At 42.6% G+C, this 218,956-nt stretch overlaps 4 protein-coding genes, 1 long non-coding RNA gene and 1 pseudogene across 42 annotated transcripts; 3 read left to right on the forward strand and 3 right to left on the reverse strand.

Moving 5' to 3' along the window:
* The first annotated feature begins 29,782 nt into the window (after nt 1-29,782).
* PISD (phosphatidylserine decarboxylase) lies at nt 29,783-65,682 on the forward strand. 7 transcript variants are annotated; one of them, XM_019814756.2, is made up of 9 exons: nt 29,783-30,000; nt 38,706-38,785; nt 42,386-42,572; nt 60,968-61,133; nt 62,527-62,763; nt 62,930-63,068; nt 63,273-63,419; nt 63,640-63,800; nt 64,396-65,682. In XM_019814756.2, exons 1-9 carry the CDS (start codon nt 29,936-29,938, stop codon nt 64,618-64,620), a joined length of 1,407 nt encoding a protein of 468 aa, XP_019670315.1. In that variant the 5' UTR covers nt 29,783-29,935; the 3' UTR covers nt 64,621-65,682. The 7 variants fall into 7 exon arrangements, with proteins under 7 accessions (XP_019670315.1, XP_011286058.1, XP_011286059.1 ...); XM_011287757.2 differs by lacking the exon at nt 29,783-30,000 and adding an exon at nt 33,992-34,045 and having other exon boundaries at nt 42,386-42,561; XM_011287756.3 differs by lacking the exon at nt 60,968-61,133 and having other exon boundaries at nt 42,386-42,561.
* LOC109493273 lies at nt 54,389-56,191 on the reverse strand. The gene is made up of 3 exons (XR_002147405.3): nt 55,949-56,191; nt 55,518-55,583; nt 54,389-55,289 (listed from the first exon to the last, which is right to left on the reverse strand). It is a non-coding gene; the product is annotated as an uncharacterized LOC109493273 (long non-coding RNA).
* On the reverse strand, nt 65,632-170,060 carry SFI1 (SFI1 centrin binding protein). Of its 27 annotated transcripts, none has more exons than XM_006938612.5 (33): nt 169,608-169,752; nt 169,249-169,476; nt 160,434-160,557; nt 145,896-146,069; nt 143,930-144,001; nt 135,315-135,425; nt 130,526-130,620; nt 117,867-117,984; nt 115,485-115,587; nt 105,387-105,543; nt 103,867-104,028; nt 101,977-102,047; nt 100,570-100,662; nt 98,182-98,279; nt 96,706-96,772; nt 92,515-92,645; nt 79,826-79,907; nt 79,331-79,509; nt 78,488-78,563; nt 77,926-78,021; nt 77,449-77,525; nt 76,339-76,441; nt 74,395-74,491; nt 71,341-71,501; nt 70,817-70,891; nt 69,868-69,942; nt 69,568-69,744; nt 69,231-69,490; nt 68,376-68,480; nt 68,047-68,278; nt 66,492-66,823; nt 65,915-66,026; nt 65,632-65,842 (listed from the first exon to the last, which is right to left on the reverse strand). In XM_006938612.5, exons 3-33 carry the CDS (start codon nt 160,454-160,456, stop codon nt 65,738-65,740), a joined length of 3,819 nt encoding a protein of 1,272 aa, XP_006938674.4. In that variant the 5' UTR covers nt 160,457-160,557; nt 169,249-169,476; nt 169,608-169,752; the 3' UTR covers nt 65,632-65,737. The 27 variants fall into 27 exon arrangements, with proteins under 27 accessions (XP_006938674.4, XP_044897446.1, XP_044897448.1 ...); XM_045041511.1 differs by adding an exon at nt 77,624-77,736 and having other exon boundaries at nt 65,632-66,026; nt 77,449-77,544; XM_045041513.1 differs by adding an exon at nt 77,624-77,736 and having other exon boundaries at nt 65,632-66,026; nt 77,449-77,544; nt 169,249-169,473; nt 169,608-169,744.
* LOC109492995 (60S ribosomal protein L32-like) lies at nt 144,008-145,824 on the reverse strand. Its single transcript, XM_045042041.1, has 2 exons — nt 145,810-145,824; nt 144,008-145,512 (listed from the first exon to the last, which is right to left on the reverse strand). Exons 1-2 carry the CDS (start codon nt 145,822-145,824, stop codon nt 145,087-145,089), a joined length of 441 nt encoding a protein of 146 aa, XP_044897976.1. The 3' UTR covers nt 144,008-145,086.
* Nucleotides 150,692-151,041, forward strand: LOC101099154 (annotated as a pseudogene).
* Nucleotides 170,061-173,901: 3,841 nt separating the features above from the next.
* On the forward strand, nt 173,902-218,061 carry EIF4ENIF1 (eukaryotic translation initiation factor 4E nuclear import factor 1). Of its 6 annotated transcripts, none has more exons than XM_023241565.2 (19): nt 173,902-173,920; nt 175,266-175,388; nt 187,255-187,328; nt 190,423-190,550; nt 193,283-193,569; nt 193,861-194,062; nt 198,756-198,931; nt 204,124-204,259; nt 204,473-204,652; nt 205,388-205,620; nt 208,485-208,556; nt 209,012-209,195; nt 210,166-210,245; nt 210,574-210,716; nt 213,397-213,481; nt 214,758-214,896; nt 215,940-216,284; nt 216,560-216,724; nt 217,308-218,061. In XM_023241565.2, the coding sequence occupies exons 2-19, from the start codon at nt 175,293-175,295 to the stop codon at nt 217,547-217,549; spliced, it is 2,967 nt and encodes a 988-aa protein (XP_023097333.1). In that variant the 5' UTR covers nt 173,902-173,920; nt 175,266-175,292; the 3' UTR covers nt 217,550-218,061. The 6 variants fall into 6 exon arrangements, with proteins under 6 accessions (XP_023097333.1, XP_023097332.1, XP_023097331.1 ...); XM_023241564.2 differs by lacking the exon at nt 173,902-173,920 and adding an exon at nt 174,200-174,330; XM_023241563.2 differs by lacking the exon at nt 173,902-173,920 and adding an exon at nt 174,496-174,627.
* Nucleotides 218,062-218,956: the final 895 nt, after the last annotated feature.

Below are 218,956 nucleotides of genomic sequence, written 5' to 3' on the forward strand. Positions count from 1 at the left end.
GTTATAAATTCAAGTCATAAGATGTTTCAAATATTAGCAACCTATTTGGAGTAAGAGCTTCACTTGCTAATGAGACTACTAAGGAGAGTGTAAATGTGGTGGAGTACATTCATTTGCTGTAAAAAAAAAAAAGCTTGCCTTTTATCACATATCCTCCCAGCTGTACACAAGGTTAGGCTATGAGTCTTCTATTCTCAGTTCTCTAGTGAGATGATGGCAACTAGTGAAAGAATGACTGAAGACATGGCTCTCAAACACCATACTGACATGTCCCAGGAAGAAGCATGATTTCTGAGCATGTTTTTCCTTTGTCCAGAGGAAAAGCAGTGTACAGCATCCCTGCTTGGCCTTTTCCAATTCATGGCTTCTACAACAGAATTTGGGGAGCATTCTGCCTCGCAGCTATGTTTCTGCTTTTTAGATTTCACAGTTCTTTGAGAAGAGCACATTTTCTTTGTTTAGAAGGGAAAGCGCTAATCATCTATTACGTGTTATTTCTCTAGCATCTCCCATTATAGAGTCTCAGCGTTGGTAAGGCTTCCTGAGAATAAGAGGACTGATCCAAGCTGATTTAAGAGTCCTCTGTTGTGGGACACCTGGGTGGCTCAGTCCATTAAGTATCTGACTTTGGCTCAGGCCACAGTCTCACGGTTTGTGCGTTCAAGCCCCTCATCAGGCTCTGCTGACAGCTCAGACCCTGGAGCGTGCTTGCAACTGTCTCTCTCTTTCTCTCTGCCCCTCCGCTGCTTGTGTGCTCTCTCTATATATATCAAAAATAAAATTTTTTTTTAATGTTTATTTATTTTTGAGACAGAGCATGAACGGGGGAGGGTCAGAGAGAGAGAGAGGAGACACAGAATCCGAAGCAGGCTCCAGGCTCTGAGCTGTCAGCACAGACCGGGCCTCGAGTCACGAGCCGTGAGATCATGACCTGAGCTAGAGTTGGACACCCAACCGACTGAGCCACCCAGGCGCCCCCTGTTTTGCATTTTTAATGTCAGACTCTTGAAGATGGTGAAATGGTCCCTGAAATAGTGCGAACATACCCCAAAGAATGGGATGAGTCTGGCTGCCCCTCATGTCCTTCCCCTACTGCTGCCTGCCTAAGTTATCCTGGTAAAACACAATTTCACACTTCTCAGAACCACCTCTTAAAATCTCCCTGTTGCTTTCTCCTCGCCCCCAAATAAAGATAGTAACTACCATTTATTGAGCCCTGACCAACGGCCAAGCATTTTGTGCTTATTACCTCCATGAATTCTCACAGCAACCTAAAGTAGGTTTTGGGTTTTTTTTTTTAATGTTTATTTATTTTTGAGACAGTACAAGTGGGGAAGGGGCAGACAGAGGGAGACACAGAATCCAAAGCAGGTTCCAGGCTCTGAGCTGTCAGCGCAGAGCCTGATGTGGGGCTCAAACTCACAGCGAGATCATGTCCTGAGCCGAAGTCAGGTGCTTAACAGACTAAGCCACCCAGGCACCTCTGAAGTAGGTATTTTTAATCCCCACTTTGTAGATGAGGAAACAGGCTTAAAGCTCACATCTACTCCTGACCATGGTACTACCAAACCCAACGTTTCTGCCCACACCTTTCTCTCTATTTCATTTCCCTTTGATGCTCCACCACTCTGAATTTTTTCTAGTTTCTCAGATGCTCCATGCTGTCGCTTGCCTTGAAGATTTTACACAAAAGCTGTGACCTTGGCCAGGAGTGTTCTTTCTCCCACCCCTTCATTGGACTGCCTCTACTTCAGATTTCTGGGGGCTTTCCCCTAGCCCCTTCCCACTCTGCCCCCCGCCACTGCCCTGATAGTCACCCCTCTTAGATGCTTCCTCAGCCCATGCACTCTCCACCCTCTGAATTGTCTGCTCACTCCTCAGGTTCCCCCTTTTGCCAGTGAGCTTCAAAAGAGTGAAGTCTTGTTTGCCATCCCTAGCCCCTTGCACATCCCTGGCACACAGGTGCTCAGTCACTGCTTACTGAACAGATCAATGTATCATGGGCACAAAACTATCAAGCCAGTCCTCTGGAAGGGCATGGACAGGTAGGGAAGACAGACACGGGTCAGGAACTGAGAGGAGCGCAACTGGAGAGTTTTAGTATACAGAGAGAAGTGCTGTGGGGATAAAATTTTTTTAAATGCTTATCTAGTTTGAGAGAGAAAGTAGGGGGCAGAGAAAGAGGAGAGAGTCCCAAGCAGGCTCTGCTCTGTTGGCACAGACTCAGATGTGGGGCTTGATCCCAGGAATCATGAGATCATGACCCAAGCCAAAATCAAGAGTCGGACGCTTAACTGAGCCACCCAGGTGCCCCCAAGCATCCGGGTTATGATCTCACAATTGATGAGTTCATGTCCCATGTTGGGCTTGGCACTGGCAGTGCAGAGCCTGCTTAGGATTCTCTCTCTCCCTCTCTCTCTCTCTCTCTCTGCCCCTCCCCCACTTTCTCTCTCTAAAATAAATAAGTTAAAAAAAAAAAAAAAGACAACCAACTGAGCTACTCAGGCACCCCAAGACAGATTTTTTGAATTAAGAAATGTAAAACTTGCAGAAAAGAGAAAAGAACAACATAACAAGCACCCATATTTCTGTCATTCAGAATTAACAAGGGTTAATATTTTCCAAATTGCTTCCAGTCATGTTTAAAAGAAATAAAACATTACATGGGGCACCTGAGTGGCTCGGTCAGTTAGGCATCTGACTTCAGCTCAGGTCATGACTTCACAGTTTGTGAATTTGAGCCCCACATCAGGCTCTGTGCTGACAGGCCAGAGCCTGGAGACTGCTTCAGATTCTGTGTCTCTCTCTCTGCCCCTCCCTTGCTCACGTTCTGGCTCAAAAATAAATAACCATTAAATTTTTTTTTAAAGAAATAAAACATTACAGATCACTGAAGTCCCAAAACTATCAGTCCCTCTTATATCCCCTCTCCACTCCCTAGAGACAGCCACTATCAAAAGGTTAGTATTTGTCCCTCAGTGCCCTACCTCCTCTCTGTCTCTGTCTCTGTCTCTCTCCATCAGCAACTTAACAATATTTTTACATTGTTTATTTGTTTTGTTTTGTTTTTTGTTTTGTTTTGTTTTGTAAGCTCTACTCCCAATGTGGAGCTTGAACTCACGGCCCAAGGTCAGTATTTGCATGCTTTACCGACTGATCCTGTTAGGCACCCCTATATTGGTTTTGGGGGTTTTTTAAAGACACATTTATTTAACATCATTACCAGACTATTAACATTTAGCAATCAACAGTATGGGTGCAAGAAAACAAAGCATCCATATTAAGACCCTTTGTTGGAATACCTCAACTCTATACAGAACAGAAACCAAAATAATCTATTATACAGTTAGTAACAAATACAATCCTTGTGTTTTTTGCCCATACACATGAATATTATCTAAAACGTATCTTCTTTGTAGCAGCTAGGCTCTGCCACAGTGGTGCTTAGCTGAGTTCACAAATCTATTGTATCTTCCCTGTTACTTCTCTGACTCTCCTCTCCTGCTAAGCTTTATTTACTGACAGAAATTGAAACCTTCTGTCACTGCCATAGCTACTGCCAGAACCGTCATAGCCACCTTGGTTTTGTGGTTTGGCAGAGTATGGTCCTCCACCACCAAAGGGCCCAAAGCTTCTGCCTCCAAAGTGGTTTTCTTTCATGGGTCCAGAATTTGAAGATTGATTATTGTAATTGCCAAAATCATCATAGCTTCTGCCACCTCCAAAGTGACTACCATCTTTACCAAATCCAATGCAGCCATCCCCACTGCCACCATATCCAACCACTACCATGGCTGCCACCAAAGTCACCCCATGACCAAAGTTGTCATTCCCACCAAAACCACTTCCATGATCACCACCAAAGTTTCCAGAATCATTTCAACCTCTTTGGCTTGACAAAGCACTAGCCATCTCTTGCTTATATAGGGCTTTCCTCACTTCACAGTTGTAGCCATTCATAGTATGGTATTTCTAAATGACAGTCTAGTCAGTCACAGTCATGAAAGGTCACAAAAGCAAAGCCTCTCTTCCTGCCACTGTCTCAGTCAGCCATGATTTCAATCACTCCAGTTTTCCCATATTGTTCAAAATAATCTCTTAGGTGATATTCTTCAGCATCTTCTTTAATGCCACCGACAAAAAAATCCTTTTCACAGTTAAGTGAGCACAAGTCTTTGACAATCTTCTCTTTAGTTCCACAACTCTTAAATCCACCTCCCCCTGAAGCGCTTGGTGTTTGGATCTCTCATTACCATTACCACACAGTCTATGAGCATTCCCCATTGCTCAAAATGGCTCCTCAGACCCATTGGTTGTTTCAAAGTTTCCATGAAGAGCTTCTGCAGCTGCTCAGAATCTTTGGAAGACTGACTTAGACATGAGCACAGGAGGAGGAGAAACTTGAACAATGCCTACTTGCTGGCATCCAAGGGCAGAAAGGATAGGTATTTTGTTTTTAAAGTACACCAATCATGGGTGCCAGGTGGCTGAGTTCGTTAAGTGTCTGACTCTTGATTTCGGCTCTGGTCATGGGCTCAGGTTATGATCTCATGGTACATGGGATTGAGCCCCAGGTCAGGCTCTGGGCAGATAGCTCCCAGCCATCTTGGGATTCTCTCCCTCTATGTCCCTCCCCCACTCGTACACATTCATTCTCTCTCTCTCTCTCTCTCTCTCTCTCTCTCTCTCTCTCACCACCTCTCTCTCTCTCAAAATAAATAAAAATAAACAGGGGGAGAGAGAGAGAGAGAGAGAGAGAGAGAGAGAGAGAGAGAGAGAGAATGAATCCCAAGCAGGCTCCATCCACCTTGTTAGCACAGAGCATGACATGGAGCTCCATTCCACAAACCAGGAAGTTGGTTGCTTAACCAACTGAGCCAACCCAGGTGCCCCTAAATAAAAATAAACTTAAAAAATAAAATAAAATGCACCAATCATATACTTAGTATGTGTCAATTAGCATCTTGGTTATTTTCAACTGACATTTCATTTTTGAGACCTACTCAGGTTGGTAACATAGATCTAGGTCATTGCTTTCCATTGCTGTAGAATAGACCATCATAGAAATGTAATTGGGGAATTCCTGCACCAATAGGGATTCAGAGAGATGGTGCAGTCTACTGAAGGAGAGCAGGAATTGTCTGGGGACTTCTGCTTTAGAAAGGCAATGGGTTTTCCAATTAAGGATTATGAATATATGCACATAGAGGTCAAAGTCTTGATACCTCTTCTTGGCCTTGGAAGAAAAAGAACTTTCAAAGTAAGAGACTACCTCCTCATTTAGTAGATTGACTCATTTCTCTGTGACGCTCCAGGTGGGTGTGATGAAATGTGATACATCTGTCATCTCCAAAACTCAGAGGAAACTTTCTTTTAATTTTTTTTTTCAACATTTATTTTTATTTTTGGGACAGAGAGAGACAGAGCGTGAACAGGGGAGGGGCAGAGAGAGAGGGAGACACAGAATCGGAAACAGGCTCCAGGCTCCGAGCCATCAGCCCAGAGCCCGACGCGGGGCTCGAACTCACGGACCGCGAGATCGTGACCTGGCTGAAGTCGGACGCTTAACCGACTGCGCCACCCAGGCGCCCCGAAACTTTCTTTTAAAGAACTGGCCATCTCAGGGGCCCCAGGTGGCTCAACTGGTTAAGCATCTAACCCTCGATTTTGGCTCAGGTCACGATCTCACAGTTTGTGACATTGAGCATTAAGGCCCACTTTGGGCTCTGCGCTGACATTACTGAGACTGCTTGGGAGTCTCTGTCTCCCTCTCTCTGCCCCTCCCCCACCACGTGCATGCACACTTTATGTATCTCTCTCAAAAATAAATCCCCATCAAAACTCAAAACTCAAAACAAAACAAACCGGCCATTCCAGAATGTTAAGATTTTTGGCAAGATTAAGGCTGAAATAAAAATGAGCAAGACAAAAAGTTACAGGTTTTGAAAGGACTCCTTTGGAAAGAAAAATCGTAAAAATACTATATAAACTTGAATTGAATACATTGTATGTACGAAATCTAAATTAGACATGCATTCCTAGGGTGTATTAGTGAACCATTGTTGCGATATTGCTGCATAACAAACCACCCTAAATTTAGTGGAAAGCAACAGTGAGCATTTACTATCATGCTCATGGGGCTGTCGATTAACTGTGGTTTGGCTGATCTAGAATGGGCTCAGTTCAGTGGTTCTGCTTCAAACTTCAGGTCAGGTGGGCTTCGCCATAGTTTAGGTTCTAGTTTAGTTTCGTTTAGGATCTCTCACACTCCTTGCACCAATAGCTCCCCAAAGCAAGAAAGCCTAGCCAGACCACACAAACACATTTAAGGCCTCTGCTCTCCTCATATCATTCCTTGCTCTGTGGAGCAACCGCAACATCATATGGCCAACCTCAACATCAGCAGAACAGAAGAAAATATTCTACCCATAATAGGAAGAATCACAAAGCCATATAGGAAAGAACATGAATATTTTAATGCAGGGAGGTGTGAAGAACTGGGACAAATGGTCAATAATTCAATCTACCAGAGTGTAAATAAGAAAACAAAATTGATAGCAATTATGGACGGAAGTAGCCAAACACTTGCTCTACCTGAGATACGATCTTATGAACAGCAAAAATGTCTGCTTTGCCAAACAAGTTTTTGCCAGGTTTGTTTGTTTGTTTGTTTGTTTGTTTGTTTTAGGGGGGGGGTGCCCCAACTTCAAAGTCACAGAAATGAAAATCTTAGCAGGGAGGGACCCTTGGAATTTCTTCCTGGGACTGTATGCTGCAAATCACTCAGATGTTAAAACTCTCACAACAATGTAACAAAACTTGTGTTTGATGAATGGGGTTAAATGCCTTTGGCATTCCTCACACACTACCCCTCCTCCACCTTAGCTCTGGATTTGGTTACCAGCAACAGTTCCTTTGTTACCCTTCGGAACTCACACTGTCCCAGTATTCTTTGGAAGGCAGAAATCATAAAAAGTCATCCGGAAAAATTGCTGGATAATCTGGGTGTAATAGCCCAGCCATTTCACTTACTGACCCTATGAATCTTAGAAAGTCACATGACCTCTTTAAAATGAAAGACTTGATCAACCACTCTTGCTCTCCCTCAGTCCAACTGTACAAAGTAGTCAGAATGAGATTTTTTTTTAATGCATCAAAGAACGGGTTTATTCCAGAGGCAGCTGAATGAAAGCACAGAGGGTTGACTCAAATCTGTCCAGAATGACAAATTTTTTTAATCTTTATTTTTATTATTTATTTAAAAATTTTTTTAAATATTTATTTTTGAGAGAGAGAGAGAGAGAGAGAGAGAGAGAGAGAGAGAGAGAGAGAGAGAGAATGTGCACAAGCAGGAAGGGGCAGAGAGAGAGGGAGACACAGAAGTGAAGCAGGGTCCAGACTCCGAGCTATAAGCACAGAGCCCCATGCAGGGCTTCAACTGACAAACCTCGAGATCACGACCTGAGTGGAAATCAGACGCTTAACCGACTGAGCCACCCAGGCACCCCTTTATTATTTGTTTTTTAAGTTAAGTCCATGCCCAACATGCGGTTCAAATTCATTACCCCTAGATCAAAAGTTGCACACTCTACAGACTGAGCCAACCAGGTGCCTATGGAATGAGATATTTATTTATTTATTTATTTATTTATTTATTTATTCATTCATTCATTCACTCATTCATTCATTCATTATTTGTTTGTTTGTTTAAAGTAGGCTTCACAACCAGTGCAGAGCCCAACACAGTGCTTGAACTCACAACTCTGAGATCAAGACCTGAGCTAAGATCAAGAGTTGGTCACTTAAAAAATTTTTTTGAAGAGAAAATTTATTTTTGAGAGAGAGAGACACAGAGCACAAGTGGGGGAAGGGCAGAGAGAGAAGGAGACACAGAATTCGAAGCAGGCTCCAGGCTCTGCACTGTCAGCACAGAGCCTGACACGAGGCTCGAACTCACCACCTCAATGACCATGGAATCGTGACCTGAGCCAAAGTTGGACACTCAAGTGACTGAGCCACCCAGGCACCCCCAAAATTTTTTTTAAGTTTATTTATTTTTGAAGTAGAGAGGAAGAGAGCACACACAAGCAGGGGAGGAGGAGATGGAGAAAGAGAATCCCAAATAGGCTCTGCACTGTCAGCACAGAGCCCCACAAGGGGCTGGAACTCACGAAAGGTGAGATCATGACCTGAGCTGAGATCAAGAGCTGGCTGCTTAACCAACTGAGCCACCTAGGAGCCCCATCTGAGATTTTTTTTGAATAAAACATTTTGAAGAGTGCCTGGGTGGCTCAGTCAGTTAAACATCCAACTTTGGCTCAGGTCATAATCTTGCCATTCATGAGTTTGAGCCCTACATCAGACTGCTGACAGCTCAGAGCCTGGAGCCTGCTTTGGATTCTGTGTCTCCCTCTCTCTGCCCATCCCTGGCTCGTTCTCTCTCTCTCTCTCTCTCTCTCTCTCTCTCTCTGAAAAATAAGACATTTTAAAAAATTATTTTAAGTAAAATATTTTGATTTTAGGGGCACCTGGGTGGCTCAGTCAGTTGAGCATCTGACTTCAGCTCAGGCCACAATCTCATGGTTCATGGATTCCAGCCCCGCATCGGGTTCTGCGCTTTACAACTCGGAGCCTGGAGCCAGCTTCCGATTCTTTGTTTCCCTCTCTCTTTCTGTCCCTCCCCCACTTGTGTGTACACTCATGCCCTATCTCTCTCTCAAAAATAAACGTTAAAAAAAAAAAACATTTTGATTTTAAGATAACTGTAGATCCACAAGCACATTCTGCAAGAAATAATACAGAGTAGCCAGTTTCCGCCAATGGTAACATCTTGCCGAACTATACAGTATCACAACAATATTGACATTGATACAGTCAAGATAACAGTACATTTCTGCTATGGACTGAATGTGTCCCCCACCCCCACCTCCCCAAATTCATATGTTGAAGTAACTAACCCTAAAGATAGCGATATTAGGAGGTGGGGCTTTGGAAAGCTGCTTAAATTATGAAGGTAGACTTCATGAATGGGATTAGTGCCTTATAAAAGAGGCTCCAGAGAGATCCCTAGCCCCTTCCACCATGTGAGGATACAACTGGAAGTGTGAACCCCAGAAGAAGACCTTCACTTGGCCTTGACCAAGCTGGCATCTTGATCTTGGACTTACCAGCACCCAGAACTATAGGAAATAAATTTATGTTGTTTATAAATTACCCAATCTGTGGTATTTTGCTATAGCCACTTGAACAGACAAGACAATTTCTATCAGGATACAGTATATTTCTTTCAGATTGGGTAATTTGTATTGTTCTATCTTCAGGTTCACTGATTGTTGCCTCTGTCCCTCCATTCTGCTGTTGAGCTCATGCACTGAGTGTTTTTTGTTTTTTTCAGTTAGTGTATTTTTTTGTTCTAAAATGTTTATTTGGTTCTTTGTATTTTCTTTTTTTTAATTTTTTTTTAATGTTTATTTATTTTTGAGAGAGAGAGAGAGAGAGAGCATGAAAAGGGGAGGGCCAGAGAGAGAGAGGGAGACACAGAATGTGAGGCAGGCTCCAGGCTCTGAGCTGTCATCATAGCTCACAGACCATGAGATCATGACCTGAGCTGAAGTTGGGCACTTAACTGACTGAGCCACCCAGATGCCCCAGTTCTTTGTATTTTCTGTGTCTCTGCTAGGACTTTCTATTTTGTTTTGAGGAGAAGTTACTATTTTCTTCATTTGTTTCAAATGTGTTTGTTCACTGAAACATTTTTATGATGATAGCTTTTAAAATATTTTAATGTTTGGGGCACATGGGTGGCTCAGTCAGTTAAGTGTCCAACTTCAGCTCAGGTCATGATCTCACAACCAGTGAGTTTGAGCCCCGTGTCAGGCTCTGTGCTGACAGCTCAGAGCCCGGAGCCTGCTTCGGATTCTGTGTCTCCCTCTCTCTCTGCCCCTCCCCCGCTCATGCTCTCTCACTCCTTCAAAAATAAATAAACATTTAAATACATATATTTTAATAAAATTTCTTTTTTCAATTTTTAAAAAATCTTTATTCAGTTTTGAGAGACAGAACATGAGCAGGGGAGGAGCAGAGAGAGAGGGAGACACAGAATCTGAAGTAGGTTCTAGGCTCTGAGCTGTCAGCACAGAGCCTGATGTGGGGCTTGAATTCATGAACCATGAAATCACGACCTGAGCCAAAGTTTGACGCTCAACCAACTGAGCCACCCAGACGCCCCTTTCTTTCTTGTTTTTACTTTTGTGTGTGTGTGTGTGTGTGTGTAGGTTATTTATTAATAAGAGAGAGAGAAAGCACAGGCAGGGGAAGGGGAGAGAGAGAGAGGGAGAGCAAGAGAATTCCAAGCAGGCTCTGCACTGTCAGCACAGAGCCTGATGTGAGGCTCGAACCCACAAATGGCGAGATCATGCCCTGAGCTGAAGTCAGACGCTTAATCGACTGAGCCACCCAGGTGATCTTAGCTAATTTCTAGTGATACCCCTAAGGCAGGTGAAGTGGTGGTGCTGTCTCATTACTGCCAGTTAAGGGTAGAAGGCCAGGTTTCCCACTCACCCACCTCTGTTACTACCTGGGGTGGTCTTCCTCCCACTAGTGGGTTGAGGTGAGAATTCTGGCTCCCCATGGGGCCTCCACTGACACCACAGAGTTTGGGCGAGGGGGTTGCCTTGTTATTGCTGGTCAATGGTGTGAGTTCTGACTCTCCATCAAGTCTCATCTGACACCACCCCAGTGGGACACCTTGATCCTGTCAGGTAGGTGAAAATTAGGTTCCCCAGTGTGGTCTGCACTGATACTGTGGAGGTGAAGAGAGTGAGCTTGGTCACCTATGGATACAAATGGAAGTCCCGGCTCCCCACTTGGCCTTCTCTGACACCACCCCAGGTGGGAAGGTTGAGGGGCTTCATTACAGTCTGCTAAAGATGGAAGTCTAGGCACCCCATTCAGCCTTTGCTGGTGGGGGTGTAGCCACAGTTCTTTTATGGTGTTTGGCTGGAGTAGAATGGCTATTATCTATTCTGTTCTGAAAGTCTACCCCTTTCCTGGTACTTTGGCTAGAGATTGCAGGCTTTTGTTGGGGCTTTGTTTTTTGGGGGGGAGGTGTCTATGCTCACTGGCATTTTCTGGTTGCCAACATTTTCAGCTCCAAGTCTGGGGTATATGAGACAAAAAGAAAACCCAGGGAAATTACCAGTATGTTGTTACTTGTACTCTGAGTTACCTAGTCAGTCTGCCTCTGTTTACCTTTCAGTCTTTTTGTATTATATCTATGCCCAGATATGGTTTGAAGAACTATCCTGGTTGGGGAGGAATCAATATAGGTGAGACGAGTGGGCTGCTCATTGGGGTGCCTGCTGCAGTGGGTAGGAGTAGAGGGTATCCAGGGAAGCCTTCTCGATCCAACAGTCCTGGGTTTCTGAAGAAGCTGTCTTTGAATGAACGAAGGGGCGTCAGCTTCTCCAGTCCTTCCCTTGACCTCAGGAGCTGTCTTAAGTGAGGGTAGTGTCAGGAGACCTTAAAGAAAGACTGCTAGGAAGCCAAGTAGCAGCAGAAATGGGATGAATTCCTTGTGTTCAATGGACTAATATCCAAAAGCATGGCTCTTTCTAAGAAGTTGTTTAGCCTTTCCCAGCACCTGGGCCCCAGTTTAGAATCACTTGGTTCTGCACATTGCAGTGACATCCAAACTGCTTTGAATCATTCATTCTACAAGTATTTGTTCAGCATGTCCCATGTCCCATGTCTCATTGCAGCAGGTGCTATGGACTTAATGAGCAAATAGAGGTGTGAATTCTGCCTTCTGGAGGAAAGAGACAGAGATAAGTAGTAATTTTTACATTGTAATAAGTAGATATACAATGACAAACTGATGAGTGCTAGGAAGGAAACTACAGGGAGTTGATAAAGCCTCTCATAAGCTGCCAAGTTACTGTAGTAAGTGTTGAATGTGATGTCGAAAAACAGAAGTTTGCTCATAGAGTTAGACAGTTAAACTCGGGTTACTCAAACATGCTTAAAATTGGTTTTTGGCTCTTCATCACAGCTAGCAATTGATATAGTTTCAACCTAAATAGCTTCTGCTTGGGGCGCCTGGGTGGCTCAGTCGGTTAAGCATCTGACTCCTGATATCAGCTTAGGTCATTATCTTATGGTTCGTGAATTTGAGCCCGGCATCGGGCTCTGTGCTGACAGCACAGAACCTGCTTAGGATTCTCTCTCCTTCTCACTCTGCCCTTCCCCCACTTGCTCTCTCTCTTCCCCCCATCTCTCAAAATAAATATTCAAAAAAAAAATTAAATGGCCTTTGCTTTTGAACCAAAAAGTCTACTGAACTCAAATTATACATGCTGATTACCCTTGTTGATTTGAATTAATTTTTCTCTCCCCAGTATCTAATATGGTTTCTGACTCTTAAAAAAAATTGTTTTAATGTTTATTTATTTATGAGAGAGAGGGAGTGACAGTGTGCGAGCAGAGGAAGGGCAGAGAGAGAGGGAGACACAGAATTCGAAGCAGGCTCCACGTTCTGAGAGGTTAGCACAGAGCCTGACATAGGGCTGGAACTCAGGAATGGCGAGATCATGACCTGAGCTAAAGTTGGACACATAACCAACTGAGCCACTCAGGCGCCCCTACTGTGGGTTCTGACTCTTAAGTGCTTCCTTCCCTTATTACATAAAAAAGAAAATATATACAGGTGCTTGGGTGGCTCAGTCAATTGAGCCTCTGACTTCAGCTCAGGTCATGATCTCACAGTTCGTGAGTTGGAACACCACATCAGGCTTGCTGCTCTCAGCTCGGAACCTGCTTCAGATTTTCTGTCCCCCTCTCTGTCCCTCCCCTGCTTGCACTCTCTTTCTCAAAAATAAAATTAAGCATTTAAAAAATTGAAAAAGAATATATATATATATGTATGTACATACATATGTGTGTGTGTATATATATATATACACACGTATATATACATATATATATACACATATATATGTATATATATATACATATATATATGTATATATATACACGTACGTATATATATATATATACGTGTATATATATATGTATGTATATGTGTATGTATATATATACATATATATACGTATATATATATACGTGTATATACGTATATATATACGTATATATATATGTGTGTGTGTATATATATATATATATACGTGTATATATAAATACATACTGATTGTGAGGCCAAATATCCGAATAGGCCAGAATTTTCAGACCTAAACAGAGGGTTGCATTTGACTGCAGCCCTGGCCCTTAAGTATGCCACATATGGAGACAAGAAATCTTAGCATCCACTTAATAAATATCTTTTCCTGTTATAGAATTTATTTTCTAGTCGGAAATATGCATAATAAGCAGATGATCTACCTGATGTCATGTCAGGTAGTGAGGGGGCCTATGAAGAATGATAAAACAGAAGAAGGAATAAAGTGACATCAGAGGTGCCATTAGAACATAGTGTCATTGAAAGCAGGCAGGGGGGTGTGATTCCAAACAGGTAGCTTCTCCAACACCTATGAGCTGGAGCATGCCCACCCAGATCAAGCTGAAAGGTTAGTGTTAGGGTTACTGTTAGAGTAAGGGTACAAGTACCTGTTCAAGTTCCTGCTTTCAGTTACTTTGGGTAGATGCCTAGGAGTGAAACTGTTGAATCAAAAGGTAATTCTGTGTTTGAGCTCTTTGAAGAACTGCCAAACTAGTTTCCACAGCAGCTACATCATTTTACATTTCCATCAGCATGGTACAGGTGTTCCAATTTCTCTTCATCCTCTCTAACACTTGTTATTTTCTTTTTATTTGGTTTTTAAAAATTATAGCCATCCTAATGGTTATGAAGTGGTGTTTAAGTCCTTTGCCAATCTTGAAATTGGGTTGTTTTTTTGGTTGTTAAAACCAACCATTTCAAAGTGAAGAATTCAGTGGCACTTAATACATTCACAGTGTTGTACAACCATCATCTCTACTTAATTCGGGAACATTTTCATCACCCCAAAATACAATAATGTGCATAAGCAGTCACCGGTGTTGCCCCATGTTAACAGATGGAGGGGCAGACTTTGAAGACATTAACCAACTGCTCAAGATGACAATGTATTATGGGCTGAATTGTGTCCCCCCAGGACCTTCAGAATGTGACTACCTTTAGAGATAGGGTGATTAAAGAGGTGACTCAGTTAAAATGAAACTGTTAGGGCTGCCTGTCTGGCTCAGTTGGAAGAGCATGTGACTCTTAATCTCGGGTCATCAGTCCAAGCCCCACACTGAGTGTAGAGATTGTTAGGGTGGGCTCTAATCCATTCTGAGGGGTGTTTTTATAAGAAGAAGAAATTTTGGGGCGCCTAGGTAGCTCAGTTAGTTAAGATCTGACTTCGGCTCAGGTCATGATCACCATTTGTGAGTTCGAGCCCTGTGTCCAGCTCTGTGCTGACAGCTCAGAGCCTGGAGCCTGGTTTGGAATCTGTGTTTCCATCTCTCTCTCTCTGCCCCTCTCTGGCTCTTGCTCTTTCTCTCTCTCTCAAAAATGAATAAGTGTTTGAAAAATGTTTTTAAATTAAAATAAGGAGAAAAATAATATAATTATAACAACAAACAAGGCATGGATTCCATTGATTTTATATCAACACAGTTATATATTGCAATTTTTAATATTTTTTTACAAGGAAGGGGTCCATTAAGGCAACAAAAGCTATAAGGTAGCCTAGCTACCACCATGCACAGTTTGCAAAACAGCTTTAAAAATTGAAAATTGATGGGGCGCATGGGTGGCTCAGTCGGTTAAGTGTCCGACTTTGGCTCAGGTCATGATCTCATGGTCCGTGAGTTTGAGCCCCACATCGGGCTCTGTACTGACATCTCAGGGCCTGGAGCCTACTTCAGATTCTGTGTCTCCCTCTCTCTCTGCCCCTCTCCCTCTCATGTTCTGTCTCTGTCTCAGAAATAAAATTTAAAAAATTTTTAAAAAAATTAAAAAAAAAAAAAGAAAATTGAATATCAGGGAATTGCAAATTTGTTCTTAAATCCTAGGTCAGCTCTGCCACCTAGTGGTGGTAGGGAAATTTTGGAAGAAATAAATGCCCAGTAGCTGCCGGGCATCCCACCAGGAGCTTTGAAATTGTGCTATATGGTTTCATCCTCACAATCCCATGTAGTAAATGATATCCAGTGTCCAGATAAGTCAATGAGATTCAGGGTACTTAAAGCATTTAGCTAGGGTCACATGACCCTATGGAGCGTTGGTCTCCAGCTGTGGCGCAACACTATGGAGAACCCGGTTTACCTGGATTTCCCATTGTTGAGATGAGCTCTCCCGGTGGTAAGAATTACAGTAGTGCTCCAGGTTTTCCAGTTTGGAGACAGAGCAGAATATTTGGAGAGTTTTACATGGTGAGCATCTTTCATGCTGTCTGCATTTATTTGGAGCCAGACACTGTGCTTAGGGCTATGATGGGGATTGTCTCTAAATGCAGTCTTCTAAGGAGGTTGCATTTTCAAATTAGAGAAGGGATTTGACTGGGCTGCCTCATCCACAGCTCTTTGGAATCACATCTACTCACACACCACCAGCCTCTCTGAAATTAAGGCACTGGGTGCCTCACCCCTCCTAGATATAGGAGCCTTTCCCTACCGAGGGAGGAACAGTGAGGGCAAGCACTGATTGACACGGAGCGTATTTCAGAGTTTGGGATTGCCTCTTAAACCATTCTGTTAGCCATTTCTTTCTTTCCCTCAAGCTTGAAAAAGTAGGCTCTCTCTCACTCACCCACATTACAGTAGAGATGATGCTTTCAGGAGTTATCAATGGCAACTTGGAAGGACTAGAATTGGGTTACTGTTGTCCAAGAGTCCCCCAGAAGCTACTTTAGGGGTAATTCCTTCATTTTGGCTGCAGCAGCATGCAATCTGCACATACCCTATTTCAGGTAAATAAGCTACTGCCATCTGTTATTTGCTCCTCTGCACCTACTGCATGAAGACAGCTCTTTCCGGGACAGTGAAGATGGCCTGCAGTAAACTCGGCTCCACTGACCTGCCGGCAGGTCACGCTCCACGTTTAGGTCGGCAACACAGCTTTGAAAGAACTGTAATAATGTTCCCTAGGAGGCCAGGAGGTGGAGGAGAGGTCCGGGCACCTGCCTGCCCTCTCTAGTCCCCTTTTCCTATTCGCAGCTCATTATGGGCCTGTTTGTTTCTAATGCCACATCTGCCTTGTTCTCTCTGCATCTCTTCCCTCTCTGTCCCGCATCCAGTCCCTTTCTCTTCTCCCCATTAAAGAGACACAATCTAGAACTTGTTCATTATTTGAAAATTTTATGGAACAGGATCCCAAATCATGCAAATTTGCCTTAAAATCATAGAACTTCATAGGTGGAAGGAGGCCTTAAAGATTTTACACGTAAAGATTTCACACACACATGTTTATATATGCTTAGCTATGTATATACACATATATAACATATATGTGTACTTAAAACTTAGGAGGGCTGGAATGTGTGTGTGTGTGTGTGTGTGTGTGTGTGTGTGCATTCTTAAAATGGAAGAGGTCATATATTGGTGTCTTTCAATTTTGTTGTCATTGTTACTCACTCCGGAAAAGTGTTGTAATAATTACCCTCACCTGAAAAATTGTGCCAGGATTTCTGTTTCTTTCTAAGTTTATTTATTTATTTTTAGTAATCTCTACACTCAATGTGGGGCTCAAACTCATGACCCCAAGATCAAGAGTCACATGCTTTTCTGACTGAGCCAGCTGGGCGCCCCTGTACTGGGATTATTTATTTATTTATTTATTTAGGACAGAGAGAGGGCACGAGTGAGCAATGGACAGAGAGAGATGGAAAGAGAAAGAGAATCCCACACAGGCTCCACACTGTCAGTACAGAGCTAGAAGCGGGGCTCCCTCTCCCTCAGGGGGTACCTGGGTGGCTCAGTCAGTTGAGCATCTGACTTCAGCTCAGGTCATGATCTTGCAGTTTGTGGTTTCGAGCCCCACGCATCCGGCTGGCTCTCTTTGTCAGCGTGGAGCCCACTTTGGATCCTCTGTCCCCACCTCTCTTCGCTTCTCCCCCACTCTCTCTCAAAAATAAACATTTTAAAAAATAATAAAAATTCAAACAACCTAATTTTTTAAATGGGAAAAAGACTTGAGCAGACATTTTACAAATGAAGATATATGAATGGTCAGTAAGCACATAAAAAAAGTGTTCAACATTATTAATCTCCTGAAAAATACACAATAAACCATAATGAGATATCACATCACATCCATTAGAATGGCTGAAATTAATGTTGGTGAAAATGTGGAGCAACCAGAACTGACACATCGATGGTAGGAATGTAAAGTGATACAACCACTTTGGAAAACTTTTTGGCAAGTTTTTTTAAGTTTATTTATTTAAAATATTTTTTTAATGTTTATATATTTTTGAGAGAGAGAGGGACAGAGTGCGAGTGGGGGAGGGGAAGAAAGAGAGGAAGACACAGAATCTGAAGCAGGCACCAGGCTCTGAGCTGTCAGCACAGAGCCTGATGGGGGGCTTGAACTCATGAACCATGACATTACGACTTGAGCTGAAGTCCAACGCTTAACCGACTGAGCCACCCAGGCGCCCCTTTTTTGGCAAGTTCTTATAAAATTAAGCACAATGCAGGAATTCCAGCCCCAAGAAAAAAGAAAACTTCTGTTCACAAAAATACTTGTACAAGTAAGTTTACAGCAGTCTTATTCATAATAACTCCAAACCAGAACTCAAATGCTTATCAATAGGAGAAGGGGCAAACTGTGATGTGTTTATATAATCGAATATTACTTGGTGGTAAAAATGACAGAACCAGTACAACAACATGCTCGAATCTCAAAAACACTATTCTAAGCAGAGGAGACCGAATGCACTGAATGATGGATTCCATTTGCTTAAATTAAAAAAAAATTTATGAGGTGCCTGGGTATCTCAGTCAGTTGAGTGTCGGACTTTTGATTTCAGCTCAGGCCATGATCCCAGGATGGTGGGATCAAGTCCTGCATGGGGCTCTGCACTGAGCCAGATGTTGCACTGAGCCCAAATTCTCTCTCTCTCCCACTCTGTCCCTCTCCCCCACTCGCATGCTCTCTCTCTCTCTCTCTGTGTCTAAAATAATTTTTTTTTTAATTTAAGTTAAAAAAATGTTTAAGATTTTATTTTTTTGAGGGTGGGGGAGGGACAGAGAGAGAGGCTCCATGCCAGTGCAAAGTCCGATGTGGGGCTTGATCACACGACCATGAGATCATGACCTGAGCCAAAATCAAGAATTGGATGCTCAACTGACTGAGCAACCCAGGCACCCCTAAAGATTTTATTTTTTTAAGTCATCTCTACCCACAACATGGGGCTTGAACTCACTACCTGGAAATCAAGAGTTACATATTCTACTGACTGAGCCAGCCAGGCACCTCAGAATGATCCCATTTTTATGTGAAGTTCAAGAACAGGCTACAGTAATATAGTGCTAGAAGTCAGAACTGTAATTGCCTACAGGTAGCAGAGATTGTGTGGAAGAGATTGAAGGAACATTCTGAGATAATGGTAATGTTCTATATCCTGACTGGGTTAGTGGTTGTGTGGCTTGAGCTGTATTGAAGATTTTTGCATTTCTGTGTATGTAAATTTTACGTAAATAAAAAAAGGCAAATATACATGTTTTAATCTCTTGTGTAATCATTGAAAGACTAGTACAGAAATGATAACTATCAGTTAACACAAGGGAAAGAGTGGAGTAACTAAGAAAGAAACAATGTATCCACAAGTAGGTGAGGAAAAAAAGAGAAAAGAGAATAGAGATCATTTGGCCAAATAGAAACTAGAGTCTATTTAAATCCAAACGTATTGATAATTTAATTGATGGACTAAAAACCCCAATTGAAAGATAAATATTGTCAGACTAAATTAAAAAACAAGAGCTAATAATATGCTGCTTACAAGAGACACACTATATAAGGACACGGAGTTTGAAGACCTAATGATGGATAAAGATGTACTATGCAAACACTAAACCAAAAGCAAAAAGCATGGCAAAGGTGATTAATATCAGCTAGGGCTAGACTTCAAGACAAATAGCATTACTAGAGACAAGTAGGGATGTTCCTAATGGTTAAAAAAGGGGGGGGGATTCAGCAGGAAGATATACCAATCTAAAAAACATTTTTTTTAATGTTTATTTATGTTTGAGAGAGAGAGAGAGAGATACAGTGTGATCAGGGGAGGGGCAGAGAGAGGGGGAGACACAGAATTTGAAGCAGGCTTCAGGCTCTGAGCTGCCAGTACTGAGCCCGACACAGGGCTCGAACTTACAAGCTGTGAGATCATTACCTGAGCCACCCAGGTGCCCCCCAATCTAAAATTTGTATAAATATTGAAATAATGGGTTTTTAATTTCTTTTTCATTTTATTTGTTTTAGAGAGGGGGGAGGGGCAGAGAGAGAGAGAGAGAGAGAGAGAGAGAGAGAGAATCTCAAGTAGGCTCCATGCTCAGGGCAGAGCCTGAAGCAGGGCTCCATCTCACGACACTGGGATCATGACCTGAGCCGAAATCAAGAGTTGGACGCTCAACCGACTGAGCCACCCAAACACCCCAGAAATAATGTTAAATAAAAATAGAACTAAAAGGAAAAATAGACAAATTTGTATTACAGTTTGAAGATATGAACATGTGTCTCTCAACTGATAGAACAAGTAAATAAAAATTAGTAGGTTATAGAAGATCTGAAAACCTGATTAATCAGTTTAACTTAATTGAAATATATCTTAAAATTAACCTTATTTGAGCCACCAAAATGATCTCAACAAATACAAAGGATCGAAATTCCAAGTGTGTTTTCTGAACACAGTGGAGTTATATTAAATATTAATTACAAATAAAAACAAAACTAGATAGGGACACCTGGGTGGCTCAGTCGGTTAAGCGTTCCATTGTAGCCCGGGTCATGATCTCACGGTTCATGGGTTGAGACCGTATTGGGCTCTGTGCTGACACCTCAGAGCCTGGAGCCTGCTTGGAATTCTGGGTCTCCTTCTCTCTCTGCCCCTCCCCCTTTCACACTCTGTCTTTCTCTGTCTCTCAAAAATAAATAAAAAACGTTAAATTAAAAAAAAAATTAAAAACCATGACAAATCCAAAGGCTTTTTAAATTAAGCAATACGGGGCGCCTGGGTGGCTCAGTCAGTTGAGCGTCCGACTTCGGCTCAGGTCATGACCTCGCGGTCTGTGAGTTCGAGCCCCGCATCGGGCTCTGTGCTGACAGCTCAGTGCCTGGAGCCTGCTTCAGATTCTGTGTCTCCCTCTCTCTCTGACCCTCCCCTGTTCATGCTCTGTCTCTCTCTGTCTCAAAAATAAATAAACATTAAAAAAATTAAAAAAAAATAAATTAAGCAATACATATTTATCCTAAGGGTCAAAGAAGAAATCACAGCGTACCTTATTTGTTTTGTTTCAGATTTTATTGTTAAGTAATCCTTATACCCAATGTAGGGCTCGAGCTCACAACCTTGAGATCAAGAGTTGCATGCTCCACCAACTGAGCCAGCCAGTGCCCTCACAATGTACTTTAATATATTGAGATGAATACATATAGACTTGTTGAATTACTGTGTTGTATACCTGAAACTAATGTAATGTGTGAACCATGCTTCAAATAAAAATAAATACAATCTGGGGTGCCTGGGTGGCTCAGTAGGTTAAGTGTTCGACTTTGGCTCAGGTCATGATCTTAGCGATTTGTGGGTTTGAGCCCCACATCGGTCTCTGCACTGATGGTGTGGAACCTGATTGGGATTCTCTCTCTCTGCCCCTCCCCCACTTGTGTGCACGCACTCGCTCTCTCAAAATAAATAAATAAATAAAATAATTTAAAAATTTTTTTAAAAAGGTAGTTGGGAGACACCTGGCTGGCTCAGTGGGTAGTATGCAAGTCTTGATCTCAGGGTTGTGAGTTCCAGCCCCACGTTGGGTTGTAGAGATTGCTTAAAAATAAAATCTTAAAAAAATGCATTTTGAGCTGAATAATATTGAAAATATGATAGCTCAAAAGAGAAGGTATAGCTAAGCCTGTACTTAGAAATAACTGGGTTTTTGTTGGTTTGTTTTGTTTTAGAGGAGATAGAAGTTTACTGAATAGACCACAACAGAGTGGTGTGCAGGACAGCAGAGATGAGGCTCTCTGCCTGTACTCAGAAAGAAGTTATAGGGGCACCTATTATACTGGGTGGCTCAGTCGGTTAAATGCTTGACTTCAGCTCTGGTCATGATCTCACCGTCTGTGAGTTTGAGTCCCACATCTGGCTCTGTACTGACAGCTCAGAGCCTGGATCCTGCTTCCAATTCTGTGTCTCCTTCCCTCTCTGCCCCTCCCCTGCTCATATTCTCTTTCTCTCTCTTAAAAATAAATAAACATTAAAAAAAGAAAGAAGTTATAGACTAAAATGTATATATTAGAAAAGAATCCTGAAAGACAAATGCTCAAAGTACTCTCAGAAATTGTCCATCGATGGATGAATAGATAAAGAAGATGTGGTACATATATACAATGGAGTATTACTCAGCAATCAAAAAGAATGAAATCTTGCCATTTGCAACTATGTGGATGGAACTAGAAGGTATTATGCTAAGTGAAATTAGTCAGAGAAAGACAAATATCATATGACTTCACTCATATGAGGAATTTAAGATACATACAGAATAAGGGAAGGGAAGCAAAAATAATGTAAAAACAGGGAGGGGGACAAAACATGAGACTCTTAAATATAGAGAACAAACAGAGGGTTACTGGAGGGGTTGTGGGAGGGGGGATGGGCTAAATGGGTAAGGGGCATTAAGGAATCTACTCCTGAAATCATTGTTGCACTGTATGCTAACTAACTCAGATGTAAATTAAAAAATAATAATAATAATAATAAAGTTTTCTCAGACAGCATAGGGTGGCTTAGTCAGTTAAGGATCCAACGCTTGGTTTCAGCTCGGTTCATGATCTCACAGTTTGTGGAATTGAGCCCCAAGTCGGGCTCTGCACTGACAGCAAGGAGCCTGCTTGGGATTCTCTCTGTGCCTCTCTCACGTGTGCTCTCTTTCTCTCTCTCAAAATAAATAAATATTTAAAAAAAAAGACCGGCACCTGGGTGACTCAGTCAGTTGAGCATCTGACTTCAGCTTAGGTCATGATCTCACAGTTCGTGAATTCAAGCCTCACATCGGGCTTACTGCTGTCAGCCTGTCAGCACAGAACCTGCTTTGGATCCTCTGTTCCCCTCTCTCTGCCCCTTCCTCGCTTGTGCTCTCCCCCCCAAAATAAATAATTAAAAACAAAGAAAGAAAAGGACAGCACATTGAACCCAAAGAAAGTAGTAAGAAGTAACATAGCTAAGCTGTTATTAATAAAATAAAATAAAAAAACAAATGTACAATAGAGCAAATAACCAAAGTTAAAATGTGCCCTTTGAGAAAATAATAACATTAATAAACTTTTAGCAAGACTGATCATGAGGAGGAAAAAAAAGGAAGAAACTTCATAAATTCACCAATGTCAGGAAAGAACATAAGTACCTCACTAAAAATCCTATAGACATCAAAAAGAATATAAAAGAATGTTAAGTTTATGCCAATTAACTGAAATTTTATTTTATTTTATTTTATTATTTTTTAATGTTTATTTATTTCTGAGACAGAGACTGAGCATGAGTGGGGGAGGGGCAGAGAGAGAGAGGGAGACACAGAATCCGAAGCAGGTTCCAGGCCCTGAGCTGTCAGCACGGAGCCTGATGCGGGGCTCGAACTCACAAACTGTGAGATCATGACTTGAGCCAAAGTCGGTTGCTCAACCGACTGAGCCACCCAGGTGCCCCCAATTAACTGAAATTTTAGATAAAATGAATAAATTCCTAGGAAAAAAGACAATTTACCAAACTGACACAAGAATAGAAAATCTGAACAAATACCCATCTATTAAAGTTTTTAAACATTTTTTATTTATATTTGAGAAAGGTACAAAGAGCAAGCAGAGGAGAGGCAGATAGAGAAGGAGACAGAATCCTAAGCAGGCTCCACACCATCAGTGCAGAGCCCGAAGTGGGGTTCGAGCCTACAAACTACAAGGTCATGATCTGAGCCAAAATTAAGAGTCAGCGCTAAACCGACTGAGCCACCCAAGCATCCCATAAAGGTTTTTTGTTTTTGTTTTTGTTTAAGATTTTATTTATTTGTTTATTTATGTATTTACTTATTTATATTATTTTTTTTAAGATTTTATTTTTAACTAATCTCTACACCCAATGTGGGGCTTGAACTCATGACCCGGAGATCAAGAGTCTTGTGCTTCTCTGACTGAACCAGCCAGACACTCCACATCTTGAAACTTACTCAATCTGTAATTGAGTCTGCCCTCCATACCCACACAGCTTTGCTAATGAATTCTTCCAAATTTTAAGGAGGATGTAACACCAATCTTATACTTTCCAGAGAATTGAAAAAGAGAAGTGTACATTCATTTATGATAACAAAAACATGACAAGGGTATAACAAGAAAGAAAGAAAGAAAGAAAGAAAGAAAGAAAGAAAGAAAGAAAGAAAGGGAGGGAGGGAGGGAGGAAGGAAGAAAGAAAGGAAGGAAGAAAGGAAGAGGAAAGAAAGAAAGAAAATAACAGTCCATTCTCTCTCACAAAGTAGATGCAAAAAACCTAAACAAAATATTAGCAAATTGAATCTAGTGATATATAAAAGATGATAATACACCATGACCAGCAATGCAAGGTTGATTTAACTATGAAAATCAATAGACAAATGAATAGCCACAGGCAAAAGAATGAAGTTGGATCCTTACCTCACACCATGTACAAAACTTAACTCGTAAAAAAATTATTTTAAAAAGTTGGGCGGGGGGGGCGGTGCCTGGGTGGCTCAGTCAGTTAAGCATTTGACTTTGGCTCAGGTCATGATCTCATGGTTTGTGGGTTTGAGCCCTGCATCGGGCTCTGTGCTGACAGCTCTGCTTTGGATTCTGTGTCTCCCTGTCTCTCTGCCCCTCCCCTGCTTGTGCTCTGTCTCTTTCTCTCAAAAAAGAAATAAACATTAAAAATATATATACAAAAAAAACCTTAACTTAAAATGAATCAAAGTCTTGGGGTGCCTGGGTAGCTCAGTCAGTTAGGTGTCCAACTCTTGTTTTTGGCTCAGATCATGATCTCTTGGTTTGTGGATTTGAGCCGCATGTTAGGCTCTGCACTGACAGCTCGGAGCCTGCTTGTGATTCTCTCTCTCTCCCTCTCTCTGCACCTCCCCTGCTCACTTGCTCTCTCTCTCAAAATAAAGAAAAACATAAAAAAAAAAAAAAAAAAAGAACCAAAGTCTTAAATGTGAGAGCTTAAACTATAAAACTCTTAAGGGCACCTGGGTGGCTTAGTCGGTTAAACATCTAACTTAGGCTCAGGCCATGATCTCACGGTCCATGAGTTCGAGCCCCATGGAGCTCTGTGCTGACAGCTCAGAGCCTGGAGACTGCTTTGGATTCTTTGTCTCCCTCTCTCTCTGCCCCTCCCCTGCTTGCACTCTGTCTCTCTCTCTCTCTCTCCCCTCCCCCCTCGCACTCTGTCACTCTCTCTCAAAAATAAATAACATTAAAAAAAAAAAACTCAGAAGAAAACATAGGTGTAAATCTTCATGAGCTTGGTTTTGGCAAATGTTTCTTAGATATGACGTCAAAAACATAAGCAACAGGGGCGCCTGGGTGGCTCAGTCGGTTAAGTGTCCGACTTCAGCTCAGGTCACGATCTCGCACTCTGAGTTCAAGCCCCGCGTCGGGCTCTGGGCTGATGGCTCAGAGCCTGGAGCCTGCTTCCGATTCTGTGTCTCCCTCTCTCTCTGCCCTCCCCCCCCCCCCATTCATGCTCTGTCTCTCAAATAAAAATAAATAAATAAATAAATAAATAAATAACGTTAAAAAAACATAGCAACAAAAGAAAAGTAGATAAATCGGACTTCTTCAAAATTAAAAACTTTCATGCTTCAAAGGACACCATCAAAAAATGAAGATACAACCCATAGAATGGGAGAAAACATCGTATATCTGATAAAGGATTTGTATCTAGAATATATAAAGAACTCTTACAACTCAGTAATAAAAAGGCAACCCAATTTAAAAATGGAAAAGGATCTAAATAGACATTTCTCCAAGGGAGATATGTAAATAGCTAATAAACACATGAAAAGATGCTCAACATCATTAGTAACCAGGGAAATGCAAATCAAAACCATAATGAGATACCACCTCATACTCATTAAGATGGACATGATAATAATTTTAAACAGACAAAATAGCAAGTGTTGTCGAGGTTGTGGAGAAATTGAAACCCTCATACCCTGCTTGTGGGTATGTAAAACGCAACCATCTTGGCAAACAATCTGGCAGTTCCTCATGCAATTAACAATAGAGTTAACGTACAAGCCAGCAATTCTACTCCTAGGTGTATACACAAGAGAAAACATTGAAAATATTTAAAATATTTGAAAATATATGTTCATACAATAAATTATATATGAATGTTTACAGCAGCATTACTCACGATTTCCAAAAGATAGAAATGGCCCAAATGTCCATCAACAATGAATGGATAAACAAATGTGGTATATCCATACAATGGATTATTGTTTGGCAATAAAAAGAAATGAAGTACTGACAGATGTTACAACATGGATGAATCTAGAAAACTGTGCTATGGGGTGCCTGGGTGACCTCCTATCAAGTTAGGCATTCTACTCCTGATTTTGGCTCAGGTCATGATTCACAATTTGTGAGGTTGAGCCCTGAGTTGAGCTCTGTGCTGACATCCGGGAGCCTGCTTGGGATTCTCTCTCTCCCTCTCTTTCTCTCTCTCTTTCTCTCCTGCGCTCACTGTCTCTCTCAAAATAAATAAACTTGAAAGAAAGAAAGAAAGAAAGAAAGAAAGAAAGAAAGAAAGAAAGAAAGAAAGAAAGAAAGAAAACATTATGCTAAGTGAAAGAAGCCAGTTACAAAAGTTCAAATATTATTTGATTCCATTCATATGAAAATCCAAAATAGGAAAATCTATAGAGAAAAAAGTAGATTTCTTATTGCTTAGGTCTGGGGAGGTGAGAATGGGGTCATGACAGTGATAGCTAAAAAGTGTGGGCTTTCTTTTTGGGGTGATGAAAGTGTAATTCATTATGGTGAACCACACTATACCTGTGAATATACTAGAAACCATTGAGTTATACACTTAAAATGGGTGAATTGTGACATGTGAATTTATATTTTGATACATTTGTTTTAAAAAATAAAAGAAAATCAATCTAATTTACCACATTAACAGAATTTAGTAGCAAAAAAGCCCAACAATACATGGTAATCCTAAAAAATGCCCAAATGTACATTTGTATACACTCATAATAAGCATTTTGCATGTGCTAAGAATAAAAGGGAAGGCCTTTTTTTTTTTTTAGTGTTTGTTTATTTTCGAGAGAGAGAGAGACAGAGTGCAAGTGGGGAGAGGCAGAGAGAGAGAGGGAGACACAGAATCTGAAGTGGTCTCCAGGCTCTGAGCTGTCAGCATAGAGCCTGACATGGGGCTCACACTCACAAATGGTGAGATCATAATCTGAGCCAAAGTTGGACGCTTAACCAACTGAGCCACCCAGGTGCCCCTAAAAGGGAAGACTTTTTTTTTTTAAGTTTATTTATTTATTTATTTTGAGAGAGAGTGTGTGCACATGTGCGGGGGAAGGGCAGAGAGAGAGAGAGAGAGAGAGAGAGAGAGAGAATCTCAAGTAGGCTCAGCACTGTCAGCACAGAGCCCAACATGGGGCTCTAACTCAGAAACTGTGAGATCATGACCTGAGTCGAAGAAATCAAGAGTTGGACGTTTAACCAGCTGAGCCACCCAGGCACCCCAGAAGGGAAGACTTTTAATCAGAAAAATATCTACTATAAACACCTACACCAAACATCGTATTAGATATAAGCTCAAATATAAATATCAAGTATATTTCTGTATTCCAGCAATAAATAGAAATAAAAAATTTTAAGCACCTTTATTGAGATGTAGTCCACATACCATATAATTCACCCATTTTAAGTTGACAATTCAATGGTGTTTAGCATATTCACACTTATGTATATCATCACCACAGTCAATTTTAGAACATTTTCATCTACCCCTTAAAAATCTCATACTCTTCGTTATCCCCCATCCTCTCAGTCCCTTTTCCCCAGCCCTAGGCAATCACTATTCTGCTTTCTGTCTCTGTAGATTTCTCCATTCTGGATATTTCATATGAATGGAATAATACATTATGTGGTCTTTGTGCATGGCTTCTTTCACTTAGCATCATATTTTCAAGGTTCACCAATGTTATGACATGTATTGGTTCTTCGTTCCTTCTTACAGCCAAATAAATAATATTCCATTGTATGAATGTACCATATTTTGTTAATCTGTTCCATATCTATGTCAGTTTGATGGACATTTGTGCTGTTTCTACACAGCACAAAAACCTTTGTGGACAGGTTTTTACATTTTCATTTCCCTTGGGTATATTCCTACAAATGGAATTGCTGGGACATACTGCAGCGACTCTATATTTAATCGAGGAACTGCTAGATTGTCTTCCAAAGAGGCTGCATCTTTTTACATTCCTACCAGTGGAGGATGAAGTTTGTGATTTCTCTGCATTATATCCTTATCAACATTTGTCATCAGCTGATTTAAACAAACTGTGATAAAGTATACATAATATTTTTAACTGTGTAATTCAGTGATATTAAGTATATTCACAATGTTAGTCAACAATTGCCACTATTTCCAGAACTTTTCCATCATCCCAAACAGAAACTCTGTATCCGTTAACTCCCTAATCTCCCCTCCTCTCAACCTCTTGGGTAACCTCTATTCTACTTTCTGTTTACAAATTTGCCTATTCTAGGTACTTCATGTGACATCATACAATATTTGTTTCTTTGTGTCTGACTAATTTTACTTACCATAATGTAATTAAAGTTTATATATTTCATTATATGGATATATCACGTTTTGTTTATCCATTCATTTATTAATCTGCTTTCTGGCTCTTGTGATAATGCTGCTATGAATGTTGGTGTACAAGTATTTGAGTCCCTGCTTTCAATTCTTTTGAGTATATATATATAGAAGTGAAATTGCTGGATCATATGATAATTCTATGTTTAACTTTTTGAGGAATCACCAAACTGTTTTCCATAGCAGCTGTACCATTTTACCTTATCACCAGCAATGCACAAGGATACTAATTTTTCCACATCCTTACCAACACTTGTTATTTTCCATTTAAAAAAATTATAATAGCCATTCTATTGGATGTGAAGTTGGTATCTTATTGGGGCTTTGATGTGCATTTCCCTAATGACTAGTGATGTTGAGGATCTTATTAGCCATTTGTATAACGTCTTTGGAGAAATATCTGTTCAAGTTTTTTGTCCATTTTTGATCTGAGTCGTTTTGTTTATTATTATTATTTTTTCAAGTTTATTTATTTATTTTGAGAGAGAGAGAGAGAGAGAGAGAGAGAGAGAGAGAGAGAGCACGCACATGGGGGAGGGGCAGAGAGAGAAAGAGAGAGAGAAAGAGAGAGAATCCCAAGCAGGCTCCTTGAAGAGCCTGACAGGGCTCAATCTAACTAACTGTGAGATCATGACTTGAGCTGAAATCAAGAGTCAGACACTTAACCAATTGAGCCACCCAGGCACCATGTTTGTTTTTTATTATCGAGTTTTAGGAGTTCTTTATATATTCTGGATACTAGATGCTTATCAGATAGATACAGGATTTACAAATATTTTCTTGAATTCTGTGGGTTGTCTTTGATTTCTCTTGATAGTGTTCTTTGGTGCACAAAAGTTTTTAATTTTGATGAAGTCCAATTGATTTATTTTGTTGTTGTTGCCTGCGTTTTGGTGTTATATTCAAGAAATCACTGCCGAATCCAATATCATGAAGATTTCCTTTATGTTTTCTTTTAAGAGGTTTATAGTTTTAGTTCTTAAGTTTAGGTCTTCAAGTCATTTTGAGTTACTTTTTGTATATGTTATAAGGTAAGGGTCCACTTCATTTGCATGTGGATATTTGTTGTCCTAAATGTGCTTCATTTTGAAACAACCCCGCCCCCTCCTTCTGAGTTACTACTCTCAATTGAATAGTAAAACCAATTGTATACTTCTTTTTTTCTCAGTCTTTTAAGGCTCATAGAGGGAGGTGTCTTCCCTCCAACAGGAAATCTGATGCCTATTAGGCTCCATGGAAGGGTTGGTTGTGTTCTAGTTGAGCTTAAATAACCACACAGAAATAATTGCAGGCACCAGGCAATACATTCCTCTTGTGTCAAATGTCTGAAAGCAACTGTAATTAGCAGAATAGGGGAGGAAAAAGTGGAGGTGTATTTCTCCAGTTTGGGAAAAAAGGAGACAGTGGGCACGCAAAGTGCTCAGAACAGACCCTGGCACTTAGGAAGCGCGGAATAAATGGTAACTGAGAGGTGGACCCTCTTAACTTCCCCGTCTGTAAATAAGGGAATTGGCTAAGTTGATACATTCTCGGACCTTGGGTGATTCATTTTCCAGGCGCACGGGGAAACGGAAGCCAGAGGAAAGAAAGAAGCCTGGCGACTCTGCGCCCAGGCCCGGATTTAGCACAGCAGGTAACTACCCACCTGGCTCTGGAGGCGACCCAAGAGCCAGGCTGATGGGGCGGGCAGCGGCCAAGGGGAGGGGCTTACCCGTCTCCGCCCACACCCCACCGTTTTCCTTATTGGCCCCGTGAGCTCTATAACTCGTGACGTCACACGTGTGCGCCACGAGTGTGGAAAAAGGGGCGTGGTCCACCGAGGAGGAGGAGGAGACAAGATGGCGACGTCCGTGGGGCCGCGGTGCCTGAGGTTGCTGCGCGGTGTCACGTCGTGGCGGAGCAGGTATAGCTGCTTGGGGAGGTTACCTCAGGGCCGGAGGCAGCTTAGACCGAACCGGAGTCGGGAGGGAGGAGTCGTTTCCCTATTACGGGCTCGACCTGAGGAGGGGTCGGGTGGAGACGGCGCCATCCACCTTCACCTCAATCAGGTGGGACTCCCGGCGTGTAGGGAGGTCCGGGTTTAGTTAGGGGCTGGCCTGAGCGCTCTCGCTTTGCCTTTTACAGCTAAGTGGAAGTGCAGAAGGGGGAAAAACAAGAAAACCAAACAAAACAGATGGTTGCCTGCCCGCCACTAGAGTCGAGGCTGGACTGAACGCTTCTTTCGGGATTTGTGTTCCTGGAAGGGCGACAAGATGTGGGAAGAGCTTTGGACTGGAAGTTGGGGTCTTTACTTTGGATTCTTGGTGTTTGAAGCGAAGAGGTTGGATTCAGTAATCGCAAATAGTCTGTTAAGAAATTAGGTCTTGGTTACTCTGGTTGACTCCCAACTGTTAAGTTCTTAGAGTTGGAAGAGACGTGAGAGGTCATCTAAATCCAGCTGTTTTTGGAATTGTGGAAATCGAGGCCTTGAAAGAGGGAGGGACTTGCTCAGTTTTACCCAGCCAATTAGTAGTAGAGTCCGGACCCCGACCAGGCTACCTCTGTCTCTCACTCAAGGAGGTTTCCCTTAGGCTGTCCACCATGAGGGCATTTATTATCCACAAATAGCTAGGGACCATTTGGACTCTCAGAAAATGGATTAAAATGTGGGTAGCTATGACTCAGAGTCGGCTGCTTGGTGTCATTTCAAAGTGAGAAGGTTTGGAGACGCATAGTGATTTTTGTTTTTCTGGCAGGGTTAATTTTGTCAGCATTGACCAAAACTTGCTCTGTGACCAGAGGTGACCTATCATTGTGATTTGGGGAAGTAAAAGGATACTGGATTTGGACTGAAAGTGAGCAGAAACTGATTGTCCTTACCATCAAAGCTTTACTCTCCTATCATGGACTATTTCAGAAATGGTGTAGTTCTCTCAGGAGGGGGCTCTGCAATGTGTGTTAACAGTTGGGATTTGGAAAGGAGGGTCTCTGCTTTCGATATTAATACCAGATGTGCTGTTTATCAGTCAGCCGTGAATTCACCTAAACTGTGTCATGAGTTAAGAATGACTAAAAAATGGCATTCCTAAAATATTTTTTTAGATGAGGAGGAAGATTTACTCGCTCACCATCATTAAAAAAAAAGGGTTGGAGGTGGGGAGTCCTATCCTACTTTAGTATCAATATAGATAAATGAGATTGGATTTAGGTGCAGTGGTTGGAAAGGATGAGGATTTGGGTACAATAAGAGCTTTTAATTTTCAAAGGTATTATATATTGTTGATAACAAATACCGTAACAGCATTTTCATAGGCTTTAAGTAAAGCATGGCTGTGAGACATACAGATGAAAACCTCATATTGCAGGGGAGTTTTACAGTTACTGGGTGACGTGTGGCAGGTGATAGAACAAAGAGAAAACAACGTCTTGGGTAATTAAGGGCCATGTTTCCCCAATTTGTTTGATAAAATAATAGGGTAGGTATTTATTAGAAATTGAGATTCCCAGATATATCCTCATCCTGCTGCCAAATTCAGATTTACTAGGTGTAGTAGCTTGGGACTGCAAGTGTCTTAGATGACTCTTAGGTTCAGGCAAGCATACACTGACTCCTTAGTACCTAAGGAGTGGTTGGCTTGTACAAGGCTTTCATTCAGAAATATTGACATTCCTATCACTGCAAACCATAGTGCCAGGGACCATGGGGGAAAGGAACAACGAAGACAGGAATTAAAAGATACAGCATTTGGAATGGGCTTTTTGTTTAAAGAATTTTGCAGTCTAGTAGAAGAGAGAAAACATTCAACTCAACAGTAACACAAGATAGAATGTGGAATAAGGCCTTCAGGAGGTCTGCCAGTTCATTTTTAGAAAAGCTTCGTATGTTCAGAAAGCAGGAGCGATTCTCCCTCTCTCTGCTCCTCCCCCACTCATGCTATGTCTCTGTCTCTCAAGAATGAATAAATGCTAAAAAAATTTTTTTTAAAAAAGCGGGGGCGCCTGGGTGGCTCAGTTGGTTAAGCTCCTACTCAGCTCAGGTCATGATCTCATGGTCCGAGAGTTCAAGCCTGCGTCAGGCTCTGAGCTGTCAGCACTCATGCCCTGTCTCTTTCTGTCTCTCAAAAATGAATAAATGTTAAAAAAAAAAAAAAAGGGGGGGGGTGGGCAGGAGAGATAGAAGGATTATAGTTAAAATGTCACCACCAGGGATGATGTTAAAAGATTTTAAGTTTACATGACTTTAATTCTATTTTTTTAATTATTATTTTTTTTATTTTGGAGAGAGAAAGAGAGCACATGAGGGATGGGCAGAGAGGGAGACAGGATCTGAAGCAGGCTCCATGGTCCCAGAGCAGAGCCTGATGTGGGGCTTGAACTCACAAACTATGAGATCATGACCTCAGCTGAAGCTGGATGCTTAATCGACTGAGCCACCCAGGTGCCCCAAAAGTGTTTTTTAACCATGACAATATGGCCATAGACCAGTCAGTGTGGATACTCGTCATAGGCAGTTTTTTTTTTTTTAAAGTAATCTCTACTCCTGCAACATGGGGCTTAAACTCATGACCCCAAGACCAAGAGTTGCTTGCTCCACTGACTGAGCTAGCCATGGGCCCTGGTCATAGACAGTTGATATAGCCATTTCAGTGTGTGCCAGCTGAACATAAACTCTGTTACTTAAAAAAATAGTAATAGGGGTGCACCTGGGTGTCTCAGTGGGTTAAGCGTCCAGCTCTTGATTTTGGCCCAGGTCATGCATCTCTTGGTTCGTGAGATTGTGCTCCTGCTGTCAGTGTGAAGCCTGCTTGGGATTCTCTCTCCCCCTCTCTGCCTCTCCCCTGCTCATGCTCGGGCTCCTTCCCTCTCTCTCTCTCTCAAACATAAATAAACATTTAAAAAGTAGTAATATGTAGCTAGGTGCTGGTTTTTTATGATTGTCTCATGTAGTGTCAATGGGATCCTGTTTTTACAGGTGGGGAAATTGAGGCGTAGAATTAATTGAGTTTCCTAAAGTCACATTGCTAATGAGTGGCAGTAAGTCATGCATTCAGACTTATGTGCTCACTCATGGGCTTTAATCACCTGCTTGCAGCATGCCCACTTGAGTCACCACCTAGAAGAGTCAGCTGATTGAATTTATCCATTCATCCTTCTGGGGTTTAATCTCACCATTGAGATTGGAGTTCAGTGGGAAGGCAGGCAAAGTAAACAAATAGGTGATATATATATATATATATATATATATATATATATATATATATATACACACACACACACACACACATACATATACATACATACATACACACACACACACACACACACAATCTTTTCGTTTCAGGTAGTGAGAAGTGCCATGAAAAAAATAAAGGAAGGTGATTAAAGGGCACATGGTAGTCAGGTAAGACAAACTGAGAAGGGAACATTTCACAGAGAACTGAATGATGAGGGAGTGGGCCACATAGAAGGGTGTGCCCATTAGAACAAACAGCAAATGCAAGGGTGTGGAAAGAGGCAAAGGTGTGGTGAGTACTAGGAGTGGCAACTGGAATGAGTAAGGAGGAGACAGAAAGCAGTAGGATATCTGAGAATCCAGCAAGGACCAAGTACATGGGGTCTGGTCTTTTCTGTTTTGAAAAGGTCACTCTGGCTGTTTTGTGGTGAATAGGATATAGAGGGCCAAGAGTGGAAAATGGAGAACAGACTTTGTCAATCACTTGTTAAGAGAATCAGGTGTCTTGGGTTAGGGTGTGAGTAGTGGTGGCAATGAGAAATAGATACATTTATATACATCTATGTATCTTTATATCTATGCATGTGTGTGTATAATTTTTTTTTACATTTTTTTTTTTTTTTTTAGTAATCTCTACACCCAACATGGGGCTCGAATTCATGACCCCGAGAACAAGTCGCATGCTCTTCCAGCTGAGCCAGCCAGGTGCTCCTAGACAGATAAATATATTTTAAAGGTAGAGTCTTCCTGTCTTGCCAGTGGATTGAATGTGGATAATGAGAGAGAAACGTCTTCTATATGAATGAGTCTCAGGGTTTTGACTTGTGTAGCTGTGTAAAGGGTGCCTTTTGCTGAAATGGTATATTATAGTAATGCTGCTATGGTAACAGGTAAACCCCAGCATCTCAGTGACTTAACACAGTGAAAGTTTATGTCTTGGGGCACCTGGGTAGCTCAGTTGGTTAAGCATCTTACTCTTGATTTTGGCTCAGGTCATGATCTCATGGTCTGTGAGTTCAAGCTCCACATGGGGTTTTGTGCTGACAGCATGGAGCCTGCTTGGAATTCTTTCTCCCTCTCTTTCTACCCCTCCCCTGCTTGCTCTCTGGCTCTCTCTCTCAAAAATAAACGTTTGAAAAAAAAAATCTTAAAGTTCTCATCACAAGAAAAAAATTTTGTTAACTGTATGGTGACAGATGTTAACCAGACTTATTGTGGTGATCTTTTCACAGTATATATACATATTGATTTATGTTGTACACCTGAAACTAACAATGTTATATGTCAATTATACCTCAGTAAAAAAGAGAGAAAGGGGTCAGTTGTGGCAGATGCTCTGTGAGACTCAAGAAATATGCATTGGTGTTGGCAACCTGGAAGTTGTTAGTGACCTTGACAAGAGGTGACATGGTTGAAACAAAAGCTTGGTTGAGCAGGATTAAGAGAGGGTTAGAGGTGAGGAAGTAGTGCCAGTGAACATAGCTCTTTTTTTTTCTTTACTTTTTATTTTAATTCCAGTTAATGTACAATGTTATATTAGTTTCAGATGTACAGTGATTCAACACTTCCATACAACACATGCTGCTCATCATGTGACAAGTGCACTGTTTTTTTTTTTCTTTTTAATTTTTTAAATATTTATTTTTTGAGAGAGGGGGAGGGACAGAGAGGTAGAGAGAGAATCTCAAGCAGGCTCTGCATTGTCAGCACAGCCTGACACGAGGCTCAAATCCACAAACTGTGAGATCATGACCTGAGCTGAAACCAAGAGTCAGATGCTTAACTGACTGAGCCACCCAGGTGCCCCCTCTTTTTTTTTTTTAAGTTAGCTTATTAATTTTTGAGAGAGAGTATGCGGGTGAGTCGGGAAGGAGCAGAGAGAGAGCAAGAGAGAGGATCCCAAGGATCCCAAACAGAGGATCTCCCAGGGCAGGGCCTGATGTGGCGCTCGAACTCACAGACCTTGGGATCATGAACCAAAATCAAGTTGGACACTCAACCAATTGAGCCACCCAGGTGCTTCATGACAAGTGCACTCCTTAATCCCCATCACCCGTTTAATCTGTCCCCTACACACCTCCCTCTGGTAACAACCAGTTCTCTTAATGTTTTGTTTCTTAAATTCCATATATAAGTGAAATCATTTGTTATTTGTCTTCCTCTGACTTATTTTGCTTAGCATTATACTCTCTCGCTCCATTCGTGTCATTGTAAATGGGAAGATTTCATTCCCTCTGAGGGCCAAATACTATTCCATTGTATATGTATACCATATATTCTTTAACCATTCATCAGTCAATGGACATTTGGTCTGCTTCCATATCTTGGCTATTGTAAATAATGTTACTATAAACATAGGGCTGCATGTATCCCTTTGAATTAGTGTTTTTGTATTCTTTGGGTAAATACCCAGTAGTGTAATTCCTGGATTGTAAGTTCTATTTTTAACTTTTTGAGGAACCTCCATACTGTTTTCTACAGTTGCTGTACCAGTTTGCATTCCCACCAGCAGTACAAGACAGTTTCATTTTCTTCACAGCCTTGCCAACACCTGTTGTTTCTTGTGTTTTTGATTTTAGCCATTCTGACAGGTGTGAGGCGATATTGCTTTGTAGTTTTGATTTGCCTGATGATGAGTGATGATGAGTGCCTTTTCACGTGACTGTTAGCCATCTGTATATCTTCTTTGGAGAAACGTCTGCTCCTGTCTTCTGCCCATTTTTATTTGGATTATTGGTTTTTTTGGGTGTTGAGTTTTTAAGTTCTTTAATATTTTTTGGATATTAAACTTTATTGGATATATCCTCTTCCATTCCATAGGTTGCCTTTTAGTTTTGTTTCCTTTGCTGTGCAGGTTTTTATTTTGATGTAGTCCCAATAGTTTGTTTTTGCTTTTGTTTCCCTTGCCTCAGGGGTCCTATCTAGAACCAAGTTGCTACAGCCAATGTCAGAGAAGTTACTGCCTGTGTTCTAGGATTTTTACAGTTGACAGTGCACGTAGCTCTTTTTAAGAGCTTGTTATGAAGGAGAGAAGAAAAGTGGGGTGGAAGCTAGAGAAGGGCCCATGGTAGACAGTGTTTATGTAAGATTGGAGAACATACAGCATTTATCTCAGGATACGAATGATCCAGTTATAAAAGACTAACTAGTGTAATGGGATATTTGCTAGGCATTTTTTTCCAGGAGTCGGGGTTACAGAGGTGTATGAGAGAACTGAGCTCTGTGTTCTTGGGCAGGCGTGCTGAGGTGAAGGCCCATATGCAAGACAAACCACCTGAGTGCTGTGTGTCTGGTTACAGTGGATAGACCATTATCTCCCATTTGTACCTCCCCAGCCAAGGGAAGAAAAGCCTTATTCAGCAGTCTGCAAACATTCTTTTAGTTGGGGGGGTTCAGCATTCATTCTGGAACACAATACAGCAGTGTACAGAACACAACAATGTACCTTTAGTCAGTTTTTACACTTCTTGTTCTAATTCTGTTTGGAAAGCAGGGTTTGAGGCTTTTAGCTTTTGTAGTGGGAGTTTCCAGTCTTAGAGACGAGCATTGTTCACTGCTGAAAGAACATTCATATACTGAAACATACCCTTTGTGTTAATAGCTGTACATCTCTCTGGCCTTAGTGGTGATAATTATCATGATTCCATACTTTTTCTCTATACGAACCTGACTTGCCTGTGGGAGAATCAGATTCCCCCACATATTAGCACCATGCTGTGACGGTGTTTTTAAGTCAATTTCAAGTAAAAGAAAAAAAAAGGTGCCTAAACCTGATCATGTTTGCAGGCTATATAAGACATAACTACTAAATATCCATGAAAATGTATATTATTGTACGAAGGTCATAAATGTAGTTTTATTTTCCATAAAAGTAGCAATGTAGACATTTGTAATAAATTATTACATCTCACATAAAAGGCCTCAGCAGAAAAAGAAGTGCTTATTGACAAAGACTATTTTATTTATTTTACTATTTTTTACTAATTTCTTTACTTTAGATTTCAGGTCAAAATTTGGGGAAACCGAAGTGCTATCTGAATTGACAATGAGATGTGTGCTCTTTGATTAGGGGCAATGAAAATTCACAAATGCTTTCCTTGCTGGCAGTCATTTATTGCCACTGGGAAAATGTCCAGTTTCCTTGGGTGAAGGTGAAAGAGAAACAAACTGAGTCAAAAATAATGTTTTCTTAGGGGCACCTGGGTGGCTCAGTCGGTTAAGCGTCCGACTTCAGCTAGGTCATGATCTCGCGGTTTGGGAGTTCGAGACCCGTGTTGGGCTCTGTGCTGACAGCTCAGAGCCTGGAACCTGCTTCAGATTCTGTGTCTCCCGCTGCCCCTCCCCTTCTCACTCTGTCTCTCTATGTCTCTCAATAATAAATAAACATTAAAAAAAAAAAAGAAATAATGTTTTCTTAGAGTGGAAAGCTATCCTTGGTAATTTTTTTTCTCAGGAGGCCTGAAACGTGTTCAATCTGTCAGCATAGCTTGACAAAGTAGCAAAGTAGCCACAAAAGATAATCCAGAAATTCTAAATTAATTGAGCTTTCTAGACTTGAAGTAGATTAGAATAGTTACACATGGTTTGTGTCATTTTTTTTCCAGGACAGATTTTTAAAATTTAAAATGTGTTAGATTCTTTAATGCGTAGGGGTTAGATGTTTTAAAAACAAAAAATTTTTTTTTTATGTTTATTTATTTTTGACAGAGAGAGAGAGAGACAGAGCATGAGTGGGGGAGGGGCAGAGAGAGAGGGAGACACAGAATCCAAAGCAGGCTCCAGGCTCTGAACTGACAGCACAGAGCCCGATGTAGGGCTCGAACTCACGGACCGTGAGATCATGACCTGAGCCGAAGTCAGATGCCCAACCGACTGAGCCACCTGGCCTCCCCTGGGGGTTAGATGTTTACAAGGCTGTGTAGAGTTCTTTTGTGGTACAGAAACATACGGCTTTGTGGAAGAGTGCTGGCTTTACTGCCTGTTATGATATTATGCTTAATTAAGAAAATAACTTTATTGTGAAATAGTTTCAGAAGTTAAAATAGAATTTGCAAATACTCTTTACCCAGATTCCCCAGATGTCGACTGTATTTGCTTTACTATTCTCCCTCCCTGTCCCCTCTTCAGGTGTATGTGTGTGTGTATATATATATTTTTCCAAAACACTTGAGAGAAAATTACAGATTTGATATTCCTTTACTTTGAACTATTTCAGCCTTTTTCCTACAAGAACATTTTTCTCACACAACCACAGTGGTGGTCAAAACCAGGAAATTAACATTCATATAAGATTGTTAGTGAATCTATAGATTATATTCAAGTTTTGCCAGTTGCTCCACTAATTTTTTAAAAATTTTAAGGTAAATGTTTAACAGTTCATTTCTGTTTGCTTATAGCCTCCTCCACCATGAGAACACTGTTCTGAGCCATTTCCTACAGTCCTTAAGGAAGCTGCCTGTCAGAGCCTTTTATACAAGTAAGTAGCAATTATAGGTAGTGCTGGCCTCTCTGTGCTTCAGTTTGCTTATCAGTATACTGGGATAAACAGGTCCTATTTCATAGGGAAATTATTAGAATTAAATTAAAATTAAATGACCTTATATCTGTGGAGTGCTTAGAGTACCAGGCATATAGTTGTTACTGAAGCACTAGTGATTGTGACCTGATCATTTTTACTGGCTGCATAGTATTCCATTGAATGACTGTACCATTTGGTGTTAGACATTTAAATTGTTTCTAGGCTTTTTCTACTATATACTTATTCTTTTCTCCTTAATGTTTATTATTAAGAGAGAGCACGAGCAGGAGAGGGTCAGAGAGTGGGGACAGAGGATCTGAAGTGGGCTTTGCACTAACAGCAATAAGCTGGATGTGGGGCTCGAGCCCACAAACTGTGAGATCGTGACCTGAGCTGAAATCAGACACTCAACTGACTGAGCCACCCAAGGACCTCTCTACCATATATTTCTGTGGTAATATATCTTTGTGCAGCTTCAGGATAAATTTGTAGAGTTAGACTTGCTGAATCAGAAGATTTATGTGTTTTGCAAGTTGGTATTTAGGCCAAATTGCTCTTCAAAGAGGATTGTTCCACTTTATATGCGTTTGAGTAGGAGGTGCTCGTGAATGTGTCAGTTCCCCACACCCTCATCAAAACTGTGGATTGTGAACTTTTTGATATTGTAAGCAGCCATTTGAACTTGTACAAGAATGTGTCTTGTCTTTACTATTTAGATACCATTTTTTTAAGTTTACTTATTTTGAGAGAGAGAGAATGTGTGAGCAGGGGAGGAGCAGAGAGAGGGAGGGAGGGAGGGAGGGAGGGAGAGAGAGAGAGAGAGAGAGAGAGAGAGAGAGAGAGAGAGAATCCTAAGCAGGCTCTGTGCTGTTAGTGCAGAGCCTGATGTGGGGCTCCATCTCACAAACTGTGAGATTATGACCTGAGCCAAAATTGAGAGTTGGGTGTTTAACCAGCTGAGCCACCCAGGCACCACCTAGATATCCTTTTTATTCTATCATATCAGAAGCCATTTTGAACTGTCCAGTGAGAATATCTTGGGGATAAAATGAGATGGTTGATGAGAGCGAAAGCAAAACATTTATTTATTTATTTATTTATTTATTTATTTATTTATTTATTTATTTATTTATTTATTTATTTATTTATTTATAATGTTTGTTTATTTTTGAGAAAGAGAGACAGAGTGTGAGCAGGAAAGGGATAAAGAGAGAGACATAGAATCCAAGCAGGCTCCAGGCCCTGAGCTGTCAGCACAGAGCCTGATGTGGGGCTTGAACTCACAGACCATGAGGTCATGACCTGAGCTGAAGTCAGCCACTCAACCAACTAAGTCACTCAGGCGCTCCTATTTATTTAAAAAAAAAGTTTTTTTTAAGTTTATTTATGTATTTTGAGAGAGAGAGAGAGAGAGAGAGAGAGAGAGCGCGCGAGCGCAGAAGCGGGAGAAGGGCAGAGGTGCCCCTCCACTATTTAACTTTAGAACATTTTCATTCCCTCCTCACTGTGCCTCAACACCCCCCCCCCCCCGACCCCGCCCCAAACCTGCAGTCCCTTGCAGCCACTAATCTACTTTATGTCTCTGTAGTATGTTTCCTATACTGGACGGTTCATGTGAAAGAAATTCTACAGTATGCAGCTTTTTGTGGCTGGCTTCTTTCATGTATTGTTTTCAAGGTTCATGTTATATCATGTGTCAATACTTCATTCCTTTTTTATTATCAAATAATATTCTATTATATGGATATACCTCATTTTGTTTATTCATTCACCAATTGAAGGCCATTTGGATTGTTTCTGTTTTTTGGCTGGTGTTGGACATTCTTGCACAAATTTTTGTGTAGATGTATCTTTCTTTTCTCTCAGGAATATCCCCTAAGAACAGAATTGCTGGGTCGTATGGTAATTTTATGTTTAACATTTTGAGGAACTGACAAACTCTTTTTCAAAGTGGCTGCCCCACTTTATAAAATCCCACCAGTAGTGTACAGGGGTTCAAGTTTCTCCACATCCTTGCCAATACTGAGTTGTCTTTTTTTTTTTTTTCTTAAACTAAACAATTTTTTTGAGAGAGAGTGCGCACGAGAGGGGCAGAGGGAGAGGAAGAGAGAGCATCCCAAGCAGCCTCCGCGCTGGGCTTGATCTCACAACCCTGACATCATGACCTGAGCCAAAATCAAGGGTCAGGCACTTAACCGACTAAGCCACCCAGGTGCCCCTGAATTGTCTTTGATTATAACCATCCTAGTGGGTGTGAAGTTGTAGCTCAGTTTGGTTTTGATTTGCATTTCCCTGATCACTAATGATGTTGTATTGGTTTGTTACAGCTGTTGTAACAAAGTACCACAAACTGAGTGGCTTACACAGTAGAAAACTTACTCAAGTTCTGAGACTAGAGGTTTGAGATCAAGGTGTCACAGGATTGCTTCCTTCTGATGGTCATGAGAGAGAATCTGTTCCATGCCTCGTGTCTAGCTTCTAATGGTTTGCCGGTGGTCTTTGGCTTGTAGAAGCATCATCCTAGTCTCTGCCTTCATCTTCACATAGCATTCTCCCTATAAGCGTGTCTGTCTCCAGATTTTACCTTTTTATAAGGACACCAGTCATATTGGATTATGGCCCACCATGATGACCTTATTTCATCTTGTTTACCTCTCTAGGGACCCTGTATCCAAGTAAAGTCACATTCTGGGGTACTAGGAATTAGGACTCAGCATACGAATTTTGGGGGGACACAGTTCAACCCATAATAGATGTTTAGCATCTTTTCATGTGCTTATTGGTCATATGTATATCTTCTTTGGAGAAATGTTTATTCAAATCCTTTGTACATTTTTTAATTGGGTTGTCTTTTTTATTATCAAATTGTAAGAATTTATGAGAGTTTGCATTGTAGTATACTAGTGTCCAGTCAGAATTGGGTCTGGATTGTAAAAGTAAGGTCAGAGAGTGCTGGATGAGAAGTGATACCTGACTCCCAGTTGTGGACCTGGTGGTGTCTTGCCAGGCAACTTTGATTAGTTTTGTTTCTTGATCTCTTTTGTGATTCAGTGTTTTCATGTTAAATTCTCTGACTATGGTGGCAGTTGAGGTGCATTGTAGTTTCACAGGAAAGATGCTTGTCCCTTACTTATTGGTAAGATTTGGAGACAGAAGGGTCTTACTAGTGACTCAAGGTTGCACCTGCTTATCATACCCCTTTAGGGTCCTGTAACCTTAGTGAAGGCTTTTTTTTTTTAAATGTTTTTATTTATTTTTGAGAGAGAGAGAGACAGAGTACGAATGGGGGAGGGACAGAGAGAGAGGGAGACACAGAATTGGAAGCAGGCTCCAGGCTCTGAGCTGTCAGCACAGAGTCCAATGTGGGGCTCGAACCCACAAACTGTGAGGTCATGACCTGAGCCAAAGTCAGGTGCTTAACTGACTGAGCCACCCAGGCACCCCTACTGAAGGCTTCTAAGATGCGTGACTTCTCCTGGGCCTCCTTTTGGTGCTGTTTGCATGACTCATCCCTGTCCCTTCTCCCAGTCTCAGAATTTTCTATTTTTTTGTTAACAGATGCCAGAAGAGTCCACACTGCCCCGGCTCGAACCTTGTTCCTGCTGCGCCCCCTGCCCATTCTGTTGGTGACAGGCAGCGGGTATGCAGGTTACCGGCAGTATGAGAAGTACAGGGAGCGAGAGCTGGAGAAGCTGGGCTTGGAGATTCCACCCAAACTTGCTGGTCCCTGGGAGGTAGGACTAAGGTGCAGTCACCGTGAATTCTCATTTAACACAACTATCTGACACTTTTTAAATTGCCCCAAAGTTGAAATGTTTGAAAAAGTGCAATGTTCTTTTTTGGAGCTCATGTCTCCAGTGGGTTTTTGGCCAGACACAGACATTATACCTTTGGTGTCATGTTGGGCTTCCCTTCTGTGTCCACACTTACTCCTAATCTCCCCAACAGCTCTGAGGAGAAATTCATTACCTGCTGTTGAAATCCTCAGAGTTCATGCCCTTCTCTGAGGATAAGCTGAAACAGTTGGACTTTTGGGATGTGGATAAGTTCTCACCAGGAACCAGACTGAAATAATAAAATTTCCTTTATTTTTATTGCTCAAAATGCTTCCCCGACAATAGGACCTTTCAGTAGGGGCAGGCTTCAGTGTTGTTGAACCATGAATGATGTACAATAGAACTGTCTTATTCATCTGTGCTCCAGTGGCCCAGAATGATTGGTAACTTAGAGTAGACAGTCAGTAAATTTGGAACTGAGTATTAAGATGCAAGCTTAAAAATGTCTTCTCAGCCATAATTTAGCAAATAAAAAATCTGAAATATTAGTAGAGCCAGTGGGTAAAAGCGGGGGTGGGGGGGTGAGAGTAGGGACTTTATGGTATTTAGATGATGCTCTTGGGTTTCCTCATGAGCCGTTCCCTATCAGTAATCCAGCTCTGCTGAATCCACTGACCAAGGCATGTGGGTCTTAAAGGCGAGTTCCAGCCATGTTCCTCAGTAGCTGTGTGAACGTGAACATGTCACTTGCTATTTGGTTCTCTGTGTGACAATGTCATAAACAACTATAAAATAGGTTGGATTGGAACCCAACTGAGATTTCTTCCAGCTCTAGCATAGTTTATCTAGGAATATTTATTGGCATTGGCATTACATGCTACATTATAGGCTTCCTCCTAAAATCCTGTTTTGAATTTTGGTTTTGACCCTCTTCCTCCAGTAGAATCTAGTGTAAAGATTTCACCTGATTTCCACCAGTCCTATAAAACTGTGACTTATTCAGCTGGTCATACAGATCCAGATGTGGCTGTTACCCAAGGAGATACCTGCTTGCCCATGTGTCTGTCCTTTTTCTGGCCTATTCATACACCTTGGGCTTCATAATAGCCTATCTCAGACCAAGAAAAAAAAAGGCTTTCTGTTTTCTGGTAGTATATGACAAAGTCCTTTTGGCGAAGGGTAATTGTGTAGTATGTGAGTCACACTTTGAAATTTTGCTGTACTCTATTTCCCATGACATTGATGGTTTCCTCTGTAAACGTACCTTCTTGTTTAGGCTGATACTTGTAAGACTGGGATCAGTGACCCCACTCAAGATGGTTTCTCTCTGACCCCAAGCATTTGTCAGGCTGAGTCACCCTGCGATGAGCTCGAGACCCATTTCAAAGGTCTTCCAAGAGAATCTACATTTGGAAGAAATCTGTGACTTCTAAAATCATAAAAGACTAATGTCAATCGTATTTTTTAGCATTCACCATTTGTATAATTGGAACTACTGCCATATGTGAGTCAATGTCTGAAAGATGACCGTTTGTAAAGAGGACAGGGTTGATTGGCTTATAAGTTCTAGGGCCTGGACGGTAACAGAATACTGGATCAGAGTGGCTCAGTGCTGCACAAGGTCTGAAGCCCCTATTGGTTCAGAGCTGGGTTTAAGTTAGATACTGTTAGATTCTTTTGACTGAGTAAAATGGCCATAGGACTGCTGGATTTACAGGCAGGACTCCAGCATTTCACTTTATGAAAGGGAAATGGTCTGGACTCTGACCAGATATTGTAGGATTTCCGGAGAGGCAGCAGGTCGTGAGAAGGGAGAGTGCTGACTAGGAGTCATGGGCTGGATCCTAGTCCTACCCCTGCCCCACCTAATCCCTGTCATCTCATGAAAAATGAGAGTACCCCAATCTGGTCAATCATCAGAATTGTTGGGGAGCTTTAAAACTATGAATTCTTTGTTCTTATCCCTGGAGATTTAGAAAGTTTGAGCAAGACTCAAGATCTTTGTTTTTAAAAAGCCCCTTTGAGGATTCTGATGATAATGTAGGAACCATGGGCAGATGAGCTGTAAGGTTCCCTTCAGAGCTCTGTTTTTAAGTGGCAAATGAAAATTTCTGTGGGTGATTTTGCTGGAATATAATCTCTTCATATCCTTGGGTCAAGTCAGGCATCTCCAGAGCTTAAGAGAAGACAGGCTGGTAGTTAGGCTGAGATGAGCTCCTGGGGTCAGTGGCACAGTTGAGGTGACTGGGTGATTTTGTTTTACCAATAGCATTTTCTGGATTTCCAGGAGATAGACATGGGTCTAGGGGCAATGTAGCCTTCCCCACACATGAAGCAGTCCTGCTAGCTCCTGTTGGTCAGTGTGCCAGCAGGAAGCTTTTGTTCCCCTTTCCCATCCTGTAAGTTTCTCTTGTGTTGAAGAAATATCTGGGCATCCCTCTCTATCAAAACTTTAAAATATTTTAAAAATGTTTGTTTTGGGGCTCCTGGGTGGCTCAGTCGGTTAAGCGTCTGACTTCAGCTCAGGTCATGATCTCACAGTTCGTCAGTTCAAGCCCTGCATTGGGCTCTGTGCTGACAGCTCAGAGCCTGGAGCCTGCTTCAGATTCTGTGTCTTCCTCTCTCTTTGCTCCTCCCCAACTCACACTCTGTCTCTCTCAACAATAAATAAACATTAAAAAAAAAAAGTAAAAAAAAAATGAAAATGTTTGTTCATTTTTCGGAGAGAGAGAACAAGAAAGATAATGCGTGCATGAGCAGGGAAGGGGCAGAGAGGGAGAAATCCCAAACAGGCTCCACACTGACAGTGTAGAGCCCTGTGAGGGGCTCAAACTCATGAACCTGTGAGATCATGACCTGAGCCAAGATCAGGGGTTGGACGCTCAACCGACTGAGCCATCCAAATACCCCAAAACTTTTGTAATTTGGTAATTTTTTATTTTTTAAGTAAGTTCTGTGCCCAACATGGGGCTTGAACTCATGACCCCAAGATCCAGAGTCACATGCTCTAGGGGTGCTAGGGTGACTCAGTTGGTTGAGTGTCTGACTTTGGCTCAGGTCATGATCTTGCAGTTGTGGGTTCGAGCCCTCCATCGGGCTTGCTGCTGTCAGCCTGTCAGCTCGAAGCTGGCCTTGGATCCTCTGTTCCCCTCTCTCTCTGCCCCTCCCTTGCTTGTGCTCTCTCTCAAAAAATAAATCAAAAAAAAAAAAAAAAAAAAGAATCACAAGCTCTACTGGCAGAGCCAGCCAGGTACCCCCCTGTATCAAAACTCTTAAGAGCATGTTTGTAATGCTTTAGGTTGAATAGCACCTCACAGTTTTTCTTTCTTTCTGTTTTTAAAGTTTATTTATTTTGAGAGTGAGAGAGCACACCGTGCGTGTGTGTGCATGCATGAGCAGGGGAGGGGCAGAAAGAGGAGGAGAGAGGGAATCTCAAGCAGGCTCTACAATAAGCATGGAGCCCAATGTGGGGATCCATGCCATGAGCGTGAAATCACGACCTCAGCTGATGCCAAGAGTTAGACACTCAACTGACTGAGACACCCACATACCCCAGCACCTCACATTTTTTCTGAATCCATTTATTTATAACAGCTCACTGAGGTGGCAAAGGCCGGTGTTAGAGCCATTTTACAAAAAGAAAGACCATTTGGTAGCAGAGTAGGTTCTAGAACAGAGATCTTTCGATGCCCAATCCCATACTCTTTAAAACAATACCATGTTGCCAATAAAAGGTGCTGTTAGTACAGAATTTAGACAGTGATAGCAAGAGATGGAGGTGAGCTTTAACCTGCCCACTGGGGCTTGCTGTGTACTCAAGGTACCTCCATTTTGTGAGGGCTCCGCCTGTTTAAATTATGAGGTGAATTGAGTGTACTGACTTGAAAAGTTGTCTGTAGTTACATAGGTGAGAATTCATATTATGCCACCCATCCCCCATCATAATACTCTTGAAGAATTTACATACATATCTTTCCTTTATTTCAGTTCTTCCTGTCCACCCCCCTGCCCTTTCTCCTCCCTAACAGTATAGAAGAAACCATTGCTCCAAAATGTGTGCCATCTCACTCACTGCAAGCTCTACTCTGGGGTGCGGGGAGAGGGCATGGCTCTTGCAGAGGGGAGGTGGGTGTTGGATGTGATTTAAGGAGACTTGAACTCAGCTGTGGGTCTTGAGTGTGTTTCATTTTCATGTGTTCTGTTTTTCACATTTAAGAAAATGTTTATAGCCTCTTTGCCTGCTCTGAGAGTCCTATTCTTTTCATGGTAGGAAAAGAAGCACATGTAGTTGGCTGAGTAGAAATGAAACCTGTGTGTTTGTTTTATGTGATTAAGGGAATTCTGCAACTAGCAGCAAAGTAAGTAGCCTGTTGAGACCAAATAATTTGGTCATTTACCTGCTTGTAAAGGTAAATGTTCATTTTTTAAAAAATCAGAAAACATTACAAAATATGAAAATGAAAACAGTAGTGACCCACGATCCCACAATGCACAGGAAACCACAGTTCACATTTTGGGGAACTTAGCCCTTCCGGGCTTTTAGATGTTTAGGAATATGTATTTTAATTTTAATTTTTAAAAAATGTTTATTCTAAGGGTGGGGGCAGAGAGAGGGAGATAGAGAATCCCAAGCAGGCTCTGCACCACCATCACAGAGCCCGATGTGGGACTCGAGCTCACTAACCGAGAGATTATGACCTGAGCTGAAATCAAGAATTGGATGCTCAACTGACTGAGCCACCCAGGCACCCGAGTTAATTTTTAATGAGATAGTTTAAAAATTTTTTTAAGTTTATTTATTTCGAGAGAGTACATGAGTAGGGGAGGGGCAGGGAGGGGGAGGGAGAGAGAGAGAGAGAGAGAGAAAGAGAAAGAGAAAGAATCCCAAGCAGGCCCCACATCATCAGTTCAGAGCCTGACATGGGGCTTGAACTCACAAACTGTGAGATCATGACCTGAGCCAAAGTTGGACATTTAACCAATTGAGCCATCCAGGAGCCCCGAAATGTTTAAAATTTTTTAAATAAAACATGATCATATAAAAATTCAAATACTACCAAAGGGTTTACATAAAAATATCTTCCATTTTCTGCCCCATCTACTAATCCCATCCCTACTCTCCAGAAGCATGCAAGCTTTTTTTTTTTTTAATTTATTTTTGAGATAGAGTGCGAGAGAGTGCATGGGGGAGGGGCAGAGAATGGAGACACAGAATCGGAAGCAGGCTCCAGGCTCTGAGCTGTGAGCACCGAACATGGGGCTCGAACTCACGAGCTGTGAGATCACGACCTGAGCCAAAGTCAGACGCTTAACTGACTGGGCCACCCAGGCGCCCCTAAGCATGCAAGCTTTTTTAACGTTACTGTATCTTTCCAGAATGTCTCTCCCTACTTACATATATTTTGGCTACTCAAAGGTGACTTAATTTTTTTCTGTTTAATTGAGAAATAATCGACATACATCACTTATGTAAGTTTAAGGTATACAGCATGATGGTTTGATTTACATATATTGTGAAATGATTGCCAGAATAACAGCTAACATCCATCATCTCTATAGAAAACATTTTTAAAAAAGAAAAAAGGAAAAAGGAAAACATTTTTTCCTGTGATGAGAACTCTTAGGATTAATTCTCTTTACTTTCCTATGTGATGTGCAGCAGTGTTAGCTATAGGCATCATTTTGTATATTACATCCCTAGTCCTTATCTCTCTTATAACTGGAAGTTTATACCTTTTGACCTTCTTCCAATTCCCTGTCTCCCTCTGCTCCACCCCCTATAGTCTGATCCCTTTTCCTCTTGAGTTTGGTTTTTCTTTTTTTTTTTTTTTTCCCTTTTATTCATTTTTTTAGATTCCACTTATATATAAGTGAGATCATGCAGTATTTGTCTTTCTCTGGCTCACTTAATGAACTTAGCATAATACCTTCAGGGTTAATCCATGTTGTTGCAGGTGGTAGGATTTCTTCATTTTTTTTCTGGCTGAAAAAGATTCCAATGTATGTATGTATGATGTATGTACGTACACACACACAGACATACATATACACCACAACTTGTTTATCCATTGGACACTAGGTTGTTTCCATGTCTTGGCCATTGTGAATAATGCTGCCATGATGATTTCATTTTAAGTCACTTTTACTCATGTATTGTCATTTACTTGCAATAAAACATACCCGTTTTAAGTATACAGTTCATTGTTGCTTTTTTATTTTTATTTTTTAAAATTTTTTAACGTTTATTCATTCTTGAGAGAGATACAGAGTGTGAGCAGGGTAGGGGTGGAGAGAGAGACATACACAGAATTGGAAGCAGGCTCCAGGCTCTGAGCCGTCAGCACAGAGCCTGACGTGGGGCTTGAACTCACGAGCGGTGAGATCATGACCTGAGCTGAAGTCGGACGCTCAACCGACTGAACCGCCCAGGCGCCCCTCTCTTTTATTTTTTATTAAAAATTTTTTTTGAATGTTTTTATTTTATTTTATTGAGATAGAGACAGAGCACGAATGGGGGAGGGGCAGAGAGAGAGGGAGAGAGAATCTGAAGCAGGCTCCAAGCTCTGAGCTGTCAGGACAGAGCCCGATGTGGGGCTTGAATTCCCGGACCATGAGATCATGTCCTGAGCTGAAGTCCGATAATTAACCGACTGAGGCCCCCCAGGTGCCCCTATATATCTTCTTTGAAGGAATGTCTATTCAAGACCTTTGTCCATTTTACATTGGGTGGTTTGTTTTTTGTTGTTGGGTTGCAGGAGTTCTTTATATATTCTGGATACTAGACCCTTACCAGATACATGTATTTGCAAATACTCTATTCTGTGGATTGTATTTTCACTCTCTTGATAACATGTTTTGATACACCAAAATTTTTAATTTTGATTAAGTCTAGTTTATCTATTTTTACCTTTATTGCTTATGTTTTTGTTGTCCTATCCAAGAAGTCATTCTGAATCCAGTATTGTGAAGATTCTCTTCTAAGAAAAATTAGGCCTTTCTCTCTCTCTTTTTTTTTTTTTTTAAGAAAAATTGTAGGTCTTCTGTTTAGGTTTTTGGTACATTTTGTGCTACTTTGAGGATGCCCTTGGCCTTAGAGCAGGAGCCGAGAGTTGAGGAGCTGCTTTCAGGAATTTCTTCTCAGGAACCCATGATGTCATGGACAAGTTCTGGGTTTGTGGTCAAACTGCCTGTTCAGTTAGGCTGCTCAAGTCCTGGCGTTTGGCCTTAGAAAGGAGGGTGCTTGACACCGGCATCTCTCTGTAGAGAACTGGCTTTGCATGAATAGCACAGGGGATAGAAGACAACCAGGTGTGCCTGCAGCTGTCACATGTTCTGGGTTTGTGTGGCAGTTGTGATTCCAGATATGCTGTCCTTGTGTCCTCATTGTCCTTTTGTCCTCATTGTCAAAAAGGGAACCAAAACCTTCATAGGCATTTCTTAACAAGAGGGGTCGAAGTGTGTCGCACCTGTAAACCTAAAGTGTACAGTGCACACCTGTGCAGCATAGTGACTCCAAGGCTTCCTGTGAACACCTAGGTGATTTGAGTTCCATGCAGGATGACATCTGGTGGCAGACTCCTTTGGTCTCTGGCATTTCCAAGGTGTCCTTTTTTTCTTGACTGCTGGACCTGAGAACAGAGATGCATCTGGTAGGAAAGCTGGCCTGCTGGAAATGGTGGACTCTTTGGGGAGGAAGCAGTCCTCCTGTCTCTCTTCCTGCCAGCCTCCAGAGGTGATCCACAGACAGAGGTGGGCCTATGACTGCAGAGCAAGTGGGGATTGGCAGCTGGCCTTTCTTCTCAGGTGCAAAGGGCTCTCACTTGAACACCTGCACCTAGCCTGGAGGCACCCAGCCTGGAGCCAGGCACTTCGGGTGCTGAACATATCTGGCTGAGTGGACAGCATATAAAAAGTTCAGCCCTGAGTCCCTCCATGTGAAGCAGCAGCAGCGGGTGCTGAGAACAGGCCTGACTTGTTCTGCCCCACCTATCAGCAGGAGATGCTCTGTATGTGGAATCTGGTCTTGGGTTTCCCCCCCCACCCAATAATAGAATTTAGGGAATTTTCTGTGGTTTAAAGCAAACTTCCAACTCTTAAATTGTGAATAGAGTAGAAAAGTCAAGAGAATAGAGTTACACACCTCTTGATTCAACAGTTAATGTTTTATTATACCTGCTTTATCTTCGTGTGTATATATATCTTTTATTCTCTGAATCATTTGAAAGTATGTTGCAGTCATTACAAAACTTCACCTCTAAAAACTTTAGTACGCATCTGAGTATAACAACTTGGTTTTGTTGTTCGTTTTTGGCCTACCCAAGGGGTCCTTCCTGTGGCAAGGTGTGAGGTGTTCAGGGACCAGTGGCGTAGACAGTAGGCCTCAGTCAAGAGCAGCTGGGCCCACATCCATGTTCACTCCCTGCATTAGCAATGCTTTATTTCCAGCCTCAGTTTAGAACTTAAAAAATGTATGGTGCAACATTCCAATTCATTAAAAGGAATGAGGGAGGACAGATCAGCCTGTGCCCACATATCACCCTATGTCCTTTTTCCTGCCCACCCGCCTGGAGCTCCATTTGCCTGCATTCAGCATACCCCTCTGTGCTGTGGTGCCTATGACGCTGGACAGTATTGAACATGTTCTGCACTTTTTTTTACAACTTTATGTAGTTACTATAGCTTTCTTCTTCTTATCTGTAAACAGGCTACTATAAACTCCCTCATAAGGTTGTTAAATGAGAATGATGTACGTGTAAATACCTCACTCTATGCTGGCAGGGTGTAGAAATTCAGTAAATACAGGCACACTTCATTTTATTGTGCTTTTGCTTTATTGTGCTTTGAAGGTAATTGCATTTTTTTGTTTTTTATTTTATTTTATTTTTTACAAATTGAAGGTCAGTGACAACCTTGCATCTAGTGAGTCTGTCAGCACCATTTTTCTAACAGTGTTTACTCACTTTGTGTCTCTGTGTCATATTTTGGTAATTCTCACAGTATTTCAACGTTTTCATTATTCTGTTTGTTATGGTGATCTGTGATTAGTGACTACGACTTGCTGAAAGCTCAGATGATGGTTAACATTTTTTAGCAATAAAGTGTGTTTTAATTACATACATTGCTTTTTTTAAAAAGGTTTTTTAAAAAAGTTTTATTTTGAGAGAGCATGAGTGGGGAAAGGGCACTGGGAAATCAAAAAAATTCATTTGACTTGCATTTTTTAAAAGTTTATTTCTTTAGAGAGAGAGAGAGAGAGAGAGAGAGAGAATGCATGGTAGGGACAGAGAGAGAGAGAGAGAACCCCAAGCAGGCTCCCTATTACTTGTGCAGAGCACGATGTGGGGCTCAAGTTCAAGGACCGTGAGATAATGACCTGAGCTGAAATCAAGAGTTGGATGCTTAACTGATTGAACCCCCCAGGCATACTGCTTTATTGCAATATTTGCTTTATTGCAGTATGCTGGAACCAAACCAGCAATATCTTTGAGGTATGCCTGTACTGTTTTACTTCCTACCTAATAGGTGTTAGGAAAGGTGGATGTTAAAGTGAGCAGTCAAGTTGGCAGGGAAGTAGATCCCACTTGTCTGCTCAGGTGTCATTTACTAACTGCCCAGCTCTATCCTCAGAGAATCTTGGGCTCATTCAAGGTCAAGAGGGCGTCTCAGGGGCCTCAGGGCCCCTATCTGGGAGGAACTGTGGCAGCCACACCCCCAGGTCACTCAGGCTGTGCTTTGCCTCTTCCCTGCTTGCCCCAGCCCAGGGACAACGCTGAGTGGTGTGTGGAAGAGCTGAGGACTGCCTGAAGAAGATGAGGAACAAGATAAAGCTGAGCTCTGGGTCTGGAAGGAGTCCAGGGTGGCTGACTCAGAAACCTTTAGGGCCCTGTGTGGAGCTTTCTGCCAGGCTGTTCTGCCACAAATCACGGTTTCCTTTATTGTGCTGCAGACCACCCCTGCTCCGTGCCTCCTCTTCCAGGAGCTGCTGGTGGGATTGCTGAGAAACGCTGGCAAATGCAAGGGGGTAGGGCTGGGAGAAGGTTTCAGATGAAGAAATAGCCTGAGGTCACGTTTGTGAGGCTGCTAGCTTGCCCGTGGCTTCTTTCACCAGCCACCAGCCACCAGCCCTGAGACACCAGCCATCACTGGTCTTCCTCAGGAGGCTTCTGCCGGCCCCCAGGGAATGAGAATTAGCAGAAAGCACCTGCCACCCCTGCCCTACTGCTACCTTCATCCCCTTGTACAGTAGTGCATGAAATTCACTAGGCAGGAAACTACAGTGGCATGAGTGACGTGGGACACCTGTCCACGGGTGCTGGAGGCCAAGAGGCCTGGGGCCTGCAGAGCCTTGCGGTGGCGCTAGGTGGCACTCCCACCCAGGGGAGTACCAACAAGGTAGGAGGACCCAGTGTGGCTGGAAGGGACCTCGTTCAGGGTGGGAACATAAACTTTTGTTTTTCCCAGAAATCATTTGTTAACCATTATCTGGAATCTAGAAGGCATTTCCTTACTGAAACATACGTGGTGGAAGTCAGGTTAGAAGGCTAATCTCAGGACAGACCTGTGGGCTGGTTTATGAGTTTTCTAAACACCAGTCTTCCTGAGAGGCTTAAAATGATTACAAAGGAACCCTGATAGACCTGGAGTGTCCCTGTTGTTCATTTTACTGGGAGAGCATTGGTGTTTCAGAGGCTGCTCAGCAAATGAGAACCTGGGCTTTTGTTTTCCTCCCCTAAGTGTAACTTGGACAAGGCCTGGTCTGGAAGTACTGGAGGCTTTGGGGAAGTCAGAATGGTCCTCCAGGATCTTTCTGGTTCTGGAATTTAGTGTTGCCAGGATTCTGTTATCTTCCTGTGCTTTCACTACTTTTTATCCCATTTCACGGTGTGTTTGCTTAGAGCTCTGGGGTGAGAAGGGGTCTTAAGTCTCACTGAGGCTCAGAGAATGCTGTGGGCCTAGGCTGGGAGACTGCAAGGTGCAGCCCCTGTGCTGGAACCTGAGCCCTAGAGGGCTGGAACTCTATATAGTGCACCCCTGCTGCCCTATTCCTGCTGTGCATTGAAAGTATCCAGCATTATGGAAGTCCACAAGGAGGGACCCTGCCCGTCTTCTGCCCCTATCCCCGCTGTGGCATCCCAGGTCTGTAGCTTGTCACAGAGCACTTGCAGAGTGGATCCAGATGAGAACAGGTGTTTGGGGCTTTGTATGCCACCATGTCCTGCTTCAGGCTGCCTGGGCTCAGCTGCCCATCTCTTCGAAAGCCTGAAGGCTCTTTCTTCCTGTTCCAAATGTTGCTTTAGAAATCAAATTCTCAGGGCGCCTGGGTGGCTTATTCGTTTGAGTGATTTCAGCTCGGGTACTATCTCACGGTTTGTGAGTTTGAGCCCCACATCAGGCTTGCTGCCTTTGGATCCTCTGTCCCTCTCTGACCCTCCCCGACTCATGCCTGCTCGCTCTCAAAAATAGATAGATATTAAAAAAAAAAATTAAATTTTCAGTGATCAGAAGGAGCTAGGGTTGTACCCTTGTTCAGTGGCCTAGAGCATGAAGACTGAGCCTTCTGAGGCAGTCTGACCGCTGAATTTCACTGTTTGTTTGTTTTTTTGGGCTTTTTTGGTGTTCCCCGTTCACTCTATCTCACCTAGAAAATGTCTCTTCATCCTATGTGGAGCGAGTGCTTGCAGGCATGGGGTGTAAGGTGCTGACCCCCCCCCCCCCCCAGCCCGGCTGGGCCCTGCCATCTACTGGGGTAGAAGGACACTGCATGAATCACTTCACAGCCTGGGGCCAGAGGGGAACTTTGCTTTTACTGAGTCTGGTCTCTTTGGGGGTCTATCCCAGATTTTGTGTGGCAGGGGATTTGTATGGTAGGAGTGTGTCTGCCTGGAGGAGGGGGGGTGTGGAGGTGGGGGCATCCTGTGCCTTCCAGGTGGGGTGTGGGAAAGAGCCAAGGACTTAGATGCCTTTTCGAGGGCTAGAAAAGGTAGCTGGAGGTGGCTTTCTGTTCAGTCCCAGGAAGCTGGCCCTGGGTGAGGTCAGCCACACGTTGAAGCCTGGGACTGCCCAGTTTGGAGTGAGGAAGAAGAATGGCCCCCAGGCCCCGGAGGTGTCGCCGGGAAATCCCGTGACCGGGCGGGGCTGGTTCCCTGGCCGCAGCCCCTCCTCTTAAAGGGGCCCTGGGCCTGGTGGCTGGGTCTGGCCCGAGGGCGGAGCGTGACTGCTTCTGGTGTCCGCCCTCCATCCCCGCCCTGGGTGGTCTGAGTGGCCAGAGCCGAGCCCCCGCCTGCCTGCCGGGGCTTCCTCTCCGAGTGGCGCCTCCTTGGGCGTCGGCGCCTGACACCCAGCGAGACCGGACTACCTGCTGGTGAGTGAGCGGAGCCCGTAGCGGGGCCGCCCTGGGTGCCGGTTGCCCCTTGGAGCTGCGGGGCCCTGGGCTGAAGAGCCCACCCCACAGTCTTCATCCCTTCACGGGCTTCTCCTGCCCACATGGTGGGTCACGGGCTGTCCTGGATGAGCTCACTTCCGCCAGGCCGGGCAGCATCTCCTGGCCCTCAGCCGGCCGGGAAAGGGAAAATGCTGGGGCTCCAAGTCCCCTCTTGCTCCGAAAGATTTCCTCAGTGACTGGCGCCAGTTAGGGAAGAAAGCTGCCCTGTTCTCAGTGGGACCTGTAGGTGTCCCCAGGGTCTCACCTGAGGGGCAGAGAGGGGGGTGACAAGCTGCCCTTCACAGAGCCCTATCCCCAAAGGAAGGTTCTTTTCCTTTCTGGGATTCTTAAATTTCTTAGAAGTCCCGTGCTGCGGGGAGGACTGTCCCCACCTCCAACCACCCTTCCCTGGCTGCTGGCTTGAAAGAAGTATCTCTGGGTCCTTCTCTTTCCTTCCTCTTCTCTTGCCCAAGGCTTCCCCAAGATGGCTCACCCGTTTCACCTGGGGAGAATCCATTTTCCCTGTTCTCTGTTTTTGAAGTTTTGTCTGCTTCTAGTCCTGGAACACAGGGAGGAAGGGTTGGTGGTCCCACCTGGACACAGCTGTTTGTGTCATGCTTCAGGTGAGCTGGGTGGGGGGCTGGGGGTGTCGGGTAGTGGCCCTGCCTTCCAAGGTGGAAGTGGGCCCAGAAAGTCAAGCAGATGGACGCAGAATTTGGGGAAACGGGGACACTGAGGCTTTCTGCTGCGGCTTCAGGGGGGGTGACCCTGGCACCCAGTGAGAGTTCCGCTCAGGGAGCAAGAACAAATTTCTTAGGTTGTCTCTGGCAGGTTGTGTGCCTGGCTGCAAGGCCCTTGGTGCTCAGGGAGAGCTTGTTGGGGGGCGGGGGACAGACAGTCTGACTCCGTCCCTGCCTTCCTGACCTTGTCCAGACTCAAACCTGAATCCATCAAAGTCCAAGGGAACCAGTCAGGAGCATGGCCCCCTGCCCCCACACCTGTAGTAACTGGTAACTGGCCTGGGTTCGTCCATCTGACTTCAGTTGGAACGTTCCATTCCACTGAGGGGGTTATTGTTGCCTTCATTACAGGTTGTGAGGGGACATGGCAGCACTGGTCGGGTGTGAATACCCAGAATAGCACGTCCAGACAAAGGTGACCCCCTACCTGGTCCTGTTGGGCCGTCAAATCTTCTCATAGGGGCAGCAAGTGTCTGTGTGATTTGGGCTCTTTCAGAACTACTGACTCCATCCTGTCTCTGCTCTCTTGCCAGTGGGAGCATACCTCGGTGCTCCCAGAGTTTGGGTTTGGAAACGGAGGTGGGGTGTTGGGAGTCAGGTCTAGGGGATGAGACGACACCAGGTCTCGGGTGAAAGTGAGGCATGGTGTTTCTGAGCAGAGCAGAGTTCTGGGCCAGTGTTGCTACTATGATCTGAGCCTCGAGGGGGTGAGCAGGAGGAGTGACCCTTCCCATTTCCAGATAGCCAAACTGATAGCCACAGAGCACCTGTGACTTGCAAGGCTTCTCCCAGCTCTCAGGGTAGGGCAGCCAGGATTGCAGTAACTGGATTGTCCCCCTCCCCCACCAAAGCCTAGCTTCTGAGTTCCCCTGTCTAGTATGGCTGGTCCTTAGGCCTTGTGATAACTTTAAACTCCTACTGGTCACAGCTCACAACTCTTCTCCACAGAGTGTCCTTGAGATGGAGGAGAGAGAGAATGTAACTGTACTTCCCTTGCTTCAGGGAGTCCTGCTTTTGGGTTCCTCATCTGGGCCTGGCTCCAAGGAGCCAGAGAGTAAGAAAATTTTGGCTTGGGCTCCAAGGGTCATCGCAGGAATGGAGGGCAAGTGGGGCACCATAATGGGGAGGCCAGGAGCACTGTTGGCCTAGGAAGTGGCTCTGCCTTTGGGAAGCAGGAAGGAATGAGCCTTAGGGGAGCCCCTTTCCTCCATCCTGCAGCTTTGAGCTAGACAGAGGGTGCCAAGCCTGTTTTCTGGGGACAGGTGAATTCATGTCTGCTCCCTGGGGACCTTTTGGGGCCCATGCATGGTGATTTGGAAGAAACTTGACAGTCTGGTCCCTGACCCATTTCGGAAGAGGAGGTAGAATGATGGTGGAGGTAGGACTGAGGGCTCAGGACATCCTCCTGGCCCTGTGGGGGCAGTTTCTTAGAGTCTAGGATAGCAGCAACTTGAACTGGGCCCCCTTGAGCACCCTGCACTGCAGGAGGAAGGGTGAAGGCCCAGTTTACTGTGGTGGGCCGTGAGGCCTGGCCAAGTCCCTGTACTGGGGGCCCTGGGGTAAATGAAATGGCAGAGGCATACACAGGAATCTGTTTTTGAGGACCTGAGGTTTTGGGTCTAGCTAGGTTTGTCTGTGGGCTCCAGCATGTGCCTTTCTGGCAGCATGCTGCAGTGGTCACTGCCCCCTCTGGTAACATAGTGGGGGAAATAGGCAGGTTGAGACTGGGGTCCCCATCCTCTTCCACAAGGCCTCACCGGCCTCACCGGAAATCCCAGGTGTGCACTCAGTCTGAGCTTTCTCGAGTGGGGGCAAGAGCCTTGTCCTAGAAGTCAAGCACTTCAAGCACTGTGCCTAGTCCTGACTGCCTGTCACCCCTTTGGGCCTGGGGAGCTGACAGGAGGCCATTGTGGGGCCCCATTGCCTGGTGGGCCATGGAGGGGTGGGGTGTGTGCTCAGAACATGGGTGATATAGTTGAAGTGACCTGTCACAGATGGGAAAGTTAGGAGGCTCAGCATAGGTGAGGGATAGACACAGTGGTGTCCATGGGTCCCGGGGCCTGGCCCTTAGGTCAGAGGAGGCTCCTGTGCGTATCCGCTTCTGGCTGAGACCAGGTGCCCACCCATAGTGAGCTGTCCTGCCACTCAGGTGAGTGGCCTGGGGATGATCTCTGCTGGAGGGGTCTGGGTCCGGGGTGGCCAGGCCTTGCCACTTCCTTGGTCAGGGCTGGAAATCCATGCTTACTTTCGGATGTTACTCAACCTGTGCTGGCTCCCGCTGCACACTACGCTCCGAGGGATTTGACTCGCCAGGGACTGGCATTTTCACCTCTGGCCGAGGTGCCTTTGCCAGGGCATCAGACATTCACCCTTGTGTGGGTGGAGCCGGGTCTGAGTGGGGCCTCTTGTTCTGTTGTGAGTCAGTTGGCTGTGCGGGGGTCAGCATTTGGCCTGGGACTGCGCTGGAGCAGGCAGGTGGCCCAGCTTGGGGACAGAGTGGGTGGAGGGCAGGGGCCTGTGTCCGAGGCCTCAGGCCCCCACTGCTTCCCAAGCAGGTGTGACCAGTGCCTGTCTTCACGATAGCCCCAACCTCTAAGCTGCGCCCAGTGAGCCACAGGACCCAACTGAGCTGGGAAGCGGCCCACCAGCCACCAGCTGACCTCTGCTGGGTCAGCTTTCTGCCTTGGGAGCTTCTCTCAGGGCCTGCATCTCTGCGTCTAAAGATGGTGGCAAGTGCCTGTCCTCTGTAGCCTGCAGTTGGGATTGGAGGCCAGGCTGGTTGGGTCCTTGACTCTCCCTGGGCTCAGACAGCAACGACTGTGGAATGTTTGCTCTCCTTTCCTATTATCTGTGAGGGCCTGTGGGCGTGTCCTCCCAGATCACCAGGCAGGGCCAGAGTGCTGTCCACAGCAAAGATCGGAGTGAGGGGCTGGTTTGGGCTTCAGTCCTGGTTGGTTTTCCCTCAGATCACGTCATGAGTGTGCTAATCTGCTGAGGAGGCCTTGGGGGGGGTCTGTGCCGGGATGGGAAGCTCTGACGCCTGGCTCTGGGGGGCTGGTGAGAGAGCTGGAGCAGGTCAGGTTTCCAGCGTCTGACCCCCACCCACCGTGTCTCTCTTGTCTTCCCGCTCCCTCATTCCTCAGATGCTGTTTTGTCACCTGAATGGAAAATGGGTCAGGTCCTGGTGAGGGAGGGGCCGCTCGAGCTGCAGACAGGCCGACGCTGGGTGCCCGCCTGGAGCACAGGGCTCAGATTCCAAGCTTGTGCTTCTTGCGCCCACAGGCGCCTGGTCCCTTCTCTGGCATTAGCTCGCTGCGCTGGAGGGGGCAGGTGGCCCAGCCTGGGGACAGAGTGGGTGGAGGGCAGGGGCCTGTGTCCGAGGCCTCAGGCCCCCACTGCTTCCCAAGCAGGTGTGACCAGTGCCTGTCTTCACGATAGCCCCAACCTCTAAGCTGCGCCCAGTGAGCCACAGGACCCAACTGAGCTGGGAAGCGGCCCACCAGCCACGAGGCGGCCAGCCTGAGGAGTGGTGACAGCGCAGGAGCTCCTGGCTGGGGGGAAGGGAGGAAGGAGGAGAAACAAAGGCGAGTGTGCCTGGCGCCGCCCACCATGTGTCAGTCAGAGGCTCGGCGAGGACCGGAGCTCCGAGCAGCGAAATGGTGAGATGCTGCCGGCCGCGTCCTAACCTCACTGTGCCCCGCCACGACCTCCGGAAGGTCAGAGTTCACGTCCAGCGGCCCCGAGGTGGAGGTGGCGGCAGGGGGCAGGGGGATCAGCCCCCGAGGCTGGAGGGGCCCGGCCCGGGGGGCCTGAGTCGGAGAGCCCGCTTCAGGTACCTGGGGAGGCGGAGCGGGCTGGTGGCCTAGTGTCTGCTGCTCCCTAATTGCTGCTCCCAGGCCCCCACCCCCAGGTGCTCCCCACCCTGCTCTGGAGAGGTGCCACTCTTCTAGGATTGGTCCCTGGGCTTCTGCAGTGATCAGGGCGGGTGGGGGAAGCCCTGGGGACGGCAGGAGTTTGTTCAGCTTTGTTTGGCCCCTACTACCTTCCTGAACCTTTTGAAAACACAGTGGGGTGGGGTGGGTTGGGAGAGAATGAACGCAGGGAGTCTGGTGAGCTGTGGAAAGAAGCATCTTCCATTGCCATCATTGAATAGCAGGTGCCCGGCCATCAGCTTGGCTCTCCATTTTTTTCTTTTTGGTATCAGCTGAGATGCCTCTTTGTTCCTTGGTTTGTTCAGCAACTGGGGGCAGAGGACATGGCTTCTCTGAGAGTGGATGGGAGCCTTAGATTATCCAGTTGAATGCAGTCTTTTTGCAAATGAGGAAACTTAGGCCTGGGGACATTCTCAGAGCGGGTGGGAAGGTGGTCTTCTGATGGCTGCACTGGGGCTTCAGGAACATTTTCTAGTGCTTAGGCATGAGACCAGGGGACTTGGGTGTCCCTGTTGTGTCTCAGGAGGCCAGGGTTCTGGTGAAAAGGCCCACCCAGCCTCAGATCCCCGCAAGGCTGAGCCTGTGCTGAATGCACTGAATTTGGGCTTTGTTGAAAGGAGGGGTTTGGCTGAGGTGTGTGACCCCGGCAGACCTGGGAGGTGGTCTCAGGGTTTCTGGGGAGGTTCCCCCCACCAACCTCTGGGTCTGTTTTGGAGAACCTGATGTGATGTAGAAAGACCAGGCAGGTGGATGGAACTGTAGCTGTTAGGGGTGTGCGTGTGTGCAGGTACACGTTCATGGGTGTTTTCTTTTGGGGTCTGGCCAGGCCCAATCCCTTAATTTATCTGATGAGGAAACAAGAAGCCCAGAGCCTTGAAGAGATTTTCCCAGATCCTGCAGTGCAATGGTAGCCGTAGCTCCCCGCTGCTCTGTGCTTCTGCACTGTTGGGGCTCCAGATCAGACTGTCTTCCTGGCGCCTCTGTGGGCAGAGCTGGCCCTAGGAGTTGGGGGCTGTGAGGCAGGCTGTGCACCCCGTCTTCCCCATGCTGCCCCTGATTCCTCGTCCTCCTAAGCTGGTAGGCAGGTGGGTGAGACTGGGATGTGAGCCTGCCGACCAGAGGCAGCCGAGCCCCCAACTCAGAATGGGCTTGTGTTGAGGGGCCATGGCAGTGCTGCTGGACTCCATAGAGAGGCAAGCTTGCTGAGGGTGGGGTGGGGCCTCCCAGACCCTGACTGCTGACCTGGCTGTGCGCGGACATCTGCTCTGCAGGTTGCACTTCCCCCAGCTGGCACTGAGGCGGAGGCTGGGACAGTTGAGCTGTATGTCCAGACCTGCCCTGAAACTGCGCTCCTGGCCCCTGACGGTCCTCTACTACCTCCTGCCCTTCGGTGCCCTCAGACCGCTCAGCCGGGTGGGATGGAGGCCCGTGAGCAGGGTAAGTGTGCACAGACTGCTGGCCCGGCCGTCCTGGGCGCAGGCCTGAGGTTGGGACCCAGGACACAGAAACAGAGAAGGAAACAGTTGTCAGATTAGAGGTGATGGTGTGGGTGCTGAGCCCCCTGGTTGGTCATCTTGACAGGTGAGTTGGTTGGGAAGGCCAGGCTGGTTGGTGGCCCTGAGGGCTTGCTGTGCACCGCCTGTTTTCCTTGCCTGCATTTGTGCCATTTAGGGGCTCTGTTTCTGAGAGGAAGCCACACTGGGCATTCAGAAAATGGTGTCTGATTCCCTGGGTTCAGGTAGAAGAGAGCTCAGAGGTGATTTTGAGAAGAATGTGCCCAGGATGCCAGAGGGTGATTCAGGAAGGCTGGTGCCTGTCTGGGCCCCTTAGGGTGTGGATGCCTTTGAGGATGTGGGAGCCCCAGGCAGAGCTGGATGAGGGAGCGACCTGGCCACCATTCCCTAGAGGGCCGGCTCCCTTGCCCTGGGCTCTCTGGGCAGGCTGACCCCAAGTAGGGCACCCTATGCTGAGATGGGCACGTCAGCTGTGAGGAGTTTGGGGAGCCATTAGCTCAGTGCACTGTAGAGGTGTTTAAAGTTGGAATGAAATTATACTTACACCGCGGGGACTTGGTGTCTAGGTCGGGCTGACAGGCAGCAGCTGCCAATTAGAGGCAGGTCCCACTGTGGCAGCGGCACCTGGGGTTTAAGAGGCGCTCCCCCTCCAGGTCGCCTGGCCCTGGGAGTTTGGCCCGCGGTGCCAACAGAGACAGCTGGGGCCAATTCCCCTGTGCCTCGGGGCAGCAGCCCCAGGTGCAGACAGCTTTGTGGACCAGTCTCTCACAGTAGAGTGCCTCGGAGCTCAGGCGGGCTGGGTAGGGCGCAGCTGTGTCCGGGGGTGCTTGCCGGCTGGGGTGGGGGTGACAGTGATACAGCGCATCCTCATATGAAAGTCCCCGACCTTGTGCGGGCCATATTCCCTCCGCTTTCTGTTTGGACCAGAATGTGTGCTTTGGGCTGTAAACTTTCACCTGCACCCAGGGTCCTGCCCCTTTCTGCCACAGCGTCTCTGTGCAGGTATCAGAGCCATTTATGCCCCTCCTTTCCTTAAGAAGTGAGACTGTGCTGGCCAGTCTCTCCTGGGGACCAGGGCAGTTGCTGTTAGACCTGTGTATAAAATGACTGAAATACTGAGTTTAGGTCACTGTGTCACAATCTCGGCCAGTATTTGGTCTGTGAGAGTATTTGGGAAGCTCAGTCTGGTTCCTAGTAGGAAACAACCACATCACAAAGCCATCGCGGGTGCCCAGGTGGCCAGAGGTGGTGGCTGACTGGGGGGTGGCAGGGGGCACGCCGGGCGGCCCACTCATCTGCTTGTCTGTGGCCTGCAGGTGGCCCTGTACAAGTCAGTGCCGACGCGCCTGCTGTCGCGGGCCTGGGGCCGCCTCAACCAGGTGGAGCTGCCGCACTGGCTGCGCAGGCCTGTGTACAGCCTGTATATCTGGACCTTCGGGGTAAACATGAAGGAGGCCGCCGTGGAGGACCTGCACCACTATCGCAACCTCAGCGAGTTCTTCCGGCGCAAGCTGAAGCCGCAGGCCCGGCCCGTGTGTGGCCTGCACAGCGTGGTGAGGCCCAATCCTGCCCTCCACTCCTCCCTCCAGAAACGGGATTGTCACCTGTGTCTTTGGGAACCAGTCCCGGCAGCCTCCACTGGTGGCCCATGGGTACTCCTCTCAGGCTGGGGGAGTCCCCCTGCCTCCCTTAGTGGCAAGCCTTTCTCTGCCCTTTCAGATCAGCCCATCAGATGGGAAGATCCTGAACTTTGGGCAGGTGAAGAACTGCGAAGTGGAGCAGGTGAAGGGAGTCACCTACTCGCTGGAGTCGTTCCTGGGTCCACGCATCTCCACAGAGGACCTGCCCTTCCCTCCAGGTGGGTTGGTGCCTGGTGGTGGCCCCCATGGCCCTGCTGCATCAGTGCTGGGCTGGGTGTCCGGGAGAAGGACGTGAATGGGTTGGGGAGGGAAGGGCCAGGAATCACTGTGTGGAGCTTCATGGCGTCCCTGGAGCCCACGTCCAGACTACACAGGCTCAGGTGCTTGTCTGAGAGCCTGGCCCTCGTGTCTGCCCCCCACAGCTACCCCCTGCAGCTCCTTCAGGAACCAGCTGGTCACTCGAGAAGGCAATGAGCTCTACCACTGTGTCATCTACCTGGCCCCCGGGGACTACCACTGCTTCCATTCTCCCACTGACTGGACCGTTTCCCACCGGCGCCACTTCCCAGGTTGGCCAGAGCCTCCCGCTTTTTGGTGTCAAGGGACCGGGGCTCCACATTTGGGGTGTTGAGGTGGGGAGGTGACTGCTTTAGTCTGGCCGGATGTGGGCAGCAAGGTGCAGCCTGGGGTCTAGCCCACTCTGCATTTGGAATGATATGGGTGGACACGGGACTCTGGGAGGCTGGTCTTCTTGCTGGGTGGGGAATAACAGTGTCCCTAACCCCACAGGCTCCCTGATGTCCGTGAACCCCGGCATGGCCCGCTGGATCAAAGAGCTCTTTTGCCACAATGAACGGGTGGTCCTCACCGGGGACTGGAAACACGGCTTCTTCTCACTGACGGCCGTGGGGGCCACCAATGTGGGCTCTATACGCATCTACTTTGACCGGGTAAGCAGAGCCAGGCCCAAGGGCTGGGCCACTTGGAGTTCCCCCACCTCCTCTTCCATGCAGCCAGATCTATTGGGACTGTAAGTTCTAGATGGGCCCCTGCTAGGCCTGGCTCTGCTGAGCAGCTGCCCTGAGGAGGGGCTGGGTCCTGGGCTCCTGCTCTGCCAGCCCCAACCCCAGATGTGCTGCCACTTGCTCGTCTGGAGGTGGTTAGAGAGGGAGGGGGTTAACCTCCCAGCCCGCACTTTGCTTCTGCTGGGAACCCAGCAAGAACATTGAGCTCAGGGTGAGGCGTGCTGCTTGGAGGCTGAGCGTGTGAGAGGGTGGCCACTGCCTGTCCTTCCCCGGGAGCTGCCTTTCTTGGTGTCAGCTTGTGACCGCCTCACCCACCCTGGATGCTGGAGGAGAGTTGGGTCTGATTCCTCTATGTCTTTCTGGGTCCCAGTTCACAGCTGATACTGGGGACTGTGGTTAGACCTGGCCCATCAAGTCACTGTCCCTAGCTCCCTTTCCAGTCTGGGTTAGGGACAGGCAGCAGAGGTATGTTCCGAGTCCAGGAGCAGACTCCACATGCTGTGCCTCTGGCCTCCCACAGGACCTGCACACAAATAGCCCGCGCTACAGCAAGGGTTCCTACAATGACTTCAGCTTCGTGACGCATGCCAACAAGGAGGGCATCCCCATGCGCAAGGGAGAGCACCTGGGCGAGTTCAACCTGGGCTCTACCATCGTGCTCATCTTCGAGGCCCCCAAGGACTTCAACTTTAAGCTGAAAGCTGGACAGAAGATTCGGTTTGGGGAGGCTCTGGGCTCCCTCTAGAGCCTCTCTCCTGGTGGTGGCTACTGTGGGAGCTTTTTCAAACAGAAACAGGAGGGTCTTTTAGAGGGGAGCCTCCGCGGCTGGTCAGGGAGGGGTCTCAGGGCTGTGGAGTCTGACCAGGCAGGACCTGGGTGACTAGTTTCTGCTGTCCCAGAGATGTAGATGAGGTCAGAGCCCCTGTTGACCCTGGACCTATGTGGTCCCCTCTTCCCACTCTAAAGAGAAAGAACATGTAGGCCAAGATGATCTCAAATTCCCTTTTGGAGATTTTTTTAATCTGTATAAACTGGAGACCCTATGTCTCCTGGCTGGGTGTTCAGTTGGTCTTGATTTCTGTTGTAAGACAGAAGTGGTTATGTATCCCCAGCACTGCTTTTTGGCCTCCCCTTTTGCCTTTCCTGCACTGACTGGGCTGTGCTGCCCCCAGAGCAGGGCCATGTGGCCTTTAACACAACTGCTTTCTGTTCCCAATTCATCCCACCCTGCTTGTTTGGGAAAAGCTGTCTCTCTGCACTTGTGGCTGAATGCATCACCCTGGACTCTGCCAGCGTCTTCTGAGGGGGTCTAATGGCATGGCGCTTAGCAGGTCCCATTGAGTGACCTTCCGGAGCTGGCAAGTCCTCTTTCCAGTAAGCAAGACCAGTTACTGAATCCCCTGAACGGTGTCCAAAGTGAATGGACAGGCAGGCAGGGGTGACCTATGGGGGCCAGGGGAGAGCTTGTCCCCCACTCATATCCAGACCCACATAAAACATGGTAAGTTGCTGCTGTTGATTCAGGGGCTTGTGTTGGAAGCAGAGGAGGAGCCTTGGTGTATTGGGAGGGGGCGGGTCCGTGCCTACCACACCTGTCCCCAGGTAACAGGTACACAATCCTTAGGGAGCCACCGACAGTGGGACCAGGGTTCAGGTTTCCTGGGGACGCTGTGAATTTCTCCTGCAGGAGAAGCCATTTGAACTCTTTCAACTGTATCAGTAGCACAGTATTTTTGTATGAAAAGTGGGAGACTTCTGAACAGTAATTCATTTAATTGCAACATTTTGAAATAAAAAATAAAACTCATTGCAGCTTTGCGTTCTGTTCCTGGAGGTGGGCTGAGGCCTCCCTGGGGCAATGACTAGCACAGAGCCCGCCGCAGGGCCTGGACGCGGGCGATGCAGGAACGAATGGGTTGGCGTTGGGCCTGGAGCTCAGAGGCCAGCTGCTGGATCTGCAACTCCACCTGGGGGACGGGAGGCTGAGCTGAGACAAAGCACAGCCAAGGGAGCTGTCCCAGGGCTGCCTGGGGTCTCACCTCCTGCAGTTCCTCCTGCACCTGCTGCTCTGCTTCATGGTCCTCAGGCCCGGGCTCCTCCTGGCTCAGTTCCAGCCACCGGCGCAGGCTTCTGGCTTGCCGCTGGCAGGACCTGAGGGAGTGAGACATCTGCTGCCAGCCTGGCCAGGCCCTTGGCAGTGCCTCTAGCTAGGGAAGCAGCACATCTGCTACTTCTGGTTGGGGCAGGGAGGGTTCTGTTCCTCTGTCAGCTTCCACCACCAGCTCAGGCAACTTAGGTGGGCCCTGGTGGAACTCCTCCCTGTCCCTGTTCCTGGGCGTGGGGGGAGACAGGCTCTGGATCACAGACAAGACAGGACAGCCCCCTGTGCGCAGGCCTGTCTTTTCTGCACCTTCATCGTGCACAGTCACTGGACCGCTGGCCTCGCACTTAGGTGGAAAGTTTTGCTCCCCTTTATCCTCTGTCCCACAGGTGAGGCAGACCTGAGCTGGACTGAGGGACAAAGGTGCCACGTGTGGGGGGTGGGCACAGGCAAAACACCCCAAGGAACCTGGCAGCCAGTTCTGGGGACACGGCTGAGGTTTTTCTGGGTCTTACGAGAGGTTCTGCTTCATGGTCTGGTAGTCCTGCAGTTGCTGCTGGATGCCCTCAAGCTCGGCCTCCAGGTCAGTATGGCCCATGGTAACAGGAGAATAAGCTTGATCTTGGTCACCCTCCCGGCTACGCCACGGCTGGATGGAGGGATTCCGGGCAGGGGCCTGAGCGCTCACAGTGTGGACAGGCCTTAGGCACACACCTGTGCCTGCAGAGCCTGGCCGGGGCCCAGTGCCTGTGAAGTCCCCAGGAAGCAGCAGGTGGGGGTGGGGGACACTGGCTGCAGATGGAGAGGCCTGGGGCACAAGCCCAGGGGTGATGGGCTGTGTAGATGCCTGTAAAGGGAGGACAGATGAGCAGGAAGGAAGGCTGGGGAGAGGCACCCAGGCTACCCACTGCAGGGGTATGGGGAGGTGAGGCCACAGGACTTGACCTAGCCAGCTCACCTAGTCTGGCCCTGGCTCTGCCCCTTTCTTCAGGACCTGATAGGAGGACGTCCCACAAGCAGCTCAAAGAACACTCCACACCTGTGCAGGCCAGTCCCGCCCCTTCCCCACAGCCTGGCTCTTTACCTCCCCAAGCAGCCGTTTTACCCTCACCTCACTCTGAGCGGCGATCCTGCGCTTCAGGGAGAAAAGTGGTCAAAGGCAAACCCCACACCTTCCGTTCCTTTCTGGTGACGACTGACCAGCTCTCTTCGGGCACCAACTCTGGGGGTGTCCCAACCCTGCTGCCGTCTCCTCCGTTACCAAGCACTGGGACCTTCTCTACCACCTGGCCATCCCTGCCCAGACTCACTTGTATGTCACATGCCCTCAGGAACCTCTGCCCCTTTCCTCCCAGGTGACCTCTTTAGGTCCCAAGGGTTTACCTTCACCTTATGTGGACTGAGTTTTGCTCTCCAGCCCTGACCACACCCAGAATCTTGTTGCTTTATCTCAGATTTGACAGGTTTAAGATAAACTCTTCAGGCTTTACCCCAAATGGGCTCCCTACCCCCATTTCCCTCTTTCAGTAAAAGAACTCGTTTTTCCTGGAGTTACTCAAGCCAGAAACCCAGGAGCCATCCTGGATTCCCTCCTCACCCTTATCAAACCCATCAGAGCATCAGAGCAGGTCCTGCCTAGTCTGCCTCCCACGATGGGCTCTGCCCACAGCCACCACCTGATCTTGGCTCCCAGCACCTTCCGCTGGGCCATGGGAACACAGCAGCCAACAGGCCCCCACCATTTCCTACTTTCCTTAAAATCCAGACATTCCCCCAGGGCCTGCAGGACCCTCCCTGATCTGCAGTGTCTTCATCTATGTCTGGGGCTCTTTGGTCTCTACCTCTAGGATAGAAGCTTCACAAGTGGGGCCTTAGCAGCCTTTCCATACTGTGTCCCTAGGACAGGGACACCTACACTTGGTGAATGCATGAGTGGCCTCGCTGCATCCTCCTGAGCTGGCAGTGCTCTGGAAGCAGTGAGTACAGCTCCGGCTACAGCACCGAGCACATGAGGAAGAGCACTGAAGGCCAGACCAAAGAATGAGACCCTAGGTGACCAGGAGGACTTACCCTGGCAGGTGCTTCCACCCCACATGGCATGAAGGAGGAAGGGGGCAGCAGTTCTGGGCCCATATTCAATGTGGGGGGCAACTTTGGGCCAGGGTGACTTGGTAGGGTCTTGGGCTGGGGCAGGGGGCTGCCTGGGACCAGTGCTGTCCAGGCCTCTGGCAGGCAAGGCGTCATCAGGGAAGGGCCCGCTGGCTGGGTCACACCTGGGTTACACTCCCACGGTGCCTCAGGCCTACACAGAGGGAGGGGCAGGAGGTGGTCAGGCCACAGTACCCTCCTGAGGACCAGGAGGGAAAGGGGGCCACTCACCCTAGGACCATAAAACATACCCTGGTCTCCCAAGGGTGCGACACCCCAGGGGCCCCTGGCTCTGCACGGGCTCCAGCAGGAAATGTGGGCGTCGAGGCTGCTTTCTTGCCAAGCGGGCAGCATTGCTGGGAAGAAACACAGGCCTGTTTCTCTAGGCTGCTTGGGGCACCCAGTCTGACCCCTCCAATCTTACAGGGAGACTGAGGGCCAGAGAAGGAGAGGCTCTTGCCCAAGGTAAGCAGTGAACCAGAAGTGATCCTGGGCCATATAGTACTTCCAGTAATTCCAATGAAGTGAGCCTGATGACGTGGGGATGCCTCACCCACATCATCTCACTTGACCTCTATAGCAACCTGGTGCTCCTCCCACATCAGAGTGGGAGCAGGCTCATCATGGTCAGACCCTATCAGGGCTGGGAGTAAGGGAGGCAGAGAGGACTGAGGCCCAGTCCAGTACCCAAAACCCCCCCCTCGCCCCCACCACAGGTAACCTCTCTGCCAGGCTCAGGTAGTGGCTGGTCACTTGGAGCCGGTGTGCAGGAATGGGCCAGGTCACAAGCAGTAGGGTTTCCGAGAGGGAGCCCATTTCTCAGCTGTACGTGGAGAAGCAGGGAGACTGGAAGGTCTGGGGGCGCAAGGGCGGGGGTGCCCTACAGCCTATATTCCTTTTCCTAAAACTACATGTTCTCTCCCCCATGCTCTGCAGGAACAGAGGATGTGGTCCTGTCAGTTGGGACCCAATGGGAATGGGAGGGATGTGACAGGATTCTACTGGAGAGGGGTCCAAGCAGCTCAGCCATGACCTCCCTCCTGTACAGTCCAAGCCTCTGCCCAGACAGGAAGAAAAGAGGACGAGGTGAGGGTTGGGCTACTCACAGCTCTAGAAGTTGGGAGTCTCCAGCAGCCAGGGCCAAGCTGCCCAGAGCTCCCCGTGACTGAAGATCTCGTGTCCTCTTGGCCTCCAGGGCGGCATCCCCAGCCCCAGCAGCAACACGGGTGGAAAGGGGATGGTCAAATGTCACTCTCCTGCTGGGCATGGTGGATGTCAGGGGCTGAGGCTCCCTGCCCTGGCCCAGAACCTTCTGTTTCCACAGCATGGCACAGCGATGGACCACACGGTGGAGACTGTGGGCCGCCTGCAACAGGCCTCTGGTCAGGTCATGCCTGGTCCTGCCTGTTCCCCAGGAGAAGGGGTGGAGGACCCAGGGCTCACCTGCACCTGCTGCTGGGCATGCAGCTGCTGCCGGAAGGCCTGCATGCTGGCTGCAAACCGTAAGAGGCGTGTGGCACCTTCCTGAAGGAGCTGCTGGTGGTAGGCCTGAACAGCTCGCTCCAGTCGCGCCTTCTTTCTCCTCCTTTCCAGTACCAAGCCCAGCCACGCGGCCCACACCTCCAGGGAAAGGAGATGAGGCCCAGTTCACCTTGCTTAAGCCTCCCCCTGGAGGTGTGCCCTCCTTTGAGGCATGACCCTCTCCTGGAGAGGCAGGGCAGTGGGGTGTGGAGCCCCCCTTACCTTTGCCTGTAGTGAGAAGGACCAGAACCACAAGGCCCGGGCCGTGCCCCGCTGCTCTCGCTTCCTGTTCGCCAGCTAGGGGTCAAAAAGAGGACTATGGAAGTTTAGCCTTTAAGGAGGCTGCCCTGACCACAGCGTCCTGGTCACTCTGAGACCCTTTTCTCGCTGCCCTCCTTCCATTAGAAAGGGCCCAGTGCTGGTGGGCCAAGGAGTGATCCTTTGGGAAGAACAAAGGCAAAAAGCTCCTAGGGAAGGGAGCAGCTTGGGGCGGTGTGCTGGGCTCACCAGACACCTGCACATGAAGGTTTGCTGGGCATGATGCAATCCTGCCTGGTGTTTTATCAAGTCCTTGGGAAAGACATGCATTTCATGTTAATTTTTTGGATATTACCCCTGAAATATTTTCTAATGTGACACTGTAGAAATCAGGCCCTGAAGTGACTTGAGCTTGTACAGGTCACAGGTAGAAGAAGTGGCAGTGCTAGGAAATGATTAAGGTTGGGGGGGCCCTAGGACGAGGGTGGAATTAAAAATGTTAAATGTGGGGGTGCCCAGCTGGCTCCAGTCAGTAGAGGGTGAGACTCTTTTTTAATTTTTTTAATGCTATTAATATTTTTTTTGAGAGAGAAACAGAGTGCAAGTGGGAGAGGGGCAGACAGAGAGGGAGACAGAATCTGAAGCAGGTCCCAGGCTCTGAGCTGTCAACATAGAGCCCGATGCGGGGCTCAAACTCACGAAATGCAAGATCAAGACCTGAGCCGAAGTCGGATGCTTAACCGAGGCACCCAGGCACCTCGGAGCATGCAACTCTTGATCTCAGGGTCATGAGTTCAAGCCCCACATTGAGTGTACAGATTACTTAAAAGAAATGAAAATAATAATTTAAAAAAAGTTAAACATGGGCTTGGGAGGCAGTGGGAAGGGGAAGGGGCTTCTTGCTGGCTCCCACCTGTTGTTTCCATTGGCGGAAGTAGGCCCGGCTAAGAGTCTGGGCCAGGAGCTGGGCACCCTGCCTCTGCAGGAGCTGGGAAGAGAGCAGACAAAAGCAATCAGGGCCCTGTATCACAAACACCTGGGTGCAGCCAGAGGGTGAAAGGCTCTGGGCCCATGTGAATTGTCCTCCCATCCCCAGGAAGAGGAGTTCTGGAGGAAGCCAAGGGCCTCCCATACCAGGCATGGGTGTCTACGGGACTCTGGAGGTCTCCCAGCTCTGATATCCCATGTTTCAGAATGAATCAGATCTCTCTGCTGGGCTATCTTCTGCCTGGGGGAGACCCGACCCTGAAACTGGTTTCCCTCAGTCTTCTCAGAAAGGCTCCGGTAATCTTGTGCCTACAGGATCCCAACTACCCAGCACCCATCCTGGTGGTCGTGGGTTCTACAGAAAGGCCCTCCTTTTCCCCAGATGGTTGTTTCCCAGCCTGGAGCACCCCCTCTGTACAGCGGCACGTGGGGAGCTGCCGCCTGCCTCACCCGCTTCCTGACACAGCCCAGATGGTGCACCTTCCACTGGGCCATGGCCTGCAGCAGCAGCCACCGGTGGTGATGCCCAGCTGCCCTCTCGAGCTGGGCTCTCCGCTGGGCTGCCCTCTGGCCTCGGTCCCGCCAGCGCTGAAACCAGGTCCTGAGACATCCTAAGGCAGATCTGAGTCAGAGTTTGCTCTTTTGGAGGGTTTCTACGGACAACTCTGCAATGGTGGAAATTCAGAGAGCAGAAAAGGTCGTGTGGGGGTGGAACTGGGGCGTCAGCTGCACTCAGTAAAACCTCCACATGCAGACAGTGGCCACTCTGACAGCTCTGGCCACCTTCAGTGGCTGTGAGCACCTTGGAGGCCGGAACCAGGTCTGCTGTTTACTGCAAGGGCCTTCCAGAGCCACCAGCCTGTCCACAGCAGCCACGGGTCTGCAGCACCCCTGCGGAGTGTCCTCAGGATGCTGCCGGGGGTGTGGATAAGACCTTTGCCTCGGTCTGAGGGAGTGGGGCGCCATGACTCAATTTTGTCCGGGAGGAAACAAAGGCTTGGTCCAGGCAGCTCAAGCCAGGCACAGTGTCTGCTGGGCCATGTCCTCTGCCACTGTGGGCACTGCAGGCAGGCAGAGGCTACATAATGCATTTTGTTTATGTCACCAGATTCTCCCTTGAGGGAGCAAGCACTTTCTTCTGTTTTTTGTTTTTATTTTTTTCTTTCAGGTTTTTCCCTTTTCTTAGGCCCTGAGAGAAGTTTCTTTTAGAGACAACAGAAGAGGGTTGGTACCAGGGAACTGATGCCAAGATGGGGTGTCCTCTGGGACTTGCTGGAGAGGGCAGGGAAGGAGGATTCACACGCCTGGAGGTGAGCATTAGTACCAAGTGCTGATACGTGCTGGGTACTGCTTCAAGTGTGCCTATTGTGTCTCACTGAACCCACAGGACCACCCCAAGAGGCAGGTACTATTACTCCCATTTTACAGATGGAGAAACTGAGGCTCAAAGAATACTTGGCGAGGTCACACAGCCAGCATCTGACCCCGCCTGTACTAGGCATTCTGTTGAATGTGTTTTATGACGCCTTGCCCTGAGTTCATCCTCCCCCAGCACTGGGCCCCATCCTTGGGCTGCCAAGGTGTGCCTGAGACCCGAGGCCTTAACTAAGCCCAAAAATGGTTCCACAGGTACTGTGTGCATCTGCAGTTTGCTGAGAGCACAGCGTCTTGTCACGTGGCCTCCCAAATCCTTTGTACCACCTGTAATGGCCCCACGCAGGGCCCACCACACGGTGTCACTCCCTTCTACGGAAACTGCCTGCCCCTTGGCCCTGCAGAGAAGCAGTTTTAGGCTGCACCCCATGCCTGTCACCTCTAACACCCACCGTGACCACCTGGGCCGAGTGTGGATGCCTGACCCACACTGGCACTGACAAGGCCTCTGCAGCCCTTGATGCCAAAGCTCTGTCCAAATAGAGGCCAAGGGATGAGCTGAGCCCCTCAGCTTCTTTTTTGGAGTGAACTGGAAACGCAGCACTGGTTTCTGGGGTGAAGGGCAGCGTGAGGACATAGAGAAGCACATTAGGGGTGGAGCAGGTGTGGGATGTTTGACCCCAGGGTTCTGCCCAGACGAAAGCAGAGATCTGTGTTTATCAACACAACCAAAGTCAGAACCCAACCAAAGTTGATCAATTTTTGTCCTGGAGCAAACTAACAACTTGATCTGTTTTCCCTATGGTCTGATTTAAACCATTTCCATTTGTTTTCACTTCCAGTTGTATCTTCATTTACTCTAAGCACTGGTTTTCCCCTCAGAGTGCTGGATACCCCACTTCAGAGACATGGATCTCAGTTTCCCTGCATTTCATCTCTGCTCCTGTCTGGACCATCTACTCCAGGCCTTTTATAGAAGGTATTCAGACTGCCCAAGGCCACTGCTCCCTAAACATACAAGGAAGCAGGATCCTATGTGATGGGGCTGACCTGAGAAGCAGCCAGCCCCTGGAACGACTTTCCAATTGAAACCATCCCACCTTTGACCCCTCTTTAAGAATTAGATTTTTGGGTACCTGGATGGCTCAGTCAGTTAAGCATCCAACTCTTGATTTCAGCTCAGGTCAGGATCTCATGCTTCGTGAGTTTGAGCCCTGCGTTGGGCTCTGTACTGACAATGTGGAGCCTGCTTGGGATTCTCTCACTCTCCCTCTTTCTCTGCTCCTCCTCCCCTCTCCCCCTCCCTCTCTCAAAATAAATAATAAACTTAAAAAAAAAAGAATTAGATTTTAAGCCTTGGTCTTGCATTTGAACATAAACTGGTTGGGACACCAGAGTGGCTCAGTTAGTTAAGCATCTGATCTCGGTTTATGATCTCATGGTTTGTGAGTTCGACTCCTGCGTCAGGCTCTTCGCTGACAGCTCAGAGCTTCCTTGGGATTCTCTCTCTCCCTCTCTGCCCACCCCCACAAACACTCTCTTTCTCTCAAAAATAAACATTAAAAAAAATGAACACAAAGTGTTTGGCTGGGATTGGTTGGGAACAGAATGCTATGATGTACTAGGTTGAACAGTTACCCCTTCCCACGTTTATGTTCATCCTGGAACCTCAGGGTTGGTGTATTATTTAGCAAGGGGGTCAGCACAATTAACTGACCCCATCCTGTAGTAGAGTGGACCTCTTGATACAGTAGGACTGGTGTCCTTCTAAGAAGAGACACAGGGGAGAGAGCCTTGTGCACACAGAGGCTGAGGCTGGAGTAATGAGTCTATAAGCCACAAACACCAAGGACCACCGGGGCTATCAGAGGCTGGAAGAGGCCAGGAAGGACTTTCCCTTCCAGCCTTCACAGGAATCATGGCCCTGCCAATACCCTGATTTCAGATCGGGCCTCCAGAACACTGAGAGAACAATTTTCTGATGTTTTAAACTTCCTAGCCTAAGGTACTTTAGCATCAGGAAACACACCTACAGGAGAAGAATACAAAGACTGAGGGGAAGCAAATGGAACACAAGACAGTTCTGTGTCCTTCACAATCCTCTCCCCAGCTTCCAGGAACTCTGCTCACCCCTATCCAGCACCTTCTGGGCCTCCTTAATGGCATAGTCCTCCTGCTGTCGGTAGTATATCTGCACTGATGCAGCCTCCCGCCACTGGACCAGGACCTAAGGGGCAGATGAAGAGCAGAGATGTGATCATGGCACATCCTGACTTCCCAGGACACCCCAGCTGTGCTGGCAGCTCCTCATGGAATAAGCCCAGTTGGGAACACGGCACACATGCACATTTTGGGAAACGCCAGCCAGCCACACAGGCAATGACCAAACCCCCAGTCCCCATAGGAAGCCCAGTATCTCAGGTGATGGGACTATTCTATAGAAGAACTTAAACTTCCTACCGGCCATCAAAAAGTCATTATGTGGGTTTTTGTTCTATTATTACTTGTTAAATGAAGCTATATGTTATATGCATGCAAGTTTTTTAAGTTTAGTTATTTATTTTGAATTTTTTTTAATGTTTATTTATTTTTGAGAGACAGAGCATGAGCAGGGAAGGGGCAGAGAGAGAGGGGGAGACACAGAATCCGAAGCAGGTTCCAGGCTCTGAGCTGTCAGCACAGAGCCCAACGCAGGGCTTGAGCTCACAAACCGTGAGATCGTGACCTGAGCCAAAGTCGGATGCTTAACCAACTGAGCCACCCAGGCACCCCTAGTTATTTGAGAGACAGAGAGGGAGAGAGAGAGAGCACGAGCGAGTGCACAACCAGGGGAGGGGCAGAGAGAGAGGAAGAGAAAGAGAATCCCAAGTGGGCTCTGCACTGTCAGTGCAGAGCCCGATGTGGGGCTTGAACCCACAAACAGTGAGATCATGACTTGAGCCAAAATCGAGTCAGACGATTAACCAACTGAGCCACCCAGGTGCCCTAAGTTTATTTTTGAAAGAGAGAGCATGCACCAGAGCACGAATGGGGGAGGGGTAAGAGAGAGAGAGAGAGAGCGCGCAAGAGAGCATCCCAAGCAGGCTCCATGCTGTCAGCACAGAAGCCAACATGGGGCTCAATCTCATGAACTGTGACCTATGCCAAAATCAAAATTCAGACACTCAACCAACTGAGCCACCCAGGTGCCCCTGCATGCAAATCTTTCACACTGAGACACACACGAAATCACACTAACAGAACACTTTACAAAGAAGTCAAGCAGCCAGGGGACACTTGCTGCCCAGGCATGAATGCCATTCCCCGCAAAAAGGCCTTCTCCCTTCCATGCCCTGAAGCAGAGTCCTGACCCTCCTTCCAGGGCTGGCCTTGGAGCTTTTCTGACAACAGATTGGGCCTTGACTCTGTGTTACTCTTCATCCTCCGGAGGCTTCAGAGTTGTCAGGACCAGTACCAGTGCCTCCTAGCCTTCAAGCAGGTGAACCCTGCTGTTCTGGGTTCCTGGCAAACTGCTTTTTTCTAAAACATCCCCAAGTCCAGGGACCACTTCTGTCATTCCTCCCCATCTGTAACATGCCTTCTTCCTACAGCTGCATCCTGGCATGCCCTCCCTCCTCTAGCACGGGGGACAGGCCCCACACATAGCATTTGGGGGCCACTTCCCACGGATGATGACCAACAATCTCACATTCCTGGGGTGCTCTATGCTTTCCAGAAAGCCTCTGCAGCCACAAAACCAGCCACAATGAGTGAGCAACCTCTTCTGATAAAAAGACAGAAGCATGCTTAGTTTGTCCCAGTGGAAAATTCCACATGTGTAGGAAATACTGGTTCTGGTAAGAACCAGTTTGCTCACTATGTTTTTGTTTTAATGGATATTGGTTATTAATTCAGTAAAAAAAAATTAATAAATAAAACCCAACTAAATGCTCACACAGCTGTTATGTATGCATAGAGGAGGGTGTTAGCCCATTTCCCAGGTTCCACGTTCAGTGCAAATCTTTGGTGCCACCCCCTCGCAGAAGCACAGTTCCAAACCCTCCTGGGTGACCAGCTGGTCTCCTCATGCCTCACCTTGGAACACAAGGTCCGCCTATAGTGAGCACTTGCTTGGGAGGTTTTCTTTGCTTCATTCACACGGGCCATGGTGTTCTCTCTCCAACGATGGAACACATTCCTGTAGGACACAGGCCGGGGAGATGGGGGGGACACCAGTGTGGAGACAGTACAAGGTTTCTGTGAGCCGTTTCTGGTTCTTCCACTCATTCCTCAGTCGAGGTACAAGGTACCTTGGACTCCTTGTCCCTAACAATATTGGTCTCACTGGCAGCCATGTTTATGCTGACACAGACACTCAACACATGGCCGGTGAGCACCTGCCCTGTGCCAGGCACTGGGGGAGCACTGGGGGCACCATGGTGAACAAGACCAAATACGACATCCACACACGTTAATGTGCTGCAGGGCACACAGAACGGTGACAGTGTAGGTGAGTCATGCCATAAGAGAGGCACAGATAGAGATGGCATAAGGGCACTGGAGCCCCATCACCATGCATGCTGCTGAGTTAGTTCAGGGACTCCCTCTTCCTCATTCTGTCTAAAGAGCTGGACGGGCACTTCCCTGGAGGGTGGAGATGTTAAGTCCACAAGACCCACCACCAACAAGCAGTCTGGAATATGATATGCTGAACAAATCCAGAGGAAGGAAAACAAAGAGCAGAATGAGGGAGGTCTGCCAGGAAGCAGTGAGTATACAGCCTGGTTTAGCAAGAGCTGGAGGGTGGACTCATGACAGAGCTGGAGCTGAGAGAGCAAGTGACTGAACGGTGTGAGAGATGCCTCTGGAATCAGTGAAAGGCCTGGAGGACCAAGCGGGAAGGCAGGTGAGGCGGGGCTGAGGCCAAGGGAGCCACTGCCGCCCTGGAGCAGGAGGTGCTCAATCTTGCAGGGGAGGGAGCCGTGTTGAGAGGAGCAAGACAAGTGGGAGTTCTCGCAAATGTCCAAGTGACGGCTGCCTCCTTGAGACCCCACTCTGCACGTAGCAGGAATTCGAGACAGGAGATGAACCAATGAATGGGGTGCTTGCTGTGGAAACGCCAAAGCCACGCTGTGAGCGTCCGGCCCGGCTCTGGAGTCTGTGCCCCATTCCTCGGGCTGGGCCCAGAGATGCCGAGAGACTCACCATAGCAGCTGCCTCTTGTGCTGGCTCTCCCTGGCCGCCACCTCCCGTAGGATGCTCTGCACCTGGCTCTGGTAAGTCTGTGGGAGACCAAGAGGACTAGGAGCCAGCTGTGGGCCCACACCACTCCCTATATCTAGGCAGGCCTCACAGGTACTGTGATGCCCAGAGCACTCACCACAGAGGGGGCAGAGGCCAAGAGCCCAGAGTCCCAAGGTCAGAAGAGTGCCCGGACAATAGGCCACTTGGACGGTAAGGCTGGTACCTCCAGCAGCACTTGTTTTTACTTTGCTGAGGGAGGATCAAAGAGCTCAGCCCTGTGGTTGTAAAACCCACAGCCCAGGTACCTTGCTCTTTGTGAGGCTTGTAGAATTACTCGCTCCAGCAGGGGCAGGGAGAACAAGGAAGGGAAGCCAAGTCTCCAGCAACCCCCCCCCCACCCCAGTGAGGCGGGACATGGAGGAAAGCAGCAGCCCCTACCCCCCAGGCGTGCAGCGCCCTGTGCAGCAACGTGTGCCGGTGATGCAGGTTGGCGCGCGTCAGCTCCCGCTGCTCGGCATTGCGCAGGGCCAGGCACTGTGGACAGAAAGAAGGGCCAGGGGCCCAGGGGTGGCTCAGCTGTGCCTCTGTCTTACACCCAGCCTGGGTACCCGGGCCTGAGTCCTCATCTCTGAATAGATATCTTTTGGGGGCTTTGTGAGGATCAGGTGGGGCAAGTGCCTGACTCGGGGTAAATGCTCAAGCAATGGTGATGGTCTAAACACTTTTTACCCCAAGTAGGATGCTTATAAATGGTTAGACCAGGAATTTTATGTTCAGTGGGTTCAGGCAAGAACCTAAAAGAATATTAGGGACTTTGAGCCAATCATCTCACGAAACCAGGTTAGCGTTTCCTCCTCTGCTGCCCGGCCTCTCCCCCATGCTCAGAGGGAGGTGGTTGCCGAGAGGCTGTAGAGAAGCCATATGTCCGCTCTGAGTCACGCTGACACACAGCTCCGCCTGGCCACAACCACATGCAGGGGCGTCTATGCCAAAGCCTTACCTCCCTCCACCTGTTCCAGGCCCAGTGGAGGAGCCGTACCGAGTGGAATTCTGCAGCCAGCATTAGGCCCATCTTCCTGTGGGGAGGGTTGGAGTCAGCATGGCAGCCTGGACCTGGGCACCCCTCACGGTCCCTGGCCCCTACCTAGTGGTTCTTAAATTGGAGGAGAAGGGGACCAAGACCTTCTCTGAAGAGCTGCCAAAGGATGTGGGCTCTCACCTCAGGAAAGTGAGCACCTAGTCAAATTTTTGCATACAACTAAAGGGCTCAAGTACTAGTGAAGCACGTTCATGTGCAGGCAACTTAGGAGGTTAAATGTGGCCAGAATTTGAGAGTGGGGGAGATCCTCACAGCACAAAGTGGGTGCAGAAAGGCATCAAAGCAGGACAGTGTCTGCAGTATCCATGTGGGCTGTCTGCCCCAGCTCTCTCTGACCACACAGTGTGGTAAAAACTGCCACAACCTGTCCCCAGGCTGTAGCTGCTGGTCCTGGGGGAGGTCAGCTACCCTGAAATGGGCTCATCAGTCTAGTCCCTGGCCACGGTCACTTTGAATGGACCCCAACCAGTGAGTAGGATGCATCCAATGGATAGGACCTCAGATCCACGGAGCATGTCTGTCCCTAGTTGAGTTCCTGAGGCTGGGAGCCCCAGGAGGTACCCCAGGATACTTTCACTTGAGCCCTGGTTTTGCATAGACTGTATCAGGTAGAATTTCTGGAACTTAAAACCAGAGTCTAGGCTAACAGGACTCTCCGATGGGCATTCAGAGCTGATGGCACTGCCACTATGGTCAAAGCTGGCCTGAGATGGCAGAGCGTCTGGGCCAGAAGCAGCCCCTCACTCTGTTCTCAGCCCTCGGGCACTCTCCCTCCAGATGCAGAAAGCGTTCCTGAGCTGTCTGTGGTGGTGGTGTGCACAGGCCACTGCTTGCCGCTGCCGCTCCTGGTGACAAGCTGCTGCCTGTTGGTGCCACGTGGACCAGGACCTTCGCAGAAGCTGCCGCTCTGAATGAAGGATGGCCTGGGGCAGGACAGTAGGGAAAGAACAGAGCGGGTCAGGTAGCATGGGTACAGAAGCCAGGAAGAATCTACAGGCCAAAAATAATGACCAAGGCCAAAGAAATGGGCTTTAACAAGCTGCCCTGGCCTAGAAGCCACATATAGACTCTGCTGACAAAGTCAATAGGCACCCCACGCCGTGCCCTGTCTCGTGAGTCCTGGTCACAGGCAGAACACCCCTCAGTGTGGGTCTGGGTTCCAGGAAACATCCAGAGCAGAAGAGGCAGCAAGTGCAAAGACTTGAAACAGGTCCTGCCTCCTCAGGGATGGCCACTTACCATTCTCTCTGCCAGGCGGTTTTCTCGATGCTGAAACATCTTCTGCCACCACACAGCAAATACTTTCCTCTCCAACATTTCCCTAAAAATGGCAAACATCATCATCATAATAATGGACTTAAAACAAAGCAACTACAAAAAAGAATGAGAAGTTCCAAATAATTGGATTTTTCTTCTTATGCTATTGAATAAGTTGATGGCACGCCTGGGTGGCTCAGTTGGTTGAGCATCTGACTTTGGCTCAGGTCATGATCTCATGGTTCGTGGGTTCGAGCCCCAAGTCAGGCTCTGTGCTGACAGCTTGGAGCCTGGAGCCTACTTCAGATTCTGTGTCTCCCTTTCTCTCTGCCCTTCCCCTGCTCGTGCTCTGTCTCTCTCTCTCAAAAATAAATAAATAAACATTAAAAAAAAAGGTGAATAAGTTGATATGGGGGGGAAGGAAAGAGAAAGACCAGGAAAGCAAACAACAGTAACCAAAAAGCCCCACAGACAACCCAATACTCTCCAAGTGATTTCTGGTGTCAGCGAAGCATTCACACAGTACGAAAAAGACTGACTTTGAGACCCTGTCTCTTCATCAGTTCAGTTCCACACTCCATTACTAACAGTGCTCAATGATCATTAGTGAAAGCCTTTCTAGTTCATTCTGACCAGCCAGGTTGCTGCTACATAAATCCCTGTGGGAAGTGGTTGAAAACAGATTCCAGGCCTCCGGGAATTACTGTGGCCCCAGGAAATGGTAGGTCTGAAGTGGGCCCCTAGAAATGATGTTTAAAACAAGTGTTCCAAGTGAGACAGACAAGGAGACAGGTTTGAGAACCACTGCTTCGTCACCTCTGCCTAGGACTCCCTAACTCACCATAATGACGTCAAATCCTGCAAAAGCAGCACTGGGACAACTGGTCAATGGCCACTAGAAGCTGTGCATTGGTAAAACCATGGAACAAAATATATAATGCAACTGTTTTCAGCCCTGGACAGCAGGCAACACAGACTGTGATACTTAGAGACCAGAAACAAGTAAGGTGAGCTCTCTGGCTGCCCAGACTTTCTGCCCGAGGGCATGTTCTGAACCATGGGGGCAGGGGGAGGGAATCCAAGCAGAAGACAGTTTCACAGAGTTGAGGCAGAGACTAGAGTTCAAAACTGCAGGTGAAAGACTGTATGGACACATGTGGCCTTCCTGAACCTGGGCAGGTAGAGAACTCGCCCTGCCCCAGAGGCATGCTCACAGACACCTTGCACACTCCATAAGGGGAACACCCAAACTTCCATGTGAGTCTGCTCCATCTACATATAACACTGTACAGGCAGGCTCTGTGAGGCTGATAGTTGATATCAGGGCTGACAGCTGGATGGAGATGACCAGAGGTTGGAAAGGGCTGGGAGATGGAGTTCTGACCCAGCCTGAATGGAGAGACTTTGCTGAGAACATCAGAATTCAGAAAGGCTAAGCCTCAGTAACAAGAGCTATGCTCTAACACTGAAGACAACATTTAAAGAGCTTCCACATGAGGTGCCTGGCTGGCTCGGTTGATAGAACATGCAACTCTTGATCTCAGTGTGGTAAGTTCAAGTACCATGCTGGGTATAGACATTACTTAAAAAATAAAATCTTGGGGTGCCTGGGTGGCTCAGTTGGTTGGACGTCTGACTTCGGCTCAGGTCATGATCTCACGGTCTGTGAGTTCGAGCCCCGCGTCGGGCTCTGTGCTGACAGCTCAGAGCCTGGAGCCTGTTTCAGATTCTGTGTCTCCCTCTCTCTGACCCTCCCCCATTCATGCTCTGTCTCTCTCTGTCTCAAAAATAAATAAACGTTAACAAAAAAATTTTAAAAAAATAAATAAAATCTTACACACACACACACACACACACAGACCCCCACACACAGACCCACACAAATGAAGAACAGAATCATACTTTATACGATCAACAGGAACCACCAGAAGAAACAGCAACTATTGCCTGCCAGAATAAAATGCAAAACCCTTTAAAGGAAAAATAGCTGTCAACAAGACAATGACCCAAATGTTGGTATCAGCAAACACTTAAAAAGTTATTATAAATAAGTTTGTGTACTTTTTAAAAAAAGTTTTATTTATTTATTTTGAGAGAGAAAGAATGAGAGCAGGAGAGGGGCAGAGAGAGAAGGAAAGAGAGAATCCCACGCCGGCTCTGCGCTGTCAGCACAGAGCCCAGTGCGGGGCTTGAACTCACGAACTGGGAGATCATGACCTGAGCCAAAATCAAGAGTCTGATACCCAAATGACTGAGCCACCCAGGTGCCCCAAGTTTGTGTACTTAAGAGATGAACAAAATTAGTTAACAGACAAAGAATCTTGACAGAAAAATAGAAAGTACAAAAAAGAACCAAATGCTGTGGTGGCTCCTCAAAAAGTAAATGTAGAATTACCATATGATTTGGTGCATTCCACTTCCAGGTATATAAAACCAAAAGAACTAAAAGCAGGGACCCAAACATATGTATGTACAATGCTCACAGCAGCATTATCCACAATAGCTAAAAGGTAGCAATAATCCAAGTGTCTATGAACATACGGATGCATACACAAACTGTGGTATATACAATGGAACATTATTCAACCATAAAAAGGAATGAAATTCTTATACATGTTACGACACGGATAAACCTTGAAAACATTATGCTAAGTAAAGTAAGCCAGACACAAAAGGTTTACTATTACACAATTCCATGTAAATGAGATACTTAGAATAGGCAAATTCAGAGACAGAAAGTAGATGAGAGGTTCCCAGGGGCTAGGAGTAGATGGAAATGGGAAGTTAATTTTTAATGGATACAGAATTTGTCTGGGATGATGAAAATGCTCTGGAAATGGATAGTGGTGATGGCTACATAATATCGCAAATGTGCTTAATGCCACTGAATTGTATACTTAAAAATTACCAATATGGTAAATTTTATGTTACGTTTTACCAGAATTGGGAAAAAAGAAAGGAAGAAAGAAAATTCTAGACCTGAAAAGTACCATATCTGAAGGAGAAAAACCACTGGATGAGCTACAAATGAGAAAGTGAAGGAAAGAGACCACTAAAGACTTTCTATTGGAAGATCAATAGAAAGTACCCAATCTGAAAAAGAGAGAAAAAGAAAAAAAAACAAACAGAGCCTCAGTTACCTGTGGGACAACATCACATAGTCTAACATTGTGTAATTATAGAGTCATAGAAAGAGGGAAGAAAGGATATAGGATAGATAAATTATTTAAAGAAATAATGGTAAAAGACTTTCCAAATTTGGTGCTGGTGGTGGTGGAGGGGGAAACACCTCAGATTCAAGTTAGCTCAACTAACCCCAAGCAGGATAAACACAAGAAAACTACACTTAAAACATATCACACTCCAAACTGTTGAAAACCAAAGCTTAATAAAAACATCTTAAAGGCAAAGGAAGAGAGACAGATTACATCCAGGGGAAGAACAATACAAATGACGGGTGACTTTACAACATAAATAATGGAGGCCAGAAGACAAGGGAAGATGTCTTTAAAAGGCTTGGGGGGCTCCTGGGTGGCTCAGTCGATTGAGCGACCGACTTCAGCTCAGGTCATGATCTCATGGTTTGTGAGTTCAAGCCCCGTGTCGGGCTCTGTGCTGACAGCTCAGAGCCTGGAGCCTGCCTCTGATTCTGTGTCTCCCTTTCTCTCTGCCCCTCCCCCACTCATGCTCTCTGTCTCAGAAATAAATAAACATTAAAAAAATTTTTTTTAAGTAAATAAATAAATAACTCAGGAGTGAGGGTGGAGAAATCAACTCATTGTTCCATATCTAGGAAAAGGTCCTTTTTTGTTTTTTTTAAGTTTATTTATTTTGAGACAGAGTAAGCAAGAGAGACAGCATGAGCAGGGGAGGGGCAAAGAGAGAGAATCCAAGCAGGCTCTGTATTGTTAGCATGGAGCCTGACACGGGGCTCAAACCCAGGAACTGGGACACTGTGACCTGAGCTGAAACTAAGAGTTGGACACTTAATGGACTGAGCCACCCAGGCACTGCCAGGAAAAGGTCCTTTAAAAATGAAAGTGAGAGTGAAAGAACCATCAACAAAAGCAGAGATAATTCATCTCCAGCTGACTTATACTATAAAAATGCTAAAGGATCTTCTTCAGGCTGAAAAGATGAAAGCATACAGATGAAAACTCAGATTTATAGGAAGAAACAAAGAATATTAAATATGGAAAATATGTGAGTATGTATAAAAGACTGTCTTTTTTCTCCTGTTAATTTTTAAAAAGAATTCTGTTTAAAGCAAAAATAGTAACATTACATGGGTAAAATGTAGGACAACAAATACCATCAAGGATAGAGAGGAAAGGAATTCTACTGTTTTTATATTCTTACACTTAACATGAAGTGGTATGATAGAACTAAATAGGTAATAAATTAACGATGCATATTATAATTCCTGGAATGACAATTTTATTTTTTATTTTTTTTAAGTTTATTTATTTTGAGAGAGCTAAGAGGTAGCTAAAAGGTAGCTAAAAGGAGCGCGTGCGGGAGGATGTATGAGTAAGAGAGGGGCAGAGAGAAAAAGAGGATCCCAAGCAGGCTCTGTGCTGTCAGCACGGAGCCCACCACAAGGTCCAAACCCATAAAACTGTGAGATCATGACCTGAACCAATATCAAGAGTCAGCCACTCAACCAATTGAGCCACCCAGGCATCCCTAGAAAGACAATTTTAAAAATACAAAAGGTATAGAGCTAAAGAGTCAATATAGGAAATAAAATGTAAATTTTAATTTACTTTTAGTGTAAATTAAAATTTAAATGAACAATTAAAATTGTCCACTTAAATGAACAATTAAAATTTTTCATTTAAATGAATAATTAAATTTTTTTTAAATGAATAAGGCAGAAAAGAAGGAACAGAGAAACAAAAACTGGACATAGGCTCCAGCCCAACCATATCAACAATTACATTAAATATAAATGAACCACACACTAATTAAAAAGCAGAAATTGTCAGACTGGATAAAAAATTAACTTCAACTATATGCTGTTTACAGGAGACATGCTTTATTAAATAGGAAGACAAACAGATAAACTGAAAGTAAGAGTAGGAAGGGTAAACCATGTAAACTGTAAATATAAAAAAAGCTGGTGAGAATATTTTAAGTCAAAGTAGACTTTGAGAAAAGAACTAGTACCAAAAATAAGGAGATTCATTTCAAAATGATACAAGGGCAATTCATGAGGAAAACATAACAATCATAACTGTACATGGACCAAATAACAGAGCTTCCAAAAACATGAAGCAAAACTGTTAGTATTACCAGGAGAAATAGACAAATCCATAATCATAACTAGAGATTTTTTTTTCTTTAGAGAAAGAGAGAGAGAGAGAGAGAGAGAGAGAGAGAGAGAGAGAGCGCGCGCGCATGCTCACACAAGTGGGAGAGGGGCAGAAGGAGAAGGAGAGACAGAATCCCAAGGAGGCTCCATGCCCAGCACAAAGCCTGACATGGGGCTTGATCGTATATGACTGTGAGATCACGACCTGAGCTGAAATCAAGAGTCAGATGCTTAACCAGCTGAGCCACCCAGACATCCCATAGCTAGAGATGTTTAACACTCCCCTGTAGTAATTGAGAGAACAAGTAGACAAACAAAACACCTGTAAGGATATAAAAATTTGAAGATGATTACCAACCAAATCATCCTAATAGACATTTATAGAATACTATACCCAACAACTTTAGTATAAACATTCTTTTAAAGTGCACATGGGAAAAAACAAAAGTTCACCAAAAGAGACCACATATATGCGACCATAAAACATGTCAAAACAGTCAAAAACTGAAGTCATACAAGGTATGTTCTCTACCACAATGGAATTAAATTAATAATTAAAAACAATAGTATATCGGGGTACCTGGGTGGCTTAGTTGGTTAAGCGTCCAACTGTGACTCAGGTCATGATCTCGGGGTTTGTGGGTTCAAGCCCCACATTGGGCTCTGATCCTGCTTTGGATTCTGCATCTCCCTCTCTGTGCCCCTCTCCTTACTTGTGCTTCCCCCCCCCTCAAAAATAAATAAAAACAAAAACAAAAAAAACACAATATATCAAGAAAATTCCTATTTGAACATTCCTATTGAAATTGAAAATTCCTATTTGAACATTTAAAATGGATAATCGAACAACAACAAAAAGAAAAGGTGGGGGTGAATGGCTGGCTCAGTTGACGGAGCATGCGATTCTTGATCTTGGGGCTATAAGTTCAAGCCCCCATGCTGGTGTAGAGATTGCTAAAAAATAAATAAAATTAAAAAAAAAAACCCAAAAACCGTGATTTGTGCTTCCATCTTAAGGTTAAGAAAAAAAAAAAAAAAAAAAAGAGGGCAAATTAAATCTGAAGTAAGTAGAAAGAGAAGCAAAATGAAGAGCTGGAATCAACGTAAGAAAAATATACAATAAGAAAGTCAGTAAAGCAAAAGTTAAAAAAAAAACCACAACCTGATAATTCCTAGTGAGACTAATCAAAAGAGAAAAAACACAAATTACCCAAATCAGGAATGAACAGGGTAGTATCATCATTAATTCTACAGACATTAAAAGAGTCAAAAGACACTTTTATGAACAGCTTTCTGCCACTAAATGTGACACCTTGGATAGAACGAAAAATTCCTTGAAAACAGAGCTCATCAAAACTAACACGAAAAGAAACTTAGTAGCTCTGTATCTATTTTCAAAATTAAATCTGTAACCAAAAACATATCCATAAAGGAAACTCTAGGTCCAGATAATTTCACTATTAAATTCTACAAAAATTTGAAAGAAATAAGAAAGACAAACATTACAAGAAAACTACAGACCAATATCCCTCATGAAAGTACATGTAAAATTTTCAAATAAAACATTAACAGACCAAAATCAACAGCATGTGAGGGACACCTGGGTGGCTCAATTGGTTAAGCATGTGACACTTGATTTCGGCTCAGGTCATGATCTCATGGCTTGTGAGTTCGAGCCCTGCATGCGGAGCCTGCTTGGGATGTGGAGCCTGCTTGGGATTCTCTCTCTCTCTCTCTCTCTCTCTCTCTCTCTCTCTCTCTCTCAATCTCTCTCTCTCCCTGTGCCCCCTCCCCCTAACTCTCTCTCTCTCAAAACAAATAAACAAAAACTTTTACAATATTTTTAAAAAATCAACAGCATGTGGAAAAGATAATATATCATGGCTAAGGGGGTTCTATATCTCAGGAATATGGGTTGATTTAATATAGAAATCAGGAGAACCATACGATCATCTCAATAAATAAAGAAAATCATCTGGAAAAATTTAACTACCATTCATAATAAAAACTCTCAATAAACAAAAGGGAACACTGTCAATCTAATAAAGGGTATCTATAAAAATACTCAATGGTGAAAACTGTTTTTGTTTTCCCAAGGTAGGAAAAAGACAATTATGTATCCTCTCATTACCTCTGCTCAAGACTTTACTGGAGATGCTAGTTAGTGCAATAAGACAAGACTTTATATAATGGGATCATACAGTATGTGTTCTGTTGTATCTGGCTTTTATTTACTTTTTAGAGAGAAAGAGAGAAGAAGAGAGGGGCAGAGGGAGAAAGAGGGAGACAGAGAGAATCTTATGCAGGCTCCATGCCCAGCACAGAGCTGACATGGGGCTTCATCTCACGACAGACTCAAATCAGTAAATGAATCTAGAAAGGTCACAAAGCACAAGGTATCAGTTGTACTTCTATACTGTAGGACAAACAATTGGAAATGAATTTTTAAAATAATTCTATTCACAGTATCATAAAAAAGGCATTTAGGAATAAATTTTATAATATACATACAAAACTCCTATGCAAAGTTACAAAACATTGAGAAAACAAAGAAAAGCTATATAAATAGAGACGTTCTCATGTTCACTTATTGGAAATATCAATATGTTTAAGACGTCCAATCTCTCCTAAATTGATCTATATAGATTCAGTGCAATCCCAAATTTAAAAAATCCCAGGAAAAACAAAATTGAAGAACTGATTTCAAAACTTGCTTTAAAGATACAATAATCAAGACAGTATGGTAACAGCATAAGGATAAATGAGTAAATAAATGGAACAGAAGAGAAAGTCCAGAAATAGATGCAAACTGATTTTCAACAAAGGTGTCAAGGTAATTCAATTCAGGAATGAAAAGTCTTTTCAACAAATAGTACTGGAAAAACCTGAAAAACAGAAAAAAGTTAATTCTTGGCTCCTACCTCAGACCATATACAGAAAAAAGTTCAAGATGATCACAGACCTACATGAAATGCTAAAACTATAAACCTTCCAGGGGAAATGTAGGAAAATATCTTTTAAGATCTTGGGTATAGGTAAATATTTTTTTAGAGAAAACCCAAAAATCAGTAATTATAAAAGAAAAAATTTGATGAACTGGACTGTAACAAAATTAAACAGGCTTGCTCATCAAAAAAATACTGTTAATTCATAAAGCCAGCTGCAAGGAAATGGTTTCTCCCAAGGTATGCAGCGGTTAGTTGTAAAATGCCACAAGGGCTTCTTTACTCTGAGTGGTGATTTCTTCCTTACCAATGATGCTCCAGACAAGCTTTGCTGTTTTCATTTATTCCTGAGGGCACACATAACAGTACTCCCTAGTGAACCCCACTGCTCATCCCTCCTAATTTTGCCTCAGAAACAGCAAACAATCCAGGGCACCTGAGTGGCTCAGTTGAGTGTCCTACTTCGGCTCAGGTCATGATCTCACAGTTCGTGAGCTCGGGCCCCACATCAGCTGTCTGCTCTTAGCACAGAGCCTGCTTAGGATCCTCTGTCTCCCTCTGTCTCTGCCCCTCTCCTGCTTGCTCTCTTTCAAAAATAAACATTAAAAAAAAAAAAAAAACAAGAAAGAAAGAAATAGTGAACATAAACATTAAAAAAAAAAAAAACAAGAAAGAAAGAAAGAGTGAACAATCCAAAACTAATCCCTGTTTCTCTTTTCCCTCTTCAGAATCCTTTAGTGGGAACACAAACCTTACAAATTCCTTTCCCTGAGAAACAGCACCATTCCAGAATTCCTCTGGAATTCCCTCCTTCAAAGGCAATCAATCTGACTTGGTAAAACTACAGACTTTTGATCCTGGCTGATGAGGCTTTAAAAAGATGCTCAGCATTATTAGTCGACAGGGAAATAAGACAGCACTCCGCATCAACCAGAGTGGCTCAATTAAAAACACTGTCAAAACCAAATGTTGATGAGGATGTGGAACAACCAGGCTGGTGGGTGTATAATGACACGACCCCCTGTAGGATTAAGATTAAGCATATCTCTACCCTGTGATCCAGAAGTCAGCTTCTAGTATCTACTCAAGAGAAATGACAACACCATCCACCTAAAGGTTCACAGCAGATTTATTCATAATGGCCTCAAACTGGCAACAACTCATATGTTTAAATGGATCAAAATATTGTCTTATATTCATACAACACTACTCAGTAAACAAGAAACATGGCTCAACCTCAAAAACATTACATTGAACTTTAAAACAAGTCAGACACTGGGGCGCCTGGGTGGCTCAATGGATTAAGCATCTGACTCTTGATTGCAGCTCAGGGGATGATCTCACTGTTGTGAGATCAAGCCCCATGTCAGCTCTGTGCTGGGCATGGAGCCTGCTTAAGATTCTCTCTCTCTCCCTCTGTCCTTCCCTTCTCTCTCTCTCTCTCTCTCTCTCTCTCTTAAAAGATAAATAATAAAAGCCAGAAACAACAGAACATACACTGTATGATCCCATTATATAAAGTTCAAAAACATGCAAAATTAACCTGGGATGATAGTTACATGTGAGGGTTAGGAATTAACTGGAAGGAAATGAGGGAACTTTCTGAGGTGATGGAAATGTTGTGGATCTTGACTGGGTTGTTGATTATCCAGGTATACAATTTGTGAAAACTCATCAAACTATTTACTTAACATATGTGCCTTTCACTATTAATTTTAGCTCAATTAAAAAAAAAAAAAAGACAAACCAGTCTTGTCTCATTCTCAGAATAGTATTTCACTGGTAGGTTAAGAAACGACAATTTTTAGTTGCCATTCATGAGCTCCCACTACAAATTCTGTCCATATTCCTAAGATATTTAAAAAATACCCTAAGAATTATGGAAAAATAGAACATACATATTTTGGGGGAACTCTGATTTGCTAAACTCCGTACGAAACCTATGAATATTCATTTGCTGTAGGAATCACAAATCAATTCTAAGGGTTAGGAGGAAGGTTGATATTTTGTGCTGACATTCTGCTTGTATTCCACATGGATTATCTCACTACTTTTCATGACAACCCTATAAGATAGGGTCTGAACTCAGGCCTGTCTAGCTTCCAAGCCAGGCTCTCCATCACTTTGCTCCCTCATGACCAGAAAGGCAGGAACCTAAAAAACTAAGTTTTCTAAAAAGATCCAACTAAACTAAAACAAGATAAAATCCAGATCAGGCTAAATCCACATCAGGCCTTGGTTATCTTCCAAGCCTTCTGGCTACTTCCCTGTCTCCAATTCACCCTCCACCTTTTTGTCTCAAGAATGATAACTGTAAAATCACCCAAGACTGATCCCCAACAAAAATCCTTTAATTAAAAATTTTTTTTAAAACTTCTACTTTTTTTTAAGTTTATTTATTTATTTTGAGAGAGACAGAGACAGTACAAGTGGGGAAGGGGCAAAGAGAGAGAGAGAGGAAGACAGAGAATCCCAAGCAGGTTCCACATGGTCAGCATGGAGCCCAAAGTGGGGCTCGAACCCATGAAACTCTGAGATCAGGACCTGAGCTGAAAACAAGAGTCAGATGCTTAACCGAGTGAGCCACCCAGATGCCTCAACAAAAATTCTTTTAGAAACTCCTCTTGGCTATTGTGTGTGTGTGTGTGTGTGTGTGTGTGTGTGTGTGTGTGTTTAATGTTTATTTGTTTTTGAGAGAGACAGAGTATGAGCGGGGGAGGGGCAGAGAGAGAGGGAGACACAGAATTCAAAGCAGGCTCCAGGCTCTGAACTGTCAGCACAGAGCCCAATTCGGGGCTCGAACTCATGAGCTGTGAGATCATGACATGAGCTGAAGTTGGACACTTAACTGACTGAGCCACCTAGGTACCCCTCCTCTTGGCTATTTTGAAAGTACTCTCAAAATGTGAAAGTCTCTGCAGCATGCCAAAATACAAAAAAGCAACAGAATAAATCATGACTTTGTAAAAGAAACAAAGGGTGTGTGTGTGTGTGTGTGTGTGTGTGTGTGTGTGTGTGTGTTAAGTATTAATGACATTTTTCAAAGGAATCTTGTATCAGACATCAATACAGGAACTAGGTAAAGGTGAAGCCATGGTCTGCAGAAGGGGAAAAGGTAAGTGCTGTCCCCTTGTCAGCCTCTAATTTCTCAGGGCTTCCCCCTAATAATCTTCTCCTTGAACTTTGTGCTAAGGACTCAGATTTCTGGCTGATCCCCTCAGACTAGCATTCAGAGTCCTTCAAAGTCAAAATCATTGTAACTTCTCCTACATCCCTGCCTCTTGGTCTCTCTGTCCTAAATTGATATACACTTTTCTCAGGGCAATCTCCACAACTATCACTTTACTAGTTACATGCACCTGCTTAAACATCTGTTATCTTTCTATGGGCCTGGGTGATCTCCTGGGTCTGGTCCTCCTCATCTTGCCCACTCCTGCCATCCATCCTCACCCCTCAGCTCATAGCATGCTTCCCCCAGGGACTTCCCGAAGCACCAGCTCTGAGCTCTAGAAGAGCTCGGGGCTGACATAATTGAGGACACATGGATCTATTCTCTGGAATGGTTCTTCAATTGTTTCTTGTGTATCAGTCTTACCTCCTCACAAAGATTGAAAGTTTCTACAAAGTCATCAAAAAGATCTTCCTTTTGATCTAGCACAAAGTCCCTGGAGTCAAGGAGACCTGAACTGAAACCTGGCTCTGCCACTTACTGGTTGTTTTACATGGGGGAGTCATTTGTCATTTTGAGCCTGTTCTCTTAGGACTGCTGTGAGAAGGAAAATTATTAATGAAGTTGGTGATGTCATAGGTGAATGAGCTTATATATCTGTTTCCTTTCGCCCATCACACCACACCCACCACAGTGGTAGACACACAGTCAGTGAGTATTAAGTTCTTTGTTATATTCTGCCAGAATGCAGCAAGGATCTGCTATGGGCAAATTTTACCTCTGTGGGAGCTAAAAAGACATAGCTCTCTGCTCTTTGCCCATCCTAATTTTGTTGACGACTATATTTCAAACTTCAGAAAGTCAGGTCTAGCAGAACAGGAAGCAAGCATTTCAGGGAAATCACACTCAAGAATGCCTGCCAAGGCAAAGCAAGGTCCAACCACACTCTGATCCAGAAAGCTAATGGGCAGCTCTAATGGAGCTCACACTGGCTTGCAATGAGGAAAGGGGCATAAAACTCGGGCTGTTTTGAAAGCATTTGCAATAAAGATGAGCAAAAGCTTTCCCAGGAGAAATAGTGGATGTCTTTTCCTGCTCCATGAAATCAATGAGCCCACCTAATTGAAAAACCAGGAAGAACTAGGGCCTAGGGGCCTAGGAAGCAGAAAAACAACACAAATGGCAGTGGGGGCAGCAGAATTAGACCTGAGAAGCCTGCACAGACAGGAGCTACACAGCATACCTGTGAAAGAGTGCTGCTCTTGCATTGAGGACACTTTCCTGCTGGTGCCATCGCCAGAGTTTTCTCCATGCGTGAAAGGCCACAGGCAGGGCTCTCTGCTGGAAGTGACTGTCTGCTCTGGACTTCAGCCGCTACAGTAAAACAATGAATGGCCTTTATTTGTACTTTATATTATTTAAAAAAATGACCTTTCAGGGTCACACTCTAGAGGGACGGTTGCTTTCTACACAAAATTGAGAAAAAGATTAAGATAATATTTTTTTTTCAACGTTTATTTATTTTTGGGACAGAGAGAGAGACAGAGCATGAACGGGCGAGGGGCAGAGAGAGAGGGAGACACAGAATCGGAAACAGGCTCCAGGCTCTGAGCCATCAGCCCAGAGCCCGACGCGGGGCTCGAACTCACGGACCGCGAGATCGTGACCTGGCTGAAGTCGGACGCTTAACCGACTGCGCCACCCAGGCGCCCCTAAGATAATTATTTTTAATCTTTGTCAACACAATAGGTGAAGAATGAAATATGAGAAGGAAGAGATTTTTACTTTAAAAACAGGTTGAGCATCTCTTCACACATTTGTGTGTGTGTGCATATACACATGCATATATCTAAATGTTTTGTCCTATGTACTAAGTGTTCATACCATTGCCTGTTTTACATCTGCCAGTGCTTACCTCAGTGATATAAATGGGCTTTTTGAACCTTACGAAATTTATCAGTTCTTTGTCATGTGTGTTAACAACACTGTTCCCACCCTGTAATATATCTTTTGATTTTATGATGTTTATTTGCAATACAGATTCTTTAAATTTTTATGTAATTATGAAAGGCTACTACTGTATCACTAAATATCAGTAGGAAGACAGAAAACCAACATAAAAAAATACATATGCCTTCATGATCCAAAACTTTGGGATAAAACATGTGGCAGATTTTAAAACAGGACCTCAAATTCTTGGGTCTTCCTTTACTGAAAAGTCCCATCCCCTTGAATCTGGGCAGGATAGTGACTGCTTTGATCAACAGAGAATGGTGACAATATCAACATGTGACTTCGGAGGCTGGGTCATGAAAGGCCACACAGCTTGTGTCTGGTTCACTGTGACACTTTTGGAGTGAGCAGCGACACAGGAAGTCTGACCGCCCTGAGGTCACCATCATCATGCGTGAGGCAATCCAAGCCTCTCAGAGAAGCCTGATGTAGGTGCTCTGGTTAACAATCCCAGATGAGCTCAGTCTTCGAGTTATTCCAGTCCAGGAACCAGCCATGTGAGAAGAAACTTCTAGATGATCCTAATGCCCTGCCATCAGACTTCCCAGCTGAGGCCCCAATAATCATGGAGCAAAGACCAACCATCTTTGTTATGTCTTCTTTCAATTTTTGACCCACAGAATCCATAGGCATAATAAAATGGTTGTTTTTTTTTTTTAATTTTTTTTAATGTTTATTTATTTTTGAGACAGAGAGAGACAGAGCATGAATGGGGGAGGGTCAGAGAGAGAGGGAAACACAGAATCTGAAACAGGCTCCAGGCTCTGAGCAGTCAGCACAGGGCCCGACGCGGGGCTCAAACTCACGGACCGCGAGATCGTGGCCTGAGCCGAAGTCGGACGCCTAACCGACTGAGCCACCCAGGCGCCCCAAAATGGTTGTTTTTTTAAGCCACTGGGTTTGGGGTGATTTTTCACATAGCAACAGATAACTGAACAGTAAGCATATGTGTGTGTGTGTGAATATATGATATACATACTCCTACACACACAGAGGAAAAAAGATACCAGACTTACTCACCAAATGTTATCTTAAGACTATGGGTGTTTTATTTTTTTTTTTTTTCTTTTATGTATTCCTACACTTCTCAAATTATAATGTCTATATATTGCTTAAGGGCATTTACATTTTCAAATGTAAACAGAAGTAGAAGCAATACTATAATGAATCCCCATGAACTTACCATCTAGCACCAACAATCAGCAAACATTTTGCCATTCTTTACGTATTACTTTTTAAAAAGAAAGAAACCCACAATGAATAATACTTTTATCTTTGCCTGAAATAGAAAGAACTGATGTTCTCCCTAAAGAACTTGATGTTCTCTGATGTCATCTCCTTAGATGACGTTCAGATTGTTAGCTAAAGATTTGAAAAAAAAAAAAAATCCAACAGCAACTAAGCAAGGGCTCTTACTATTTTTCAGACCTTCTATATTATGCAGGCCATGTAAGAGCAGTGTGAGAGATAAGAACACTGACACTTGCCTTGACCTTTCCACCAATGCTGGGTCCCAGTGTCCAGGGGCTCTCTTTTTCCAGGAGGAAAATAGGAGACTCTGTTTCTTTTCCACCTTAAATAAACACTTTTCAACCCTAGCAAGCAGATTCTTTTCCTAAAAGGTCTCTATCTTCTGGTGAGCTTGCATTAAATGAGCTTAAGAGACCAAGTGGCAACATCCTTTCAGAAACAGCCACGTCATCCAAAGGAATGTCAAATAATGCAGCAACTCTAAGCATTTTCCAGGTTTGGAAGGCAAACGATGCCCTAGGCTGGTACCACCCAAAGAGCAAGAATTGGGATGATCTTTAGGAAAAACTCCAAAGCAACCAATGGCAGTCTGTCTGTTCACTTGTTTGTTCATTCATTTGTCTAAACATTAGTTGGCACCTTCCCTTTGTCAACACTGTCGAGCTGAGAAGAGAGAGACAGGGTCTACCCTCAAGTAGCTCACAGTCTGGCAGGAGAGAGGCATGTAGACACCTACATAATGATATGATGAATATGCTGGTAAAACCACACGTGGTGTGGCGCTGGGGAAAGAGGTAGCACCTGAGCTGAACAGGTAGGAGGGACAGGGAAGTGCAGGTACAGAGATGCCTGGGTGGCTCAGCTGGTTAAGCGACCAGCTCTTGATTTTGGCTCAGGTCATGATCTCATGGTTTGTGAGATCAAGCCCCACACTGAGCTCTGTGCTGACAACACGGAGCCTGCTTGTGATTCTCTCTCCCTGTCTCTGCCACTCCCCTGCCATCTCTCTCTCTCTCAAAATAAATAAGTAAACTTAAGAAAAAAAGTGCAGGTACAGTGAGAAGCACATTCAGGGAAGGACTTGCAGCTTAGCTGTTATGAAGGAACAGAGTGGTAATAGGAAAGGGCAGAGAAACAGCCAGAGACCAGCTCCCAAAGGAGTTTGTACACCTTGTTAGAAAATTCAGATTCTATCTCAACACTATGAGGAAACAGCCAAATTCTTCAGATTCATGTGTTAGACTTTAGAAGCAGACGGTGGTGGGGGTGGAGAAGGCAGCAGAAAAACAACTGGCAGGAGTTTGGTTTGTGTCTTCCTCCATTTCACCATGGATGGCCAAAAAGAGCCATGGGCAGCACCACTTACTACTGCAATGCCCATGCAGACATTATCAGTTGAACACAAATTCCCCCAAGCCTAAAGGTGGCCTTGAAATCCTTGGTTCAGCACTCTCAACAGCTGCTCCCATCATTACAGCTAATTTGCCACCCTGGTGCTAAATTACAAGGCCTGCGGGAGCAGGAATTTTACTTGGTTCGTATCACAACTGTATTCTCAGTGCTTAGCAGTGTCTGAGGTACAGCAGATGCTAAATGAGTCTTTCTTAAATGTAACTGATTAGAGGGCGCCTGGCTGGCTCAGTTAGAAGAGCATGCAACTCTTCATCTCGGGGTTGTGAGTTTGAGCCCCACGTCAGGTGTAGAGATTACTTAAATAAAACTTTAAAAAAAATGGAACTGAATCCTTTCTCAATCTACCTTTACTAATTTGCCAGCCTGACCCTCACATCCTCCCACCTGCTGTGGGTACTGGTCTCACACTGTTTAGTGCTCAGACACAGCACTTACGTTCTGTACCTTTTCCAGTACTTCCTGAAGGTTGGCCACCTAATATAATAAGTGAGTAATGATGTGAATGGAATGGCTGGTTAAGAGCTCATCACTCTCAGCATGTGCGTTTTCCCAGCAGATGAAGGAATGGGGCTTAAGCAAACTTTCCAATGTCACTAGAGGGATCTGGGGGAAATACCTTTGAGCTTTTTACAGCAACCCCTCTTCCAAATCAGAACACTAAGACCCCTTAGTATAGCTCTTTTCCAAGAATCTTTCCAAAGCAAATGGATCCAAGAATGTAACCCAGTGGAATTATCTACTATGAAGTACTCCATACCTGCTTGTATCGTCTCTTCTGAGTATACCGTAACCACAATTTGATACACTTGCATAGCAACGTTATTCTGAAATAAAACACATAACACCAAGGTATTGCCTATTGCACTTTCAGGCTTTGGGTCTTAAAAATGCTGTTTGGGGGCACCTGAGTGGCTCAGTTGGTTAAGCGTCTGACTCTTGATTTCAGCTCAGATCACGATCTCACAATTGTGAGATCAAGTCCTGCATCGGGCTCCGTGCTGAGCATGGAGCCTGCTTAAGAATCTTTTTCTCCCTCTGCTCTGCCCCTGCTCCCATGCACACTCACTCTCGTAAGTAAATGGAGTGGAGTGGAGTGGAGTGGAGTGGAGTGGAATGGAATGGAATGGAATGGAATGGAATGAAATGAAATAAAATATTTAAATTAAATTAAATTAAATTAAATTAAAATAAAATAAAAATTAAAATGTTGCTTGTTTTTTTAAGACTGGAAAGTCTGGGTGTGGTTACATCTTAGCATTAAAGGCACCCCATGGGTTTCACTCTGGGAGAGAGAGAAATAAGAACCTATTATTCAACATGAAATCTGTCAACCCGATTTTGGGCTGTGGCTTGTCCCCAAATTTTGACAACTTTCTTACAAACCTAAGTAGATCACCAAGCACAGTGTCTCTGGAACTTGAGTAATACATATGAAATCCCCTAACTATCCTGAACTTTCTGGTTTTATGACTAGTCTGGGGCTTGTAGGACCACCTGGGTCTGTGACAAGCTCCTTTCACAAAAGTGATACTAAGAGTGAGAACCACATTCAGTTCTGTAAACCAGGATTTAGAGCAATGACAGACCCTGATAACTCCAAGTTTAGTTAAATAATGAGATTCTCAACAACCCATTAAAAAAATGCTCCAAAATGGGACCCACAACTATGCGAATCAAGTTGATTATACTACCGGGGAGGAGGGCACGTTGAACATTTCTGGCAGCAAGAAAGTGAACAGTGGTTCCCTCTGAAGAACCTAATGAATTGGACTTAGGAATTGGAGGGATTCAGAGAGCTTTCATTTTTCACTTTATACCTCCCTTCCTCACAGACATGTAGTGCTTATTTATTTTAATTGAATAATTAACTCCAAAAAACTCAAGACACTCGCTGCATTCTTCAAGACCAAGCCACAAATACTCACTCGCCTAAGCCTTCTCTTTAACACGATCAATGCATGAATTCTAAGATGTGAGCGTCACTGCAGCCTGAAGGATTGAGGCAGAGAACCAACAGGTACATACTTTAAACTATGGGGACCAAGAACCAACACAAACATCTTCACTCCACCTCTCATCTGATGAGCTAAAAGGAAAATGCAAGCTCAGGAACTGCTGGTTTATAGCAGGGCCTTTCTAAATCTGCCTAGTCATGCAGGGACAGTAAGCGCTCACTTCTGGAGTGCAGCGAGTCAGTCCCCAGAGAGCCCCAGGAGAAGGCCAGAGTTCCTACCTGCAGTGGTCCCAGGCAGCACGCAGTGAGGGGAGCTGCTCCCTCTCTTCCCTCTGCTCAATTCGAGACTGCCAGAGGTTCCAGAACCTGTGCAGCAGCTGAAGTAAAACAGGAAGGAAACAGAGGTTTATTAAGCCAAAAGGTAAAATGATCTCTCTTAATCTATTAGCAAATCCTTACCCCAAAAGACCACAAGTTCCCCCAAAGCAGGAATTACCTTAGCCGGGAGTACCCAACATATAACAAGTTTACAAAATATTTACAGCTAAGCTATACAGAGCTATTGTGGGCCAACATAAAAGGCAAAAAGATGGATTTTCCAGTTTATGGAAATCAGAATGAAGAAGCTGAAGCTATTCCTCATCTGGGCCTCATAGAAGACAATGGCATTTTATCTTTTTTTGTTTGTTTTATTTTTGAGAGAGAGAGAGAAGAGGGGCACACAGGCAGAGAGAGAGATAGGGAGAGGGAGACACAGAATCCGAAGCAGGCTCCAGGCTCTGAGCTGTCAGCACAGAGCCTGATGCGGGGCTCAAACTCATGAACCATGGGATCATGACCTGAGCTGAAGTCGGATGCTTAACTGAGCCACCCAGGTGCCCCAACAATGCCATTTAAAAAATTTTTTTTTCCAATGTTTATTTATTTTTGGGACAGAGAGAGACAGAGCATGAACGGGGGAGGGGCAGAGAGAGAGGGAGACACAGAATCGGAAACAGGCTCCAGGCTCTGAGCCATCAGCCCAGAGCCTGACGCGGGGCTCGAACTCACAGATCGCGAGATCGTGACCTGGCTGAAGTCGGACGCTTAACCGACTGCGCCACCCAGGTGCCCCAACAATGCCATTTTAAAAGTTAAAACTGATATTATCAGATATTACTGCCTATGAAATAGGCTTGCTAAAAAAAAAAAAAGGAAAAAAGTTTAACTTCAATCTAATCAAGCCCTTAAATCTAACCGTTAGTTTACACGAACAATATTTTAAAAAAAGAAAGATGAAATGGCATCAAAAGGAAACCGATAAATCGAGAGTATGGAATATTGTACAAAATAGTTGGCCCTTCTTTTCCAAAAATCAGTGTGACTGAAAAAAAAAGTACACCTTATGCTAAGTGAACTAAGTCAGTCACAAAAGGGTATGTACTGGGGGCACCTGAGTGGCTCAGCTAAGCATCTGACTTTGGCTCATGTCATAATCTCAGCTATGCTGACCGCTCAGAGCCCGGAGCCTGCTTCAGATTCTGTGTCTCCCTCTCTCTCTGCCCCTCCCCTGCTCATGCTCAGTCTCCAATTCTCAAAAATAAACGCTAAAACAAACAAACAAAGGGCATGTACTGTAAATATGAGGTTCCTACAGTAGTCAAATTCATAGAGACAGAAAGGAGAAAGGTGGTTGTCAGGTGCTGAGGGTGGAGGGGGGAGGAGAATGGGAAGTTAGTGTTTGATGGAGACAGAATTTTAGTTTTTCAAGATGAAAAAAGTTCTGGAGATGGATGGCAGTGATGGTTGCACAATAATGGAAATGTGCTCAATGTCACTGAATTGTACTCTTGACAGTGGTTAAGATGATAAATTTTGTTATTTTTTTTTTTTTACTACAATTACAAGATAAACATGTTAAGCAAAAGAAGTAGAAGGAGGAGGGCTGTTATTAAGAGGCTTAAAGATATAACCAAATATAGTGAGTCACCAACCCTTTATTGGATCCTGGTTTGAAAAAAACATCTATAAAGACATTTTGAGGGCAACTGTGAAGATCTGAATATGGGCTGGGCATTGGATCAAATTAGGGAATTACTGTTCATTTTATTAAGGATGACAATGATATTGTGGTTATGAAGGAAAATGTTATTTTTGGGAGATGCATGCCGAAAAGTTTAGGCGTAATGTTTCATGTTGTCTGTAATTTACTTTAAAATGATTCAGCAAAAAAATGTAAATATTAATAATCAGCTAATATTTGAATTTAGATTGTAAGTATATAAATGTTCATTATACTGTTCTTTATATTTTTCTGTATGTTTGAACATTTTCATAATGAAAAACAAAACCAAAAAACCCCATCCTCCTAAACCCAGAAACACGATCTATAAGTAGAGATAGGATGTTTGTTGCCCTCAGGTAAACCAACCACTGAAGACAACAGATTCCCAGTGCAAACACCACCTGGAATGCAAGACTCAAAGTGTATTCCCTAGATCAGGAGCCTGACCTCTGAGTCTGCTATCAAATTTCTGAGCAAACAGATAAAAAATGAGATTAGGGAAAACCAAGAGTTAGGCAGTATGGCTAACTAGAGAAAATGGACACTAAGGTTTTGGAGTCTAAAAAGTCTGGACAAAACTCTACAATGGCCATCAGAGGTCCCTTCATACAGATGACCCTCACCATTATGTCATGCTGCTGGTGAGCGAGGTTCCTTTTTATTTGCTGGAGACGGGCGTGGGTCACATTGTCTTTTAGGGCTCGAAAACAGAAGTGCTGTGAATAGAAGGAAGGACACAACTAGTTACAAATCAGCAGCATCTGTAAAAGTAAGCCAGAGGCTCAGTCGTGGATATTCACAGCTGCTCCCATGTCCCTGGGATCCTTTCTGCTTTGAGATTCAGTTGGGAGTCTGATACAAGCCAGCCCACACAGTAGGCACTTAATAAATAGCTGTCTAACTGATCCTCCGCTGTCCACTGTTACTGCACAAGAACAAACACACCCTCACCTCTGACCAGGAGAGATACCATGGCCCAGAGGGAACACTACAGACAAAGGTTAAAAACATCAACTTTGCCTCTCAGAAAAAGAGACAGACTTTTAGCTTATGGTGTGTTTTTTTCAAGCCATGTGTGTGTGGAGGGGGTGTCAACATGCACACTTATACAATTAGAAAGTAGTTTTGTAGAATAGAATCAAAGGAGGAGAGGGAAGCCTTGGTGAGTAGGGGGGCTGGGGTAGGGGCAAGACGCGAGACTGGCTCCAGCTCCAGCAATACTGCCTCACATGTCACCTAAGCAAAGCCTATTCTCCAATGCCCTGGGCTCCAGTTTTCTGAGACAGAAGTGAAGCGTTTAGGGGTTTTCATATTGTGGTCTGTGGAACCCCAGAGGCTCCTGAAAGTGTCTGAAGATCTCCTTATGTGGTGAGGGTTGGGGAGAGCAGCAGAAGAGGGACTGCTCCCCAGACCCTGCTTCATCCGCAGAATTTCTGCGTTGATTGATTTCACAGACTAGGTTCCCACAATTAAAAAGAGGGCCCGCCCTTGGGGTCGTGAGTTCAAGTCACGTATTGGGTGTAGTAGAGAGTACTTAAAAACAAGAGAAGAAAAAGAGGGCCCACCATGTAAAAAAGTGCAGTACTAGATCACCTCCAAGTTTCCCTTACAGCTCCAGACCCTCTGACCCCACACCATTACCATTTCTTATCCAAAATGAAAACAGGGACACGTACAATGGAACAGAGCTTCTTGAGTGAAGCTAATCCCACAACCAGATATACTTGAAGAGCATTATGTGGGCCTGGGTTCCCCAAAAGTGGATGGTTAAGCAGGGTTGGTAACTATGGTTTTGAAGCAACTCCTACGTGTAGATAGGCTTTCTATTATAAAGTGTGCTTTCTTCTTATCACATACTATATAATTAGTTTATAGCTTTTATAATTAGTTTGTAGAGTTTTTTAAACATGGTAATGTCACATCTTGGACCTTGGTCAGTTGTGCTGTTAAATATTAAACACTAAAACTTTGGCAGTTCCTGAAGAAGAAAAAAAAAAAAAAAAGGCCTTGAGAGGCTTCCGTGTTCTCACCAGCAAGCTGTGTCTGCTGTGATCTTCTGCCGCCTTCCACTGGGCCGCTTCTTCGGTGCACAGCAGCACATCCGCCAGGGAGTTAAGGCCTTTCATCTCAAAAGTGTTCCCACCCCAGCACACTGCAACCCAGTGACCCATCGGGAGGGTCCTGGCTTGAGGGAAAACAGGCATGCCAGGTGGCCTACGTCCACCTCTGCCTCCTCCTGATGATCCCAGGAAGAGGAGGAGGCAAAGGGAAACTGTGAGTTGCTTATCAAACAGTTGGCCTTGCCTTTCTCCCTTCTGATGCCCATTTGATGACAGGCAAGAACAGTTGAGATAAATTGCCACGAATTACAGTAAACATTTGCAAGTAACCTTATCTAAAGCTCTCCTGTCTTCCTGCATCCTTTGTTTTGGCACCAAAACCCCAGTCAGATGTTTCAGCTAAAAACCTTGGAGTTATTTTCAAACCTTCTCCTCCCACTCTCTCCATCTACTGGGCTGCCAAGTCCATCTGGTCTCCTCTGAAATCTCTCCTGCTTTTCTGTTCCCACCCCTGATGCCCTGCAGTGCATCTGACTTGCTCCTCACACAGACTGGCGAGAGTCTCATGTAACTGCTCTCCTCGTGCCAGCTTTGCCCTGTAATCCAGACCTCCAAGTACAAACCTGCTCCATCACTTCTCTTCTTAAACACCTCCAGAGGATCCCCAGTGCCATCAGGAGAAAGCCCAAATTCCTGACCGCTGCATCCAGGGCTCTACAAGCTGTTCCCTAGCCTGTATCTAACCTGCACTGCCCTACTGCCATCCATACCCCCACAGCTCTGTAACAGATCCCTGTCACTGCCCTTGGATCTTTTCTTCATCTATGTGTAAATGCCATTCCTTCCACCTGAAACACTCTTCCCGACTTTGCTAGGTGACCTTGTGATCCTTTAAGGACAAAGTCAGCTCAAGCCCCATCTCCTTGACTGAATCTGCACATCTGGGCACATACTGTAATGAGGGCAGTGATTATGGACATGTGCACAGGAGTCAAAGCACCGGAGTCAAATGCCTGGGTTAAAAGCTCCTGGCTCTGCTCAATGATATGCTGTGACTTTGACAATAATTGAGCCCCCTTGAATCTCGGTTTCCTCATCTATAAAATGGAAATACTGACATCTGCTCCACAGGGTTGCTATGAGGGTTAAACAGATAATGCATAGTCTGTACATGGTAAAGCCCAATAAATGGAAACTATGATCATAATGTTAGGGCTGCCAAGAAACACACAGCCATGGCTATTTCCACCACCTAGTGGGTAAAGAAAAGCAATGAAATGGCAACATAAAATTCAGGATAGTGGGATTACCACTGAGGGGGAGGAAAGGAAATGCAATCAAGGATGAACAGTGTTAGCAAATTGGCAGGGTTCTAATTTCTTTTTTTCATGTTTTTTTATTATTTATTTTTGAGAGAGAGAGAAAGAGAGAGACAGACCACGAGTGGGGGAAGGGCAGAGAGAGACGGAGACACAGAATCCAAAGCAGGCTCCAGGCTGTCAGCACAGAGTCTGATGCGGGGCTCAAACTCACAAACCGTGAGATCATGACCCGAGCCGAAGTCGGACAATTAACTGACCGAGCCACCCAGGTGCCCCAGCAAGGTTCTAATTTTTAAGTTGGGTAGTGGGTACACAGGTATTTTAATACCATTCATTAAACTGTTAATGTGTACTACACATACTCTTTTGCAAGCACATGTCCAGTGAAAAATTTTTTAAAAAGAAAACAGAGATCAGGACCACCTTATATTGTCAGTAATTGTTTTCCAAATATCTCCTGCCCTTTGTCTCAAAGGCTGCTGAGCTCATGATGCCCTGGCTGTGGTGATGGATAGGGCTGGGTGACTGAAAAGGATACAGTGTTTCCAATGAGTAAAGGCCCGCCGCATTGCCATCTTCCTGGCCAGCCCTTCCACGCGTGCGTGCACAGCATACAAACTCTCCTTCCGCTCCCAGGCCCACTGCCAATCACAGAAGTGTGTCTGGAGCACAGTGACCCGGTGGAATCGCTCAGCCATGTCTGCAACAAAGAAAGTAACTACGTGCTGCCCCCTGCAAGGTTGAGAGATGAGCTGGAAGCATCTTTAAGATAAGCTGCACCCTACTACTGGCAGACAGCAGGGATTCGAGGATGTTCTTACAAAGAATTCTAAAATAAAAGTTTTTTTTAGGCAGGGGAGGGTAATTTGGAAGCCCTTAGCTACACTTCTTCTCTCCAAGGAAAGAGAAAAGGTCTGTAATTTTAGGGAGGAGGATGTTACAAAATCAGTTCTATTAAAGAGTTGAGGCTTCCACTTAACTACTGATGACCAGGAATGGTGGCGGCTGCTTTCAAAGAAGACTCTTTCACATTTGCCTCTTTACTGATGTCTCCTGGGTGGGACTTCAGGGATTGACTCAATGACACAACTTGGTCACCATGCTGGCAAAGGTGTTTTTCGAGCTTTTAGCCAGACTGATCCTGGCTGCCAGTCACCTGCTTTTAATACTAATTAGCTAATGGCCTGATGAACTGAAGTCCAGGAAGTGGAAGGGAATTGAAATGGAATTCAAATGCTGTAAAGAGGGGCACATTAGTCAGTGCCTAAATAACAGCTTATCATGCTAAATAGCTTCATGCCTTCACCTTCCAGGCTTGGGCAACCAGACAGTGGGTCTCCTTCATTATCCTCAGACAGACACATTCAAACTCTCCCAAAAGGCAGTGCTGGCCTGGCAGCCCAGGAGGGAGGCCTGGGTGAAAGCCAGCCACGTCTAGCACGCTGCTTGACTCACTTCTGTGTGGGCTCCAGAAACCAAAGTACAGAAAGTACCAACGATCATGATCAGTGTGTTATTACTTCTGAACTCTAATTGGGAAACTAAACCATGAGAATAGTGATTAAAAAAACCCTCAATATCCTATATCACATGGGTTGCATAATTGGGGAGAAGTAGAAACAATCCAAATATCTATAGATACAAGAGTGGCTAAATAGATTAAGGTAAGCCATCCTACAAAATGCAGACAATCATTAAAAAAATAACATTTATGAAGAATACTGAAAGACATAGGAAAATGTTTAGTTGTGTAGAAAAAGATACAAAGTTGTATGTATCCTATTAATCATAAATAATCACAGTATTTATGTAATAATTAAACCCTGTTGAAAAAAAAATATTTTTAGTGGAAAAGGCCAGAAGGAAATAACTTAAATGTGAATTGAAGATGATGTATGTTCCTCCTCAATCTTTTTCCAAAATTTGTGGCATAATGTGGTTATCTCTATTTTTTTTTCCTTTGGTTATATCTCTCCTAATAAAGAGCAGCACCACTGGCAGAAGACTGTAAATTGTGACATGATCCTCTGTCTCTGGAGCCTGGGACTTCCTGCTCACCCTTCTGCTGTCTCTTCACTCTGCGGACCTGCAGGTATCCAAGCCAGGCCTTCAGGGATTTCCACTTTTGCCAGTGCTGATGGTGTTTCACTGCGGAGACCATCTTCTGTCTCTCCTTCTGGACATACAGGAGCTGTTCCCGCCACTGTGACCAAGCCTGAAAGCCAGAGAAAAGGCAACAATCAAAGGAGAGGCAGGAAAACAGAGGTGAAGTACTGGTAAGGGAAAAGAGAAACTGAGATACAAAGCTAAAACTAGAAACAAGGAAGTAACAACTCCCAAGCAGGATCATGAGCTATAGAAATTTGCAGTGAAAGGCTCTTTAAGAAGGACATTCTACTTCCAGAAAGTAATTTATTTTCTGGATTAAGAACAAGGAGGGGTGCCTGGGTGGCTCAGTGGGTTAAGGGTCCGACTATGGCTCAGGTCATGATCTCACAGTTTGTGGGTTCGAGCCCCACATCGGACTCTGTGCTGACAGCTCAGAGCCTGGAGCCTGCTTCCAATTCTGTGTCTCCCTCTCTCTCTGCCCCTCCCCCACTCATGCTCGGTCTCTCTCTCTCTCTCTCTCTCTCTCTCTCTCTCTCTCTCTCAAAAATAAACATTAAAAAAAATTTTTTTTAAAGAACAACAAGGAAAAAGAGGAATAATAAAATCAACGAACAGACAAGAAGCTGTGACAATCCAAGGGGTGATATATTTAATTCAGATTTGGGATAGGCGAGGGTCTGCCTTTCTCCCCCAAGTGGGAGGAAGCCTATCGTCTCAGGCACATTAGCTTCTGGGAAGTGTGACCTGCAGAAGTTGAGGGTCTACAAAAGGATTCCCTCAAGACTATCCATAATTGTGCACCCTTAGCAAAGTCTTCATGTGTGCCTAGCTATATGCATGCCCTAGTTTGAAGATGACAGTCTCAGATGACAACTTCATACCTTCTTTTCTTAAACCTGTAACACCTATTCTCCTTTCCTTCCTCTCAGCTGAATACCATTCTTCCTATTTCACCAAGAAAACAAAAGCTATCAAAAGAGAATTTTCTCAAGCTTCTCTCACATCTACCTACCCACCTACCCACAGGCTCTGCCTTCCCTCTGGCTACTCTGAATAAAGTATCCATACTCCCTTCCATCAGAAGTTCACCCCCCACTATGGATACATCCCATGTCTCTCACCTTCTCAGGTTCATCACTAGCAATTTCCCCTCCTTCTGCATCATTGGTTTTCACCCTCTACTAGGTTTTTAAAATCAGCGTATGAATGTGCTATTATTTCTCCAATCCTAAAATGCAAATCCTTTCAGGGATATGACAATCGAAAACAACAGATGACCTCTGATTGGACCCTGGACCTGACACTAAAATAGCAATAATCTACGGTTTAAATATGAATTGTATTGTAGATATTACCATATTAATATTGAATGTCTTAGATATGATAATGATATTGTGATTATATAGAAGAACATCCTTATTTTTAGGAGATAGAAGCTGAAGTATTTAGGGTAAACTTTTATGTCTGCAACTTTAAGCGACTCAGAAAATATAAAGAAATATATTGACATACTTAGAGAAAGCAAATGTAGGAAGATGTTGGCAATAGGATAAACCAGTGAAGAGAATACAGTATCTGTCATTTGGTGTTTGTCAAAAATAAAAAGCTGTGGGGAAAAGATTACTGTCACAAAAAACACTACCCGAAAGGAATAAATCAGATTCCTAAGCAAACCACCACTTTGCCATCCAGCTAACACTGGAGTTCTTTTCTTTCCAGACTCCTCAAAAGAAGGGTCTATTTTCTCATTTCTCTTTTCCCAGGAAGGCCTTCATGAATCCTCTCCCCATCAGGCTCACTGAAACTGCTCTTGCCAAGAGCATCAATGATCTCCGCGTTGCTCAATCCAAAGGTCAAATTCCGCTCCTCACCTTCCCTGACCTGCCAGAAGCATCTGACGTGGCCAATCAGGCCTGCAGATTCCCCAGGCTACCTTCGCCTTTATTCCTCCCAGGCTCAGTCCTGGGACTAATCGCCCTCCCCCCACGACCCCCCAAGCTATACTCACTCCCTTTGTCCTTTGATGCAGTTTCATGACTAAATACCAACTGCATGCCAAGAACTCCCAAATTTACATCTCAGGTCTGGACCTGTCCTCCATACTCCACATATATTCAACTGCTTCCTTCACATTTCCTTGAGGATGTTCAAAAGGCCTATAATATAGGCTGAAGACACAAAGCAAAGAATGGAGCTAACTCCCCTCCATCTTCCCCATTTTACTAAATGGCAACTCCACTGTTCCAGTTACTTAGGCCAGAAACCTGGGAGTCACCTTGGACTCTTTCTCTGAAGCTTTACGTCTTAACCATCTATTAGCGAGTCTTGTCAGCATTACCTTCAAGGTATACCCAGAATCCAACACCATCTTGCTATCATCCTTGTCTAGAATCCCACCTGGGATTTTGTAATAGCTTCTTAACTGCTCTCCCTGCTTTCATTCTTGATCTTTTATGGTCTATTCTTAACACAACAGCTGAAACCAGGGATGCAAGCCTCCCTGGAACCCACAATTTAGACATATGGCTTCTAGCTGCCTCTGACCAGAGTCACGTAGCCCCTACTTACTAGTTAAAATAACCTGTAAAGATGCCTCAGGGAGTAACATAAACTTGCCTCTCAACAACTCTGTGGGATGCTGTTCTGCCTGAGATAACAAAAACAATGTGCTGTGTTTGCCAGAAAAAAAATAATAATTTGCAGCTTAGTGATAGTCACAGGATGTAGAACTTTTGCCTTTGTACTCTAGAGATGACATCGCTAATGCAATCCCTAAGAATGTTTTGCAGTTCCAGGCCCACAATGCAGAACAACCGGGTCCCTGAAGCAGAACGACCATCTCACTACAATCACACTGAAACCAGACTGGGAGATGCCAAAAGGGACAAGATGATCAAGGAAGGAAATGTGATAGCTGACCTAACTCTAATCAAGTGTGATCCAAGACCCTGAGACCCTTACCCTGAATTTTCACCCTTTAAAAACCCCTGCTTGTAAAGCCATTAGAGAGTTTGGGACTTTTGTTTCATTTATTTATTTTTAATGTTTATTTTTGAGAGAGAGAGAGCAAGTGAGCACAGGCAGGGGAGGGTCAGAGAGAGGGGGGACAGAGGATCCAAAGTGGGCTCTGCACGGACGGCAGAGAGCCCAGAGAGCTGAAGTCGGATGCTTAACCAACTGAGCCACTCAGGTGCCCAAAACAGTTTGGGACTTTTGAACATTACCTTCTCGTTCTCCTGGGTGGTGCCACGCTAATAAGTAGCCTATCTTTCTTCACAGCAAAAGTTTGGTATCAGTTTTTATTGGCTTGCTGTGCATTGGATGGATGAACACTTGTGTGGTTTGGTTACATAGCCAGAGCGATCCTTTTTGGTTTATTTTGGTTATGTCACTTAAATCTCTCCTTTTTATGGGACAGTTTTCTTCCCTGCCTCTTTTCCTCTTTCATGCCACCAATTTTTCAGAGACACTAAACATGTCCCACATTTTAGATTTGGCTGATTGTCTCAGCAAGGGTCTTTGACTTTTCTCCTTGATCCCTATATTTCCTGGGAACTGATAGATTCATGTTAGACTTGGTTGGAGTCATGTTCAAATTTTTAGGCAAGAACATTTCTCAAATGGTGCTGGGGCCTCCCACTACCTCGCATCATGAGGCACATCATGGCTGGCTGCCCCAGTTTTAGCCATGTCAAGACTGTCAGTGGCTTCAGATGAAGTTAGCCTGATCCCTCCATTACTTTTCCTCATGGTCTTCTCAGTCAGTGGTTGCTGCTTAGATCCATTTTCTCATTAGGGGTGGCAAAACTGATTTTCTGATTCTAGTAATCCTTCTGCATCTACTAACTGGAATTTTGTAAAGAGGCCTACCCTCTGGTTTTGCAAAGATATAGTTTATACAGGAAAGGCAGGGAAAATGCTTGATTTTTTGCTTTCATTAATTTTATTTTATTTTATTTTTTTTGAGAGAGAGAGAGAAAGAGAGAATGAATATATCCCAAGCAGGCTCCATGCCCAGTGCTCAGCCTAACATGGGACTCACTCATGATCTGAGTTGAAATCAAGACTCGGATGCTTAACCAACTAAGCCACCTAGGCTTTCATTAATTTTCTAATTGAGTAAATGCTCTAACAACCCAAATATGTGACCAGTGAGTTCCTCCTCCCCCATTATACATGTATGGATTTTTATATATTTGATGTGTTTTCATTCACTGCAGTTATTACTTTCTGAGGTCCCAATTGTTCTATCGTAAGTCTATGAGTCTTTTGGCTGAGTTCTGACACAATTCCATTAGCCTTTGCTAATTTCCTCACTTTCCAGCAGACTATATCCTGGGCTTATGATGTCCATATCCTGCTCTAGACCTGGAATCAGCCATTTCTCCAAAAAGCCTCAGTTCCTTTCAGCCAGGACATAACAGAGACCATAACTTGGGCACTGGGAATGCTAAATGCCATACATTCTCGCTACTCATTGCTTCTAATTTTTCAGTAAATAGAACTAGAAATACATTTTTTAAGTTAAAAAACATCTTAAGTCCATATTGATATTTACATTTCCAATCTCAGATGACAGGGCTTTTTATTTAATTTCTTTTGTATTTGTAATCTTTTCTTTTAAACTGAAAATCATGATTCCCAATGCCACTGCCATAGTCATTTGCTCTATTTCACAATGTAGCTATAATAGTTTCTAAACCTGCCATGAACAATAAGACTACTGAATGCGGGTTTTGGATTTCTTAGAAGTTCTTTGTGTCCTTAGAATGCATCCCACTAGGGATGAACAGTCAAAATATTCTATTTTAAAGTTATTTGAAGTAATTATTTTCTCTGTATAGTCATGGCTACAAATTTAAGTTTGTTTTAGTGCGCCTCAAAATTCTAGGGATTGCTTTTTTTTCCTTTTTGATTCACTTGAGTGTTTTTTTTTTATTATATAAAATATCTACACGGTTCAAAGTTAAAATTGTATAAGAAAGTAAAATCACAGAAATATTTTGTTTCCACACTATTCCCTGCAACCCCCTACCACTAACAAACCACTTTTTGTTAGTTTTGGGCTTATTTTTCCCTTAGTTCTTCTCAAAAATATAAACACACGTGTGTACACACACACACACACACACACACCTCTCTTTTTTCCCAAAAGGCAGCACATGATGAACCAAAGGGATCCCATTAAGAAGTAAGTGTGATCGTATCACCCTCGCTCAAAGACAGCAGCTTCTTACCTCCACTGGAATAAGAACCAAAGCCTTCATGGGCGTAGCCTGCAAGACCTTACCTACAGTCTCTGCCTCCTTATGTACTTCATGACCTAATCCTTCTTACTCTCCCTCTCATGCTCATCAACATATCACAAGATGGATCAAGTTCATGGACGGGATGACTCAGTATCATAAACATGACAATTTTCCCCAATCTAATGTAAAAAGTCAGTGCGTTATAGTAAAAATCCTAGTAGGCTTAGAGGTGGAACTTGACAGTTGATCCTAAAATTAGTAAGAAAGAGTAAAAAGAATAGGTAAGGTGATTTTACAAAGATCGAGAATAAAACAGGTCATCCTTTTTCATGTATAAAGACAAGAGATAGCTTTAAAAGTAGAAACAGTAATAAACAGCTAACACTTACTGAGCTTTCCATATTCTAGGTATTGCTCTAAGCCTAGTACATGTATCATCACACTTAATCTTCAACAAACCTATGAGGTAGGCACTATTATTATCTACTTACAGATAAAAAAAAATCTAAGGTACAGGGAGGGTAGGTAACTCATTAAAAGGTACAAAGCAAATAGGTGATTGAGGTGGAAACCTAGGTAGTCTTTCTTACCTGTTTTATTCAATCACAATTAATAGTGTGGTATTGGCTCAGAGAGAGAAATACAGACCAATGGAATGAAGAGCCCATAACAGACCCATGAATAACTGGGACTTTATAGTGAAAGTAGATTAATAATCATATAAAAAAGATAAAGGACAGGAGCACCTAGGTGGCTTAGTCAGTTAAGCATCTGACTCTTGATTTTGGTTCAGGTCATGATCTCACAATTTGTGAGATCAAGCCCCATGCAGAGCCTGCTTGGGAGTCTCTCTCTCTCCCTCTCTCTCTCTCTGCCCCTCCCCGCCTCAAAATAAGTAAACTGAAAAAAAAAAAGATAAAGGATGGATGAATCAGCAAATAGTGCTGCAGCAATTAATTATCCATATGGAAAATGACAAATTAAGACCCTTTTCACACAATTTATAAAATTAAACCCAAAATATATTAAAGACCAAACCATAAGATACAAGAATTAGGCTATGGTGAAATTAATAATATCTGTATGGAAAAAAAGGCATCATAAGCAAAGCAAAAAAATTTTTTTAAAAAGCTATAGACTGGAAAAAAGTACGTGTAAAGTATATAACACTCAAAAGATTAGCTTTTGGGGCGCCTGGGTGGCGCAGTCGGTTAAGCATCCGACTTCAGCCAGGTCACGATCTCACGGTCCGTGAGTTCGAGCCCCGCGTCGGGCTCTGGGCTGATGGCTCAGAGCCTGGAGCCTGTTTCCGATTCTGTGTCTCCCTCTCTCTCTGCTCCTCCCCCGTTCATGCTGTCTCTCTCTGTCCCAAAAATAAAATAAACGTTGAAAAAAAAAATTTAAAAGATTAGCTTTTGGTTTTTATTGTTTCAAATTTATTTATTTATTCTTGAGGGGGGAGGGAGAAAGAAGATGAGAGGGAGGGAGGGAGGGAGACAGAGAGAGAGAGAGAGAGAGAGAGAGAGAGAGAGAAAGAGAGAGAGAGAGAGAGAATATGAATGAATGAACCCCAAGCAGGCTCCACACTTTCAGCACAGAGCCTGACACGGGGATCAAACTCACAAATCGTGAGATCATGACCTGAGCCGAAATCAAGAGTCAGACATTTAACCAACTGAGCCACCCAGGCACCCCTAACATCAAAAGATTAGTAAGCAGAATCTAAAACAATGTCCACAAATCAGTATTTAAAAAAAAGGGGGGTGGTGCCTGGGTAGCTTAGTTAAGCATCAGACTTTGGCTTAGGTCATGATCTCACAGCTCATGAGTTTGAGCCCCGCGTTGAGCAGCCTGGAGCCTGCTTAGGATTCTGTGTCTCCCTCTCTCTCTGTCCTTCCTCTGCTCATGCTTTATCTATCTCCTTCTCTCTCTCTTAAAAATAAACATTAAAAAATTAAAAAAAAAAAAGGTCAAATAACCCAACATAATAAAGAGTGAGGAATGTAAACAAGCTCAAAAGCAGAAACCCAAATGCAAACAAGCATCTGAAAAGATGCTGGGCCTCACCAGGAATCAATGAAACACAAATTAAAGCAACAGTGAATTACTGTTCCATACCTATCAAATTGGTGAAGATGACCAAGTCTGGCAATGCACAGTGCTAAGGAGGCAGAAAGGAATGAGAACTGAAACGTTAGCACTTAAATCGGCACAACACTGGAAAGCAACTAGGCAATCCTTAATAAAGACAGAGAGATGAATACCCAATGAACCAACAAGGTCATTTCCAGGAACCAGAATACAGAATCTTTCAGACTCTTGCACAATAATATATGTTTAAAAATGCTCTCTGCAGAACCATTTGTAATTGAAAATATGTAGAAGTAATCAATAGTCCATCATTAGCATAAATACTGACTACTATTGAAGCAGATAAACCGTACCTTATTCATACAATGGCATAGTGTACGGTTAATAGATCTCTACACACCTACAAGGATACACCTCAAAAATATACTGTTGCATAAAAAAGGCAAGCTGCATAGTAATGCCCAGTATGACACCATTCATCAGTTTCCTAACTACACAAAACCAGAACATTTCTTCTTTGTATGTATGCACACATTTCTACAAGTGAAAAAGAACACAAGGGAATGATAACCTTGTATCAGTGCAGGGGACATCTCTGAGGATGGATGGTGGCAGAATGGAGGAACCTGAGCAGGGCTTGAGCAGTGTTTGAACAAGTATGGAAAATGCGAACACCTTCTAAATCTGGGTAGTGGTTACTTGGGTATCTGCTCATGTTTTTATAAAGGTTTTATATTCAGTGTTTCTATGTTTGAGGTACACAAATTGATAAAAAATATTTTTTTAATTTCACATATCTCATGATGTCTATGCTGCCTAGTTCAGAGATGTCATGAGGCTTAAAAGAAATGACTTAAGTATACATTCTTGATAAACCATATGGTACTTACTAGACATAATGCACTATTACTCATAATCTGCATAATAAAATCTGGTCTTAGAGTTTCACACAGCTTTTGGTCCATATCAATATCTTTTTTTTTAAGTTCGTTTATTTATTTAGAAAGAGAGAATCCCAAGCAGGCTGTACAGCATCAGTGCAGAGCCTGTTAAACTGTGGAATCATGACCCAAACTGAAATCAAGAGTTAGATGCTCAACTGACTGAGCCACCCAGACACCCCGTGCCCCGTATATACTAATATGATCTTGATGATTCATAATTTTCACTGAATTTGACTCTGAATGACCTTGGGTTGTTTTATATGTTAAATCCAACCACTAACCATGAAAACCTGCTCTCACTAAAATTATTCAGTCAAATCTGTCGTTGCAAGCTTTGAAGACAACAATCAAAAGGGAATTCTGAAGTGTTCTGAGCAATAGCACCAGCAGAATGGGTTTATAGGCTCTCGGAGTGGCTCTTTGGGAGAAAGGTGAGAGGAGGAGGGGCAGAGAGAGTGGGGGACACAGAGGCTCTGTGCTGTCAGCACAGAGCCCAACATGGGGCTCAAACTCACGATCCAAGAGATCATGACCTGAGCCGAAGTTGGACACTTAACCAACTGAGTCAACCAGGTGCCCTGAGCAAATTTTTTCTTCAAAGTCAATTAATAACTATTTTAGACTTGCATGACACACAGTCTCTGTGGGAACTACTCAACTCTGCCCTTGTAGCCTGAAAGCAACCTTGGACAATGCAGGTATAACTGCATCCCAATAAAACTTTATTTACAACAGACTGTAGGCCAAATATGACATATGGGCCACTCTGTGGACCCCTGACCTAGATGATTATATATGCTATTTGCATGTGATTTCCATATACTGCACACCTTTGCACTGACGATGCAACATGTCAGATTAAAAAGAGATTTACTCCTATATATAGTAAAGGTCACTTCTTTTTTTTCCCTATTCCCTGTTCTATTCTCTATAACTGACATGGCAGCCCTAGAACTACTCAGCAGACCAAAGAACTGAGAGAAACTCAGAGTCTATCAAAGGTCATAAGAAAGCTTCACCACAGCATAGTCTTAGTACAGATGTTAGGCCTTTATTACTGACCAAAAGCTAGTGGCATCCTCAAAAGAAACCTCAATATAAGCAAAATTGTATTTAGAAGCCAGGTTTTCTTTACAGTCTGTTTCTTTTCTGCCCTCATTATTTTCTAACTTGCTATAGGAAAACAGCAATAAGGAAATAAAGAATATACTGTTGTTTCTTTAATCATATTTGTAACTAATTCATAAATGCCTTTCCAGCTCCATGATTAGCAAATGCACCATACAAACCATTGGTAATCACATTTAAGCATATTTTTTAAATGTTTTTTATTTTATTTTTGAAAGAGGGAGAGTGTGCATGTGTGCCTGTGCACCTGAGTGGGAGGGTGGGGGTAGAGATGGAAGACAGGATTGAAGCAGCTCCAGGCTCCGTGCTGTCAGCACATAGCCTGGTGTGCAGCTTGAACTCACCAACTACAAGATCATGACCTGAGCCAAAGTCGGATGTTTAACTGACTGAGCCACCCAGATGACCCTAGCATATTCCTAACAGCAGCCTCTATCCATTGAACCCAGCCTTCCATGTTGCTTCTGCCCTCCACCCCCGCCCACCACCCCTGACCCCCTTAGCTGCAGGGAGGGCCTAGGAGAGAGGGAGCAGCATGATGGCCAGCCTTCTTGGGAATCCAACCCTGCCCTCTGTGGCTGTGGGGTTTGACAACATGGACAGAAGACACCTATGCCAAAGTCTGCTGCGCTCACCTGCAGCTGGAGGCTCAGGGCCCTGTGCTTCACAGCTGATGCATGGAGGGCATGGCCCACACGGACCCATCCCAGCTGCTGCCTCCAGTGGCTCCACCACACCCTGTCAAAGAACAAACCAAAGATAGAACCAGTCAAAAAAAAGCCACCCAGAAAAGAGAAGGTCAATGAGGGCTGGGCCTTGGACCCTCGTCTCAAGTCTCTATTCCCTCACTGTGCCATCTCGACTGACATCTGTTGGAGCCACTGCTGAAAAAAATAAAAAAATAAAAAAACAAAAACAAAAAAAAACGAGAAGCAGTCCTAGAACAGCTAATTTAGGGCTGGAAACTGATGGTTCCTAAGGTCAGCTCCAGTCTTAGAAACTCCAGACATGCTCTATTTGGAACTACACATGTTTAAAAATATGAATTATTGCCAACATACAAAAAAATCAGGAGATTTCACAAAACAAATTACAAAAAACATGGCTTTTAGATCTCCAGTCTTGGCGTCCTTTCTGCCTTTTTTCTAATTAGCTGTAGGAAAACAGTAATGAGGAAATGAGAGTTTGCAACCTCTGCTTTTTACAGAAGCACTCACTTTGGTCACTCTAACCTAGCAAAATCTTTATGTCATCCTAACCTGGGCCGTGCTTAGCAGCATCACTCACTTCAAAATCTCAAGCTATCTTACATTACTACTTACCTTTATAAGCACTTAGGGGATTACAAGTTGCCTGAATTCAGTCCCAGCAGCCAGTACAGGACTAGGAACATTTTAAGCCCCGTAAATAAGTAAAATTATGTAAAAACATCCCCCATAGACTCTGATAGAAATGTACACTTATTAAGCATTCAAAAATATTTGCCAAATAAATTTTAAATAACTTAATGAGGTTATTTAAAACAAAAAAGAATTTTTAGGTGTACTGATGTTCTGGATACCATGCTAAATACTTTGGATGTCATCATATTTATCACCCATGACAACCCTGAAAGACACTTCAAGGTGTACCTATTTCACAAATGAGGAAAGTGAAATGTGGAGGTGAAAGGACACAACTATACATGTGGGAACATGGATTTGAGCTCAAGTCAGTCTAGCTGCAAAGCTTCTGCTCTTATCTATATCAGAGGGTCCACCTCTTTTGAGCTTTTAATATGCTGCCATTCAGGACACCTAAAGGACCAACCAGAGACAACATTCAGTGGGATCAGTCCCACTATAAAAGCAGCTCATTGTTACACATGTCTGGTTTTCAAAGTCAACTAATTCATGTCCCTCCAAGGTGTGGACAATGCTGATGAAATGCTGTATAGGGCAGTTACGAAAATGGGCTTTAGCATCAGAAAGATGGGTAGCTGAGCCCTATTTTACCAATTACAACTTATATGGGCTCGGGCAAATTACTCAACCTTTCTGAGACCCTTTGTGTTATCTTTTTTTTTTTTTTTTTTTTAAAGTTTATGTATTTACTTTGAGAGAGAATGCAGGTGTGCTCTTTCTGGAGAAAGAGAAGAGAGAGGGAGAGAGAGAAACCCAAGTAGGTTCCATGCTGTCAGTGCAGAGCCCGAGGTGGAATTCAAACCCACAAACTGTGATATCATGACCTGAGCCAAAATCAAGAGTCAGACACTCAAATGACTGAGCCACCCAGGTGCCCTTGGACTCTGTGTATCTTAATATTTACAAAAACAGTACTTATTTTAGTTTATGGTGATGATGGAATGAGACTTTACATTAAAAAATTAACACACACAAACAACAGTGTTTACTCAAACACAGTAAGTACTCAATTACTGTTACTGCTGATTATGTGAAAACCTGATAGTGTAGTTGAACAAGTTGTCAATAAATATTTATTTAAGGATCAACTATGTTTGAAACACTGTTTTAAGGTGGCTTTTTAAAAAAATTAATTTATTTTTGAGAAAGAGAAAGCATGAGTTGAGAGGGGGCAGAGAGAGAGGGAGAAAGAGAGAACCCCAAGCAATCTCCACACCACCAGCATGGAGCCCAATGCAGGGCCCAAACCCTTGAACTGTGAGATCATGACCTGAGCTGAATTCAGACACTTAACTGAATGAGCCACCCAGACACCCTGCAGTGGGTTTTTAGAAAAATGTTTTTTTTTATTCTGAGAAAGACAGAGAGCGAGCAAGGGAGGGGCAGAGAGACAGGGAAAGAGAGAATCCCAAGCAGGCATCATGCTGTTAGTGCAGAGCCCAACAGGGGGCTGGATCTCACAAACGGTGAGATCATGACCTGAGCTGAAGAAATTGAGAGTCAGATGCTTAACCTGAGCCACCCAGGCACCCCTAAGGTGGGTATTTATGTGCATAATACAAAACAGAGGTCAAATGATAGCTGCTGATTTGCAGAGCAATTGAACACACTCACCATAAAATATTCCGCTGCCTAAACTCCAGGGCAGTGGTCTGCATCTGAAGTTTGGTTCTACGAAAAACCACGTAGATCATCCAGGACTTCCAGGCCTGCCGCATCTTTTGCTTTGCATCTAGATGCATCAAAAAGATTTTCAAAAAGGAGTAGGGAAAGATAACAGAGTACTTCTGGGTTATCGAGAAGCTCATGGGCTCTCTGTATTCACCCTCCTTTTGAATATCTAAATTCATCCAGCCTTCAAGTGCCCCCTGGTGGAAAAGTTGTGAAAATCTACAAAATGAATAAAGACAAAAGGACAGGTGAAGAATGGCTATACAAGTGATGACATTTACAAACCACTTAAAGGAAAATAAATATACTACACTGTTCAGAAATCTTCTGTTTTAAACGACATTCTTTCTAGATATATATTCTGTGATATTTACAGATGAAATAATGTGAATAACACAAAAAAGCAGAGAAGTGAGACTGGTATGAGTTGGTAACTGATGAAGCTGAGTGACAGGTACATGGAGGTTCATTATTTCATCTTCCAATTTTGTAGACATTTAAAACTTCCCACAGCATAAAGTTAAAGGAGAAAAAATTATGTTCTAAAACTTTCTGCTTGAAATAATAATTGTAAAGTAGAATAAGCAAGACAAAAGAAAAGGATACTATCTGTATCTGCTTGGAAAACAGAATAAAAAGGACCAGTAGTGTTCCTGGAAGAAAGAGAATTTACTAAATACGGGAAGTGTAAAGGTCCATAGGTCTCCCTTTGAAGTAATGCCATTTTCATTATGAAAGCCATCACTAATGAAGTTAATTTCTGTTCTTTTCAGAACACAAAGGAGAAAACAAAATTATGTCAACCGTGTTCAAGACTTTCTCAAAATGTGGTAAGACAAGAGCTTTATTTCTATTTCATAGCAATTAACCAATCAAGTCAAGACACAGAGAATACAACATGTAGCTTCCTTAGGCCCCTCGGGCAATGCTGCTGTGGTTTAGAGTTTGGGTTCCTGAGTAAGACATACCAGGTGTGAATACTGAGCTTATCACTGGGCTGAGTAACATCATACAAGTTCCTCATCTATAAAATGGCGCCTTCTTTAAAGGTATGTTTGCCAAGGGTAAATGAGATCATCTATGAAAAGTGTCTCCAATAAATGCAAGCTGTTATTTTCCTGAGGCTGGTATACAAGAATCTGCATTAATGGTCTCTGCCATGATTCTAGACAATTTAGAGAACCACACTTCCCAAAGGCCTAAAAGTACTTGTTACTTTTTTACTTAACAGTATGAGAGTGAAAAGATACTCCCTGAGGTCTGTGGGCATAGCCTGAGACAACTGTCATAAGTCAGAAACAACTCTTTTTATCTGAAGAATTCAAGTGACTTTTCTTTCTACCCCATAATATAGCTGTATTCATTATAATTTTAAATAATAATATGAGACAGAAGAATGCACATTCCTCAAAGATAGACTATTCACAAGACAAAGCACGTTCTGAAACAAAATAAAACAAACCTGAACAAATGTAACAGAACTGAAGTCATACTAAGTTCTCTGATCATAATGAAGTAAATTAGAACATCAATAAAGATATTTTGAATGTTTCTTTATATTTTTCATTTTATTTAAATCCAAGTTAGTTAACATATAGTGTAATAATGTTTGCAGGAACAGAATTTGGTGATTCATCACTTACATACATACATTTATTTATTTATATAATTTATTGTCAAACTGGCTTACATATAACACCCAGTGCTCATCCCAACAAGTGCCCTCCTTAATGTCCATCACCCATTTAGCCCATCCCCCTACCCAACACCCCTCCAACAACCCTCAGTTTATTCTCTGTATTTAAGAGTCTCTTATTGGGGGGCCTGGGTGGCTCAGTTGGTTAAGTGTCTAACTCATGATCTCACAGTTCATGGGTTCAAAGCCCTGCTTTGCCAGTGTTGAGCCTACTTGGGATTCTCTCTCTCCTCTGCCCCTCCCCCCACCCATTCCCCCCCCTCTTCCCTCCCTCCCTCTCCCTCTCTCAAAATAAACAAGTAAACCTAAAAAAATGTTTTTTTTAAAAAAGAGTCTCTTACGGTTTGCCTCCCTGTTTTTGTCTTATTTTCCCTTCCCTTCCCCTATGTTCATTTGTTTGTTTCTTAAATTCCACATATGAGTGAAATCATATATTTGTCTGACTTACTTCACTCAGCATAATACATTCTAGTTTCATCCACGTTGTTGCAAATGGCAAGATTTCATTCTTTTTGATCACTAATATTCCATCGTATAAAATATACCACATCGTGTTTATCCATTCATCCATCAATGTACATTTGGGCTCTTTCCATACTTAGGCTACTATTAATAGTACTGCTATAAACATTAGGGTGCATGTACCCCTTCAAATCAGCATTTTTGAATCCTTCAGATAAATACCTAGGTAGTATAATTGCTGAATCACAGGGTAGCTCTATTTTTGATTTTTTGAGGAACCTCCATACTGTTTTCCAAAGTGGCTGCACCAGTTTGCATTCCCACCAACAGTGCCAAAGTGTTCCCCTTTCTCTGCATCCTCGCCAACATTTGTTGTTTCCAGAGTTGTTAATTTTAGCCATTCTGATAGGTATGAGGTATTTATCTCATTGTGGTTTTGATTTGTATTTCCCTGATGATGAGTGATGTTGAGCATCTTTTCATGTGTCTGTTAGCCATCTGGATGTCTTCTTTGGAAAAGTGTTCATGTCTTTTGCCCATTTCTTCCCTGGATTATTTGGTTTTGGGGGTGTTGAGTTTGAGAAGTTCTTTACAGATTTTGAAAACTTACCCTTTATCCGATATTTCATTTGCAAATATCTTCTCCCATTCTGTTGGTTGCCTTTTAGTTACGTTGACTGTTTCTTTCACTGTGTAGAAGCTTTTTATCTTGATGAGGTCCCAATAGTTCAGTTTTGCTTTTGTTTCCCTTGCCTCTGGAGCTATGTCTAGTAAAAAGTGGCTGTGAATGACGTCAAAGAGGTTGTTGCCTGTGTTATCCTCTAGGATTTTCATGGTTTCCTGTGTTTCATTTTGGTCTTTCATCCATTTTGAGTTTATTTTTATGTATGGTGTAAAAAAGTGGTCCAGGTTCATTCTTCTGCAGGTCACTCCAGTTTTCCCAACACCATTTGCTAAGGAGACTGTCTTTCTTCCATTGGATATTCTTTCCTGTTTTGTCAAAGATTAGTTTCCCATACATTTGTGGGTCCATTTCTGGGTTCTCTATTCTGTTCTACTGACCTATAAGTCTGGTTTTGTGCCAGTACCATACTGTCTTGATGATAACAGCTTTGTAATATAGCATGAAGTCTGAATTGTGATGCCTCCAGCTTTGGTTTTCTTTTTCATCATTATTTTGGCTATTTGGGGTCTTTTCTGGTTCCATAAAAATTTTAGGATTGTTTGTTCTAGCTCTATGAAGAATACTGGTGTTATTTTGCTAGGGATTGCACTGAATGTGTAGAGTGCTTTGGGTAGTGTAGGTACTTTAACAATAACTGTTCTTCTAATCCATGAGCATGGAATGTTTTTCCATTTCTTTGTGTCTTCTTCAACTTCTTAAGCTTTCTATAGTTTTTAGCATACAGATCTTTTACCTCTTTGGTTAGGTTCACTCCTAGGTATCTTATGGGTTTTGGTGCAATTGTAAATAGAATCGATTCCTTGATTTCTCTTTCTGCTGCTTCATTATTGGCATATAGAAATGCAACTGATTTCTGTATGTTGATTTTATACTCTGTGACTTTGTTGAACTCATGTTATCAGTTCTAGGAGTTTTCTGGTGGAGTCTTTTGGGTTTTCCACATAGAGTATCATGTCATCTGCAAGAGTGCAAGTTTGACTTCTTCCTTGCCAATTTGGATGCCTTTTATTTCTTTGTGTTGTCTGATTGTTGAGGCTAGGACTTCCAGTACTATGTTGAACAACAGTGGTGAGAGTGGCCATCCCTGTCACGGGTCCTGACCTTAGACAGAAAGCTCTCAATTTTTACCCATTGAGGATGATATTAGCGGTGAGTCTTTCATATATGGTCTTTATGATGTTGAGGTATGTTCCCTCTACTCCTACTTTCTTAAGGGTTTTTATCAATAAAGTAGGCTATTTTTTGTTAAGTGCTTTTTCTGCATCTATTGAGAGGATCATGTTGTTCTTATCCTTTCTTTTATTAATGTGATGAATCATATTGATTGATTTGTGGACACTGAACCACCCCTGCAGCCCAGGAATAAATCCCACTTGATCGTGGTGAATAATTCTTTTACTATATTGTTGGATTTGGTTTGCTAGCATCTTGCTGAGAATTTTTGCATCCATGTCCATTAGGGAAATTGGTCTGTAATTCTCCTTTTTAGTGAGGTCTGTCTGGTTTTGGAATCAAGGTAAAGTTGACCTCATAGAATAAGTTTGGAAGTTTTCTTTCCATTTCTATTTTTTGGAACAGCTTCAAAAGAATAGGTATTAGCTGTTCTTTAAATGTCTGGTAGAATTCCCCTGGGAAGCCATCCAGCCCTGGACTCGTTTGTTGAGAGATTTTTTTTTTTTTTTTAATTTTTTTTTTCAACGTTTATTTATTTTTGGGACAGAGAGAGACAGAGCATGAACGGGGGAGGGAAGAGAGAGAGACACAGAATCGGAAGCAGGCTCCAGGCTCTGAGTCATCAGCCCAGAGCCTGACGCGGGGCTCGAACTCACGGACTGCGAGATCGTGACCTGGCCGAAGTCGGATGCTTAACCGACTGCGCCACCCAGGCGCCCCAAGAGAGATTTTTGATTACTGATTCAATTTCTTTCTGGTTATGGGTCTGTTCAAATTTTCTATTTCTTCCTGTTTCAGTTTTGGTAGTTTATATGTTTCTAGGAATTTATCCATTTCTTCCAGATTCCCCAATTTGTTGGCATGTAATTGCTCATAATATTCGCTTATTATTGTTTGTATTTCTGTGGTGCTGGTTGTGATCTCTCCTCTTTCATTCGTGATTTTATTTATTTGGGTCCTTTCCTTTTTCTCTTTGATAAATCTGGCTGGGGGGTTATCAATTTTGTTAATTCTATCAAAGAACCAGCTCCTGGTTTTGTGGATCTGTTCTGTTGTTTGTTTTTTTTTTTTACTATATCATTGATTTCTGCTCTAATCTTTATATTTCCCATTTTCTGTTGGTTTTGGGCTTTATTTGCTGTTCTTTTTCCAGCTCCTTTAGGTATAAGGTTAGGTTGTGTATTTGAGACATTTCTTCCTTCTTTAGGAAGGCCTGGATTGCTATGTATTTCCCTCTTATGACTGCCTTTGCTGCATCCCAAAGGTTTTGGACTGTCGTGTTTTCATTTTCATTGGCTTCCATGTACTTTTTAATTTCCTCTTTAATTTCCTGGTTAGCACGTTTATTCTTTAATAAGATATTCGTTAACCTCCAAGTATTTGTGGTCTTTCTATATTCTTTCTTGTGGTTGATTTCAAGTTTCATAGTACTGTGGTCTGAAAATATGCATGGTATGATATCAATCTTTTTGTACTTCTTGAGGGCTGATTTTGTGACTCAGTATGTGATTTATTCTGGATAATGTTCCATGTGCACTCGAGAAGAATGCTTTAGGATGAAATGTTCTGAATATATCTGTTAAGTCCATACAGTCCAATTTATCATTCAAAGCCACTGTTTCTGTGTTGATTTTCTGCTGAGATGATCTGTCCATTGCTGTAAGTGGGTGTTAAAGTCTCCTACTATTGTATTTTATTAATGAGTTTATATTTATGATTAATTGGTTTATATATTTGGGTGATTTCGAGTTGGGGGCATAAGTATTTATGATTGTTAGCTCTTCTTTAATCATGATATTATGTCCTTCAACTCGTTACAGTCTTTGTTTTAAAATCTAGTTTTTCTGATAGACGTACAGCTACTCCAGCTCTCTTCTGATGTCCATTAGCATGAAGATGGTTCTCCATCCCCCTACTTTCAATCTGCACGTGTCTTTAGGTCTAAAATGAGTCTCCTATAGGCAGCATTTAGATGGGTCTTATTTTTTTTTTAATCCATTCTGATATCCTGTCTTGATTGGAACATTTAATTCATTTACATTTAGAGTGATTATTGAAAGATATGAATTTAGTGCCATTGTGTGGCTTGTAGAGTTGATGTTTCTGGTGATGTCCTCTGGTCCTTTCTAGTCTTTGTTGCTTTTGGTCTGTTTTGTTTTGTTTTGGTGTTTTGTTTTGTTTGTTTCTCCACTCAGAGTCCCCCTTAAGATTTCTGGCAGGGCTGGTTTAGTGGTCACAAACTCCTTTAGATTTTGTTTGTCTGGGGAAACTTTATCTCTCCTTCTATTTTGAATGACAGCCTTGCTGGATAAAGAATTCTTGGCTGCATATTTTTCCCACTGGGCACACTGAATATATCCCACCACTCCTTTCTGGTCTGCCATGTATTTGTGGGCAAACCTGCTGTGCACCTGATCTGTCTTCCCTTGTAGGCTAAGGACTTTTTTCCCCTTGCTGCTTTCATGATTCTTTCCCTGTCTATGTTGTGAATTTGAGTATGATATGCCTTGGTGATGGTCGGTTTTTGTTGAATCTAATGGCAGTTCTCTGTGCTTCATGGATTTTGATGTCTGTGTCCTTCCTCAGATCAGGAAAGTTTTCCAGCTATAACTTGCTCACATAAACCTTCTGCCCCTTTTTCTCTCTCTTCATCTTCTGGGACTCCTATGATACACATGTTATTCCTCTTTAACAAGTCACTGAGTTCTGTAAGTCTGGTATTGTGATTGGGGCACCTGGGTGGCTCAGTCTGACTTCAGTTCAGGTAATGATCTTGCAGTTCATGAGTTCGAGCCCCATGTTAGGCTCTGTGCTAACACCTGCTTTGGATTCTGTGTCTCCTTCTCTCTGCTCTTCCCCCACTCATGCTCTGTCTCTCTCTCAAAAATAAATAAATGACAAAAAAAAGTCTTGTATTGTGACCTTTTGCCTTTCTTTCCCTCTTTTTTCCTGCTTTATTATTTTCCATAATTTTATCTTCTGTATCACTGATTCACTGCTCTACTTCATCCATCCTTACCATCATGGCATCCATAAGAGATTGCATCTCGGTTACAGCATTTTTAATTTCAGCCTGACTAGATTTTATTTATTTTATCTCTGCAGAAAGAGATTCTCTGGTGTCTTCTATGCTTTTTTTTTCAACCCCAGCTAGTATTCTTATAATCATGGTTTTAAATTCTAGCTCAGATATTTTACTTATATCTGTGTTGGTTAAATTTCTGTCCATCATTTCTTCCTGTTCTTTCCTTTGGGATGAATTCCTCCATCTTGTCATTTTGGAGGAAGAAAAAAATTAATAAAAAATAAAAATTTTTAAATAAAAAACAAAGCAGAAAATCAAATAAAGGAATCTAGATCCTAGATGTGTTTGGGTCTGATTGTTGAAAGAAGCTTGATAAAAAAGAAAAAATAGACCAAAAAAAAAAGTTTAAATAAATTAAAAAAAATTTTTTTTAATGTTTATTTATTTTTGAGACTGAGAGAGACAGAGCATGAATGGGGGAGGGGCAGAGAGAGAGGGAGGCACAGAATCAGAAGCAGGCTCCAGGCTCTGAGCCATCAGCCCAGAGCCCAACGCGGGGCTTGAACTCACGGAACGTGAGATCGTGACCTGAGCTGAAGTCGGATGCTTAACCGACTGAGCCACCCAGGCACCCCAATAAATTTTTAAATAAAATGGAGTAAAATAAACTAGAATAAAAAACCAAAAAATTAATTTGCTCTTTCTGTATCCAAGAAAGAGAAAGAAAAAAGCAAACAACATAAGCAGAAACAGAAGCAACAAAAACGAACAAGCCAACAGAATGAAATCTGGATGAAATTACATCCAGTTTCCCCTAGAATTGAAACTCTGCACATTATAGTCTAGATTAAGAAGGTGGAAGGGATTTGTGCTCCTATTCTGGGGGATGTGCCTGGAGGGCACAAGTGGGTGGGGCTTGGTGTGATGGCTCTGTTCTCCACTTGGTGGTGCTGCTTAGCTCACTGGGATTGATCTGTGTGTGTGCTAGAGGTGAAAATGGCTTCACCTAGCTCTCTAGTCTCTGGTGCAGGAATTTCGTGCCCTCACAAACACATGATCAATCACTTCTCCTTTGTCTCAGGCAACTGTCTTCCCCCCTCCTTTACCCTGTCTGTGTCCAAGCTGTCTGCCAGCCAGGTGGCACCTCCCTTCAGAGTTTTATCTCAAATGGGGATGTGTTTCAAAATCCCATACTTCAGAGACCCCATGGCTTGGACCCACGGTGATTCTCTGGGGGAGTGTCTCATGGAGCAATGGCCAGGTATTGACTTGTCCCAGAAAACGTTTGCATGATTGGATGGTGGCAGAGACTCAGAGTTTATAGTAAATAACAACACACAGCCACCACCAGGTCTTGCCGCACTCTGGTATTTTTGTTCCAATATCAGTAAGCTTTGCAGCTCTCTGGGGTCTGCTGGATTTTTGCCCACAGGGAAGGCTATATAGCCTCTACCAAATGCTTTCCAAGTAGGGGAACTACTTTTCTCCATGTGGCACATGGACCCCTCAGATCACACTGCCTCCTCCTGGGGATTGGCCCATCTTCCTCACTGGAGCTCTGAAACTTCAAACTCTGTGCTCGACTGTTTATAGAGTCCTGGAGATATTGAAACCCTGTCCTTTCTCTTCATCAATGGTTTTGGGGAACAGATTTCTTGTCTAGTCCCCCGTGAGTGTTTTCACCCTTTCTCTCTCTCCAGCTACTTTAGGGTAGAGGGCTTTTTTGTGTGTGATCTTTTTTTTTTTTTTTTTAATTTTTTTTTCAACGTTTTTTATTTATTTTTGGGACAGAGCAAGACAGAGCATGAACAGGGGAGGGGCAGAGAGAGAAGGAGACACAGAATCGGAAACAGGCTCCAGGCTCCGAGCCATCAGCCCAGAGCCTGACGCGGGGCTCGAACTCACGGACCGCGAGATCGTGACCTGGCTGAAGTCAGACGCTTAACCGACTGCGCCACCCAGGCGCCCCTGTGTGTGATCTTGATACACTGCACTTTCCTCCTTTCTCTTTCTCTGTCCTCTCTCCGTCAAAATGGCTCCCAACCCTCAGCAGCCCCACAGCTTTTCTCTCCCCCAATTCACTTCTCCACACTGCATACCTGCCAAGTTCTCTGGCTCAAATCATGCAGATTGTTGCATTAATCCTCAGATCAATTTCCTAGGTGTTCAAAATGGCTTGATGCTGATCTAGCTGCATTTCAGGGATGAGACAAGCTCAGGGTCCCCATACTACTCTGCCATCTTAACTCCTCTCCTATTTTTAACTATCTCTATAAATATAGAAAGGTATTAGAAAATCTCCAATATAGGACTAAACCCACTTTTAGATAACCTGTGGGTCAAAAAGGAAGTTATCACAGAAGTTAGAAAACATTTCTCATTGAATGAAAACAGAGCTGCAAATATTAAAATCTGGGGGGGGGGGTGCAGTTAAAACGATGCTTAAGGGAAGCTTTATTACCATAAATGCTTGTGTTAGAAAAAAGGAAAAGGCTCAAATCAGTAATCTCAGCTTACATCTTAAGAAACTAGGGGGGGAAAAGCAAATTGAAACCAAACCTTACAGAAGTGAGGTAATAATAAAGACAGGAGCAGAAATCAAGGAACTTGAAAACAGAAAAACAGAATGAATGTAAAAGCTGGTTATTTGAAAGATGGATAAAACTGATAAAGCTCTAGTCACACTAACCAAGAATAAAAGGTTAAAGATATAAATGATCAATATTAGGAATGAGAGAGGAGCTATCACTACAGACCCTGCAGACATTAACATTATAATAATGGAGTACTTCAAATGACTCTATGCCCATAAATTAAACAACATATTTAAAATGGACTAATTCCTTGAAAGACAAATTACCAAAACTGCTTCATAGGTAACCTAAATAGTCTTCCATCTACTCAAAAACTTGAATTCAAACTTCAAAATTCTCCAACAAGGAAAACTCCAGGCCCGGATGAGTTCACTAAAGAATTTTACCAAATATTGAAGGAAGAAATAATACCAATTCTACAAATCCTTTTTAGAAAGTAGAAGATGAGGAAACACTTCCCAACTCATTTTATGAGGCCAGGATTACCGCTTAACTAAAACCAGACAAAGACATTACAACAAGAGAAAACTATAGACCAATATCATCATGAACATAGATGTAAAAATCTTCAATAAAACAGTTGGTAAACTGAACCCAGGAATATATAAAGAATGGCATTAATCTCAGGAATGTAAGAATGGTTCAAAATTAGAAAATTGCTGTATGTGTTTCACCATATTAAAGGACTAAAAAAGAAAAACGTGAATCATCTCAATAGATACAGAATTCAATACCTCTTAATGATACCAACAAAATTCAATACCTCTTAATGATAAAAGTGTTCAGAAAACTAGGAATAAAAAATAACTTCCTTAATTGATAAAGGACATCTACCAAAAAAAAAACCCTACAGCTAACGTCATATTTAATGGTTAAAGACTAAATGCTTTTCCCTTAAAATCAGGAACAAGGCAAGGGTGTCCACTCTCACCACTCCTATGTCATGTCTTACTGGAAGCTCTAGCCAGTGTAATAAAAATAGTTTGGAAAGGAAGGAATAAAACAGTCTCTGTTCATAAACGGCTTAACTATCTACATAGAAAATCCCATAGAATCTACATTAGCACCCCCAAAAATGAAATAGGTATAAATCTAACAAAATATATACAATGTCAGTGTGAGGAAAACTGAAAAACTCTGATGGACGAAATCAATGAACTAAATAAATGGAGGGATATCCCATTATCATGGATAGGGAGACTCAATATTGTCAAGATGTCAGATCTTCCCAACTTGATCTACACACTCAGTGCAATTCCAACCAAAATCAACAAACAGATTCTAAAGTTTATAGGCGGCAAAAGACCTAGAATAGCCAACACAATATTAAAGAAGAAGAATAAAGTTGGAGGAATGACACTACCTGACTTCAAGACTTAACTATAAAGTTACAGTAGTCAAAACAAAGTGATATTGGTAAAAGAACTGACAAATACTTCAATGGAACAGAAGGTCCAGAAACAGACCCATGTAAATACAGCCAACTTATCTTTGACAAAGTAGCAGGGCATTACAATGGAGTAAAGACAGTCTTTTCAACAAATGGTGCGGAAACAATTCGATTTAAAAATGCAAAAAAAAACAAAAAACAAAAAAAGAATCTAGACACAGACCTTACATTCTTCATAAACATTAACTCAAAGTGGACTACAGACCTAAATGTAAAACACAAAACTAGAAAACCCCTAGACAATAACATAGGAGAAATCTCAGATAACCTTGGGTATGATACAACACTAAAAGCATCTTCCATGAAAGAAAAATTTGATGAGCTGGACTTCATTAAAATTAAAAACTTTTGCTTTGCAAAAGACAATGTAAAGAGAATGAGGAAACAAGTCACAGACTGGGAGAAAATATTTACAAACGACACATCTGATAAAAAAAAAAATGTTATCCCAAATATACAACGAACTCTTAAAACTCAACAAGAAAACAAACAATCCAATTTTAACAATGGGCGAAAGACCTTAACAGATACCTCAACAAAAATACACAAATGGCAAATAAGCATATGAAAAGATGTTCCACATCATATGTCATCAGGGAATACAAATTAAAACAAGATACCACTACACGAACCTATTAGAACGGCCAAAATCCAAAACACTGACAACACCAAATGCTGGTGAGGATGTGGAACAACAGATATTCTCATTCATTGCTGGTGGGAATGCAAAACAGTACAGACACTCTGGCAGACAGTTTGGCAGTTTCTTACAAAATTAAACATACTCTTACCATATGATCAGCAACTGCAATCCTTGGTATTTACCCAACGGAGTTGAAAACTTATATCTACACAAAAACTTGCACATGGAGATTTACAGAAGCTTTATTCATAATTGCCAAACTTTGGAAGCAACCAGGATGTCCTTCTTAGAAATGGATAAATTGTGGTACATCCAGACATTGGAATATTATTCAGCACTAAAAAGAAATGAGCTATCAAGACATAAAAGATATGGAGGAACCTTAAGTGCATATTACGAAGTAAAAGAAGCCAATCTGAAAAGGCTACATCCATACTAGATGATTTCAATTATATGACATTTTGGAAGAGGCAAAACTATGAAGACAGTTAAAAGTTGCAAGGGGGAGGAGATGAACTAAATAGACAGAGCACAGAAGATTTTCAGACCAGTGACAATATTCTGTTTGATGCCGTAATGAGATACATGTCCATAGAATGTGTAACACCAAGAGTGAACCCTGAGGTCTATGGACTTTGAGTGATAACGATGTGTGGATGCAGATTCATTGTAACAAATGTACCACCCTGGTGAGTGATGATGATAGTGGGAGAGACTATGTATGTGGGAGGAAGGGGATAAATGGGTAATCACTGTAATCTTCCTCTCAATTTTGTTATGAACCTAACTAAAATTGCTCTAAAAAATTAAGTCTTCATTTAAAAAAATCAAATAAATGAAGGAATTTTTTTAGACATGTACTTCCTTTTCTCACCATGATTCTCAGCTCTCATGTACTTGTTCCTCATCTCTTGCCGCTGATGCACATAGGTCCTCCAGGTCTGGAACATCAGATTGTACAAGTAATATCTGAGGAGGTGAAAAAAGCAAATGGTATTTCTTTAAACCAAAAAAACTCCTAACTCAATATACCAAATCCGTTCTGTACTCAGGAGATATTAACATGGATGATTCTGATATAAAAAAGTCTTACCTATCTCTTAAGCTAAAAATTTCATTTCCCACAATCAAAGTGAAACCTATTCTCCTTAATGCAGAGTCATTCTCCTCACCACATAGAATCATTAAGGAAAAATAGGCTGGAATTATCCAAGAATAACTTCACCTTCAGCATTCACAAAGCTGTGAATGACAGTAATATTATCACCTTAATCATCCACATTATATAAAACATTATACCTTTCCTCTGCACTAAAACATGGTCAATGACACTTTTCCTTTGTCTTTTCCTTCTCAAGACATACACTGTACCCATTAAGACTGTCAGTCCTGGGACACCTGGGTGGCTCATTTGGTGGTCTCTGACTCTTGATTTTGGTTCAGGTCATGATCTCACAATTCAGCAGACTGAGTCCCACATAGGGCTCTGCACTGACAGCTCGGAGCCTCCTTGGGATTCCCTCTCTTCTTCTCTCTCTGCCCTTTTCCTGCTCATGCCTGCATTCTCTCTCTCAAAATGAATAAACATTTTTTTTTTAAAGAAAGACTGTCAGCCCTTCCATATTTTCACTATCTTATGTCCTAAGATTTGCTTTTTTTTTTAAGTTTATTTATTTACTTTTTTGAGAGAGACAGAGACAGCATGAGCAGGGAGGGGCGCAGGGAGGGGCGCAGAGAGAGAGAGAGAGAGAGAGAGAGAGAGAGAGAGAGAGAGAAAATCCCAAGCAGGCTCTGTGCTGTCAGCACAGAGCTCAACGTGGGGCTTGAACTCACAAAACCTTGAGTTCATGATCTGAGCTGAAACCAAGAGTTGGACACTTAACCGACTGAACCACCCAGGCGCCCCGACTAAGACTTGATTTCATACTCTACCACCTTATTAGAATGATTCAACATTGTCTATATTTTATCTGAAATATCTATAAATCAGAAACTCTGACCCAAAGAACCTAAATAAAGAAGATTATGAGAGTGAATATTATTTTAAGAAGATATGATGTATAAGGTACATTAATCTTTTATTAGAAAAGGTATAATAAAAAGGGTGCCTAGGTGGCTCAGTTGGTTGAGTGTCTGACTTCAGTTCAGGTCATGACCTCATGTTTTGTGAGTTTGGGCCCTGCATCTGGCTCTGTGCTGACAGCTTGGAGCCTGAAGCATGCTTCAGATTCTGTGTCTCCTTCTCTCTCTACCCCTTCCCCACTCATGCTCTGTCTCTCTCTCAAAACTAAATAAACATTAAAAAAAAATAAATTAAAAAATTATAAAAATGTGTATTTAATATAATTCCCATTTTTACATTTTCCTCTACTTATCCCTTGACCAACGTCAAGATTTAGAGTTTTTTTTCCTTCCCATTTCTATTTTTTTACTGTCTGCTATTGGGCATATATTTTCTCCCATAATCAATAAAAATTAAATCAACTTATTAGTTTAAAAAACAGAATACTCTCAGAATTAGAAATTACACAGAAGTGTCAGTGAGAAAACACTATTGAAATCATGAACATTACCAACACATAATGGTAACTTACGTTAAAAAGGTGTCTGTGTGTGTGTGTGTGTGTGTTTGTGTGTGCCCACATGCACATGTGCTTGGGTTTAATTTAGGAATTTGATCTTACTTACTCTAAAAATATTTTGAAGCAAAACAGAATATGATTCAAAACTTTTCTCCAAATCAATGTGATATATCACATTAACAGAATAAAAGAAAAGAATTATAGGATCATCTCAGTAGACACAGAAAAAGCATTTGACAAAATTCAACAACTACTCATCATAAAGACATTTAACAAATTAGGCATAGACCAAACATATCTCAATATAATAAAGGCCATACATGACAAGTCCACAGTTAACATCATACCCAATGGAGAAAGCCTGAGAGCTTTTCCCCTAAGATGAGGAACAAGACAAAAGTGTGCACTCTCACCACTCCTATTCAACATAGTACTGGAAGTCCTAGTCAGAGCAAGCAGTCAAGAAAAAGTAAACGGCATCAGAATTGGAAAGGAAGCAGTAAAACTGCCTATTTGCAGTTTCTATGTATTTTATACATAGAAAATCCTAGAGACTCAGCCTCAAAACTATTATATTTAATAAATAAATTCATTAAACTTTGCAGAATACAAAATCAACACACACATCAGTAGCATTTCTGTACACTAACAGTGAATTATCTAAAAAAGAAATAAATCAATTCCACTTACAATACATCAAAAACAATAAAATACTTTGTAATAAATTTAAGCAAGGAAATGACAGATCTCTATTCTGAAAACTACAAAACATTGACAAAAGAAATCAAAAAAGACACAAAGAAATGGAAAGGTAGGGACACCTGGGTAACTCAGTCAGTTAAGTGTCTGACTCTTGATTTTGGCTCAGGTGAAAATCTCACAGTTCATGAGACTGAACCCCATGTAGGGCTCTGCACTGACAATGCAGAGCCTACTTGGAACTCTCTCTCCCTCCTTCTCTCTCTACCTCTCCCCTTTGTGTGAATACACATGTGCAAACTCTCTCTCTCAAAATAATAAACATTAAAAAAGAGAAATGTAAAGGTATCCATTCCATTCGTGGATTAAAAGAATATTATTAAAATTATATTATATTATGTAATTTAATTAATTATGTAATTAAGTGTTAACTAATAAAATATTATTAAAATTATTAAAGTAATACTACCAAAAGCCATCTATAGATTCAATGTAAGCCTATCAAGATTCCAATGGCATTTTCTACAGAAGCAGAACAATCCTAAAATTTCTATGGAATCACAAAAGACTCCACATATCCAAAGCAATTCTGAGAAAGAAGAACAAAGCAGGAGGCATCACACTTCCTGATTTAAAGCTATGTTGTAAAGCTATAGTAATCAAAGCATATGGTACTGGCATGAAAACAAACAGACCAATGGAACAGAATCAAAAGCCCAGAAATAAACCCAAGTATATATGGTCAACTAATATTTGAAAAAGGAGCCAAGACTACTCAGTGGAGAAAAGACAATCTCTTCAATAAATGGTGTTGGGAAAACTGGATATTCACATGTAAAGGAATGATACCAGACACATATCTTAAACCACTCACAAAAAATTAACTTGCAGTGGATTAAAGACTTAAATATAAGATCTGAAACCATGAAACTTCTAAAGGAAAATATAGGGAAAAAGCACCTTCACGTCTTAGAAATGATTTTTTTGGTATGACACCTAAAGCACAAGCAATGAAATAAACATAAACAAGTAGGACTACATCAAACTAAAAAAACTTCTATACAGCAAAAGAAACAATCAAGAAAGTGAAAAAGATAACCTGTGGAATGGGAAAAAATACTTGCAAACCATAATTCTGATAAAGGGTTAATATCCAAAATATATACAGAACTTATACAACTTAACAGCAAACCCCCCAAATAATCTAACTTAAAAATAGGCAAAGGGGTACCTGGCTGGCTCAGTTGGTAGAGCCTGCAACTCTTGATCTTGAAGTCATGAGTCAAAGGCCTACGCTGGGCATGGAGCCCATTTAAAAAAAAAAGGCAAAGATCCTGAATAGACATTTTTCCAAAGAAGGTCTATGTAAGGCCAACAGGTTCATGAAAAGATGCTCAACATCACTAGTCATCAGGGAAATGAAAAACCACAATGAGCTATCACCTCATACTTGTTAGAATGACCATTATCAAAAAGACAAAAGATAACAAATGCTGGTGTGAATGTGGAGACTGTAAATTGCTACAGCCACTATGAAAAACAATATAGAGGATCCTAAAAAATTAAAAGTAGAACTACCATATGATCCAGCAATTTCACTTCTGGGAATATATCTAATGTAAACAAAAACACTAACTTGCAAAGATATTTTCACCCTCATGTTCATAGCAGTATTATTTACAATAGCTAAGATATGGAAACGACCTAATTGTCCATGATGGATGAATGGATAAAGTTGTGGTCTATATATACAATGGAATAAAAAAAGAAATTTTGCCATTTGTGACAACATGGATGAACCTTAAGGGCATTATATTGAATGATTAAGTCAGACAAAGACAAATACTGTATGATCTCACTTACCTGTGGAATCTAAAAACGAACCAAAAAAACTCAAAAAAAAAAATCAGATTTGTGGTTACCAGAGGTGGGGGTGAGAGAGTAGGGGGAGAAGGAATTGGAGGAAAGTAGTCAAAAGGTACCAACTTCCAATTATAAAATAGATAAGTCCTCAGGATGAAAGGTACAACATGATAACTATAGTTACCACTACTGTATGATATATGTAAAAGTTATGAGAATAAATCCTAAGACTTTTCATTATAACTAAAAAAAGCTTGTTTCTTTTTTTTTCCATTTCTTTTTATTGTATCTTTATGAGACAATGGATGTTAACTACACTTATTGTGGTAATCATTTCACAATATATGTAAGTCAAACCTCTATGCTGTATACCTGAAACTCATACAGTTATATGTCAGTTATATCTCAATAAAACTGGGGGACAAAAAAACTTTCTCCTTTTGACCAGAAATATGCCAACAGATAACTATTTCATAATGTGAATCAGCAAAATTAAAGTAATATAACATGAAACCTGACCTATAGTGGCAGTCTGCTCGAACACAGAGTTTCCACTCTCGCTGGAAAACCCACCACTCTTCTTTCCATTCTTCAAAGACCTTCCGTAGTATTCTCTGCTCATAGTAACACCTTTGGCAATGAACAAAAATCAAAGAAAAATCCATGATGATGTGGGAGCTGGTATTTGTTCCCAAATTAGTTTCATATTGCTGTTACATTCTCATAGAAAAGCATGGCTCATTATTTGATAACACCAGAATAGAATAAAAACATATTTTCAGATCAAATATTTAGAAGTATTTAAACTAGGGAAAAAAAGTACTTAAACTAGGAAAAAAGCTAAAAATGTTATACTACAGATCTTACCAATTGAGGAGGTTAAAGTAAAATAAAAATCTGGCTTTTCAAATACCATGAGTTGAAAATTATTCTTCATTTTTTTCTTCATCAGACTAAAAAATGTTTTTATTATTATTATTATTTTAATATTTATTTATTTTGGGGAGAGCACAACCAGGGGAGGGGCAAAGAGAGCAGGACAGAGGATCCAAAGCGGGCTCTGTCAGCAGCGAGCCCTATGTGGGGCTCAAACTCACAAACCACAAGATCATGACCTAAGCCAAAGTCAGATGCTCAACTGAGCCACCCAGGTGGCCCGAAAAAATATTTTTAAAGTAGTAACTACACTTCACATTTATGTATGGAGGAGATTAAAAGTTATAAAATAAGCAAATACTTAATGTTATTCCTAGTACTTAATAAGAACACAGCATATTAGTTTCACTGAAATCTGTCCAGGAGAGTTATAAAAACAGCAGAAGATACGTAGAGGCAATAAAGAGGGGACAAAGGTAATAAGAAAGAAAACAAGAGCAATGGCAGATTGTGTTGATGCTAACAGGCACTGTGGAGGTGACTGATAATTCAAGAACTCTGTGCCTGTCAGTCACTTTGAATTTCTTTTCATAGTTCTGCAGCTTATTAACATGTGCTTCCTCCTCACCACTCACAGTTTTTAAAAAACTAGCTAGCAAAAATATTCATAGGGAAATTCACTTCGCTCTTGTTCATAATAAAAGAGGATAAAAGTCATCAAATGTCCCTCAAAGGGATGGATAGGTTAAATTCGACTAACTTCACCTAGTCATTTTTTGTGAAGTGGAGCTAAAGATACTGAAATGAGATGTTCCAGAGAAGTAGGTAGGTGAAAAAATAAAGCTACCTCATAGTATGTATGACACCATTTTCTAAAGTTAATTTTTTTCATGTTTATTTATTTTTGAGAGACAGCACGAACAAATGGGGGAGGGGCACAGAGAGAAGGAGACAGAGGATCAGGAGCAGGCTCTGCGCTGACACCAGAGAGCCCAATGTGGGGCTTTAACTCACAAACCATGAGATCCTGACCCGAACCAAAATCGGACACTTAACCGACTGAGCCACTCAGGCACCTCTAAAGTTACATTTTTTTTGTATTTCCACTACTCCTATGTTAGAATGCATACAAATTTGTATATATTTACACATATATAATGTATGCACACACATACATATTTATAGACATACATAAAAACATATACATCTATATGCATGTACTCTGCATACATAAAAATAATTATATTATACATATTAAAAGCCTGAAAACATCTCCACAATACCAAACTATTACCAGTGGTTTTCTCTCAGGAAGATTATAGAAGACTAGTGTTTCCTATTACATGTGTCTATAGTTAAAAAAAAATTTTTTTTAATGTTTATATTGAGAGAGAGAAAGCATGACTGGGGGAAGGGCAGAGAAAGAATCCCAAGCTCACAGCACAGAGCCTGATGCAAGGCTTAGTCTCACAAACGGTGAGATTATGACCTGAGCTGAAATCAAGAGTCGATCGCTTAACTGACTGAGCCACCCAGGTGCCCCTGAAGAATTTTTAAACAACTTTGATCACAATTTTTTAAAAATTTCATGGAAAAGAACCACTTCCATGTGCACATGTACTTCCTTCCATCATCTACTACTATCCATCAACATCCTTCTCTTCCTAAACCCCACTAAAATAACAGCACATACATTTCAAAAGGTGTAAACTCACAAAGACAAAGAGAATAGGAGCAACAATGATAGATTAGAGATGTCAACAAATTTTTTTTTATTTTTTTTTTTTTATGTTTATTCATTTCTGAGACAGAGAGAGACAGAGCATGAATGGGGGAGGGGCAGAGAGAGAGGGAGACACAGAATCGGAAGCAGGCTCCAGGCTCTGAGCCATCAGCCCAGAGCCCGACGCGGGGCTTGAACCCACGAACCATGAGATCGTGACCTGAGCCGATGTCGGACGCTCAACCGACTGAGCCACCCAGGTGCCCCAAGATGTCAACAAATTTTAAATGATAGCGCAGTCAACTGAATCACCATATCAGAGAACTGAATCAACATATCATACCATATCAGAGAAAGCCAAGAGAGTACTAAGTATCTTGTCCTGTGGGAGTCAAGAAGCAACCAGCTGGTGGCACAGACCTCAGAGAGGCATGGGAACATGAGGCATCAGGAATGAGGGAGCCCTGGTTGGAGATGAAAACACAGGATTGTTTGCAAGCCTGGGCATAAGCAGCAATTAGGCCCCTCTATCCTTTTATTCACCCAAGCAGAGACTTGGGTTTATCTCTGGAGAAGCTCAACAGAGGAACACTGGACTGCAGAATATCAGCAGAGATCTGGAGAGGGTCTTAAATGGAGAGTCCACATACTCAACAGTGAGATCCACATTCCAAGTGTATAATCACTACCACCCACCTCCAAGCCACTCCAGCCCAGAAAGAATTTGGAGGATTCCTCTCCTCTGGGGAACATGATCAACCACCTAACACAAAAGGCTTCTGGATAGTGACAGCTGAAGGTTCCTCAGTGAAACTGTCCAGTCTCTACCTCAAAAGCCTAAAGTGAAGCCTTCAGTTTATAAGTCCTTATGCATACATAGAAAGGATTCCAAAATTAGCATTTTAGTGCCTAACTCTTAAATATGAATAGACAATGAAAGGACGTTTTGATATTTGAGGAAAGGCTCCAATATGAGACAATGACCAAAAGCACAGAGAAAAAAAGGGCTCAGAAGAAACAGACAATATAAGCAAAAATCCTAAAAACAAATAGCTACATTAACTTCAAAAGATTATGAACCTACAGGATGCTATTTCTTAAAAAAAAAAAAAGGAATATTCAGAAAACAAAAAAGAGATGTTGGGAATTTTAAATATGACAGCAGAAATTTTTAAAAAATCCATAGATAGATAACAAAAAAGTCAATTGGCTTTATAGGCCACCACAAGGACTATGGCTTTTACTCTTGGCCAGAAGGGAAGCCATCTAAAGCAGAGGAGGGACATGACTTGATTTACTCAGAATACCAGTTGTGAAAAGACGGACTGGGGCTAGGGCTGGAAATAGGAGACCAGTGAAGTTACTGCAGTCATTCAGGGGGAGACATGATGATGGCTTGGACCAGGGTGGTACTGGAAGTGCTGAAGAGAGGTGGAGTCTGAATATATCTTGAAAGTTATGTCAACACAATTTGGGCATTTGGCATTGTAAACTGGGGTATGAGAGAGAGATGTCAAAGGTGACTCCCGGGTTTCTGGCCCAAGTCCCTGGAAATATGGGAGTTTCCATTAACGGAGAGGGAGAAGGCTCAGCAGAGAGGTTTGTGGGGATGCTCTAGATTTCAGGTTTGGACATAGTTAAGTTGTGACATCTATTAGACACACAGTGGAATTGTCACATACATAGCATCTGGACAAGAGAGAGGTCTGGGCGGGGTGTATATATTTGGGAATCATCCTGAGAGTTGATGAGATTATCATGATTGTGAGGTACACAGAAGCAGCACAAAGATGTGGCACTGGGTATTTAGGTGAGGAGGAATCCACAAAAGAAAGATGGAGCAGTCAAAGAGGGAAAAGGGAAACCATGAGAGGATGGTAACCTGGAAGGTGCAAGAAGAAAGGGCTTCTCAGAGAAGGGAATGACAGACTGTCTCGCTTCCTGGTAGGCCAAGTAAGAGGAAGTTTCAGAATTTACCACTAATTTTGGCAAATGCAATGACCTTAACAAATATAGTTTTGGTGGAGGAGTAGAATCTAAAGCCTAGTGGGATAGATTTAAGGGTAGATTACAAGACATGTTGGACACACCGAGTCTGGCCAGGGGAGTTGATGTAAAGGGGAGCAAAGATACAGAGTGCTAGCTGCAGGAGGACCTACAGCCAAAGAGATTTTATTTTTTTCAGGATAAGAGAAATAAAGGGTATTATATGCTGGTGCAAATGATCCAGTAGAGAGCAAAACATTGATAATGCAGAAAAGAGAAAAAAAAAATGCTAGGGTGATGGCCTTGAGTAGGCACAAAGGCAACCGAATGCAGAGGCCAAAAATTTTGCCGCAGATGAGAGCAAGGACAGGTCACTGGCCTAACAGTAGGGAAAGCAAGTTGCATGGTGATAGATGCTCGTGGTGAGTGGGTGGATGTGGTGGAGGGAGCTTGTGCAAGTCTCTTCTGTTGTTTCTATCAAGAAAATAGGAAGCAAGGCCATTAGCTAAGAATGAGAAAGAAATATTGATGAATTAAATATTGTAAATAAAAATAAATAAATACTATAGGGGCACTGGGGTGGCTCAGTTGGTTAACTGTCCAACTCGGTTTTGGCTCAGGTCATGATCTCACAGTTTGTGACTTCAAGCCCTGTGTTGGGCTCTGCACTGACACTGCAGTGCCTGCTTGAGATTCTCTCCCTCTCCCTCTCTCTCTGCTCCTCACCCACTTGTTCTCTCTCAAAATAAATAAACTTAGAAAATAAATAAATACTATAAATAGACAAGAGCATTTTACCTACTTCCCAAGTTAGCCAAAAATTTTTATTTAGATCTCCTCTTCAGAAAAATAGCTAACTACTTCATATTTATGACTACCTTATAAATGGACATATAGTGCATTATTTTCACCCTACTAATTCAAAGATCATTTTGATTCAGTTTATTAATGATAAAACAATGCCAGTTTATAAAAGTTAAAAAAATTTCCAAGAATATAAAGGCATTATTCTGCATTTTCTGGTATGAAATAATTCTCTAATATTCCTAAAAGTGAGGAATAAATAACATGGAAAAAGACCAAAACAATAATAAAAAAAGCAAAGATCAGTATGTAAAATTTTCCCCCAAATAACAACCCACTTGATTTAAAGAGGGATTACAACTTGAAGAAAAAGAAAAAAAAACATCACAAATTTCTAAGTCAATGGAAACAGTATCAGAATACTAACTCTGATAGATGCTTAGACAACAAATAGCATTCTCACTCTCTCTTTTTACAATTTGAGAAGGCCCAGAGCCATAACTTATCCTAGACCAAACAATTACCTAGGATCTGGGCTAGGACCAAAACTTGGGTCTCCCCAATTCCAGTCCAGTATTCTTTCCTCCATACCCTTACTATTCAAGAGCAAAGAAAGTAAAGAGTATAATAATGTGATCATTTCAAAGCAGTATGGCCAACATCTGTCACTGGCTAACCCAACATCCAGAGTCAAGCCTTTGCTTCCTCACAGGCATCCAACTGCAGAGGCTGGAAAGGTTTCTTTCCCAGCCTGCTTTGCAGCAAAAGGTAGCCAGCTTTTTTGTTGGCCAATGAGGCAGAAGCAGAATGCAGCTGAGGGCTTTCAGGAAAGTTTTGTTTTCCTGTGTAAGAGACAGATCTAGCTGACACCACCCTTCCCTTACTCCTTCCTGTGTAAAATAGAACACTCATTTTGCAACTATGCAGTGTCATCTCTGAGAACAAAGGGGCAATATATTAAGAATGGTGAACTTGAAAGGTACTAAAAGCCTGAGTCTCTGATGGCATCACTGAACAGCTAAACCAACACCATCCTCCAGACTGCTTATGAGAAAAAGCAAATCCCAATTTGTTAAAGCTATTGCCAGAGTTTCTCTTATTTAGAATCAAATACATTTCTTTTTTTTTAATGTTTATTTTTTTGAGAGAGAGAGGGAGAGACAGCGTGAGTAGAGGGAGCGGCGGAGAGAGAGGGAGACACAGAATCTGAAGTAGGGTCCACGCTCTGAGCTGTCAGCACAGAGCCCAACTCCAGGATCAAATTCTCAACCTGCGAGATCATGACCTGAGCCGAAGTCTGATGTTTAACAGACTGAGCCACCCAGGCGCCCTAAATGCATTTCTAACTGATATAATCAGCATTTCCCAAGTATTTGGAATATAAATGAGTATTACTTGAAAAAAAAAAGTTTCCAGTTAAATATGGGTCAAATATTAAGTAAAGTAAAATTAAGTAGGAAAAGAATTTGGTGAAGATAGTAGAGGGTGCAACATAGTTTTCCTGTCTCTGAATCCCTGTAAAACACACATGGCAACCACGTAGCAAAACCAAAAATTCATGTATCAGTTACAACAAAACCAGGTGACAAGGTATCGCCATAAATCCAAAATGCAAGCAGACTGGGACAAACCATCCACAGTCAAAAGACCTGCATAGTATTAATATTTCTACAGGAGGAAAAAAGAACAATGAGGGTGGCATCTAAGGAGCTGGAGAATGGGAAAACCTCCAAACACCAATAAGCAGTCACTGCAAAGTGCAGAGGCCCCATTTGAGACTAGCAGCTGAACCTGAGAGGAACTCTGTCCCCTCAGTTACCACGGCTCATGTAGAAAGAACCGAAACAGCTGGAGCAGTCCAGTGCCTATAGTCTCAGACCCAACATGCCAGGCTCCCTTTTAGGACAGAGCTTCATACTGAGAAAAAGCTGCGGGGAGTAGAATAGAAATTGAGGAGAGGGACAATCGAGAAGAGGAAAGAGAGGATCAGACCAAGTATTTTAGGAGAACAGAACCAGGATATCCTATAGAGCAAGACAGCATGATTTTTTTTAATACTACAAATGAGACAGCTCTGTGAAATCAGGAAAGTTAACTGACCTTGCCTCGCTCTAAAAGTTCAGAGAGATTAATTCCACATAAAAAGCAACGGGGGGGGGGGGGGCGCCTGGGTGGCTCAGTCGGTTAAGCGGCCGACTTCGGCTCAGGTCATGATCTTGCGGTCCATGAGTTCGAGCCCCGCATTGGGCTCTGTGCTGACAGCTCAGAGCCTGGAGCCTGTTTCAGATTCTGTGTCTCCCTCTCTCTGACCCTCCCCCGTTAATGCTCTGTCTCTCTCTGTCTCAAAAATAAATAAACGTTAAAAAAAATTTTTTTTTAAATAAAAAAAGCAACAGGGGCGCCTGGGTGACTCAGTCAGTTAAGCGTCCGACTCTTGGTTTCAAGCCCTGCACCAGGCTCTGTGCTCATTGTGCTGAGCCTGCTTCTGATTCTCTGTCTCCCCTTTCTGGCCCTCTACCACTCTCATGCTCTCGCTCTCTCTCTCTCTGTCTCTCGCTCTCTCTCACTCTCTTGGTCTCAAAAATAAACATTAAAAAATAAGAAAAATAAAAAGAGCAACAAAGTATCTGAGGTCAAATCTCATGCAAGTGATTGTAAGAGAAAGGAAAAGGAGAATAACATGACTTTGGACAAAGAAAGTATGCCAGGAAGATGTGTACATAAAACAAAGCAAAAAACCAAAACCCTGTGACATATTATGTCAGCATGAGCTAAGACTTTAAGAAAATGAATCCATACCTAGGCATATCATATTAAAACTTTGAAAAATAAGATAATGAATCTTCAAAACAGCAATAATTAGACTAACAACTTACAAATGGAAGCCATAAGACAATGAAATATCTTCAAAATGCTGGAGGGAAAACTGGCAACCTAGATTTCTCTATGGAGTGAAATATCCTTCAAAAATGAAAGTGAAATAAAAAAAGTGAAAAAAAAAAAAGATTTCAGAGAACACCCACAGGCCAAATTTGCTTAAAGGAGTTTGAATCAAAAAATTTGGATGACGTTTCATATTAGTAAAGTGACAATGTCAGAAAAATGAAACGAAAGGTTGTAATAAGGGAAGAATAGAGAGGTTAAGAACCCACAACATTCCAGTTTTTTTTTAAAAAATGCTTACATCTCAACGGCTGCCAATTCTTCCTCTGAAATATACCATACACTGGCCCCTTCTCTCCAACCCCACTACCTCTTGCATGTGTCCCTGATGCTGGTGGCTCCCCCTAGCAATCCATTCTGGGTACTGCAGTTAAAGCAATTTTAACCAAAACCTGTAGCAGGGGGCAGTGGCCCATACAGAGGGAAGGTGCGGCACAGGGACATTCTCTTGACTAAAATTTCACTCCCCTTGCCAATGCAACTTTTCCCCCAGGTCCTGTCCTAGATCATGTCAATGTGGTCAGTCTCAACAGTGTCCTGAAGGAACTTGCTTATTTCTGGGCAAATACTCAGAATACCTTTTCACAGAGGGTCTTAGCTATCTTGGTTTGTTTCCGATTGCTTCACACATGCATTCAAACTACTCTCTGCTAGGTCACCATTATATCAGATGCCTGCTGGACACTGGAGGGCAGCAGGAGAAGAATGTAACACATGCCATAACAAAGGTTACACATGAGCTTAATATAAAATAAAACCTAGAACAAACTCAGAGAAGTTTGGTGTTCTGAGCTAATACTACCTGGCTTTAGAGGGAAATACTCTTCCAAAAGTTACTCGAATCCACAAATATAAGAACTTTCTGGCCACGCATCTGAAAGAAGCAAAGAAAGGATATACACATTTTAAAACTCCATTTGACTTATGTTATCAACTTTCTGGAAAGCAGAAGGAAACTAAGGTCCCAGGGGGAGAGATGCTAGCATGAGTCAAAAGGTGAATCATAGCTAATCTTGTAGCAAATAGAGCATAGGATGGGACAGACTTATAAAACCAAGATCAAGCAGTTTTTTTAAGTAGTCTCTACCTCCACTGTGGGGCTCGAATTCACAACCCTGAGATCAAGAGTTGCATGCTCTACCTACTGAGCCAGCCAGGCACCCCAAGCAGATTATTTTCAAAAAATATTTTCAATACAAAGTATTTTGTCAATGAAACTTCAGAGTTGAGGAAAAGGAAGTACATGATAATACTTTTATTCGTATTTTTCTTATTGCCTAAAATACCTAGCAAATGCCCACTTACCTATCAAGGCTCATCTTCAATGCTTGCTCCTATGTGAAGCCTTCCTGGACCTTCCCCCAAACCAAACATAGTGAATAGCTTTACACCCTCAAAACTCTGTTTCAACCCTTAGTATAATGTAAAGTTATGACACCAAATCACAGTAATGGGCTCACAGGGTGCCTGTTGTTGGCTCTGGACTGTGAGCCCCTGAGAGCAGGGACCATGTCTTATAGCATCCCAAGTACCCAGCACAGTACCTGGTATACACAAAAAAAGTTGGCTTGTCTTGGCCAGTTAGTCTCCAGGTTTGGCTTGGAACACTCTTTTTCCTTCTGCCCTTTATCCAGCTTATTCTTACATTATCCTTTAGGACTTGACTTAAACCCCACTTCCTCTGGGAAGTTCCTGCTGGCTACACCAGTGGAACTGTTATAACCACGTGGCCCGCAGTGCCACATCCTCTTATGGCACTTATCATGCTTTGTTGTGACTTGTTTAACAGTCTGTCAACCCCACATGATTTTAAGCTTTCATGAGGTCATGGACCAGGAATGTCTTATTCATCTTGTATGCTCAGCATCTAGCCCACCACCTGGCTAAATAGGTACCTGACAAATCTTTTTTGTAGTTTTATGGTTTTATTAACCCAAATATGATGTGCACATAAGCTGTCTATTCATTCTTTTCGCCGTGCAGCCTGGCATTGGGATTGGTGACTCTGAGGGCCAGCTGGGCTGCTCTTTCCACAACGGCTTTGCAGTTCTTGGAGAAGACACTGTGAGCAATTTCTGCACAGTAAGATTTACTGTACATCAGCAGCACTTCAAGCTCCTTGACACCGTGGACTAGGAACTTCTGGGAGCCACCGGGCAGCATGTGCTTTGTTTTCTTGTTGCTCTTGTAACCAATTCTGGGCATCAAGATCTGGCCCTTGAATCTCCTGCACACCCTATTGTCAATGACTCTAGGTTTCTGCCAGTTGCACTTAATTTTGACATACTGGTCTAACTGGTGCCAGATAAACTTCTTGGTCCTCTTTTTAATGACCTTGGGCTTCGCCAGAGGTCCGAGGGCAGCTATGATGCCAACAGGAAATGGCTGTCACAGGTAGCGCCAAGGAAGAGAAGGCCTGATAAATTTTTGTTAAATGAATAAATGAATGCCTTTGGTAGACCTAATCAAGAGTAGTGGAAAACACTAATTTCTCTCAGACTATGTTTAGACTTTTTCTGGAGACTCCTTATAGCTTAACACATTGTGGGGCCCAACTAGAGAATGTGAATGAAAACACAGAATGACAGATTTTAAGTCTGCAGATTCCTAAATGTCCTTTTCTTCTGAACATTCTGCCACAAAGAGCAGGCATCAAAGTCCCCACCTAAATAACTGAGATACGAAAAGAAGAATCATTCCCTCATTTTAACCAAGAAGGGAGAACAAGGGAAACATCATTGCAGGCAGATGACCACTCGCAAGCTCACCTGATGCGCAATTCTCGTAACTGGTTCCTTCGGGTCCAACCATGTGAGGCATGATACTGCACTGGATGACCAGCACTAGGTAGCTCTCTCTGGATCCCAGAGAAGGCAGACGACTTCTTGTTGGCCAGTATCTTTGGAGGATAAGGTTTCTTAACTGCACCATCCCTAAAAGACCTTAAATTTGAGGAGTAACGGGGAAAAGGAAGAATCAAATTATCTCTGTATGTGATGCAAATCTCTTTTAATGCACAAGTGAAATTAAATAGATAAGCTCAATGAGACAGACTGATAAATATGGACAATAAGTAGCCCAATCTCAGATAGAAATACCTGCCATTCACAATGGTGTGTCAAACATCCCCAAGGCTACCCTAGGTTCAGTGATGATTAGAAAGAAGGACTCAGAGGGGGAACCTGAGTGGCTCAGTCAGTTAAGCATCCGACTTCAGTCATGATCTCTCAGTTTGTGAATTCGAGCCCTGCATTGGGCTCTGTGCTGACAGTTCAGAGCCTGGAGCTTACTTTGGATTCTGTCTCCCTCTCTCTCTGGCTTCCCCCCATCATGCTCTGTCTCTCTCCTTCAAAGATTAACAAACATTAAAAAAAAAAGGACTCAGTACTTGCATATAGTTATACTCATAGCTATGATTTATTACAGTAAGAGGACACAAAGCAAAATCAGAAAAGAGAAAAGGGGAATGGGGCAAAGGCTGCTAGAAATCAAATGCATGCTTTCAAGAGTCCTCTGCCAGGGTAGTCACATAGGATACCCTTAATTCCCCCAGCATCGAACTGTGTGAACATGTGTGAAGTATTGTCTATCAGGGAAGCTTTTTAGAGACTCAATGCCCGAAGTTTTTACTAGGTGCTGGTCCTACAGGCACCCTCTACCGATCACATACCAAAATTCTAGACTCCTAGAAGGAGAGCAGGTATTCAGCATATACCACATTGTTTGCACAAACAGTTCAGGCACAGTTAACTATCCGTATCAGTTGGGGATTGGTGAGAACCCTCTTCAAATCTAAGTTCCTAGACACGTCAGGGGCCAACCTTGTAAGCAGGACATTCTTTTCTTTTTTCTTTTTTTAAAATGTTTATATTGTTTGGAGAGAGAAAGAGCACAGAGAGAGGGAGACAGTGGATCTGAAGTGGGCTCCACACTGACAGCAGGGAGCCTGATGTGAGACTTGAACTCCTGAACCACAAGATCATAACCTGAAGAGAAGTCAGACCCTCAACCGACTGAGTCACCCAGGCTCCCCTCTTTTATCTTACATTTTTTTTTTAATATAGGACTTGAACTCACAACCCTGAGATCATGACCCGAGCTGAGATCAAGAGTCAGATGCTTAACTGACTGAGCCACCCAGGTACCCCTGCAAGCAGGACTTTCTAAGAATAGTAGTCTCCAGCCTGCAATGTTAATTTTTTTTGCATAGATAGAAAACAAAAATAGAGAAGATCAAAAAGAAAAGTTAGTTCTTTAAAAACACTAATAAAATTGACAAATAGTCAATTAAACTGGTCAAGAAGAGAGAGAAAAAGCCAAATAAATCAATATTAGGGGGAAAAAGGAAACATCATTACAGATCCTAAGAATATACTTGTAAACAACTTGATACAAATAATATGAAGATGCAGGTAAAATGGATAGACAGCTCCAAAAAAAAAGTTATCAAAACCACACAAGAAGTATAAAATATGAACAGTCCAATAACCATTAGCAACAATAAACAGTAATAAAAACCTTCCCACAAAGAAAACTCTAGACCTAGATGATTTGTTGTCAAAATTTAAGGAAAAATTCACGCCAATCTCACATAAACTACTCTGAGAACTCTTTTTTAAAAAAGGAACACTACCCACCCAAAATCTATATAAAATTAGGTGGTTTTAGGAGACTAGCCATAACCTTAACACAAAACCTAACAAGGACATTTGAAGAAAGAAAAATTTATATCAATCTCATTAATGAATATATACATAAAAATCTAAACAAAATAGCAGCCAACTTAAGTCAGCAACATAGAAAAAGGATAATATAATATGAGGGAGGATTAATTCCAGAAAGAGAGAAGGTTAATTAATATTAGAAAATTCAACCATGAAGGGGAGCCTGGCTGGCTCAGTGGGTGGAGAGTGCAACTCTTGCTCTCAGGGTTGTGAGGTCAAGCCCCACACTGGGTGTGGAGACTGCTTTAAAATAAAACCTTAAAAAAAAGAAAAGAAAAGAAAAATCAACCATTAAGATAATCATATAGGGGACAATCATATAGGGTGGCTCAGTTGGTTAAGCATCCATCTCTTGGTTTCAGCTCAGGTCATGATCTCATGGCTCATGGTTCATGGTTCATGAGTTTGAGTCCTGTGTCAGTCTCTTTGGTGACAGCACATAGCCTGTTTGCGATCTCCCTCTCTCTCTGCCCCTCCACTACTTGCACACATACTCTCCCTCTCAAAATAAACATTAAATAAACATTAAATAAAGATTTAAAAAAGAAAAGACAATCATATAGTCATTTCAATAGATGCAGAAAACAGAGTTGACTAAAAAATTTTCAATATCCATTCATGACAAAAATCTTACACTAGCCTTAATCTACTAAGGGCTATCTAAGAAAAACTTATGCAGATACCATACTTAAGGTGAAACATTGACAGCTTTCCCTTGGAGATTATGAATATGACAAGACCAATACCATTTCTGTACAACATTGTACTGGAGGTCCTGGCTGGCAAACTAAGGCACAAAAGAGAAACTATAGTCATAAAGATTAGAGAGGGGGCAATAGAGTGTCATTTTGCATATGACATGATTATGCATGTAGAAAACCCCAAAAAACCTACAGGTATATTACTAAAATTTATAAGAATCTATCAAGACTATTTGATACAAAGTCAATATCAAAAATGTATATACAGTCGATTCTTGTTACTTGCAGTATTCTATCAAGTCACCTCAAACGCTCCGTGACATGGGTCAGAAGAATCAATATCGTTAAAATATCTTTACTACCCAAAGCCATCTACAGATTCAATGCAATCCTTATGAAAATTCCAGTGGCATTTTTCACAGAAATAGAACAAATAATCCTAAAATGTGTATGGAACCAAGAAAGACCTTGTAGTCAAAGCAATCCTGAGAAAAAGAACAAAGCTGGAGACCCCCTGGTCCCTGATTTCAAACTACATTACAAACCTATAGTTATCAAAACAGTATGGCATTGGCATAAAAACAGACATACAGAACAATGAAACAGAATAGAGAGCCCAGAAATAAACTCATGCATATATAGTCAATTAATTTATGACAAAGGAACCAAGAATATATACAGTGGAGGAAAGTTTCTTTAATAAATGATGTTGGGAAAACTGGACAGCTACATGCAAAAGAATAAAGCTGGACCACTATCTTACACCATACACAAAAATTTACTCAAAATGAATTAAAGACATGAACATAAGACATGGAACTATAAAACTCCTAGAAGAAAACATAAATGGTAAGCTCCTAGACACTGGTCTCAGTACTGATTTTTTTGGATTTGACACCAAAAGCAAAAGCAACAAAAGCAAAAATCAACACATGGGACTAAATCAAACTAAAAATCTTCCGCACAGCAACTGAAATAATCAAAATGCAAAAACAATCTACTGAATGAAAAAAAATATTTGCAAATCATATGCCTGATAAGGGGTTAATACCCAAAGTATATAAAGAACTCCTACGACTCAACAGCAAAAAATAAAAATAAAAAAACAAAACAATCCAATTTACAAATGGGCAGATGTGGGGAAACAGGTTCAAGAATTCCTTATACTTACATAAATGAGTTAAAAAAGCTTAAGGCTGAGAGTCGCCACCACAGGGTGAAAGTGCCCAAGGTTAGTTAGCAAGATATTATAATGGGATCACAAGGAACTCGTTATAGTAAACTACTTTCCATCTGGCACCAATATACTATTGTGCTCTGATCACAAATGCCACTTGTCACCCAGGCCCTTGCTTTTTACACACACAAGTTAATGATTACTACCTAACTATTTTCTTCACGTCACCACATGTGTAAGATCATGAGAGCTCAATAAATACAGAGACAAAATCCCATTCGGGGCTCTTGTCTCCTCCCAGACCTTAGCCTTTCTCTTATTCAATTCTGCATCCACTCTCTTGCTGGACAAGAGAGAACTCCAGACTCATAATTTGCAACAGGCAGAGAATCTCAATAGACATGTGTCCAAAGAAGACATACAAATGGTGGACAGGTACATGAAAAGATGCTCAACATACCTAATCATCAGGGTAATGCACATCAAAACCACAATGAGTGGTGCCTGGGTGGCCCAGTATGTTAAGTGATTGACTCTTAGTTTTATCTCAGCTCATGATCTCAGAGTTGTGAAACTGAGACCCACATTGGGCTCTGCACTGAGTGCAGAGCCTGCTCTCAGTGCAGAGCCTTCTTAGGACTCTCCCTCTCTTTTGCCCTTCCCTTGCACTCGTGCACACTTTCTCTCTTTCTCTCTAAATAAATACACTTTTTAAAAACCCACAATGAGATACCACCTCACACTTGTGAGAACAGCTGTATCAAAAATATAAGAAATAATAACTGTTGGTGAGGATGTGGAGAAAACAACACCCTTGTACACTATTGGTGGAAATGCAAACTCCAGGAGCCACTGTGGAACACAATATGGAAGTTTCTCAAAAAATTTAAGATAGACTGCTCCTGACTCATCGCTGTTTGTCTTATTGAGGAACAAGTCGTTCAGGAAGCCATGATGCAGCCATGGCTTCTAAAGACACCAGGAAGACACCCATGGAACAAGAGGTGGCAATTCTCCAAATTAGAATTACTATAACCAGCCACAATGTAAAATCTTTGGAGAAGGTATGTGCTGACTTGATCAGAGGCACAAAAGAAAAGTGAAAGGACCAGTTTGGATGCCTACCAAGACTCTCAGAATCATTACAAGAGAAACTCCTTGTGGTGACGGTTCTAAGACTTGAGATCATTTTCATATGAGGATCCATAAGCGACTCACTGATTTGCACAATCCTTCTGAGATTTTTAAACAGATTACTTCCATCAGTATTGAGCCAGGAATTGAGGTTGACGTCACCATTACAGATGCTTAAATCAACCTTTTTAATAACTTGATTATAAGGTAAAAGAAAAATTAAAAATAGACCTACCATATGATCTAGCAATTCCACTTCTGAGGATTTATCTGAAGTAACTCTAAAAGATATATACACGGGGTGCCTGGGTGGCTCAGTTGGTTAAGCGTCTGACTTCGGCTCAGGTCATGATCTCGCGGTCCGTGAGTTCGAGCTCCGCGTCAGGCTCTGTGCTGACCGCTCAGAGCCTGGAGCCTGTTTCAGATCCTGTGTCTCCCTCTCTCTCTGACCCTCCCCTGTTCATGCTCTGTCTCTCTCTGTCTCAAAAATAAGTAAACGTTAAAAAAAAAAAATTAAAAGATATACACAACCCCATGTTCACTATAGCATATACATATGTGTGTGTGTGTGTGTGTGTATATATATATATATATATATATATATATATATATATATATAGCATATATTATAAAGGAATAAGACGGAAATAACTTGTGTCCACTGGTAGGTAAATGACCAAAGAAATTGTGGTAATAATATATACAATAGAATATTCTTAAGTCATAAAAAAGAATGGAATCCTGCCGTTTGCAATATCAGTGGCCTTGAGGGCATTGTGCTAAGTGAAACAAGTCACACAGAGAAAGACAAATGCCATATGATTTTGCTTATATGTGGAATCTTAAAACAAAACAAAAAACAAAATAACAAGCTCACAGATACACAGAACAGATTGGTGGTTGCCAGAGGTGGGGTGGGTGGTCAAAACAGGTGCCGGGAGTCAAAAGCTACAAACTGCTAGTTATAAAATAAATAAGTCATGGGGATATAATGTACAGCATGGTGAGTATGGTTAATAACACTAGATTGCATATTTGAAAGTTGCTAAGAGAGTAAATCTTAAAAGTTCTTATCACAAAAAAATTCTGTAATTACGTATGATGAAAGATGTTAACTAGACACTGTAGTGAGCATTTTGCAATATATACAAACACAGAAATCATTATGCTGTATACCTGAAACTAACATAATGTTGTACATCAATTATACCTCAATAAAAGCAAAGGAAAAGAAAGGGCAAAGCATTCCTTGTACCATCTCAGTAGAGAATGTGCCTGTTGAGCAAGTCAAATTTTATAAGGCTCTACACATGTCTCAGAATAACTCTGAGAGTGCTGAGAAAACACCAAGAGATTTAGGAGAAAAGAAATTTTGGAGATTATGTGAATTCAGAAATTCAGAATCTGTGTATTTCTATAAACTAACAAAAATAAAACTATTTAGATTTATATACTGTTTTCAAACCATAAACACCAAGCACAGGAGTAAATCTAACAAAAATTGTAAACATTTGGGGCACCTGGCTGGTTCAGTCGGTAGAGCACATGACTCTTGATCTTGGGGTTATGATTTTAAGCCCCATGTTGGGTGTAGTGATTACTGGAGGTGGAGGCGGGGGGGGGGGGTAAGGTTGTAAACATTCTTACAGGGAAAATTTTAGGACTCACCAAAATACAATTATTTTTCCCAATCTGATCTATATCTTCAAAGTAATCCCAATTAAAACCCCAACAGTTTTTGTTTTGTGTGAAGGGGAAAAGACTTGAAAGTTGATTCTGAAGCTTATATATAATTGCAAAGATCAAGAATAGCTTACAGACAGTCTTTTAAAAATACTAGGAGGGCACCTGGGTGACTCAGTCGTTTAAACATCTGACTTCAGCTCAGGTCATGACCTCATGGTTTGTGAGTTCAAGCCCCACATGGGGCTGTCTGCTGTCAGCGCAGAGTCCACTTCAGATCCTCTGTCTCCCTCTCTCTCTCTCTTCCCCTCCCCCACTCATGCATGCACCCTCTCTCAAAAATAAACATACCACAAACCAGCAGAAGACAGGATATAATAAAGATAAGAGCAAAAATCAATGCTATCGAAACCAAAAAAATAAATAAAAACAAACAAACAAAAAAAAAAACAATAGAACAGATCAATGAAACCAGAAACTGGTCCTTTAAGAGAATTAACAAAATTGGGGGCGCCTGGGTGGCTCAGTCGGTTAAGCGGCCGACTTCGGCTCAGGTCATGATCTCACACTCCATGAGTTCGAGCCCCGCGTCAGGCTCTGTGCTGACCGCTCAGAGCCTGGAGCCTGTTTCAGATTCTGTGTCTCCCTCTCTCTGACCCTCCCCCGTTCATGCTCTGTCTCTCTCTGTCTCAAAAATAAATAAACGTTAAAAAAAAAATTTAAAAAAAAGAGAGAATTAACAAAATTGATAAACCACTAGCCAGTCTGATCAAAAAGAAAAAAGAAAGAACCCAAATAAATAAAATCAAGAATGAAAGAGGAGAGATCTCAACGAACACAGCAGAAATAAAAACAATAATAAGAGAATATTATGAGCAATTATATGCCAATAAAATGGGCAATCTGGAAGAAATGGACAACTTCCTAGAAACATACACAACACCAAAACTAAAACAGGGAGAAATAGAAAATTTGAACAGACCCATAATCAGTAAGGAAATCGAATTAGTAATCAAAAATCTCCCAAAAAACAAGAGACCAGGGCCAGATGACTTTCCAGGGGAATTCTATCAAACATTTAAGGAAGAATTAACACCTATTCTCTTGAAGCTGTTCCAAAAATTAGAAATGGAAGGAAAAAACTTTCAAACTCATTCTATGAAGCCAGCATTACCTTGATTCCAAAACCAGACAGAGACCCCACTAAAAAGGAGAACTATAGACCAATTTCCCTGATGAACATGGAGGCAAAAACCCTCAACAAGATATTAGCCAATTGGCTCCAACATCACATTAAAAAAATTATTCACCACAACCAAATGGGATTTATACCTGGGATGCAGGGTTGGTTCAATATCCACAAAACAATGTGATTCATCATATCAATAAAAGAAAGGACAAGAGCCATATGATCCTCTAAACAGATGCAGAGGGGCGCCTGGGTGGCGCAGTCGGTTAAGCGTCCGACTTCAGCCAGGTCACGATCTCGCGGTCCGCGAGTTCGAGCCCCGCGTCAGGCTCTGGGCTGATGGCTCGGAGCCTGGAGCCTGTTTCCGATTCTGTGTCTCCCTCTCTCTCTGCCCCTCCCCCGTTCATGCTCTGTCTCTCTCTGTCCCAAAAATAAATAAATGTTGAAAAAAAAAATCTAAAAAAAAATAAATAAATAAACAGATGCAGAGAAAGCATTTGACAAAATACGGCATCCTTTCTTGATAAAAACCCTCAAGAAAGTAGGGATAAAAGGATCATAGCTCAAGATCATAAAAGCCATATATGAACAACCCAATGCTAATATCATTCTCAATGGAGAAAAACTGAGAGCTTTCCCCCTAAGGTCAGGAACAAGACAGGGATGTCCACTCTCGCCACTGTTATTCAACATAGTATTGGAAGTCTTAGCCTGTGCAATCGGACAACACAAAGAAATAAAAGGCATCCAAATTGGCTAGGAGGAGGTCAAACTTTCACTCTTCACAGATGACATGATACTCTGTACGGAAAACCCTAAAAATTCCACCAAAAGACTGCCAGAACTGACTCATGAATTCAGCAAAGTGACAGGATATAAAATCAATGCACAGAAATCGGTTGCATTCCTATATACCAACGATGAAGCAACAGAAAGAGAAATCAAGGAATCGATCCCATTTACAATTGCACCAAAAACTATAAAATACTTAGGAATAAATCTAACCAAAGAGGTGAAAAATCTATATGCTGAAAACTATAGAAAGCTTATGAAAGAAATTGAAGAAGACACAAAAAAATGGAAAAAGATTCCATCCTCATGGATTGGAAGAACAAATATTGTTAAAATGTCAATACTACCCAAAGCAATCTACATATTCAATGCAATCCCTATCAAAATAACACCAGCACTCTTCACAGAGCTATGACAAATAATCCTAAAATTTGTATGGAACCAGAAAAGACCCCAAATAGACAAAGCAATCTTGAAAAAGAAAACCAAAGCAGGAGGTAACCACAATCCCAGACTTCAAACTATACTACAAAGCTGTAATCATCAATACACTATGGTACTGGCACAAGAACAGACACTCAGATCAATGGAACAAAATAGAGAACCCAGAAATGGACCCACAAACGTGTAGCCAACTAATCTTTCACAAAGCATGAAAAAATATCCAATGGAATAAAGACAGTCTCTTCAGCAAGTGGTGCTGGGAAAACTGGACAGCGACATGCAGAAGAATGAACCTGGACCACTTTCTAACACCATCACAAAAATAAACTCAAAATGGATGAAAGACCTAAATGTAAGACAGGAAGCCATCAAAATCCTTGTGGGGAAAGTAGGCAAAAACCTCTTTGATCTTCGCCGCAGCAACTTCTTACTCAACATGTCTCCAGAGGCAAGGGAAACAAAAGCAAAAATGAACCGCTGGGACCTCATCAAAATAAAAAGCTTCTGCCTAGCGAAGGAAACAATCAGCAAAAATAAAAGGCAACCATCAGAATGGGAGAAGATATTTGCAAATGACATATCAGATAAAGGGTTAATATCCAAAGTCTATAAAGAACTTATCAAACTCAACATCCAAAAAATAAATAATCCAGTGAAGAAATGGGCAAAAGGCATGAACAGACATTTCTCCATAGAAGACATCCAGATGGCCAACTGACACATGAAAAAATGCTCAACTTCACTCATCATCAGGAAAATACAAATCAAAACCACAATGAGATACGACCTTACACCTGTCAGAATGGCTAACATTAACAACTCAGGCAACAACAGATATTGGTGAAGATGCGGAGAAAGAGGATCTCTTTTGCATTGTTGGTGGCAATGCAAGCTGGTACAGCCACTGTGGAAAACAGTATGGAGGCTCCTCAAAAAACTAAAAATAGAACTACCTTATGACCCAGCAATTGCACTACTAGGTATTTATCCAAGGGATACAGGGGTGCTGTTTCGAAGGGACACATGCACCCCCATGTTTATAGCAGCACTACAGACAATAGCCAAAGTATGGAAAGAGCCCAAATGTCCACTGATGGATGAATGGATAAAGAAGATGTGGTGTATATATACAATGGAGTATTACTCAGCAATCAAAAAGAATGAAATCTTGCCATCTGCAACTACGTGGATGGAACTGGAGGGTATTATACTAAGGGAAATTAGAGAAAGACAAATATCATATGACTTCACTCATATGAGAACGTTAAGAGACACAACAAATGAACATAAGGGAAGGGAAACAAAAATAATATAAAAACAGGGAGGGGGACAAAACATAAGAGACTCATAAATATGGAGAACAAACAGAGGGTTACAGGAGGAGGTGTGGGAGGGCGGATGGGCTAAATGGGTAAGGGGCACTAAGGAATCTACTCCTGAAATCATTGTTGCACTATATGCTAACTAATTTGGATGTAAATTAAAAATAAATAAAGTTAAAACTTAAAAATAAATAAACAAACAAACATTTAAAAAAACTGAAAAATAAAAAAAGGTTCAGGGTGCCTGGTAGCTGTTGGTTAAGCATCCAACTCAGGTCATGATCTCATGGTTTGTAAATTTGAGCCCCATGTCAGGCTCTGTGCTGACAGTGTGGAGCCTGCTTTGGATTCTCTCTCTCCTTCTCTCTCTACCCCTCCCCTGCTTGCTCTCTCTCAAAAATAAATAAATAAACTTAAAAAAAAAAAAAAAAGGCTCTGGTCCTGGTCTCATGGTCTCACAATCAATGAGACTGACCCCTACATCAGGCTCCATACCCAGTGTGGAGAGCTTAGGATTCTCTCTCTTCCTCTGCCCCTCCTTTGCTCAGGCATGCTCTCTCTCAGGAAAAAAAATTAAAAAAATTACTAGGTGAGACCTTACTTAAATTTAAATCTCAGGCTTTACTGTCAAGCTATATAATCAGGACACAGTGATTTTGTAGCAGGGATAAATCAACCACAGGCACAAAGTAGAAGCCCAGAAACAGACCTTAGCTTAAATGGACCCTTGATGAATGATAAAGGTGAGGATACAGAGAAGTCCTTCCAGTAAACTGTGCTGGCACAACTGGATATCCACATGGAAAAAAAAAAAAGAAACTCACATGACACACAAAAATCACTTTCAAATGGTCTAGAGAAAGAAGTATGAATGGCAAAATAATAAAGCAGTGAAGGCAATACAGAGTATCTTCATGACCTCAGGAAATGAAAAGATCCCTTAAAACATGACAGAAAAGATATATAAAAAAGACTGATCATTTTTACTAAGTTAAAGTTTAAAACACTGTAATTCATCAAAAGATACCAGAGTGAAAAAAGTGAGCCACAAAGAGGGAGAAGATACAGATGCCTCAAAATAGGTCCTAAACAGCAACAGAAATTAGGAAATATAAATATAAAGCACAGTGAGCTATGACTACACCCCCACCACAAAGCACAGTGTTGGTGAGATGTGGGGTAACAAATCCAAACATGGTCAGTGAGAGCACAAACTAGTACAACCAATTTACAAAGCCATTACCTGGCAAAATGGAAGATTCTCTTATCTTTTGACCAGCAACCTGTTCCCAATTATATACCTAAAATAATGGTTATCAGAGTGTGACCCCTGGACCAACAGCATCAACCGAGAACTTACTTGAAATACAAATTGAGCATGACTCCAGACCTACTGAATCAGAAACTGATGGTAGAATCCGGCAATCCTGTGTACCAAGCCCACCATGGCATTCTGATGCAGGCTCAAACTTGAGAACCACTGTGTGCTAAACTATGCATATGAGAGTGTTCATCACGTTCAAAAACTGGAAACAGCCCAAATGCCCATCAACAGAATGGATAAATTGTGGAATATTCTTATAATGTGGTATTATAGAACAAGAAAAATGAGCAAGCTACAACTATAGACAATAACATGAAGGAATCTTGAAACCTTGAGAGAGGTACCTAGGTGGGTGGCTCAGTCGATGAAGGGTGTGACTCAACTTCAGCTCAGGTCATGGTTTCATGGTTTGTGAGTTCAAGCCCAACACTGGGCTCTGCACTGTCAGGGCAGAGCCTGCTTGGGATTCTCTCTCTGCCCCTCCCCTGCTCATGTTTACTCTCTCTCTCTCAAAATAAATAAATCAACATTAAAAAAATATCCTGAGAGAAAAAATTCGAGACACAAAAGAATACATACAATTCATTTATATAAAGGCAGAGGCCAAACTAAACTATATTGTTTGGTAATGCAACTTAACTGGTAAAAATGTAAACAAATTTGAGAAAATGATTACTATTAAGGTAGGACAGCGGTTTACTCTAGGAAAGAAGGAGTGGGTGTGATTAGGAAAGGATATGTAAAAAAAAAAAAAATCACTACTTATGTTCTTTTTAAAAAAAAAAAAAAAAAGGAAAGGATACGTAAAAGTGACTTCTGAGGTATTGACAATATGCTATTTCTTTACCCGGGGTGGGGGATGGTGATTACATGTTTATTTCAAAATTGTATAATTAACAGTACATTTTATGCACCTTTCTGCACCTGTGTTATATCTAACAGTTTAATTTTTTTTTTAAGCAAACATAGTCCCTTCTCAAGGTCCCACATCTAAAGCAGTACAGTAACTAGCGAAACTAAAGAAGAGTTAGAGGTCACAGAACTTCATTTTAAGCCATGGTTAACTTGCTTCAAAGGATGAAATAAGACAGGCCTGCAGAGTACTCTACAGATTATACAGTAAACACAGTCAGGGTGCTGGATCCCTTTTCTGTGGGATCAGGAAGGGCAGACCTCAGCAGCTATGCTGGAACTCTTGTGACCCTCCTCCAAGTCCCAGTGGATTAGGACAGAAGAAGAAACCTGAGTCACACCAGACCAACCAGATTCATTCTTCCAGGACTGAATTTTGAGCTGAGATACAGACTGAACAGGCTTTGGAGGCTGAAGTACCAATAAGGACCACTCAGAGGAAGGGTCCAAACCACTGCTGAATAGGTTCCTCCCATTATACCCTGGCTTCGACCTTGCCCCCAAGGCCTAATAGATTCTATAAAAAATTTCTACAGGTTAGTTAGCATCATAGGCTACAAGCAGTAAAAACCCAGTTCAAATTAGCTTAAGGAAAAAAGAGTATAACCATAACAACCCTTCAACAAAATTGACAAGCTAGGGAAAAAAAGAGAGAGAGAGAAGATATAGATCACTAAAAGTAGGAATAAAAGAGAGGGCATTACCACTGACTTCTCATAAATTAAAAGAATTATAAAGGAGGAGACCCTGGGCGGCTCAGCTTGGTTAGTAAACCGCAGTCTTTCTCGTAAATTCCTTCCTTTCGTCAAGGTTAGCCAGAGCTGATTCTGCTATTTGGAATCAAAAGAACCTTAGTATAGGCTATAAGCAACCATGGTAAGAAGTAGGAGAAAGATACAACAGCGAGTGACCCTTGATGTTAGAACTTCTAACCTCAGGATTCCCCAAACACCAAAAAAGGAATGTTAAGAGAAATCAAAACTCCTGGGGAAAGGGAGGGCCCAGAGCACCATCCAGCATCCGGACCACAGCTGCTCCGTCTTGCACCACAAACAGCAATTCCCAGCCCTTCTTCCCTGGCACCCACACCAGTGTCCCCACAACATATGAGATGTTCAAGATGAAGCATAAGGTGGCTGTACTCAGGGTGCCCCAGAGCTCAGGTCCTGTGGCAATTACTGTGATTCACATCAAGACATAGGTGCCCGTCCACATTGTCTGGTCCCTGTTCAACACAATCTTCATGAACTTGTGCTGCCTGGCCTTCATGGCATTCACCTACTTCATGAAGTCTAAGTACCGAAAGATGGCGGGTGATGCTGGGGCCCAGGTCTACACCTCCACCACCAAGTGCCTGAACATCTGGGTCCTGGGCTTGGGCCTCCTTCTGACCATTACAATACATTATTACTTTCGCCACGGGCTCACTGACAATTTTTGAAGCAATTTCAGAGATCATAAAACATTACAGAAGCTATTAGCAGCTGCCAATAGCCTGAGGCTCTCACTCCTTCCACAGCATTTTATATACATGTCAGTCTACAATTGAATTCAATAAAGCACTTGTGTGTGTGGAGGCGGGGGTGGATAACTTCCACGGGAAAATCGTCATTCTTGCTCAAAATAAAAATTTTAATGACAGATATTTTCACACGCTCAAAATGGTTTTGAACTGTAACATAAAGTATGAAATGTGCATTATACTCTACATTCTAGATGAGAAACCTAAAACAACAAAAAAATCCTTACCTGAAGTTCCTTTCTCACCATTCCTGATTTAGGAAAAAAAACTACTTATTTATTATTTATTATTTTTATAGACAAAATGTTTACAGGTTTTTATACGGGCCATAATTTCAGTTATCTTTTTTTTTTTTTTTTTTTTGTCAAGTCCTATTACTCACCTAGAGTCCACCTTCCTCTGCATTCTCTGCTTAATTCCTTTTGTATGGAAATTTGACCAGCGGCTTGATATATGCTTCTTAGTGAACAGATTCTTCGTGAATCAAAAAAGTCTTTTATCTTCCCCTTTTTAAGAAAAAGAAGGAAAAGGAGAGTAAATTACCTGAAGCCTATTAGCAGCCACATTTCTGAACAGGTACATGCCAGCTTCTAATCTCCTGCCCTCCCTTAACTCAACAACAGATGAACATAGCAAGTCTGAATTTTTTTTTACTTGCATTTTTTGAAAAGTTATAAGAAAGGAAACTGGGAGGAGAGAAAATGACACCAAAAGGCTATAACTGGCAGCACCCCTGGATGGCTCAGCCAGTTAAGCATCCAACTCTTGATTTTGGCTCAGGTCATAATCTCATGGCTCCTGAGATCAAGCCCAGGGTCGAGCTCCATGCTGTCAGTGCAGAGCCTGCTTGGGATTCTCTCACCCTCCCTCTCTGCCCCTCCCCAACTCATGCTTGCTCTCTCTAAATAAATAAACATTTAAAAAAAAAAAAAAAAGGCTATAAGTGGCTCATTCTTCCTGTCCAGGTGATGTTACAAGACCTCCAACTTCCCTTAATAAGAACACCAGCAGAAGACAAGATTTCTTATTTTTTGCCTAGACTAATTCTTTTGGTTGTTACGTATAAGAATCTCCAAGCCGGAAGGGCGTCTAGGTGGCTCAGTTTGTTAAGTGTCTGACTTCGGCTCAGGTCATGATCTCGTGGTTTGTGAGTTTGAGCCCTGTGTCAGGCTCTGTAATGACAGCTTAGAGCCTGGAGCCTACTTCAGATTCTGTGTCTCCCTCTCTCTCTGCCCCTCCCCTATTCACACTCTGTTTCTCTCTCTCAAAAATAAATAAACATTAAAAAAATTTTTTTAAGAATCTCCAGGCTGGGAATGCAAGCTGGTGCAGCCACTGTGGGAAACAGTATGGAGGTTCCTCAAAAAAGTAAAAATAGAACTACCTTATGACCCAGCAATTGCACTACTAAGTATTTATCCAAGGGATACAGGGGTGCTGTTTTGAAGGGACACATGCACCCCCATGTTTATAGCAGCACTATCAAAAATAGCCAAAGTATGGAAAGAGCCCAAATGTCCATCGATGGATGAATGGATAAAGAAAATGTGGTATATATATACAATGGAGTATCACTCAGCAATCAAAAAGAATGAAATCTTGCCATTTGCAACTAGGTGGATGGAACTGGAAGGTATTATGCTAAGTGAAATTAGTCAGTCAGAGAAAGACAAAAATCATATGACTTCACTCATATGAGGACTTTAAGAGACACAACAGATGAACGTAAGGGAAGGGAAACAAAAATAATATAAAAACAGGGAGGGGGACAAAACATAAGAGACTCATAAATATGGAAAACAAACTGAGGGTTATGGGGGGGGTTGTGGGATGGCGGATGGGCTAAATGGGTGAGGGGCACTAAGGAATCTACTCCTGAAATCATTGTTGCACTATATGCTAACTAATTTGGATGTAAATTTAAAAAAATAATAAAAAATAAAACAAGTTAAAATAAAAAATAAATTTAAATAAATTAAAAAAAAAAAAGAATCTCCAGGCAGTTTTTGGTAATAGTAAATTACTATATACAGTCCCCATTTTCAGTGGGTGATAATTTCTACTAGTTATATTCATTACAAACTAAATAACATGTTTTTATTTCTTTTTTTCTTTAATGTTTATTTATAGGAGAGAGAGAGAGAGAGAGCAGAGGAGGGGCAGAGGGAAAAAGACGGAGGCAGAATGTGAAGCAGGCTCCAGGCTCTGAGCTGTCAGCACAGAGCCCGACATGGGGCTTGAACTCACAAACCATGAGATCATGACCTGAGTCTAAGTCAGCCGCTCAACCGACTGAGCCACCCAGGCACCCCTTATTTATTTCTTGATGCAAAGAATAGCCATGTTGTGGGTTGGATTGCGTCCTCCCCAAAGATATGCTAGAGTCCCAACCCCTAGTACCTATGAATGTGACCTGATTTGGAAATAGAATCTTTGCAGATGTAATTCAGATGAGATCACACTGGAATAAGGTGGGCTCTTAATCCAATATGATTGGCATCCTTATAAACAAAGATGAGAAACAGGGACAGATATACACAAAAGGAGAATGCCATGTGAATACAGACACACAGGGAGAACAGCATGTGATGATGAAAGCAGAGACTGGAATGATGTGTCCATAAGCCAAGGAACACCAAGGGCTGCTGGCAAGGAACACCAAGGGCTAAGAAAAGCACATGGAACAGACCCTCTTCCAGAGCCTTCAGAAAGAGGATGGCCCTGTTGACACCTTGATTTCAGATTTCTGGCTTCCAGAACTATGAGACAATTAAGCCACCCAGTGTATACCATTTTGTCACAGCAGCCTTTGGAAACTAATTCAAGTAGTAAGACAAAGGAGTAAGATTTAAGTACATGGCGGAGGAAAGCTAATAGGGCGGACTTGTCCCATGTCGAGTAATTGTGAGGCATTCGTAAAAAGACATTCATTCTAAAAGAATAAAATCACCCTTATAATCAAGGTCATATATTTCAATGACAATCAGAAAAGGAATTAGCTAGAGAAGAGAGTTAATCTGTACAAAAAATAGTCCTTACTGACATCAAACATTTGTCCTCCTACTCTTTCTAGTATCACATTCCAAGTAACAAAGGTCACCATTAGCGACTATTTCTGTAAATTAAAGGATAATCAAATAGGGATTTTTGGCTAAATACTGTTATAATAAATGGGTCATTGCCTTGGGTATATGTCTTGTTATAATGGTTCCATGGAATGTTATCTGCAGTCAAAGATTCCCTTTTGTTATATACTCTGTGCCAACATTCCAACTACTTGTGACTATCTGCTTTCCCTACTAGAATATAAATCCCATGAAAACAGGAAAACAGAAACATATCTGACCTTCTTACCACTATATCTCCAATATCTAAAGCAATGTCTGGAACTTGACAGATGAGATATATAAATACTGGAAAGACCCAGACAGATCTCAGTAAGGGTATGTATGAATATGAACTTGCTCCTGAGTTGGAATACACATAACAACCAAATACAAAAGATAATCCAAGAAAAACAAGATTAGTAGGTGTGGACTCCCAGTTAAACCTATATACTGACATCCTAAGATGATAGTAAAGGATAAAAGGGTATAAACCCTAAGGTCCAAGAGATAGGAGAAGAGATCATAGAAAAGATTTCCACAAATCTTTGCAAGAAAAAGGAGGAAAATTAACAAAATTAACTGGCCTAACATTTTGAGAAGTGAATATCTACAGTGTGGGATACAAAAGACAGCAGGCCCATAGAATCCCAGAAGAGCTGAGAACTAGAAGGAATGAGGAATGGCTCCCACAATCATAGCTATAGGCCACAAATGAGGGGACTGAATGAAAGTCTATATGGTGAGCATTTGGGGGCCCTGGTCTCCTCCCAACCCCTGCCAGACAGGGTATCCAGCTCCTTCTCCACACTCTGCTTCCAGAATTCTGGCAGCTAGACTGGTACCTCCCAATCAGGGAGGAGATGGGAAGATGGGAAGGAGTCAGGAGAGATGGGAGATGGGAAGAATTTTTGCAGAAGATGCTAAGAACGAACAGCCCTGAAGATTCTCATACCTGTGCCCACCTCCCTCAGTGAAAACGTAGGCTTGCCCTTAGAGAAAAGCTCACAAACCTACAAGTCCTGCTCAGACTAGGAGCTTCCAAATCATTTCTCAGTTGCTGACACTTAAGTACGAATGGACAATCAAGAATCACAAGACATGTAGATGTGACCTCCAATAAGATGTGACCTCCAATTCCAAAAACAGGAATCTGAGGAAGTGCCACAACCTATGACGTATTCCTGCCAAGAACTTGAATCTAAATATCAACAAGCCTCATCTACAATGAAGTACCAACTTATAAAAAATGGAGGGAACAAATAAAAATGATTCTGCAATCTGCAAAATCAATGATGTAGGAAACCACAAGACTAACAACCAGTTCCTTCAATAAGTGAACAGCAAAGGAAAGAGAGGGAAACTTATACATTAAAAGACACTAAAGGGGTGCCTCGCTGGCTCAGTCAGGGGAACATGTGACTCAATCATGGATTGTGAGTTCAAGCCCCACGTTGGGTGTAGAGATTACTTTAAAAATTAAAAAAAGACACTTAAGATGCATAGCAACCAAATGCAACATATGGACTTTGACTTTGGATCTTGATTTTCGACCTTGATTTTAACAATCTAACTACAAACCAACTGTCAGACAAAAAACATGAAACAGGGATGCCTGGCTGGCTCAGTTGGAAGAGTGTGTGACCCTTGATCCTGGGGTTGTGAGTCCAAGCCCGACGCTGGGTGTAGAGATTACTAAAAATAAATAAATAAACCTTGGGGGCACCTGAGTGGGTCCACTGGTTAAGCATCCAACTCTTAATTCGGCTCAGGTCTTGAAGTCAGGGTTATGAGTTCAAGCCCCACTTTGGGCTCCACACTGGGCAAGAAGCCTACTTTAAAAAAGAAAAAAGAAAAATAAACTTAAAAAAACATGGAACAATCAGGGACATTTAAACTTTTTTTTTTTTTTTTTTTTTGAGAGAGAGAGAGAACACGTGAGCAGGGGAGGGGCAGAGACAGAGGGGAACAGAGGATTTGAAGCAGGCTCTGTGCTGACAGCTGAGAGCCTGATGCAGGGTCTGAACTCACTAACCATAAGATCATAGCCTGAACCAAAGTTAGAAGCTTAACTGACTGAGCCAACCAGGCACCCCTAAACTTTTTCTACACTAAAAAATATTTTAATAAGTTATTAAGGAATTACCATTAAGGTTTTTACTGTGATAGCAGTGTTGGTTGTTTTTTAAAACAGCACCTCATCTTTTACAGAATATACCAAAAAAATTACAGATAAGATAGGATAAATTTGAGCACTAAAATTGTTAAGGACAGTAATAAAACCCATAGAATAAAATGGCTATTCATGAGTCAGGGCTGAAAATAAACAAATGAAGAGACAGATACATGTGGGAGAAGGGAGCGCTCATCCATACACAGAATGCTCACTGAGAAATGTGGAAGAGGTGGGGTTGGAAAAACCCCATCTTGCAACCATCATGAAGGAAAAGACTTTTTAAAATGGGAGGGAAAGTAGTAAACGTGGATAAAGGTATATGGGGGGGGGTTCTCTGTGATGGGTACATATTATAAGTGCTTGAAACATTTCATAACAAAATGTTTCTTAAAATTCTGGATGAAACAAAGACAATATGGGGAACACAAGAAAAAACCAACAACAACAAAAAGACAACTCTTATAGTTAATATCCTCAAAAACATAAAGAGTACATACTATAGAATAATATAATCCATTGAATAAAATAAGGGTTATTTAAAAGAAAACAAAAGAAGAACAAGAAACAGGAGAGCTAAAACATTAGGAGGTGGCTGGTAACATTGAAGAAATGTCCCAGAAAGAGAAAGGGAGGGGGGAATGACAAAAGGAAAAAAAAGTTAGAAAATCAGAGGCTCAATCCAGGGGATCAGATATGCAACCAGCAGGTATTCCAGAGAGAGATGAGAGTGAAAGAGGAAGAAATGATCAAAGAAATAAGAAGAAAGTCTCTCAAAATTGAAATAAATCCTCAGATGAGAGGTCCTGCACAGAGGCTAAATGTCAGAGTAGATCAAACACTTTTTCCCACGTGCAGGGAGAAAAAGCTTAGGCTACCCGGTTCTTGAGAAGTTACAGGAAAACTAGACATTGTCAAAATTAAAAACAGTTGTGTTTCAAAGGACACCATCAAGGAAGTGAAAACACCACTCACTGAATGGGAGAAAATATTTGCAAATCTGCTAAGAGACACATCTAGTTTATATTTTTAAAAATTCCTACAACTCCATAAAAAAACCCCAATTTAAAAATGGACAAGGGATATGAATAGACATTTCTCCAAAGAAAATACATAAATGGCCAATAAGCACATTACAGATGTTCAACATTATTAGCCATCAGGAAAATGCAAATCAAATAAGATAACCATTAGGATGGCTGTAATCAAAAAGACAAAGATTAGGGCACCTGGCTGGCTTAGTTGGAGGGAGCAATGTGATCTCAGGGTCTTGAATTCAAGTCCCATGTTGGGTGTAGAGATTAAACTTCAAAAAAAAAAGACAAAAAGATAATAAGTGTTGGTGAGGATGTAGAGAAAGTGAAACCCTCATACACTGATGGTGATAATATAAAAAGGTGCAAGCCACTTTGGAAAACTGGCAGTTCCTCTAAAAGATAAATAGAGTTACCATTTGATCCAGCAGTTCCATTCCTATGTACATAGCCAAAAGAACTCAAAACAAACATCTATACAAAAACTTGTACATGAATGTTCACGGCGACATTAATAATAGCCAAAAAAGTGAAAACCCAAATGTCCATCAACTCATGGATGGGCAAACAAAATATGGTATGACCATACAATGAAATATTATGCAACCATAAAAAGAAACACAGTACTGTTACATGTTAAAATATGGTTGCATGCTAAAACATGCTAAGTGAAAGAAGCCAATTACAAAGACCTATAATATCATACAATTCCACTTACATGAAATGTCCAGAACAGATAAATCTATGAGTCATAAAGTAAATTCCTGGCTGTCTAGGGCTGGGAGGATTGAAGGGAAAAGGGAATTACTACTAACAAATAAGGGTTTCTTTTTTGGATGGTGAAAATGTTCTAAAATTGAGTATGGTGAGATGGTTGCATAACAATAGATTTAAAAAATACTGAACGCTTTCAATTAGTGAATTGTATCATATGCGACTTACATCACAATAAAGCTGTTTAAGGAAGAAAAAGAGAAGGAGGAAGTAGAAGTAGCAGTTATTACAGGAAAAGGTATCCCAAAAACCAAGGAAGCAAATTAAGGGGGAAAAAACGGGAATACAGGCAAGAATGAATTCAATACAATATCAAAAAGAAGAAACCCCCAGGATAGATGTGAAAAGAAGTCTCCAGATTAGAACTGAGTACAGCAGGTGCAGAGCAACCAGTTCAGATTAGAGAAGAGGAGGATCTCCAAGAAAGAGAGGAAATTGACCATTTTTAGAGTAATTTTGCAGAAAATTACTGATAGGCATAAAAGAAATGCTGAATCACTCAGAAAAAAAAATAGTGATCTGTGTATGGAATACCAGGCAAATGAGAAAAGAAGATAATTATTAATTCTCAGAAAAAATAATGGGATGGACAAGAAAGAGTTGCAGTACTCTACTTGATTTAGCTATGAAATGTTATAGAACATTGATCATTAATTTAAAAAAATTTTTTTGCTAAGTTTATTTATTTATTGAGAGAGAGAAAGAGAGCGTGTGCGTGCACACCTGAGCGGGGGAGGGGCAGAGAGAGAGAGGGAGATAAAGAGAATCCCAAGCAGGCTCCTCACCATCAGTGCAGAGCCTGATGCGGGGCTCAAACTCACCAACCATGAGATCAGACCTGAGTCCAAAACTAAGAGTCAGATGCTTAACCAACTGAGCCACTCGGGAGCCCCGACCATTAATTTAACATTAAATTAACACATAACCACAATGGCGATAAGATGGAAGGAAAACTGAGCTAAGCACTTATCTTCCACAAGAAGCAGTCAATACATTATGTGTAAAACTAAAAAATCAGGAAATATCACCCATAAGGATATTTACTTCCAACTTCTAGAAGAGCCAGAGAAAGAGCTAGCAGAATGGAAATTATAACTGGGGAATAGGGCTATTTTCTATTACAAACTTTTAATATTAGTTTTTAAAAATCACGTATATTTGCCCACTGCCGGCAGGTCTTCTCGAGGCGCGAGGCCTGAGGGCTCGGCCTCCTCGGTTGAGCGGCGAGAGCATGTCCTTCCCACGAAGTTAACTTCTTAAAGAAGTTTCTAGGGGCGCCTGGGTGGCTCAGTCGGTTAAGCATCCGACTCCAGCTCAGGTCACGATCTCACGGTCTGTGAGTTCGAGCCCCGCGTTGGGCTCTGGGCTGATGGCTCGGAGCCTGGAGCCTGTTTCCGATTCTGTGTCTCCTTCTCTCTCTGCCCCTCCCCCATTCATGCTCTGTCTCAAAAATAAATAAAAACGTTAAAAAAAAAAGAAAAAATTAAAAAAAAGAAGTTTCTACAGCATTTTGTGGCTGCTAACAATGAGAAATGAGTGATCCTACTAAAGAAAAGCGACGAAAGGCCTATATTTATATCTTAAGCCCCAGAATAAGTTTCAACTACTTCTTCCAGGAAGGCTTCTCTGACATTAGAAGTCTCATACCTTCAACGCACTTAGTTAGGCGGGTACCACTAAATCTAAAACGAATAGACCAAAAACAAAACAAAACAAAACACCACTAATGAAGCGGGTACTCTGTGCCAAGTATAGATGGTACTAAGCATTTTTCATTAATTACCTGCTTTTTAACAACCACCTGAACGGGCGGTAGCCATTTCATTTTACCAACGAAGTATCTAATTGAGGTAACTAGCTAAGCTGTAGGGCTGGTACTCAGGTCCCTAACACCATCCGTTCAACATTGACTGCATCTACACAGAGGTTGACAGGAAACCTGACTAGCCTCTTATGAAATAAAAACGAAGCATTGGTCTCCCACTGCTGGAGAGGCTTCACTGCTTTTGCTCTGTTGGGCCCTTCGGGGATCAGACGGGGACCCGAGGTCTGTGCACGGAAGTCCCTGGCCCGGCCACGCAGCAGGGAACCGCGCAAGCTGAAGAGCCTTACCCGGACGCACGCACCCGCACCCGCCTTCAGCGCACCAGAATCGCGGGAGGACGCGGCGCCCCGGGGCCTGAGCAACAAGTCGCTGACCGGAAGCAGCCCCGGACGAGAAGGACGCGAGCTCCGCGCTGGGCGAGAAAGGCGGATTCCGCGAGTCCTACGCGCTCTCTTCACACCTCTTCCACACCCGAATCACAGTCAGTGGGTAGGCAGCACCGCTTGCACTTACTTCTAGGGAAGGAAGCGGAGGCTCAGAGAGGAGAGTAGGTTACTGGGCCCGACTCGGAGGGACATGCTCTCGCCGCCCAACCGAGGAGGCCGAGCCACTCACAAGCTGGGGACGATTCGATCCAGCCTCATACCTGGACAAGCCGAGCCCTCAGGCCTCGCGCCTCCAGAAGCCCCGGCGGGAGTGGGAAGACGTAGCTGGCGCTGTTCTAGCCCCCCGCGGCCACCGCCTGCCTCGGCGCTTCCCGCGCCTCTGCTCTGGAGTCTTGCGCCGGCCCCGCCTCCGTCTCCACGGTGACGCGGCAAGCGTGTGAGACGCCCCATCTGGGACCCCGTAGTTCGCGCAGCCTCCGTCCGGTAGATGACACGCCTCCCTCTGGCAGTCGAGGGGCACCTGCAACGCCGAGCTGGTCCCAAGGTGTGGGGAGGAGTGCATCGTTTGGGCAACCCCGAGGAGAGTTTTCGGCCTCCTGGCCCATTCGCTTCTTTCACAGCTCAGCTTCCTACAGCTACTTTTAGACAAGGGTAGGAGCTGTTTCGAAGCGGATCTCGGAGCTACGCCTCGTGCGGCAAGCACTAGGTATGAAGTTCCCGTCTGGTGGCCCACGATGACGAAGGTTCTCCTCCCCCCACCCCCCACCCCCCCACCTTCAGGCTACCGCGTGAGCCTCTCTGGCTCTTGGTTCTCCACGGTGCGTTCCCAGGGAGTGCGAGCCAGCTCCTAAGGACTAGGGCACGCACGCGTGGACCAGGGACGTAGTCAATCTGGAAGGGTGAGGGAGGGAGATGTCTTTCCGCAGCCCCCGAATTTAATTTATCCCCAGCTGGTATCTTCTCTTAACTCTTCCTTTAAAATTGTAATTAGCAATCACTAATTGTTAGTAAACAGTCGTTAAATTTTTTTAAATGAGTCTATTCCGATCTTTTAAAAATAGGGGTGAGAGAAAGTAGGTGGGGCATCTTTGTATGCTTTTCTCCTATGCTTTATAAAACATTTGAAAGCACATGAGATTTCTGGTGGAGAGAGCAAAAGGCTAGCATTTTGTACTTAAATGCTTGGAAGATTATATATTACAAACATGAGGTAAAATAACTTGTTGAATATCCCTGGATTAGAATCACGCAGGTAATTTGCATTTCTGCTCTGCTTTTTACGTGTGCTAATTTTTGTTGCCAAAAACAAGTTGTTTAAAAGACGTTCCACTTTAGCTGGACACGTGAAACCAATCTTTTAGGGATGACTAATTGAGTGAGTTTCAAAGTCCTAATTAACACTAACATTTACTAAAATTAGTCCTATGAGTACTTTATACTTTCTAGATGATTTGTGGATACTTTATTCCTGTCATGTGCCTTTACTACCAACAACTCTAACTTAGGAAGGGTTATTTTCATTTGAGTTATTATGATGCATATAATTACTCCTGCCAGGAAAGATTAGAACATAACTGTATAGAATAATAGTGCGGTAGCACTTGCATGATTTCATCCGTTTCTGTTTTAAGTACTTCCCATAAATAAAATCAAAGATATAAAGTTCCAGAAAGGGTAGAGGCTCTGCAAAGAATTTGTTGTGTGGTCTTTTTTCTTTTTTTTAATGTTTATTTTTGAGAGAGAGACAGAATGTGAGTGTGGGAGAGAGAGAGGGAGGCACAGAATCTGAAGCAGACTCCAGGCTTTGAGTTGTCAACACAGAGTCAGTCACGGAGCTGGAACTCAGAACTGTGAGGTCATGACCTGAGCCTATGTTGGATGCTCAACCAACTGAGCCATGCAGGTGCCCCTGTTGTGTGGTCTTCTAAAAGTCCCTTAATTTCTTTATGGTCTTTAACCTGAGTACATGATGCCCCATACCTGTGAAACTTGAAATTTTATTTTCTTGGAACCAGGGATTACCCTTGAAGCAGGAAAAAATGAACAAGAAAAAGCCCACTTAGAGAGGTGCTGGGTAGTTGAGGTGTAATCCCAACTGAGATGAGGCTGCTCTCAAAATTACCAGGTTTTTAGTATTTTCATGTGCTTCTCTACTGCTCTTGGACTGCTAATTTCCCCAACAGACTGAACTTTTGAGTCCCCTTATGCCAAACTTTGAGCCAACAATTGAACCTAAACTAAGACCTTACAAATATGTATTAAAGAACAAGAGTAATTTCTCTTATTCTCTCAAAGAGGCTTCTCATACTGATATTTGAAAATTCATTAACTGCAAAGAGGGGCATTGTAGAATTACAAACTATCATTCTTACCAAGGAGAATGATACTCGAAAGCTACAATGAAACAAGGACTTGCAAGCATCTAGCTTTTGCATGGCACAGGTGAAAGACATTTATAGATGCCCTCCTTTATTTATTACCTTTTTTCCCAGGTACTAATTTGCTTCTCTTTTCACAAGGACAAATTGAGTCTCTGAAAGATAAGGGAGTTAAGACCAAGGTTCTACAAGGTACTGAAGAAGAGCCTGGTGGAAGACTGCATCCCAACTAGACCAGAGGGCCCAGAAAATTAGCACCAGGCCTCTATCATGGTAGCTACATTGCCTTGAGCAGATTTTGTGTGTATTTGTGGTAATTTGAAAATATGCCCACTAATTCTTTGACACTTCTCTCCGTATAAAAGTAGTCTAAGTCCCCTCCCCTTGGTGACTTCTATCTAAGGAGCAGGTAGTTTCTTGTGGCAGAACAGCGAGTGGCTCTAAGGCTAGATTAGAAAAGACAATTCAGCAACCGGCTGCCCTCGGAATCCTGGCACTATGTTGTAAGAAAAGCTCAGGTCACAGAGAGAAGCCATGTGTAAACTTCCATCCAACTGCTCCAGTAGTCCCAGCTGACAGCCACCATCAAACACCAAATATGTGAGTAAGCGAGCCACTAAATGATCCTAGCCCCAAGCTTTCCACCTATTAAATGGAGCAGAGACCATTTAGTTCTAGCTGTCCCCAGTAGAACTGGCCTAAATTGAAGGTTTGGGTACAAAATAAATATTGAGCTAAGCCACTGGAGTTTGGGGATGGTTGATTATACAGCCATACTTGACTAGAGCAATTTTTTTAATGTTATCTCTAATTCCCACTATAAGCCTGAAAAATAGGTACTGCTGTCCCTTTTTGACAGAGGAGTAAACAGGTCCAGGAAGGTGAAATGACTGGCTTAGGTTTCACACTAAGTGGCAGAGCCAGGATTTAAGAGCTTGAAAGAATAGGCCTTCTTCACTACTCCTGATAGCAATGGGATTAGACCATTTCCTCAGTCTTCGGAAGAACCTGGATTCCAAAAGCAGGTTAATATTTCTAAAATATTAAGACGAACAATGTTTCATTACTTACAATGTGTCTCTCAATAGGCTTAAAACACACATACACACACAAAACCAGTATAAGGCTTTTTAACCACCTTAACCTTTTTAATCTTGACAACAGCCCCTGTGAGTGGATTATCTTTCCAGTTTTACAGACTACAAAACCAAGGCTAAGGATAAATAAATGGCCTAATTCTCCCCAGCCTGTAGTGTGTGGTAGAGCTGGGATGTGAACTCAGGCCTAATTTGTAAACGTTTCCCTCTGCCTCTTGCCTGCAAAGATAGTATACACTTTATTCCGTGTTCCAGATGAAAAACGTTTTCATAATTTTCTCGGTTGGCAAGACTCCTAGGAAGGGAATTTAGTGATCACGCAATGCCCAATCCCAATCTACGCCCACACATCATTTCCCATCAACCCCAGGCGGTCGCAAGGGACAGAGACTGGGGCTCGTGATATTACCGCAGATCAGGCTCACAGGTGATCACCGTCATACCTTTACTGATCGCTCCTCCCAAGCACGGCAGTTACTCTTATGTCTCAGAGTAGGGAAATTATGTTTGCATCTGTGTTCCCATTTGCAGTCTCGCCACTGTGCTAAGCGCTTGACACTCGCCCTTCCTCTTCCTGTGCAAGCTATGGAAAGGTTCGAGTTATGAAGGGGGAAAAAACCCTTTCAATGAATCTGTCAGTCGCCCTTCGCTCAATCGAAAGCAGTCGCGGCAAGTTTGTTAATGCAACAACGCACAATCTCATAAATTTATAGAGAGGGGCCGTTTTAGAAAGGAGAGCGAAAACTCAAAAGTTGTTCGGGCTTTGCCCAACATTACACCCACTAATGAAAAACTCGAGATTCGGGCCCACAACTGGGAAGCTCAAAAGCCCCCAGGTTCTCCTCAGACTGCCACTGCCGAAGCCCCAGGCTTCTCCGCCGTTGCGAACTGTGCGAACGTCGAAGCCGACGCGCTCCCAAGTCGCACCAGGCCGCAGACCCCGGCCCACTTCGCTGGTGCCACCGCCTTCCAGGGAGAACTGCCAGCCTCTGGCCTCGGCCTCCCAGCACCGCCCGCCCGTTCTGCTCCGCCCCGAAGCGCGCGTGGGAACGCAGAGTCCTCCTCAGGGCTGCCCAGGACGACCGCCTGCGCGCACCGGTAAGGGCTTCTGCCGCCCCCGCCGCCTCCCCCTCCCCGCCGCCGCCATCTCCTCCGCGCCTCCGCTTCCCCGCCGCCGGACGCACGCAAGGGCCGGCGCCCCAGGAGCGCGCGGAGATGTTTCTCTTTTCCGCCCGGCACTGCCGCGGCCACCTCACATCCGGGCGCGCGGCGGCGAAGGCGGTGCTGGGGCCCGGGTGCGTGGAGGGAGTTATTAAGGGGGAGGGGGCCCGGGAGGAGGGGCGGAGGGCTGGGCCGTGGTTACGGCGGCTGAAGAGAGACAGTCCGAGCTGGCGGGGGGGTGGGGGGGCGAGAGCGAAGGCCGCGCGGAGCAGCCCTCTGACCGGCGCGGGCAGTAGGGAGGGGAGCGGCGGCCGAGGCGAAGGGCCGCCGAGCGGCGGAGGCACAGAGTAAGGGCCTGGTGGCGGCGGGAGCCGAGGCGCCGCGCGCCAAGGGCCGCAGGAAGGGCAGGGGCGCGGGCGCGCTGCTCCCGGGGTCGCGTGCGTGAGCGCGAGCGCCGGGGCGCGCGCGGGGGGCGGGCAGGGACGCGAGGCCAGCGGGGCGGCCGGCGGACAGCGGGCTGGCGGGCTGGCGGGGCCCGAGCCGCCGGGCCGGGGCGGACGGCGGCGGGCCTGCGCCGGCTCCAGCTTGGAGCGGCCGGGCCGGGGGATTCGGTCTCCCCGCTCCCTTCGGCCCGCCTCCCCTCCGTGAGTACAGTCCCCGCCCTTCCTCCGAAGGAGGCCGCTGGGCCGCGGCCTGCGCGAGGGGCCGGTGGTTGGGGTCGCGGCCCGGGAAAGCCGAGTTTCGGAGCTGAAGCCGGATCTCGCCCCTTCCTTGCTACGGGCGCCCCTGACATGGCCACAGGTGCCGCCGGCCGGGTGGGGGGCGCTCGGGCCCCAGCCCCTGGCCTCTGGATAACAAGGGGCAGCTGGCGCCGTCCATTGGCAAGTGACAGGCACTTTACCACAGTCCGACTTCCCGGATCCCCAGCCCCAACTAGTCTCCTACCTGCCCCCACTCGGAAAACTTCCCCACTGCTGTCTGAAAGGTCCTCATGGGTGGCAGTGACTAATTTTGGTTTCTTTTTGTTTTAAAGCTGCTTGAAGGCTGTACCCTGATTTGGGCACCTTCTACTTATGCTTTCCTTACCCCTTTGATGCTTAGAACACTTAACTAGAAGAGCTAAGTACCAGTCGTTCTATTTCCAAGTGGGTTTGGTTTATGGAATAGTTGTTGAATGAGACTTTGTTTTTAAAAGGTAGTCATTTTAAGAGGTAAAAGAGTTTCAAACAGTCTTCTGAAAACATAGTGTTCTCTGTAACAGTTTTGCTGATTTATCTTCCAGGTGCAAAGAATTGTAGACCAAGGAGCCATGGATAGGAGAAGTGTGGGAGAAACAGAAAACGGAGATGCCTTTCTTGACCTGAAGAAGCAACCAGCCTCCAAATCCCCCCATCGCTATACAAAAGTAAGCTTTGTTACTAATGAAATAGTGTTTCTTTATAGGTGGGGGAGGTTGGTAACATTGTGTAGATATTCCATTAGTATTATCAAAAGTGGGAGTCTCATTCTGACTCACTATATGGACTAAATATTACTAAATTTAGTAAAGCATTTCTTTGAATTTTTTTCTGGAAGTGTGAATACACAATTTGAACTAGAATTTGCTTCTGAGTAGTTTTCACGTGAAGGGAATATTGGCTTAGATGGCATGTGAATTTGTGGATCAGTGTATGTTGGCTCAAATGTTCTATAACAACCATAACTGGTATGTTACTGATTTATATACTGTAGAGTAAGGATTCCAGTTTTGCATGCAAATCACTCAAGGCTCTGTACTTGAAGCTACTGCTCAGTATCTTACTGGCTGCTAAATGTTTCTGAAGAGGTTGACAGGACTCAGCTGTGAATTCATTTTTCGTTCCCTGAAATGTATTGGCCGGAGTACAAAAAATCTGCTTGGGACTGTTGACAGGAAGAGTCATGTTCTAGTTGGTCCCATATCTGTATTTCCTAAGTATGGACCCAATCAAGGGTTCTGATGTGGTTATTATCCCTGACGTTCCAGAATAATGATTAATATTTTGAAGTCAGGCCTTGTTTGTGTACTGGTGCCACTACTTGGTAAAGTATCAAGTGCTGTTAGAGTAATATTCATTTTTAGTATTAAAAAAACTCTGATAGCATTTCATTTTTTCATTCAGATTTGGTCTTCCCGAATGTAGTTTTTCTCAAACCTGAAAGTGCTGAAGCCATGTTTCACAATTTAAATTCATTATCTAAAATGTTGATAGTTGAATTCCAAATGCAGAAAATCTTATTAAATGAAGAGAAACTGATTTGAACTGCTTATTTTATATGCTTACGTGACTTCAACTTTCCTAGCACTTTTTGAATAAAAGTTCTTAATTGGTATTCTACTTGTAGAATCCAGGCAGAGAGGCTTTTGAATCACTTTCATAATGATCAAAGGGTGGCATGTATAGACCATCTTTATATGTATATCCATATTTAGGCTTAAGTCATTTTTAGGGAAGGTATTATTGATCTCTCTTAGGCTAGAACTTGTGTGTGTCTACAGTAAAGATAAAGAAGGTCAATCTTGCCCACTTTTGATAATATAGTCTTAGAATTTTGTCATACTTAGATAAATGTGCCTCAAAGAAATGATTAAGAACATTTTTTAGGTTAATGACAGTGAATCTTAGATATAATGGTCTTCTCTACCAAAATTGATTGGAAATTGGCTTACTGTTCATTCCATTTGAGAAGATTTAGTTCATGGCAGTTTTAGGATCATGTTTAGGCAGTGTTAGGGTAGTGGTTTCATGCATATGTGTTTCTCACAGTCTATTTAATCTAGTCCTTGAGGCAAACTAAGCCTTTCTCCTTTGAAGAAAGCTTGAAACAATCCTGTGTTCTGAGAACTATAGTAAGTGGTCTGTTTTTGCACAACTGGAATAATACTTCAGCCATCCTACTCCTTACCTACATACTGAGATCAAACTATTGGAATAAAGCATATAGTAATGTTTCTGCATGGGCTAGAAAGTTTAGAAGCAATAGAAAGAAATTGTCCTCAGTGATTTTTATAGGTGATGTGTTTGTGAGAACTTGTAAATGTGGAATGTTAACTACAAGACTAAAAAACATATTGGCTAGATGAGAGGGCTTCTTAAACTTTGACCCTTCTTAGTTTAGCATTCATTTGTTTTATGAGATGATGTTAGTAGTCTGTTCAGAATTCTAGAGTTTTTTCCATGAAGGTGGAGAAGTCCAGATATTTGTCCTAGTGCTTTTAAAAGTAACATATCAGAGTCTCCTGTGCTATATTGTCCATCTTGCTTCCTAAATGTTGGTTTGTCTGGGGATTACCTATGAACCCTTATAAAGTGTGAATTCTGTTAGGTTAGGAGTGGGCTTCAAATTTTGGCTTTTTAACCTCCCAGGTGGTGCCCTTACTGCAGGTCCACTGACCATACTTTGAATAGCAAGTCTTTAGTCTTCCTTGGAGAACTTGATATATGGTCTTGATGTTGTCAAGCAAGTCAGATGCATAATTACTCCCTAGGGTTCTGTTGGTGTCCATTGTGTTTCCATGAATGTATTAGGAAGTCAAGTTAAGAATCACATTAGGTACTTTCAGGCCTACCCCTAAGCCTCAGTGATGATTAACTGGAATGGTTATAAGTGGATGTATCATATGCACCTGTTATTCTGGGAATCTTGAGCCCTTAATTTATAAGCTCACTCAGGTCTGTTTCGCTAGGCCAGATTCCCAAGACCAAAAGCTATGTTTTGGTAACACTTAAATGTGCATGTATAAAGTGTTTGAATTATGTTGAAGGGCTTTTGGAGGTTACACAGTGGGATCTCCCCCTCAAAGTCATGGATTAAAAGTGTTTTTAGACAGTGGTTCTCAAACAGTGGTCTCTGAACTAGTGTTTAGCACCAACTGGTAACCTCTTAGAAATATAAAACCTCAAGCCCCATTTCAGTGGTATTGAATCAGATTCTAGGGATAGGGCCTTGTTGTCCACATATAACAAGTCTTTCAGGGAATTCTGACTCTGATTCAAGTTTGAGAACTGTTGGTTTAGGAAAACAAGATAAGGTGGTCATGCTTATTAATGGAAAGACTTTGAGGCCTATTCAAGTTTTTCTTACCTTCATCAGAGGTCCTAGTTGTTTACTAGTTCTTGAGGTGTGGTACCTGCTCTTGGTGACACCATCTTCTGCTTCAGACACAAAGTAGAAATGCTTTGGACTGTTCCACTATTCAGATCCATGTTCTTTTTCTTTGAGTAGACAGACTGATTTTAGGATATACATATTTGGTGCTGCTCCTTCTCTGCTCCTGTGTCTTGTCACTGATTCCTTATCAAATTGTATCACCTGCCAGTTGAACAGGGTATAAAAGCAGGGGGCACTGCTAACATTCAGCTTAGTACTGCCCAGTGTTAATCATACCTGTCCAATCTACCAGCTAAAAAAAGTAGGGATTGGATTTTACTGAGTTTAATTTCATGTGTGCTCATTGCCTTGGCACCATTTTGGTGTCTGTAGGGATCTTCAGAGGAGGCACTCCACCCTGATTTGTGGCTGATGGGCACTTAGTCACCGTGATACAGCCATGTTTATATCTTTGCTTTAAAACCATTTAAAAGGGGCGTCTGGGTGGCTCAGTCGGTTGAGCGTCCGACTTCAGCTCAGGTCATGATCTTGCGGCTCGTGAGTTCGAACCCTGACAGCTGCGCTGACAGCTCTGAGCCTGGAGCCTGCCTCAGATTCTGTGTTCCTCCCTCTCTCTGCCCCTCCCCAGCTCATGCTCTCTCTCTCTGAAGAATAAATATTAAAAAAAAAAATGTAAACCGGTAAAAAAAAAAAAGGCACCAGAAGTGGACTAATTTGAGTAATTCTCCTAGCCTTCTTGGAAAGAATCAGTTATAAGACTTGAAGTCCAGCCTCTGAGAAAAGAGGGGCTATGATTTAAGTCCTAGCTTGAAATCAGTAGTCAGATGATCAGGTTTAACTATACCTGATCTAATTTTTAGATATCTAATTTGATAACTTCATAGATACCTTTCATAAACCAAGTTGAGAAGTAACCTCTAACAGGTCGCATTTCAGTGACATACTTAGCTACAAACTTAAGCTAATATAAAAGTTAAGGATATTTGTTCATATTGGGGAATTATGGTATGAAAAATCATACAATCTTAACGTTTCACCTGTTCAGAAAACTAGGTAACTACAAGTTCTTACAGGGGGTCAGCTGGCAACACCATAGATACTATCTTATGGTTGTTCTTTCTTACCTGTTCCAATTCTAAGTCATCTTGAAAAGTGGGGATTCAGGGCTCTTGCCCCCATGAGTATACTTTCCTCCTTGCTCACGGTGGGAACTTCTAGCTAGATAAGAAACCGGTCATTTTACGATTGGAACTGTTAACATAAAGATTTGTGGGTTGGGCCTTTGATTCAGTGAAGGATGCTATGAAGGGAGGCTGACTTAAGGAAAGCCTACCCAAGGATGTGGCAGTTTGGCTCAGGGTTCCTGGTAGTCCCGCTGGGCAGGGACAAACCCAACACTGAGTGGCAGCTGCTGGGAGGTGTCATGCACCTTCCTTGTCCTCCCCAGAGAAGCAGTGAAGACAAGAGGATCAGGGGCATTGAGCCCCACTGCCTGATTTAGGATCACCACTTACTTACCTTGTGTGGCCTTCAGTCATGTACTTAGCTTCTCTGGTTCTCATCCTTTTCCTCTGTAAAATGCAGGTGGAATAGTATCTACTTCATAGGATTTTTGTGGGGAATAAATGAGAAAATGCACGTCAAGTGTTTAGAAAAGTGGCTGACGCACAGTAAGTGCTAAAAACTCTTTAGGATGTAATAAGGAGGGTATTAAAAGATATCTTCTTTAGATACCAACTTCAGATCAAGATGCTTAATTTTTAAATGTCACAGTAACTATTTCCAGTTTAATATGAAACCAGAAAGCCCTATTGAAGATGTAATGTCACTACCCTAAAAATGGTTTTAAGTTTTCTTCTAGTATTTACCTACTTAACATTTTATATTGTTTTTTATCCATTGTATAAACACATTTAAAAGCCAAGATTAATTTTTTTGTGTTGGCCAGATTAATGGAGAAAACAGACTTTGGTGATTTTTTTCCCCTTATTCGCATTTTCTTAGTTTCAGATCTTTCAGTAGGCGAAAGTCTTTGCATCAGATCAGCCACCATTAGATGCTTGGATGAATCCAGGTCTGAGGTCCTGCTTAACAGCTCTGCAGGATCCTTTGAATTCTGACCTACCTATAAGAACTGTTATAAATGGTGCCCACAGCAACAAACTTCATAAATGGTGGATGGTGGAATGTATCCCATGTGTTCCCTATGTTGTTACTTCACCGTTGCCCCGGCTATCGTCTGTGGGTACCATTACCTCGTTGTGATCTATTTTTAACAGGTTTCTAATCCTTTCAGAAAAGTCATCTGACTCAACAGAATGAATATCTGGTCAGTCAGCAACCATCTAAGAGCCCGATGACCAGTCCCAGTGCTAGTGGTTGTATTAAGGGTGGGGACTGGGAGAGAAGGTCAAAGGCAGATGACCCAACCTATAAACACTGTTCTGGGGACATTTGCCTTCTTTAGGCAGAGCCTCTTTAGGAAGAGCCAGGCACACACACACTAATAAGGTACTGGGTCACTTCTACAGTGCTTTGACCATTAACAATGAAATAAAACTTTGGGTTTTTTATAAAATATCTCTTAATATTTTAAAAGTTGAGCTTTTTGCTCTTGTGAATTGAATTCAACTCACAAAGGTAAATATTTCCCCTTTCATCTTATGTCAGTGACTCGTGAAATTCTTCTAGAACATAAGAATGCCATCAGAACCTGCAGCTGCTTCTGCATGAGATTTCTGCAACAAGAAACTGGATGTGGATTTTAACCACTGTTGTTTTGGGCTTATATTCACATTCATTTGCTTTTTACTTTAATATTGATCACTAAAAGTGGGTGCCCATATTAGTACTTCTCAAATTGTTTTGGGAAGCTTGACATTTTCTTTAAGGAAAATGTTAGTTTAGCTGCTAAAACTAAGAAAATGGCTGTTGGGCAGTTAGCAGCTTATTCTTGCCTAGTCAGGTTTTAAAACCTGTGCAAAAAGTAAGGTCTCACATATTAACTGTTCTCTTGTCCAGATGGTAATTGTAGTGAATTTGTTTATAAAAAAAATTTTTTTTAACGTTTATTTATTTTTGAGACAGAGAGCATGAACGAGGGCGGGTCAGAGAGAGGGAGACACAGAATCCGAAACAGGCTCCAGGCTCTAGGCTCTGAGCCGTCAGCACGGAGCCTGACGTGGGTCTTGAACTCATGGACCGCGAGATCATGACCTGAGCCGAAGTCGGACGCTTACCTGACTGAGCCACCCAGGCGCCCCGTGAATTTGTTTGTAATTAGTAAATTCCTGTGGGTTCGTAGGAGTCTGCAAAAGGGTAATCTCCCATTACCCCCTGAAATATTCTTAGGGAAGGAGCATTCCCAGCTCAGAGAACACTTTCCACGTATTTTGCCTTTAGCCAAAGTTGAAGGTTTTCTTTGAAAATATCCCAAAGAGTTTGCCTTTTCTGGAATATTGCTCTTAAAGGGCTCTTGATGGAATGGCAAGTTCAAGAACACTTCTCTTGAGAAACTGGAGAGCCATGGGGTCAGGGCCAAGGGTCATCTGCGTATTCTAGATACTAAGCCTGGTACGCAAGAAATGTTCTGGGTACAGCTATGAAAAAAGCAATTTTTGTATTGAATTAGCTCATGTTTTCTCCCCTCCCCACCTTAATGGGGAACCTTCTTAGTCTGGGATACCATCCGATGCCATTTAAGATGTTGGTGGAAGGTATAACAGATCTAACTCTCTAAACCCCACGAGGAGGAGCTCTCATTGTCCCTAAATGTCTAAGTGCACTTTGGGCCACATTTTCAGAAACAACCATTTAAAGTACCACTTCTTAACTTCTTTGGGGCCCATCGGAAATCTTTTGAAGGTGTGAGTACTCACTGCAGAAATTGCACAAATGCAGTGTTGCATATGGTTTCCTTGAGGCCATGAAATTGGTTTAAGAAGCCCTGCTTTCAAGAACAGTAAGTAGAACTTTATCTAGATGTTTAAAGTTATTCCCAGCAGCTTTTACAATCCAAGAACTGTTTTGTTTTCCCAGTTATCAGCCCGTTAAACAAAATGGCTCTTCATCCTCTATAGACAGGTGGGCGATGTTTTAGCCATTGCACTTGGTCAGCAGCACCATTTGTGCTGCTGGCATGGTTAATGCCAGTGTATACAACTGGCTCACTGCTCTACCCTCTGCTCTTATAGGCCTGTCAAGTTGTATAATCAGTCCCTGGAATATTTATTAACACCTAGTATATGTTAAGCATATAAAGTCAACAAAGAAAACTGGAATAACTTGGGAAGGAAAATTAAAACATTTTTACCAACCTAAGCAACTCTCATCTGAGGATAGTTGGCATTTATCAGTCTGTGGTTAGAGCAGTAAGTCTGTAAGAAAGAAATTAAATAAAATATTAACCTCTGGGTAACTGAACACCTTAGTTTAATTTACTTAAAAATATTTTTTATCCAGTAGTGCCTGGGTGACTCAGTTAAGCATCCAACCTTGATTTCCGCTCAGGTTATGATCTCACGGCTCGGGAGTTCAAGCCCTGCATCAGGCTCTGCACTGAGGGTTTGGAACCTGCTTGGGAATCTCTCTCTCCCTTCATCTCTCTCTCTCTGCCCCTCCCCACTTCCTCCTCTCTCTCAAAATAAAATATTTTTTTGAGATATAATTAACATAAAATTCACCCCTTTAAAGGTATACCATTCAGTGGTCTTCAGTAAATTCAGAGTTGTACAACCATCACTATTATCTGATTCCAAAACATTTTCATGACCCCAAACAGAAACTCTGTACCCCCATTAGTAGTCACTCTCATTATCCCTTTTCCCCAGACCCTGGCAAGCCTTAATCTACTTTCTGACCATGGATTTACCTATTCTAAACATTGCATATAAACAGAATCCTACCACATGTGGCCTTTTTTGTCTGGATTCTTTCAGTTAACGTAATGTTTCCAAGGTTTGTGTTATAACATGTATCAGTACTTCATTCCTTTTTATTGCCAAATAATATTCCATTGTATGGATTTACCACATTTTGTTTATCCATTCATCAGTTGATGGGCATATGGCTTTCTATTTTTTTTGCTACTGTAAATAATGCTGCTGTGAGCATTTGTGTACAAGTTTTTGTGTGGACATAATTTTTTCAGTTCCTTTTGGTATATACTTAGGACTGTAATTGCTGGGTCATATAGTAACTGTAACTTTTGGAGAGAAGGCCACTGTTTGCCAGAGCAGCTGCACTGGCAGCTGTAGTTTCTCCACATCCTTGTCAATCTTGTTATTTTCCCATTTTTCTTTTTTAATAGCCAACTTAGTACACGTGAAGTGGTATCTCACTATGGTTTTGACTTGCATTTCCTTAATGACAAATGATTTTGAACATCTTTCATGTGCTTGTTGGTCATTTATGTATCTTCTTTGGAGAAAAATCTATTGAAATCTTTTATCTGTTTTATTTAAAGAGAGCATGGGCTGGGAAGGGACAGAGAGGGAGACAGAATTCCAAGCAGGTTTCATGCCCAGTGTGGAGCCCAACACAGGGCTCAATCCCACGACTGCGAGATCATCACCGAGCTGGAGTCAAAAGCTCAACTGACTGAACCACCCAGGTGCCCCTTTGTTGTTAAATTTTACATGTTCTCTCTATATTCTGGACCCTAGACCCTTATCAGATCCATGATTTGTAAATATTTTTCCCTGTTTTGTGCATTGCCTTTTTACTTTCTTGATAGTCATCTGAAGCGCAAAAGTTCCTAAACTTAAAATCCAATTTATATGTTTTTTCCTTTGGTTGCTTACCCTTTTTCAGTGTCCCAGCTAGAGGAACATTGCTTAATCCAAAGTCATGAACTTTTTACACCTGCATTTTCTTCAAAGAGTTTTATAATTATAGCTCTTATATCTATGTCTTTGATATATTTTGAGTTCATTTTTGTATATGGTATGAGGTAGAAGTAAGTAAACTTTATCTTTTAGAACAGTTTGAGATTTATGGAAAAACTGGGAATATAGTAGAGTTTTCCCTGTTAACATGTTAGTATGGTCTATTTGTTACAGTTAACAATGCTGATACATGTTATTAACTAGAGTCCATGCTTTACTTACCTGTCCTTTATTTTATCTAATGTCCTTTTTCTGTCCCAGGATCCCATCTGGGATTCCACATTCAATTTGTCATCCTCTCTCCTTAGTCTCCCCATTTCCCTTTTGTAAGACTGTTTGTTACCTTTGTGAAAATATTTTTTTTGATTCCCCACAAATAGAACATTTGGTCCTCCAGCATGTTTTGTGGCTATGTTAAAATGTTAAATCTTTTCCAGTTGACTCCTAAATAAATCCGTAAAATTAGGAGTTTCAGCAGACAGCTGTAGTAGTAATAGAAAACGCCTATCACTTGGGCTCCCTGTTACCTTTGGGGATTAAAAGTTTCAAACAAAGCCTTATTGTTTAGAAATTTGAGTATATGAAGCATACATATTTAAGTATAAAATATATTGCCCTTAGTTTAATATTGAACTGAACCCTAATATACTATTTGTATTTGAGGGTGGTGGAGTAAGGGAATATGAAATAATCTTTGGGTTGCTTCTAATAACAGAAAATTGCTTTGCAATATTTTTTCCTGTAGTATAAGTATTTCCTGTATTGTAAGATCTTTCCTGTTTCTGCTGGAAAATGTTTTAAGCCTTCCTGTCCTCAGGATTTCTTTCTTGTAATATTTACTTCATTGTAACTACTATTGGTCCATCCACCCTTCCTCCACCCACTGCCAAATTTGTGTCACCCTGCGCCACTGACACCGCGCTTGCCCTATAGATTTCACTGGACTTGAGTCATTACTGATGATTTCTAGGTTGTAGGTCGTTGCTTTGACAATTTTTTCAGAATTTGGGGCCTTCTCTAGATACTTTCTTATATTTGGAATTTTGTTTATCTTAGACTTCTTCATTTTTCTAGGTATTTCTTCCCAAATTATTTGTTTATAATTCATAAATCCTAAAACAATGCAAATGCATGATTGATAATCTGGTTTTAAAAATTAAAATGTCATCTGGGCATAGGGCATTTTGCGATCATGGAGAAAATATTTAGATGCTTCAAGTGTCTGAAGACACTGAGTGAACTCATGGCATGCTTACGTGCAATGATTCCTATAGGCTGAAAGAGTAAGTCTCTTCCCCCATATTTACCCCAAGATATGGGAAGCAGTGATCAGAGCAACAGCAAGCATTGTATTGTGAGGCTTGCAGAGGCCCCGGCACAGTGGTATGTATATACTTTTTTGCAAGGTAGTTGTAGCGTTTTACTGGTAGTGAAAGGTTGGGAATTGCCTTTTTTACTTTATCGTAAAAGTATTGAAATGTAAATAAAAAGGCCATGGGTTTTTGTGTATATGCAGGTGTATGAGCAGATGTGTGTGCATTAACACATAGGTATATATGTGCATGTGTAATTACACGTGTTTCCTAGTTCTGAGAGAACCGAGAAGCAAATGGGAATATTTAGTTCCCAGACCTTGGTTTCTGATACCATGCTTCACTTAAAGGAACTCAGATTTCTCAGAGAAAATGGCTGACACTAGGGCTAGGATGGTACAAGATAAGACAGAAAGTAAGGAAGGGCTTTTTAGAAAATGATGGGGAATGTACAGAGGACCCAGGAACCAGCTTGAAGAGGCTCCTAATTTGAGCCCCTGAACAATTAAGGGCATTAATGAATTATAGACCATTGGAAAAATTAGGTATCTGTGAACCCATGCCAATAATAGGTAAACACACAGGGAGGGGAAAGGGGAGGATTAGTGTTTGCCCTACCAGTGAAATGCCAAGTGCTGACTGGTCAATATGGAGAGAGGCCTAGAGTTGGGAAATCAAGATCAATTTGGGCAAGATTCATCAATAGATGCTAAATTTAGGGGGAAATTTTGATGAAGACCAGGATATTTGCAGTCTCCCTACAGACCGCATACTGCCACTACTGAGCAGCAGATGGACATCACAGATGTCCAGAGGTGATGCTCTGAGATGGACACAACATCTCTGGGGTTAGTATTCTCTTCTTTGGATACTTAACCTCAATCTAATCATGAGGAAACAGTAGATAAATCCAAAATGAATAATGTTCTCTTAGAAAAAAAAAGGCTGCACTCTGTAGAAATGTCAGTGTCATCGAAGACAAAAGTTGTAGAGATTTTCCAGTTGTAGAAATGTTCCAAAGAAATAGGACAACCAATATCTGATTCTAGACTGGGTCCTGTGTTGGAGGGTAAAACAATATAAAGGACCTTGTTGGGTCAATTGACAAATTGGAATCTGGAGGGGTAGGTTAGATAAAAGTATCATTTATAATTGTATAAAACTGACAGCCCTTTTTAACTAGGTTCTTCAGAAGTAAGCCCTTAGGCCCTCAGGCATGTGTTGTTTGTAATGGATTTGCCTCTCTCTTAGGCATCTGCAATGATACAGGCCAAGCATAATCCTTGGGAGAATGGTAAAACTAGTCACTCAAATTATTTTTTATAAGGCTTAATTTTCTCATGGAACCAGATAAGAGACTATGAAAGAGTATCCTCATTCTTAGGAAATAAGCACTGAAGTATTGAGGAGTAACCCTTATATGGTTTAAAACAAAAACAAAAACAAAAACAAAAAAAGGTGTGGAGAACCCAAATGTTAAAGTAAAATGTTAACAGGCAGATCAGATAAATGGTAAATGGGTGTGTGCTTTGTGCTTTTTTTTCTCTGCAAATTTATGTTAAAACTATCTACTTGTAAGTTGGCCTCTAATACATTTAAGAGTAGAAAAATTAACTGGAAATTTTATTGAAGCCTGAAGCTTCCATACCTTGATGAACATTCAGTGTGGTCGACTATAACTATGTAATTGGATGGCAATTTGTGAGAGAATTGTTTTAGAAAAAAGCTAATCACTATTATTTGCCAATTCTGCTTGAGCATCTTCTTGTAAGAATCTTGAGCTAACTCCAGTCCTTTCTGGAATAAGTCAAGGCATAAAAAAATAAGAACTGTGTGACATGCTTAAGATAGGCACTCCAGTCATTACTGAGAACAAATATAAGTTGAAAATATGTGGCATGAGAAATATTACTCAAAATTACCATTTGGTTTCTCTTTCCAGGAGGAGCTCTTGGATATAAAAGAACGCCCTCATTCCAAACAGAGGCCATCATGCCTCTCTGAAAAATATGACAGGTATGGGTGAAGGGGGAGCGGAGTGCTCCTCCTAGTCAACGTCTTGTTTACCAAACATGGTAATTTAAGAATTGTTTTGGAGTTTTTTGGTAGAATGATGAGTGGGGGAGACTTCAGGGATAATGATTTAGGGCTTCTACACAAATATATCCTAGATAACTTATGAACTAAATAGTTTCCTGCATTGTCCTCATTGGTTTCATTATTAATTAGCTTTAAACTATTCAAAAATTTGAGGGGATGCCTGGGTGGCTCAGTCAGTTGTCTAACTTTTGATTTCAGCTCAGATCATGATCTCACAGTTGTAGGATCGAGCCCTGTATTGGGCTGTGTGCTGACAGCACAGAGCCTGCTTGGGATTCTCGGTCTCCCTGTCTCTTTTCCCCTTACTGCTTCTGTGCGTGCACTCTCTCATACACGTGCTCTCTAAATAAACATTAAAAAAATTTTTTTGAACTTTACAGGACTCTAAGGACAACCAACCCAATTCCCTTTCAACAAACTGATAATGAAACTAAAGTTAGAAAATGACTTGGTCAGAGACAATAGTGAGAAAGCAATTTTAAGAGTTAAGCACATGAGTCCTCTCCAGGGTCTTCTGTCAGTGGTGGTTTTCACACTGTACTTTGGGGGTCCTTCAAGGGCCTGCCCAGAGAAAGCTGATCAGGAGGACTCTGAGCCATGTAGCATTGCCCCATCCTTCCTGTTCCCAAACGAAAAAACCATTCAGCCACTCAGACGAGCCCTTTTGCATCTTAGGCTGCTTCATAAGCAGAACACTTTGGTTTGAGAAGACTAGAGCGAAATTACGGTCTGAAAATGTTTACAATCACCCTACATTGCACTTGTTATGGTCATCTTAAGACTATAAGGTCACTTCTTAAATATCAAGGTAAATGGTTCATATGGCCCACATTTTTAACATATAAAGTATATTATGTTTAGTTTCTTTGTTGAATAGGGCATACTGTTTTTATTTGTATATCTACTTCTCAGAAGGTTGCTAAGTCTGGACTCCTCACCATTTTCTGCTGATGAAGATGATACTTGAATAAAGGCGGTTCCAGTTGGTTAGGATTTTTTGATAAGTCTCAGATAAGCTGTTGTTTGGGTTTTTTCCTTCATTAAAGCTGTCAGTCTTTTTTATGCCTCAAGTTGAATTTTCTTAGATCTATTTCTTCTTGGCATAAAATAAAATTATGGTCCACATACTTTTATTCTAAATTTTTTTAATATTTTTTTTAATATTTATTTTTGAGAGAAAATGAGAGAGCACAAATGGGAGGGGCAAAGAGAGAGGGAGATACAGAATCTGAAGCTAGACTCTGAGCTGTCAGCACAGGGCTCAAATCCACAAACCGTGAGATCATGACCTGAGCCAAAGTCAGACGCTTAACTGACTGAGCCACCCTGGCGCCCCTACTCACTTTTATTCTAAGTAAAGATGTGCTAGTAATAGTAATGAAAATAAGAGAGAAAGAGGAAAGAGCTTGTCATCCTGGTATTTCTCTTCTCAGAATTAAAATTTGTTTGATTCTTAAACTCCAAATAATCCTCACAACATACCAGAAGATAGGTGATATTTCCTTTATTGTGAGGTGTTAGAGATTGAGAGGTTGACTCACTTATTCAAGAGATGTTCAGTTGGAACCTGTTAGGTGGCAAATACTATGTCAGGTACTATCAGAAATTGCCTTAATGGAACATTGGTCCGTGGAAGGATACAGTCAAATACTCAAGAGTTTATCATTACCACCATTATAGACTGTGAAGGACAAGTGCAGAGTACCCTGCTAGTGTATAGCACAGCCTGGTCTAGTCTGGGGTTTGGGAAGTCCTTTCAAAAGAATAGTGAAGGGCATAGCTTATTAACTTGTCCTGGAGGTCCATGGTAGTAATGGCAAAACTAGAATTTGATCCCAAATCATTGGGCTGTAACGTTTCTGCTTTGCACACTGTACCAACTGCCACCTTATCATTAGGAAGTAACAGAATAGAACCCAAAGCACACACTTTACGTTATTAAGAGCTTTGGGGAGGGGCACCCGGGTGGCTCAGTTGGTTAAGCATCCGACTTCGGCTCAGGTCATGATCTCACAGTCCATGAGTTCAAGCCCTCTGTGCTGACAGCTCAGAGCCTGGAGCCTGCTTCAGATTCTGTGTCTCCCTCTCTCTGTGCCCCTCCCCTGCTCATGCTCTGTCTCTCTCTGTCTCAAAAATAAATAAAAAAACATTAAAAAAGATTTTTTTAAATAAATAAACCCATCATAAGTTGAAAATATTATTTGTCGAAAATGCATTTAATATACCTCACCTACTAAACATCATAGCTTACTCTAGTCTGCCTTAAAAGTGCTCAGAACACTTACACTAGCCTACAGTTGGGCAGTCATCGAACACAAAGCCTATTTTATAATGCAGTGTTAAATATCTCATATAATTTATTGAATACTGTACTGAGGGGCTCCTGGATGGCTCAGTCAGTTAAATGTCTGACTTCAGCTCAGGTCATCATCTCATAGCTTGTGAGTTCGAGCCCCTCATCAGGCTCTGCGCCAACAGCTCAAAGCCTGGAGCCTGCTTCAGATTCTGTGTCTCCCTCTCTCTGTCCCTCTCCTGCTTGCACTCTGTCTCGCTCTCTCAAAAATAAAAACATTTAAAAAAATTAAAAATATATATATATAAATACTGAAAGTAAAAAACGGAATGGTTGGGTACAGAATGGTGTGGTTTACTCTTGTACTCACGTTGGCTGACTAGGAGTTGTGGCTTACTGCTGGTACACAGCATCACAAGAGGTTATTGGATCACATGTTGCTAGCCTGGGAAAAGATCAAACTTCAAAATTCAAAGCACAGTTTCTACTGAATGTGTACCATTGAAAAATGGAACCATCTTTAGGTGAACCACAGGGACTGTCTGTAGCTGTTTTTGTTTCCATCTTAAAAGAGCTAACCATTCTAATGGTACCCATGAAGTTTTAAATTGGAGAGGGGTTTCCATGACTTACTGCCTGAAGAAGTTTAGAAATCAGACCACACATGTAATCTATGGGTGTAAGTGCTAACTGTTGGTACCCTTTGACTTATTATAGTGATGGCGTCTGGGACCCTGAAAAGTGGCATGCCTCTCTCTATCCAGCTTCAGGGAGGAACTCACCAGTGGAAAGTCTGAAGAAAGAGTTGGATTCAGACCGGCCTTCCCTTGTGCGCAGGATAGTAGGTGAGCATGTAGAAGTGGGGCAGCAATTTTGGAGACAGTGTTCTTTGCTGCTAGTTTCATTCTTAGTGGAGAGTTTTATTCAGGGAAAATGTCATGATCAGGAAACTGATTTATCAGTTGGGTTTTTCCTGATTAACAGAGAAAAATCTTGGCCTTCCTATATTGCAGTGACAAGTAGACCGTATTAGACTATGTGCTTTTGGAATTAAAAGTACTGATGCTTTTCATCGATAGGGTAACTGAGTAAGGGTAGTGAGCATAATGCTGTGCTAGAAATCTGGTTCTGCTTAGTCTTATATATGAGACCTAGTCCTCAGGTATTAAACAGTCTGGCAGTTCTTAATAGTAGATTACAATTTTAATACAGGGTTTGGATATGGCTTGAGACTGGACTGAAGTTAGATTTTCCGTACCTTTACCGATTTAAACCAGAAAAGATACTGAAGAGTGAAATGGAGGCTGGCAGTATAGAAACTAGTCAAAGAACTTGTTGCAGAGGGAGCTTCTTTTGTGATAAGTGGAAATACCATCATAAAACAAATTTGGAACTGGCAAAGAAGATAGGGGTGACTCTACCTTGAGATATTTGATCCTTCTGCACAATTGTATAGTATGCTTAGTGCAGTAATGTCCCTCAAACAGAATTTTAGGAGAATCATCAAAGATGTGCATGGAGATTTTATTAAGTGATGAAAACTCCTAGACAACTTAAATGGCCAGTGGTAGAAACGGTTTGTGTAAACTTTGGTACATCCATATGTAGGAGTATTAAACTGTAAATTGGAAGCTTGTCCATACTGTGTCTGGTTTTTGGAAAACATGGAGACACTACACGGACATTCTGGAGAAGTACATACCATTTTAGGTATTATTTCTGGTGAGAAGATTAAAGGAGCTTTTCCTCACTTGGACTATGGTTTTCTGGTTTTTCTAGGAAGAATTTTAGTGTGGTGACATGTTTGATTTTCTTACACCTTTATTGAGATATAATTGACCTACAATAGACTGCACATAAAGTGTACAATTTGATGTTTTGACAGTGTATACACCTGTGAAACCATCACCACAATCAAAGGAATAAGCATTTCCATCATGCCCAAAAGTTCTCTAGTATCTCTGTGAGTCCCAACTCCTACTTCCCACCCCTCCAGCCAAGCACTGATTTGCTTTCTATCACTACAGATTAGTTTACATTTCCTAGAATTCATTATAAATAGAATTCTACGGTATACACTCTTTGGGTAGCTTCTTTCACTCAGAATAGTTATTTTAAGATTCAGTCGTGATGTTGGGTGTATAGTTCCTTTTTATTGACTAGTTGTATTCCATTGTATGAATTCACAGTTTATCCATATATCTGTTGGTGAACATTTGAGTTGTTTCCAGTTTTTGACAATTAACCAAAACTATGTACATTCATATACAATTCTCTATATAGGCATACACTTTTTTCTTGGGTAAATACCTAAGAGTAAAATGACTGGGTCCTATAGTTAATGTATGTTTAACGTTTTGAGAAACTGCCAAGCTGTTTTCCAACATGGCTATACCACCTTACATTTCTGGCAGCAGTGTATGAGAGTTCTGTTTGTTCCACATTCTTGTCACCACTTAGAATGATGAGTCTTTGCAACTTTAGCCAATCTAATAGATGTGTAGTGGTATCACGTTATGGTTGAATTTGCATTTCCCTAATGACTAATGATGAGTATCTTTTCATATGTTTATTTGCCATCCAGATACCCTCTTTAATGTTTGGTCAAAGCATTTATCCATTTTTAAATCCGATTGTGTTTTAAATTTGAAGAGTTTTTATACGTACTGGATATAGGTCTGTCATTTATCACATGTACACTTCTAAATATTTTCTCCCAGTCTGTGGCTTGTTTTTGCGTTCTCAGAATAGTACCTTGCAAAGAGCAGAAGTTTTAAACTTTGATCAACCCCAGTTTATCTTTTTTTTTTTTTTTTTTTTTTTTAATTGTTTGAGAGAGACAGAGACCAAGCACAAGCGGGAAGGACAGAGAAAGAGAGACACAGAATCCGAAGCAGGCTCCAGGCTCCAAGCTGTTAGCACAGAGCCCAATGTGGGGCTCAAAGTCACGAGCCGTGAGATTTTGACCTGAGCCGAAGTCAGATGCCCAACTGACTGAGCCACCCAGGCACCCTGCTTTTTCTTCTTTTTAGTGGGTTGTGCTCTTGGTGTTGTGCCTGAGAAAACTCTGCTTAACCCAATGTCACAAAGATTTCCTCTTATATTTTCTTCTGGAAGTTTTCTATCATTAGATAGTTTAGATCTATGATCTATTTTGTGTTTTGTATGTGGTACCAGGTATCAGTTCAAGTTCTTCATATGGGTATACACCTATTAAATACCGTTTGTTGAAGAAACACTTTAACCTGTTTTTGAAACACTTCAGCTTTTCAGCTATTCTTTCAAATACTGACACCTAATATAGTTTTTTAATTGACAAGATATTTTCTAATACATAAGGTCTTAGGGATTGTGGAGAGTAATCCTGGAAAATTATTATGAAGTACATTTATTGCTCCAAAGAGAAAAAGCAAAAGACTCAGTCTTATTTAAATATGTAATGTACATATTACTCTGTAACTATTTCAGTGGTAATTCTTTTCCAATACTCTCACCACCACTAGTCATGGACATACCAGTGAGAAAATAAAAATACCCTACTGGTTTGCTTAACTTTCCCTTTCTGCCACCTTTCCAGATCCACGAGAGCGTGTGAAAGAAGATGACTTAGATGTTGTTCTCAGCCCACAGAGACGAAGCTTTGGAGGGGGCTGCCATGTTACAGCCGCTGTTAGTTCCCGGCACTCAGGAAGTCCATTGGAAAAAGACAGTGATGGGCTTCGCCTGCTTGGCGGACGAAGGATTGGCAGTGGAAGAATAATCTCTGCTCGGACCTTTGAGAAGGATCACCGACTCAGTGATAAGGACCTGCGGGACTTGAGAGACCGAGATCGAGAGAGGGACTATAAGGACAAGCGATTTAGGGTTTGTCTTCTAGATCCTCTGGCCCCTCATGTGCTTAGGGACTTGATATGCAGTTTGTTTATACCAGGTTATTTTGAGATGCTGGATGAACAGAGCCCATTCTTAAGCCAGATAGAGAGGAGCAGAAAGAGTGCTGGAGGTGGGGTGGGGTGGGGGTGGGGGTGCTTCAAGTCTGCAGCATAGTATCTTCATTACATTATTGAGCATTACCTAATTCATCAAGACCTTGACTGAGGTAGAAATGCCTTAACTAGAACCTTATTTTTTTATCTTGATTGTGTACTTTCCCAGAGGGAGTTTGGGGATAGTAAGCGTGTCTTTGGTGAGCGAAGAAGAAATGATTCCTACACAGAAGAAGAACCAGAATGGTTCTCAGCTGGACCCACAAGTCAGTCTGAAACCATTGAGCTGACTGGCTTTGATGATAAGATACTGGAAGAAGATCACAAGGGGAGAAAAAGAACAAGGCGACGGACAGCCTCTGTGAAGGAAGGTCAGCAAAAACTTTGAGAGGGGAGCTCACTGTTCTAAAATGAGATGTGCTTGTAATTGGCCTGAATGTGCACTTAGGAACAACTGTACCTATTGCAAGGAAGTACCAAGTTTCTAACATTGCAGCCTGATTTTGAAGCTGCTAAGTTTGAATTTATTAGGTGTGGATACTATATCCTCAACTTGTTCTGCCTGTGGTGCTAAACAGAAAAGTCTCACATTCCCCTGTAAGAGTACTGTGTACATAAAAGGGTTCCCCAGAGATAAGAAATGTGGTAAAAATAGTGGAGGAGTTTGATTCATTGAGCACTAGACCCAGTGGTAAGTGTTTTGTCTGTGTAATCCTACTTCTAACAACCCTATGAGGTAGGTACTTCTTTCCCCATCTTGTGGATGAGCAAATGGAGGCACAGAAGGCTTGAGTAACTTGTCTGTGGACACTAACGAAGTAAGTAGTGAAATTGGGAATTGAGCAACTTCTTTTGTACTTCAGAGCCCACCTTCTTTACCATACTGTTAGACTTCCTACATCAATTGTTTCTGACTTGGCTTCTCCCAGACTCAGTCAACTATGAGATAAGGTCAGGTAGCTCCCATACTAAACTGAAAAGCCAGAGTTAACAGTGTGAGAGGTGCCTGGTGCAGAGTTGGGGGGTCCCATTAGTCATTTTCCAGTAGCCTGGCTTTGAGGTGGCCAGGCCGGCTAGCCTGGATTTGAGTATTGGGGCAGTTGCTTACAAAAAGGATAATCTTTGATAAAACTCTTTATAGGTGGACTTGTTTCTTTGTAAGGTGAAGACAGTGCCTACTCTATAACTTTAAGGGTTACTCTTAGCATTGAAGATTGAATGTGAACATCAGAGCTCAGCCTCTTGTGGGCACTTCTTCAGTAAATTCCAGTTCTCTTCAGCCTTCACGTTTGGTTGGAAAATACCTTTTGGCAGCTACTAGGCAACAAAAGTGGAAAGCTATTTTAGAAGTGCCTGGCTGGCTTAGTTGGTAAAGTGTGCCACTCATGATCTCAGGGTTATGAGTTTAGGCCCCACGTTGGGTGCAGAGATTACTTAAAAAAAAAGAAAAAAAGGAAGAAAGCTATTTTGATACATAAATGTGTAGTGCCACCTTAAAATTATAAGGCTAAGATATATTTGCGTAGAAAATGAGCTAGTGGAATTTAAGAGAAAGGAAAGGGAGAAATCACTTGTCTTTTTTTTTTTTGTAATATCTTTAAAATACAGTAGACATTACCATTATCTTTATGCTGTTACATGTTGTTCCCTAGAGTGATGCATGACATCAGTGGGTAACTTGTAAAGCTTTGCTCTTAAATAACCTTTGAGACATGGCTTTGTGTCATTCTCAGGCTAACGAGCACCAGCCCAGTGTGGTCTTTTCACATAATGATAAAGATAAGGCTTCTGGTGAAAAGCGCATGTTTTCATAACTAAACTGCAATGTGAATTTCAACCATTCTTGTATCAACAAGTGGATGAACCAAAAGGAGTGAGAATATCACCTCCTTACTTTATAGATACAGAGAGAGGCCTGGAAGAGGGGACAACCCAAGACCCTGTCACATGGATTTCATGGCAGAGCCCCATGTGGAATCCGGGAGTGCTAGCTCACTCATCCCAGTAGTTAATTGCCAGTGGTCCCTAGGCTGTCCTAACCACTGTATTTAGGATAAACAGGTACCCCGTAATTTCATCTTGGCTACAAAAATGAGGGAAGGGATGATGAGTGCCTTTTAGTCCAGTTTTTATTTGTATTCTAACTTTACCCTGAATTTTTGTTTAATGTTTATTTTGAGAGAGCACGTGCATATGCACACACAAGCGGAGAGGGCAAAGAGAGAGGGGGAGAGAGAACCCCAAGCAGGCTCCATGCTGAGTGTGGAGCCCACCTCAACAACTGTGAGTTCATGACCTGAGCTGAAATCAAGAGTCAGACACTTAACTGACTGAGCCACCCAGGCCCCCCTCCCCTGAATTTTTTATGTAGCAGTTCTCTGCAGGCACATACTAGTGCTGGCAGTGTAGCAGTTAATAGGACAAACATGTTCACTGCCTGTATGATTTTAAAATTGATGTGTATTGAGTACTCACTTTAAACAGTTAGGTGATGCATATATGGTAATGTTAACGAAACAATTTGAATGTGCATTACACCTGTAACCAGAAAATAAATTATGTAGAAGTCAGAAATAGCTAAATCCCCCCATTGATAGAAAAGAAAATTTCAGTTTTTCTCTCTAATGAAAGTATGTGGTCCTTCTGAATATGGTAAAACTTGCCCCTAGTTATCTTTTCTGGGCCTCTGCCTTTTGAGTCTACCATGATAAATGGCCAGTTGTGTTTGTCTACTAATGCATATCCCTACCCACTCATACCCACTCTCAGTTGACAGACCCTGTATGCTTTCCAGAAACCTTGACACTGGCATAAAATTGCATGTGGAACATTCTTGTTATCTGCAAAAGCTATTTATCTGTTAAGAGATCTTCTCATCTCAACACAAAATAAAAGGCATAGGAGAAATATTAAAATTTCTTTTGTAAATGTATGAACCAAGTACAGACTCTTGTTTCTGGCTTTCATCCTTAAGTTGGGACCCAAAACTACAGCAAAATGTATTATCACTTGTCGATCCTGAGGTGGGCTGGCAGGTTCTGCTTAGTAAAATGGATCAGGCAGAAGCACTGCTCTAATGGAAAAGGACACAAACTGGGCATTGATTAGGCTATTGTTAATTCTTCTAGGGCCCAATTTCTTTGTAAAGTGAGGATACCTCCACCAAATAGTCATTTTAGTTTAAATGTCAGTTTCTAAGGGATAGTATTTGCTTCTCTTTTCAGTAAGTATGTTCTAACCCACTGGAGAGACTGCTGATTGCTTTATCGATGGCTCACAAACGTTGTCTGTTTCACTGGTTGTCAGAAGGCTCACGGTAGTTAGATGGCAGCCACCCCTGTGGAGGAGCAGTGCTGCTGTAATACTCAGAGCTTGGTGTGGAAGAGTATCGGTGGCCATCTTAGGGTTAAAGCTTCTGCCACTTGGCTAGTATTGAGACCTTGGGTAAGCAAGCCACTTAACCCTTTAGTTATTGAATTCCCTGCTTTGCTGTGCAGTGTTTGAAGCATTACTGGAATGAAAGCAGCTGATGGCATTTAGTGTCTCTTGGTCTGATTAATAACAAGACTGAGGTAACTATTAGGGACTTTTGAGAAGGGATGGGTCCAAGATTTGGCGTTTTTTTTTTTTTTTTTTTTTTTTTTTTTTTTTAACGGGAAGACTTCGTGTCTGCTGTAGATCTTGAAAGTACAGGCAGTTCTTACATTGGTACTTTTGCAGCATGGGGCTTTGGGAGTTCTGTCCTTCAAACTAAAAAGTTTGATGGGGCGCCTGGGTGGCTCAGTCGGTTAAGCGTCTGACTTTGGCTCAGGTCATGATCTCATGGTTCGTGAGTCTGAGCCCCACTTCGGGCTCTGTGCAGACAGCTGAGAGCTTGGAGCCTGCTTCACATTCTGTATCTCCCTCTCTCTCTGCCCCTCCCCTGCTCGTGCTCTGTCTCTGTGTCTCAAAAATAAATGTTAAAAAAAAAAAAAAAACTTGAATGTCTAGGGGCACCTGGGTGGCTCAGTTGGTTAAGCATCTGACTCATTTTGGCTCAGGTCATGATCTCACAGTTGGTGAGATTGAGCCCCACATTGGGCTCTGCACTGGCAGCATGGAGCCTACTTGGGATTCTCTCTCTCTCCCCCTCTCTCTGCCCCTACTCTACTCATGCTCTCTTTCTCAAAATAAGTAAATAAACATTTTTTAAAAAGTTGAATGTCTAGTATATCTCAGGGCACTTCTTTAAAAGAAGAAAAATTTTTTATTCTAAGTATTTTGCTTTTTGCCCATATCCCAGCTAAAACGAAGATACTAGATTCCTCAAATGTTAACACTTGGTAGCTTCATTTAGACCCTACCTTCTTATCCTAATAACAACAATCGAACAATACTAAGTTTTAGATATACCAGGCACTTGAGAGTAAGACGAAACTGATTAGAGCAGATTACCTGCCTTCAGGAAGGTCGGTATCAGTAGACACTTTGAGAGACAACACAAGGATTATAGAGAAGGCAGTGATTAATTTTCCTGGGCAGGGTAAATATAGATAGGCAGGTCAGCCTTCCCAGAAGAGGTACCATTTGAGGTTTGCCTTGAAGGATGAGCTACAACCAACCTGTAGGCAAGTGAAAATTGCCCTCATGCCAGATTTCACATAAATACCTTAGATTGTTGAACCCTGACTTAAAGCAGTGGTATAGATTACGTGGGTGAAGGCAGAGCCAAATTAATTTGGTTCCATTTTTAAGCAGCAAGAGACTTGAAAAAACTATCTTTAAAAAAAAAAAATCCCATTAGAAATAGAACCTGCTGCATTATGGAAAACTTGAAGAATGGGTGGTGGAGGGACCATAATCTTTCCTGCATTGTGTTGGTGTTCTGGCTTGTTACTAGGGCTTTTTTCCTAGCTCCCATAGGAAGCGAATGGTTTTACTGTTGTAAATGCTATATCGGCACCTAAGGTCTGTCTTTAAAGTTAGCTATGGCTCTTTTGCATGTGTGATGATGGCTGAGGCCACAGAATAAGTCTAGAGCAGTTCACTTGATCAAGTCTGTTTTTGTCCTGGTTTTGCTTTCAGGCATAGTCGAGTGCAATGGAGGAGTGGCCGAAGAGGATGAGGTGGAGGTCATCCTGGCACAGGAGCCTGCTGCTGATCAGGAAGTGCCAAGGGACGCCGTCTTGCCTGAGCAGTCCCCAGGAGAATTTGACTTTAATGAGTTCTTTAACCTTGATAAGGTGCCATGCTTGGCTTCGGTGAGTGTAGCAGCACGCTTATAAATGAGATGGAGCAACTGTATGGTTAAATTTGACCTAAGTATCTCAGATACCTCTTTTTAAAGTATTGTTTTGGTAGATGTTTTGGGGATTTTGGCTTTTATTCTTAAATATTATTTGAGTTTTTGTGGCTTTGTTTTGGGAGTCTGAGTGGAAATGACCAAGTTGAGAATTCTGTACCACTTACCTCTTTTTCTAGTCTGGTAGCATTGAAGTAAGAAATCTTTAGATGTTAAGAACATTGCTTTTATTTTTAGGTAGTTAAGTGTTTGTTAGACTTGCTGCAGAGGTGGATTTTTATAATCGGTGATTAGTATCATGCTGATGTACATTCCTTGGGTAAGGTTGACTTGTTAGGTGATAACTTCGTGGTGTGATGGTTCTGAAAATCTTCAATGAAAAGCAACTTGGAATATTTTCAGTGTTGCTGTTAAACTACTGAGGTCCAGTTTTTCTCAACTTTCAAAGTAGAATCAGTAAGCATCCCAAATCCTCACTTGCTGCTGCCTTTGCTCCTCGCCTCTTTGGTCATTTAGGGATTACTATAGCCTCAACAAATTGGAGAAAAGATAGCACTCTGACCTGTGCACACAGAAATGAAGTTGTTCTGTGGTTGTTGAAAGAGTGCAGAGAACCATGATGAAACAGAATTTTAAAAACATTTGCCCAAAAGCATCTGTATGTTCTAGAGGTCCCATTTACAATAGCAAATACATTTGACCTGTCCTTTAAAATTGGTGATTCATGGAATTTAAATGACTGTACTTCCTAACTATGATGGCTCCTTATTTGATTATCCCGTGAGCAGAGAGAACTGGGTGTGACAGAACAGGCAATATTGGCTTGTCTCCTTTGTCATTTGTGGTCCCAGTCCTCAAAAGATGGCCACCTGGAACAGGTGAGCAGACACTGCCTAGCACTAATAGGTATGGGGTTGCAGGCGAGTTCTAGGGCAGTACCTCTTAAATTCTCTGTGGTGAGGGGCCAGGTTCTATTTTCAGTCCATTGAGAACCAATACTTGAGTATAAAGTACAAAAGTCACAGCAGTGCCAAATTGCTGCAGTTTCTAAGCATTTACTTTCATTCTCTCAACTTACCTCCATGTGGTCCAAGAACACACTTGTCTAGAGCACTCTTCAGGTAACTGTGTGTTTGGTTCTCACTTACAGTCAGCCAGTCAGTAGTAGTCCTTTGGCTCACTGTGAGCAGAAATGTTGCATTCAGATGTGAGCTTAATTTTTTTGGTGTAAAATTCTTAGCTTTTGAGGGGATGTTAGTGGCTTCCCCATCCCCCCCCCCCCTTCACTCTCTTAGGTGGAAATCTTACTATAAAAAGTTTTCACAGCAAAAGGTAAAAATTTATAGGCGTATTATGGCTCCAGATGTGAGCACCTGTGAAGCTTAACGCGTGTGCCTATGTAGAAGAAGAATCCAAAACTAAACCTGATAATAGGTAACACGCATAGAATGCTGATTGTTATAGGCTTTACATACAATAAGTCATTTAATCCTCACAAAACCCTTATAAATTAATTACTACAGTTTCCATTTTACAGACGAGGAAACAGGCACAGGTTTAAATAACTTGCCCAAAGTCACACATGTAGTAAGTGGTAGAAACTGAATTTTGATTCATGCAGTTTCAGTTAAGAGTCTTTGTTTTCAGTTCACCATAACTATACTGCCTCTAAAGTATAAAAGGAGGAATAGGAACTTCAGACTATATTTGGCCCTCACCCTCAACCAAAATTTGGCTAAAGCTGAGCAGTAGTTGCTACTAGGCTAAGAGGTCTCCATGTTTTTCATGAAAGTCCTGTTCATTAAGGTGTATATTCTATAGGTTCACTTAAAAGCAAACTGGGATCAGTTAAAAATACTGATTATGCTGTATAACTCTAATATTTGCTCATTAAATGACCAATTCGGAAAAATAAGAACTATATAGGATTTGAGCATCAGTTGACAAGTGTTATATAAAGTGTTTGAAGTAGTGCATGGCACTTAGTAGCTCTACCAGTGTTAGGTATTAATAGATAAAAATAGAATTATATCTGTATTTGTAGGCTATATTTACTGGGATTACATCACATTAGAAGTTGAAAGTCATAAAAATCTATGCAAACTGAAAATTTGGATCACATGTGCAAGTAATTTCAGTTAAATAATTAAAAATAAGTTTGTTTTAGATATGATGCAACTATTACTATAGGGCCTGACATGTAACAGGTGCTTATGTATGTTGAATGAAGAAAAAGGAAATCAAAGTGGAAATCGTAAATGATTTAGAGTGATGAACAAGGACCATGACACAGAAAACCCTTGGTGGTGTGATCAGAAGTATGCTCAGAAGAAAAGGTATAGCCTTAGGTACATTAATTGCAAATCCCCAAAGTCAAACTAGAGTGAAACAAATACAAAAATATAGAAATTTCCATAAAAGTGGAAGGTACTAAAAGAAAAATGTTGGGGCACCTGGGTGGCGCAGTCAGTTAAGCATCCGACTTCAGCCAGGTCACGATCTCGCGGTCTGTGGGTTCGAGCCCTGCGTCGGGCTCTGGGCTGATGGCTCAGAGCCTGGAGCCTGTTTCTGATTCTGTGTCTCCCTCTCTCTCTGCCCCTCCCCCGTTCATGCTCTGTCTCTTTCTGTCCCAAAAATAAATAAAAAACGTTGAAAACAAAAATTTAATAAAAAAAAAAGAAAAATGTTAATCATTTACTAGTCATTGACAATGACTAGTAAAAGCTAGTCATTGTCAAAGAAAATATTTTACAGTATCTGATCAGAATAATACGAATCCTAAGATAAGACTTATCAAATGACTTTTGTTTGAAGGACCAGACTAACAGTCATAAGTTACTTTGAAAGGTTATTAAAAATCTAGAAAGAGCAGATGAAACCTACCAGATTACATTTATAGGCTCCTCTTCTTGAACAGCTGATAGCTGACAAGAATGTTCACAGAGGATGTCTTAACCAAGAAGTCAGAGCAGTGGGTCCAGCTCTCCATTTCCTGTACCAAGGTGCAGGAAATCTAACTACTGCTAGATCATCCTTGCTTGCTGTGTGGTAATAATGACTGCCTAGATGAATCCTCTCAGGATTCCTTTGGGGTTTAAAATGCTTTACTTTCCTGAAAGTGGAATTTCCAATAAATGTGTGTAAGAGTAACTTAGTGTCAGGGGTGCCTGGCTGGCTCGGTCCATAGAGCACATGACTCTCATCTCAGGGTCGTGAGTTCAAGCCCCACCTTGAGCATGGAGCCTACTTAATAAATAAAAGTTAATTGAATGAGTAACTTTGTTTCTACTTTTTATGTTTTAGCCATAATAAAACCACTCTAACAGAAACAAAGTTGGTCATTGATGGAAGTATGGAAGGAAATGACTTTCTCAACACTTACTGTCATATCTTTAGAAAATGTCCAGCTACTTTATATTCATGTCCTTTTTCATGTTCTTCCTGTGTATCTTCTGACCTTTTTCCTATACACTATGGTCAGAGGAAATAAAAGGATTAAAATGCAAAGAGATTTTTGCTATTTATAAAATGTCAAACTCTTCAACATTATAACATTTTTAACGGCTATAGCTTTTAGTTTTAAAATAATTCCTATTTGTCACTGACATGGTTATACTTTAGATAGAATTTTCAATTTTTCAGTGAAAAAATATTTAATAATTTTTCTCTTATATTTTAATTATTGCAAAAAATTTACACTTGACAGCATTAATATTGAAGGTGTGTGAGTCTTACAAGTGAAGTGTGATTGAAATTGAATCAGAAAATAGAAGTGCCACAAATAATAAATGTCATGAGTTAAAATCTTTCATTCTTGTGTTCAAGAGAAGTACTCTGTGGCTTAGTTTGGGTACATTATGAGGAAATTCTCCCAGGTGAGAATAAAAGAATCTAACCTGCTGTTGCTGCACTTTGGAAATTGGGGGTTCCAGGCATTAGATGAAACAGAGTCACTAACTTTGCCATCCGTGTACCAGTTTTGGGGAAAACCTGTTTTCTCTTTATCATTGGTATAGAAATGAAAGTTTATGCCTTACTTTCAAGGATGTGCCTCATTTTTTGGATTGACATTTGCTTTACCTTGTCTTTTCTAAATATTGATAAGAACACTGCATAAAGATCAATTTGGATATTTAACTGGATTTATGATAGCATAGAATTAAAATATGCATTTTTTTAATGCTTCAATCTAGTTTTTAAGAAGGATTGATCATGGAAATTATTATGAAATAGTGTTGAGAAATTATTTCTGATTATAATGCATCATTTAATTGTTCTTACTAAACTGAAAACTGTTGAGATTGGGGTTAAAAGAAAACAAACACCTGCAAACTCCCTATTAAATTCATGCCGACAAGGGGACCTGGGTGGCTCAGTCAGTTAAGCTTCCGACTTCAGCTCAGGTCATGATATCACAGTTTGGGAGTTTGAGCCCCACGTCGGGCTCTGCGCTGATAGCTCAGAGCTTGGAGCCTGCTTGGGATTCTGTGTCTCCCTCTCTCTCTGCCCCTCCCCTGCTCGCGCGCTCTCAAAAATAAATAAACGTTTAAAAAAATAAACCAATATTAGAGGACAGTTAAAAGTTAATCTTTCACATCCTGACACATTCTAAACTTTGACTGCAATTATGATCTCTGTGAGCTCTACTTTTTAGCTTTTGGCTTCCAAAATTGTCACCATTGAATTTTCTGATGTTCATTACAGCCTTGAGAAAGTTGAAGTTTGAAGTAAGGCTGTCATCATCTCTCTATACTTAATATTTAGTTGAAGACCACTCATCAGCTTGGCAATGGAATGCTTTACTATGGTAATTTTGATTTTGAAACTATGTCCTCTGAGAACATTAAGTAGTTCATGGAGTTTCTAATGAGGCGAAGGATAGAAATCCAAAACACATTATATGGCAAGAGATTTTTCGTTATATGCTTAGAAAGTACATGATCAGTAACGCCTACCTTTGGGTTACTCAAATGACCTTGGAGGGGAAGAAAAATTAAAGATGTTGAAAATCGTAATTTCTGAGAGTATTTACCTTCAGGTCAGCAGCATCAAAGGAAGCTTCAAAGTAAGTGACCTTTTCTTAAAATTTGAACCTTGTTGTCCCTTTCACCTAGAAACTGTTATCTTAGCTCCTTTTGTCTTTCCCTTTAGATGATAGAAGATGTTTTGGGAGAAGGGTCAGTCTCTGCCAGTCGGTTCAGTAGGTGGTTCTCTAACCCGAGCCGATCAGGAAGCCGATCCAGCAGTCTCGGGTCAACACCACATGAAGAACTGGAGAGACTAGCAGGTAAAATGGCTTCAGATTCTGACTTTGAATGTAGATTGGAGCTTTCTCTGATAATGGTTCATTCTGTCTTCATTAGTTAGGGTCCATTAGGGTTAAAGGCTCTCTGGATACTTAAAAACCCCTTCAGTTTATGCCTTCTTAATACTGTTGAAGATCTGTTTCTGTGTTTTATTGGGACTAATTGATTATAAATGTATTTACTTGCAATATTAGGTCTGGAACAAGCCATCCTCTCTCCTGGACAGAACTCGGGGAATTATTTTGCTCCTATCCCACTGGAAGACCATGCTGAAAATAAAGTGGATATTTTAGAAATGCTACAGAAAGCCAAAGTGGATTTAAAACCTCTTCTTTCCAGTCTTTCTGCAAATAAAGAAAAGCTTAAGGAGAGCTGTAAGTGTTTATTAGAGTCTGCTTTAGGCATTTGAAAAAGTATGGATATCAGGCAGTTGGTTCTAACATACTGCTGTTTCATCAAAAGTCAGATAGTGGGTTCTATTTAATGTTTTTCAAAAAACTTTTTATCAAACAGTACCACCTCTTTGAGAATCTGGTAGTCAGTAGACTTTCCATCCAAGTCTTCCTTATTACCTGGATCCTGATCATAACACTTCCAGCTAATGTTATAGTTCTCCTGGGCATAACTTGGCAGCTTCTCACACATTTGCCCCAGTCTGCCATTTTCTTATGTTATGCACTCTCAACATAAAACCTTAATGATAAAATAACCATAGCGAAGGTAGCAACCTTACTGATGTTAGGCTATCTGGGATTCTTGTCCCTGATAACGAGTCTCCAGAAGACTTATTATGAGAGGTCCTCCTGCAAGATGCACATTAAAGATCTTATCAAGTCTTAAAGCATTACACCCCAAGTGGTCTCCCGTTTCTAGCATTGTAACACGGTTTATTTATGCCATTTCGTACTGAGTACATAGTTATGGCCTTATTTCCACTGTGCAGCTGTGATTTTAAGGGTTATCAGTTTGTCAATTAGGGCATCAACCTTTTCTGGCAACCTCACTTCAACTGTGAAATAAATTTTCACTTTAACCATCATGATAGCCCCAGAGAACTCCTACCACATACTCCCTTACTTGGCTTAATCTGGATTTTCTCAATGTTTCAGCGCATTCAGGAGTTGTGCTGTCAGTAGAAGAGGTAGAAGCAGGGCTCAAGGGCTTGAAGGTGGACCAGCAAGTGAAGAATTCAACTCCCTTCATGGCAGAACACTTAGAGGAGACCCTGAGTGCTGTAACCAGCAATCGACAACTCAAAAAAGATGGAGATATGACCGCGTTCAACAAACTAGTGAGCACCATGAAGGCAAGTGGGACTTTGCCTTCTCAGCCCAAAGTCAGCGTAAGTATTTGGCACAAACCCAAGCCTTTTCTCCTATTCCTTCTTTCTGTTCCACTTCCCCCTATAATAAATGGACTTTAAAAAAAATCGTATTCTAAGTTGGAAGTTCTTTAATAGGCATTTGGTCCTTGATGCTTTTGTGTGTTCTTTAATTATCACTGTGCTATTTGTTACTAGAAAAAGCAGCTTGTGGTTGATGGATCTTTTATAGGTGATAGTTTATGAAGATAGAAAAATTCAGATATAACTTTAAGTCATTGCCAAAAAAAGGTGTAAAAATATTTTTGGATTGTACTCTAGAGAAAGTTTCCTATTTATTCAGCTACTTAAGCCAAAATAATTCACCATATGTTTACAGTACATCTTTCTTTTTACGTTTTTTAATCACTCCTATACACCGGGAATTACCTGCTTTCTTGATCAGGCAATTGACAGTGCTATGAATAACTTGTAAAGTATCTAAGATGGATTTTTCAAGATCATTGCATTCTGTTAATTTACTAACTAGAAAAAGCTGTGACATGTAAAACCATCCTGGGGCATGAAGTTGGTTAGGTAGTGACTGCATGCCAGCAGATGCAGGTGTATAGTGTGTACTGGTCTTTGTCATAACACATCAGCGGTGGTTCTTAGCCATGGCCTGTGTCAGTATTGCTGTCCCTTGATGATACAACGTGATAAGGGAAGCAGGGCAAACATGAACAATAAAAACGTAAACATAGATTTGTTGCTAAGTTACAGCAAATTTATTAAATAGAGTTTTGCCTCGTTTTCTTTTTTTTTTTTTTTTTAACGTTTATTTATCCTTGAGATAGAGACAGAGCATGAATGGGGGAGGGTCAGAGAGAGAGAGAGGGAGACACAGAATCTGAAACAGGCTCCAGGCTCTGAGCTGTCAGCACAGAGCCCGACATGGGGTTCGAACTCACGGACTGTGAGATCATGACCTGAGCTGGTCAGACACTTAACTGACTGAGCCACCCAGGTGCCCCAGCCTCTTGTTTTCTTCTAACATCATCATTTCTGGGAACTACAAGTTGGTCACAGTATCAGTAACTGTTTGATTCATCGTGCCTTGTACCAAGGGAAGGCGCAATCGATTGTGGGAATTTTTTTATCTGACCAGCAGTTGACAGATTCCAACAGAGATGCCATTGTTCCTGGCCTTAATGCTAGGACTGACATACTACCTCTGGAAGAAATCATCTTAAATAGACTCATTCCTTTGTATCTGACCACACCATGCCAGTTATAGGGGAATGTTTTCTCTTAAACTGCTTCAGAGTTAACGTCCATACAAAGAATTACTAGATCCAGATGCTTTCACATGAGCACCAGATTAAAAGATCGCAAACTATACTTTTCTCATTCATCTGTGTCTCGGTGATTGTGTGCTTGTAAGTCAAGTGCTTGAGTCAAGTCTTGTTAAGTGCCTTCTTTTAGTGTGAATGAGTAAAGAAGTGGGAACAGGAGGATTCAAAAGTTTACCTGATGCTTTTGAACATTTTGTTTCAGATGTGATGCTAGGGTTTGATATTGACACAGTTGACCCTGCCTTGTGAGGGTAACTGGTTTGATGTTGGGGTTTCAGTGGTCTGAAATAATATTTGGCCAAGGGAGTGAGCCTCAAACACCTGTGTAAAGGGATGGATGATATAATTCAAGTTGCTACACAAAAAGTAACACAAACTCAACCTAACCTAGAAAAGAAAGCAACAAGGAAACTAATGTTTAGCACACCAGGTATTATCCCAACGTATTGCTTGACCTGCATGTTGTTGTTAACTCATGGTCTATTTTAAAATCAAGTCAATCAATTACTATGGCTGTGTGTGTTATGTATATACTATTATCCGCGTCCATCTGTCTAGGTTCAACCATATTGTTTCATCACTAAAAAAGGATATGTTGGTTCCATCTAACCTCCATTTCAAATTGAATTGTAGAGACTCTATCCTCCAAATACAGTAAGCCATGTAGTATAAAGTTGCCCTTTTTTGTTAGATGGAATTAAATGACTCTTGAGATCTCTTATTAAAATCCTCTGCAGTCCCAATTCCAAAACCAACAATAAAACACTTGGAGATCTTTGGGTTGTTTGTCATGCCTGAGGACATTGCTGTGGACCTTGGCAGCTTCATCTAGTAGAAAAGAAAACTGTGTACCAGAGAAAGCACTTCAGGCAGAGCTAAATGGACATAAGGATGTCCTAAAGTGCAGGAGGTAATGTCATTTGGATGACTGCTGCTGCATTAAAAGCACAAGAAGTGGAGGATCTGAATTTTGTCCTGTATATGAGACCCATTTTGTAACAGCTCATTAAAAATACTAAAGTTTAAATTTCCTGAAATGTGAAACTCTGAAATATAACAATCCTGGCCAACCTTTAATGTTGTTTACTAGGTTTTTAACTACCATCTGTAGTCTATAAATCCTGTTTCAAAGATAATGGGTAGCAAAGGTTGCCTTGAAAATTAAAATCTATAAATTATCAGAATTTCCTTCTTGTTGCTTCTTACTAGGTGCTCCTCTATTTCACCATTTCCTTTTTCTCTTCTTTGGGTCACAGTAGTAGAGACAGTGAAATGCACTAGGGTTACCACAGAGAGGAAAAGACCATCTGAGGGTCTCTGAGTGGACTTTGCATGTACACGTGCAGATTCTTTCCATTTCCAGATCTTTGGGACCTGTGTGTGATGAGCAAGTGGAACAGGTTGATCTGACTTAGATTTCTGTGCTTTTGACATCATTCTGCTTAAGTGCCAACTCCCTGGGGAGTTTTTAATGCTTTCTTGTGGTCCCCAATTAATCTGTAAGTTGTGTGTGTAAGAAGGTTAAAATAAGTTTTCCTTTGACTTTTTTAGCGAAACCTTGAAAGCCATTTGATGTCCCCTGCTGAGATTCCAGGCCAGCCTGTCCCTAAGAACATCCTGCAGGTACTTCACCATCTTATACCATGGCCTCGGAGTCCTGAACACTAGTCCTCTGAACTGGTTTTGTGTAGTGGTCCAACTTTGGGCCTTAGAGAATGATCCATGTGGTCTGACAGTTGAGGGTACAGTGTTGCTACCTGGCATAGTTCTGTGTCACTGTTAATCTCATTGTGGGGTGGGGAGGTGGCTGAAGATGACAAAGCTCTTGACTTCCAGTTTACAGGTTTGCAGTTTCTATAGAAATTTAAAGTATCTAACCTATATTTGTAGCACTAACTTAAAGCAAATGTTGCTAGCTGAACAATGAGAGAAATGTGTTGCATGTACATGTGCCAATTCCTTCAGTGGAGCATGAGAGAGATTCATCGCTGGCTTCCAAAAGTTAATCCATAATTCATAGCCTCTGACTAGGAGAAAGAAATAGGCTTGTTCACAAGGATTACTTTTTCTGCCTTTAGGAACTTCTGGGTCCACCAGTTCAGAGACCTGCTTCTTCCAATCTTCTCAGTGGCCTTATGGGGAGTTTGGAGCCTACAACATCTTTATTAGGCCAAAGAGCACCTTCTCCTCCCTTGTCACAGGTGTTTCAAACGCGAGCAGCCTCAGCAGACTACCTTCGTCCTAGAATACCATCACCAATTGGTAAATGCTGCTGTGCATTGGGGTGCCTGGGTGGTAAATGCTGCTGTGCACACATGTCTGTCCATTCTCCCCTAAACCACCACAAAGGTTATACTTGTCCCCTAGAACTGGCAAAGTCTTTTTCATGGATAGCCTTGAAGAATTTAAAAAGAAATCTGAGAATTTATTATGCTTTTTTTGGGGGATATGGTGAGGCACAAAATTGGAAGATAGTTTATCTGGCTGCCCTTCTAGATAAATATGTTCATATTACAGTTTTCTCTCCTAAGATTGATCACAATTATATAAATTGGATCTAGCTCTTTAGTCTTGTTCCCTATTTTGGGAATTCAATCCAAAAAAGTTGATTTGGCTTACTAGGTTTTTCCTTAATAGAGTAGAAGTCAGGCTAGTGGCTCTCTACCAACCTAATGAAGTTGGCATGCAGTTAACTGTGAGCGCTGATACAGAATGTAAATAGAAGAAGCAGTTCTAGAAAGTGGTCTAACATAAGTGTTGTGCAAAATCTCATTGTTTTCTGTCACCCTGGACCACATTAGGCTGCTGGCCACTCTGGCCCCTGCCAGTCATACCTTGAGAGTAAGTTTTTGTAATCTTCCTTCCACAATTCGCAAGATAGAATGGAAAGAATGTAAACCTCAAAGCACTGGACTCTGGTTGTCAGCTGTTTCCATGATAAGGAGCCAAATCACTGAGTAAAAAGCACTTCTCTGAGAGTTCTCAGCTCTGAAGGGACAGAGCTAAAGCTTAGTGGGGAAGATGTGAATATAGCAGTTTGGATCATTAAGTGCTCTGATTAAGGTCCACATCACCCAGTGTGGACTACAGAAGAGGGATATCATTAGCCTGGAAGTCAACACTTCCCTGAAAGAGATGGTGTTCAGTAAGAAGCAGCATGCATTAGTGATAACGTCTCTCTAATGGATGTGTGCTCTCTTGACATTCACTGAATCTGCAACTTTCCCATCAGGTTTTACACCAGGACCACAGCAGCTACTCGGAGATCCATTCCAAGGCATGCGCAAACCCATGAGCCCAGTCACGGCCCAGGTCAGTCTGAACTTTCTCTAACTCAATTTTTCGCTTGTTTTTCATCCTTCTTGTTGACTGTGGGATGGAAAATTAAATTGTTGCAATGCTTAGAAGTGAGTTTGAACTATAAACCAAGCTCAATGAAGGCCAGAAAATTGGTGAACAAAGTCACACTTTGTTAAAATCTTGTTCGGTGGGTGGCAGCACAGTTTAGTCAGGTTTGCAGTATCTAATTTCTCTCAGCAGCTGCATAAACATACCTTTCTAAGAGTGAAGAGAGACCTTTGTAGAAAGTGCATTGACTGTCCTCATTTTTCTCCGATCTTCCTCTGCCTCTTCTGCTCAGCAGATGAGCCAGCTAGAATTACAACAGGCAGCTTTGGAGGGGCTGGCCTTGCCACATGACCTTGCGGTGCAGGCAGCAAACTTCTACCAGCCTGGTTTTGGCAAACCACAGGTGGACAGAACCAGAGACGGATTCAGAAACAGGTAAGTTACTAATCCTGCCCTTGTGGGGATTTGCATATTAATTTTCATCAGATTAGCAAATTGGTTATCCATAGTAAAATTCTGTGATACACACTGCTACATTGTACAATATATGGTGAGAATTGTCTCCCAAGTGTTCAGTAGAGGAAGTGATATGATTGAATTCTGCAGGGACATAGGCTTTTTTCATTATATATGATTTTTATATTCTTGATTTAAAGGATTCATTTTTACAAATGTAGCTAGCTAATATAGCTCCTTATTTATAATTGTTAGATGATGAAAATTTAGTAAAACTCCACCTAGGTTCTTCCCCTACAGATTCCTTGTTGAGTTACCAAACTGTCCTTTGATGCAGGTTTGTTGATCCATGGTTTGTTGGTCAGAGTTAAGGTTTGTTGATCAAAGCTATTAACAAATGATTAATGACTTCAGTCTCTTCCTGTTCCTTCCGATATTTGCAACAAGTAGTAAAACAAGCCATTACTTAGGGGGAAAGGGCTAGCAATATTGTTCTTTTTTGTTGTAAAATAAAACAGAGAAAACTGCATTAAACAAATGTACAGCTTATTACAAGACAAAATCCTTTGTTAGCTACCCAGAAGCTATGTGCCCTGTCCCAGTAATACCCCTTTCCTCCCTCAGAAGTCATCCCATCCAGCCTTTAAAAGTAAATACAGGGGCACCTGGCTGGCTCAGTAGGAGGGGCATGTGACTCTTGATCTCAGGGTCATGAGTTCAAGCCCCATGTTGGGTGTACAGATTACTAAAAAAATAAACTTTTAAAAATTGAAGAAAAATAAAAGGAAATGCCACCTTCATTTCTTCAATTTTATCACCAAAATGTTTATCCCTGAAACATTAAGTCCTGCCCATACAGTATACTTGGTAGTTAAGAGGTACTCGTGTTTTGGTATTTTTCTTAAAATTGTATCAGTGTCTCATTGTCTTGCTTCATCTGTTTTTATATGTTGACCCTTTCAGAAGACACTGAGACTTAGTAAGTACTGTGTATTCTTGCATAAATGCATCCTATATATATTAGCCCTCACCCTAAAGGGAGATCTCAGGACTGGTCTATTGAACCCGTCACTGGATTTCTCTCTATAATATAATGTAGTTTCTTAATAATTCATTGACTTGATTTAATTACTTTCAAAGCACTTTTGATATCCATAATTTTATTTGCTCTTGGCAACAATCCTGAGGTAGATGGTGTAAATAACTGCATTTTACAGATACAGAAACTTAGGTTTTTAAAATGCAAGTTACTCAAAATGACCCAAGTCAGTGTCAGTAGTGTCTTTATGTTGTTTGGATCAAATGTCAACCTCTAAGGCCCTCCCTGAACACCCTGTATACGGTTATGTCCCCTAACAGATATGCCTTTCTCCTTGTCTCTATTTTTTCTTATTGTGCTTATCACCTTCCAGGTTACTATTATGTTTTGTCTATTTCTCTGCCTGTAGTAACTTTTCTGCCCTACAAACAAAAGAATGTAATGAGGCCAGAGATTTTTTTTGTCTGTTTTGTTTATTGCTGGATCGCCAGCACTTACCCCAGTTTCTAGCACAAATATGTTTATCAGAAGGAATATATGATAGGTTGTGCAGAACCACCAGACTTGGGGTTTCCCTCATGATCACTCAGAGTACTACTGATCTGTTTCTTCTTTGTTGTCATGCTCAGATTCTCTGTGGCAGCAGTGGGGCTTATCTGGTACTGACTGGAAAGAAGCCATGGTTTAGCATTCTCATCTTTATGATTTAGGAATTTCCAGAATCACTAAGGCTTTGGCCCTCATGGCACAAGATCTGACAGCTGAAATGCAGTGAAACTCTCATTAGCCAGTGAGCTCATATAATTCATTTTTCTCTCAGCCTGTTTACATCTTCATCATCTGTTTTCTCCAAGTTAAGGGAGAATGGATAAGACGGGGAGAAAAGAGAAGTCTGTTGTTTTAAACTTTATTTGGAAGACTTGGGATCAACTTTGTGTGTGGACCAAGAGTGATGGGGAATGCTGGATGTAACTGGGTCTTAAAATAGCTGAAGCTCTTGGCCCTCTATTTGAACCAGTGTCTTACGAAGCATCAATTCTGTGCCAGGCCCTGTGCTGATCAGTATTGCTCCCTACTCTCTGGAGCACAACCTGGACCACAGAATGAAGGCCCTCCTTAGCCTACCTCACTGGCATAGTCTACAAGTAAAGTATATGCCAGCCCTGGATAACTCTACATTCCCAAGACCGTATACCTGATCCTTCTACCTGAATCATTGTTCTCCATCTTCTAGCTTTCTCATTGGTCACACCCAATTCAATGCAGTTCCTTCCCATGGTCCCTTCAGTAGGAGTATTCTGTCACTCCTTCTATACCTCATTTTCCCATTACACCTTATTAGTATCTAATATGTACATACCTTAGTTTCCCCTAGGTTAGCGTCTCCCCAGTGGACAAAAGAGTTCCTGCAAGGCCCAGAACCATGTTTAATCTTTTGTCTTCCCTTAGAACTTAGCACGTGGTTTTGCATATATTAGGCACTTAATAAATGCTTGGGAAATTGAAATGGATGAGGGAAACAGGATATTAAAGTTCTAAGCTGGTCTTGAGTATTCTGTGGTTTTAGGATTTGGAGTTGGAGCAGCTTGGAGCTCATACTGATACTTGGTTTGTTCACAGGCAACAACGAGTGACCAAGTCACCAGCACCCGTGCACCGAGGGAATTCCTCTTCCCCTGCCCCTGCTGCCTCCATCACAAGCATGGTCAGTGACATTTGCTTTTGTGAACAACTTCAAGGTTTCTCCGTTCAATTGTACCTATGTTGTATCACTCTGTGCCCCAAAGTGTCCTTGAGTGCCTTCCATAGGAATAACTGACTCAGTCTTTCACACTTGCTTATTTATTAGGTCTTCCCCTTTCAGGATATAGTCTAACTCTTAAGATTCTAGTGAAGCCCCTACATTGGGGAAAGTTTGTTCCAGCAGATAGAGGAGTATGATCTACAACATACAAGGTAATGTAGTGTGTTCAAACAAATGAACAGTTGGATTGGGGAGTAGGGGAGGATAGGGGCCAAAGACAGGTGAGATGGAGGGGTGAATGGGGTTGGATCATGAGGAGTCCAATGAAACATAGTGGAGACTTCACAAATTCAGATTCAGGTCTCAGTGATATGAATTAAGGCTAGGACAAAGGAGTTTGCTTCTTTATGACGATAAATCTAGTTTTACCACTGACTCATTCATGTACCAGCATTTTTTTTTTTTTTGTTTTATCCCCCAAAGATCTTTATCACCTAGTTAAAGCTGATAGACAAAGGGAAAAACTATTACTCTGCTTCAGGACCCCAAATGGGTCTCTGCATTACTAGAAGGGGCTCTTGTGTTCATAATTCATGCCCTGTCTCCTACCATCAAGGATTTAGGGTTAATGAGAAAAGTCACATGCACAGTAAAATCATCAAAGTAAAAATAGGCAGTGAAGAGATGAGGGAAAAAATGACCCCAAATGGTGAGTCCTAGGGCCTGAGGAGATTATTAAGATAATTGTGAATTTCCTGGTAGCCAAGTTAAGATGGGATATAATTAAGACTATAGAGGAATTTAGGTTCTGAGGTTGTCTCTGAATTATCCTTTCCCAGTTGACAGGGCTCTTGCTCTAGAGTATACTTCTGGCCATGTTCTTCCCCTGTTCTCAGCCTAATCCCAGGCTGGGAAAATGGCTGAAGCAGAGGTTGCATAGGTAGGTCCCTATCACCACAGACACAGACGGGTAGGTTGAAGTTCTATGCTTTAACTACCTTTGTGCTAGAGCTAAGTCTAGGTTTTGGTGAAAGTGAGATGTGAGCAAGGGATGATGCACTTGGGACACCACCCATATGGCCCATCTATTTCTTTTCCTCTAGCGGGTAAACACCAGAACATTGGAGTTGGCCTCTGCACATGTAGCCAGTAAGGGGACTCTTCAGTTTGACCAATTAACTCTGGCTTGATTAGGAAAGGCAGTTAGAGAATGTGCTAATACTGTTTTTCTCTGCAGCTTTCTCCTTCCTTCACCCCTACCTCAGTGATCCGTAAGATGTATGAGAGCAAAGAGAAAAGCAAGGAGGAGCCAGCATCTGGAAAAGCAGCAGCAGCTCTTGGTGACAGTAAAGAGGACACTCAGAAGGCCAGTGAAGGTACTGCAGAGCTGTTGAGGGTGTACTGCCTAAGAGTATGTGACAGAGCACGGGCTTGAGTGCTAATCAGCTGACCTGATTTTCTGCAAATCCCTGCACAAAACCCCTGCCTGCTTTGGAATACACAGTTCTGTGTTTGACAATGAGAAGTGTTCAACCAGCTTCACGGTTGCTTAACCACTTGAAATTCTGACCAATCTAATAGTGGTACAGGATGAAGAATGAGATTTCGTTTAGAATCCTTATTGAGGCTTCATAGTTGAATTATTAGTACATTCAGCAAATTAAATTAACATGGTACAACCAGTTTTACTTCTGAAAGATTCTCTCTGGTCTACAGAGACTAAGTATCCAACAAAATCTGTGCAACGGGTGAATAATAAGGTGTGGAAAGCCTTTTAGAAGTGTATAGAAAATGTGAGCAAGGCTTTTAGGAATTGCACAGTTGGGATTGTCAAGGACATGGTGAAGTGGTTCTAATAGGTTTACACAAGTCTAGAGTCTTGGTCTGAGAGCTTTTTGCCTGTGAGAAAGCTTCTGAAAAAAAAAAATCCTGTCAGTCCTACTAAAAGGCAATTCAGATTTCTTCACTAGTCTGTAATTTAAATTTCCATTGCAGTGGATTTGCATAATTTTACTTTCACTTGACTTTCCCCTTAGGCTAAAAAAGCATGTTAATCTAGGATAGTACTAGCTCCCACACAGATCCAGACCACAACCATATGGGCAGGCAGAGCAAGGTGCCTGAGTTAGACCACCAGACCATAAGCCAGATTCACTTGCCCATAGCTATAGCTATTCCTGGGTTGGGAAGATTAGAAGAAGAGTAAACTCTGTTCCAGCAATGTATTTGGAGACTAGAAAACTTGTGGTCTTGTTCCAGCTCTGTCCCTGGTGTTTCCTATGAAACAATCCTCTGAATTTGTAAGATCAAATAAGATTGTAAACTTCCTAAGAAGTGAGATTTACTGGATCGTTGGGAAGACAGCATGTTTGGGAGAAGTTTGCCAGTACCATAATATTCTCTGTCTGGGTCCTTACAGAGAACCTAGTGTCCTCCAACTCTGTGCCCAGTGCTGATCGAGACTCTTCTCCCACTACAAATCCCAAACTGTCAACATTGCAGCGGTCTTCATGTTCTACCCCACTATCTCAGACCAACCGTTACACCAAAGAGCAAGATTATCGACCTAAAGCAACTGGGAGAAAAACACCCACCTTGGCATCCCCAGTTCCAGGAACACCTTTTCTCCGCCCTGTCCACCAAGTTCCCCTTGTCCCCCATGTTCCAATCGTTCGGCCTGCTCACCAGCTTCACCCAGGGTTGGTCCAAAGGATGCTGGCCCAGGGAGTACATCCACAGCATCTTCCAAGTTTGCTCCAAGCTGGTAAGTTTCTGACCTGGCATGACAGCATTTGCCAGAATGGACGAAGTACTGTACTATGAGAGGTTTTTTTGTTTGTTTCTTATCTCTAGAAAGATGTTGCTAGATTTTTCCATCTAACTGGTGGGCAGTGGGTCCAATCCAGTCTATCCCTTAGTCCATTAAAAGATTAGGAACCTAACTTAAGCACTGTTCATTGTTAAACTTGTAGATCAGCAAAGCTTGAAAATTTCCAGGTAGATTACTTCTCATCGCTTTTTTTCCCCCCTGTCCAACAGGTGTGCTTCCTCCTGGGATGGACCTGGCTCATTTACAGGGAATATCAGGCCCAATCCTGGGTCAACCCTTCTACCCTTTACCTGCAGCTAGTCACCCTCTCCTAAACCCTCGTCCTGGGACACCTCTGCATCTGGCAATGATGCAACAGCAGCTACAGCGCTCAGGTAGGTTCAGGAATGGGCCAGGGGAGCTGGGGATGGGCTGACCAGACTTAAAGCTTTTGGACCAGTTTCCGGTGGAGGGGATGAATTAACACAGTTCATTCTTTAAACTTATCCTAGCAAGATCGGGATAAGGGGATAATCAGAGAATACGAACCCACTTCTGTGGGATTTGGAACTCCTGTCCCTGTAAAGACAATGGGAGAGCTGATGATGCTCTGGCATTTTTGTCCTTTGCCTCTTGAAGAGAGGAGGCTGAGAATCCTGACAGAGGTTCAGCACAGGGACTGTACAGAGTAGATGCCTTCTCCCCATCTAATGTTAGTACTTTTATGATATGATTGCTTGTCATGGTAAGTAGTGGACGTGCCATTTAGGATGGCTTCTCAATGTGGATGACTTCTGAATAGCCCTGCTTTCCAAGGTACTGTCTTGTATTTTGTAAAGGAGTTAAGCCCTATAATAAATCCTCTGGTAAAGAATCCTATTTGTAGTTTTATGAATAGGATTTGAGTAAGGCAAGTTCTGATACAGAACTACTTTCCCCTACATGCTGAGTGATAACCTTTCTTTCTTATCCCCATAGTTCTTCATCCCCCAGGCTCTGGTTCCCAGGCAGCAGGTGTCAGCGTTCAGACGAACCCTCAGAATGTGCCCACCCGATCAGGCCTGCCTCACATGCACTCTCAGCTGGAGCACCGCCCCAGCCAGAGGAGCAGCTCCCCAGTGGGCCTCGCCAAGTGGTTTGGCTCAGATGTGCTACAGCAGCCCCTACCCTCCATGCCTGCCAAAGTCATCAGTGTAGATGAATTGGAATACCGACAATGAACAGGGCAGGCAGGCTCACCTATGCCTGGACCTACGGTGGTACCCTGATCAGGATTCTGCTTCATCTTGGGTTGATTTACAGGCTTTTACTTTGGAGCATTCTGTGCAAAGCTGTTTAGGGAAGCCCAGGCACCTGGTGTGGTCTGCATTGACAGAAGGATCTTAACCAATTGAATGGAGCCTACGTGGTCTGAATATAGGATGCACAGTGTTGTCAGTCCTGGAAATAGTCTTTTTTTTTGTAAGATATGTGAATGAAGTGTTGGTGTCTTCACCAAGAGGTGGCACCTAAGGGTTCTAAGGAAATAAATGTATAGACCCTATGTACAGACTTGTGTATAAACAACTTTTGTATATACATATAGGATAGCTTTTTTGAACTTATACAGCTGTATATAAAAGTAGCTGGTATTAGTTAAGCCTGTGTCAACAGTTTGGATTTTTTTCACTTGTACATTTGGGACTTTTTCTTTTGGTTGATTAAAGTTGCATATGCTAAGTGTGTGAATGAAGTGAATGGCACTGTTGTTTCAATTCATTCCTTCTCATTTACCACCAGCTGACCTATGAGGTTCAGTAGGTTCCCTTAGGGAACCTGAAGTTTTAATTTTTATGTTTATTTTTGAGAGAGTGTGAGCAGGGGAGGGACAGAGAGAAACACAGAATCTGAAGCAGGCTCCAGGCTCTGAGCTGTCAGCACAAAGCCCAACACAGGGCTCAAACTCACAGACCACGAGATCATGACCTGAGCTGAAGTCGGACCCTTAACTGACTGAGCCACCTAGGTGCCCCTTAATTTTCCTTTAAAACTCAGAATTGAGCTTGATCTCATTTAGGAGGAGGAAACATTGTCCACATTTTCTGGGCCTTGAAGACTCTAATGGGACAGCTTAGGCTGGAACGGCCCTATAGAAAGCCTTGTGGTTAACACCAGATTATAATGTATAATATCTTAGATTAAAACCACCTTGTGAAAACAATTTATTGGGTAATCATGCATATGGTAGCTTTTCCCAAACAAATCCACATTTACTAGGGCAGAACTGAATAGTCTGTTGGCATCCTGTTCTCCAGCTCAAAGTCACCTATAAAGAAAAACAGGGCCTCCTAGTTCTCATTCAACCCATTCTTTTTCCATACGAAACTATCCTTAAGACTGATGCAGTCTCCTTGTGTTTTGTATCTCATTCCTCAGCTCACAATTATTTTTATTCACCTTAACTATATGCATAGCATTAGAGAACAGGATTCTACAAGAATACTATAGCTATGGTCTTGAGTCCCCTTTCCTGACTGAAGGTTTTTCAGTCCTAGTGATCTGAGGTGGTAACTTATTTCTCAAGTTAATTTGCCCTAGTTCTCAGTACTTGTTCATTTAGGGCCATCAAACTACTTTGACTTCATGCT

This window comes from Felis catus, chromosome D3 (assembly GCF_018350175.1).
Source record: "Felis catus isolate Fca126 chromosome D3, F.catus_Fca126_mat1.0, whole genome shotgun sequence".
In the NCBI taxonomy this organism is placed as follows: Eukaryota; Metazoa; Chordata; class Mammalia; order Carnivora; family Felidae; genus Felis; species Felis catus.

Coding starts and splice junctions, on each gene's coding strand:
- PISD (XM_019814756.2), top strand. CDS start 29,936: ATGGCGACGTCCGTGGGGCCGCGGTGCCTGAGGTTGCTGCGCGGTGTC. Junction 30,001..38,705: donor GTCACGTCGTGGCGGAGCAG/GTATAGCTGCTT, acceptor GTTTGCTTATAG/CCTCCTCCACCATGAGAACA. Junction 38,786..42,385: donor TGTCAGAGCCTTTTATACAA/GTAAGTAGCAAT, acceptor TTTTGTTAACAG/ATGCCAGAAGAGTCCACACT.
- SFI1 (XM_045041507.1), bottom strand. CDS start 169,797: ATGGGGCGTCTCACACGCTTGCCGCGTCACCGTGGAGACGGAGGCGGG. Junction 104,029..105,386: donor AGTGAAGAGACAGCAGAAGG/GTGAGCAGGAAG, acceptor TCTTTGTTGCAG/ACATGGCTGAGCGATTCCAC. Junction 98,280..100,569: donor ACCAGCAGCATGACATAATG/GTGAGGGTCATC, acceptor GTTTTACTTCAG/CTGCTGCACAGGTTCTGGAA.
- EIF4ENIF1 (XM_023241565.2), top strand. CDS start 175,293: ATGGATAGGAGAAGTGTGGGAGAAACAGAAAACGGAGATGCCTTTCTT. Junction 190,551..193,282: donor CCTTGTGCGCAGGATAGTAG/GTGAGCATGTAG, acceptor CCACCTTTCCAG/ATCCACGAGAGCGTGTGAAA. Junction 204,653..205,387: donor AGAAAAGCTTAAGGAGAGCT/GTAAGTGTTTAT, acceptor TCAATGTTTCAG/CGCATTCAGGAGTTGTGCTG.